At 39.3% G+C, this 286,236-nt stretch overlaps 1 protein-coding gene, 1 long non-coding RNA gene and 1 pseudogene across 5 annotated transcripts; 2 read left to right on the top strand and 1 right to left on the bottom strand.

The window, feature by feature from the left end:
* Positions 1-70,788: 70,788 nt before the first annotated feature.
* LOC119870650 lies at positions 70,789-74,348 on the top strand. The gene is made up of 3 exons (XR_005353051.1): positions 70,789-70,874; positions 72,990-73,046; positions 74,041-74,348. It is a non-coding gene; the product is annotated as an uncharacterized LOC119870650 (long non-coding RNA).
* On the bottom strand, positions 74,252-74,352 carry LOC119869853 (annotated as a pseudogene).
* Positions 74,353-126,277: 51,925 nt separating this feature from the next.
* SGK1 (serum/glucocorticoid regulated kinase 1) lies at positions 126,278-236,022 on the top strand. Of its 4 annotated transcripts, XM_038526060.1 has the most exons (14): positions 126,278-126,410; positions 168,651-168,866; positions 202,570-202,645; positions 230,629-230,704; positions 231,163-231,238; positions 231,652-231,756; positions 231,861-231,944; positions 232,062-232,193; positions 232,463-232,575; positions 232,932-233,055; positions 233,516-233,611; positions 234,043-234,198; positions 234,306-234,395; positions 234,813-236,022. In XM_038526060.1, the coding sequence occupies exons 1-14, from the start codon at positions 126,342-126,344 to the stop codon at positions 234,978-234,980; spliced, it is 1,581 nt and encodes a 526-aa protein (XP_038381988.1). In that variant the 5' UTR covers positions 126,278-126,341; the 3' UTR covers positions 234,981-236,022. The 4 variants fall into 4 exon arrangements, with proteins under 4 accessions (XP_038381988.1, XP_038381991.1, XP_038381989.1 ...); XM_038526063.1 differs by lacking the exons at positions 126,278-126,410; positions 168,651-168,866; positions 202,570-202,645 and adding an exon at positions 227,814-228,001; XM_038526061.1 differs by lacking the exons at positions 126,278-126,410; positions 168,651-168,866; positions 202,570-202,645 and adding an exon at positions 229,577-229,722.
* Positions 236,023-286,236: the final 50,214 nt, after the last annotated feature.

Genomic DNA, 286,236 nt, shown 5'->3' with positions numbered 1-286,236 from the left:
ATAAATCTCTTTTGAATCCTATTATACGGTAACCACCCAACATCACATACTTGAAAAGTGCATTGAAACAGTATTTGAGAGATAGAATTCAACACACTCTATGAGTTTCCACTCCTATTCCTTTAAGGGAAATTTAAAAATTGGTCTGGAATGGACGCTTTCCTACCTCTTGAGCCTTCTGAAGAGCTTGAAAGCAAAGGTCATTTTTCTGTGACATTGCCTTCCAAATAGAGATAGAAAGAAATACTTTTAAGATATTCAGAGGACTAAAGAAAAGCTCAGTCATTCCCAGACCCACTAATCTGGTCTTTTGAATGCGAAAGAAATAAAAATATTTCAAATTCTTTACAGACACATAAAACTTCAAGGTGAAGTAAACTTTCTAGTCCCTGCTTTCCATTTCTTTATTCCCACCTTGGAATAATCTTTGGGATGATAAGCATCTGCCCACAATAGAAGTTTTATTTACTAAGAATCTACTGTATATCAGATCATAGACCAGGAGCTTCAGGAACCTCATTTGGAATTCTCATTTAGAATTTCAGTTCCTGGACATATTGTCTACCCACCTTGCAATAAACAAAATGAGGGTAAGAAAAGGTAGGTAATTTGTCTATGGCAAGAAGAGCTAGACTGAAAAACTTAGAGTCAGGTCTGTCTTATTCCCAAACTGTGCACTGTTTTTTGTGTCTGCGTGTCCACGTGAGTGGGATCCATCATACAAAGATACTGAATTTCTGTCTGCTCCAGATTGTCTACCTACTAGTTATTTGACCATGTGCAAATCACTTCAGTTTCTTTGACTAGAAAATGGGAATGATAATTTTTGTTCCTTGCAGTTCATAGCATTGTGGCAGAAGTGAAATGAGATAGGTAATATATGGTGTTTTAAGTACTACAACACTTTCAAATCACTGGCTAGATCTCCTAGACAGCCAAGAGGTCACTATCACTCTCTGCTCAATGAGATATCTTCAGGAGTGACTTGAACACCATCTGCAAGGCTTCTTTCCCTACCTCATTTAGGCCTCTACTGAAATGTCACCTCCCTAACATTAACTTCCTCAATTGTCCTATCTGAAAAGCCACACACTCAACCGCACCACTCTCTCCCTGACCATTATCATTTTCCTCTTGGCACTTAGTACCACATGATGCCCAGGTGTCCTCAAATAAAATGTGATTCGAAGACTGCTATGTCCCAGCTGGGAAAAACAGAACCTGTGATATTTCTAGAATAAATAAAAGAATGATTATTAAGAATTTTAGGCATTCTGAGGGCATTTGGGTGACTCAGTCAGTTAAGCATCTGCCTTCAACTTGGGTCATGCTCCAGGTTCTGAGATGGAGCCCCAAACTGGTCTCCCTGCTCAGTGGGAAGACCACTCTCTGCTTCTCCTTTCCCCACTGCTTGTCCTCTCTCTCTTTCTCTCAAATAAATAAATAAGACCTTCAAAAAATTTTTAGACACTATGATAGATCAGGGAATATTGGTTTGGGCAGGTGATTCCATTATATACCCCTTAAATCACACCATAGATGTCTCTGACCACACTTAGGAAAGACTTCAAAGAGCTCTTACTAAATCTTGCACAATGCTTTTTGTTTTCATTAAAATGAAGAATTTAGGTAAAACCAGTTATTTCCTTCAAGGCTTCTGACTGATTTCCATTAAAGTTGCTGCCTTTGCAACAGTTCCTTGAGTGATGTGTATTAACCCCCTTATAAACTCTCAGAGAAGGGGATCCCTGGGTGGCGCAGCGGTTTGGCGCCTGCCTTTGGCCCAGGGCGCGATCCTGGAGACCCGGGATCGAATCCCACATCGGGCTCTCGGTGCATGGAGCCTGCTTCTCCCTCTGCCTGTGTCTCTGCCTCTCTCTCTCTCTCTGTGTGACTATCATAAATAAATAAAAAAATTTAAAAAAAATTAAAAAAAAAAAAAAACTCTCAGAGAAGAGAGAATGCCATATGCCTTCATATTCATGCATTCATTCCTTCATTTATATAATTATTTGACAAATATTTTTAGAGTACTTCTTGAGCTAAGCAACATTCTAGATGCTGAGCATATAGCAGGGGCCAAAGTCCCGGCCTTCATGGAGATTATATTCATGTGGGGAGAGAGACAGACAATTGGCAAATAAGCAAGTATATTTGGAGAATAAGCAATGTTGTGCAAAGAAATAAAAGAGCAGAGAGATCAGGAGCTGAGGGATTGGGTGTAAAGGGCAGCTAAATCTTGGGAGGTTAGGGAAAAACATTTGAAGAAATAAGGGGTTAAACAATATGGAAATGGGGTGGGAAGCAAGATGTGTTTTAGAGGGAGGTGGGGCTCCAGGCAAAAGAAGAGCCAGTGACAAGTCCCTGAGGTAGTGACGGTCTGGGCATGTTCTGAGACTAGCAAAAAGGCAGTGTGGTGGGAGTTGCTGAAGCAGGCAGCTGGGTCATTTGGGATCTTATGGACCTGGGGCCAGAGTGTGTGGAGGGCAGTGAGTGAAGAAGGAAACAGCTACTTGATAAGAAAGGTAATACAGGAGTGGGCCTTAGAAGGATACCCTTAGAAGGACATAAGATTCGACTTTACTCAGGGAGGTGGAGGCCACCAGAAAATTCTAAGGAGAGGAGTGATATAATGTGACATATTTTTTGGAAAATCACGCTGGTAGCTGGGTTAGCAATAAGCCATGGGGGGTTGAAATATATGTAGAAAAACCAATTAGGTTATTATTGAGAGAAAGAGTGAGGTCAAGGATGACACCAAGATTTGGGGCCTGAGCAACCAGGACCAAATTGCCACACAATGAAATGAGGAAACGGGTGGAGTTTGGGGCTTGGGGAAATGAGGAATGTAGGCACTCAGTTGTAAATAACAGAACTCATTTGGCCTATTTACACAGCAGAGTAACTGAGGAGCATTCAAAGCTGCTGCAGGAGTGCCAGAGTACCAAGCTCAGAGGTTGCAGCCAGGAGCACAGCCCCAAACAACACCACAGGCTGCTCCAGGGAAGACACAACCCTAGGCCAGGCTGACACCAGACACCGGAAGCTCTGCCTCTGCTGCCAGGAGCTCCAGCTGTCACTGTGATCCCTACCAGAAAAAAATATAAATAAATAAAGTGGGACACATGCTCCTGCTTCTCACTCCGCCTTTCAGATCTGGGGCACCTGATGGGCAGAACTTGGTCACAGGCTGCAGAAGAGCCTGGCTCATGGGGTTCGGATTTTCAGCTTGAGGATTTAAGAGCATAGGCTCCCAAAAGGCTATTCACAAAGGTTTGATCAGCAGCAAGCCTGGCAAACATCCTGAGATATTCTTGCCATCATTGCTTTGCCTGTTACTAAGTGCTCAGTGAACATTTTCTTAAAAACACATATTTTTTTTTTCTACCTTCAGATTTAGATCAGGTTTCTTGTGGAATATGTGCCCAGTCCTACCCCAGACCTAGAAATAAAAAAATTTCAAGAGAAGAATTAATAATTGTCTTGAAGCATAGGAGAGAATACACACCAACTAATCAATAAAAGAATAAATAAAATTGGAAATTTGGGAAGCTCTAGTCAACTGTTGCATAAGAATACTCATTATCACCAGATAGTTACTAACTACTTATGTTTTCAATTATTGAGAAGTTATCAATGCTAAATGCTACGGTGCAAAATGCTGACTTTCAGCATTTCATTTGACTGTCATACCAAACCCATTGAGCAGAACTAAGCTTGGAGAGGTTATCTTGTATAACTAGTAAGTGATAGGATTCCTTGTCCTAAACTCTTAGCTACAAGGCTACATTCCTTAATTTCATCTCTAAGGAAACATGATGTCAAGTAAGGAACCAAGAGATCCACAGCATAACAACCCACTCTAAATACTTTCATTAATTATGTATCTTAGCTTTGTTTTTCACGTGTCATTAAAATAATCTGCTAAGAATTCATTCATCTTTATTTTTAAGAGATATGCGTCTGTGTACAAAGGATCAGGACATCCTAATGGTGCAGCAGTTACTACTCAGGTTTTTTTTTTTGCAAGAAAAAAAAAAAGAAATCCTGGAAATCTAATTATTAGTTAGGAGCTGACCAATAAATTGTGACATATTCTCTATAATTGAATACCACGAGTTCTCTGAAAGCATGGGAAGATCTTTAAGATATACTTTTGAGTTAAAAGATACCTACATGGAAAATAGTGGCTATCGTGTGATTCTGTTTGTAATCCTATAAACACAGATTTATATGTGTATAGATGCATACATAGTACATAGAATATTTCTAGAAGGATACATAAACTACTGGGAGGAGGGGAAAAGGGATTTGTAAAGGGTAAGGGAGACTTTACCTTTCAGTTTATATCTTTCTGTATGGTTTCAATCCTACTTTGTATATAGATAAATTTTATACTTAACAATAATGAACTTTTTCAGTAAAATCGGGGTTTGAAATATTGTTGAGCCCTTTGGAGAAGTTACTTTATGACTTCATACACTTCATTTTAAAATTATGAGGGCATAGAGATCATTTTATTGTTTTGATCTTTACACCAAATGTTCTTATTAGTCTTGATTGTTTTCTTCAATATTCATAGATACAGCAAACTGCATAGTGTTAATGTATAGACATTTGTTGTAAATGATCATATTTTCCCTCTAAATAAAAAGAACACAGAATTATACACCTAAAAATGGTTACAATGGTAACTTTTATGTTATGTATATTTTACCACAATTAAAAAAAGAACATAGAACTTCATGACATAAAGTATTCAACGGAACTTTCATAATCATAGCTAAAAACTCTGTTGCCTGCCCAGTGTCAGGCTCTGTGAGAAGCATGCAGGACCTTTATTTCCCTGAACCTTCATATTTCTATAAGCTTGGTGCTTTTCCTGCCCATTTTACAGAGAATGCTGAAAGAAATGATTCACCCAAGAGCATGCAGCTGGAAAGAGGTGAATGCAGAGATAGCCCAGAGAGTGAGCATGGCCCTGGAAGCCCACGTGCTAACACATTACTCTTCACTGCCTCTCAATACAAATGAGCTTGACTCCTGGGAAGATAACTGTGACATTCCCAGAGAAAATTGACTTATTCTTCCTTAAACATATGTTGTGAAATGTGAAGCTTACCAACACAAAAATTATTTAATATAAGGATCTGGGAATTTTCAGGCTATATTTTTTGATATACAAACTGTAATGTTGACAATAGTACTCAGCATTCATGGTATGGTTAGTAACTGGTAGGGGGAGTTTTCCATCTACAATAAGTAACTAGACTATACTCGCTAGTTAAATTTTCCGGCTATATCAGTGATGAAGAGAAAACTTGTCTTCATCTTTAGTATTGAAAATATTCTTGAAATATATGTGTCCACTTGCTTTTCTTAGTAGAATAGTGATAGGATCTTCTTTTGATAAAAGAATTTTGTTATGCAATCATTATGAATATCAGTGATCATTGTCTAAACATACGTTAAGCTGAATTTATATTGAATCTGTCCTCTACCTTGAAAACTTCCTTCTTTATACTAAATCATCAATATGGGCTTATTTTAGATAGTTTTCTCCCATGTTTTCTAGAAACAGGATTTTCAAAGTCATTCAGGTTAATTGGATTCTAATTCATAAAGTTTGGCTACACACTAATGTTTCAAGTGGTTCCACCAATGAATAATTTTGAATTGCTGGGTTTGGAGACAGTGCTACAGTGAAAAACACTAAATCCACACAACACTGAAACATGGTTTGTAAAAAAGAGGAGGTTACAGCTTTTACAATATGCATTCCTGCCACACCTTAAACCCATCTCCCACTTCTCATCCAGATACTTCCTTGGAGAAGACAGGCAGGTGTGATCCTAGCCTCTCTTGCCTCTCACCAATACTATATTTTCTCACTTTAAGTCCCCTCACTACAGAGAAAGGAATAAAGATAGAGAGAGAGAGAGAGAGAGAGAGGCTGAGAGAGAGAGTATGTGTCTTACAGGATTTCTAGGAGTCAGCTAATCAAAGTTCTTCACTAGTGTAGACAGGCCCTTGGCAGCATTCCTGACAGATAACAATCTAGTGTGAATGTTAATTCTTTTAGTTTATAGAGACCTCTGTGTCACTGGACATTCCTTCTTTTGTCAGATAATTCTAATTACTGTAATCCTTCTGCTACCAAAACAGTCAACTACTGATACTAGCTTCTGGCACTTGGAGGAACTCTGATGATGAATACTCACTCTTCCACAGACTTCTCAAGCCTTCTTTAACTACAACCTGCCCTTTCTCAGAGAGTCACTAAAAATGATAAAGCCAGAGGCTGGCCAAAGCTCCTTATAACCTCTGGACAAAATATCTATTGGAATGTATTCCTTGCCTTACAATATAAAGCATTCCAGACTCTATTTATTTTTAATGCAGAAGGAAGTTACAGTTTGCATTATGTAATTGAACAGTAAGAGCAGATTGTTCTCAGATATCCACATTCAACAGAGCTATGCTAGACGCCACACAAAACGTGTTTTAAACAGACAACATTGGTTTCTCCTTAGAGAGTGCCTAACACAGTCCTCAGCTCCCAGGGTGAATAAATGAAGGCTGAATGACATGCACAAAAATAATCTACCCACACAATTATCAACACATTAGAAGGTAGCAAGGTGACAACAGCCCAAGATAATAAACAAGTAAAAATTTGCATAATTAGGTCTTAAATTTTTTTAGTTGTGAAATGTGTGTGATTCACTAGGTGATTCTGGGTGTAGGTTAGGAAATATTCACCTCTCTTAAACTGAGTCTGGTAGAAGCCAACCAGGCTTCATGCTTTGCCAACCCACTGGGTGTTTGTTCTGCTGGGTATTATTAGCCAACCAGTTGGACAGGAATTCTTTCTTTTTTTGCACTGATGCGATATATTTTCTGACTTGCCTGAACAAACATGTTGTTTAGGCCTCTGTGTGGAGAAACCTGGAGGTGGTTTTGGAGAAGACAGAGCATTCTACTAAGGAAGGACTATTATATGGTTGTAATCACTGCTGAGAAATGATTCTTTTGATGTCTACATGTTGTTGAAGACACTGGAGGGCAGGGAAGCAATCCTTTGGAGTGACATGAATAATAGAGAGTAATTCATCATACCAGTTTCCTCTGAAAACATTCTCAACCAAACACTTCTTAACCTTTCTCTTCCCTGAAGTACTCCTAAGAGATTGGAAGGGGAGGTGGCTTAAACTGAAACTTACGGTGTTTGTTATAAAGACATCCAAAACATTTTATTTGTGGGCAGTGAAATAAAGGAAGAAATCAAGCTTCCTATGGGAGAAGCATCAAATTTGGAATCAAATCCCAGCTCCTCTGCCATCATTAGCTTCACTGCCTCAGGTCCTCAGTGAGTCCCCGTCCTCGTTGTAATAGACCGCTGTGAATTCAAGTAACATGCATCAACACCCAGGATCATGTCTCGTGCAGTGGTTCTCCAAAGCAGCAGAAGCAGCAGCGTCTGGGAACTTGTTAGAAATGCAAATACTCCACTGCACCCCAGACCTAATGAATCAGAAGAGGACGGGAAGGAAGTGGCAACAATCTGTTTTCAACAAGCCTTCAAAGTAATTCTGATGCACGATATCTTGAGACCCACTGTCCTGGCATGTGAAAGTTCCTCAAAACATGGCAGCTGTTAACACATTTCCTGTTAGTCTAGTACTTTGCAGCTTTCAAAGTTGCTTTTCCACTCAAAATATCATCTACTTCGCTCAAGTTTGCATTCCTTTTGACCCAGTAATTCCACTGCAAAATTTTCCTAAGGAGATAATATGAGATGTTCAGAAAGCTATATGTAGACTGTTATTCATTGGGGAATCAATCATGCAAATGAAAAATTGGAAACTAGAGTTAATTAAACAATATGGAGTTGTTTTAATAAACTATAGCACCTATATAAGAGAACACAGTGCAGCAAATAAAAATCATGTTGTAGATCTTATTTGTCAGACCAAGTGCTGAAAATCATCTACATCAGAATCACCTGGGATGCTTTTCAAAATGCAGATCTCTAGTCCTCATCTCAGATTTATGAGTTAGTCTCTGTGAGTGTATCTTCATTTTCTACATGCTCTCAAATGATTCTTAAGTATCAAAAATTTAAAAATTGTGTTAATACTTGATAATATGTTAATAGTTAATATGGTAGGTATTCGTGGTATTTTTATTGAATGGATGAAAGCATATTACAAAACATGCATTTACAAGATCTCAATAATATAGGCATTGTAGACATGTATGTATAAAGAAGACCAAAAATTCATGTGCTAAAATATTAAATAACTATGTCTGGATGGTAAGATGGCAATTCTGGTGGCTGTTTATTTTGTCATGTTCTAAATTTTTCACATTCTCTATAACGTGTGTGACTTTTCAATGAGAAATGTTGCTAATTTAAAAACCATATTTCAGTGCATGGGTCATTAAACAATGGAGTGAGGACTTAATGTTTATACCTACAAATAGAAAAAACTATGACGTAGACATAGGTGCACAAGAAATAGAGAAATAATAAAATGAAGACATGATGGACAAAGCAAAAACACTTGTGACTCGCAGGAAGAATATTTAAATCTGCATAAGGAGTGGGGCCACGATGAGTTTAGAATTAGGTGGGAAGCCATCCCCTGCTCTTCTTTCCCCCACCATTTGTGCACAATGGATAGAGGCATAGGTGCCTGGCATACTGCTGACACTGTGTATCCTCGATGATCACTGAGAACAGAAAGAAAAAAAAGCAGAGGATGTGGACCTGGCACAGCAATTGTGGAGACTTTGATGGATTTCTTGTGTTAATAGGAGAATTGCCCACCTTTCAGGAGTGATGTAGGTGTGGTACTTTGTGAAGTCAGAGCAATGGTGTAAATTACAGATGAATGTCTTGGCCAGACTCCTGATTTCCCCTACAGTGGACACTGGCAGGTAAGTGACTGGAATGCAGGAAGATAGTCACTGGAAAATGCTGTACACCCCTGCCCCCAACAACTGACGAGAGCAGCTGGCTGTTAAGTAACTACTTTCACAATTGTATATTGTTTATCCCGGGCCCACCACCAACCTGGGCATTAGAAAAGATATCACAAGAGGTAAAGAGTGAGGGCCACCAGGCATCCCCTGGCTTGAATGTGCTTGGGGCTTAATGCTCTATGATAATTTCTTGAAATTCTTAAGCAATTTGTATTTTGTAAGTGAAGTCCAAAGAAACAATGGAGCAAGGGGGTGAGGAGGAGCTTGCTCACCCCCCAATTTCCTCCTCAGTCCTCACAGGTTGTATGTCTCCAGTTCCCTGCCCCCACCCAGGGCCCTCAGCCCCCTGGACAGGCAGGAACCTGAACAAAGGTGGGTGGATGGGGGTGGCAAGTGGAGGTGGGTGTGCATACCTGGTGTACCAAGTTGCTGGGCAAGGCTAGGGCAGCTGGGAGGGTCTGTGCTCGCCCCTTAAATCCCAGGGCTCAAGGGAGCATGATGTTAAACAGCAAATAATAATAATAATAAAATACCATGACATGTCAAGAAAGAGACAGAAAAAGAAAGGACAGATTATATTTCCTGCTTTTTGAACAAGAGAGTCTGTGGGTTTTTGCCCTGGACCTTTTAAATTAAGGAGCCATCCTGAAGAGGACTTACATGGAAGGAATCTAGATATACATATTGAATAAATGAAAAGGGAGGACTTACTGGAAGAGGCTCCTTGCTTGATGAGCACTTATGGTCTGTCTGAGAAAATAATCTACCCAGGAAGGGTGTTTCCCTCAAAAAGATCATGCTATAAAGTAAATTGTGTGGTAAAGAAGAATCACATTTTCTCAGAAGTCTCTAGTGGTTATAGACCAGGACACAACTCTTCTTTAATATACGCAGTACAAGCAAGTATTCTAAGTCTGTCTGTATACACACACACACACACACACACACACATACAGACATGTGAAATCAGGACTAATTAGAGGGAATATTGAGAATGTAATAGACAAGTCCTTCTCTTTTGCTGAAGAATGCCAGGAGGAAAAACACATAAAAATAAAGTTGAATTGAGGGGTCCTGGGTAGCTCAGTTGGTTAAGTGTCAGCTCAAATCATGATCTCAGGGTTGTGAGATCGAGCCCCAGGTCGGTCTCTGTGCTGGGTGTGGAGCCTGCTTAAGATTATCTCTTTCCTTCTCCCTCTCTTACTGTTTTCCCCTTTAAAAAAATAAATAATAAAGCTTAATTGACTTCACCTTTCTTCCTTAGAAATTAACTTTCCAGCAACTTTCTATTTCTCTCCTTTTGAGAAAATAGTTTTCTAAAAATGAAAATAATAAATTGTGCCTCTTAGGAAAAATGCTGCCTCATTTTATTCATTAGCATTCTGGGGAGCAGAGGGGACACAGGCACAAACAAATCACATTGCAAAAGATTATTAGTACAAAATATATACATTATTACAAAAATCAATTACACTTCACAACAATTTCTAAATTATCCCCATAGAAGTACAAACCACTTTAGAAGCTGAATAAAGGAAGAAAAACTCATTAAACTCCTGAGTCCTGCTGAGTGTCTCAGTGAGAGAGAATGAGCTTAGTAATTACATATGAAAGAAGTGTGTGTGTTTCAAAAGATCCCTTCAAGACCTAAACCTTGGCTTACTTTACTCCAAGTCACATGAACTTCTTTCCTTCCTCTAAGAAGAGAATTCGTCAAGATCCTCTTGCTTATTTGCATGCTTATAGACACAGACAAGATATGTATCCTGTATTATGGAGAAAAGGGTCTAGGTAAGAAGGTAGTTTAAGACCAAACTCAGCTTCCTGTCAGAGGTAAGACATACCTTCATAGCTGCATCTGTCTGGAAGACTCTAGGCGGTTCTGCCATTAGACCCACACAAATGGGGCCTTAGCCTGAGGCTCAGGCTTTCAATTCAGAGGAGAGAGAGTCATGCCCACTCAGAATCAACACACTTCCTTCTAGTCTATGCTTTGGATACTTTGAACCCTGAAATGTTCTTCCTACATATCCCAGTCTGCTTCTAGTCACATCCCAGCTATTAATTGCATCCCTAGCCTAATAGTAGCCAAAGGGCAGCTCTTTGCAGGCCTCATGTGTTATCCTCTGGATATCCACACATCTATGGGTGTGCATGAAGTCCCTCAAGTTGCAAGACTGAGCAGATGCTAAGAAAACAAAAGGAGCAGGCCATGGGTTGGAGGAGCGGGGACTCTCATTTGTACTCTTGCCCTGTGTGCAAATGTTAGGGCTGGGTCTTCTTTCAGGAGATTCCAAGGCACTTTCTAGGTAGAGAGCATCTTAAAGGCAGAGGGAGTTGCTGGACAGAAAGTTGACCCTCTATCAGGGCCTCATTTTCTCACTGAAAGAATGATTGTGAGGACTATATAGGATCCAGCCCTTAAATTTATCATTTATGATAACAAGAACCCCAGCAAAGTTGAAGCAAAAACTCACTGAATATCAGCATTTGGTTTAACACAATGCTCACTGAATTATCCAAAGTTCCTTGAATTTTTATGTATAATAAATCTCCTAAAGACTCCCAGTGGCATGGCCAACAGGCCACCAGATAGGCCAGAGCCTATGCCAAGGACTAAGCGTGGGACCTCTGTGAGTCATTACATCTGTGCTGCCATTGACACACAGGGGAGCGAGCCTGCCTGCTTGTCTAAGACTACCTTCCTGCTTCCTGGACAGGAGGCCTCAAGTTTTACCTGTAGGGAATCATTTTTTGGGTTGAACCGATTGCAGCTGAGATAGGTAATCCCACATTTCAAGCTCTGGTTAAGGTTCTCAGAAGCAAGGTGGAGCACAGCCACAGACATGGAGAAAGAAAGGTGCAAAATGTCACAAGGGCACTCAAAACAAAAGAGCAGGAAGTCCCACAAATGAGACAGGAAGGCTTAAGCCAGCCAGGTCCACCACATAGACTTGCACACCATAGACTCTGTGATCCGTGTAGTTTGAATTCAAGATTACTTGCTTTATTGAGTGAAAAATGAGGCCACCTATATGGGAAGAACAAGAAACTCATACATCTTTTAGTCAATTAAATTTTTTACCACACTGAAATTGGATTCTCATATGGTTTCTTTTCTTTGAAAAACTTGTGTGGTATTTGGGAGATACATCTCAGTGGTGTCTATGGGGTAATGTAACTTTTATGTTAAAAGCCATTTGATACCAAGAATATACCTTTTATTATTTTTTACTAAGTTGCAAGTCACATGTCATAAAATTTACCCTTTTAAAAAGTAAAATTTAATAGTTTTTAGTATATTCGTGAAGATGTAGAACCATCACTATTATTTCATTCCAGAAAAATTTTATCATCCCCCAAAGAAACCCCATTATCCATTAATTTTCACTCTTCAATCTCAAACTTCTCTCAGTGACTGACAGCCATTAATCTACTTTTGATCTCTATGGATTCACCTATTCTGGACATTTCATAAAATAAAAATCATACAACATACAGTTTCTGTGTCTGACTTTTTTCACTTAAGATAATGCTTTCAATTTAGTACAATAAAAAAAAGATAATGTTTTCAAGGTTCATCCATGTTGGGTAGGCATCAGTACTTCATGCTTCTTCAAGCTGCATAATATGCCATTGTATAGATATAACAAGTCTTTTGAATCTATTCATGGATATTTGAGTTGTCTCCACATTTTGGCTCTTATGAGTAATCCTGCTATTAAAATTCATACGAGATTTTGTATGGACATATACTTTCAATTCTCTTGGGTTTTCTGGTTATGAGTGTAATTTGTTTTGTATCTTTTAATCTTAAGGAAAATGAAGGTTAATGCTTTAAATATTAGCCTGAATCTTGGGTTTCCCACACTCCACCAAAAAGTCTACATGGTGTAAGGGTGGAATTGAATCTATTCGCTCCTTTGCTCCTTCTCCTCTTGGCTCCTCCAAAGCCCTACAAGCCAGAGAAACTGTTGGTTGTTGAAACAGGTCTTGGTAGATAAAATTAACTGTGGTGCTTTTCCCAGTTTGCTCACTATGGAGCTCTTTTCTCAAACAAAATTTGTACTTAAGAATCCTTCCTTCTAAAAAGTAAGAAAAAGTAGCAACCTCTGAAATGTTCAAAGAGGAAACATGGCTACGTGCTCCAGTTTGGCTGTTTATGAATCTCATCCTAGAAGTGTAGTGCCATGAAGACCATAATAACACAATGACTTGGAAGATGAGCTAGAAACATAGCAGGTGTGGATGAACACTTTTTTTTTGCTGCTACCAAAGAAGGTCTCAAGTAAGGAACAAGAATGGGAACTAAATAAACCATAATATTGATTAATAAGATGTGCACCTTATTTTTAATCCATGTAGACAGTTGCCATGACTCTAAACTAACTAGTTGGAAGTGAAAAATTCAGTCATACAGGCCATTAAAAAATAACAATTCAGTGTTACTTTTGGTAGAGTTTTCCCCTCTTGAATTAATTTTGTTTGTAGACTTAGCTATGATTTGAAGAACAGAACATGTACTCAGAAATGTGCTACATTGATAAATTATGCCGTGAAGAAAGAGGCAGGATATATTTCTGACTTTTCAATTTGACTGTTAAAATTTGCATTTCTTACTTTCCATGTGTGTCACCATAGCTTTTTTTTTTTTTTCCTGTAGGTTTTTCAATTCTCTTTCCCTGCCCCTTTCTTGTTTTCTTTCTTTTTGACCCAGTAATTCCTGAATCACCATTTTGCCACTTGTGATTGTTTTCAAACTAATGTGTTTCACACATACGTTTCAGAGATACATCCATCAGGAGAAAATTGCAGGTGCCAGTAAAAATCTCTCTAATTTGTTAATGCATGCCTGAAAAATACAGGAAGTGTGAGATGAGTACAAAAATAACTTGAAACAGAAGGCTGAGGAGTGGAAGGATAGGAAATATACATAATAAGTGGTTTGTTGATTTTTTCCCTCATAAACTAACCCACATGTCACTGCCTGCTAAGGGGTTTGTCTAATGCCCATACTTTAAGCATCCAATGGAGTTCCAGGCCACTGACTCCAGGGTTCATGCTCAGCAGTGGTAATTCATGCATCCAGCATGCTCTTTTCCTGGCAACTCTTCCAAGAGATGGAAAGTCATAGTCTCATTTGAATTACCAGGTTCTTTGGGAAAATCTCTTGGATGCTGTACAAACCACTCAAATCCAATATTTCACTAGAGATAACTGAAATTTACAGGGGCCGCAATTAGGATTCGTATTTGTGGTCCTTGTGATTTGTATTAATCATAAGCTTCCAAAACGTCAGAAAGAGTTCACTGCATACACAAAGGATTTGTGCTGCCTGCAGAGTTTTACACATGCTGTCCAGGGTGGAGAGAACAGTGGCCCCATGAACATTTTGCTCAGTTCAGCTTAGTAGGCATTGATAGGCACAGTGCGGTTCTAGATGCAAGGGGAATTGCAAGAATAATGTGCTCTTGAGGAGCACAGGAAATAAGCTATATAAAAACAACAACAAAAACAACAACAGCGGCTCCTGGGTAGCTCAATCCATTAAGTCTCCCATTTTTTATTTTGACACAGGTCAGGATCTCAGGGTCTTGGGATCAAGCCCTGTGGTGGACTCCTTGCTCAGTGGGAGTCTGCTTTCTCTCTCTCTCTCTCTTTTCTGTGTCTCCCTCTCCCCCCACTCGTGCTCGCTCTCTTTCTCTCTCTCTCTAAAAATAAATAAATAAATCTTTTTTAAAAACAGGCCTATGTTAGAACAATAGATACATAAATACATGCTATAAAATGTGTAAATGCATAGAAAATGAGGAAATCATTATGTGGAAACATTGGGAGCAGACTTCATTAGGAAGTTAACTACTGAGCTAAGTAGAACTCTAAGGCTAAGTAGAACTCTAAGATTTAGTTTGGCGAAGTAGAAAGGGAAGGTCTTTCGGATCTGCAAAGGAAGAGTAAAAGGATCGAAAGCAAAAGCCTTAGCAGTGTAATTTGAAAGTTAAAGCTCATATATTCCACAGCTGGAGTGTAGTTGAAGGTGCTATGTGACCTAGCTTGGGCCCACACAGCACAACTCTGCTGGCTGCCAGAGTGAGAAAGCTCTGCTCATCTCCAGACAAAGGAGCAAAGGGGGCCAGCGCCGACCATCTTCCCCCTCATTCCTGCTGGAAACATGCCAGGTGACACCTGAAGCTACAGAGCTGTTTGCCAAGTTGGAGGAAAGGCCGAGAGAATCAGAAGATGCTGGACTCAGCATCCCTGCTTTCTCTTTTTTAATGTGGGAAAAAGAACTCCATTGGGGTTACCACCTACCTTTTCTATTATTTGTAGCCCATCACACTTCTCACTGAAACCCACCTCATTCTTACGTGGGTTTTGGTAAGAAAAATGTTGCCCTTATTCAGTTGTATTTAGTAAAACTAGTTTTAAAATAAAAACGTGCACAATCATAGGATTATTTCATGAGTAAATTATTGTTTTGTAGCTTGAAAGTTTGTTCACTTGGAGAATAACATTTCGATAATTATATATATCCATTTCATAATTTGTAGCTAAAAGCAGATTTCCTGAGCTTTCAGCCACTTTTAGCCCATTAATCCTTACTATCTCAGATGAGCACATCTAAAACCCTCTGCATGGCTATGAATTTAATAAGTCAGCTAGGACTTCAAGAGATAGATATATTTACAGTATCAATTATTTTCCTATAGTTTTTCTTCCAGCTCTATGAAGTAATTTGTCTCTGCTGGTATTTTTTTTTTTTTTTTTAGATTTAGAAGATTATTGTATTCACTCCAAAATCTATCTTTTTACAGAATGTTCTCGCATTTCATGAAATAAAGGTGGCTTAAAAATTCTTAGTCCCTAAACCATCCAAGAGTTATTTTTTCACCAGTTTTAATAACTATCGGCAGAATAAATAGGCAGAAATAAGGATAACATATCTTGGAAGCTAGTCACTTTCCAGAATCTATAAAAACTGGAAGGGCCCAATCTTCTTGGAGAATTAAAAAAAAAAAAAAATCTGAGCTTCATTCCCAGAAATCCTGATCCAATAGATTAGGATTGAAGGCCAGAATTTTTTTTTTTTTTAAAGAAATTCCAAATACTCACCTGGGTTTGGGAACCACCACCATAGTCCAGTGCTTCACCAAAGGCTCACAAGACCTAGCTTAGGGATCCTATTAAAATGCAGTTTCTGTTTCAATAAATCTCAGGTTGGCCTGAGATTCTGCTTCTCTAACAAGCTGCCAAGTGACACCCATGCTGATGGTCCATGAACCACACTTTGAGTGAAGAGAATCTAAACTACACTTCATCTTTTGTACTACAGGCGAGAAAACCGACTGAGAGATGTTACTTGGGTCATCCAGGTCACATAGGCATGCAGTGGCCGTGTGAGACCAGAAGCCAGCTCCTTCCATTCCCAGCCCGGTGCTCCTTGGTACTGTGTCACTGCCTCCAGAGCAGAGCAGTGCTGCTCTTGGTCTGGACAAGGACTGGAGAAGATGAGCTTCCTTGGTTCACAGTCTTGTTTTGTTTTGAGACCTTTCAATAGTTGGTGATCTCATTCTTTACCTGTCTTCAACTTTTCTTTCCACCTCATACCTCGCCAATGGTGTGGCAGTGGATGTTTAACTACGGGCTCCCTGGATGGGGGTAAGAAGCAGGGAAGCCCTGAATTGTAACATTTGTTGATTTCTAGGGTGTAAATACTGCTAGCATGGCCAATCTGAAGATAACCAGCTTACCTGACTGAATGAGTAGCTGGGAAAATACGCACACAACCCGCTGGCATGACCTAGTGGGAGCCGGCTCCAGCATTCCTTGCATCCAGCTCTCTGGTCCAGCAGAGCTGAGGCCACAGGCCGGACGCGCAGCTCTGTTTCCAGCCAGGCTGCCAGGAGCTGCTACCTGGAGAGGGGTCAGGAGAAGGAATAACACTATTGTTTTTCAAGTGAGTCAACCTCTAGTGTAACTGGTCGGATGTATTGATTATGTATTAACAGTGAAAATGTCTTAAGAAAGCTAATGCCAAGAAGAGAGGAAAGCTAATGGGAAAAGTATCAGCTTACCAGTGAACTGAACATCTACAAACTGAAAACAAACAGGCAAACACAAATGAACTGATTAACCCGAAAGTGGACAAGTGTATAGAGAAATACTTTCATCAAAATAGAACCAAAAACCACTCGGTTAACTTTCAGTTCAAGTCAATAGTATTGATGGAATGCCCTGTTCAGGACATTTAGCTAGATTCTTTTTTTTTTTTTTTTTTTTTTTTTTTATTATTTATTTAGCTAGATTCTTGCAGCATAGTTTTATTTTCATGTCATCTCACCATAAGCTCTTTCCTTCTTTCTTTCTTTCTTTTGCCACTTCTGCTAGAAATCCCACTGGAGAAGATAAGAAAAATAATCTCCTGTGCCAGGGCAGGAGTGACTAAACTTCATCTGCCACTTCATTTGCCATATTTTTAAAAATGAAGGTTCTCTATGAAAAGAGATTCATTATATTAAGCAGTTTATGCAGCTCTAGGATGAGACTCCAGTGTCACACAGAGCACATACCATCGTACGGAACAACAACAACAACTGGAGTCCGTGTACCAAAAAGTTTACAACATTTTGACATCAGCCATACAAAATATAACATTATTATTCTTATTCATGAAAAAATATTTGTAAATTGGATAGAATTATCATTTTCCCATGTAATTTATAAACAGTAAAATTAAGTGCAATGACATGAAAGAGGCAATTCAGGTACCATATATATTTCTGTCAAAAATAGTCTGTTCTTTTCGCTTAAGCTTCCATTCTGTTCTCTCTCCCTAATAAACATTCCTCAATTAAAAAAAAAAATTCTCCCTATTCTCCTCCTAAATGTTACCACCATTCACTAACTCCCTTGGGGAGAAGTGTCCTTCTTTCCCATCATATATATTTAGTAAATGCTACCTAGGATCAGGAACACCTGTGATGAGTTTGATTGCTTTTCTCTTGTTATCAGTCCCTGTAGTTCAGTGTGACAAGGCAAAAAGGTAAAAGAGAATCCACAGAAATTCTGCGTGAGTAACATTTAGCAAAACTAAGCCAATATGTTTAGAAACAGAAGATCATTCTGAAGTAACCTTATCTATACAAAACATATAAAGAAAATATGATAGTAATTAATTAATCTCCTTATTTAGGGAATATCTAGACATTAAATTGCAAATTCCTTGAAGGCCTGTCTTCAGCTTACCTGGTAAGCCCTAGAGGTTTGATACCCACAAAGTACCACGTTAGTTAAAGAATCTGTTTCAATAAATATTTACTGAGCACCTACTATTTGTGAGATCTTGGGCAAGGCATTGCAGATACTTCATGTAATGCAAGGAATATCAAATAATCTACTTTTTTTGAACATCAGCACCATGCTAAGAATTATTTTGAGCTAAGATCTAATTTTTAACCCAGAATCATTCAGTGGGTTTAAAATATATCTCTTGTAAAACAACTACAGTCGCCATTATACATCCTGACAATAACAAATTCTCAAATATTTGATCACCAGAAAATAAGTAAGAGAATATAAGTTCAACAGAAATCTGTCTTAAAAATGAAAACACAATCCTGAGGTCCTGAACCAAGGGCTGAGCATTTTTGTCAGTTGCACATTTTTTTCTAGGGCTCTATTGTACCCCATACATTTGTTATAAAGATCAAATGTATGGAGAATTCATGAACTCAAAGCACCATATAAATGTAAAATGGAATAATTATTATTATATATAGGTTTCTACACACAGAAATTTATGAAGTCAACTTTTGATGAATCCGTATATGAAAAGTGTATCTCTCCTTCCAGAAAACATTAAAAGTTAGTCAATATCTGTCTTATTTTACTACAGTTAATCTGAGTGAACTGTAACCTCCCTACATGGTGAGAGTTATATTTTGCCCTTTACTTCTGGAAACCTTTTACTTCTTTTCTTCCTTCTTTCTCTCTCTCTCTTTCTTTAAATATTTTATTTATTTATTTATTTATTTTTAGAGAGAGAGAGAATGAGCAAGGGAAGGAGTTGAGGAGGAGAGAGGGAGAGAGAAGCTCAAGCCAACTCCACACTGAGTGTAGATCCCAATATGGTGGGACACTTAACCTACTGAGCCACGCAGGTGCCTCTCACTCTCTTTTTTTAAACATATACCCTCCCTTCCTTGAGAGCATAATAACTGTTATTACTATTACTATTATTGTTATTATCATCTGGACTTTTATAAGTGAGAGAAACTGAGTCTTGAACTCATCTGTAATATGTGTTCATGTTACAGATGAAGAAACTGAGAGCCCTGTGAGTCATTGTCAGTCAGAGATAGCGGCAATGAGCCTAGATTCCCAACCTCTAATCAAGTATTTTTTTTTTCTAAAGCATCTGGCCCAAGAGGAAAGAAAGAAATCCAAGTGTTGAGCATTCCTAAACTTCGGGCTCAGATAAGGGAAAGAAAGTTGTATTAAGTCAGACTTGAATAGGATAAAAATAATGTGACATATATATTGATTTGGAATGATCCTTTCATAAGAGATTCATGTCACAATAGACACTATCTGTATTTACCTTGTAATATCTAAATTGTTTGTTGGGGATCCCTGGGTGGCGCAGCGGTTTAGCGCCTGTCTTTGGCCCAGGGCACGATCCTGGAGACCCGGGATCAAATCCCACATCGGGCTCCCGGTACATGGAGCCTGCTTCTCCTGCCTGTGTCTCTGCCTCTCTCTCTCTCTCTCTCTCTCTCTCTCTGTGTATGTGTGACTATCATAAATAAATAAAAAAAAATTTTTAAAAAAATAAATAAATTGTTTGTTGAATTATATAGTTGAATGTATGGATTGTTTATTCATTTATGTATAGAGAAAACTAATCCAAATATTTCTCTATGCACATTTTTCCTAGATTGCTTTCCACATATGGATTCATCATTATGGTGAAATGTTGGGACCAATCTATAAGTTTTTCCTCAAATCTGGAAATTTCCTTTATATTCATTCACTAACATCTAATTTCATGTATTTTATTTTTCAGTTCTAAATTTCTATTTGGTTCTCTTCTATAGTACTTTGCCAAAATTTTCAGTCTTGTCTTTTAATTCCTTAAACATGTGTAGCATTTAAAAACAAATCCCTGATAAGTGCATTACCTAGATTCATATATATTTCTATGGATTATTGTTATTTTGGATTTTTGGTCATATGGTCTTATTTCCTATTATGCTTAGTTATTTTTGACTGGGTGCTCAACAATATATATGAAGAATTTGGAAGTAATTTTAAGCTTTTAATGACTTAATCTTTCTCTATCATCAATTTACTCTTATTTCCACCAAGTAGCTAGGTTTGAGGCACAAGCTATCTGAACTCATTGCAAATCCAATTACAGATTAAGATTAGTCAAAGATGGGGTTCATTCTCTATGAGGATTTATCTGTTACTGGAATTGGCAATCACTTCAAGGGGAAAATGGTCCCCAAATACCAGCATCAATTCTCTGGCTTCGTTCCTCCTCCAATCTCTGTCCCACAATGTCTTAGTGAAGTGTTGCTGTCCTAGAGGAAAAAAAAAAAATTAAGTTCTAAAAAAATGCTCTGCAAGCCCACAATTTCATACACTTATTTTAGTACCAAGCACTACATGAAATATAGATAACGAGGCTTTCAAAACACCTTGAGCCATGTAATTCAAAAGGATAACTTTTTTTTAAAGATTTTATTTATTTATTCATGAGAGACACACAGAGAGAGAGGCAGAGACACAGGCAGAGAGAGAAGCAGGCTCCAAGCAGGGACCCCGATGTGGGACTCGATCTCAGGACTCCAGGATCAGACCCTGGGCCAAAGGCAGACGCTTAACCTCTGAGCCACCCAGGCATCCCACAAGAGGATAACTTAGATCGGCCTTAGTCTACTTTTCCACAACTTTTTACTGACATTGTTTAACAAGTGCATATTTGTTGAATCTGGGACAATGCTTCATGAAATTTCAGAGCCTTTAAGTCTTTTTGAAGTGTAAATATCCACAGGGGACTTCTGTTAAGTTGCTAACTTGGTTGCATATCCCACCTACCCAAACTCCTCCTCTATTCTTTCCTCTCTTAGCCAACCCTTAAATTGTGATTCTGCTAAGGTATGGCAAAATAATAGACAAGACTCTCTGAACATTTTGGGAAGCATTAATCACTACTCTTTATTAATTCTCTTTTGGCACATGCAAAGGGTTCATTCTAAAATATAAAAGCATTTTATGCTTCATACAGACTTCCTCCAGGAGTGTTGAAAGACATTTCCAAGTCTTCTATTACAAATCAAAAAGTAGACATTTTTAGCCTGATAAAAAAGCAAAAATACAGAGGAAATAAACGGCAAAGTCTTATCAGATTGATGCAAATTGACAACACTAGGTCAGCCTCCAGATACTTACTTTAGATTTCAAACCATGAACGGGTAGATATGTTTAAATGAAATAAGTGGTAAGATGATAAGCTAGCAGTATCATTGTCTGTTTTTTCAAATTTGTTTTTCTTATTGTTTCAGTTACTTTGGGGACAATAGCTTGTCACTCTTTGCAAACATGGGCAGAAACAGTGAGTACTTTCATTTTATTTCTAATCCTCCATGCAGCTACAACTGGAGAATACCATTTTTTCTCTAAACCCCCAATGTCTGGCAAACATTCAGTAATTATGTGAAGGATACATATTTCCTTGTTAATTAAATATTTTATTTATTTTGATCATAACACAACTTTTTATATATCTTTGCAAGGTGACAAGAAAGTTCTTTTGAGGGGAGGGAGAGGAGAATGTCATCCTTGTTTGTATTTCTTTTACCCATATCCTTTCCTTGTGGATAACAATGCCTCTCCAGTAGTCTCTCTTCTCTCTCCAGTTCTCCCTTCCTCTTCATCCCTATTTTGGAAATCTGGTTACCCTAAATATAAGCTATCTAATAGAAAAGGGAAAAAATTTTAATGAAGGATAAATTTTTTATTTTTTATTTTTTTTTTATTTTTTTAAATTCATTTTTTATTGGTGTTCAATTTACTAACATACAGAATAACCCCCAGTGCCCGTCACCCATTCACTCCCACCCCCCGCCCTCCTCCCCTTCTACCACCCCTAGTTCGTTTCCCAGAGTTAGCAGTCTTTACGTTCTGTCTCCCTTTCTGATATTTCCCTCACATTTCTTCCCCCTTCCCTTATATTCCCTTTCACTATTATTTATATTCCCCAAATGAATGAGAACATATAATGTTTGTCCTTCTCCGACTGACTTACTTCACTCAGCATAGTACCCTCCAGTTCCATCCACGTTGGAGAGGATGTGGAGAAAAGGGAACCCTCATACACTGTTGGTGGGAATTTTTTAAATTATTTATTTATTTATCTACTTTTTGAGAGAGAGAATGGAGGAGGGGAGAGGGAGAAAGAGAGAATCCTAAGCAGACTGTATGTCCAGTATGGAGCCTGACACAGGGTGTAAAGACCCTGAGATGATGACCTGAGACAAAGTCAGAAGTCAGACACTTAACTGACTGAGCCACCCAGGGGCCTGGTAGAACAAGTTTTTTACATGCCTTACCTTCATCCCAGGATTTGCTACAATGGCAGTTATCTTAACAGAGGTAGCAGCCATTACATATATTTCTATAAGGGGACACTGAAGCCAAAAGGCAGCATATAACATGGAGAAAGGCCAACAGGGGTGAATACCCCCAAATTCATGGTATCAACAATAGTATAGAATATAGACTAGACTCTGCGAGCCAGCAGGTTGTACCAGTATTCAGTGCCAGTCACACTTCTGGGTGTTAGAGGTCACTTCTTCCTTGGTAGCTGAAAAGTGATGTATTTGCTATTGATGTAAACAAAACATTATGAAGAGAGATGGAGAGGGGCTTGAGTGATTTGGTAAGGGAACAATTTTGCCAGTCTGCTTCTTCTCCCCAACTTGTGCACACGCTGAGCTTTGTAAGGTGTCCAAGGACATCTCTTATGCACAGCAGGTGCAAACATTCAAGATTACGGTGAGCGTCGACCTCAAATAGCTTAGGTGGCCAATCTAAATTCCACAATCTGTTAACCTGACCTTGGCATTTCTTCAGGTGTTTCTACAGTTCTGAAACAGGAAATATTTCCATTACATAAAGGAAATTACAAAAATAATGTACCCAAACCTCATAGAGTCATTACAATACTGCATCATTTTTACAATAGAGTAAGAATTACAGACCAGCATAAAATATTGGCCAGGGCCTGGGTTAACAGATTTTATTTAAAAAAAATTTTTAAAGATTTTTAAAAAATTTATTTATTCATGAGAGACACACAGAAGCAGAGACATAGGCAGAGGGAGAAGCAGGCTCCATGTGAGGACCCAGATGTGGGACTCGATCCTGGAACACCAGGATTACACTCTGGGCCGAAGGCAGGCGCTAAACCTCTGAGCCACCCAGGTGTCTCTTTTAATACTTTTTTTTTTTTTATTTATTTATTCATGAGACAGAGAGAAAGAGAGAGAGAGAGAGGGAGGTTAACATATTTTAAATGTGAGCATTTTGGGTATTTTAGTTAAATACATTGAAAATCTTTATGTCATTGGCGTTTTTCAAGCATATTGTCATTATAGGTATGCTGGAGTGGACATCCAAGAGAGTAAGAGGGAAAAGGAGCATCCTGATCCAGTTGTGAACTTTTTATATATACCTAAATTTTTAGATCTACTGATTTCTGCAGAATCTGGCTTATATGATGGAATAAGTTATTTTTAAAGGCACATCTGTTATTTATATTTTAAGCTTGATTTGGGTTTCTTAAGAATTTCCCTTTCAGAATTGTCCTTCTTTCAGGGTCATATCTACCGTAACAGTTGTTATATATACAATAGAAGAAAAGCAGATTTTAAAGGCAAGATTGTTACTTGAGAATATGTGACTGCTCCCTGTGGCCTGCCATTTCTCTGAGGATGGAAGGGTGGTGTAAATCTTGCTCTCAGAAGATTCTCTGTGGAGGGCTGTCATTCACAGCTCCCTGGGTGGCACAGAGCAGGACACACACATTGTGACACAGAATGTGTAGGAAAGAACAATCAAGGTTGAACAATGCACTGCCATCATTTCAAATGTCTCAGACTATCAAAACTTCTGTAGAGAGAAGATTAAATATATTTCTCAGCAGTCATAGTGGTGCTTGTTTTGCTTTTTAAAACAAGCCCTTGGGGAATCCCTGGGTGGCTCAGTGGTTTAGCCTTTGGCCCAGGGCATGATCCTGGAGACCCAGGTCAAGTCCCACGTCGGGCTCCCTGCCTGGAGCCTGCTTCTCCCTCTGCCTGTGTCTCTGCCTCTCTCTCTCTCTGTGTGTCTTTCATGAATGAATAAATAAAATCTTACAAAAAAAAAAATAAATAAAACAAGCCCTTGCTGGTGCCTACTTCTGAACAACACACAACTTCACTGTAGATGTCCAGGGGCTTAGTCAGACGGCCCACCCCCTCTCTGTGCCTCTCAGGGAGGACAAGGGGTGTGTCAGCAGGGTCTGCTACTGAGTCACCGCAGCCCTTACACTGTGAGCACTCAGCAATGGGTGATCAGCAGGATGACACATCCCATCCTGGTTGTGGTTTTCAGAAACTAGTAAACACTGAAGTCTTGTTTTAGCTACAAACAGAAACAAATATTGTTACATTGCTTTTTCTTTTAAAGGTGTGTGATATGTGGCTATGCAATGTACTCTTATACAAGAGCACACACCCCTGGTAATTCAAATCCATATGGTGAGATTTAAGAGAGGTGTGGGCTTAAGATCTAAGTAGGTATAAGTAGTAATTACCAGATAAGGTTCATTACCATGGAAACCTAAGGGTGAAGCAAGTGAAAATGGTGACTTTATATGACCTTGAGTTTGCTCATTTCTTTTTTTTTAAACAAATGACCTTTTTTTTTTTAAGATTATTTATTTATTTATTTATTTATTTATTTGAGAGAGAGAGAGAGAGAATGAGCAGGAAGAGAGGCAGACAGAGAGAGAAACAGGCTTCCCACAGAGCAATGAGCCCGACGTGAGGCTGGATCCCAGGACCCTGGGATCATGACCTGAGCCGAAGGCAGATGCCCAACTGACTGAGCCACCCAGATGCCCCAAGTTTGCTTATTTCAATTAAAGGATACTCTGTGGCTTTATCATCCCTGAATTTTGCCTGTACAAATTCAACATTTTTAATAACTCATATAATTTTATATGATGTTGAAATGAGAATTATAAGTATACAAATTAGATCTACAAAAAAATCTGCACAGATTTGTCTATTCTTGCCTATTATTTATTTAATCACTGGATATTTATTCTGTGCTCTGAGTTATAATCCAATACTATTTTATCTATTTTCTTGCTCAAATTGTTCCAGTTATGGTCATTGGGAGATTTTTCAGTTAGTTCCTGTGTCACTTAGACATATTCCTGTCATTGTGGGGTTTTTTTGTTTTGTTTTCTTTTAGTTTTGTTTTGTTTTTCTGCTGTTTTACTATTGCTTTTCTTTGAGTTCTTCCTTATTTTCTGTCACTACAAGGTGCTACAAGCTTACCTTGTTTATTTCCTGCCCCAATCTTAAATAAGCCATTTCTCCAGGGAGTCTTGGTTATTTTTATGGGAGAATGTCATTAGAAACCAGTATCTTCTAGCATGGGCACTGTTGTTCTTAAGTCCTCTCAGTTGGCAAACCGATAAGTATACATGTGTGTACAAATCAGCATACGTACACGTCTATAAACGTTTTGGTGTGTATTCATTTGGATCTATATTAAGACAAACATGAATTGCTACTGATGTCTCTGATGTAATACCGCGTATATCATTTAGCCTCTCCCCTTGGCTTATCTGTAATCTTCTCCAAAAGTGAGAAACTTGGCTCCCAACATCCACCACCAATTTACTCTTTGTTCAATTCTGGTAGACCTATCTAGTGGTTTTAACATTAACCCACACCAGTGGGGCTCATCTTTCCAATAGAATGCAGTGCTTAAGCACAATTCCTTTTCCCTTTGGTTATATAGTCTCTATTCATTTCCAAAGTTACTTAGATCAGCAGCCTTCTCCCCACCCCCTTTCGTAAGATTATTCCCCATGTTCATAGTATAGATAGATTATTTTGGCATAGTCTGCATTTCATCCCGGGATCCCTCAATCTCTTAAATGATGTTTTAAATTTGCATATATTAAAAAAAGAAATGCTGTTAGCAGTTGTTCATCTCTGTTATTACTCCAGCTTCATTCCAAAGAAAGCTAATGCACTTGTCCATGAAGCCTCCCTAAATCGTTACAGACTATAAGAATTCCTCTTTGACTTGAGACGAGTTTCTTTGTTGTATTTTACCTAAGAGACTGCTTAGTCTCACAAGGAAGAAATCAAATGACTTTCGAAACCTTATAAAATATGCTATGGTAAAGTCAGCACACCTGTTCTGGCTCCAGAATTGATTTTCCTTTTCTGGCTTTGTTCAGATACCTGCCTGACTTTTGCTCTTGGTCCCCAGCCCATCCCTTCCTCACTTTGTTACCACATTGTTTTTGCCTTATTTTTATTTTTATCTCGTGAAAATACTATTTGGCATCAGCTTGACTAAATATGAACCTCATTTGTTTCCTTAAAATAATGCTTACGTTAAATATGCATGCTAAATTCTCTCATTTTCTCACTACCAAGGGTGGAAAAACTGATGATTATTCTAGCTTTCTCTATATAGGGCTTAAATGGAATAAACCAATTTACTAGCATAGAAATTTTTGAAACCCGTGCCTTAATCTGTGTGTTCTCTAGAAAAATGCCCTTTTACCCCCTAAAGAAATTTGCATACATTAAGGTTCACTTTTCATGCTGTAAAGTTCAACTCCTTCACTGGAAGAGCTGGAACATAAACCTCCTGTTGCCCCTGTTAAGGGAGAGATGCACACAATGACTTCCTTCCAAAGAATGGAGTGTGGAAGATGAGAGGACAAGAATTCTATCATGGAGAAACCTGACAAACACTATCTCAGCCAGGTAATCAAGGTTAACATCATCAGTCTTAAGTCATATTGCCAGCATGTACCCTGCCATGATATGATGAGAATGACAGTTTACCTCTGAGATCTTCCTCTCCATACCCATAACTCTGTCTAATCATGAGAACATCCAGGAACCCCCAATTGAAGGAAATTCTACAAAATACTTAACTAAGCTGTTTTCAAAACTGTCATAGTCATGAAAAACAAGGAAAGTCTGAGAAGTCCAAAGAAACAAGATAACTAAATGCAGTGTGGTATTCTGTATGGGATCCTGGAACAGAAAAAGGACATTAGGTTAAAAAAAAAATCTAAAGGTATCTAAATACAATACAGACTTTAGTTAATAATAAAATTAATTAAAGTTAATATTGGTTCATTAGTGACAACAAGTGTACCATACTAGTGTTACCAGTAGGGGAAAATTGGGTAGGGCCTCATGGAAGACCTTTTTAACTTTTCCATGAATCTAAAAATATTCTAAAATAGTTTATTTTAAAAGACAAATAAAGTAGAAAAAATTAGATCTGATACCTTAAGAAAAAAAGATTTGTAAATTTGAGAAAAAGAGACTGTTGGGAGATTTTGCTTCCTTTGGCTTATAAAATATATTGCTACTACTAATCTTACAGGATTTTGACTGTTTTTTTTTTCTTTTCTTTTTTTTTAATCCAAAAGTAGGCCACTGCCTATGAATCTAGCAAGTAGGAATAACCCAAAGGAACTCATCTCTGAAGATGCATTTAGATTGGGTTTTTTGCATTAAGAATGAATTGATGACCCAAAAACCTTATTTCAAATGCTAATCAGCATCTATTAAACAGAAAATTGTTATATTCTGGAAAACTATCTGGGTCTGCCTATAATCAGTAATTGGGGTGTAAGTTCATGTCTACTCTGATATTATTGCTCTGGAACATATTAGACTATGCTTTTTTTGAGATAAAAACTGGATTTCTCAACTCTGTTGGTCAGCTCAAAACCTACACAATAGGAAATTTTTACTTTGTTATGGTGAAATACATATAACATTTTAAAGTGTACAATTTAGTGACACTAATTAAACTTACAATGTTATGAAACCATAACCACTATCTCTTTCTAAAACTTTTTCATCAAAATAGAAACTCTGTATCCATTAAACAAAAACTTCCCATTCCTCACTCTCATCAGCCCCTGGTAATCTGTGATCAACTTTCTTTCTCCATGAATTTGCTCATCCTTGACATTTTGTCTAAGTGAATCATACGATATTTGCCCTTTTGTATCTAGTTCATTTCACTTAGCATAATGTTTTTAAGGTATATTCATGTTGAGGCATCTATCAGAATTTCATTTTTAGAAGGCTGAATAATATCCTTTTGTATGTATAAACCGCACTCTATTTATCCATTCATTTGTTAATGGAATTAAGAGTAGTCCCAACTTTCAGCTATATGACACAATAGGTTTTATAAGTGCAATGCTTAAAAAAAAAAAAAGAAAAAAGAAAAAAAAGTTTGTTAAATTTTCCTGGAATTCAAAATTTGGCTTCATTGTTATTAGCATTGATACTTATCATTTGATATCAAATGATAAGTGAATATGCCAGAAATCAGCCACTGAATTTTGTGCCACTGGTATCGTCAGAGGTGGCTCTAGAACCCCAGGTGAAAGTCATAGCCGAATAGGTAGCATTCTCTAAGAAAGGCTTGCTTTTGTTGTTTGTTCAGGTGTATCTGGTTCTGATTTTGCACAGCTCTTAAACGTTACACCCCTGTCTCGTTTCCTTTTCTTTCTCCCTTTTGTCATGGCTATAGTATTGTCAAGAAACTCGGGTTTCACGTTTTGATTGATGTATGTTGATTTTTAATTAGCACACCAATTACCACCATAGTTTATAAATCAAGTTCTGCTAGCTGGCATAATTAACGATGCTGCACATATGAGAATATGAGCTCAATCAATTGTGGTTGGTAGAATTTATCTGTGGAGTTTGTATGCCCCAAATGCAGCACCTCTTTACCCTGAAAGTAGATTCTCCAGAAGCCCTTCCTTAATTAGTAGTATTACTATTCACCTAATTACTCAAGAAAGACCCAGGGAATTACTCTTGGCTCCTTCCTTTTCCTTACTTCTTCCTATAAATCCTAGATTTTGCCTTGCATCAATTTTTATCAAATCATCTCCTACTCTCTATTCTTTGGTCATGGCTTGCAAAGTTATCATGAAGCCCTCATCATTCCTTCTGGAGAGTCAGACAAAAGGGGCCCTTGCCCTAGGTGCTGTGCTATAGAAGGACCAGCATATCACAAACACAAGAGACTGTTGAGGAGCACATGGTGACTGTCATTCAGGATGTGAGGCTCAGAGCTGGGACAAATGTGGGTCAAGCCCCAGGGAAGCATTCTTCCATGTCTCTTCTCCCACCTCTTCCCTCCAGTCCCTCAAAGGAGAGCCAACTATCTGTATGCTATTAAAGGTGGGAATTATGTCATTCTATATGTAAGAGGAAAATGCTGCTTTCTTCATGCCACTAAAAAATTGAAGTGGGCAAGTGTTTAGCTGAAAGGAAAGACAAATGAATCAGCTTGCTGTTACGGGCTGAATTGTGCCTTCACAATCCAAATGTTGAAATCCTAATCCCCACTCCCTCAGATTGTGACTGCATTTGGAGATAAAGTCTTTAAAGAGGCAATTAAGTAAAAACGAGGTCATTGGGTGGGTGCTAACTCAATATAACTGCTATGTTTATAAGAAGAGGAGATCAGGACACAGACACACGCAAAGGAAAGACCATGCAAAGACATAGGGAGAAGACCACCATTTATAAGCCAAAGAGAGAGTCCTCGGAAGAAATCAACCCTGATAATATCTTAATCTTGGACTTCTAGCATCCTACACTGTGAGGAAATAAATTTCTGTTATTGAAGCCACCTGGTCTGTGGTACTTTGTTACGATGGCTCTAGCAAACTAATACATCTGCCAAAGTTCTTCCTCACAGATAGCATAACAAATATTGGTTTGCACACATATAGATATAATATGTATGCCACATAATGGCAATTTTAGTATTAGCAATGAAGCGAATATTAAAAGTAAAATAGCAAATACTTGTGTTTTTATAAACATGCAATAGGATTCCATTGAATTTTTTAAAAACTCAACAAGAATTTTGTCTTCTTTAGATAATTTTGGCCTGTCCCCATTAGGTGACCTTCCTTCAGGCACCTATAATTTCCTGCATACACCTTTAACCTGCACTTCCTATATGGCTTTCAACATCTGCTTATGTGTGTTACTCTTCCAGCAACTAGGAGCTACATCAGGAGGGGCCTTATTTTCATGAGCTCCCTCATTTCACTTTATAATCCAAAGGAGATTTTATAACTCAGTCGACATAGAAATAGATTTGTTTTTTGCCCAGGTAAACATATCTACCTACGGTTGATATCAAATCATTATAAGATGAAAAACATCATCTATATTATTTTCTGATGTCTTTATTAAATAACTAGTTAAAAGTGTAATTATCAGTTCTTTGCAAGAGTGAGGATAAGTTATTTAATAAATTTTGATAAATTAAGTAAATTTTAATACCTTCTATTTTCTTTCTTTTTACTTTTTGACTTTTAACTAATTAGAACTAGTCCATGTGCATACACAAAAATGAAAATGTCCAGGGGTATTTAGCATTCATCATTGTTTTCCCAATTGCAAGTTACATGTGATAGGTTATTACCACTCCCAACTTATTAATTTTAGGCCTCAATCTCTGAAGTATAATACAGAGTTTCCCCTTCTTTGGACAATGAACATGATATTCTTTCTCATAGGAACAAGAAATGTTGGCATTTGGAGCTAAGTAAGTTTTGTTTTGATCAAAGAACTAAATTTTACACTACCTATAAACAAAGACAGTTTTGTTTGCACTGTCACTGCCTGGCTCCAGGATTCTGGGTCAAAGCATATAGAGTTAATGGTTAGGATTTCCTTCCATGAAATCAGAGTTTTCATATATCTTAAGAACTATTGAATAATTCATTCCACATTGCCCTAACAATAAAATATAATGTGGCATTATAAGATTCCTTATTAGTACTCATACGCATTAATCTTTGTAATGATTTTCCCCCTAAGATTACTCACATCTCTTTCAGGGCTTATAAAGTCTTCCTTTTACATTTTTAGGCACCAGCAGTAGATAAAGAAATGGAAAAATCATCCTCAAAAAAAAATAAAATAAAAAAAAATAAAAGAAAAATCATCCTCTAAAATATTATACACAGGCTTCTGTAACCAAAGTTGATCATTTAATTTAGCAAGTTGTTTTGTTTATACTGCACTATTTAACAGGAGTTTTTTGTTTTTTGTTTTAGGGACACCTAGGTGGCTCAGTCAGTTAAGTGACCTCTTCTTGATTTTGGCTCAGGTCATGGTTTCAGAGTCAGGAGACTGAGCCATGTGTTGGGCTCTGTACTGAGCATGGAGCCCGCTTAAGATTCTTTCTCTCCCTCTCCTTCTGCCCACACTTGCCCCACACTCATACACATTGTCTCTTTTACTCTTTAAAAAATAGGCAGGGATCCCTGGGTGGCGCAGCGGTTTGGCGCCTGCCTTCGGCCCAGGGCGCGATCCTGGAGACCCGGGATCGAATCCCACGTCGGGCTCCCGGTGCATGGAGCCTGCTTCTCCCTCTGCCTGTGTCTCTGCCTCTCTTTCTTTCTCTCTCTGTGACTATCATTAAAGAAAAAAAAAAAATAGGCAAAGGCACATAAATAAGGCATTACTATACACTAGCATTTTTTCGGGCTCTGGTAATAGTGAACCAGACATAATGGCCACTGTCTCAAAGGAGCTGATAATCTAATATAGGAAATAAAACTAAATATCAGATTAATCAGAGTAATCTCAGATGATGCTCTGAAAAGATATACATTCCTTGAAGACATGAGACTAGGGAAAGATGATTACAAGAGGGGTCAGGAACGTGTGCTCACTCTGTGTCACATGGCCACGATTCTCCTTGACTTTCATCAGTTTTGTCCAACAGTCATTTAGTGAATATTATAACTCTTCTACTGTTCTCTTCTCTCTTACTCACATCATTTGCTGTTTTGGTTCTCTTTGATCCATCTCTAAGACAACACAAATGATGCACAATGGAAGAAAATGTGGAAATATTTGGGGGCGGCTAATCTGCTGGTTTAACTTTTCTTGGTTTACTCTCTTGAGGCAAATGTCATTTGGTGGAAAGAATAAAAAACATGAAGTTAGAAAACTTAGTTTTGAGCCTCTTCTTGTCTCCTTATTAGCTCTTCCTTAATCTGAGCCATTGTTTCCTTTTCTCCAAATATTGAGAAAACAATCTCTGTGACATGTTTGTGAGATGTTAACTGAGAAGTAACATGTGCATCATCCAGCAAAGAGGAGGGCACCTGCTTGGTATTCACCTGACATCAGAGATGAGATTTGCTTTGCCATTCCAGTAATGTTGCTAAAAATGCAGGACTCAGCCCATACTATAAAAAAAAAGGCAAAATTCCCATTAATATAAACAATCGAGTTCTAGAGACAACACAAAGATAATTTTTGAATGAAGTAATAATTCAATAATAAAATTCAGTTACTTAACTATGTGGAGTCTGCTCACGTTCCATTGATAAGAATGTAAATGAAGAATTAATCCATACATAAGGAAAAAATCAAAATATTTTGATTCACTATAATCTGGGAGTCATCCTTGACCTCTTTCTGTCCCTTAACTCTCACACCCCATGAATCATGAAATTTCATTGATCCTGCCTTCTGAAGTCACTTTTCTATTTCCACAGCGTATTCTTAGCTCACAACTGTGACATCATCTCCCCTGGGCTGCTAAAGAGCCTCTTCTATGATAAACCATCTTTTCTTCTTTCATTTCCATACCTCCGTCCTCCTGCCAATGCCAGAGGGAGAAAACATTCTATCACCGTCCCAAGACTGAGCCTTCTAAAATGCAGACTTAATCTAAACATGTTACTCCTTTTGCCTAAATCCGTACAAAGCCTTTTCTTGGCCTCTAGTGTAGAATCCACTCTTTATCAGGCATTGTTTCCACTGCTGCTCCTTCCCACCCTTCGCTGTGTTGCGGCTAGCATGAATTGCTGGCTGCTCATTCAGCTAACTCTACACTGACATCCTTTTAGGCTCTCTCCCTCCCCTCTCCCTGTCCTAATTCCACATGGGTTATATACAGTATCAGCTGCATAGCTTTTAGGGCCCACAGCAAAATAAGATCGTGTAGCTCTTTGCCTAAAAATCATCAGTAACTTTGATATAATGATGGCAGAGCATTGAACTAAGCCCTAGGCCCTTCTAAATGCAGGGCTCTTGCTTAACAGCACAGGCCGTCCACCTGCAAAGCTGGCCCCAGTTAAATCTCTCTCCTCAGAGTTTCTGTGTAAACCTCAGTATCATTTAAAGCAACACATTTTAACTATCTATTGACCTATCTGCCTCCTCTTCTAGATTGTGTCCATTAGGGAAAGGAGCCACAACTACTTCAATTCTTTAGCCTTCACTAAACATTTATTCAGGGCACTATACGGGTGTCCAGCCTGGGGCTAACCTGTTTACGTATAATAAAGCAGCACCTGGACTTAGTGGCCTGGTTTTCTCTTCCCACCTAGCCTGAGCTCCCCATCTCTTTCTTTGTTCACTGTTTTTATCTGCAGCATCCCCAATCTGGACCCATCCTCAAGCACCATCCCTCTATCCCATGCCTGATACTGTTCTACACTCCAAATCCTGTGTCCAGTTTCTGTAATCAAATGTCCAGGAACATTATGGCAAATTGAATCTCTGAAATTAAGAAATATTTTATACCTCAGGATTTCAAGTACTAAAAGATCTTCCTCAGCTCCCTTTGTCTTTGTGTAGGCCTGAATGGGAAAGATGGAGCAGTGTGGAGAGAGAAGTTAGTCAGAAAAAAGGACCCAACATCTTTCTATATTATTCAATTTCCTTTTGTTGAGCATAGTTAAAATATATCTAAGAGCTTCACAAAGCCTGAGTTCAAACAGAGAAAGGGGGAATTTCCATGTACCCAAGAGAACCATAGCATAAATGATTCTCTAATTTGAAGAAATAGGTGGTAGCAGAAGAGAAGGAAGCAGATGGATCCTTGGATACTAATGGCACCAATAACACCTTCTGGGGACACCAGTAGGAGGTTTTATTCCCCTCCTCCCCTCTGAGATCATTCTCTTCCTCCAAAGCCCCAAACTTCTGAGGCTCTGTCCAGGACAGAAGAGCCACCAAGAATGATGAGTTTAAGCTGAAAGTGACTCTGTTGCCTCTGGCTGAAGAAGTAGGAATTGGAGTGTAGAAGAGGAGTCCCTAATTTTCCTTTTACAATTATAGCTTGGCAAATGTTCTAATACCCGAAACTGCTATTCTCACCTTAAACAAGCAATAGGGGTTCCATTGTGCCATTATTAAAATTTTTATCTATATAGTGTCAACTTGCAAGAATACCTTGGGACTAAGAATAACATTACTGAATATCTTTCATATTTCATATATATCTTGCCTAGTCCTTATAGTAACTCTATGAAGTGCCAGTGTTTCTCTGACTTCCATTGTGTAGGTGAAGAAAGTGTACTTGCTCAGAGTACTTGCATGATTAGGAAGGTGTGGGCCTCAGATTCAAATCCAGATGGGCTGTCCCTCAAGCCCACGCTCAACCCCTCAGTGCTCACCATGTCAAATAGTGTTAATCCCATGCCTTGTGAGCCCTCACTTACTGTACTTCTTCAGTCTTTTATTTCTTTGTGCACCTTTTTTTGTTTGACACTATGCAATTTTTATCAAATACCTGAATTCTTTTTATACTGATCTTACCTTTGTTCCTAGACTTTGAGTTCACTGATATCCCACCCTGGATTTGATTCATCTTGGAATCTGAAAACCTCAGAATTGTGCCTTACACATATCAGGCCTTAAATAAGCTTTTTGAATGGAAGAATGAATGTGAGGAAGTACAAAGATAGATTGCAAATTCTAAATGAACTGTTTAGAAGGAGCTATTTAGGGACATCTGGGTGGCTCACTGGTTGAGCATCTGCCTTCAGCTCAGGGCGTGATCTTGGGATCCTGGGATGGAGTCCCACATTGAGCTCCTCACAGGAAGCCTGCTTCTCCCTCTGCCTATGTCTCTCTGCTAGTCTCTTTCTCTCTCTCTCTCTCTCTCTCTCTCTCTCTCTCTGTCTCTCATGAATAAATAAATAAAAATATTTTTTAAAAAGAGCTTTATAGAACATCACTATTTTGTAAGGTAAGGTGGGAACTGTTTGTATTCATATTTAGTAAGCAGTATCTCACAAACTATTTATCACACATCAACTTCCCTCAAGCCCATCAGTATCTAAAACAACACTTAAAATGTTTTTCTTATAAATTCTTTCTTGTGTGAGACCATATAAGGAAATATTCTTAATATATTAACTATAATAGGAGAATTCCTCAAACTTTCATTTGGCAGATTCTGCAAACACACAAAAACTGATACCTATACCAATGTGAAATTCTCCTTTTTCCTAATTCTGCTTTGTTTAATGAAGTTTAGTAAAAATACTCATTCCTTCCTACAAAGATGATCTTCTAGGTCTCTTTTCTTTCTCTTTGGGAATTTTAAACCTCAAATATCCATTCTTCATAGCTTTTGTGCACATGCTTGGTACATTTTCACTTTCACTCATATCTTATTGTCAGAAGAGAAAAGGAGCAGGAGTATGCAACCCAGCCCTATTCCTTCCCTACCTCCACCCACTAACATCACTCCTACTCCTTTCCTAGACATGGTGGTCATAAACTTGTCCAACTACTCCTTCTCAGTTCTCTTTTTCTGGACTCTCCCAATATTAAACATGGCAGCTCTACCAGAAAAATACCAACTTCATTTCCACCAAAGTGTCTTGGGTTGGTGCAGACAACTGGACAACCACCTCACCAATTGACTCACATCACAGGTCACTCACTGACCATGACCTTGATCATAATCTCATAATCTAATTTATAGACCATAGATTGTTCATCTGGTCGAAGAGGCAGAGGTGACTAATATGGGTTACGGCTATTGCTGTTGGTTTTTTTTTTGTTTTGTTTTGGTTTATTTCACAAAACAAACACTCAATCTTTTTCATTTTGCAGTGAAATGTGAGGCTTCAGTTGCTAAGAACTTTTGTCATTTCATTGAGGGATTTCCCATCTAGTAAAAAAATTAGGACATGATGAAGAAGTGTTTAGAAATAGCTATTTGTGCCTCTGTTTTGTTTTACAGCACTTGGAAGCTTTATTGCCCCAAGGTTTACCTGTATTGAATTCTATGAATAATTGAGAAAGGTGAACTCAGAATCTCAGGTAAACATCTGACTTTTCTATAACCAATAATGCAGTGGAATGAGGATATGGGAGGCAGAGATAGAAAAGGGGAGGAAATTACATTTTTCCTCGTGCAAAGTAACTCTCTGGTTTTATTAAAGTTACAAGAGAAATTTAGTAGGTGCTCTATGTTAAAAGTGGCCTTAGATTTTTTTAAATCACTATGAAATTGGACAAGCACTATTGTAACAATTTATTTTTTTAATAAAGTGAAAACCACATTGCACATTAGTCTAACAAATCAGTTGTTTTGATTTTCTCTGGATTGAATATTTGGATCTCTTTTGGGTTGTTATTAGATTGGAAAAATACATATCTGCATTATCTTTTTTTCTTTCATGCACCCTTCTATTTAATTAGGACAAAATAACATGGAAGTACCTATAAAGATCTGAATCACCATCATAAAAAAGTACACCAATTATCATATGGTTTCACTCATATGAAGAATATAATAAATAGCACAGAAGATCATAGGGGAAGGGAGGGAAAAATGGAATGGGAAGAAATCATAGAGAGAGATAAGCCATGAGAGACTCTTTACTATGGGAAACAAACTAAGGGGTGCTGGAGGAGTGATGGGCAGGGGTATGGGGTAGTTGGGTGATGGGCATTAAGGAGGGCACGTGATGTGGTGAGCAATCAGTGTTATATGCAACTGATGAATTACTGAGCTCTACATCTGAAACTAATGATGTTCTATATGTTGGCTAATTGCATTTAAACTAAAAAATACACCCTTTGATCTAATTCAAAGGGATATATGTACCCCAATGTTTATAGCAGCATTGCCTACAACAGCCAAATTATGGAAAGAGCCCAATGTTCATTGACTGATGAATGGATAAAGAAGATGTGGTGTGGAATGGAATATCACTCAGCCATAAAAAGGAATGAAATCTTGTCATTTGCAATGACCTGGATGGAGCTACAGAGTATTATACTAAGTGAAATGAGTCAGTCAGAGAAAGACAAAGACCATATGATTCCACTCATATGTGGAATTTAAGAAACAAAACAAGTAGTGAGAGGGAGAAAATGAGATAAGCAAACCAAGAAACAGACACTTCACTAAAGAGAACAAACTGATGGTTAACAGAGGGAAGGTGGGAGGAGGGTAGGTTAAATACATGACAGTGATTAAGGAGTGCACTTTTTGTGATGAGCACTGGGTGTCACTAAATTGTACTTGAAACTAATATTACACTGGGATGTTTGGGTGGCTCAGTGGTTGGGTGTCTGCCTTTGGCTCAGGACATGATCCTGATTAGGGGATTGAGTCCTGCATTGGGCTCCCTGCTGGAAGCCTGCTTCTCCCTCTGTCTGTTTCTGCCTCTCTCTCTCTCTGTGGCTCCCATGAATAAATAAATAAAATCTTAAAAAAGAAAGAAAGAAAGAAAGAAAGAAAGAAAGAAAGAAAGAAAGAAAGAAAGAAAGAAAGAAAGAAACCAATATTACACTGTGTAGTAATTAACTGGAATCTAAATTTACAAAAATATACCTTTGAACACCTCTCCACCCAAGTGCTGTACTAGCTACACTGGCAGATTCAAAAATCCCTGTTTTTTAAGACTTTACAATTTTGTGTCAGAGGCAGAACAGATGTATGAAAAAAATAAATGTAGAAGAAACAATAGATGCTCTGCATCCCCTTGACACAACAGTTTTTTAATGAGAGAGGCCCTAGGCAATGTGAAAGCTGACTTCCCTATATCATTTTCAGGTCCTCTATTTGCTGACTCTACAAAGGATTAACTAAGATATCATTGTGATATCCATGCAACTATCACTATGGAGAGCAGACCCTGATCCAAGAATAATTTTTTAAAATTTTTTTTTAATTTTAAAAAAATAAATAAATAAAGAAAGAAAAAAGAAAATTTCTCTTCTTGAGGACTGAATCCTTTCCTCTTAACACTTCTACAAGTGTGTAACACTTGCTTCTGTTTTGTTTTGTTTTGTCTTTTGCTAAACATGAGAAATCCAGGCCTAAGGATGTCTGAAGGAAGGAAGCATGGTGATCTTGGTGGAGAGAGTGGGAGAGGTGAAGTGAAGTCCAGATTCTTATGCCAAGAAGAGTCTGGATCATCCTGAATGTGAAGGAGAGCCATAAATCTCTGAGCAGATAAAAGACATAGTATACTTCAGAGCTTGGAGACTGGTATCTCCAGAAGGCATGGAGTGGAACTCATTAGCTCTACATCAACTCAACTACATTGTCTTAAATGAGTTGTCATGGCCTGACCTAGCTATGGGCACATCCTCACCATCTACAACATTGTTGCTACTGAAAAACATATTTTAAATTTCAAACAACCTACAGGCAAACATACTTTTGAAAAACAATTTGTTCATAAAACAAGGCTCTCCTGCAGTGTATGGGATGATGAACTTCTGGATTCTAGTTAAAAAAACAAAACAAAACAAAGGCTAAAAACAATCTCTGAAGTATTGAGAAGAACAAGCAAAGCAAAATTGTCTTATTTCTAAAGATATCAGAAGGTCAATCAGAAATATTGCCCTAGATCTGTGTTGTTTAGATGAGTTTCTGTCTGTCATCCTCAAATGGTGAGATTAACATGATGTAGTCATTCAGTCTGAGAGCTATCCGTCCAACATGTATTGATTGAACCTATATGCCAGGCATTATGTTAAGTTCTTTGTGCACATTATTTAATTAGCCTTTCAATTCTGTTAGGTAGGTATTTTAATCTTGTTTTTCAGATGAGGAAATCGAAGCTCAGAAGGTTAGCTGATTTTATCAGGGACATACAGTTATCAAGAAAGCAGAACCAGAGATGGAACTCACAACTCTCTGATCTCAAAGCCAGGGCATAAGACTTTATTCATGAGAGACATGCAGAGAGAGGCAGAGACACGGGCAGAGGGAAAAGCAAGGTCCCGATGTGGGAGACTGATGTGGGACTCGATCCCAGGACCCCAGGATCACGACCTGCTCAACCACTGAGCCACTCGGGTGCCCCTGTGTTCTCCGGCTTTTAAAAACAAGTCCCTTTTAATTGAATGGTTGGCTCGGGTAACAAGTGCATTTAAACTGTGCTATTTTTCCAAACCACCCCTTCCACTTGAATCTTGTTCAAGTACGCAAACATGAAAATATTTTCTTCATGCTTTACAAGTGTATCATTTTACATGTCCAAAATCTCCCAATTCCACTCAGCAGTAAGTAAATATTAACATCCATTAACTATGGATTGGTTAGCTGAAGTAGAAAGAAGATGAATGTAGTGGAGGTGGAAGGTGGCTCACAAACCCAGTGAAGTTTGATGGACTCATAAGTACACAGAAAGCAATCAGGATGTTGAGACCTCAGGGTGTGTACCTGGGTAATGAACTCGGTCCCTTTTTCTTCTTATCACCGAATCATAAAAACATAAATTATCACATTTATGAGCCTCGGCTTTGTTTGTAACTGATTTACAATATGTTCCTGGGAGTCCTTTGGTAACACATATCAGAGTCATGAACAATGCGCTTTCTAGGTCAGAGCAACATTCCATATCCAATTAGTCCCAGTTAAGGAATTCCATCCAGTCCGACTCAGGACCAACAGTGATGCCATCAAGGCGTTGACCTCGTGGAAGGGATGAATGGGTGAGGAGGGTACGCTGGCAACTGTGTACTTGTGTAGGTCCCTCTTCTGGGGCTCAGGCCCCTGGGAACCCTTCTAGTTAGCCTGTACGAAGGCCTCAGGCTATGAGGAGCCTTATCTTGAGGCGCTTCCAGTGGATCACAACAACCTATCAGTACAGGGCGAAAAAGAAGCAACCAGATTCTATTGAACCACAGATGTAGAAATCAAAGTGTCCCCAGATGCCTTGCTCTGTAGCAGTTTTCACATGCATTTTAAAGAAATTCGGTGTCCTTGTGTAACATTCCCCAGATGGTTCCAAATTGCTGTTTGACTACAGAATCAATTTATACATGCACACTTGTGGGTATATAAATATAATATATATAAACATATATGTATGTATGTGTGTGTGTGCGCGCGCATAACATAGCATCTACCATTAGCCAGATGTTGTCCTGAGTGATGTTAAACATGTTACTCCAGTTAAACCACATAGCTACACACTAAGATATAGGTGGTGCCCTTATCCCCATTTTATACAATGACAACTGAGACACAGGTGAACTGTCAAGGACAGCTCGGAAATAGGAAATCAGGCTGTGAGTCTGACTCACTCTTAACCATCACACTCTACTGATGGCAGCGATTATGAAAAAGACCAACTCTGACAAAATCTCTGTTGCAAAGGAATCTGACCTTCTGGTTTCAGCTTTTTTTTTTTTTTGTATATTTTTTTATTGGAGTTTGATTTGCCAACATATAACACCCAGTTCTCATCCCGTCAAGTGCCCCCCTCAGTGCCCGTCACCCAGTCACCTCAAACCCCTGACCACCTCTCTTTCCACCACCCCTTGTGCATTTCCCAGAGTTAGGAGACTCTCATGTTCTGTAATCCTTACTGATATTTCCCACTCATTTTCTCTCCTTTCCCCTTTATTCCCTTTCACTATTTTTTATATTCCCCAAATGAATGAGACCATATAATGTTTGTTCTTCTCCGATTGACTTACTTCACTCAGCATAATACCCTCCTTCCATCCACGTTGAAGCAAATGGTGGGTATTTGTCGTTTCTAATGGCTGAGTAATATTCCATTGTATACATAGACCACATCTTCTTTACCAATTTATCTTTCTTTTTTTTTAAAGATTTTTATTTTTTTATTCATAGACACAGAGAGAGAGAGGCAGAGACACAGGCAGAGGGAGAAGCAGGCTCCACGCAGGGAGCCCGATGTGGGACTCGATCCCGGGTCTCCAGGATCACACCCCAGGCTGCAGGCGGCACCAAACCGCTGCGCCACCGGGGCTGCCCCCAATTTATCTTTCGATGGACACTGAGGCTCCTTCCACAGTTTGGCTATTGTGGACATTGCTGCTATAAACATTGGGGTGCAGGTGTCCTGCGGTTTCACTACATCTGTATCTGGTTTCAGCTCTCTTTTTTTTTAAGATTTTATTTATTTATCCATGAGACACACACACACACACACACACACAGAGAGAGAGAGAGAGAGAGAGAGAGAGAGAGAGAAGCAGGCTCCATGCAGGGAGTCTGACATGGGACTCGATCCCTGGACCCCAGGATCACACCCTGGGCCAAAGGCAGGCACTAAACCGCTGAGCCACCCAGGGATCCCTGAGATTTCAGCTTCCTTAATGACCAAATTAGATTGCTTCTTTGGCTAATCCAATTGATGTTGCACGAGTGGCCTCATATGAAGTAGGCAGCAGCGGGTAAATGATTCTGTCAAAATACCTTTGACCAAATTATCTTCACTCTATAGGAAGGGCTGATGTTCAAAATTTCACCATTATAACCTCAGTTCTGTGCAGCAATTCTCCCTCTTCTTTTTTTTCCTCCAATATGGAAGAGCTAGTGCTTTAAAGCTGATACCCAAACAAAAGAACTTAAGAGTGATCACACAAAAAAGCAAACATATGCTTCAAACTATTCACACTGATAACTAATTGCATCTGATTAGTACTGGGAGTAAAATAGCACTCCAGGGCCAATAAGCATTTCCTTTATTTCTAGCTCTCTCCTTATGGAAACTTCTCATTCCTCTTCTCTCTAATGCAGACCCCACAACCATCTGGAATCCCTAGCAGTCCCCTACCACCCTATCCCTCTTACTCCGTCTCTTTCCCATCCTCCAGGGCCCATGTGACCATAAGATTTATGGGCCTAATGAAGGACTTAATTTGGCTACAGTCATCTGTACATTCAAAGATCCACTGACATAGAATCTTTTGCATGAGTACAGAATCTAATAGAGAGAAAAAGGAGAGAGATGTGTAAGAGAGAAGCTTTCAAAATCCCTTTTATATTACCTTCCAGTGGCAGATAATGCCTGTAGAAGGGTTCAGATCTCGACTGCAGCCCTTATCAACTTTGTGCCCTTAATCTATCTTAGTCTCTGTGCCCGAATTTTCAAAATGAAAACAATAATTCCTAGCACATCGAATTGCATTCAATGAGATGATACATGTGAGTAATGAATTCATGGTATTTCTTTAAAACCAAACATCTCAGGAGGACTGAATGCTGTTCAAAGGAGAGGCTTTGCCACAGAGAAAGCACAAAGCCCAGGCCAGATCCTTTCTGCAGAGGACAAGAGAAGTCAGCATTCTCAGTCAGAGGCAGCAGAAAGGTAGGGAGTCACACCGACAAGTCCTGAGCTTCCCACTGTCTGTCTACTCTTTGAGTAGAGAACCACTGGCTTTGAGGCTATCATATGTAAGTCTTTATCTGGTAAGGAATCTGCTTTTCCCTCTGAACTGGAAAGGGGAACCTAAAATTGGGTCAGATGCCCACATTTAACAAACAAGGAGATTCCACCCAGAATGCCCCTTTTTCCAGCCCTATTCATGGCTGGGCCAAGACCAGCACTGAAGTTCCTGAGGCACCATGGCCCTGGGACCTCTGTATTCCATGTCATGGTGCAAGGGCCTATGAAAGCAGGGTGGAGGTGGGGAATGGGGTCACAGCCAGCTATACCCATCTGTTTTCTCCATACAGCAGCAGCTTACCCAAGCAGCTTGCAATGTGGACTTAAAGGTTATGCAGGCACCAGAATAGAAAACAGAAACCCTAGAGAATAAGTGAGAGACCAGGTGACAGCAGGTGTAGGAAAATTAAAAGTGCTGCAGAGCCCCTGAACACATAATGATCATGTAGGTGTCTGCTTTATCTCTGCTGTGGAACATTGTGGTAAATTATTAATAAAATGGTTTGTGCACGTGGTGATGAAAAAGAGACCTATTTTTGTCTAGCAAACTCAAACAAATGGGAGACAAAGGCTTTTTGCTTTTCGGTCTGAATGTTAAAAATATATTAAAAGCAAATCTCGGGTCCTGGCTTTTTAAGAGAAACTAGAAATATTGAGAAATTTGGGCCCACACTCTTAAACTGTCAGTGAATCACCTGCAGACCAGAGAAGCTGCCCCTAAGGATGAGCACGTGCTTTTACGCTCTCTCTGGGCTCCTGCACACCTGTGGACCTATCTTCCTCCCACCTACCCCATCTCTCTTCACATGTTCTTTCTCTACCCTGCCTCTAAAGATACTTAAATCAGTTTTAAATTTTTCCTCTTCCTTCCAGAAAGAGAACTGAGATCATTTTTCTACTTGCTGACCTTAAGCTATGGCACAAAGGTTATAGGCAAATAGAAGGCATGTTGCTGAACAGCATGTTTTTTGAGCTTCTACGACAATTACATTGATTTAAAAAAAAAAAACCACTCATGTTTTGCAGTTAACTGTTCACTATTGCAAGGGAAAAGTCATCTTGCAAGATCTCTCTCCTTCAACTCTGTATCACTTCATTTCTGTACCTCACAAGAGGGAATTAAGAGATCTATAGCACCTTTTATCTAAGAGTGTAAAATAATTAGCAGGCATAAACTAAATTGTTTTAATATATAATCGATGCCGTAGGTTTCACAAATATCATTTATGCTGAAAAGTGGGAAGCCTGCCAGTGAGCCATGCCCCCAAGAGCATTTGGTAAATAATAATTGACTGATGATGTTGAGGCGAAGTCCTCCAGTGATTGAATGGCAAAGACAGGAGTGACATGAACTAAAAGAAGGCAGCAAGTATTAATCCAACCCTGGTCTGTTCTGTGTTGTCCTATAGACCCCAAAGAATGTGTATGCCCTCCGTTGATGTCTCTGCTGGTGAACACTTGGGATTAGAACATATGCTGTGCATGGAAAGCAGATTCTCTCCAAAAAAACCTGCACTTGTCACAACCGCCATCGCCCTGCCCCAGCATCTCAGAAGCATACAATGTGAAGCTGTTCTGCAAGCTGCTGGAGACTTCCAGGAAGGAGAGAAATAGGAAATATGGGAGACTTCCTGGTTCTCCAGGGAGGTACCTTTCCTCTTCTCTCTCCTCTTCATCTAATAGAGGCAAAGCGATCAAGGTTTTAAGCCTCAGCTCTGAAGCCTACTAGCCATGTCAAAGCAGTAGAGGTACCAAACCACTTAGAGCCTGTCAAATGAGAGAGGCAGAATTTTCCTGAGAGGGCTGCCAGGAAGGTCTACATTGCACTAGGAAACTTTTGTGGCACCGTCCAGACCATGTGCTCCTCTTTTCTACCTGAACTGTGTCCTGGGAAGACCGTATGCAGGCATCAGTAGGCTCTATTGCTACCTGACTTCTATGGAAACACCTGTGGAAGACCATGGATGGGAAGTGAAGGAGATCCAGGTATTTACTCCCCAGCTCCCTACCTGCCAGGTGGTCATGGGTTGGCCACTTGTCACATGCAAACTCTTAGTTCCTATCTGGCAGCCTTCTCTAATTCTGTGGGTTCCAGCACTGGGAGCCCACTCTTCCTGGCCCCAGGCTACTACCACATCCTTTGTGGTTTCCTTAAACTCTGCCCACATTTTGTAAGTTGTTCTTTTATTGATTTCTCTTCCAAGTAACTAGGGGGACCATGTAGTCTCTTTCCTGTCAGGACCCTGGATGATATTCATGTAAGCACTTGGCTCCCTACTGAGGGCTCAGTAGACAACGATGATGTTCACTGATACTGTAATTATAGTCAGCTTTATAATGTGTTTCAAGTGACCCTATTTCTTGTTTGGAAAAAGAAATATCCCGCAAAAAATACGATTCTGCATCTGCATCTACACAATGGCTGAGAAGTCAAGTGCATTAATTAATTCAGTCAAATACATACTATATAAAAATGACTGGGATCCCTGGGTGGCGCAGCGGTTTGGCGCCTGCCTTTGGCCCAGGGCGCGATCCTGGAGATCTGGGATCGAATCCCAAGTCAGGCTCCCGGTGCATGGAGCCTGCTTCTCCCTCTGCCTGTGTCTCTGCCTCTCTCTCTCTCACTGTGTGCCTATCATGAATAAATAAAAAAAAATTTTTAAAAATGACTTTCATCAGGTTAGATACAACCTCATAAATTGACATAACATCTGGAAAAATCAGAGAGAGGCCCCGAGCCCATGAATCAGACTTGCTTTCCAAAGGATGGTTACAGCCCAAACTTCTGGAAGAGGCAAATTTATTTCAACAATCAGTTGGTAGACGTGTGGTAGTTTTCAAAATGCAGGGCCCAGCATCACCTGGATATGAGTTAGAAATGCAAATTTCCTGACCCCACCCCCAAGCCTGCACAACCAGAAAAGTCAGAGTTGAAGCCCAATGATCTGTTTTTAATGGTTCTCCAGGGGATTCTGAAGCACGCTTAAGTTTCAGAACCACTGGACCTGAGTGGTTACTAGAAGAAGAAAGCAAAAGCCAACACACCGGAGTCTAGGTAAGGAAATGGCTTAGGTAGCAGTAAAGAATTCCAGAGAAGTTGGATTCAAAGGGGATTTACTTTGGGAAACTGTCATCATGGAGGGAGAATGGGATCAGAGCCAGACCATAACGTACAACTACAACACAATCAAAACAGCACCTGACATTACAGATGCTGGGGGCTAAGGTGAATTAAGAAGCAAAGCATTGTGTACCAGAAATAATAAAGGCAAGATCCATATGAGGACTGTGGCCCTCATTCCCTCATTCCCTCATGCCTCAAATAAGACTGGCCCTACAATGTAACTCTTTCTTCTGGTGACAGCTGAAAGTTTTGGCCATGGGAAGGGTGTGAATACAACAGCCCTATCTTCAAGCAGGTCCTGACCACCCACTGCCACTCTTCACCAACCACTCACTGGCTGGCTGGCTTTCCGATTCAGCTCACCATTCATCAAACTAACTTGGGTAGCCCTGTAGTCGTTGGGCATTTGTGTGTGGCAGGGAATTTTATTGAGACACTACTCTGTGCTTTCTTCTCTGTGTTTTCTCTTTGCCTTATTCCTAGAAGTTAGCCAGACTCCTGGTGCAGCCATCCTCTGTGGCTTTTGCAGGGCTGAGAATAGAGGCTGCTTGAAGGCAATATCCTTGTCTGACATCTGGGAAGGCTCAAGTTTATTGAAGGCAGGGAAGATAAAGAACTGGGAGGTGGGCAGTGTCTCCATAGATGACAAGAAAGGAGGGAGAGACTGTGACAGGTACGGAACTTCCAGCATTGGTACTTCTGGCAGTGCCAGGTAGGTGGCAGGACCCTGAGGGGAAGGTCCAAGGTGTACTCAACAACCACTATTCCTGCAGGTGTTGGGATTCTCAGCCTCTGGAGGAAGTCCTAGTCCTCCAAACAGAGTGAGGAAGCGAAGCCCTGGACACTTTATTCTGAGGCAATCGAAGTCTCTACTGGTTTACCTCTACTCTTCTGATGAGCATAATAATCACCTGCTAAAAGTCAGAATCCAGGGTCCCATCCCAGACCTTGATTCAGTAGTGGCTTTAGTGTGTGTGTGGGGGGGGGGGGGGTTTCAGGCATCCACATGATAACAGAAGTTTCTGATGTAAAACTCCACTTAGAAACATTAGGAAAAGTAAAGAAAGCAAAATCTGCAGAGTTCTCATGCCTGCAGTAGGGGCTTTTCCTTGAAAATCAGCATAATAGAGACTGTCTTCCTAAAAATAACTGATCCTTTTTCTTTGCAGCTAAGGCCCAGCAGCCCATGTACCTGGGAGCACAGCTGCAAAAACTTCTTCTGTCACTCCCAGGACCCATAATTTCTCCCTCTGCCCTTTATTAAGAAACAATTTATAATGAGTGAAAATTAAAGTAGATCTAGGAGTTTCACTGTCCATACAAACCACCATTCAATTACATAACATCCAAATGAATAATGCTACCACTCAGTCTGCTTTAGAAATTTTTCCTCCAAGTGATTTTCCGTCGTGTGCTCTTCCAAATGTAATTATTAAGTGGGACAGTATTTGCATGAACATGCCACTTTGCTTACCAGATGCGAATCCATGGTTTATTCCCACCATGGATCATTGGTATATAATCTAAATACAGTCACCTTACTGTTTTGGGCTGCATCATCTTTGTGTATTAATATTTGTTTCCATAAGAGAGATCATAATAATACACTGTAGTCCCATAAGCTACTTCTACAACTTGCCAGGATCCATGAACCTTCAGCCTAAGTGAGTGAAAATCCCTATGATCTGTAACACCAGTCAGCAAACCAGAGCCAGAGGGTCAAATCTGATCCACCACCTGTTTTTGTACAGCCCATGAGTTAAGAATATTTTGTAAATTTTTTTTAATTGTTGGGGGAGAAAAAAAAGAAAAATATTTTGTGAACATAGAAATTATATGAAATGAAAATGTCAGTGTCCATAAAAATTGTTATTGGCACCTACCCACCTTTATTGATTTATGTGTTTATCGTGTGTGGTTGGTTGCTTCTGTACTACCACTGCAGAAGTAAGCTGTTGGGCAGAGATTGGATGGCCTGAAAAGCCAAAACTATTTACTTTCTATAGCTCTTTACAGGAAAATTTTACCAACTCCTGACCTATAACTTTGGAGTTGTCATGTTTTGAATTTTCTGAATGAGAACAAGATGATAATGGGCATTCTAATGAAAACCTTTGAGAAGTTTGGCATTTGCTTATAGTAATCATGGCAAAGTCTGTACATATGAGGTCAATATGTAAATATGTATGTATGGTAGGGGGGAATCCTCCCCTTTTAAGTGTTAATGTTTGGTGTGTTTCCTTCCAGTTTTTTCCCTACATATACATGTTTCTTACCTAATAGGTATTATACCATAAAAGCAGGCATATGAAGCAACATATGTTGATATGATACAGCATATGTTGATATGATACAACAGTGTATCCCTCATTTATTTATTTATTTAGTAATTATGAATGGCTTTCAATGTCAATAAAAATCCTTTGAAAACATGTTTAAATGACTGCATGATATGAAAAGGAGCATAAATTCTCTATTAAGAAATATAATATCCATTAAAGACTAATCTGGAAAGTTATTTTGTCCACTGAACTCTCTTCCTTGGAGTAGGAACCACAAACCAGTGCCTACAGAGGTTAGACAGATGCTGTAAAGGTAAAGAGGTCAGCTCCAAGAAAAATGTACTCTTCTACATTCTCTTGAAATGTTCTTATTTTTTTGTGGTGATGTATAAAAAGATTCATGTTTCTCCGTTATAAGAAAAGCAATGGCACAAGATGATAAGTGACAGCTGACTTGAGGCTTGGTAACAGAACAGGGAAAGACAGAGATGGTGACAAATAGAATACTGTATTTCCCACCCTATAGCACAGAAACCATCTGAGAATGCCTAGCATTTCTGGATTCAGTGGCAGCATCAGGAGTATTATCAAGAAGAGTGGGCTATGTCCATCTCAGCAAAAATGTCTCTGTTTTAAATGCTGGCAACAAATTTTAAAAAATAGGCACCATATTGGCTGAATCTATGGTCCAACAGTTTGCATCTTTCTGCAATGTTTGGCAGCACTAAATTTCAGATCACAGATGACAAGATCTCTATGTCTAAGGGCATCTTACTGTGACCAACCAGCCTGACGTGTCTAAGAGTATCCTTGTTTAGCACTGGAAGTCTCATGTTTCAGGAAACTACCTCTGTCCTGGGTAAACCCGGAAGGTTAGTCATCCCCAATCAATGTGCACCATGCTCTAATTTGTTTTTTACCATGTAGTCTACACACACACACACACGCCATAGATTGTTTTCAAACTTATAATGAATAGTTGGCTTTTTAGATTGTTTCCCTTCCTTTTGTACTTTCCTCTTAGCAGCTTTGGTTTCTGATAAACAGATCATCATGTTGAAAGGTTGGGATTGGTCACAGATGTTACATTCCATTTCAGAATACATTTCATTGGCTATGCCTACAAGCCACATTGACCAGCAAATGGCAAAACCAATAGTGAAACTCCATGGTACATCAGGAAACTGACACCAGCCATGGGTAGCATTCTTTTAATAAAACATCATATCCAAGGTCAAGCAGTTAAAAATAAATAAATAAAAGTCTTTTTAAAAAGATTACAAGAGCAGTAGGATTACTTAACATCTATTCTATTCTAATTTTTATGGATCGAGTTGAATTAGGGTGTTGAATTAGGTAAAAAGGGTAGTGCTGCTGCCATGGAGCCAATGAACTGGTTAGAGTTGCAAGAGAATCTACTCTTCTTAAAAAGAGATGTCCTAGTTCAACTGAAAGTTTTGCCCTCACTGATCACTTCATGATGGATCCTGTGGGTGACCTCGCTCTACCTCCACTCCAGGCCCACTTGAGAGTGCTGAGGCTGAAAAAGCTAAAACCACATTTCTCAGGTATGATTTGTCATGCTATTCTGTATGTGACTTGGGCATCTCCAAGTAGACACACTCAAGTAAGGCTTTGATTCTAAACTGAGTCAGGTGGGGACAAAGACAGGGTCCAGGGCTCTCTCTGTGCTGGCGAGACTGGAATGGAGAGTTCTGGGTCTGAGGCAGCTGAGGTGGCAACTTCTTGATTTGTAGTTTCTTGATCGGTGTAGAAGTGACTGCCCTCTTGATCGCCTGGTTCTATAGTGTGACTGGGCGTCATGCCTGATAACTCAGCCTAGATCCATTTCCTCACATCTCCCAATAGCTGGGGAATTACTGACACTCCATGGTCCATACCACTCTGCTTAGCCAGAGAAAATTCTATTCTCTGCAATAAGAAAATCGATGAATACATTGAATTGACCATTTTAAACTTTCTTAAAGACTGTAACTATCAAAATTATTAGGATTAGAGCATTTCACCTGAAGTTCTATGCAGTCCATGGCAAAAGACAGATGACAAGAAAAGGAAAGGGTTAAAAAAAGGATTAGCTGGTTGGTCCAAGACAGAGGACAAAATATAAAGCTTAGATTCTTGGATCACTGATGGTCATATAATATTTTCTGATTTTCTTCTGCCTAAAGATTACTGGCTTAATGTCCGTCTTCCTTCCTAGACTATAAACTTCATTAGAACAAGGAGCCATATATGTTTAGTCAACAATTTATGTGTGATACCTAACATCCTTCTAGCATATATAGTAGATGCACAACAAACATTATGTTACAGTCTAAAGACTAGAGGCAAAAAAGAAACATTTCAAGGTAGGATGTGTATCTGTTCAATAATGTCACCAGTTACTGTTTATCAAGCAATTGCTAAGAGAATAGTATTGTGCTAGTCATTTTACACCTATTATTTCACCCCTCTATAGGACAGATTTTTATTACCTTCATTTTACGCAAAAGAAACTGACTCTCAGAGGATAAATATGAATCACAGCAAAAAGAGAGAGAGAGAGAGTCATAACTAGCAACTGTGCTATAGTCAAATCCCAAAACTGACTGCAAAACCCATGATATGGTTTCTGTTACAATCACATGTAGGCATGTTCAGTTTTAAGGGTTTAGGGCCTACTCAGGTGGTTACGAATCTCACCATGACTCAATCACATAGGAAAGCCAGAGCTTTTTAACGCCTTCTTCAGTCCATGGGAAGTCCTTTTACAAGGATTTCTGGAGGTGGCTGAGTTGCTCAGTCGGTTAAGTGTTCGACTCTTGATCTCAGCTCAGGTCTTGATCTTGGGTCATGAGTTTAAGCCTGGCACTGGACTCCATGTTAGATGTAGAGCCTACTTTAAAAAAAATAAAATAAAATAAAAGGATTTCTGGCATTTGGCTGCATCTATGTATGAAAATATTCCATGTGGGGGGCTTTTCTTTTCCACTCAGAGGGTCATACCTGGAAGTGGGGAGATTTTCTACTACCAGCTAAGAGGCAGGTTGATTTTACTCTCAGAATGTCTTGGTGACTCTGCCAGCCAAACTGAACCATCATATTTGCTTTGAGGGCACTCTGGACTCAACTTCAAACCCCTTTTAAAGGACGCTGGAGTGCCTCAGTGGTTGAGAGTCTGCATTCGGCCCAGGGCGTGATCCCGGGGTCCTGGGATCGAGTCCCACATTAGGCTCCCTATTAGGAGCCTGCTTCTCCCTCTGCCTATGTCTCTGCCTCTCCCTGTGTGTCCCTCATGAATAAATGATAAAAATCCTTAAAAAAAAAAAAAAAACAACCTTTTAAAAGCCCACGTGACACAGAAGGAACTTCATCAATTCTGTCACACTTTATTATGCACTCATATATTCATTCATCCCTTCAACAAACATCGTTATAGCCTCAACCACATGTAAGACACCATGTCAGGAGCTCCATCTAAATGGAGTAGTTTTCTCTGTTCAGCCACTACAATAAAACTAGAAAAGTTGACCAAAACACACTGTTCTACAGTGAACATCTTGGGTGGTTACATCTTTGGAAACTTGAAGCCTGGCTGGAGGACCATAAGAAACAGTTTCTTGTAGAAATATTTGGACATATCTCAGTCATAGAAATACACCTAGAACTTGCATCTGACTCATTACCATGCTGAATGATACGTAAGTGGCCCTCAGTTACATATCAAGTCACACATTCAAAAATATGCCTTTAGTACCTGATGTAAAATCCAATATTTAAAATGTAACATTGTTTTTTTGCTTTCTGGGGTTCTTCCCTCCTGATGCCTGTTATAGTAACAATATTTTGCTTCATTCTGTTCTGCTCCTCAGAGTGCAGGCATTGATTTAAGAAGAAAAGAATATGCCAACTTCCAGCAGATTTTAAATGAGGTATTTTTTCTGAGGCCACTTTAGACAAAGACAGATTTTCCCTGACCTTTTTGCCTGGCTGTCCTCCCGAGGTGGTGACTTGGACTCTAGCTGACGATTCATTATAGATTCCAAACCAGGTGGGGAATACACTTGATCAAAGCTCATTATAGTTACACCTGCAAAGAAAAGTCATTGTGGTTCAAGGTCTATTAGGAAGGTTATAGCTTTCTTATAAAAAGTTAGCTCTGGGCTAAAATATGGCAATTGAGTTTCCAGTCCTTAAGTACCTTAAAATCAGAAAACTCAATTAGGTAGTCCTAAATTAAATGACTGTTAATTGGCAGAAAATTGAATTTTGATGTTTTAAAACCTCTTGCCAAAAGCTGACGAGACATTTTAATGTTTAACAATATAGTGAAAATATAGCATAGCAATTAGAGTAAGAAATCTGAGAAGTCAATTCAAATTGGGCTCCCTTCCACACACCCATCACTGGCTATGGGAGACATTGAAATACTTCTGCTCTGGTGTTTCTCTACATGGAAAACTGTAATGGTTGTTCTCTTTTCCCAGCAGGGGTCAGGGAGCCAATTTAAGGAGTCTCCTCCTCTTCTCAGGTTCAGCAAAGCACTCTTCCAAGGAAGAAGGCCCACACAGATCCCCCATTTCTCAGGCCCTCTGTGGTAAGTGAGCACAGGCTCCCCAGACAGGAAGCCGCCATGATCCTCTTATTCCTGTTTGTCTGGAGGGAGAATGGAACTTTTCCTTTGGCCAGTTCCTAGCAGAGAGGGTTTTTCACCACAGAGAATAAAGGATTTCATAGCTCTGCCCACCCAGGTGTGAGATCTAGCTTCCACTTTCGAGATCCGGGCACTGTTTTTGTCAAGTTAGGATCGCTCTTTGTGAGGAATGGACAAGATAGGAGGCAGAAAGTGCCCGGTGCATGAGGGATGATCAAGGATTGCTGCCACAGTGAAAACCCTGTGAAAGAGTCCAACGATCCATCCCGCTGGCCAGCCTTGGAGGTCTCCCTGCCAGCCTTGGGGAGCCTCCCAGGCCTGGGGAAGATCAAGTTCATGCAGGCTCTCTCTCACCCTCATGCAGAGAAGCAGAGGAAGTGATGTGGATTGGGGAAATGTACTCAGACATGGCTTTGGGGAAGATGCTCCAGGAATAAAGGGTGTTTTCACATCTAGTGAATATGTTAGGATTCTCCAACCAGTAGCGTGGCTTTCCTTTTTCTAAATAATTAGTTTCTATAATGATTTCTAATGTGAATGTGCTTATTTAATGGGAATACAACATGCAATTCTGTATTTCTTATTAAAACTCCAAGGAGCAATAATAGTCAAGTCTTGGAAAGCTTGTTAAGACTAATACCCAAATGTGGTTAAATGCATTAAAATGCCTTAGTAAAGAATATGCACTATTGATCCCACTCACAGCCTTGGCTTTTGCAGAGGGTCCATTAAAGCACAGCATGTTATCAGGGCAAATTAGTCCCCAAAGCACAACTTGACTCTATCTTAAAATGAGGTGACATGAAATTGAAGCTGAAATAACCAAGAAATTGCTGAATAATTATAGTTTTCTTTTCTTTCTATGTTTTCTATAATTTACTTATATGGGTTTTTCAATATTTAGTATGTCATGTGCAAACAGTTATTAAATTGGTTAACGAGATATAATAAAATACTTTTTTATATATCTCAAAAAATTGTTTTATTTTCCTCCCTGGGAACCCAATACAAATAAATAATAGACACCAGGCCAAGTTAGATACAAATAAAGTTTATATTACTGAAGCCTCACAGTCCAACATTTTGTTTATCAAGAAAATTTCTAGACTATTCGTCTACATAAGAACCTACCTCTCCCTCTAATTAATTATCATTTTATTACCCAATAAGCAGCGCATAAAAAATATTTTAAGCGTTTTCTGTCAGAGAACACTTATAAATAAGAGGGTTTTTTCTCAGTAGATTATTAAGATTGAGGTGAAGTTCACATTATATAAAATAACTACTGTAAAGCATATGATTTAGTGGCATTTGGTACATTCACAATGTTAGGCAACTACCACCACTATCTAGTTCCAAAATATTTTCATCACCCTGAAAGAAGACTCCTCTACATGTTAAGTATTTCCTTCCTACCCACCTCTTCCCCTCACTTTGGTTCCCAGACCCTGGTAGTCAACAGGTTTGATTGCTTTAAAGGTGCTTGAAGCCAATGACAGAATGACATTTCTATTTCTTTACCATGGGAACCCTGTTAGTGACTCAGAGCACTTGATAAAAAATGAGATTCCTGGGCCTTTGCCCACAGAAATGCAATACAATCAGTCCTGGACTCTCAGGCTAGAGGCCATTTCTCCAGACATCTGAACACACTGGGGAGCTCTCTCTACCCCTAATAAACACTCCAACATAATTGGGTGCCAGAGATGTGAAGAGAGGGTCTTTTTGAGAAACATCCTCCTGATGGATATGGCAAAACATGGTGGAGGGGGGATCCGGGTCCAGGGTCCAGTTAGGGAAGGGGTTGGAGTATAAGGCAGTATGTCTTTAGAGGACAGAATAGAGATTTGTGCAGTGAGGAGGCTTCCCTTGGACTGCATGCTGAGAAAGAGGGAGGGAGGGAGGAGGGGGGAGAGGAAGAAAGGGTGAAGGAAGGGAGTTAGGGGGAGGAGATGGTAGGTAGATAGGTAGAGCATTCAGCGGATGCGGATCCGTGATCAACTTTGACACAGAAGCAGAGCTAGCTGCTGTTTTGATCAAGAGGGAGGAAGGGGGAGACAGGCAGCTGTGGATTTGGTGGCCGGGTGGGAAAGTGCTCCTGTCTTCAGCTTTCTCCCTGCAGCATGATATGTGATTCACCGCTGAGAGTGGGTGGTGCTGTGTGGGAGTGTGTAGTTCCTTACAGGAGAATGAAAAGGCATGAAGTTGCAGAAGATGAGGGCTCACTTTCTAGAGGAGCCCAGTGGGTCTGCAGGGCTTCCAGGAGCATGCAGCTGAGGGGACCCTGCAGGCACAGGCTGTGGGGTGGCCGGGGCAGCCCCTTCCCCTTGGCATGGCCAAGGCAAAGCAAGTGTGGAAGCTCCTCTGTGGTTCAGGTGTGCCAAGAAGAGAGGGAGTGAGGGCGTGAGGGCTTGAAGGCATTTGCAAGAGAAAAAATTCAGACTCTTAAAGAATCCAGAGAACTAACATAAAACATTTTCATCATGAGTGAAAACAATAGTAACTGATTAAATATTTTCCCTATCCTCACCTGGAGCTCTTCCTCTACTCATCCCCTGTCAGGCCTGTCACAAATGCTCCTTTTCTACAGAATACATTTTTAAGGACCTCTTAAAAATGTACTTACCAGGATTCTGGGTGGCTCAGTGGTTTAGCACCTGCCTTTGACCCAGGGCATGATCCTGGAGTCCCGGGATCAAGTATCGCATTGGGCTCCCTGCATGGAGCCTGCTTCTCCCTCTGCTGTGTCTCTGCCTCTCTGCCTGTGTGTGTGTGTGTGTGTGTGTGTGTGTGTGTGTGTCTCATGAATAAACAAATAAAATCTTTTTTTTTTTAAATGTACTTACCATGAAAAGATAATGCACATAAAAGCTAATATGACCTGATAACAAAAATGTGAAAATGCTTCGGCCACACCACCAAAGAAATGCAAACTTATTTGCTAAAACATAACTAGCTTTATTCATTTCTTATAAAGGAGATGTGTTGTTTTTATGTGTCCAACCTCCCTATCACCCATGTTATAACTGAATCCTCTTCCTCTATGCATATACAGGAGGGACTTCCAGTTCCCTTGATTCAGGTTGATCTGAGTTTCGGTTTGGAGAGACCTCCATCAGGAACATCCTTGATCTCCCCACTGCCTTCCTCTCCTCCCTAAGCAGGGAGAATTGAGTGCTTTTTCTGACAAAATTGAGCTTGCCCACTTCAGACTTCTCTTGCCTGTTTGTATAAGCCAATTTGTAAGGTACACAGGTCCTCGCCTGCTCTCTATCTTGTGGTGAGTGTCCTGCCACTGGGGAGAGACTGGAAGCAGCCTAGCTCAATCCTGTGATCAAGTGGATAAATCTATTTAATCAGGTCTCAAGAATTAGCAAATCCACTTGGCCACTGAGGGAAAATCACATTTTCTAGGTTTATCCATAATAAAGATGATCTTTAAGTTAAAAAAGAACAACAAAAAATTTCCTGAAGTACTGTTGCTTATTGCCTAGGATCAAGCTCAGAGCATCCCAAGCTTGCTCTGTTCTGGGCCCCCAAAGTGTCTCAGTAACGTTTCCCTCGTTCTCCTCAGCCCAGAGACATACATCATGATTCTGTTCACTGAGCAGTTAGGTCCAAACAACTTACTTACTAAGTAAGGAGGTAACTATGTTAGTTAGTAGTATGTTAGTTAGTGGTATGCCCTAACAATTTAATAGCTGTTTGAAAAATATATGCATAATGTGAAAGAAGAAATAATGGCCATTTCTATCTTAAACTTGCACAGCTGCTTGCCAATAGGATGTGTGTGCCAGTTGGGTCCCACACAACCTCTGAAAGCTTAAAATCAGGCTGTGCACCACCACCCTCCTATCCTGTTTTACTCTGGCTTTCCTGGGATATTTTTTACCACAGAAATAACTAAAAAGCCAGCTTTGCAAAGGTGTGATGTCATCAAAAGAAATGTAATGTGATCTCATTTTGAAACCATGAGCTACTTTGAGCTAATGCTTCACGTGCTATTCAATAGATGTTGAATATCACCATTTCCCTCATAGTAATCACAACGGTTCCATCGTGTCCCTGTGGACTTGCTGTGGGGCTGCAGGGCACTGTGGTGCACAGTCTGGAACCACATGCCTGAGATGAGAATTCTGTTTCGAGTTTGGCACTGACACCATTGTGCCCTTCTGTTTCCCCACCCCATTTCCCATGGGAAAGATGATGTTGATATTGCACATAGACAAAGGTCTCAGAAAAAAATCAGTCCCAGAGCCTCGCTTAGAGAGGCAGAGGACTTCAACATTATGGAGCTGAGACTTATATCCCATTCCAGGCCAGACTTCTAGGGGCTGGAGTGAGTTGGGACATGAAAAAAAAAAAAGAATAAATAAAAAATAAAGAAGAATCAAACTGGGTTAGAACCACTCTCTATTCTTATTTCAATGTTTTATAAATCCGTTCAATGTTGATGCAGTTCTTCTACATCTGTGTCTTGTCTCTTGGAGAGGAGAAGATCAAAAAGAGAGTGAGACACAGACTCTCCAGGCCCGACATGGCCCTTCCCTGATCACTAGAGCATTTCTGGGGTAACACATGGAGAAAAAGAGGAAACGTACATTAAACTAGTTTTCTACCAATTTAGAGTCAGCTTCTTGAGCCAATAATATGTTGAGCAATCATATGAAATCTAACATAAGAGACAAAATATATTTCTACCAATGAGTACAGGAAGCAGCTTTTAAACTTTTTTTTTTTTAACATGGTGTACATAGTCTTATATGACCTTGTCTTTTTTTTCCTGACTCCACTCTGGCAAAAAAGAAATGTATTGTATGAAAGGGAGATTCATTTTTAGGCAATTACATTTTGATCTTTGGGTCAGTCACCCAACGTGCTAGTGATTGTGTGATTAAGGAATTCATTTTGCCACTGAAGTAACTACTTTGGTTTACTTGTTGCCATAATGCTGGCCTGAGTCTCATATTGCAACATCATAGTCCCCTAGGTACAAAAGAGAGTTACTTTTCTAGTTGGCCCTCTGGGATTAAACATCATTGTGTGATGGGTTAGCATCCATTCGACTCAGATATCTAGTTTAATGGCAATTCTTTTCCCCTTCCACTGACAGGTCAGAAACGGGCAGGCTTCACCCATTTGAACTGGTGGGGAACACAGAGATCCTAACTCAGGACTTCTGGGAAAAGAAGTCCATCTTATTTCCCCTGATGATAGTGAACAACTTTGGTATGGGTAGCCAGTATTAGCCAGGCCCCATTGAGAAATTGCCGCCACATTCAAATTAGGACCACTCAAGAGTGATTTAATCAAAGGGATTTTCTGCAAAGGTATGAGTAGTGTGAGATGAAAGCACAAGGGCTAAAGAAGCAGCCTCATGCCAGCTGCAGCAGAGCCTACATCACATCTGTGCCCCCAGGCATAAGACACAGGTGTTACCAGAACCCAGGAGAGAGTGGTAGAGAAAGGGCCCCCTTGAGAAGAGCTCTGAACTTCAAGTAAGAAAGGTGGTTGGAACATCTTAACCCTGCAGAGATGAGACCAGACAAATAAATATTCCAGCTGCATTCTCTTCTCTCTGCTCTGTTTCCTACAGGGGCTTCCTGTTGGCTGAACTTAGGCAGAAAGTAGGAGGTGAGGGGGGTCTATTCATGTAACTCACCCAAATAGGTGTCATGGGACACAGAGCAGAGAGAAGGGCAGAGTGCGGGTCCGAAGGAATAACATTCAACACACCAGTCTCTCGTGATGGCAGAGGGAGGCAGCCAAGATTGAAGCTGTTGCTGCAGAAGTCAAAGCAAAGACGAAGTACCTGGGCAACTGGTGACATGCAACCCTAGGGTCTGGATTCTTTGCTCCGTAAGACAAGTTTCCATACTTACTGTTCAAGCCAGCTGAAGTCACAGGAGCTGTGAAGTGCCACACAAACTATCCTGACTCAATGCTTTTTCAACTGCAAGGGATAATCCATTAGCAGTTTGTGGAATCAGTTTAGTAGGTTAAAACCAGCACTTTTTCAAGATGGAAAAAACAAGAACAGAAAAATTATAGAGTATAGAGAGTATAAAAATATTTTTTCATGAAATGTTAATTTTAACCATACATGTGTACATATACACAAACTAACTTAGATTAGACATGTACGATTTAGTTCCTACTATGTGTCGCGGTAAAAAAAAAAAGTTTGAAAATCTCTTTGCAAACTAACAAAGGATGTTCTTCCCTCAGAAATTTCTTCTCAGGCTTACTATGCATTCAAGAAATCTTAGCATCAGAAGCCTTCAGGGCATCTTCAGGAGCATAGTAGTCTTTGTGGCCACAGTTTCTAGAATTCTTTGAGTGTGAAAAATAGGCCACATGGTTTAGAGGCTCTTTAGAGTAATAAAATAGTTCTCTCATATTTTGTAATATACCATGTATTTTCAGACTTCGCCACTTTCTATGCAAACAAATGACCAACTTCTAATTTCTGCAGATATTAAAGAATAATCAGCATTCCAAGTTTACAGTAACTGATTCCTTTCCTTCTGATTCCAAAATTCTCTCTAAGAGGACTGCTGAGTGTTTTAACCACAGGGCCCATTCACGGGGCTTTGTTGTAAAATTCCTCCTGCTAGCCAAGCTTGCAATACTAGTGGGCACCTTGACTGTACTAGCAAATATAAACAGCCCCCTGATATCTGCTAATAAAACACTGAACAGAATTTTGAGCTCATTTTTGAAAAATTATAATGCAGTCTCCCTTCAGCTTATTGTCTGGCAATGATTCTATCTAGTGGGATATTTAAATTTAAGGGGCTTACAGAAATTGTATGTGCTAGTGGCTTTAGGAATACTTTCAGCTGCAAGTAACAGAGAAGCAATAGAGGCATTTAAAGATCCCAGCTAACACATTGTCCAGAGGCAGACAGTTCCTGTTCCTTTTGGGAGGCACTAACTCAAAATGACATTAAGGATTCAGAGGTCTTTTTATACTCTCACTCTGGCACTTTATCCAGTTGCTTTGTCACTTCATGGTTATGGGAAGATTGATAAAACTACAAGCTAGTTATGCTCCTCAGCTACTTTCAAGACAAAATGAAAAATTTAAGGACAAAAGGTTTTTTACAAGTCTCTATAGTTTTAACCAGGAATAAAATCTTTTCTAGAAACCCCTCTCCCAACAGATTTTTCCCTTATATCTTTTCAGCCAGAAGCTGACCACACGCCAAACAAATATTGGTGAAGGGGAACTACATTGCCATGACTGCTAAGACCTCTGAGAGATACTCCCTGGAGATCACCTCCTGGGATCTGAATGGAATCAGGGATCAGTTAGATTGCAAGGAGTGATTGGCTGTTGGATGCATGCTTTCCTCTTCTCATTCTGCCAGCAAACCTGGACTGCCTCATCAGAGCAGCGGGGTGACCTTTGTAATGCTAGCTCACAGGCTCTTGCCAAAGGAGGTCACTGGTGGGCTTCCTCTGTGTGGGGAAGTTTTAAAAACTGAGGAAGCAGGGGATAATGAACTGATACTCTGAAATCTTAGCTTCATCAGAAGAAGCTTTCCTGAAATTTTTTTTTATGCCAAATGCCTACTGTAGTGAGACTAATGGTTAGTGGGACTGAAGGTATACAAACCTTGAAATGTTCAGGTACATGAGTCAACTAGAACAAATGGCCAAGGACATCTCAGAGTTTGTTTTTAAAAGATTTTATTTCTTTGAGAGACAGAGCATGAGCAGGGGGAGGGGGGCAGTGGGAGAGGGTAGAAGCAAGCTCTCTGCTGAGCAGGGAGCCCGACAAGGGCTTGACCCCAGGACCCTGGGATCACAGCCTGAGCCAAAGGCTGACACTTAACTGACTGAGCCACCCAGGTGCCCCAGGACATCTCAGTTTTTGTTTTTGTTTTTTAAGACTTTATTTATTCCTGAGACATAGAGAGAGAGTCAGAGACTCGGGCAGAGGGAGAAGAATGTTCCCCGCTGAGCAGGAAGCCCGATGTGGGACTCCATCCCAGGACCCCAGGACCATGCCCTGAGCCAAAGGCAGACGCTCAATCACTGAGCCACCCAGGTGCCCCATCAGATTTTGTTTTAGTCTTCTGTACATCTACATTCCACAAAATCTTAAAAGCAATTCCAAGTGGCTATATTAGGCACCCATGTATGCATCCATGTTAAAATACATTTATAGCAAATACTAAATTAGTTATTCCTTTGTTTGACATATATCTGAAAAATATGTCCCGAATAGATCACTTCATTATTTAGAATGAAATACCATAAATTCCCGACGAAATTCAAAACTGCTCACTAGCATTAGTGGAAATCCTGTGTAGCTGCTCTTACAGAAATTAGCTCACCCCCCCATCTTTTTATTTTGTTGTATCAAATCTGTTTTATTAAAACCACCAAGTTGATTACTGTTCTACTAAAATGTTCAAATTAGCAGCTAAGTTTTTAAATCTAAATATAACTAGTAGTCATTCCCACATTGTCAAAAACTCAGAGATGTTACTATATGACAAACTATTAGCATAATTAATTTAGTGTTTGAACTTGCCTTGGACTTACATGTTCACACTTACAGACATTATATAGTGATAATGGCCAAAAAATATAGGTCATCTACTTTACAGGGCATTGTGCAAGATATTTTCCAGACATTTTTCATTGAATGCTCACAAGTCTGGGATGTAAGCATTATCTTCAAAATTTTACCTATGAGGTAACTTCTTAGGAAGATGATGTGAACATTCCACAGTTACCAAAATTAGATTTTTTAATTGTCAAGTATATTGAAGTGATTATTATAGAGCTGTTAGGTTAAACCAAATATTTTACATTGGCTACAGTCAATGGAGATTAGAATTATGATTCACTTAATTTGTTTAGGCTATTCAAGTTATTTGGTTACAAACAAGAGAAACAGATCCTGGTTAACTTTAGTAAAACTGAAACATATTTGAAGGGCATGGGGATCCCACAAGGGTGAATGGCTAGGTCATTTGAAGAGCAAGGAAACAGTCAGTTCCCAGCCTCGAAGCAGCAGGAACTAAGGGACCGGTTTCTTCAGCAAAACACCACAGAGATGATCAGCTCTGGCCACTTCCTGTTGGCATGGCTCACAATTCGTATTTCTGCGAGACTGAATCCAGTTGACCTTGTTTAGGTCACATGCCTTACTATTTTTCCAGGTGGAGACAGGGATCTTGAGTATTGGCACAAAACAGAGAAGAAGAAGTTTTCTAATGGAAAAGGAAGGTGCTGTTTCCAAAAGATGGAGGAGGATACTGGGTTGCAAAAACATGAGATGTCACCAACAATATGTGACAAAGCTGGGATTCAAGTCTTAAACCATTCCAAATCCTTTGCTTTTAACCATTTTTTTTCTCTTCTTTCTTTTTCCTTTTTCTTTTTCCTTCCTTCCTTCCTTCCTTCCTTCCTTCCTTCCTTCCTTCCTTCCTTCCTTTCTTTTTCTTTCTCTCTCTCTTTCTTTCCTCCTCTTTCTTTCACTTGTTTTCTTCCTTTCTTCTTTCCTTTTTTCCATCACTCCTTAGTAGCATAATCCCAGTGGGGTAAAATGAGATAGACATGTGATAATCATCACATAGGGCACAGCACTGCTGGATACAAATTCAATAATAGCACCAACACTCACAGAAGGGGCTCGGAGAGTCCAGTGGCCATTCTTGCTGGCAGCATCTTGTGCCATGGCCTGCTGTTGTTGGGAAGGCCTGCTGGCAGCCAGACTGCTGATAAACCAAAGCTGGGATGGCTGTGTTGTCTCAGTTCTCCGAGCAATTGCAGAAGTATGTACTTCCTATTTCCGGTGGGCTGATGTCAGAAAATTAACATTATTGCTACTCTTAGGATCTTCCCCAATTTCATTTGTTGTTTAGTGTTTGTTTCAGTATCAGCTCTGGGAAACAGCATTTTGGGTTTTAAAAATTTCCACATTCTCTTTTGAAATAAAGATTTGTTTTTCCCACAAAATTTCCATGGTTCTCATGAATGTACTAAAGAGACAACTCAGATTGCAAGATGTTGCTTTTAAAGCTAAGGGTGTGTTTCAAATTGTAAAGTAGACACCTTTGATATTTAAAAATTTTCACCATTCAGTGTCTTTATTCTTCAAAGCTGTAGCATGTATTATTTTGAAAAGACTGAAGGCTTCATTTGGAACTATGAAACAAGGTTTCTTTTTTTCCTCATAGAATACTGCATGTGTTTTAGTGTAGCTTGGTCCTGGTGAGTAAAATCAAATAGCTAAACTTGAGCAAAAAAAAAAAGAGAGAGAGAGAGAGAGAGGAAAAAAGAAAAGAAAAAATAATATAAGAATTATTTTTCACTGCCATTTATTGAGCCTGTCAGGACACGGGGTAGGGTACATGCCTGCACAGACCATCTCAATTGATGGCAAAGGTAATTGCTGCTAAAAATAAGTGTAAGTTCAAGAAGGAAATGAAGGATGCAAAGAAAAAAGGAAGCATGGCATTGCTCTGACAGAATGGACTGTGCTGTGCTATATTGAAGAATTTAATAGGCCTGCATTTGCTATTTTTTAAAAGGCTTCTGAAGGTTAAGTTTGACTTATCAAGCAGAGGTGTTTAAAGATGTTGCTCTAGATCTAGACCACAGGAGTTCCAGTGGATATATATATATATATATATATATATATATATATAAGATTTTATTTATTTATTCATGAGAGACACAGAGACAGAGGCAGAGACACAGGCAGAGGGAGAGGCAGACTCCCTGCGGGGAGTCCGATGCGGGACTCGATCCCAGGATCACGCCTTCAGCCAAAGGCAGGCACTCAACCAGGTGCCCCAGGACTTAGATACTATTCTATCTATGGGCAGAATACTATGGGGCCATGAAAATTATGTTGTAGACACAATATTTATTGACATGTGGAAACATTTGTTATAAAATAGTGTGTAGAACATGAGTCTAATTTTATTTTTATAAGATATGTTCATCTGTGTATTCATTAACAAAGGAAACATATAATGTTAATAGTCATCCTCTCTGAGGGGTAAGGCTGTCTTTGAGGGATAGAATCATGAGGAATAGTTACTTTACTCATGGGGTTCCTCCGCAGTTTCCAAATTTGGCAGAATGTACCTGACTGATTTTATAGTCAGGAAACAAAAAATCACTGTGAATACAACCAGTATCTTTTATAATAGTTTTCTCGAAGCAAGAAAGATAAAATCAGGGAGAAAAGGGCCTTTCTGTTTGGATGGTCAAGATCATAGAAAAACTATCTGGGTCACAGAGGAGTTAAAACAACAACAACAACAACAACAACAACAACAACAACAACAACTAAGGCTCAGTCCAGAGTGCCTGCAGAGAAAGGAAAACAATATGGGATTCAGATTCAAGTGTGTGTTTACATCTTAATTGCAAACCTCTGATTGTCTGACTATACATAAGCAACTTAGCATCTATGACTTTCAGTTCTCTATTTACACCTGAAGGCTATTGATGCCTGTTGTGGAGAATATATCCTGTCCGTAAAGAGTGAGGCACATAGTACACATTTGATAATGATATCATTATCTCATGATGCTGTCAATTCAACATATTCATTACTCATTAAAATGAAAAAAAAAGAACATTTTTATGCTTCCTGCGATAAACTGGAACTAAGGTAGGCTCATGAAGATAATAAATAACTCAATAATCTTAATTCCTTATTAATGTTTGAGTCCAAAGTTCAAGACTGGTTCTATTTAAAAAAAAAAAAAAGATTATTCCTACCCAGTCTTTATTTATGTATGTAATTAAGAAAAGAAAAAAAAAAAGAATAGATAGACCAGCAAACCAAGTGTCAGTTTATTTAGAAAAAGAATGATTTGGGGATGTCTGGGTCGCTCAGTGGTGGGGTGTCTGCTTTCAGCTCAGGTCGTGATCCCGGAGTCCTGAGATAGAGTACTGCATCAGGCTTCCTCCCTTCTCCCAGAGGGAGAAATCTCCCTCTACCAATGTCTCTGCCTCTCTCTGTGTGTCTCTCATGGATAGATAAATAAAATCTTTAAAAAAAAAAGTAAAAGAATGATTTGGGTTTTTTTAAATGAAATAATGGCAATTATATTATTTACTATGGACTTCCATATCACCCACCTTGACATCAGGCATTGTTTCCATTATTTTGGGGTTTCATGCCTATTTAGTCTCAAGATCAAATGCTGTCTAAATAAATGGAGAGATGGGAGTGGAGTCACTCTATCATTACCTGGCCCCAAACCCCATTACTTTCAAATTCTATGCTTTTCAAATTTTAATGCATATATGAATTTTCTGAGCATCTAATTCAATGGATCTGGAATAGCACCTATGATTCTACATTTCTAACAAGCACCAGCTGATGCAAATGCTACTGGTCTACAGACCATTTTTTGAGTAGTAGACTCCACAGGGGCTCTAGGCATAGCAGTGTATCTGGTCTAAATGTACCTATATTACAGGGAATGTAAGTAGGAAAAATGCAAATCTTGTGATTTCAACCCCCTCTCCAACTCAATATTGCCTTTAAAGTCTAAGTTTCTGCTCCTTTTGTTTCTGTTAACTTGCTCTCTTAAGTCTGCCTCCATCTGGTAAATTGCTACTTGTCCTTTAGGTTCTTCTCAAAGCTGTCTTCTGGGACAAGACTCACCCTGGGCCTGGTGGTAGCCAGGCCCCTAACAAATCCCTATAGGCTGACTGGGATGGCTATGCTCCTACTGGCTCCTCTGCCCATCCTCACTTGATTCACCTGCTCGGTGTCCATCTAAGGGCCCCCTTGTGTCTCGACTCCCTTGTGTAGGGCAGGATGTCCTTCTAGCCACATTCCTCCTAACCAGACATTTTTTCAGACCTGGCAATTCTTAGGATACTGTAGTTCACCTGACCAAAAGTGGTGTTTTCACTCTTGAGCTTTTGCATAGTCTTTTGAGTTCCTTGAGGGGAAGACACCTATAAAAACACAAGGTCATACACAAAGATCCAAATAACACAACAGTATTAAGAGCTTTTTTCTTAAAAAAAATTTTTTTTAAAAAAGAGCTTTTTTTTAAAAAAACATAAAAATATTTCTGTGCCACTGAACCTCCTTTCTATCTGACAGGGACACAGCAAACCTGGCTGAGAAGGTAACATAAGTGAGTAAGGGTGGTCAGTTAGGGGCACTGTCCTGGGGAGTCCACAGCTCCTCTGAGCAGGGCAGCATCCAGCCACCTGCCCACAGGAAAGTGTAGCCAGGGCTGCCAGATTTCCCAGGTGCCAGAAATCCAGATTTTTATATGAAGTCTCCTGCATCAACAAATCTGATTTTTGGTTGTTGTTTAAACACTGTGAAAGCCAAGCCAAACAAATCTATAGGCCAGATGCAGCTGGTTGGGGGAAGACAGGGAGGAACACATGATGTTTTGCATTTCATTAAAGTGACTCTGCTTTTAAAATAATTTTCACTTCTAGCCTGTTGCAACCAATCAGAGCCCAGTGTGAAGCCTACCAGTGTCTGGCATAGTCTGTCCTTGGTGATGGCTTCACTCTCAAGCTGAGAAGTGAGCAATAATGTCAAGTCTTGCTCAAGATACTCTTAGTCCCCATATGTATAAACTTATATACATAGCCAAAAACACCCAGAAGCATCTGGAAAGTCTGGTTCCTATGTCTGCATCAACTGTTAGAGTATTGTTTTTCCTGGCCTGTTTTTCAGAACATAGCTGTCATGTAACATGAGGATTTCAGAGGGCTGGGGCAGCACAGCTAGTTCTGACCAAAATCTGTACGGGCAGTGCACTATCTGATCTCAACTCTAATTGTGCAACAACTTCTCCAGTCAGGCAGAGAAGGTAAAAGGCTTTAGATATTTAGGTTTAGAATGGCAAAAAGAAATCTATGAAACTTGCCCAGGTTGAACAACATGGGGGAAGGAGAAAATTAGTGGGTACATCAGCAATATATTCTGCATCATCTTTAACCATCTCTATCCTGCAAAGCAAATGACTACACCTATAAGAATATATTTGTGGTGCTAAAGACATTACTTTTATTGCTTTCATTTTTGTGCTTTTCCTCCATTTTTGTCTTTATTTTTCAGATAGGAAAACCACCACCAAGATATCTGAAATAATGGCTTCATGCATTATATACCTTGAAGTCCTCCTTGCAAATCAATAGAACTTCAATAAATATTTGTCAGTTGAACAGATGAATACATTATTTTAAATCACAGAGGTTTGAACAATGACATTTTTAAATTTTGTTTTTATTAATTTTTTAAGTTTTTATTTTAATTCCAGTTAGTTAACATACAGTGTTATATTAGTTTCAGGTGTGCAATATAGTGAGTCAGCACTTCCATACATCATCTGGTGCTCTAGAAAGAGAAAGGCTAACACCATATCATTTGTGAAATTAAAGAAACAAAACAAATAAGCAAAGAAAAAATAAGAGCAAAAGAGAGAAAGCAAGACACAGACTCTTAATTATAGAGAACAATGTGATGGTTGCCAGAGGGGAGGAAGTTGGGGGAAATGAGTGAAACAGATGATAGGAATTAGAACAACGACATTTTTTATTTTGTCCTGTGTACTAGACAACAAGTCAGAGGTGCCCATTTATTGTACATAACAATAAATTAATAACAATGAACAAAGCAAGATGCTTACAAGCTCCTTCTGATCACCAATGGACAATATAAAATTTCCAGGGTGGCCACTACTGCAAAGGTATTGATACATGGTATTAGGAGAAAATGTAATAGGAGGATTTGATCTAGTCAGGGTATCAGTGAAGGCTTCCTTGGGGAAGAGATAAAGGATGGATAGGGCTGTTCATTAGGAAAGAAGGGTAGAAAGAACATTCTGGGCCTATGTTAACAAATTATGGCCTGTGGCCCAAATCCAGCCCATCGTGTTTTTATAAATAAAGTTTGATTGGATTACCACCACACCCATTTGTTTATACACTGTCTATGGCTGCTTTTGCACTGTGATGGCATTATAAAATGGCTCATTGATACGTAGATGGACCTATTCTGAAGCCTAACTACACACACACATACACACACACACACACACACACACACACTGTATAGTATATGGGTTTGACAGCATGCTGTTAACTTCTAACAGTATTTTTCAAACTGCAGGTCACCACACATTAGTGGGTCATGAATCAACTTAGTGAATTATAGTGATTTATATCAGTGCTTAAACATAAAACAGGAGAAATATTTTTTAAATATTGTAGCAAATCACACATAACAAGAAAAGATACTTGGTGGAACATTTTTTCAAATATACATCCATATACCAAATCATAATGAGAAATATGTATTTCTTATTGTGAGCCATGGTTCAAAAGGTCTGAAAAAAACATGTGCTCATAGAATAAATTGATAATCCTCTTTTTAAATGTTAGTGTTAAAGTGGAGGTCCCAGGTAGTTTTTTTTTTTAATCAATAGATAATTTATGTATTATCTCAATTGATGGGTTCCAATTTTTATGTTTGTTAGAATCAATATGTTTTGGGGGACACCTGGGTGGCTCAGTTGGTCTGAGCCAACTGAGTGTCTGATTCTTGATTTTGGCTCAGGTCATGATCTCAGGGTCTTGAGATCAAGCCCCAAGTCCAACTCCCCACTCAGCAGGAGTCTGCTTGTCCTACTCCCTCTACCTCTCCCTTCCAAAAATAAGAAAATAAAAAAATCTCAAAAAAAAAAAAAAAGAATCAGTATGTTTTTGAAGATGAATACTTAGTACCATTCACATTGTATTTACTCAGAAGACTTTCAAAAAGTATATTCAGTTCATAATCAACCACATTTAATGACAGATAAGTCCAAAATCTAAAAAACAAACAACAAAAAACTCAAAAGGAGATCTAACACAAATCAGTGGATAAAAGGAACCCATCACCAAATTCTATTACCTCTACTATGCGCAGTGACCAAAATCACTGCCAGAAATTAAAAGGCTTAATCTGCCATTTCTGTACTTGAGTAATGGTTTCCAATAATATCCTGATGACAGCAGATTTGGTTTCAGGGAAACAAAACAAATGCCTATTCTGCTAAATAATTTTGTTCTTGCACCTCATCCACTCCATATCTAAGTCACTCTGAAATACACTTGCATACACAGCCCATAAATGATTAAAGCTAAGCAACCATACACTTGATCATGCCGGTCCTCCCTGGGACCCACCTTTCTTCGCCAACAAAGGTCACAGTAGTTATCAAAGATTTTCTTTGTTTAAGAATTAGAATAAATACTAAGTAATTAATCAAACTGTCATCAAAGGACAGTTCTCCCTATTGTTTCATGATCATGAAACATGTCATGGGGGCATGACAGAAAAAGTGTGGGTGGCACTGTTTATAGCATCCAGTTTGCAAAAGGATGGCTGAGAGAAGCCTGGTATGTATTTTCCTGGTATGTCACACCTATAGGCAATACACTGGGGGTGTTAGGGATGGAAGGGATTTACAGGTCATGTAGTTGGAACTCGTCATCTTACTGATGAGAAAAATGTGTGGTGATGTGACCTATTGGGATTCAACCCAGGTTTCTGTGCATCAGCTGAGTACACTCTGCTGCCGCTGCTCTGTGAAAACACCCATGATTGTGAGAAGTTGAGCCCCTGAGTTTGGCAGGGTCTGTGAGTCTAAGTCTCTGAGGGATAGAAGGACAGAAGTCTGAGCAGCCTGGGACTCTGCATTCCACCAGGCCTGCTGATTCCGGGAGGAAACGGAGCAGTCATCTTGCACACTCTGTTTCCCGAGTAACACTGAAGGCATCGAGGCAGGTGCACCAGACATCTGCTTCCTACTCTCCATCAAGGGCACCCTGAGCCTCCACTCTTGCATTTTAGGGAGAAGCCATCCTTGCATTGCATCCACTGTGCATTCCTATCCAGGGGTGTACATTCATTTATTTATGAAACATGTATGATATGCTGAGCACAGGCTATGTGCCAGATACAGTGCTGGACCTTTCAGAGAGAACAATAAAAGCACAGTACGGGGAAGAATGTTATAAATGGCACCCCAATGGTACAAACACAGAGTGAGAATTAAATTATATTTATTGCATCTAGCTAGCTAGCTTGAAGTTACATTCAAAGACTTTAGATTCACACAAAATTATTGCCGCCAGCCAAATTTTCACCAGCTTGTCCCACATTTTCTAGTCATGAAGATGCCATTGGAAGCAACTTGGAAGAATTTAGAAACCTGGCGCAGGGCCCGGGTGTTACTATGTACAAGCTGAGTGACCTTGAGCAAATTCCCCCATTTCCGTGATCATCAGTTGCTCTTTCTTCAGCAAGCTTGACAGCACCTGTCTCACAGCTTTGTCAGAGCTCTAAGATGATGCATGAGTGCAGAGCGGCCGAGAAGCAAGTTACTTCCTCTCTCTGTGCTTCCCTGTCTTTGCTCGTAAAATCTGCATAATAGAATCCCTGTCAGGCAATTGCTGTGGAAATTAAATGAGATGATGATGTCTTCAGTACTAAATACATTTTAGTTATCCTACAAAAGTGTCCTATGAACTGTAAAATGTTAGCTAAGAATAAAATACTATTAACTATTAAAGTTAAGCTCAGGGGCTTGCCTGGGGGCTCAGTCGGCTCAGCATTTGCCTCGGGCTCAGGGCCTGATGTCGGGGTCCTGGGATCAAGTCCCGAGTCCCGCATCGGGCTCTCCACTCAGCAGGGGCCCTGCTCTCCCTCTCCCTCTGCCTGCTGCCCTGCCTACTTGTGCTCACTCTCTGTCAAATAGATAAATAAAATCTTAAAAAAATAAATAAAATTTAGCTCAGTCAAAAGGAGAATCCCAGGACCAGAATCATCCCAAGGTGCTACATATCCAGGTGACTGGATAAAACTGTCAGATTTCAGATTTGGTGCTGTCCCGGAAGGTCACATAGATGGCTCTGCTCGGATTGTGATGTCATAGATCTGCCCAGCTGAACATAGGCTTCTTTTCAGACCCTCTTCTCTCCACTTTCTTTTAGACCACTTTTCAAAGAGTAATTTCTAAGGTATTTATTTTAGTCCTGTTTACGTAGAAAAAAATGGTAAAATGACACCAAGGTTTTCTGTCTCAGTCTGCTTATTCGTCCTATTCTTTAGTACAGGAAGAATGATTTTCCGTGTCCTTGAAATGTTGTGTCCTCAAACTGAGACAGCACAGCACCAAAACAATTTGAAACCTAAAGGGTGATCTGGGTAGAGAGGATGTAATTACCCACCCAAATGTGAAATTACAATAAGAAGACTCACTATTCTTCTCTTTGGGTTTGAGCCCATCACTCTTTATGGGTGCTAATGTACTTCTTCCTCAGTAACCATTGGAAATTGACTGGTAAGCATTCTTTTGACCCATTTTTTGAGATGGTTCAATTCAGATAAAAAAAGACAAAATCCATTGGAGACTTTATATTATTCATTCAAATGACCCATTTTCAAAACAACCTTTTTTGGGGGGGTTAGAATTCACTCAATTTCTATTCATACAATAGCTTGCATGTGGAAACAAAACTTAGTATCTCAGTTGGTGGAAGAAAATAAGCCTGATTAAAATATTAGCACTCCTCAAATCCAGACTTGTTCAGTCAATAGTAAGCTAGAGTGTATGAAGAAGGTATTTAGCTTAAGTCTGCAGAAGGAAAATGACTACCCATGCTTTTTAATTATTGGCCTTATGATTTTTGAAATGCAAAGAAGAAGGAGGAAGAGGAAGAGACGAGGAGGAGAAGAAGAATCTTGTTGCAAAGTATGGACAGATTCAAGTGAGCGTCAGTTGAAAATTCCAGCTACAGTCATCCAAATAAATATGCATGTCTGTGCCTGTTGCATAGTTAGGAGACAATTACCCTGGTTTTCACATTTTCTAGTGAAGAGTGCTATTCTGACTTAGCTGTCCTGGAAACACCTGCTCTGTTGTGTAATATTAATGAACTTGAGTTTGAAGCTGCTAGCTCTGTACCTCTCTTTGTGAATAATAGGACACACATAAATGATTAAAATAAGGCAACCAGAAACCTGATCCTGCCTGGCCTTCTTGGGATCACATTCATTTATCAGCCCACCAAGGTCACTGACCTTGATTACCCAGAGCCTAGCTACTAAAATGATTAATTGATCCATTCTCTCATTTCACTCATTTAATTTAGGGGTAAGGGAGAGAGCAAAAATATTTTTGTGAGCAATCTTACTTCATTTGCTGCATCCTCTAAAGTATTTATTAATGGTAATGAGAAGCATCAATATAGGCTACAGCAGAGAGAAGAATAAACAAAGCAACCATAGCTCTTCATAAACATCTTCCTCATATTAATTAACTTGTGATCCCAAGTTTAAACCTCTACAAGTCTCTATACCATTCTAACTTCGAAAGGTGTGTAGGTGTATGAATTGAAAGAATATATGGGAAGATCTAGAGTTCTAATTTTATTTCTGCAAAAGAAATAATTAAGAATTTTTTTAAAGATTTTATTTATTCATGAGAGACACAGAGAGAGAGAGAGAGAGAGAGAGAGGCAGAAACACAAGCAGAGGGAGAAGCAGGCTCCGTGCAGGGAGCCCAGTGTGGGACTCAATCCAGGGTCTCCATCCCGGGTCTCCAGGATCACACCCTGGGCCGAAAGCGGCGCTAAACCACTAAGCCACCAGGGCTGCCCAATTAAAGAATTTTTAATATGTTTAGTTTTATAATTACTGGAGAACTCTAATGTTGAGTATAACATCATTTTTCTCAAAACTTCAAGGCAAAAGTTGTCCATTAGAAGTCTCTTGAAAAAAAAAAGGTTTCCTACAAATGATATTGCTGTCTTCTTCATGCAATAATAAGCATAGAGAATATAATAAAAGCATATGTATAAACTAATTAATTTTCATTGTAGGAAACAAGTAATCAAAGGATTAACTTATTCTAACCATCTGGACAGCATCATACAACATTGTAAAATGATTAAAATGGGTTCTACTCAAAGTATATTGATAAATATTTAACAACTGCTTGGGGGATGGGAGCCCTGATTTGTTGTAAGTACAACCACTGGGACTGATTTCAAGCTTTCATGTAAAGTCGGTGAACACAGAGTTAGGAAGAAATGTGCTCTAATATACCACTGTATGATATTTTCTTCATACAGAATCTGCCAGATTGAGCAAATAAGAAGCCAGAATGCTCAGCTGAATCTGAATTTCAGGTAAACAACAAATAATTGTTTTAGTATTAGTATATCCATATAATATTTGGGGCACAACCATACTAAGAGATTTTCCGTTGTTTATCTGAAATTCACATTTAACTGGGCATCCTAGATCTTATCTGACAATCCTGATGTAGACACCACAGGAGTAAAGAACCTCACGTGCATAAATAAGAGTAAAATGTAATGACGAGTCTGGAGTATTTATTATCTTTTTTTTAATATAATTTAAATTTTGAGTTTATATAATCTGCTTTTCCATGATGACTCTGAGTATGCAGAATTCCTGAAAATTTAACAATCGGTCTTTGCAAGTCAGTTCTAGTACACTTCTGATATTTTACATAAAGTTGTAAAAGAGTTCACCAGAATTAGACTTTGAAAACATGATGATACAGAGTTTAATGTTTAAAGTGTATCTCAGCTCATAGTACTACTACAATTTTAAAATAACTTATAGACATGGCTTCATTAAATTTCACAGGAAGTAAATTTCATTGCAACCAAACTCTCCCAACCTCCACCCCACCCTCCAAGCCCCACTCCCCTGGGAAATTTCTCTGTAGCAAGGAAAAGTACATTTTTAAACTTCTTTCTTTCCATATTTAGGGATTTGTGTGGCAGCTGGCCCTCTTTAGAACTGAGTGATCTTAATGAAAAAGCTCTAACTTCAAAGCTTCTACTATTTTTCTATGGGGCTAAAGGGTGGGGATCTAGAGTAGAAGGTCCTTCTGTTCTTGTGTTTAGCTGAGCACTTTGATCAGATGTTGGTAATGCAAAGATAAACCTGGAATTTTGCTTGGGGTAAAGGTGAAAAGTCAGCACTAATCCACAACACAGTAAGTAAATGGGGTTGGGAGTGTGTAGGTTTGCAGTTAGGGGAGAAACATGATGCAGAAGAGCTCTAGAGACCAGGCCACTGAGGAAGCCAAAACAACAGTTTATCTAATTGTGCTTTGTTTTGTTTTGTTTGTTCTTTCTTTTTATGCAGAGGACCACATAATCATAAGCGCCTGATGCAGGGGCACAGAGATGGACCTGGCTGTTCCAGTGTGGGCTTCTGGGGTCTCTGTGCCACCTCCTTTAGCTTCACAACACACCCACCCCTCTTGCCCTGTGTGCTACTAGTAGGGTTCTTCCTCAGCCTCAGGGAGCCAACTGAGTGCAGCTTTCTTTTTCAGGTAATAGACTTCGTGAGGGTTACAAATATGGAGCACTTCGCAAATTTGCTTGTCATCCTTGCACAGAGGCCATGCTAATCTTTGTATCATTCCAATTTTAGTGTATGTCCTGCCAAAAGGAGTACCAGTTTATCTAATTTTTAAAAATTAAATAGATATATACATATATGAAACAGATGTCCTTCACTGAGTCAAACATTATGCTCAAAGGCATTTTTAAAATCAACTCATTTTTTTGGACATTTGGGGCATTCCTATTTCATGGTAAAAACTTGCAGTGTGAATGACCAATCGCCCCATATCTATATTATTTTCTATTAGACTAGGTTTCCTTTTAGGTTTTCTTTAAGTGAGGAACCCTCAGTACAAATGCTTTTTCCTATTTATACATTCATATATGATCTAATTTAATTTTCATTTAATTTAATTAGCATTTGCATTAAATGTTAATTTCAGAAGTCAAGGGAGAACATAAAGGTAGATGCTAGCTATAGCACTAAAAACAGTAGTCTGCATTTTTTGTCCGAACATGTACCTGACAAAGATTCTGCATAAAAAATTGCAAATTTGGATATCAATACTGGTAACTATCTAGAAAGTTCTATAATCTAGTTCCTTTTTCTAATTTCTGATATTAGGAAGTTAGTTATATGGCAAATAGGAACAGTTATTAAACACGTTTGCAGTTTCTTCTAGTACTTTGGTACTAGAACTAGTAACAGAGAAGTATTCCTACAGGGTCTTCATTTTTGTTTATAAACTTTTTTTAGTTTCCAAATTGAGTTTTGACTATACCAGAAATCTGTTATATTATTGGTAATAACTGAGCTACACAGGGCAGCCCAGGTGGCTCCTTGGTTTAGTGCCTCCTTCCACCCAGGGCGTGATCCTGGAGACCCAGGATTGAGTCCCACGTCGGGCTCCCTACATGGAGCCTGCTTTTCCCTCTGACTGTGTTTCTGCCTCTCTCTCTCTCTGTGTGTGTCTCTCATGAATAAATAAATAAAATCTTTTAAAGAAAGATAATTGAGCTACACAGAATTAAATCATTGCACTAGTATAACTACTTAATTAAACTGGTATTGACTAGCTCAAAGGTGTATCCTAAAATTATTTTTAAAGATTATATCATTTGTCAAATTCTCTATATTACCTCAACCAGTGATGAAAATTAATCTCCTACATTTTACCATTCTAAAATGAAATTGAATGTATTTCCATTTTTTTCTCAGTGATATTGAAGATGCACAAATCAAAGAGAGATGGTAAATTTGTCCCAAGTGTAAATATGAAACTAATTCAAAAGTTTAAGCAAAATATTTCATAGATAGTTATGGAATAAATAAAATACTAGATATGTAAGAGAAAGTAAAAAGAAATTATTATAACCAAGAATTGTTCTCATTTGTACATAATAGAGTATTATATTGTTGCTGTTGTTATTTGCTCCTATTAAAAATAAATTATTGTATTTGAGATTTTGTCTCATTCTTACATAATGCAGGCTTATTGTGGTTTCTATTGTTATTTGTTCCCATTAATTTTTACTTAAGCCCACTGGAGAGGTTGTAGCATTTTTGATCACACAATAAAGAAAAGGTCACCAAATGATACCAAGGATCTCAAGTTCACCAGCCAGCTGAGTAGCTTTGGCAAGTCACTTTGATTCTCTGGGTCTCAGTTGTCTCCCTCAGAGAATAAAAAGTTGCAGTATATATTTCTTAAGCTTCCTTTCCAAAATTATAAAATTCCTGCTTAAGGATCCTGTGACTCTGCCCCTAAATATTAAAACAGAAGAGCAGATACTTCGAATGACCCAATAGCCTGTCGACAGTTCAGATGGTGAATAAGACTTCAGCAGTTCTTTTTCAGTTCCGTGTTATTAGATAAATATCTCAATTTTTTCTTTAATTGAAACTTGATAAGAATTGAGAATATTAATAAACGCTAACATAACAGGGTTGTTAGGAAGAAAATTTCCATATTTTGAAGAAAATTATAGATTTCCATTTTAACACCAGAGCAATGGATCTGTTACCTAGTCACCAATGATAGAAATTACATACTTTACCAATTTGATTTAAAAATAATATGTCAAAAAAACAAAAAAATAAAAATAAAAATAAAATAATAATAAAAAAAAAATAAAAAAAATAATATGTCAACTTAGGGAGGCCTGGGTAGCTCAGTCGGTTAATTGTTGGACTCTTGGTTTTGGTTTTGGCTCAGGTCATGATCTCAGGATCATGAGATAGAGTCCTGAATCCAGCTCCATCTAGGTGTGGAGCCGGCTTAAGATTCTGGCTCTCAAAAAAAAAAAAAAAAAAAAAGATTCTGTCTCTCCTACTCTCTCCCTCTTCCCCTTGTGAGCTCTCTCATTGTCTCTCAAATAAATAAATCTTTAAAAATAAAGCAAAATAAGATAAAATAAAAATAATATGTCAACTTAAAAATTTGCAAGGGGGGTGTGTTTTTTCAAAATTACTTCAGGGAATACACCAGAAAAAAAAAAAATGTAGACTGCTGCCCTAAACAGTCTTATTTTGTTCAGTGCTTTATTCCTAATCCCAAACATAATACTAAATCCTCAATAAATCCTGAAGAAAACTACTGGGAAACAAAGGAGACCTTGGAGAAATTTCCCAGAAGAGTAAATCCTTACTTAATCTTTGCCACCTAGTATACAAGCTGCCCCTCAACAGTTGGTAGGCATTTTTATATTCTAGGAGTCTCTTGTGTTTGAGATGATACACTTTCCCACCATTTTGTTTACCCCTAAACACACACACACACACACACACACACACACACACACACACACACAATGATAAGAAAGAAAGTCCTTGACTAAGCATGTCATCCAGTGCATCATCACAGTGTCCTCAAAGCTCTGTGACCAAGGCATGGTAGTTTAGAAGTCTGGAACTCAGTCCTTTACCCTCCAGCTGAGGAAAGGAAGGGAATACAAAATAGAGCTCTGCAGGAAAAAGTGAAACACTGAGTAAATGTGAGGCAGTTAGAAAAATAATTATTTTTCCTTGTGAATTTACATGGATGAATTCCAGGTGTCTGTAAATTCCAGATAAATCTCTTAATATTTGTGTGTTCATAAAATTATATCTAAAAAATATATATTACCAGATATGTTGATGGGTTTTCTTTTACAGTGAACTAACAATTGAAAGCACTTTTCAAAAAATAAGATGTTTTTTTCTTAAGCCAGTATTTTTCCAGCTGTAAATCCCCTAGAATTAAAGGTCATTTATTTTCTGCTTTTAAAACTGCTATTTTATTCAAGTCTAGGGAAGAAAAGGCAAAACGCAAAGTCTTAATTCATTGACAAGCATCTTTAAAAAATTAATTTCCTCAGTGCAGGATAATGGTTTTATCCTTTAAAAAAATATTTTCCTAACAATTTCTCTTTTAGTAATTTGTCTGGCAGAAAAAAATCATATGACTACATAAAGATGTTCAACATACACTGCAGAAAAAAATTACAGAAAAATTGGGAAAACTTTTATAGATGGTACAATATGCAGTTTAAAAGAATAAAATAGAAATATGTTTGTTGACACTAAAATATGTTATAGTCAATAAGGAAACAAATTGCAGAGAATATACATAACACAGCACTATTTTTGTTAACAAATAAACATGCAAACAAAGAAGTCCATGTGTGCAGAAAAACTTGGAAGAATGTATACTAAAATATTAGTTATACTTACATTTGAGTAGTGGAGTTGGAGTCAGCTTAAGAGAAAATAACAATTTTTATTTTATAAGTTCCTATATATAAATCCTTACTATGAATAAGTATTATTCTTGTAATGTAAGCCCACAATCACTCACACAAAACACAATAGAGTTAAAAATACAATTTATATCCTTTGTAGATTATTTTAACTAGAAAAACCCAAAGAATTAATTGAAAATTCCTAAAATTAATAGGACAGGTTGATAAAGTAGCTGTTTACAAGATACATAATCGTCTAAAATTAATCTTATCAATTTTCCAATCATGACCAGCTAAAAAGTATAATGTACAAAATATAAATGATCAGGAATAATATTTTTTACTTTCTTTTTTCCACTATCCATTCCATGGTTTCTTTGCCCTATCCAGAATCTCATCTAATTTTCTTTTCCTGGTGGAATGACCCAAACTTCATTTCTGAAAGGTTTGAATCCTCAGTGATCCTGACTTACTGTGAGTGTTATAATTTTCCATCAACTTTACTTTGGGACATGAGAGTACTCAAAGACAGCCCAGAGAATCCCCTAGCTTCCACACACAGGTCTTCAATGCTTAGCAGTAACCCAATTTCCTCTTGGTAATTAGGATAAATCACCCTAGTTCTTGGACTAATTCCCTTCTTTTTCTTTTGGCAAAATGGCATGAGGATTCCAAATTGGCCAGGTGGCAGTCTCGTCTTCCAATTTAGCACAACTGTTGTTGTATTCCCAGTAGACTGTTCTTCTCTTGGGAAGCAAGATCTTCAACCCAGCAGATCTTGTAAGTACAAGGATAAGAAGCAAAAATTCTGCAAGTAGATTATAAACCAAAACACAATAACTTACTGAATAGTCCAAGTGTTAAGTCAACAAAAAGAATAAAAGATATATACATTCTAATTAATACACTAGAGAAAAAAAATGGAACCATGCAGTGAGATCAGGATATTATAACAAAGGGATATTCAAAGAATACTCAGAAAAAAGATCTTGGAAATTAAAAATAAAATAGAAGAAAAATATTTTAATTCAATAAAAGAGGATGAAGATAAATCTATGGGAATCTCACAAAAAGCAAAACAAGAAAATTAGAAGATACAAAATGGAAGAGAAAAGGTAATAAAATTAAAGGACTAGCCCAAAAATCCATCATCCAACTGATGAAATTCCAGAAAAAAAGAAAGAAAGAAAGAAAGAAAGAAAGAAAGAAAGAAAGAAAGAAAGAAGAAGAAAGAAAGAAAGAAAGAAAGAAAGAAAGAAAGAAAGAAAGAGAAAGAAAGAAAGAAAGAAAGAAAAAAAGAAAGAAAGAAAGAAAAGGAAACAATGGAAAAAACTTGACAAAATTTTTTTTTAATTTTCAGAACTAAAGAATGTGAGTTTCTTAACTGAAATAGCCCACTGAATGCCCTTAATATAAAAGAAAATAGATCCACACTAAAGTTCATCATCAATTAATGCAGAAACCTGAAACAAAAAGATCCTAGAAGCTTCCAGAAGGAGAGAAAAAGTCACATAAAAAGGTCAGATAAGACAATTCTACTAGTGACACTCAAAGTTATAAGCAACCAGAGAAGTGCTTTCAAGATAGTAAAGGAAAATTATTTCAACCCAACCAAACTATCAGTTAAGTGCAAAGATAAAACAAAGATATTTTCAGGCATATAAGATTTCAAAATTTACTTCCCATGCCCCTTCTTCTGGAAGCTTCTAGAAGCTGTGTTTCACCAAACTAGGGGAATAAATCAACAACAGAAGGAATGGGATCCAATAAAAAGTGATAAGAATGTCCAGGATGTGGCAAAGGGAGATCCTAAGATGGTAGCTCTAACAGCAAGTGGGGATGGCAATCAATCTACATTGAAATAGTTAAGAGTACACCAGAAAAGACTTTTCCATTAAAAGAAAACTGATAGACAATTTGGTGTGTCTGAATAACTTGAGAGATTTTCACAATGACAGAGAATGTGTGCTTTAATTAAAAATGGCACATGAAAAATTATGCAAATTCATTACCTTGAAGGGGAAAAAAGTAGTGTATGAAAAAAACAGTAATGCCCAACAAATTATATAATTTCAAAAATATAAAATTATACACTGCACATTTAAAAATGTTGAGAAAATACAATAATAAGGCAATTTAGTACATAAGGAAAATGATTAATATAAGGGTTTAGATTTAATTTAAAAAGAGATGGTAGAGCATGATTTCAAAGAAAAAAAAATGTTACTCCTTCAAGCAGTTAAATGTGGACTCCAAGCCTACCACCATAACTCAGATTCTTGATTGAAATGAGAGAGATCAAAATGGAACCCTTGGTGGGTATATCAATCAGGCTTCAACAGGAGGCAAGTGGCTGACTCCAGGATTAGAGAAGGGATTATTTATGAGGTATAGGCGGGTATAGGGAAAACATAAAGAAGAATGAGGTGCCCCTGGGCTAGAAAGAGCAGATGTTACAACATATACAGGTAAAGAAACAAGAGGAGGAAGCTAAATCCAGTGTGAAAGAGTATAGAAAAGGTCACCTTGAGAGTATAGAAAAGGTCACCTTTGACCTTTGGTGGCTGTTATGCAGTGAGCTCCAAAGCTACTCTACAGAGAGGAAGCAAGGAAATATAGGACCTGACCGCACTGTACTCTTTCCTTCTGACCCCCTGCAGGGACACCTCTTGGGATAAATCCAGGGGGGAACCAGAGGTTCAATGAACCTGTTAAAGCAATTTACACAGGTCTGCCTCTGAGCCAGAGAACCAGGCACAGAACAGTGAAGAATGGCTGCAGGGTAGGAATGGAAGGCATCTGGCTCAGTGAATAGGGCACACAGTTGCTTTTATCCCACTCTGTATTGCTAATGGCCACATTAAGATGATATCTCATCATTATGAAAAATTACATAGTTCATTTTAGTGTGTTTCAAAATGAGACCAAATAATAATAACAATATTAATATTAAATCAAAACTTCTCAACTAACACTTCAGAGAAGCATTTTTTGGGCCCATTCTGATCCATTTGACGATAAAAATATTTATGAAGAGAATGAATTCATTGCATTTTGCACATGACTGTAGGCAGAGAGGATAATGCAATGTAAGGAATGGCCATGAACAAAAGAAATTTTGGGAATGCATTTGAAGGGCCAGCATTAATATTTAGGAAAAGGGTGATTACTTGATTTGCTTTTGCAATGGGATTGGATGGATGGAAGAAACACTGGGTAGGCAGTGGTTCATGCTTACGAAATTACCTGCAATGGAACAGTTTGTTTCCTGATTCTGAAACACAATATGAATCTGATTCTAGATATAAAATGTACCTCATCTACAAGTATGTTACCATACATCAATATCCTTCAACCAGGATTTATTGATCACACATTCAGTGCCAGGCACCATTCTAGGGGCTGTTGATGCCACAATCTATAAGATAACATTGTCTCAGCCCTCATGAAAGCTTTGTTCAGACAAATCTTGCACAGAAGATGAATGGTGATAAGAGCAGAGGTGCTCTAGTTTAACTAGATGCAGAGAGCTTAGTGCCCTCTGTGCTTCCCCATTCTTTATCTTGTTTGGACACCAGTACATCAGTATGAAGCTGCTGTCTTTATAAGCTTCACAGAGTATTGGCATCTCAGAGTTAGGGAATAAGAGTATTTACTGGAAGAATTAGGCTCAAGTAAATCCCAGAAAGATGTCTGCCCATAATTCTCACTTCAAACTTTTAGAGAATTATTTACATTATTAAGTTTTGGAATACTCTTGCTTTCATTCATTCATCCATTCAGTAAATGAGTGCCTTCTATTTGCAAAGCACTGAGAATACATGTTGAAAAGACAAGAGTTCCTGACCTTTTGTGACGTCCATTCTTGCCAGGAAAATAGATTATAAACACTTAATTACATAATTGGTTATTTAATTCCAACTGTGGGTTAAAAAACTAACATCATGTGTTCCAAACCAAAAGTTCTTCCTTGTTTCTTGTTTAAACAGAATCAATTTAGAACAGAAATACATGCTTTCTCTAAGTCTGTGTGTGTGTGTAAAGTTTGATATTATCCAGGCCTACTTATTCTGGGACTAATTTAAGCTTTTAATGAAAGGGTGTAAATTAGATGAAATATCTCCAGACCTCAAATTTGCTTTCAGGAGTAAAAGTCAGAATGTGATTTTAAAAAAATGTGATGGGTGCCATGATGGGAAAGTACAGGGTGTTTTGAGAGTGTAGGGGCTGAGATGGCTTCCTTGAGGAAGTGACATTGGTGCAGATTACTGGTTGGTTGATGGGAATTAATTAGTTTAGGGATTGCAAACTCAAATTTCTTTGTGGAGAGGAGACAGACAGGTAACACAAATCATGCATCTGGCAGGGGATAAGACAGAAAGAAATATTAAGGTTCAAGGTAGAATGGAGGAAGTCTACTGGCCTTAAGGCATTCAAATTCAAATTTTAAAAATCTCTTTTTCTCTTTTTCGTTTGGACTGGCCAAACAAAAGAGGTCTGCAGCCAAAGACAGCAGAAGAGCTGGCACACTTCTGCTCGGACAATTCAGGCAGGGGGAGCAGCAGGTGCAATAGCCCTGAGGCAGGAGGGAGCCATCTGTTTTAATGAGCTGAAAGAGAGCAGTGGTGGTGGTGGAGGGCAGCAGCCGAAGGACAAAGAGGCTCCAAGGGGCAGGAGGGAGGAGGAGAGCCATAGCACTCAACACTCGGGCTCATCAGCGGGTGAGCTGATGCTGTCTTTATTCCAAGAATCCTGGGATGCATTGAAGGGTTTTAAGCAGAAAAGTGAATTAATTAGACTTGCATTCTTCAAGGCTCATGGGCAGCAGTGTAGGAAAAGAATTAAAAGCAGACAGTTAGCAACCTGCTGTGGTGGTTCCCCATCTTTCCTTCAATTGTTTTAATCCACATTGTTTAAATAACTGCTCATGCAGTTTTTCATGCAGTCTTACCGTGGTATTCCTCCCTCTAGATAACCAAGCTGGACACTTCCTTCTCGGTCATGACTATGACAAAGAAATTACAGGTGTCTGTGCCATGGAATGGAAAGGCCTGAAATGAAAACCTGACAGCCCAGGCATAGAATCTTCTATCTGCTGGCCGATACGGCCTTTGGTTCACTTTACTGAAGCCATTATGAGTAAGACAGCCTCTATCCTCCAGAAATTCACATGACTGAGGAGAGAGATCCTTAAGCCAAGAAATATTAAATGTTGTGGTGCCAACAATGCTAATGTGAATCCCAAGTATTATCGGAACGTGGAGAACATGTGACAGATGTGGAAAATCAGGTGGGGCTTCACCTGCAAATCTAAAACAGATTGCTGGATTTATCATTTGGTTTAGTGTTTAAAAGGTAATTCTTATTTAGAGATTCTCTCATGTAGACTTTTGACAGTTTATAGACATGAATGAATACAACTCTATTACTCGTGTAAATAAATAACTCACAACATTGATTTGTGCACTCACTCTCTTCCTGGTAGCACCATTCTTGGTTCTCAGAGACCAAGGAAAAGGGAAGTGCTGTGAGTCAGCAAGTCTCCATGTTGTTTATTTCAAGGTGAAAACTTGAAGATTGGAAAAAATTGAGTAAGCCAGACACATTTGCTTCTTCTTTTAAAAAACGGAAATGACAAACTCTTACAACTTTCATACACAGCCCAACATGATATATTTATATTTTTGTTGTTGTCATACAAGACAAATGGAGTGAGTATTCTGATGTTAGAATTAACTCACTTTTTTCCAAACTATGTGTTTATTGGCATATTTGGGTTGGAAATAATTTCTTTCCTCTTTTTCTCTTCTTATGACTTTGTATAAAACATGTTTATATAACATTAAAATTATAAATGAAACATTAGGATTAAATATCATTCCCTCAGTAAAAATGATCTCTCTTGATATTGTAATCATTCCTTGTATGATGTCTCTAAATCTAGACTCTAAGCCTAGACTCCCTAGGCTTGCACTAAGGTTTTGGACTACAGCTATTTTGTCCTTAGATAACTGATGCAAAATCTTTTGGTGTTGGAAAATCACACATGCAAGGGTCATTTATTTCTGCTCATGATCAAGGGAAGGGCTCTACGCTGCAATTTCTGGGGAAGAGGAAGACTTACAGTGCATAGTGACCGGAGGGCATGGAAGTTTCTTTAACACAGACATTTGCATCTATGTTCTACAAATAAGAGTGAACTACAGCTATGAGACACCAGATCAGTCCAAAAGTCAATCAAGCAAGGTTGGCATCATCATGTTGATTGATTTGTTTTCAAGATATTTCTCTAATATCTGTCTTTATCGCTCAATGAATTTATTTATTCAAGAGTATTCATGAACAAATGACTCAAGAGCATCTTTCAATTGATATTTGTTCTGACATGGTTATTCTATGACTCTTAAGCAAAAGGCAAACTTTGAGAAGCACTGACTAAGATGAAAGTTCTCCTTTCCACTCTTAGAGGCCTCTGTACATTTAATATGGCAATCACGTCATTAGGAAAGCAAGCCATGGGGGCAGCCCGAGAGACTCAGACGTTTAGTGCTGCCTCCGGCCCAGGGTGTGATCCTGGACACCCGGAATCGAGTCCCACATCGGGCTCCCTGCATGGCGCCTGCTTCTCCCTCTGCTTGTGTCTCTGCCTCTCTCTCTCTCTCTCTCTCTCTCTCTCTCTGTGTGTGTGTCTCTTATGAATAAATAAATAAAATCTTGAAAAAAAAAAAAAAAGGAAAGCAAGCCATGGGAAGCAGATGGTAGAGTGGAAAGAATCAGAAGCACTAGCCTTGAGTCCCACACTTACTTGCTACTTGTGAGTCTTAGTCAGCAGCTGATGGTTGGGTGACAGGTGAATGGGACAAGAACCTTTCCCCCAGCAAGATCTAAACAGATGCTAGAGTCCCATTCCAGTAGACTGAGGTTGACAGCAAAGCTGCAGGCCCATGGGGACACCCAGATCAGTGTGTGTTCAAATGGCTGCTGATGGGGGGAGGAGAATATTGTTGGGATAGAAGTTCAAGTGCATGGTGTGACTCAGGGCAGCCAGGTCTTAGGAGCTCACAACAGGCATACCAGGTTCTCCCTGGGGAGGGTGGAGGTGGCCAGGTTATTCCCTGCCCTGAAAAGACTTGGATTGGTGCCTCTCTGAACGTAGGTATCTAAACTGGTAAAGTTCCAACTCCTTAGCTTGACATCAAAGTACGCTGGGGATCTTGTGCTAGTCGAACTTACTCCTCCCACCTTCAGATGTGTGCTCTATCAACATCACAATGAAACAGCTAGTTTATGGGTCCAGAAATTACTCAGCACTTTCCCAGGGCATTTACTTGCCCACACTATTCCTACTGCCTGGGGTACCCCATCTCCCCCCACCCACCATTACTTGTCCATCCAAATCCTCAGCTCTTCAGAGCCCAGTGCAGAAAGCATTGCCTCCATGCAACACTCTCAGACACAATCTTGCTGTCCTCAGAAATCTCATTGCACTTTCCTTATATTTTACATTTGCCACTTTTTATTTCACATTAATTATTTGTATCTGTGGCTAACTCTCCTTTACTGGACCAGAAGCCCCTGGGAGAGTGGTCAAGTCCTTATGCATTTTTGTACTAACCACAGGACCCAGGCTCAGTGCCTTAAAGTGGTTGCTCAATAAATGCCTATTAAGTTGGTCACTGACTATATTCCTGCCTTGCCTGTTCTACTGAGAGTAAATAAGTAACCATAATTTAGTGGCTCATATATGTACACAAGTTATTGAAGAGGAATAAGGGTGGAGAAGGCAAACCATTATACCACAAAGCATAAACCATGACGCCTGTGTGTGTTTTTAAACTGATGCAAAAACATATTTCCAAATAATGTTGCTCTTATAGGTAACAATAGATCTATTTATTATTAACTGTAGCACAGATTTTCTGTAAATTTCAAAGGAATAAGAGGAATGAGGTAAATAGAGAGCTTAAGGACAGGAATTTTGGACTTCCTCTGGGAGTGAGTGTGCAGAGAAATAAGAAAGTCTGATTTCTTCCTGTAGTGGAAGAGCGTCCACATGAGTGTATCATGGATGCATTGTTTCATGAATTTAGATATCCCTGATTCACTGAGATCAAAGGAGAGAGAGGTTATAAGATGCTGCTGCCTACTTCACCCCCATCAAGGGCCACAACTCCCTCCCTTCCTCTCTCGGTTCCTTTCCAGCACAGGCTGCTCTGCCATGAATTCTACTCTCAATAGAGAGAAAAGTAAAGGGATGTTCAGATGTAGGTCAGGAGCAATTCACCCTGTCAGGCTAGCTAATCATGAAGTCTAACAGGTTGGTTTCATTAATCTGGCTTTTGTGATTGGTATAAAGTACCTTTTATGGCTGTGCAAGACTGATTTTCATTCTGGAAATGAACACATTGTCCTGACCTGATATGCTAGCAAAGTCCCCATGGCTTTTGCCCTCAGGAGTGTTGGCTGCCCTGGAGAGGCTCCCATAGCTAGCTACCGAAAGGACCAGAGGCTCAGAAAGTGGAGCCTTCACACTAATGCTAGAGGGAGCATCAGGCCAGTGCTTGAGCTTTCCAAGTCCCTCCAAGTGCTCACATTCTATGACCCAACTACCACCGCAATGGATGAGAGATCACCTTTGCAACAGTCTGGGTCACTCACTTGACCCTGGCTCACATGAGGAGAGAGTAGGGCCTTAGAGAGGCAAATAGACCTTCATTATTTCATATTAGGAAAATGTTGCCTATTGAGTAAAGGCCAGGAATTCAAAACATAAAAGGAAACACAGGCAATTTAAATGAGATAATCTAAAGTATAAATTTAATTCAATTAAGTTAATCAAATCCCATGCGATTTCATTCTGAAACTCCATTTCCATTAAATCCAGTTACTTCCTTCTATGACTGGCTTTAAATGAATGTGAGTAATGATTACAATGAATCCCTGCCTCCTGACCCCACCCCCAGCATTCAAGGTAAAGATGAAGTTGATAAGTGATTTAACTACCAAATGCAAGTGTCTCCCTTCAACATAGGGGCAGACACTAGCTAAAGACACCATCTACATGAATGCACTTTAAAATAGGGAGCTTCTTAGGGAGGAGTTAAGATAGTAGAGGAGTCCGGGGACCCTAAGTTTTCCTTGTCCCTTGACTACAATGAAAACACTGGGTTTCTTTCATTCTTTATGCTCTCTTGCTCCTCTTGCACCCTTGCCCTCCAGAAAAAGGTTTGCATATATGTGTTCCTCAGACTTTGCAAGGGATTAGCAATTTAGTTCTCATAAATTTCTTGCATTTATCTTTCACCAAAATCAGAAGCCAGAAATTCAACTCCTAAAACTCATCCCATTAAACTGACCAATGCAAAATTAGGCAGAAAGGACATGCTACTGCTCCCTCTCAGCTGTCCAGGCAGGTGTCCAACCTCCTCCCCATCAAATGAAACCTAGTGAAATTATTCTCTCAGGTGGTCACTGTCCTCTGAAGTCAAACCAGTCTTAACCTTGCCTGCTAGTGCTCTTGTGGATGTTAGTAACCTTCTTATCAAAAGAGATTAGCATCTGTGACTAGATGGAAGTACTTCAGCTGGCTCTGTGGGCATAGATTTGCTGTAGACTAAAGCCCCCATAATCAATCAAGTGCAACGTAACCACAAAAACATCACAGCTGATTTTGTTACATTTGTTGAAATTTATAAGACTAAATCCTTAAAGCTCTGAGGTTAGAAATTTTATGGACAAATTGAAAAAAATAAGCTTTCACTAGCAGTTTTACTGTGAAGATATTGTTGAATCCTGCTTTCAAACAGTATACAAATATGAATTTGAGGATTGCTGTTACTACTTCATCATTGTGTGATAGAAGATCTTCTGTCTGTCTTTTTAGAGTACTGAGTCCCAGAATTTTACTCTGGTCACATAATGGTGAGACATAGTCAAATTCCCAGAAAAACTTCAAACCAAGACTAATGCCTCCATAAACTACTGAACTGTTAGGATCTGTCAAATGAGAAGTTTTGTTGTCATTAATAGTGGTTGATTTTAATACAATTGACTTTTTGTAAATGTTATATCATAAAACTAGTTGTGATTCCTACCTTTGTCTATACTTAAATCAGCTGGAAGCTTTGAAACATGTGATGCTAAGGTTTTGAATGGGATACTAAGGCCCTACCCAAAACCAATTGAATCAAACTGTCTCTGGTAATGGCACCTAGGGGTTAGAATTTCTCACAGCTCCCTAGATGGCTCTAATCTGAAGCAACAAGAGATGAAAACCACCAAGGTATAACCTGAAATGCAAATTTAAGAGTTAGAAAACAGAAAAAAAAATCCTAATCTCTTAATTAATTAAACTGACCCATATTCTAGGCACTTCAAATAAACTTCTAGATGTCCACATTCCCCAATTGCTATTTGGGGACAAAAAGAAAGCCATGGAGTTTTATTTAGACTGATTGTATGATATAAAACTGTAGATCTTAGTTCCAAGGGACCTCTTAAGATCACTTTTCTGAAGACTTGATGACAGGATAGCAATGGGGATCCCTGACTCAAGGTGGTCCCAGGAGCATGGCTGCTTTGCCTCCATGAGAAGTGGGAGTGCCTAGGTCTGTATTCCCAGTAAAGTCCTTCACTGATTCACAGGGAGGAAACAGGCCATCTCTTAGCCCTGCAGGAGTAAATACTTTATTATTTTATTTTAGTGAGAGAGAGAATGAGCAGAGGGAGGGGTAGAGGTCTCAAACAGACTCCCCACTGAGTGTAGAGCTTGATACAGGGCACCATCTCATGACCCTGAGATCATGACCTGAGCTGAAATCAAGAGTCAGACGTTCAACCAACTGAGCCACCCAGGTACCCCACGAGTAAATACTTTAAAGGGATAAGCAAAGTCATCTATACCTAGAAGACAATATTTTTTTATCCAGTGTCCTCCTTCCATTGTTTAAGAGATCTCCCATTAATCAGCAGGAATTGGAACACTCTAGTGAAGTGACTGAGGCCTTCCTTTAACCTAGGATGACTCTACTTTTGGGATCTCCACTGTGGCCAGCAGGGCTATGGTCCTAAATGATGTCCTCATCTGTTTCCAGGAAAGGATTGAATCACACCCACAGGATTTAGCTGAGGAGTTACTATTATTTTATATTTCCAGGAAATTCTTTTTGAGGTTGATTTTATTCATCACCACAACTATAAACATTGATTTTAAGAAATGATAGGATATCTGAAGGTTAGCGAACATTTGTGATACGTATCTAACATTTCATTGTTCTGGTATTTTCTTGAACATCTCAAGCCTCACTATGTAGTACTGCCAGATGGGAAATGGGCCCTTTTGAGACCCAAAGTCCAGAAGGTGGTGGCTCTCAGATACTAGGGCACTTCAAAATCACCTGTTGAATTTGAATCTGCATTTTAAAGGCATACCCCAGGTGCCTCTGAATTAGTAGATAATCCTCAGACCCCAGAGGTGAGAGATGACTACAGGAACCCTGTTCCTGTGTTTTTAGCACAAGGACAATGACTACAGTATCAGTTACATCTGACAATGGTCTCCTGAAAATAAATAGGATTCTTTTAGCTAAGACCTTATATTTACAATGTTTACAATATGAATAAGATTCTGAGGCCTTACAGCCCAGCTTAAGTCTCTTAAAGAAACAGTAAGAAAACCATCACCTTCAACTGAAGGATACCTATGAGGCCCTCATGACTGAAAATTCCTATCTCTGCTCCAACTCCCCATCTTCCCCCAATCAAGTATCCTCTGTCAGCCTCCTTGGTTATCTGATAGAGAGGTACAGCAATATCTGGTGTTGTTAATGTTTGGGTCTTGATCTTTATCCCTGGATCTATTTTGTGATTTGCATTCTAAATCCTGTGTCTACATCTAAACCTTCTTAACTCTATGAAAATTATTATTGCTGCTGTTGTCATGGTTGACTTCAATGCTGGTTTTATGGAGAAAGGAGGCATCCGGCTTTTGGTGGCTGGCACATAGGAGGCAAATAGATTGCCTATTTGTCAAATAAGGATTTGACCAAATGTTTCATCTGGCATGTGAAGGTCCTTGATAGAGACCAGGGACTATAGAGGAAGCTTAGGGCTCAACTGTGGGAAAGATCAGAGGGGTGAAGAAACAAATGGTGGTGGTGAGGAAAGTGTTCACAAAGGAAGCAGTTATCTATGAAGTAAAGAGATTTCAACAGCATGCAAGGGTGTTCCATAAATAAAGAAGTCTGCTTTTCATAATGGAGAAGGAGAGAATAGAAAGGGGTCCGTGAAAGCCATGCAGGGGGTCAGTGGCAAGATAGGAAGAAGACCACCTCCTTCAGTACATCCTTTGTCTGAGGGAAGTAGGTTTGGAGAGATAGAGACAGAGACAGAGATAGAGGTGGAGACAGAGATATGAAAGAAAAGAGAGAAATTGAGAAAGAGAGAGAGAAAGAGAGAGAGGTAAAGATGGTTCATAAAACAAGGCTTCCAGAGGTGCCTGGGTGGCTTAAATGGTTGCATGGTCAACTCTTGGTTTCAGCTCCCTGAGTGGTGAGATGGAGCCCCACATTGGGCTCTGAGCTCAGAGGGGAGTCTACTTGAGGAATCTCTTTTTCCTTGTCCCTTTGCCTCTCCCCCCCTGCTCATGTGCTCTCTCCTTCTCTCCCTGAAATAAATAAATAAATCTTTACAAACAAAAACAAAAACAAACCAAAAAAAAAAAAAACCCACAAAAAAAACCCCCAAAAAAACAAGGCCGCCAAAGAGAGATAGATATATTTATTGAGCTCTAACCACGAGAACTAACAGTCATATGATGCCAGAACTAGTGCTATCTGTGCTTTAAGATAAGGCACATAAAGGTTAAATAAGTCACCCAAAGTCCTACTAAAACTAAAATTCTAATAAACCAGGCATTCTGATTCCAGAAACTGCATGATTAACTCCTCTGCTTTAGAACTGGAGGAAAAAAAAAAAAGATAGCTCACAAAGTAAGAATGCCCTATCTTATGTAGATCTTAAATGACACCTCCTATCAAATTTATAATCATATCTAGGATACAAATAGAGAAGATTTTATTTTTATTTTTATTTTTTTAAAGATTGTATTTATTTATTCATGAGAGACACAGAAGGAGAGAGAGGCAGAGACACAGGGCAGAGGGAGAAGCAGGCTCCATGCAGGGAGCCTGATGTGGGACTCAATCCCAGGTCTCCAGGATCACACCCCTGCTGAAGCCAGTGCTAAACCGCTGAGCCACCAGGGCTCCCCTAGAGAAGATTTTAGAATAGCAATAGACTAGTTTTTAAAATATGTAGACTGGTAGGATTTGGCAGCTATTAACTTATTAATTAAATAAAGTAAAGAAAAACAAGGTAAAAGGGCTGCTTACCACCTCCCAGTAATTTAAAAAGGAGAGAATAGATACCCAAACCTAAAGGGATGGTGCTCTGTTTACCCAGCCATCACCAAGAAAGTTAAAACAGGCCCCAATCCCTCTATTTCTGAGTGTCTTTATATCTACCACAAACAGTACTAACAGATCTTGTTCTTTCATTCTAAATAAGTTATCCCATGGAGAGCTGATTTATGTGGTTATTTCCTTACCATTTTATCCTAGGAGTTTTCAAACGTACAGCAAAGTTGACAGAACTTTCCAGTGAGCCTCTGGTACACTTGGCTCCTAGATTTCCAGCGCTGGGTTATCCAGCATACATGTTAGGAATAGCATTCTTGACCGGTCTTCAGCTTCATGTCTGAGTCATTTCTCAGTGTCCAGCATGATGCTTGTTATTAGCGGAAACATTTGTCTGGATCCTGATCATCTACTATGTCATCACCTGAGGCAGGGATAAGCGATGAGCAACTAATCAAGGGCAGATTCCAAAGGAGCAAAACACAGGGTCTTTGTATGCTATGCATGTTGTTATTGGTAAACTCTCTATGCATACTTATGATCAATAATCACCTGAGTAAAAGTTTTGAAAAGCTATCAAGATATCAAGTACATCAGCTAAGATTTCCTAGAATTGTTTTTTTTCCCTTCATTTCACTCTTCCTTTGCTTTTCACCCACACTAGATAGTAGAATGAGAGGAAACACACATGGTACACGAGGAATGTTTACTCTCACATGTACCAGGCAAAGAATCCCAGACACACTTAAACTTCTACTCCAACAATACTCACCCTTGCAGTAGCCATTTGAATGTGGAGGCCAAGTTCCAATTTATAAGCATCTCAACCTTTTTCTCTTTAGGAAATTGACATCATCAACCTCACTTCAATTCCTAAAATATTTCAGTGTGATCCACAGCTGTGAGAGCCATTGCCTGACTTTCAATGCAATTATTGGCTAGGTACAAATAAAGATTTTTAAGGGTTGAATTATCTCCCCTCAAAAAAATGTATTGAGGTCCTAATTCCCAGTACGTCAGAATGCAACATTATTTAGAAACAGAGTCTTTGTAGATTTAAACAAGTTGTGATGAGATCCTTAGAGTGGTTTCTAATCCAACAAAACTTGTGTCCTTATAATAAAGAAACATTTGGACATAAACACAAACTTTGGGAAAATGTCACATGAAGAAGACAGACATGAGGCGATGTATCAGCAAAACTCTAGAAGCTCAGAGAGAGGATAGAACAGATTCATCCTCATAGCCCTCAGAGGAACCAACACTGCCAACACCTTGATCTCAGAATTCTAGCCTCCAAGATTGTGAGACAATAAATTTCTCTTGTTTAAGCCACCTAATCTGTGGTACTTCGTTACAGCAGATTAATACAGAGGTATTGGCAAGGGCCAATTGCCTTTGAGACCATTGTCTTTGAAAATATCCTATATAAGGCTAAAAGCAGTGATGAGGGAAAAAATCAATTTGAGAAAAATCAATTGTACAAATTTCCTTCTGACTAATGTACCACCATTCCAAAGATCTCCTTTAAAATGTTAAAAAATATATTCTAGAGATCATACCTACTGGTAACTCCTTTGGCATTGGAACGTCGCTTATTTCATTTTTATTGGAACATGAGAATGTGCAATGTTTTTCATGAGGCTAAAAGAGTAAGCCTCACAGAATGCAGGTGTATAATGGGCAAATCGCTTTGACTATGCAATTCTGCATTCTCCCATTTTAACTTGGCAACATCACTATTCCTTTCTTCTTATAGCAAATACTTAAGATTATGTAGGAAGTAAGAGGCTATATATATTTTTTAATAGATGATTCTTCACCAAAAACTGTTGGAGGAAAGTAGAACTTAATTCCCAGTTTTTCCCTACCCTCAAGCCTAGAAATCAAGTGGAAGGGAGCATGCCAATGGCCAATTCTTCATAGTTGGAAGGCCTCGTTGGTTTTACTTACAGCTAATCATTTCAGAGAAATCACAGTCCTTTAAGGATGGCCCAGATACTTTGGGTTCTTTCTTCATTCCTTTAACCAAAACTGTAATTGTTATTCAGGTTCTGTCCTCCTAATTCCTATGTGCCCAGCCCTCAAATACTGAAACTTCATTCAGTCATTCAGCTTATGAAACAGAAAGTGGCTCTCCCCTCTTGGGGCACCCTAAGATGTCAGGAGTTTGACTATGGTCCACTCATTACAAAGTAGGTCACTCCCAGCTGCCATGACTATGAGGACATGCTCAAGGGAGGTCATAGCCTCCAGTCCTCAGAGCTAGGACTGCATCACATACACATAGGGAGCCCTTTATCCACAAATGTTACATAAACTGGGTCAAAATTCGCTGAGCTTCTGTGACTTTTCTACAACAGTAAAGATAATTCTAGTAATTCTTTCCTTTTATGTCTTTTTTGATTGGATATAAAAGTATATTCTATTTGTGTGTACATGTATATGTACATAGTCAATCTAAAAATAGAAATAAATTCAACATTTTGCTTTCTATTGCCAGATGATTATCAATAGATTAATGTATCTTTATTAAGCCATGGATCCAGTGCACAGCTAAGTGCAGTGAAGGATATGAAAGAAGAATAAGGAATGGTGTCTGCCCTGAAGGTAAATTTGTGTTAATTGAATAAACAAAATTACCTCTCCTTTCACACTCAAAGTACAGTTATTTCCAAAACCTATAGTAAGTACTGTATAGAGGTATATAGCTCCAAGTATAATATGAGCCCAAATAAAGAGCTGCCTTGACTTGAACAGCGAGTACAAGCTCCATCAACAACGTTGGATATGAGTTACCCTAAAAGAGAATACAACAAGAAGGCTGAGGGACAGGGTCTGACATATTATATTACGTAGGACACAGAAACAAAGTCATGGAGATGAGACTGGGCATGATCTGTGTTGGATAGTTGATGTGTCCAATCCAAGAAGGCTACAAATTGGAGTGGAGATACATCATGGACAGATGTGTTTTCTGTCTTTTGTTATTTCTTTGTTTTTTTTCTTTCCTTCAGCAAATACTGATTAAAAGTCTCTTAGGTACCTGGCACTCCTCCGGTACCAGGGATGGGGGACAACACCTACTGATATGAAGCCTACATTCCATCCAAATAGACAAAGTAGAAGGCTTATAGGAAAAAAGAAGGGTTGGAGGAAAGTGTAACAAAGTTTTGAAATTTTGAAATTAAGAGCGAGAAACAACCTGGAATTGGCTATAAGGATCAAGAACAGCTACTGCATTTTCAGGCCCAGGGGTCTATGGGGTATGAGGGAAACTGCTCCACTTGAGAGACATGCACAAGAACCAGTATCCTGAGGGTAAAGCAAAGATTCAGTTAGGTCTAGAAGATGAAGCGCATATCCTAAGAAGAGCTCAAAGACACAAGGTGTTTTGCTGATGACAGATAGTGATTTATAAAGCACCATGTAGAAGTGTTTGGAGACAAGAAAAGGTAAGAGATTGGATCAACTTCATTGTGTTGGACCAAACAGGAAAAGAAAAGTGTGTGTGTGTGTGTGTGTGTGTGTGTGTGTGTGTTCACTAGGCAGTTCCAAGTTGGTTCAGTTAAAGGAAATCTCATTTGCTATAGTTATATTCTTTTACATGCATCTTTTGTTCTTTATCCTTCTGCAGAAGGATTGGCCCTACAGGTAACTTAAGGATGGTACACGTCCCCTTTCATTGTTCATCACCATCCTTTCATCATTCACTTTCCTCCAAGCCTTATCTGTCTGTCAGCAGCAAAGGCCCTGTTTTGAATTCCCTCAGTCCTGCTAGAATGAAATTCTCTCTCCTTTTTGGGAAACCCCTCACATTCTGGAAGCTTTCTTGTATCCATAAAAATAAAAACAGAACAAAACAAACTCAAAACAAAACAAAACAAAACAAAAAAACACACTTAAGATGCATCTAAAAGAAGCACCAGTCGATAGACATGCTCCCTCTCAAGACTGCAAACAAATTCCAAAATCTTCAGGTCCTCTCTTCACCAGCATCACAAAACTTTTTGTTTTCTGCTGCTGCTGCCAGCTTTCTGAAAGTGCATAATGACTTGTAAAAGGCTGAAGTGCACCTTCAGAGTAGGAGTTACTGTTCCAGATACTGAAATCTTCAAACCACTCATCCATTTGACAGTAAACTATATTCCCCAAGCATGAGTCTCATACTGAGTAACCCACACAAAAGATGAATCTCTTCTTTTCAGGCTATTCCATGCACTTATCTGATTTGGTCTTCATAAGAATCCAAAGAAATAGATAAATGTAGACACTGAGGTCAGGGAGTTAAGTCATGTGCTCACATTCACATAGGACATAAACATCAGGATTCTCCTCTTGCATGCACTCCTTCTAAGATCGCAGACAGGAAAGAAGCCCACCAGTTTGTTCATGTGGTTACAAGTTTCTATAAAATTTGTAAAAGTGAGACATTTTAATCACAATCGGCAATTAAATTACAATTAATAAATATTACTGTCTCTTTCTACTCCAATTTCCCCTCCATGAGACTTCTCTTCATGTTGGATGGCCTTGAGCATTTTTAGGATCCAACTAAGGAAAAGTTGAGTTGGGAATAATATAGTTTAAGTTTATAGGGTCCAATTATGTGGTTCATAGTCACTCACGTGTAGTAACTATTGCAGGAATTCCTGATGTAGGACTGGCTTGGAGGCCTGTACTCTCCAACCCTCTACACACACATACACACATACCATGTTAAGTCCGCTGGTTTCTACATGAAAATTGTATGGTTATGGTTGTCCTATGGCATCTAGCACTGGAAGTATGTGGGTATGAGAAACAAGCTTTCACATATTAAGATTGAATTATCATTCCATCCTCATAGAAAATATTACAAAATTATTATCTTTTGAAGAAGTAACTGAAGTGTATGCAGCCAAAAAAATGTTGGAAAACTATTATAGGAGTGTATCAGCTAATAAAAATATTGTGCTGCCTTTATACATTTTGTAATACAGATAACATTTACCAGCTTTTGAAAATTTGTAATCCTGGGCACCTGGGTGGTTCAGTCAGTTGAGCATCTGATTCTTGATTTCTGCTCAGGTCATTATCTCAGGGTCATGAGATCAAGCCCAGCATAGGGCTTTGTGCTCAGATGGAGTCTGCTTGTCCCTCTCCTTCTGCTCCTTCCCCTAGTTACTTGCATGTGCTCTCTCTATCTCTCTCTCTCTGAAATATATAAATAAATAAAATCTTTATAAAAAAGAAATAAAATTTATAATTTTTAGCATTTCTTTTCCCATTATAGATATTGATTTTCATATCTAATTTTGTATTTCTAATTTGTGTTCTTACTCTTAGAGAAGTGCTTTGCCAAATTGCATGAACCCTCAATATATGTTGAAAGAAAGTAGGTGTTCGAAACTCCTAGTTTGAGGAACTTGGCATTCTCTCACATCTACCAGGACTTTTACACCATATCAAAATCAGAAGTTACAGTGCAGAATCTGACCAGTGGTAATTTCCACTAAGAGCAGTTCTTCCTTTTTTTTTCCCCTAATTACTTAACCATGCTGAACATCTTGATGCCATGAAAAAATGGAGAGATTTCCTACTCCCCACCCCCAAACTTCCACACCAGTAGTTTTCCTTTGCTTACATGCCTCTTCATTTCCTGATGCTGGCCTGGGCTTGAAGCAAAGTTGCCTGAATCCAGCCAGAAAGGCAGTTATTATAATAGTTTTAGCCTACCAGGGGCAGGAAATGCCAACAACCTTATGTGTGCTCTCCCCCAGTGAAGAGTCAACCTGAATGCATAAAAGTGAGGCCCTTGCATATTTCAGATGATGCACAGATAAGACCTGGACATTTGAAAATACCTTTCCTCCTGATCCTTGGAGGCTACTGGGTAGATACGGATTCTTCGCAATAAAAATGCTGAAATAAAGGACTGTAATAACATTATTTTAACACAAGCTCCTGAGAAATAACAAATAACATTTCTATTGGGAAAATTGTTCCAAACACTACTTTTAATTGTCGAACAGATAGAAAGAAGTAATATTACCAACAAAAACAGAGAATATTTTTTGAGAAAAAAGATTTGCTGTCTGGTCCTGGTACAATTAATTATGTTCACTTTAATCAGGCTCCAAGGTAAAATAAAATAAAGTAGGGTATCCCTGGGTGGCTTAGCGTTTAATGCCTGCCTCTGGCCCAGGGCATGATCCTAGAGTCCTGGGATTGAGTCCCACATCAGGCTCCCTGCATGGAGCCTGATTCTCCCTCTGCCTGTCTCTGCCTCTCTCTCTCTCTCCCTGTGTCTCTCATGAATAAATAAATAAATTATCATTAATTAATTAAAATAAAGTTATGTTACCCAGTGCATTATAATGAAGAAATAAAGGATAGGTGGCCCAGTGGTTTAGCACGGCCTTCAGCCCAGGGCCTGATCCTGGAGACCCAGGATTGAGTCCCACATCAGGCTCCCTACATGGAGCCTGCTTCTCCCTCTGCCTTTGTCTCTGCTCCCCCGCCCCCCACCGTCTCTCATGAATAAATAAATAAAATCTTTAAAAAAAAAAAAAAAGAAAAGAAATAAAGGAGAGAGAAGGAAAGAGATTACCCATGCAAACTGCCTAACCTTCCCACAAAGACCATAACCCAGTTCATAAACACATAAAGCACATACAACATCCAATGATGTCATGCATCTTTCTTTCAGTGAAATATGTTACTAACAAATTGACATTTTCAATACCTGGGATGGAAAGTTTGAAACTTAATCCTCCTTTTCAACATTACCTTAAATCCTTGACTTGGGAGTTAATGATAATCTTTCTCTTACTTCCACCTTGGGCAATTTGGAAATTTATGTTGTTGTTTACAGTATTTGGCATAATTATTTTGTAGTTCTGTTTACTATGCTAGTACTAGCGTTCAAGTGAAACAAACATTTTAGAATTCGCATTGGCCTTGTTGTGACTTGCCTGATGAATCACCCTTGCTCTTCCAACCCGTGGTTTCCCAGCACTGACACAAAGCTGTTTTTCCCCCATTAATTGGAGAACCCTGTTTACACTGATTCATATACATGTCCAGGCTGGGCTATTTGAACTGCTTCGGGGAAAAGCACTAAGACAAGGCCTGTAGGTAGGTCTCTCTCTGAAGTCTAAATTGGGCGAGAGGGTATGGTGTGAGATTTTCTAAACCACTCCCTCTGAAGGACTCCTGAGTATTTATCTTTGTATAGCTGGTTCTGAGCACAATTCCATGGCTTCTATTTGCTTAGTTCCCAAATATTTTGGTGTTGATGCATCAACTGTTGAGGAGAGGTCACAGAACAGAGATGATGGGACTCAGCAGAAGGACACTTGGTCACTGGAAGAGATCCAGCTCTTACACATCATCTACAAAGTCCTTCACACAGGGTAAGAACTCAGGTCTGTGTCTGTCAATGGATGATTAAATCAGTGAACAAGCACACTAAGGAATGAGCAGAAATAAAGTACATAGCTAACCATTATGAAAAATAAGGCCCTGCTAACCCCAGAGGCTCACATGGACAAGAGTCTGCTAATCCTACTGGTATTTTGGCTTTAAAAATGTTTCCTGGCACTAATCAGGCCCCACCAAACAACCCAGGTCAGAGGTAAAGAAGGACATGCCCCTTCTTCATTGTGTTAGTGCTAACATAATATATGAATATCGCGGACCATCAATTCTACTGAAATCTCTATTACCTGTCTTATAAATTATCCTCGCCCCTGGCTACTGTTTATCCACCCACCTGCTTCCTACTGTTTAGCCTTTCTTTTTTTTTAAGATTTTTTTTATTTATTCATGAGAGACACAGGGAGAGAGACACAGGCAGAGGGAGAAGCAGGCAGAGGGAGAAGCAGGCTTCACGCAGGGAGCCTGATGTGGGACTTCAATCTCAGGACTCCAAGATCACACCCTGGGCCGAAGGCAGGCGCTAAACCGCTGAGCCACCCAGGGATCCCCTGTTTAGCCTTTTGACTTCATTCCAATCTCCTTCCAAATCAAAATTATTAGGGACGAGTCCTTAGAACAAGTTTTTCTCTTAATTAGAAACTCATATAAAAATGGGACCAGGAAATAGGGTGGGGAAAATGGTAAACAGAAAAGATTGAAAAGCAACATGATATGGCTGTGGATTTCAGTTTATCATAGTGCAACTTCTCTCCAGAATTCAGGTAAATTAAAAATAGGAGAGGAAAGGTATGTACAAATCAATTACCCTTTTCAATAAACCTAGAATTTCTATCCACCAATCAGGCTCATCTTGAGTACACCGTCAATCCTACTACAATCATTCCTCCTTATCCACAGAGGATATATCCTGAGACCCCAGTAGATGCCTGAAACCATGAATAATACTGAACTCTATATATACTGTGTGTTTTTCCTATACATAGATACCTATGATAAAGTTTAAGTTATAAAGTAAACACAGTAAGAGATTAACAACAACTAACAACAGAGAACAATAATAGCAATACACTGTAATTAAACTTCTGTGAATGTGGTCTCTCTTTCTCGAAATATCTTATTGGATTGTACTTATCCTTATTTTTGTGATAATGCAAAATGACAAAATGCCCATGTAATGAGATGAAGTGGGGTGAATTATGCAGGCACTGTAATATAGCGTTAGGCTACCCTTGACCTGCCAATAGGTCAGAAGAAGGATCATCACTTCCTAACCAGGGCTGATCACGGTAACTGAAACCACAGAAAATGAAACCAGGGATAAGCAGGATCCCTCTATAACTAACACTTTAAACCTGGTGATGGGGGGTTGGGGATGCAAAATGGAGCACAAACAGTACCAGACGATTCTTACTGCATTACTAATGAACATCAAAACCACTGAAGGGGATGGAAAAGAAAAGAATTAGCCTGAGTAACTTGGGAAATGGTATTTTGCCTATATGAATGAAAAGAATGTACACAAACATTATACTCAAGTAAACTGTGTCTTTCGTAGGTATGAGTTAGGAATTCTGAAACTATTTTATGTATGTAGTAGGACTTAACAGAAAGTCAGTCTATTATGGACAGTGAAAACAAGGTTTACCTCTGTCTGACAAAGGAATTACAAATTAGGAAAGGGGAGATAGGTTGAATGAATTGGATGGTGTTGGATCAGAAACAAAGGTATCAGCATAAACTCATGGATTTAAGTGTGTGTGTGTGTGTGTGTGTGTGTGTGTGTGTATGCATGTACACATGTGTGCATTTACAGACAGGCTACTTTTAGATGACCTAAATCAACTTTTTGTTTTGTTTTGTCTTTTTTGTTTTGTTTGTTTGTTTGTTGATGGATTCAGATAGGGCCCTTAGAGAAAGTAGGAAATATATTTTGTTAGTCACTTAAGGAAATACCAAGCTCACCCTAAGAAGTGCTATTTCCACTGAGGTGCCAGCAAAGGTGTTAATAATGCAAGGTACAGAATTGGGGCAGAATTACACAATGGGGGAGAGGAGTAAGAAAATACCAATAACAGCAAACTACTTACTCCATTCAATTGTAATAAAATAGTCACAAATTTAGATGCTGTTGCTTAATATTAGGATACACTCTTCATCTATAAAATTTGCTTAAAAGCAGAAGTCCTCCTGTTTAAAATTGGGAGAAAAGCAAACACACTTTTTAGGCTATTTTTAAGCCACTTTGGATTAACAATGCCTGATCAAAATGAAAAGCATGACCATTCAAGAGCAGATCTCAGAGATTCCTCACATGGACTTAAGAAAGTTATAAGTAAAAAAAAAAAAAAAAAAAAAAGAAAGTTATAAGTAATCAACTGACTTTCTCCAGAAAAGTTTCTCCAGAGAACTTTCCATTAGTCATTTGCATGACTTCAATGAGATATTAGTCAAAGAGACTTGATGCCACATGGAATGAATCACTCTGGGTTCAGCGAAGTCTCTGAGGAGTACTGACAAGCAATCCACTTCTCTGTTTCCAAGGAAGGATTTATTTATGAGTGAGTTCAAGAAGGACAGAAGATGACTAACACTTCACATCAAACTGAGACTTGAATCAGAGGATTAGCAGGTATCCAAAGACTTGTGTTGATGATAGAGAGTATGAGAGCAGTTACTCTCTATAACATGAGCACTATGATTTTTCTATCTAGGATTTTCTTGTTTCTGTTTCACCACTGACTGTATCATCTTACCATTGTGAAAACCTTGTACCCTACTAAATCCTCCTATCCTGTGGCTTCTCTTCTAATCTGGCCAGCAACCCCAACAGACCAAGAAGGTTTAAATCAGATTTTATGTGTTTGTTCTCTTTAACCTTTCTGGGAAGTTTGTGTAGGATACATTAGAAATTCAAAAGATATAATCATCCATAAATTATAGGGTCAAGGGCCTTGCTAGGAACTAAAACAATTGTGCACAGTCATGTTTTGGATCTCAAACTCTGGACCTGGAAAGAGTATCACTATTTACAAAGTTTGTCCTATGGTACAGCTAGGAGTACAGGTTTTTAAAATTTATCAAATGATTTACTTTATCTATTTATTTAAAGATAAGTGTACTCTTAATCCCCTTTATCTATTTCACCAATCCCCCACATACCTCTCTCTGGCAACCACCAGTTTGTTCTCTGTATTAAAGAGTCTGTTTTGCTTTTTATCTTTTCCTTTTTTGGTTTTGTTAAATTTGTCCTTAAATTCCACATATGAGTGAAAGCAAATGGTATTTGTCTTTCTTTGACGGACTTATTTCACTTAACATTATATCCTCTAGGTCCATCTATGTTGTTGTGAATGGCAAAATTGCAAATCTGAGTAATATTCCAGTGTGTGTGTGTGTGTACATACATCTTTATCCATTCATGATTCCATTTAAATAATTTACTTTAATTGAGTAAATAGACATTTTTTGAATATTTAATAATTGCTAAACTAAAATCTAGGATAGGATTCCTTCATCCAACAAATATTTATTAGACTCTGCCTAGTTCCTGGGGAATTAGAGACAAATATAAAGATGGCCCTTGCCCTCAACAAGCCTGTGAGTGAAAGGAAAATGTATAAACAAAATGAATAAATAATCTGATACGATAAGGTTTGAGAAGGATGCAGAAACAGCATAAAAGAGAGAGCTTTTAAACCTGAAGTTTCGGGTAGCCCAGGTGGCTCAGTGGTTGAGTGTCTGCCTTCAGCCCAGGGCCTGATCCTGGAGACCCAGGAACTAGTCCCACATTGGGCTCCCTGCATGGAGCCTGCTTCTCCCTCTGCCTGTGTCTCTGCCTCTCTCTCTCTCTGTGTCTCTCATGAATAAATAAATAAAATCTTCAAAAAATAAAATAAAAAATAAACCTGAAGTTTCAGAGGTTTTAAAGAAAGGATCCTGCAGAAACTGATATCTGACCTGGTTAAGGGAGAAATAAGAGGTCACCAAGCAGGCATGAAACAGTGTGTCATCTTACAAAACCCAATGAGTATTATTGGTGAGTTAGGTGGTGAGGCAAGCAGGTGTTAGGTACAATGGGAGCAGATACTGCTGGAAGTCACCAGCTGACCAGAGCTACCTGTATCACCCCCACACTCATTCCCAGTCTTGATCTACCTGGCAGTGGGATGCCAAGGAGAGATTTTCAGATGAGATGTGGTCAGACTTGCATTTGGATAGAAAACTCTGGATGAAAACAAAACGAGAGAAGCTTTGGTGATGGCATGTAGTTCACACAGTCTGGTTAGAAATGTTTCTTCCCAGTATCATTTCAATCTTCGAAGTCATATTTAAGAACACTGGCCTTTTTTTTTTTTTTTTTTTTTTTGGATCCTTCAAACCACATGTCAATTGCTAATAATGTCAGCCGAGTGATATGCAGTGTGTGGGGTGTGCCAGAGGGGGAGAGGTTAAAACTGCCACCACCACCCCTTTTCTCACCTGTTCTTTCAGGTAGCCCAGGGAGACATTCCATCTAAGTAAAGACATTGTGCTTTGCTCTGAAAGGGCAACCTCAGTCAGGGCTCTGAGCCCCCCTTTCTAACCACTTGAAGCTCTAAGAAGCCTCTCTAATATGCAAGTACTGGAGCATCACTGAATATCAGCAAATGTCTCACAGATGATCCTTTGATTCTTCCAGACCTTAGAGGTCTTGTGATACCTTCTTCTGTGAGGCCCTTTGAGAAATGTCCCTGAGAACCCCACTGGTCTACAATTGGCTGGGAGAGGCTCCTGCAGGCGGGGCCTAGGGAGAAAGTTTCCATTCTTCAGCGATTAATACCATTGTTCCAGAAACTGGCAACAGATGGTTTGGCCACTGGCTAAATCTTCAGCTGAATGTCCCAAGAGTATGAGCAGATATGAGCTGCCACATAATCATACTCTATCTGGGAAGCCAGGAGCCTAGAACAGCCCCATAAAACACCGACACTATCAATGATCATCTGTAAAACCAGAGTGAATTTCCTGAAGTACTTTCAAAACATAAAATTAACAGCTACACATAAATACTTTCCTTTTTTTATACATTTAAATAATTTTGATTAAGCACAATATGATTACTTTGATTTACCTTCTTGAGTCTATAAATACCATGAGTTTTTCTTTCCTTTTTTCTTTTTTCACGTTTATTTTCTACTTTACTGTCATGGAATGGTGGATTGTTTCATAAGAATTAAAGCTACTTTCTTGCTTAAAAAATTAACATACAGGGATCCCTGGGTGGCGCAGCGGTTTGGCGCCTGCCTTTGGCCCAGAGCGCGATCCTGGAGACTCGGGATCGAATCCCATGTCGGGCTCCCGGTGCATGGAGCCTGCTTGTGTCTCTGCCTCTCTCTCTCTCTCTCTCTCTCTCTCTCTCTCTCTGTGACTATCATTAAAAAAAAAAATCTTTAAAAAAAAAAAATTAACATACACTAGGCAGGATAAACAGATCCTCTTCTTTTTTTTCTCATCTCACTCATAGAGCTGTCAGAAATACAGACAGTTTAATTTGAATTTCAAATAAACTATGAATAATATTTCAGGATAAGAACGTTCTGTGTAATTTTGGGACATATTTACATTAATAAATGTCTTGTTTTATTTACCTGAAATTCAAATTTAACTAGGGATTCTGTATTTTATTTGGCAACCCATTCACAAAGATCCGAGTTTTATTTCACGATATTTTGGTTAGGATATCTAGCCTGAAAAAAAAATCTTCCACTCAGCTTCATAGAATGAAATATGCAGAAATATCATGTTGTTCAATTAAAAATAATTTGATGTCAGTAGGACGTTATATAGCCATTGCAAAGGATGTTTTGTGATAAGTATAATAACATGGGAAAGTACACATTATAAATTTTAAAAGCAGGATGCACAATTACATAACAGCAGTAAAATAATAATAGCTAGCCTTTAGAGAATGCTAATTGGTAAAAGGCATGTTCTAACCATTCTTTATATTAATATTCACAATTTTATGAGTAGTTACTATTATCATCCCCAGAGTGAAGATAAAGAAATGGAAGTCCAGAAAAGGTTTAATTGCCTACTAAATATTAAATCTTCACACATATACATTTTACCATATATACATACATAGATACATAAATGTATGTTACCAAAAAGCTACATGAAGAGAAACAGACTAGAAGAAAATATAGCAAGCTATAATGCTCATTATTTGGAGTAAGAATATAGTGATTTCTAAAATCTTATTCTTGCATTTTCTGTATTTTCTCTAAGAACATACATTGCTTTTCAAATAAAACAATAATAAAATTTAAATGGAAAAATGTATCTAATTAGAAAATTCTATTCCATTTTTAAATGCCCTTGTCCCCTGCCCACACTGTATATTACAAAATCAGTTTTGAGGGATTGTGTATGTCACTATAAGTTTTAACCCACCCAAGTGTTCACCAGGAAGATATGGGCTTCCATCTTTGAAATTAAGGGCCCCTCTGTAATCAATTGATTTATTCAATTCCATGATCCCAAGGGGTCATGGAACTCTGCAGAGGATAAAATAGGAAATGTATCTGCAAATAAATAGTTGCAATTCCAGTGGACATTCTGGACATGGACCAATCTTGGCTTCGTAGCCAGCAAGGAAAAGTACAGGCAATTTCTACATGCCTCCAAGTCATTTCCTAACCTGTCCTGAAGAATCGATCTCTTCAGAGAATTATAGGTTCATCCTAAATGATATAAGTCAAACAGAGAAAGACAAATATCACACGGTCTCTCTGGTATGTAGAATCTAAAAACAAAAACAAAAACAAGGTCAGAGGGATGCCTGGGTGGCTCAGTGGTTTAGCGCCTGCCTTTGGCCCAGGGCATGATCCTGGAGACCTAGGATCGAGTCCCACATCAGGCTCCCTGCATGGAGCCTGCTTCTCTTTCTGCCTATGTCTCTGCCTCTCTCTCTGTGTGTCTCTCATGAATAAATAAACAAAATCTTAAAAAAAAAAAAAAAGGTCAGAGATACAGAGAGAAGATTGAAGATTGCAAGAGGCAGAAGTTGGGAGGTGAAATGTTAAATTGTTTATTTTCTTTCTTTTTCTAGCTTTAGTTTAAAAAAATGAATAGAAATTTTAAAAACAAAAACAAAAAAACAAGGTAAGGTACTTATATTGGTGTTAGTGCTCTTAGGGAGAGGCTTTGTGAGCCATACATTGAAGAGAAGACTTGAGAGGAGCATGAGGCAGGCTCCAAGCTAACTATGAGCTGAGATTGTTCCAACGGCTCCTATGTCATCACTAATAAGACATTTGTTTTTACAGGAGACTGTCACTAGCAAAACATAAGCTCTGGCTTTTACTTTAAAGGAGAGATGCCAGCTTCCAAACTCATCCTTTAATTACCTTATACGTAATAAAGGAGGTTGTTAGTATAGTGAACAAGCCAGAACAGGGCTGGGGAAGCCAACTGTTCTCTATTCCTATCATGGAAAGTTCACTGGGAGGTGTGGTTCGAAGCCAGCCAGAGGATGCAGGAGATTGAAGAAAATTTCCCTTCCCTTCAGGCCCACAGCAAAGTACATTGCCTTCTTCCTTTGCAAAGCAAACTGCGTGTTTCTCAGGGAGATGCTACAAAGATACTTCAGCCTAGAACAAGAATGAGTCATGGTTTGTACAACTCGATGGTGCTGCCAACCCGCCTCTGCTATTCCTCACAGTTTTTGTTTTCTTGGTATGATAATTAGTTGTTGGCATTAGGAATGTGTCTTCTGAGGAAAAAAAATTGGGCACCTGTTATTTCTGGAATGAGTGTTCTATGCATCCTATTGAGGTAAGCTATCCACTCACAGTCCAAGTACTGGCAACATGTGGTCACCTAACCCAGAGCTCCATTGCTCTCGTGCTATGTTTTTACCAGTCCAAAATAACAAACATGATTTCCAGCCACTATCTTCTATCTTCTGCTGAGATAAACAAATAGCAGGCTATTCAGGAAAAGCAAGAGTTTCTCAGTTACCAGAAACTTGAAAATTATCATCTAGTGGTTCTTAACCTCAACTACACATTAGAATCACTTTGGGAGCTTTTTAAAAAATATCAGTTTTGGGGTCCTACCCCAGAGCAAGTTAGAGTCTCTGGGAGTGGAGCCAGCCAGGACATTGGTGGTCCTTTAAAGCTTCTACAGAGGCCCACGGTTGAAAAGCACTGATCTCATTCATTCAGGCCCTTCCTAATAAAACAGACCCAGAGGGCTGATGGACTGTCTCAAGGTCACATAGCTTGTTAGGCAGTATGCCCTTCCCTGTTTGTCTTCTTCTAGACTATGAACTCTTTGAGTATCTGAACCATGATGATGACATTTAAATCCGCAGTGTCTACCACAATGTTTGATGAAGAAAGAAAGCCAGGAAGGAAAGGATGGGCCAGACCTATTCTTCCCTCTGTCCCACAGCTTCTCAGAAGAAAAATTGTTATTAAGATAAACTACTATGAACTTTTTAGCCCCCAAACTAAGTCATTAATTATCAGATTCCCCAAAACTTATGATTCATTCATTTCTGGAAAAATGCTCTGAGTCAGATTGCCCCCCAAATCCCAAACCAAATGACTTTACCCTAATTAATCCAACTTTTTAAAGCTAAGTAAGTGCTTGACCTTGTCCAATAGCCCATGTCTCACTAAATTCTCATTCTGTAAAGTCTTCTTTATTTCCCTAGTTAAACTTGACACTTTCCAATTAATAGGCCACTCACAATGGCATGTTTTCCTTTGATATCAAGATTCCAGAGTCAAGAGAAGAACTATAGAAAGTCTGTGCTATGATTAAGGAGACATAGGCCTTGAGCCTGACAGTTGGTGAGGTTTCAGCACAAAGTTCCAGACTATTCTGTGGCAATACATCTTTCTCCAGGCAGTCAGGTGGAATTCAGGTAAAATCTAGCTAGTGTGATGTGGTCTAAGGGCTCAGAATTGGGACACTGATGTCAGGGCCATAGAACTGTGTGGCAGATACTGTAGTACCCATGTCCTCACCCTTGGACCTACAGTACACACAGACCAGCCTTCCACATGCCTGTATCTCCACGCTGCATTCCTCTGTCAGCGGGAGTTCTCTGGACATACCCCTCTGACAGATTCAAATGTCTGAGAATGAGTAGCTCCTCCATCTCCATGGTGGTCTTCAACCCAAAACTGAGTGGAATCAGGGTCTCCAGCTCCCATCTCCCTTGGGTGCAGTAATTTCAGGCATGTGTGGAGTTTCTCCTGGGGTTCTGGCCGAGTTGCCCAGTTGTTACCTGCTTGCCACCACACCTTTTATTAGCCGCCTTCTCTTCTTTCACCCTTCCCTGCCACCTTGCTGGTGTTTCCTCACCTTATTCCCCATATAATGAAATCCTGCATCAATGCCTGATTCTGGCAGAACCCAAGGAAGACACAGTGGTCTTGTCAACTTCTAGTCATTTGATTTAAGAAAAGCTGTTTAACTTTGAGAGTTGCTGTCCTCAAATGTAAAATAAGGAAAAGATTTCAGAGCTTCACTTGGTCAGAGCAGGCAAAGAGCTGCGTCCTGTGGCTGCCAGAGCCCTCCCCAGTCTCCTTCCAGCTCTCAACCTGGCTCTCAACCCTCCAGGTCTAAGTGCTCCCCTCCCCAAGCGCCTCTCTAACCACAGCGAGTTCCTTTGAATTCTTGCAAGTGCTTCATTCCCACTTGCCTTTGGAACTCTCACTCAAGCTGTCCCTCTGCCTGGAACACTCTTCTTCCTTCTGTTTATTTGGCTCACTCCTACACATCCTCCAGCTCTCTGCTGAAATGTCAATTCCTGTAGGGAAGCCTTTTCTGACGCCCAATCGAGGACCGCGCTTTTGTTGTGTGCTACCAAATATAGTGTTCCCATCATCACATTTGGCATGCTTTACAGTAATTTCTATTTACTTCCCCAAGTCCACTTCACTCCCCAGTCACCATCATCACTGGCTGTTATATTCCTTGAAAACAGAAACTCAATGCATCTTGCTCCCCACTCCATCCCTGACACCCTGCAGCAATGTTTGTGCATAGTGGTACCTGTAAACAATTGTTGCAGAAAATGCACACTTGGTGACTAGACATGAGAGGGCTTGGGAATAGAAGTGAAAACAAAGCTTTCCAATCAGATGGTCAGGGCTCTGTCTCAAACTGTTGGCACCCAAGATATGGCTGTTCTCCATCAGCCTCGGGACTGGAAGCCTTGGGAAAAGTGTAAAGGATAGAGTTTCCCTTTAATTTGAGAACAGCTTTATCTTTTTATCCTGGTGTAGGCTATCATTATTTTTAACATGAAAAAAATTAAAGTTGGAAAGCACTGTGTTAAAATAATCTAGCTCAGTACTTATAAAAATGTGGAGTTAAAATCTGGTAAAGAAAGTTTAGTAGCAAACACTGAATGTGAACAATGCTTGGAAGCAGGAGTTACCACGTTTATCAGCTGTTAAAGACAATGCAGCCTTCCTAGGTGTGGGCCTTTCTGACATTCCTTAACACTTGGTGACCTGATGGGCTTTATCTCAAAAACCCCTGGATCTTCCAGGGATGGGGCCAAGTGCAGGGAGCAACTCTCAATTTTTCCAACTACCCCTTATCCTAGAATAAATTCCTCAGCATGCATAGAAGCCCCCCCTGGAGGCTGGACATTGTGTCCCTTTCTCTCCAGGCTCATCTCCTCCATATCCTGCCACACACCTTCCTTGTGTATTTCTTTGCAGACTATTTCATATCTCTGGGCTGTTGCCCTGCTATTCACCCAAATGCAGACTCCTCCTTCCCTCTCCCACCCTTCCATCAAAATTTTGCCCAGTGACTCCTTTCATCCTCCTCCAAGACTCCACTCAAGCCCCAGGGCAGCCTTCTCTGACCTTCTAGAGTGAAGTTTTCCACTTCTGGTTTCCACCATCACCTGAGTCTTCTTCCAGCACATTTATGTGTTGAAAATATTGGTCTGCTGTGCCCCACTTACTCTACCCTTTATGAGTTTTTTGAAGACAAGAACTATGTCTTGTTCATCTTTGTCTCCTCAGGGCCAAGCACAGGGTCTGCTTTTGAGTAGATATTCAATAAACGTTTGCTCAAATATGCTAAGCAGCATGATCATTTTTGTGTGATCTAGCCCTTGTCTGACTTACAGTAGTAGGCACACTTTAACAAATTGCTGATGACTGATTTACTACTAAATTATAATTTAAAAGTTTTTGCATGTGCAGTTTAAGTGCTGGTCAATAAATTGGCACAGATTGGAAAAAGGAAGCAATGTGCACAATGTAATGTGCACAAGTCTTTTGTTTTGAGTGCTGTGATCACAGAGAGTCGTGATGTGAAGCACCTGGGAGAACAGGTGAAAGGGAAAACATTTCAGGCATTGAACTCCTCAAATGTGTAGCAAATATGACTGCATGTTGATAATTCTTAAGACATCCATTTTCTGTTTTAGTAAAATTGAATAAAAGTAGTCCTTTGTTAAGATAAATGAAATCTGCACTTAGGCTTTGGAATTTATTTTGGAAGGAGAGGTTATCCAGGAAGATTTGCTCCACTCTCGTGCCTGCCCTCAGAAAGACTGAGGCCAGTGTCCACATCCAAGCCAGGAGCCTGTGACAGGATGACAGGATGCAGAGCCCCTGGGGATGGGTGGCTGCCACACCATTACACTTGTCCTAGGATTCCAGCACAGGATGAGATCTCCCAAGTTTGGATTTCTGGGGCTCTGGCCTCTTCAGACCTTTGGCACACTTCTCACAACCGCCCCCCCCCCCCCCCACCACCAAAGCATAATAGCTACTGTTTACTGAGCTGTTGTCAGATGATGTCCTGCACATTTGCATAAACCTACATCTTTGTTTTTTAAAGAAAGAGAGAGGGCAGCCTGGGTGGTTCAGCGGTTTAGCACCGCCTTCAGCCCAGGGCCTGATCCTGGAGACCCGGGATCCAGTCCCACGTTGGGCTCCCTGCATGGAGCCTGCTTTTCCCTCTGCCTGTGTCTCTGCCTTTCTCTCTCTGTTTCTCATGAATAAATAAATAAAATCTTTTTTAAAAAAGAAGAAAGAAAGAAAGAAAGAAAGAAAGAAAGAAAGAAAGAAAGAAAGAAAAAAGAAAGAAAGAAAGAAAGAAAGAAAGAAAGAAAGAAAGAAAGAAAGAAAGGGAAAGAGAGAGTGCACAGGTGAGGGCAGAGAGGAAGGGAAAGTAGGAATCTCAAGCAGACTCTATGCTGAGATGGAGCACGTCTCAGGGCTCCATCCCACAACCCTGAGATCATGACCTGAGCTGAAGTCAAGAGTCCATCGCTTAACTGACCCACTAAGGCCAAAACTTTCCCAAAGCCAGGGAGTAGTAGTGCTAGGTTAATACCTGAGGGTTCCATCTGCACTCATGATGATCAATACATCAAAACCATGATAGAACTTATAGCCTGGGTGTTATTTACATGTATCAGCTCATTATATTCCCACAAAAATTTCTTTAGGAAAAAGGTATCTTCTTCTTACTGATGAGGGTATTGAGGTAGAGATGAAGAAAAGTATGGAGAGATGTACTACCACTAACCATGTAGTGCAGGGGGGTGGGGAAAAAATCCATCTCCTATCTTCTGATTCAGAACTCTGTCTATCCCTTCACACACACACACACACACACACACACACACACACACACAGATGCTTTACTTCTGATAAAAAAAAAAAAAATGAGACTGGTGGGAAAAGGACTAGTGAGGAGCCAGATGTGTAATTTACATAACACAGGTTCTTCATAAACATGCCAGACAACATGAGAAATAAATTATAGTATCAGTCACCAGTAATTAAACTACAAGCTAGGAGGTCTAGTAGCCCCCAAAATTGGCTCATAGTAAGGATGACTTGAGTTCTGCCCTAGGTTCGATCCCACTTTGCTCCAAAGTATAAATTACAACTATGAAAAGATAAATGTGTTTGCAATGTTAACTTCACAAATAAAAGCATTCAGACTGAACTCCCTGCGGGCCCCAAGAATGTGGCTTCAAATGAACACTGGTTGTCTCTTGCCATGGAGTATGACATGAGCCCTCCTGACATCTGAATATCTCTAACATCCACTTAGCTGAAGGCCCACTCATCATTGCACTGTGGCAGCAGGAACATGGGCTGAGATGAGTTTGAAGATAGCTTTGTAAAAAATGAGCTACTGGTCTCATGAGACCTGCCGAGGGTGCGAAGTACATTGGGATGAAGAAACCCTGAAATTGAAAGTGTCACCTTCATCCGTGAAACAACAAGGTTGGTTCTTACCACTTGCCCTAGTGTGATAACTGTTTCTCCTGGATTAACATCACATTGATTAATAATGCCACGCAAAAGCCAAAGCATGCTGAGAGCTGACCTCCATGGAAGATTGCAAAGTTATGTAAATCTAATAAGGGGCATTGGAAAGGGGGCATGACACTGAAAAGAGTTTCCTTGCTACTCTGGTTGTTAAGGATTTGCATTAAAATGAGGTCAGGTCATAATAATTTCTGTTTTAATTTGTCAATAGGCAATCATGCTTTGTAGTTACTGGCTGCCATCTCCAGCTTCCTAGGTCCCAAGTGGCATATCCTTTTCCAGTATTACAGAAACTTCCAATCCTGATGGAATGGCTTAGTACCCTATTTCCAAACAAGAACATAATATATATAGAAAAATTAGGTCAATATTTAGCTTAAGTATCTTCTGGCAATAGTTTTAAACATAGAGTGGATATAAATTTACCTTGACCAAAAGGTTCATCATGTGTCATTTGCTATTATAAATATATCAAACATTATGGAAAATTCAGTTTTCTGCTCGTATAGTAGCCTTCATGTACCACAAACTAGGTCAGGGACTTTGTCCTAGATGATTTACCTATTAGAACACTTCCCCCAGTTATCCTCCTGGCTCACTCCATGGGCCCCTTCCGGGCTTCACTCAAAATCACCTTCCCAAAGAGGTCATTCCTGACTATTCTTTTAAAATTTAAGCTGTCTCTTCACTGACCTTGGCACTTTCCATGCTCCTTTCCCATTTTATTTTTCTCCACAATCTGTTTTATTTTATACCTATTTTTTTTCTTCTCTATTTGCTCCTACTAAAATATAAGCATCGTAAGGCTAGGGACTTTTTCTATTTTTTTCCCCTTTACTAAAATCCCTGCTTGTAGATGAATTCCTAGTACATAGTAGTCATTTAATAAATTTGTGTTGAATGGATGGATGGATGAATAGATGCATGGGTGGACAGACAGATGGACGGATGGATGGATGGGTGGCTGATAACTGCATCTTTCAGCTGGCTGGAATCTGACAAAGTACAGGTCCAAAAGTAAATAAAGGACAAGCTGATTTCTCAGCTTTTCTCTCTCTGCATGTTGGCAGTTGTTAAACCATCTGCCATACAAGCCAGCTCTACCATTTCAATCCTGAAACCCTGTGTTAATTATATCACTACATGGTATTTCTTCACTTATCCAGGACAGCTATGTGGTAATAATCTTTTGAGACAATCCTAAAAGAATAGTATTTTATGATTTTATTAAAAGAAGGGATTAAGGTGGTTACTGAAGATGTGCCTATGGGGAAGTCTCAAGTCTTTTTGTGTGGTTAAACATAGCAACTGCCTCATGGGATAAATTCTTTATATAGGTCAAGAGTCCAATTGTCAGAGGCATTTTTCGTGCACTTACAAACTATTTAAATTTCCCTATTCTAAAGGCATTAGATGCTAATTCTTATACCTGTTCTTTTCTGTATGTATCAGGGACTGGCTACAATGTCTTCACTCAAAGGGATATTCCTAATTGGTTCTTGTGGATCCTGCTTTGATCCAAGGGTCCTGTGTGACACTCCATTCCATAAGATGTCCATGCTTTCTCATCTGTGCTAGAGATGAGGTAGAAAATAGACATGTAAGAGTTTAGCACATAAAGTTGGTGCGTAATCCACAGGCAATAAGCAGGAGAGGAAAGAGTAAGCCAAAGGCTCTTGGGGCTCCTCACTTGACAATAACATATGCCAAATCTGCTTCTGTCCCTGGTCCTGGAATGGAAGGTCCTTCTTTTGGTACTCATTGTATTTCTTCTTCTCTTCCCCTCTATTCATTGGCTCTCCCTTCTCCTTTCTCTTGAATCAGTTTTATTTAAAGAATGGGGTACAACTCTTCTCCATGTACCTTAAAAGATTCCCACTTATTATAGAGAATACATACACCAAGTATTCAACAAAAATCTGCTGATGCATTGCTCAAGTTCCAACCTGAAGCATCTGTGAAGTACAATTGACTAAGAAGGGAATTAAACTGGTTGATATGAGGTAGTATCCTGTAGTCTGAGGTGGGGAAACCCTCCTATCCTAAGTATTATCATTAGAAGTTTTGACACAAAATGCAAGGAAGTGATGGCATAACCTAAACAAGATAAGTGACAAAAATCTAGGGGGAAGTTTATATTAATGATGATGATGATAAAGATTTGACTATTAACTATGTTTCAGATAACTGTTCTAGGTCCTTTACACATTTGAACTAACTTAATCCTTACAATAATAGCCCATGTGATCTACATTCATGGACAAAGCATTCATGTATGACCTAAGAGAATGGACTTAATTTGAAAGAACAAATTAGAAATTGTAAAAGATTAAGTTTTCTAGTTAGTATTATTTTCCCATTAAAGTCTTAATACTCACCCCAGGGAAACAGTATATTGCATAATATTAATGGCATTTGCATTTTTTGTAGTGCTCTAAAGCTCTCCATTAGCAAGGGAAAGGATTTCCACTCAATTAGATCACAAAGTAGAGGATTATGCGGTTTGAATCCCAACATATGAGAGACTTGAAGACATTGTATATAGGAAAAATTAATGGAGGACAAGAAGGGTTATGATATGCGTTAGCACTGTGGCAGTGTCCACCAAGAGCAGTCAGGTGTTTCTCTTCCTTTGTGCTTTCATAATGCTTTGTTGAGGGGTACCAGTCATTTCCAGTAGAAATGAGTAATGCATCCTCAAATTGGATGTGGCTAGCTGAGTCTAAAGGGTCTCAGTCTTTGAGTTGCACAGTCTAATGTCAGCACTTTGTTTACTTAGAATGTAAATTAAATCCCTGAACTGGGACAAGCTGTTGGAGAGACAGCAGGATGGATTTGTTGTGGTAGGAAAGAGTAAATCACAGTGTATCCTCATAAAACACATTAAAGATGTAAATTTGTAAAAAAAAAAAATTAAAAAATAAAGATGTAAATTTGCACAGGAAAATCCTGTTGTTATTGCTTATTAATTGTTAATCTGAATTCTTCCAGGAATTTTGAATTTACAGAATTCGGGTTAGTAGGATGCAGTGGAATGAAGAAAAGCTAAAGTTTTGGTTCTCAACCTGGTTTGGTTGTTGACTTCTCTTTAAACCCAGGATAAATATGATAACCTTTATGTGATTCAGTTTATTCTCTCCATGAAATATAGTAATAAAAGTATGATCAGTTTGGGTGTTTAGTTTTCTGAATGAGACTTTGCTGATAGGATCACCTGATAAAGCCATGGACTCAGTAGAATAAAGAGTTCCTATGAGCCCCTGTGCTCTCACTGCCACTCCCTGTCCCCTGGTATATTCACACCACTGGTCACAAGGAGGACCCACTGAAAGAGTGTGAAGAAAGCAGCATGTTATTGATACTCAACAAATAGTTGTAGAATGAACGCTGTTTGAAGTTACAGCCTCATATGTCACTTAGCAGCAATTATCAATAAATGTCATCCCTCATTAGCTAAATTTGATTCTTCCATATTATAGAATATAGTTGAGGATGAAACAATAAGTGTCTGAATGTTATAAAACTAGCAATTTACATGTGTTACTATATGAGTTTTTCTCCTTAGGTCAATAAATGTCAACATCTGTGGGACGTTCAATAACTAGCTCCCTGGACACACACACACACACACACACACACACACACACACACACACACAGAAGGTTCCAGGTCTATAAGACACACCACCTCAAGCTATGCTATGTGGCAAACCTCTCTAGCCTGCACTGCCCAGCAGCCCAGGTGAGAAAACCAACTGGTTTTCTGTTTTAAATTGGTTCACCAGAGCCCAGCAGCATCTCTCTTCCTCCTTCTTTGGGGTAGAGAACATGAAAGAAAAAACTATTACATATGCCCTGAGGCAACAAAGAACCTAGAAGGAGATCCAAAAGACTAGATCCAGTCTACAGAAAATTGTTTTGTCTTATACAGAGTTAAATTAAAAATTTGAAAAATTATACATAAATATATGGTTTGCAGCTTTTATTTAGATGGTGATATACAACATACAATCACAATGGTGATATACATCTAGTAGACTAAAAATATGTAACATAGCATGTAGACCCTTACAAATAAAGGGGAACTTTATTTTAGGTCCTTTCTTATTCCTTAAAAGTTCATGTTTCTGCACAATCTAGAGCACCTTGCAATGAAACATAAATTTGTATCACATTTTGAAAGTCTTTCAATGGTCCATTTCATTATAAAAATAGTAGGCAGTGGATAAAAAATAAGTCTACTTAAATTGTATTGAGCCCTTCCAGAAAAATTGAAATATTGGTGCTCTTTTCAGCTAAAGCTGAGAAGGAATTATAGGCAGAACTCTCGTAAAACCTTATATTAAAAACCAAAAATAGAAATATAAAATGATAGGCTAGATAAGGAGTAAGTATTTTTAAAATATAAATAAATAAACTAGAATTTTAGAACATATTGGCCTTCCCCCACTCTGTTCAACAGCTTCCATTCAAATGTGAAGTCTGTACTTCAACGACAAGATAGTGTGGAAGGAAAAGCCAAATCAGATGAGGAACATAGTCACTAAAATTTGTTTAATCGTTTACACTGTCAGACCTTTCACAATCCAAATGATTTTTGCTTGCATTTAACTTTTCCAAGTAGACAGCTTTTTTTCAGAATGTTATTACAATTTTAACTAAAAATTCATTACTCCCATTCCACCTGGAAAAGTCTCAACGTTTCATTCAACTCCTTACAGATCTCTATCCTTTAGGAACTGATGGGAATGTTCATGAAAGTCTCATGACTCAAATTCAGTCAAATTCTTAACCACTACCTGGTGAATGACTTTATCTCTTGATTAAGAAGGTGACTTATAGAGAGAGGCTGTTAGGCTGATTTTGTAATCAGTAAAAAAAAAAAAAAAAAAACTGAAAAGAATGGTCACCCAAAAGAGTAAATACAGCTCTTCACCCAAATTCTGTTGCATAAGCCATTACAAAAATAAACACTGGTAGCTAATGGCTGAGTCTAAAGAAAATGAGAGCCTAAAGCAATATGATAGATTCTTAGGCCTGAACTCAGTGCATTAGGGATAATTGGATTGTCAACATATATTTGCTGTCCTATTGCTTGATGGTTACATTCTACTATGTTTTCTATTCTAATTTTCTGTAGATTTCATATATACTTATAATTGGCTAAATTCAGAATGGTGATGTCATTAATGATGATTAACTTTGGGCAAATTAGTCTTTCTCTGGGTCTCAATTTCATTATCTATAGAATGAAGGGTTTAGATTAGATTTTTATTTATTTATTTATTTTAAGACGGTGGGTAGGCAGAAGGAGAAAAAAATCTTAAGCAGGCTCCATGCCAACGAAGGAATCCTGCTCAGGTCTCAATGCAAGGCTCCTGGTGGGGCTCCATCTGGAGTTTGATCTCACAACTCTGGGATCATGACCTGGGCAGAAATCAAGAGTCAGACATTTAACCAACTGAGCCATCCAAGCACCCCTGGATTTAAAAATCTTTAAGACATCTTGCAATGCTATGTTACATTTTGTAATTCTTGGTGCTAACTGGTCAAATACTATTCTTTGTAAATGTCCTAGCAGCAAGCACAGCACCTAAAATCTGTGAAGTATATATATGGAGTCAGAGATGAATGAATGGTACTTTCAAAGGAACGGAGTATAGTATCTGGTAAAAATGAGATGATCTGGGTACATTTGGTAAGGCATAGGATTTTAAATGTTTCCCAACTTTGTTGTAATAAGTACAACATTGCAGAAGTTTATAAAGAAAAAAAAGCCATCCATCTCTTGAATTGAAGTAACCCATTTCAACTCTTTGGTGTATAACTACGCATTCTTTTCTCTATGGTTATACAAAAGTAAGTCATTTTTATTCATTAGAAAACATTATACATTTTTTAACTTGACAGTATATCATGTAAGGTTTTTAAATCATACTTTTAGTAGCTACATAATTTTCTTCAGCATGATTGTATAACGCATTTAATTATTTTTTTATTTCCCCAAATTTTTGCTATTACAACCTATCTCTTATTAAGCACCCCTATATAGAGAGTCTTGCATACTGATACACATATTTCCAGAGTTTATTCTTAGAAGCAAGATTTCCAGGTCAGTGGATAGGCACATTTTAATTTTGTATAAATATTGCTAAATTATTTTCCAAAATATTCACATTGTCCTCAGCAATATGAGAGTACCTATTCCCTAGAGTCTTGCCAGCTTTGAATACATGACTTTTTAAAAAATATTTTTTAGTATAAGTGAATAAAGGTATCTTGCCATTTTAAATTACAATTTTCTAACTATCAGAAATTCTGGCATTTTTATACATGTATATTTGCATTTGTCTTTGTTCTATTGCCTTATGCTTTACCTAATTTGCTTTTTATACCCTAGGAATCTTTTCTATTAGGTTATTTGTCTTAGAAATTTGTAGGAGCTTTTTATGTAGAAGTTAAATCAACCTTCTGTCACATGGATTGACAAAAATTTTGAAAAATGTTTCTACCTATTACTTACCAAATAAGCAATATAATAATATTCATTTTGGAAAATTGATATGGAAATTGGTGCATCAGTACCAAAAATAGTTTCACATTACAGAATCAGTGTACATTGAATCCTGTATCCCCAAAATTAATATGTGAAGCTCTACCCTTCAGTGGGATGGTGTTTGGAGATAGTGCCTGTGGGAGATAAGTAAAATTAAATGAGATTGTGAGCATGGGGCCCTCATAATGAGATTATCTCCCTTATAGGAAGAGACATCAGAGAACTTGCTCTTTCTTTCCTCCTGCCTTGTAAGGACACAGTAAAATGACAGCCACTTCCAAGCCAAGAAAGAGATCTCATTAGTAACTGATCATGCTGGCAATTTGATCTTGGACTTCTAACCTCTAGAACTGTGAAGCTACCCAGCCTATGATCAAGCTGACTAAGGTAATAACAGTATACAAAACCCAAAGATAATGTTGCCTAAAAAAGAGCAGCATCCTTCAATGTTCTAAGCGATTATTGATGTCTATTAGAACATTTCCCCTCTAATTGTTAACTGAACATTGCTTTTGACATTCAAGGTCTCCTTGTGCTTATTTATTGGGCATGAACCATGCTCTCAGAGGTAATGGGAGAGGTACAGGACATATATAGCTATGGCTGTAAAACACACTACCTCAAACTTAGCACCATTTTGTTATGCTCACAGACTCTACCTCTGCTGCAGAGTCACAGACCTCAGGCAAACACCTCAAATGGCTAAGTGACCCAAACTCTTTGGGGCTGGAATCACCTGAAAGGCTTTTCTCCTCACATGTCTGATGCCTGGGTTGGGATGACTTGAAGGCTGGCCTCGGCTGAGACTGCTAAACTGTGTCTACTCCTGTCTATCATCCTAACGTAGTTTGGACTTTCTTGTACATGACTGTCTTATATGGTGGCTCAGAGTTCCATGTGGGACCATTTCAGTAAACAAAATGGTAGCGATATGGCCTTTTATGACCTAGCCTCAGAAATCACAAGCATCACTTCTGTGCTGCATTAAGCAGTCACAAGCCCATTTGGATTCAAGGAGAAGAGTCATAAACCCAACTTGTCAATGGGAATAGAACTGAACAATGTACAGCCATGTTTTAAAACTGTCACTTACAGATTAAACTAAACATACAGATGTAGATGTACACATCTACACACATGTGTAAGTATGTAAGTATGTACGTGTATATATTAAATTCCCTGTAATTCTCACAACAAATTACTTGGCTAGGTTGTACTATGTCTATTTTAGCTTGCCTAGGGTCACGTAACCAGTAAGTTGTAGAGACAGGCTTCCAATCCATATACAGTAATGTCATGCTAATTCTATTAAACCATATCAACCTCAGGAGAGACTCCATTTGTTTCAATGTGTAAAATTGCCAGTCTAATAATTTTGAGTTTACACTATATTCAAAGTAGCAGATTTCCCCTGAAAACAAAAGAAGCCAGAGGAAATAAGATTGTGTTCAATTTAAACAAGCATAATTTACAAAACAGATAAACCCCAGGTAAACTCTCAGAGACTTTCAACTTGAAGCCAATCATGTTCAAGAATCAACTTACCCTAAGGCATAGCATTTCCTAGAATTCTAACATGTGATGTTCCTGAGTAGTTTATTTTGTTTTTTTGCTGAGGCTACTCTCGCTGCTGGACATATCTATCCCCCTCACTCTCCCTTCCCACAAGCCTCAGCTGATTTGAATTATCAGAGGAACTGACTCAGCTTTTCATTTCACGGTGCACATAGAGATAGAGCCAAAGATCATGCTTATTCAGTAGAGAAAACAAGACTCTGGTATGGGCTACTAATTTCCCTCTAGCATCTTCTCAATCAATACCAACCATGATAGCCTATTTCATCACCTACATGGCATGGTGAGACATTAACAGGAGCAACCCTCTCATGCCACGGTTCATTTGTGCTGTACATAGAGAAGTAGCTAATGAACAAATATTTTCTGGCCTCTGTTAAAGAATTATGTTGAACGCAACCTCAGAGGTTGAGCGTTGAAAGAAAACAGAGAATAATCACTAAAAATACACACATATACAAAATTACATCTTATAAAAAGGCTATAAAATTCATTATCATCTAGAGTCTCTGCTTCATTTCTTGGTCATTCAGCAAGCAATCCAATTCACAGATTTTAATAACCTTTGCAGAATGCTCTGCTGACCTGTTCTATTCGTTCTCACTGACCGTGAACATGTGTATGTTTTTGTACAAAGTGTGTATCTATATATTTGCCAGGTCTCTATCAATGAGACATATACAATGACAAAGTCTTGCTACAACACTGAAAATACCCTGACTGCTGAGACAGAAGATGACTATAATAAGATTGGTCAGGACCTTAAAAGGGAGCTCAAAGAAATATATATATATTTTTAATAGATTGATTACCTTTGCTGACTCCAAATCCTTTGTATGATTTTAACAAAGGAATAGAAATAAATGCATAAATGTGAAATCCGGGAAAGCTATAAAATTCACTGTTTCTATTCAATGAATTATCACTAATATTCAAATGAGCAATTAGTAACAAATTGATTTGTCCCCTTGGGCTACATGTTGTCACACTGACACAGAAAGAAGATTTCTTTATGCCTTTGTGTCAATGGAGGCTATATCATAAATATGTTTGGTACCATTTTATTATATAGGATCAATGAGAGAAAAAAACAGAGAGGGTTGTGTGTAGCTGCCTGCATGGAAGAGCAAGCCCAGGTAAAAAGCAAGTAAGAGAGAGAGAGAGACAGAGAGAGAGGCAGCATGAATTTTTAATTAGTTGCTTCTCTTAAACTAAGAAACTAAATTTTGTAATTCTATCTAAAAATATTTTAGGTAGCAGAGCCTTTTATTTAAAGGCCAGTTTATTTGGTGATCTAGCTAAAACCATATATCCCTGGAAAAACATCATATGCTTTAAAGATGAATTAAATACCACTATTAGATGTGATGTGCCAGGACAAATGCAGGTCTTTTTTATTGATCTCTTTCTCATCAGTATAGTGACTAGCACATACTTGACATTCAATAAAGAGTATCCAGTCAGTTAGCACTAAATATTTTTTTAACTTTTTACCAATTAGAAAAACATAGTTGATAAATACTGACTTTATCAGGAAGCAGTTATATTTATAAATTGCCTATTTTTTTAAGCATAATTAGAATGAAAACAAACTGTAAGTATGAAGCACTTTATCCTTACTCCGTCTTTTATCTATAAAAGGAAGGACAACTCCTTTCTACTCACATCTTTCCTACAAAAGGCCATGAATCCACTCTGGTGTTGATTCTTTTTGTTTGTACATAATCTTCACAAAGAAAAAATGCAACGAACTGATATTTCAGGTCTGGTTTTTCTCTTTAACTTTTCCTTTGATCTAATGCATGAATTAAATGAAATCTAGTTTGATTAAACCAAAGTATTCTAATTTTTTTAAAGGTTTTCATATTTTTAAAAACAATACCAGAATCCCCAGTGGCCCAATGGCCTTTCCTAATTCCTAATTACATACATCGCTACCATTTAGGCTGGAGTTTTAAGCTTATGATCAAGTCATCCAGGCCACAGAGGAATGTAAAACATTTCTCATGATATGGTCTATTTATGTTCCTTTCTCCTTAGAGACATTTGTCACTAGACAAATATTTTATTGTTTATTATCTTTTGTGTTTTTCAGGTTGTTGTAGAAAACAAAAACCATATTCCATTTGACAACTAAATGAATCACAAAAAAACACTTTAATCTATGGAAAGATAAGCTTTCCAAAAAAGTATTACAGTAGTATTTGTTTCTTGTTTTAATCAAATAAAAAATGTAAAGTTTATTGTTTTGCAATGCCTTTTCACATATAATTTGGCACTGACAATTTCTCTACGAGGTAAATGGGATGAGTTTGATTGTAGCCTTTTACAGATGAGAATACTGAGGCTCACTGACCTGAAGGGACTTGTTCAAGGTCACATGGAGGTCACCATAGCTTCCATATCAACTAAGTATTCTCTCCACCTCCTGTATAGATGAGTCATCAGTTCTACCCAGCTACTTTATTTTTTGTGTTATAGGTCAAATGATACTGTTGAGAGAAAAACAGTGAATATTTTACACAGAAACAAATAGAGTTTCCAGGGATTATTTTCAACATTAGAGTTTTCCATAAAAAGATTTGTAAAAAAAAAAAAAAAAGAGAGAGAGATAGAGAGATGTGTCATCCCAGGGTTGCAATGCCATTGAGGCTTAAAGAAGAAATGGTGACAACTGCGGATCCTTTGGTCTTACTAGAGCTCAGTACATTGGTTATGATGGGATTCACTGAATTGTTTCAGAATCTCAAAGGTATTTAATGATTCACACAAATGGTCTGTGCCAGAGTCATTGATGTTAGCTTTTCATAGTTTTTTATTTGATTTCTTAGAAAACCATTTATTGAATGCCAAGCATGGTCCAGGCACTCCACAGTAGGCAGGGGCTACAAAAATGAATAAGCATTTTTTTTAAAGATTTTATTTATTCATGAGAGACACAGAGAGGCAGAGACAGTGGTAGAGGGAGAAGCAGGCTCCATACAGGGAGCCTGACGTGGGACTCCATCCCGGGACTCCAGAATCATGCCCTGGGCTGAAGGCAGGCGCCAAACCACTGAGCCACCCAGGGATCCCAGAATAAACATGTTTAATGAGAAAAGCAGGTAAGTAAAGAAATTAATTCAACTAATAAAGCAAGTTTAATGTACAATCAGGATGGTTGAAGAAACCCTACTTTCCTTTTTGCCATAAGCAGCAGTCTATGCTCCTTCATAAGTACCAAGAACCCTGGCAAAGGAGACAGTGAGTACCTGGTAGTCACTCTGGGCCTACCTGCAGGTAATTTTATAAAAATAGAGGTAAGAGTGATATGAGAGATGCCTTGTTTTCTCTGAGTAGCCAACACAGTGTTGGCTTACCAGATCCAGCACATTTCTCTATTATTGCAGTGACCGAAATAGAGTCCAAAGTAATACCCTGACCTGGCCAGAATCCCTGCCCTATACTTCTCCTTCATCTGGCCAACTTCTACTCTTTCTTTAATGCTTTGCACTAACATTATCCCTTGCAAAAAAACTTCCCAGGCCTCCTCTGCCTACTCTAAACCACCTTGCCAGGCCTCCAACTGCAGTGGGGATAATGCCAGTACAGATATCATTCTTGCCACAGTGTATATTTTTCCACTAAGCTGTAACTTCCTTAGAGACAGAATCTATTGATACTTGTATTCACAGAATCTTCCCTAGGATTACCATAGACTCAGAGACAGTGGCAACATCTCCAAGGGATCACATATACTGGGGCAGAGGGAGAGGATTTTTTACCTCTACCTCTACCTCTTCCCCTATAATTTCTATTAGCCAACCCTCTTTACCCCAAATAAACATACAGTATACTTAAAACCAGTATGCCTGCTAGGTCAGTGTAGAACTAAGGCAAGGCCCCTAGCATCCCTTGCCTACAGGATGCTCAGAGAGCAACTTCGACATATCCCTCAAACTCAATAAATATCTGTTCACATGCCTTCCGGAGAGAAGAAAGTTGAAGAACAGGAAAGAATTTGAATGGTCATGATTTTTAAAAATCAAGTTTACAGCACTATAACTCACATACAGCAAAATGTTCTTCCTCTTTTCATATAAAAGTTTGATGACTTTTGACAAACGCATAGTCATAAAACCACCATCATGATCATGGTGGGAACATTTCTACAATCCTCAAAGATTCTCTCCAAGCTACCAGAGTTTTAAATGAACTCTTCAGAAGAACCACAAAACCGAATACTGTCATGGATTAAATAATGTATCCTTGCATCTTGGACAATTTAATGTATATCTCCAAAATGAATGGTCGATTTTTTTCCATCACTCATAATGCCATCATTTAGTTGTGTTTAGAAATCTCAAAGCATTTAGCAAATAAGATTGAACTGTCATTTCCCAAAGAAACTTGGTCCAGCTCTAGAGGTTTATACTCCAATTCAATGAAATGAACACATCTCTTCCCATTTGGCCTGTATGTTTCTCTTCTAGGTATATTGTTTTTAATGAGTTGGCCATTTTTTTTTTATCAAGTTGGCATGTGCCTTCCCCTTACTTATCAATTACACTCCTTTGTGACTATGAAAAGGCTCTGCATCCTGGGGACACTTGGTACATTTGGATTTGATTTGATGGATAAATGGAATGACACAGCAAACAAGTGAATGAGTAAATACACAAGTAAATGAAGGAAGGAAGGAATGAGCAGTTGCCTCCATTTCATGGATGAGGCACTGTCTGAGAGACACCATGAGGTCAGGTGACTGGCAAAAAGCCATACATTAATAGGCTAGCAGTGCCAGATTAGATGCCAAGCTTATTTTCTTTGCTGTCTCCATTTACCCATCAACTCTCATTTTTGAAAGTCTCCATAAAATATCAACATTAAAGACTAAACACGGAAAAACAGGCCAGACACAAATTAAGTGGTGTCTTAAAAATGAATTTAATGTGCAAAGAATGACATGAGTAAGGGTTTCAGGGGTAGCTTTCCACTTGATAGGAAACGGCTTTCTTCTCATTCATCAGGACTTCCTTTCCATCACATGGATTCAGTAATACTTTTTGGTGATGCTCTTTGTGTTTTTTGTTTGTTTGTTTGTTATGTTTTTTTTGTTTTTGTTTTAACCATAAGGCACTTTGTATATGTCCATTGTGTTCTTTTTAAACGGCCTTCTTTAGTGAAAAAGACAATTACTTTCACTATTGCCCACTAGATGATGACAAGTGGGGAGAGGACACTAGAAGGGGTTCTATATATATGGTTAGTGTGAGATCCTCCATTGTTCTACCTACGCTTGCACCACATTTCATTTTCCTCCACATCTGAACAGATCAGGATTGAATCTGATCACATTTCCATTGAGAGACTCCCTGTATTCAGGAACACGTACCAAAAGAACGTCAGTGAGCATAAGACAAAAACGGTCTGCGTTTCCTCTGCCACTCTGATCTAAATGGTCCCAACAACAAAAAAGTAAAGAAATACACTATTAAAGTAGCCCTCCCGAGGGGTGTCAACTGCTCTCCGGTGCGTCCCAGCCCAAGCCTCCTCTCCCGGGCGGCTCAGATATTCGGGATCCGCGGCGCCTCCGCAGCGCGTCCCCCCCCCACCCCCCCACCCCGGCCTCTCCGGCTCCCCCCTCCCCCGCTCCCCCGCTCCCTCCCTCCCTCCCTGAGGCTTCTGCTCCTTCTTACTCCTTCTCTCGGCTGCTTCACCGCAGCTCCCACCGAACTTGCGCGGCCGCAGCAGCCCTCCTCGGAGCCGCCCGCCAGCCGCGCGTCCCCCGGGCCGCCAGGTAGCGGGGGCGCGCACGGGGAGCCCCTCTCCGGGCCCGCCAGCCGCAGAGCATCTCCCGGGGCCGCCGGCCGCCGACGCCCGCCGTTCGCCGCCGCGATGGGAAGAGCGAAGCCACCGGCCGTGGCCACCGAGAGCGGGGAGAGGTTGCCGCAGTAGCGGCGCGGCGGAGCGAGCGAGCGAGCGAGCAAGACCCCGGGCTCCGCGTCCCGCTGCGCCCTCGCTGACTGTCTCCGGGGGGCGGGCGGCCGGGCCCCGCGGCACCCACCGGGCGCTGCCACCCTGGCTCTGTCGCAGCGAGCTCCCCGCTGTGGAAAATGGTAAACAAAGACATGAATGGATTCCCAGTCAAGAAATGCTCAGCCTTCCAATTTTTTAAGAAGCGGGTAAGGACAGGTTTTGTTCCTTTTGTTTTCTGCTCTTCTCGGAGACGCTCGAGTCGCTGGCCCGGGGTGAGCCCCAGGTTCTCTTGCAGCGGCCGGAGAGAAGGGCGGGCCGCGGGAAGCGTGGTCCAGCTGGGAAATATCCCTGCCTCGATGCCCCTCTGCGGGTGCGGGTGCGGGTGCGGGTGCGGGCGCGGGCGCGGGCGCGGGCGCGGGCGCCTGGGAGGACCGGGTGCGCTGGGCTGCCCTGGCGAGGGTGCGAGCGCCGAGGGGGCATTTCTCAAAGCCACGAGATGACGGGCGGTTTCTAAGAGAATTGGCCCCGGGTGCAGCCCCGGCTAGTACTTCTTCGGTCAGGGACCAATTCAGTAGCTCTCCTCTCTCGTCGTGGAAGGGTTCAACTTTTTCCACACCTTTCATTGACTCCGTTTCGGCTGATATTTTGCCGTCTTCATTGCAAGCGGCAGCGTCCAGCTTTCCAAAAACGTTCAGCCGGGAACTTGCCGGGTCTCTGTCTATGGTAAAAATAGCAAAGGACGACAATGACCTTTTGCAGAAATGATGGAATCCAGCATTTTAAATCCTCTATTTCAAGTTGCCTCGATGTTGCTCGGTTATGACTGCCTTTCTTTTAGCGAGAACAGTGGATGGTCTGAATCCAAGTGACAAGATGGGGTTATGCTGCTGTATACATTTATTCCTCCAATTCCTCCTGCTTCCATTCATAGCGTGAACATCACTTTGCTTACAAATGAGCAAAAGAAAAGGGGTGGGGGAGGTCTTTTTTGTGTGTGTTTCATGATAAACCCGATACATTGTGATGGTCACGCTCTGGTCTGTATAAACCGACAGATTTATACACAAGTGGGAGGTATGAAATGAATGATTGTTAAGGGACCGATGACTGACACTCTTGTGGAGAGTTTCGTAAGCAACAGAACCTTCCTTCCACCCCTAAATGCCCTGTCCTATTTAATCCTCTAGGGCAATTCCATCAAAATGGCTCTCTCCATTCATTCTTCCCATCCTTCATTCAGATCCTCTCTGTGCTGTGCCTGACACAGGGTCCTTCATTTAACCCATCAGCAGAACACAGTGAATTCCATACTGGGCCAGGCTACCTTCCTGCACCAAATGGGCAAGCTGGGAAAGCCGTGCTGGCAGCAGTAAGTCAGGCCCAGCTCGAGGTCCAGCACTGGCTCCCCTTGACTGTCTCATTGATACGGCACAGCCTTCCCCCAACTCCATGGGCCAAAACATATGCATTAAAACCAAAGCAAGACCACCCTGTCCTTCCTGCTGCTCCTGGAGATCCCTCACTACTGAAGATTGCAGGCTGAAGCAAATCAAGTCCGTGCAACTTCTGAGAGCTCTGCAGTATTTCTTGGTTTTCCCTGTAGTCAAAATGCTTCTTTCCAAGGAATGGGCCCCACTCTGAAAACTAATCTCCAACAGCAAACAAATGTTTTGCTGCTAATAATAATTTCTTAAAATGTCATAGCCCATAATTCAGTGCTTAAACCCTTAACTCTGTTTTAATTAATTAATTAATTAATTAATTAATTTAGTGGTATTGGTGGGAGTGGGATGAGGATGGTATTTTAAAACTCGGTCAGGGCAGCCTGGGTGGCTCAGCGGTTTGACGCCGCCTTCCACCCAGGGCCTGATCCTGGAGACCCGGGATCGAGTCCCACGTCAGGCTCCCTGCATGGAGCCTGCTTCTCCCTCTGCCTGTGTCTCTGCCTATCTCTCTCTCTCTCATAAATAAATAAAATCTTTAAAAAAATAAATAAATACAACTCGTCAGTTAGGTTATTTATTTATTTATTTTTAATCAACCAATTAGCTGTCAGGTAGAATCTTTTTAAGTGTTACTTATTTTCTTTGCTATCAAAATGCACTAATAGATACATAACTTACCGTCTGGTTTCTTTTTGCTTAAAAGCATAATTTACCCATCGTCTTCAGCTGGCACCTCTGTTGACCTTTAGTTTTGCAAAGAACTAGCTGCGGTTTTATCTGAGTATTTGGCAGGGAGTAGGAGGTCTATACCAAGATTTTCTGGCCAGCAGCTTCATCTACCTTCTAGAGCTTGGGTTTATCAGTTGCTGGAGATAGAATCAGAAATCCCCCTACTGGTCTCCTTGCTCCTCAAGGACGGCAAAATCAGCAGAATGTGACTTTGTAAGAAGTCATGGATAGCCCCAAAGATAAATTCCTTGATTCTTGTCTACTGGTATACAAATTCTGTTTTAAAAGCTCATTTCATTTTGTACCAGGACTTTTGCTTTAGGCTTTGCTCTTTTGTTTGTTTGGTTTTGGGGAGGTTTTTTGGTGTTTCATTATACCACCAATATTAAATAAATGTGTAAAACATCAAGACGATGCCAAAGTAAGTCCCACCTCTTCCCCAATCTCTCCCAGACATAACTGCTGCAACCATGTCGGTGTTCATAACTTCTAGCTTTTTTCTATGCATCTACATACACATTCATATCCTAGAATGTCTTCGTTTTCAGCTAAGAATAATCTATTTTCCCTTTCTTCTATTGTTGAAGTTCCACACATTGCTGCATATTTATTTTTAACCTAGATGGACAGTCTTACAAAGTGAGGCTTTGTTCAGTGCCCACATAAAACCATGAATAGATCTTGGGAAAAAAAAAAAAAACCCACAGGTATTTTAGGGCTCACGAGAAAGACTGAGGCTTGGACCCAAACTATGATTGCAGAAGGCTTGAGGGGTGCTCCTGCCACCTGTGAAACATTCCAAAGGGAGCACCAAGAAACTCACCAGAGGGAAATACCAATGACTTGCCCCATCATTCATTTAGAAGAATAAGTGTAGCTGCCATTTATCCACTGCTTCCTACATTCTGGAAGTTGAGGGCCAAGTACTTTACATATACAATCTCATTGAATCCTCACAGAAACCCTATGAAGTAAGAGAAATTATTAAATGTGCAGAGTGTGGCTTAGGGAGATTAAACATCCAACCCAAGGTCACGTAGCTAAAAAAGTAGCAGAGCTAAAATTTAAACTTTGTTTAACCCAAAACCTGTGTTCTTAGTCCAGACTTCTGATTGCAAATCATCCTCCTTACCTTTTTTTAAATTTTCCACCATAAAATCTTTTTTTTTTCCAAGTGAAATTTTATATTTCTATGCGAGGTATCAAACCAATAGAGGCAGCCGATCCTCAGCAGACAAGCTTCTGGAAGTTCCTTTTCAGCGCACAGTCTGAAGACAAGCAGTCTTGGAGCTATTCCCCCAAATCCTTCAGACTTATGCTTTCCACTCTCATGTCTTAAAAGCTCAACTAAATCAGCTTAATTTCATTTAGTTGAGACTTGCTAAGCTAAACTCCATAAGAGTTCTACTTTCAATGTCTCCATGTTAATGATAAGTTCGCATTAGATGCCTCTGGATTATCTTTTATTCTCAGAGTCTGTAAAAATTCACTTAAAATGAATGGGGAAATGTCCTTATCAGTTTTATTTGCACAATCCAAGAGCTTTAAAAGTTATCAGTTGTGCCAACGATAATCCATTTTCATGGATTTAAAGACCCGTTCATAATTTAGATTCTTGCATTATGACTCAGAAAACACAAACAAATGGCATGGTCTTCAACTTGATAATCTTCTCTGGAAATACATTAGGTATGTATAAAAGACTTCTATAGCCATAATTATATTGTCTTCTGTAAAATTTCAAAGAATATCTAGCCATATAAAATTTTGGAGAAATTGACCTCCCTGTTTTAATGATGAGGAGACAGTATCAGGAAGGTGAAGACACCTGCTCAGATTAGAATGGGGCTAAGCACTGCTCACTTGTAGGGTTTTCACTCTTAGATCTAGTGTACTTTCCTCCTCATCATGACCTCTAACTGGTTCAGTGCTTCATGCCTTTTCCATTTGTTTTCTTTTTTTTCTTTTTTTTTCTAAGATTTATTTATTTATTTATTCATTCATTCATTCATTCATTCATTCATGATAGACATAGAGAGAGAGAGGCAGAGACACAGGCAGAGGGAGGAGCAGGCTCCATGCAGGGAGCCCGATGTGGGACTCGATCCTGGGACTCGATCCTGGGACTCCAGGATCACACCCTGGGTAAAAGGCAGCGCCAAACTGCCAAACCGCTGAGCCACCCAGGGATCCCCATGTCCATTTGTTTTCTAAACAATAGAGTAGGAACAAAATCTAGCTCTTGTTTTCATAGAATTAACTGCCTAGTGACCAACTTTGACAAGATACTATTGTTTTGATGCAGTATTTCATGATTTTGTGCATTTGAACAATTCCATATGTTGTATTGTTCTTTAATCATAACAGATTTTAGAATCACCACCACTTATACAACACTAGCTTTGCTGGGCGCTGTTCTAAGAGGCTTAAGTACATTACATATGTAAATTCTCACAAAAATCCCAAGGTAGTTGCTATTGTTACCCCGATTTCACAGATGAAGAAACTAAGGGGCATGGGGATGGAGGAAGTAGTCCTAAGGCACACTGCCAGTTAGTGGCAGAATCAGAGTTTGGATCAAAGCACTTGGCTCCAGAGCCCATAGCCTTAACCACTGCCCACCTTGTCTGTTGGTGTTAGCCAATCCAGAGTGGTCAGAAGAGAAGTGAAGAGGTATGACTGCCCTAGCTTCCTCCTCCCTGTAAAAATGTCAGGGAACAAAGCAAAGGTTTTCAGCCTGGTTATGATGTTTACCCTGGCAGAGCTGAGGGGTAAAATTTAGCTCCTCTGAAGTGGTTATTCTCCACCACAGTTCCATTAACAGCATTCCTTTACGTGTATTTCTCTTTACTGTTCTATTATGTCTGCCTAAAGCGTTGAATTGGAATGATAACAAATATCCTCTTCCTATGTGAAATGCTTCATGTCTTCCCAGAGGGCTAACATTTACTGAGCTTTTACTAAGGGTCAGGCACTGTTCAAAGCACTTTATTAGTGTAATCCTCAGAATCACTTGATTATGCCCATTTTACAGCCAATGCCTGTCTTACAGCCAAGGACACTGAGCTTCAGAGAGGTTGAGTAACTGGTTCAAGGTCATAGTGCTATTAAGAGGGGTAGCAAAATTCAAACTCAGGAGGTCAGCTGTAGTCCCACCAATCTTTACACCTACATCTCTGGCACACACTGCCATAATGCTAACGCTGTTTCAGGGTTGACTCTCCCCATTGGAAACTACTGTGAGGATGATCTAGAGACGATTTTGTGGGGAGTTTTTGGCCATAGCTATGGAGAGTTAACATTTTCCAAGTGACTCCTGAGGGTAGGAGGAATATTTTCCAACAAATCTGGTCTCCAAGATATATTTGATCATACTTCCTGGAACCATGATGGAGACTCTACTGGCTTCTACTGTGCTTTCTTCAGAGATTGCTAAAATCTGATTTGGAGAGTCCTTCTTGTGTGAGCTCCAACAGCATAGTACATGGTCCTACTCACCCTACACTATAACATCAGGACTATTTATTCATCTGTAGCTCCCACAGGGCAGGAAGGTCCTTAAGGACAGAGAACCCATTACCTTGTTCACTATGTTTCTAACTTGTCAAAGCAAATTTGTTAAATGCAAGTATATACAAAATGAATGAATGAATCCTTTTGTTAACCTGTCCCAAAGTCATCATCTTGTCCTCTTCCTCTGCATTTTTCTTCCTTGAAACAGATTCATGACTTAGAAGTCTAATGTATTCTAATTTCCTCTCTGTTTGGATATAGATTATAAATAAATGAAAACTTTGAAAAATAACTTAAATCTGGTTCAAGAACAAGTTGGTACTAGCTTAATAGTTGACAGGTCCTTAGGGAACCTTGATCTCTTCTTGTTTGCTGCTGCAATGTCTACTCCACAGCCTCTTTTCTGTAATGCTTTTCCTGTTGGGTCAATCGAGACAGATGTAGTAAGACTGACTAATCTCTAATACAACTATGACTTCAATATTATATAGTACTTGTGTTATTTATTTTCCCACCCAGAATTTTAAAAAAAAAATCCTTCAAAATTATTATTGTTCCTCATTTTCAATGTGGTTTAGGAGCCATGGAAGATGAAGGTGAATTTGGACCCAAGATGCTTTTTCCACTTTGACCACTAAGTCCTTCGGGGTTTGACCTGGAGCAGGCACAGGTTTGGCTGGCTGGGTATAGCTATGCCAGGGAATTGGTCTCCAATACTGCAGAATGCAGGAGAGGTGCCATCCTCATGTAGTCCATGTTTTGGCACCCTAGCAATTCTCGAGAAAGCCCTGTGCTAGTTAGGCTCTCACTCTGCAACAGCGCTTGGGAAATATTTTGAGTGGAAAGTGTAGCAGAGTTCCTTGAAAGTTTTGTTTTTTGAAGAATTAGTGCTAACGTGCTGGTGCCATATATAACACTGGAGTAAGAAATATTCTGAGCTCGCCCATATTTGATGATCTGTAAATGCTTCACCAGATAGAGCAAAACCAAAATGGGGGTGGGGAGCCATTGAAACACATGTCCCCATCTGAAGATGTTGGACTATAAAAACATAAAGGGAAGAACTGTATGAGAATTGGATCTATAGAAAAATTTAATTAGTAATTTAGGTCAAGCTAAAGATAGTTCACTAGAAGAAATACTGTGGAGACAGATTTTTAAAGTGTCTTTTTTTTTTTTTAAGTGCACCAGTTTTAAATTTCAGCAGTAAGTCCAAACAGTTAAATAGTAAATACTAACATTCTTGACATTGGCAGATAAGGAGGAAACTCCTGATTTACCAGTCACTTGCTGGCTAACCAGAGCCTCAGATCCCAACTTATTAGCTTGTCTGAGTGTAGACTCATTGGCTTCTCATCAACACCACAATAAGGACCTTTATTCTTTCCATAGGGTTTAAGAAAGTTAAATTCACAGGGCAGACGGTTTCCCCAAAGAGCTTTAACTGAAGGAATATGCACAATGTCCCTGGAGGTCCACATTCCTCCTGTTGGGAAATCTGCTCTGGCCCTCATTCCCAGGGCATCCTCTTGGCCCAGCAAGGAAAAGGCAGTTGCAGTGATATACCCTGGTCCTTGGTCTAAGGGCCGGCCTCGCCGGCAAGTGGCCAGATTTCCCTGGCAGACTGTAGAGTTAGGCTGCAGATTTTAAAAGATTATATGTGGGAGGAAGTGGAGAATGAGGTGGGAAGAAGACAATAGGAAAAGCAGACCAGACAAGTTGCTGCTCTGGCTTCCTTGTGTAGCTGCTCCAGCATGTGAAGACAAGATTAGTATTACAGGTTTTTTTTACTCTCACACCTATTGCTTTGCAGCCTTCTAAAATGATTTCATAAGTATTTACAACAAAGGGAGATGAAAATCGAGGCTGTAACTAGGGCGGTAGGAGAATCTTCCCCTTGGTAGTGCAAGATGCCAAAATATTACTCTAATTGCTTTACAGAGCCTGCTGTGATATTTTTCTGGGAAGAATCCACTTAGCTATTTTTATAGCATTGGGATCACCTTGATCTATTTTCCCTTCCTAGGTCAGGGTATTCACCCAAAATGCCATTAGCTTGGAGAAATGACTGACCATTTCGTTCTTCTCCTCCTCTTCTCTCCCCTCTCCCCTTCTTCTCCTCTTCCTTCCCTCCCATACCTCCTCCTCCTCTTCTTCTTCTTCTTCTTCTTCTTCTTCTTCTTCTTCTTCTTCTTCTTCTTTTCTTCTTCTTCCTTCTTCTCCTCCTCCTCCTCCTCCTCCTCCTCATCCACCTCTTCCTCCTCTTCTTTTTCCCTCTCTCTCTCAACTCTAAAGGATAAGTTCACACCAAGGTAAAAGATGCAAAAGCCTGAAGTAAAATATTCCTAGATTTGTGTCCTGTAGAAAGCCAAGAACTCTTGTTCCTCTAACCCTCTATAGTGGCTATAAGAAAATCTTTCTATTTCTGTTACAGTGAGCTCAGCCAGGATGAAAGACCACCACACATCAAGATTTTTGGAAACAGCAAGGTGAAATGGGTCCCCAAATAGTTAGAACATTTTGATATCAAGTCCATGTAGGCCTAACATTAAAATATACTGAGGAAAAATATTAAAGTTTGAGAATTAAAAATAAAGAAGAATATATATATATATATATATATATATATATATATATATATATATATTTTCAGTGTTTGTTAGTCACAACTATACTCTTTTCCATAGAATGATCTTTTTGAAAAGTGACCAAATTTCTTTGAATCCTGAATCTCTCTGGATCAGGATTAATTTGGGTTATATCACAGAAAAAAAAATTATGAGAAAGAAAACTATGAGTATATAGCTTTCAGGGTGATTAAAAAGATTGAGGTAAGGCCAAGTAGCACAACAGTGGAGATGTGGTCTAGAAGTGAACACATTAAAATGAACTTTCTAGGGGCAGCCCTGGGTGGCTTAGTGGTTTAAGCACCGCCTTCAGCCCAGGAATTGGTCCTGGAGTCCCGGGATCGAGTCCCACGCTGGGCTCCCTGCATGAAGCCTGCTTCTCCCCTTGCCTGTGTCTTTGCCTCTCTGTGTGTGTCTCTCATGAATAAATAAATAAAATCTTTTTTTAAAAAAATGAACTTTCGGGAACCCTGGGTGGCGCAGTGGTTTAGTGCCTGCCTTTGGCCCAGGGTGCGATCCTGGAGACCCGGGATCGAATCCCATGTCGGGCTCCCGGGGAATGGAGCCTGCTTCTCCCTCTGCCTGTGTCTCTGCCTCTCTCTCTCTCTCTCTGTGACTGTCATAAATTGAAAAAAAAAAAAATGAACTTTCTAGTCTCATAGAGTTTCTCTGAAACTAGGAATATTAACTCCCTGAGGGGAGAGATCATGTCTGTTTTGTTCACAGCTCTGTCTGGTACTTAGTAGCCACTCAACAAGATATGTTTAATGAATCAATAAAGAGACATTAATCACGGGGTTTGGGGAGGAGGTGTCATGTGTAATTATGATATAATTATCTTTTTAAGTAAAAAGGATTTTGATAAAGAGAGGAAGTAAGAATTAAAGAAAATCTTGTCATGATTTCCACTGCTTCTAAGTAGTGCCATTTGCATTCCAATAAATAAAAGTGTGAAAGAGTTATGCATTAATGAATGAATGTACTCTTAAAGCAGGTAATGCAGTGACATTTTTGTTTAGTTAGACTTTGCAAAAACTAGATTTGAGCAATAACCTCTAAACTGGCTTCTATTTTGATGATTAGTTTGGCATTTTTATAATATTAGATGTAAATAATTTCTAAAAAATTTGTAACAACTTGAAGGGCTTGATTTAGGAATACTCAGGTCTTTTACTTCAATTGTACTGATTAACAAGAACAGGTGAGTGGAAATATTAGTGACTTACTGAGTAATATATTTAATGGAATGATAAAGCTTAAGGAGTTAAAAGATATCAAAGAGGTCTATGGCACTGCATTCATGGAGGGAAATTATAGAATTTTGAATCCATCTTCAGGTGAGAAGTAAGAAAGTGTCTAAAAACTATCTTTGATTCTCACTGGGAAATAAGAGCTGTGCCAGTTTGGTAAGCCTGCCATAACAAAATGACAGACTGAGGGGCTTGAACCACAGAAATTGATTGTCTCACAGTTCTGGAGGCTAAAAGTCTGAGATCAAAGTGTCAGCAGTGTTGATTCCTTCTGAGGCCAGGAGAGAAGGATTTCCTTCCAGCCATCTCTCCTGGATTTGTGGATGGCTGTCTTCTCCCTGCATCTTTTTTTTTTTTTTCCTTAGGGCTTATTTATGTTAGAAAAAGAGAGGGAGAGAGAGAGAGAAAGAGAGAGAGAGCATGAGTGAGTGGGGGGAGGGGCAGAAGGAGAGGGAGAGAGAATCTCAAGCAGGCTCCCCTCTGAGTGTGGAGGACTCGATCCTAGAACCCCAAGATCATGACCCGAGCCAAAACTAGGAGTCAATGCTTAGCGGACTGCACAACTCAGACACCCCTTCTTTCTGTATTTTCATATCCTCCACCCTCTGTAGGTATCAGTCCAAATTTCCCCTTCTTATGTCGACAACTTATAAGGGACCTTTATAAAAACACCAGGCACACCTCATTAGCAGCCAACTTCTATTAACTTGATTACCTCCATAAAGATCCTATCTCCAAATACATTCTGAGTTTCTGGGGTTAGGACTTTAATATACAAATTGGCAGGGGGGAACATAATCCAACTTATAAGAAAGGTTTTCTCTTACCATCATAGTTTCACTTATATCTGCAATGGAACATCCCCAATAGAATGGGCTCTCAAGTAGAAAGTTTTGCTTTGTCAAAATTAGTATTACTAAGTTCTGGGAAACAAAATACTGCAGAAAATCTCTAATACTGGAAAATATCAGGCGAGACAGAGGTTTAAAAGGCAAAAATATCTTAATTGTCTTAAAGATGATAATGTGGTAGAAGCGGGGAGAGAAACAATAACCGGAAAAATATTGCTGCTAAGTTTTTATGCAATAAAGCTTGAGGAGCTAGATGGCTGATGGAATGTCTACTATAGCACTTAAGAGCTTACAAGTAAATAATAACCATGTGTAAATGAACATCTCCAAAGAATATCAATATAACTTGTTCCTCTTTCAACCACTTGAACTTAAAGATTAAGTGTTACATAAGAACTAGGACCCGGCCCTAAGCACAAGGACTTCATTATCAGCTCTGGCAAAGGGGTCATATTATAGTCAACTTTTCCATGAAAGGGCCCACACCTTCTCACATTGCTGGTGAGGAGGTGGTGAAGCCATTGCTAATAATTAGTCTTCTAGCATGAAATGAATCAGGCATTTGAGAGTAACTCTTCAGACTTAATCTCAATCAGACAGAATTCCAGAATATGTAATTATTTTTCCATCCCATATCTTGACAATTAGTTCTTGCATTATACATTTTATTCTTTTCCAAAAATCAGAGCAATTAACATTTCTAACAATGCTTTCCTTCCTAAAGTCATTATCTTCCAAAAAGCAGGTTCAGCCTTAGTGTTGAAACTCTTTTCGGTGGAGAGGGGTGCATGGAGGTTTCTCATCATCAATAACCAATATTAATTTAACACTTGCATGTGTCAGGCATTATGATAGAAATGTGAATGTTAGATAGTATGTTTTCCTTCACAGTTCCCATCCTACCCTAACCCCAGGAATTTTGATCACATCTCCCTGTTGTATACTCTTTGTAGCTTCCTGTACTTCTTTTTTTATGGCATCTGCCAATATTTAATCACATATTGGTATAGCTATTTAATAAATTTCCTTAATATTAATTAATATCCTCCTAGACTCTGATCTTTTCAAGGGCTGGGGCTTGTGCGCTCTCTTGCTTACAGTGATATCCTGAGAGCTTGTCTCCTGGAGCATTATGAATAAAACCTATGGAAACAAAAAGATAGGAAATTATGAAATGGTGATTTAAGGGGGAGAGAAGAAGTTTTTTCAATTTTATTGTTTTTTAAATTTTATTTTGTCTTAAACAGAGACAGATGCTAAGACTTCAAGTCTGAGACACGTTATATTCCAAATGGCATTGCTTTTGAAGTCATTGTCTCTTCTATCATTTACTGTTTCTTGTGAGTAGATGCACATAATAAATTGCTCTCATAATTTAGCAGTAGGTTAAAGATTTTTCTTTTTTTTTAAGATTTTATTCATTTATTCACAAGACACACACACACAGAGGCAGAGACATAGGCAGAGGGAGGAGAGGCAGGCTCCATTCAGGGAGCCTGATTTGGGACTACAGGATCATGCCCTGAGCTGAAAGCAGATGCTGAACCTCTGAGCCACCTAGGCATCCCAAAATTTTTCTTCTCTGAAAGAAATCACATTTAGCATGGTATAATCCCACAGGTTTGCCTCAGTTGCCAGGAAACCCAAAGCTAAATTTAAAGGTAGATTTCAAAAAAAAAATAAATAAATAAATAAAAAAGTAAAGGTAGATTTCAGTGAACAATTTAGACAAATCTGTAGAAACATCTTCTCAGTTGCTAAATTTGGTTTTAGTCTTGTATTTTTATTTTAACTCTCTTGTTATGCGTATCTTGTAAACTGCCTCAGATGTTTTCAAAAGTAAGATAGCATATTATACTAATGCATTGCTATAGTGATAAAACAGCAAACACAGAAGAAATCTAGTTCTAAAATGTAACGTGCTTCTCTACTAGCTTTTCTTCTTGAAAATATTTGACTCAGACTAGATGAAATTAACCACTGGACCAGAGCTAATTTTTAAACTGTAGGTTTATTATCTCAGATGTAAAATGTAAGCCATTTGCTCTCAAAGTAAAACTATCGGAATATTTTTGGCTTGTCTCCTTAAAATATATTATAATACTCCAAATCCAGTCGAATGGTACTAAATTTGTTATCTATGGTTACATTACAAAATAACCCAAACTTAGTGATCAAAAACAACCAATTTATTTTTCTCATGATTCTATAAATTAGGAGTTCAGGTTGACTCATTAAGATGGTCCTGCTCCATGTCATGGGCTGGGTTATTCCTCTACTGTGTCATTCCTCTACCCCTACAGGTCTAGGCTGGGCCAGAAAGTTCCCGAAAGCTTCACTCTCCTATCTGGAGCCTCATTGCTCCTCTTCTGGCCTCTTTCTTTCTCTATGTAGCTTGAGCTCCTTCACAGCATCACACCTTAAGGTGGTTGGATGTAGAAGTCGTCTGGCTTCTGGACGATGTGTTTCAGGAGAATGGTGCAAGCTGCCCATCTCTTAAGGCTCTGCCTTGGAGGTTCTAGTGTTGTTTTCAATGCATTTGATTCATCAAAAGAGTCACAGGTCCAGCTCACATTCAAGAGAAGGAATAAACTCCACCTCTCAATGAGAAGAGTACAAAGTGAAATTATTGGATTTTTCTATTGTTTCACTAAAACATAGCATAATTTTCCCAATTGTTTCCAGCCATACTGAATTAATCTATAAACTTTTATAATCAAAGCATTTTCAGTTACATTCATTAAGCAGAGACACACAAACCCCCATAGGAGAAAGATACTAAGGACTCCTAATATGGGAACAGACAAACCCAGGTGGACTCTTACCTACATTACTCACAAGCTTTGTAACATTGGGCCAGCTATTAAATGCTCTTACATGTATTGGCTATAAAATGGGTTTAATAACAACACATAGCTCATAGAACCATTGAGAGGTTTAAATGAAAGAATGCATGTAAAGTATTTAGCTCTCATGTTTGGGACATATTTAGCACCCAAAAACGTAAGATATATCAAGACAACCTTAAAATTATGGCTTGTCCTTTTAGCTTACCATTCTACACTTTTTGTTATGGTATAAGGTGTGATTTTACTCATAAGGCTACTTATAGACATGGTGCTGTTGAACCTCTTTGCTTTTGGATTTTATTGTTTAAATGTCATTTCTCAAAAGAGTTCTTCATGGTCAGCAGGTTTACACTTTTATTGAGTCATTTAGCGGTTCCCAGAGGCTTAGGAACTAGTGACCATAATTAATTTCTCTTCTATAGATACTTGTCCCTAGAGCAACTGCAGTGGTCTGGCTTCATTGCTGAAATAGTACTTCATTTGTACAGGATCTCATTAAATCAAATGATGCCAAATTACTCTACTTTTTTGGAGAAGAAGGGAGAGGGAGAAACAGATACCCAAACCCTTATGTCCAACATATGATCACTTATTGAGATTCTATCTGAATTTATTTATTTTTTCTCTCTGAATTTAAAGCCAAGTCTTGTTTTCTAATCTGCCATGCTCTATCAAGTCAAGACTTGGAATTCATTTGCATATTCAAAAGCGTGGCCTTATAACTTATCAACACTCTGAAATACTCTTTAAAATCCTCTTGCTGCTCCACTTTCATGAAAATATTTCCTATCAAAGGCTCAAAACTTATATTGCAGGGCATTCCATCCTTCTTTTTAACTCTAAGATCAAGTTGTTTCATTTGTGTTTCCTTTGTTCCATGGACACTTATCTATCCTTTCCTTACCTTTCCCTGTCTCAGCAGGCCTCCCCAGGGACCACTCCCTTCATGAAAACTCAGCTGTGGCTTCTGTGGCTCAGCACTGTCCAGATTCTTCTCTTACCTCTGAGCTACTTCTTCATTTCCTTCCAGCCTCCTCCCATTCTATCCTACTTCTAATATGGGAGTGGCTCAAACTCCAACCTTGGCTCACTGGCCTCTCTCCTCTTATCATCATTTTCTTTGTTTTCCCTCTCACTCCAGTTCTCCATCTTTCTCACTTTCCCATGCATTCTTTCCTTTCCCCTCCCCAGCAACACACAAGTTCATACATTCAGGCTTTATATCCAATCTGTAGCTTTCTTAAATTTATCAGTTAGCTGAATGTCAAATCTTTATTCCCAGTTGTCCACTTGATGTTCCCATTGAAATGTATCTTGGACACCTTAAACTAATCCCATCTAAAGTTTGAACTAATTCCCACCTAATTTGATTCCTTTCCTTATTTTCCCCATCTCAGTAAATGAAACTACTATCCACTAATCTGTTAGAGCCAGAAACCTGGCAATTATTCGTCCCTCATTTCTTCCAACATCAATGCAATTCATTGACACGTCTTACTGAGTTAACTTCAAAAATAGATTTTTTTTTTTTTATCTTCATGGCCTTTCATGCAAGCCATGACCATTTTTTGGATTCTTTAATAAAGCTTTTTTACTCTTTCCTCCACATCTACTCTTCCCTGTCTTTCTCTTCCTTAACTTTCCCATGAAGAAATCACAGCACTTTTAGGCAGATTAACAGCTTTCCCATAGTAGTAAGCATTCCCGAGGAAACAAGGCAGTAAAAGAACAAAGAACCGCCCCAGAGTCAGAGAGAGAAGTGGCAAACTTGATATTAGAAGCCAAGTTTCTTCTTTTTGGCAATATACTCTTTTACTCTCAGACATCTACTGTTTTGTGTTTCTCCTCTTCTTGATTTACTTTCTTTTTTTCTTAATTGAAGCATTTTATTTTGTGAAGAATAATGGTATTTGGGGCTGTCTCGAAAAAATGGATGCCAAATGCTTTAGTTTAAGTTACATTATTCATCCTCACCTATCTCAGGGCAAAAAAAAAAAAAAACCTCACAGAGATTGGGAGAGTTTACCAGAGGCCCCAAAACCCTGTCTCGAAGGAAGTGGCCTAATTCTTTCTTTGAAATTAGAATAAACAGACATATTCAAACATTGAGTATTTCCAGATTGGGAATCTTTTTTTAAAGTGATTTGCTAAAACAGAGTATAATAACAATGTTAGGGACCATACTTTTTATGAATTTTACTCTTTGTCCGCTGACCTCTTTGGATGGCTTTTGAAAGTTTTCCTTATTCTGGATACAGTCAGCATATTTTACCTTATGCCCTATGTTCCTTGGCATAACCCTCCACATCTAGTAGCTCAGGAATGAACTTGGTCTCCATCGCATCCTTTTTACTATTCCTCTACCTGCTCATTCCTCCTTTGTTCACTCCTCAGCCTTACTCCACACTTCACTAAATTCTACATAGTTTTCTGTAGCTAGCTGTAGTTTCCAAAGGATCCATGGAGTTTATCTAGCTGCTATAAATTGCACAGATTTCTTTCTTCAAATGTCTCTTTAACTCTCAGTAAATACTGACTTAGTAATAATTACCCTTCACTGACTGGTTATAATATACTCTCACAGGTAGTGTTTTCATAGCACTTAATTCGGAGCACATTCAATGATGTTTTTTTCTCCCTTGTGTCTCACAACTCAGGAATGCAGTATCCTTAACCTTGATTCACCAACAAGGATACTGAGCATCAGAAAGGTTAAGTAACTTTCCATGGTCACACAGATAAGAAGGCCCATGTAGGTTGACAACATTTAAGATTCTCTTTCCCTTACTTCACATCACTTCTCTAGAAACTGTTACGATTTTTCACTGGACAGTCCATGCTCACTGTCTGTTACCATAGGAACTGCAGAAACTAAGACTGGAGTTTTTGTTTTCATGCTAGCATTCTCAGGTTCTTTGGTCTAGGAGTAGAAGGGAATCCACTCTTGTCAATTTGACCTTCTAAACAGCTTTTGGCTCCCACTTCCATTTACTTACTGACAGTCTGCATTGCCATTTCCCTAGCCCACGTCGCCTTCATTCTTCCCTGAAGAACTGCCACCACCTCCTAACTGGCTTTCTGTTGCCAATCTTGTCCCACAGAACCCTCTAAACTTCAGTCTACAAGAGCTTTCTAAAACATCAGTTGGAGCATGATATGCCTGTGCTTGCTATATTGCAATGCTTCATGATAGCTCTCCAAAGAAGGTCCTAATTCCATTTGCATACCGTACCTTGGCTAATCAGATTCATAGAGACAGATAGTAGAATGGTGGTTTCCAGGAGCTGGGACCAAGGGAGAGGGGAATGAAGAGCTACTGCTTAATGAGTAAGAGTTTGTGTCTGGAAAGATGCAAAGGTTCTGGATACAGATGATGGTGATGGTTGTACAGCCATGTGAATGTACAGAATTACACAAAATGATTACAATGGTAAATGTATATTATTATGTATATTATATTGTACATTATGTATGTACTACATCATGCATGTTTTCTCACAATAAAAAAAAGTAAAACACACTTCATTAGGTGGGGAATGGCTAAAGAAAATTAAAGATGAGAAGAGGCATAGGGAGGACTGTGAGGAAGGAGGCAAGATAGGCTTCACTGCTACAGAATTTCTTGCTTGTTTTTGCTCAGGACCTGAGTTACCATGCACAACCACAAGTTTTGAAGCAGATTCCTTCTGATTACTGGTGCTACAAAAGCAAAGCTTTGGAAATGTGTGCTGCTAAATTCCCAAGAATTGGATGCCCTTTATTTCCCAAGTGTAGTCAATAAGTGCAATCCTCAAAAGGAATATTAGCATCTCAAACTGCTAGTCAGACCTACCATTTATCTTTCCTTGTCCATGTTTCAGTTTGACATAAGCGCTTCTCTGCTGTGCATCATCAAAGAATTATGAGACCATTTGAGGAGGTAAAGATGACTAGATTTTGAAAAGCAGATAATTACGTCTGATTTATGTCTCCAATGTCTCAATAAATCACCTTAATATCCATGCTTCCTTGAGTTTGGTTTTATATTATTTACTTTTCTTAACTCACAAAAATAATCCATGTGGATTCCAAGTCTAATCATAATCTTGTACTAAGCGATCTGACTTCTGGGTTTTTTGACATTAAAATGCAAGTTTTAAAAAAATAAATAAATAAAATAAAATGCAAGTTTTTATTAAAGTACATGTCATCAAATCTTGAGGATTAAATCAAAGTTTGATCTCCATATTATAAAAACTAACTGGTTTAAAGTGAAATTTCTATCCAATCAAGGCTGTTTTGACTTTGTGATGTCTACTGTACAGCCTACCTGATTGTTCTTTTCTTTAATTGTAATTTGACTACTAAATAAACATACGTCTTCGAATATTTTTGTTTGCCTCTAACCTAAAGATTCCACCATTTAGGGACACATGACCAGCAAAACCTCATGATATACTTAGTTCTCCTTTATAATGTTATCTTAGTTAATTGTAACTATTTAAGATTTTTAAAAATTTACAAATGTTTCCCAATGAAATAGACTTTTACAGCTTTTTAGAAACTGGCAAATTATAAGCCATTTTAAATTGTCTAGATCCTAAGTATAAATTGCCAGAGCTTAATTCTTCTTCTTTTTTTTTTTTTTTGAGCTTAATTCTTCTAAAATTAAAAATATTCTCTCCTTCTTCTCACCTTCTTCTGAGACATTCAGACAGAAAACATGAAGTTCAGCTGAAAACACAGCCTAGAAAAACACAAGTTATCTAATTTGGAAGACAGCATATGAGTCACAGAATAAGCTTTGGCCGTGGTACTGCCATTTAATTTTCCTTTTTCGGTCTTTTTGTATTTTGTCAGATGGGCAGCCTTTGACATTTTGATCATTATGAGGATGTATTGGTAGTATTTCTAACATTCTTAGAAAATGAAAATATTTAAGTGACTTCCTAAATCGGAACCCTTGACTGAATGAATATTCGACCAGCTTCACATTTCAGATCAGTTTTATCTGGTGTTAGAAACTTTTTAAAACCATTTCTTTCATAATTTCAATGCATTCTGGATCCTTTTCATCTCCTCCCCACCCCACTTTTCTGTAGCTGCTTAATTTAATGTTTGTAAAATGATCCTTTCTCTTATACAATCTCTATGGGACCTTACTTTTCATAACAAAATCCATTTGTGCAGAGTGAAGAGCTCTAAAGTTTAATTAAAGGAAAGTAATTTATCTTATCTGAGTCTCACTTGTCCCATCTGTAAAATGGCAAAAGTTCTTTTTGCCTCTAAGAATGTACAATTTCTGCAAAATGATTTGCTCTCAGTGTGATTTATAACTAATGCGTACATCCACCACTCTCCTACACTATAGGATCCGATGGATTCTTATTTGGACTCCTTCAAAAGGTTCCTAGCAGGGCTCTCCACTGCCTGTCTCTCCTCACTCCAAAACATCCCACATATGGCTTGAGCTGCAGATAAACATTTAATATGCAATTTGACAGGTGGAACTGGTTTGCTCACAGAATTGGTTACAATTCTAAGCTAGTACCTCAGTTTGACCTTTCCGACCTTCCCATCTTCTTCCCTGCATGTTCTCTGTAATCATTGATTTGTTCATTCAAATGTACTTACTGAGGACTATCAGTTGAGCACTATGCTATGTGCTAGAAGTAATGATGAGCCAAAACAGAGAAGTTCCAGGCAAAGCTCTGCTTATATAAAGACTGGGATGGGAAGAAGTAGGGGTTTTATGAGACATAGTATATAGACTGAGACTGGAGCAGAGAGTCTGAGTGTAGGGCATAACTAGAGAGAGTAAAGTGAAAAAAAAAACACAGACACACTCACACACACACACACACACACACACACAACCTTCTATAGGATCTCATGGACCTCCTTAAGGATTTGTTTCCTTATCCCTAGCACAATGAGAAACTCTGCTGAACAAAGTAGTGATTCCCTGCCATGTTCCTCCCCTAAACTATTGTTCTACAGATCCTTCAGCATGAACTACACTCATCTTTCCAACTTATAACTTTTATCTAGAACACCAATTTCAAATACCATCTTTTCCATAGAAAATTTTCTTCTCTCCCTAAATCAACTAGAGCTTGTACTGCAGTCATTTATACCCTTATGCCTTTCAAATACTAGACCAATGGAGTCTAACACAGTAGCCACTAGCTAGCTACATGTGGCAGTTGAGCATCTGAAATGTGACTATTCTAAATTGAGATGTGTTCTAAGTCTAGAGTATATACCAGATTTAAAGGCTTAGTATAGTATAAAAAATATGAAATACCTCATTGATAATTTTGTGTTGATTAAATTTTGAAAGAACAGTATTTGGAATATTTTGGGTTAAATAAGTTATATTTGTAAGTAATTTTATCTTTCTTTTTATTTCATTTAATGAGGTTAGTGGAACATTAAAATTACATATGTGGTTCACATTTTATTTCTATTGAACGATACTCTTTTAGACTATACACTTCCTGCATAGTGAATGTTTGTTCAATTATACATCTGCTTATTCCCCTAAGAAGCACATTAGCTTGGCCACAGTGAAGACTCAGTAAATATTGTTTAAATTCTTTGCCATTCTCTAAAGAGTTTTTTAAAAAGTGGTTTGCCATTTTAGTACACTACCTACTTTCCATCTGAAATGTATAGCCAAAACTCCACAGTGAAAATAATGGGTGGGGGAAGGGGGACATATTTTCCCCTGGACCCTAAGAAGGCTAACGTACTAAACATGTGGCAGGACCATGGCAGACACAGTAGGCCATGACTGCTGATTCAAAAGGTTTCTCTATTTCCAAAACAAGAACTTTTATTGCAGTGTATGGAAGGAACATTCAGACAGAGGATCCTTGTGGTTTCTCACTGTATCTGTGGAAAAAATCTGAGGTTAGGGTTTAAATTAAACTGACATTATAAAGAGCCTTTGTAGTTGCTATGTGTGTTTTAACATCTGTTGCTATAACTAAACTGACACTGATTATTCTGAGTGATGGAATAAAATGTGGTTTCCTGCTTATGAACACTTTCTAGTGTTAACTTGGTCTTTCTTAATGATGAGACATCGATTGAGGAAAATTATTAAAAGTCTAGAAAACATAACACAGAGAAAAAAATTATTAGGAAACCAAGTAATTCTGGTATGAGAAAAGGTATTTAGGATGTCCTAATACCACATCTATAATCTTATGAATTACTTTGTTTTGCCTTCCTTCTGGTTGAGAGCAATTCTTCTTATGGTCCTAGAAGCTCCCCAAGGCAACCTTGCATATACATTTACCTTTTGGTTAAGGGACTTTTGAGGATAAACAAACATATTTTTCATCATAAAATGGTTGGAAATACTTCTTTGCCAATGAGAAAAACTGACTTCGTGGAAATTATATTTTACACCTGGAAAAGATGTTTAGTTTTATACTTCTTCTCTGGAAGCTAATTTTCTGTCTTGCTGCCATAGGAACCTTTGGCTTCAACCAAACTCATCTCCACCTTGTCTCTTGAAATGCCTGCCATTCATCCATATTCATCTCAACGTTCACCCTGATACCACAGATTCTTTCCACGTATCTTACCATGTAACTCTTCTCAAAAGGTTTTCAGATTGCTAATGAAGATTAAGTATGGATAGACTCCTTGTACTAGCCCCTCTCCTATGACAACAGCAGCCTATGGCAGGCTACCTCCCTGCCAGGTGCCTTGTTCAATGGATTGTGACCAATATGACCAAGTCACTTTGTTGCTTTTTTTTTTTTTTCTCAGAAGGAGCAGAGGGATGGCAGATATCTAGGACTAATAAGCTCCTCTCTAATATGCCATGTGTTGTACTTATTTATGTGACTGTTGTTTCTACTTATTCCTAAGCTCAAAAATCTTTTGTTAGAAATAACTTATTTCATTATGTCAAGTGCAGTTATGGATGCTAGGATAAAAATGTGTTTGTATATTTGTGGTTGAAGTCTAGCACATTCTGTGGAGAGGTGATAGGAGTCAGACCTGGATTCCACATCTTACTTGCCGTATGACTTTACGCAAGGCAAGCAACTTTTTTGAGCCTCCATATTTTTCGTCTGTAATATGATAATGCTATTGACCTTGTGAAGTGTTAGGTGTAAAGGGTGATAATTACACAGTGCCTGGGACTCAATAGGCCTTCAATTACAGAAAGCTGTTTCTAGTGTGTTGGCACATTGCTATTGGAATCAGTGGCAGAAACTTGACTTCATTTTTACTGAAAAGTGTCCTTGCTTTATTGAGTACTCATTTGTGAAACATTTGTGAATCTAGAATAGTGTAGAAACATGAAACTCAGATTATGTACCTTGGGTATTACATCACTCATAAGTTATCACCTTTGACATAGTCATTGATGATATGTGGCACCAAAATCCAAAAGCAAACAGAAAATCCAAGCAAAACAAAACAACCTCTCCACCTATCATTTGGATTTTAGTGTATTTGATAGCCAATATGACAGTCTTGTGACAAATCAGTGTAGCCTTTAATAATAATATACATTTGTATAAATAGAGTGTTTTCACAAACATTATCTTTATTAAGCCTCACAGTAACTATTCTGTCCTGCAAGTAGGCATCTGATAGTGGTGATGATGATGATGATGGTTAGGGAAAAGATCATAGTAATATCACATATAAGAAGACACAAGCCAAGGAGGCTAGACTTCTTGGTTTTAATTCTCAATCTGGATGAAAGAATGAAAGTAAGAAACTAAGATTAGGTGCATATTAACTATCATACATTTTATTTGGTCCTTGCAATTGCTCAATTAGAGGATATTCCCTGTTGGTAAAGGAGGATGTTGAAGCCCAGGAAGTTCATGACTAAGGTCACAAGGAGTATTCCAGCTGGAACCCAAATCCCAGCCTGTCAAATGCCAACCATCATTTCACCACAACCAGGGTGCACTTGTTTTAACTTGGGCAGTCTATTTAACTTAATCAGTGTTCATTTTCCCCAGCTGTCAGAAGGGTATAAATGATCCTTTGAGCCCTGTTAACCTCTGACCTTCTAGTATGGGTCAGATGTTGTCTCTTGGCAGTTAGTATTAAGCCTCTCTGATCTGAAGACACTCCCAAAAAACCTCTTGTCTTGCTTCACCTTCCATACCATTTTATATGTTGGAGTCAATCCTGGATCAGGTAAAGTTGGTGGCATCCTCATTGTAAAACATTGCTGGTGAAATGGGCAGTCTGCTTGGAAGTCAAATGCTTTAGTAGCTCCTTTCTCTCAGCCGATCCTAAATCCATTGCTTCTGATACTTGCTTCCCAGGAAATTTTGTCTTTATATCACTTTTAAAACATCACTGGCCTTTAGTAAAGTTCATTGTCTACCATTTCCGTTGTACATTCTTGTTTTGTGCCTCCACAAGCACCTAACAAGTAATAGCCTTCACAGATGTTCAGACCTATAAAGGAATGGGTTTGCATTGACAGCATAGCCCCATGTCCAGATGAACCCCAAGCTGGAAACCTCCATCCATCTCTACAGCTGGAGGAGGAGTGCCCAGAAAGTATTCCTTTACGTTAAATGAAATGCATGTGTGCTTCTTTTGGGTGTGGACTGAAGGGAGAAGAAGGCACTATACAAGGACAAGAGAGTGGTTGAGGGCCATAGTCCCTTGAGATTGCAGAGGGTGAAGTTTGGAAAGATTGCACAGTATTTGTTTCCCTGGATGGATTTGCACAGTGGTGGAGAAGGGAATGTAAGGACAAGATGCTGAAGGGCAGTATTCTCCAGTGGCTTTGAAACTCAGCAGGAATCATGCCCCTGATGATTGCCAAATGGGACAGAGAGCAGAGCAGAGGGGTGTTTTCCAACCCCTAGCCATCCGCCCTTCATCACCCTCTCATGTCAACATCAACACATGGTGGCTAATGCATCCCAAGGATGCCAGACTAACAGCAAAGGTGGCTAGGCAGAGCCAGCAAAATACAACCAGGCTGGAGGCCAGATAAGGTTAAAGACCACACACACACACACACACACACACACACACACACGTGCACGCGTGCGCACAAACACATACACACAACTGGATCTTTTTCTGGGGACAGTCTGAGGGGAGACTGCCACTGAGGTATAATTTGGCTATTTACCTCTCACCTAACCTCAATTGCACCAAAAGGCTCCTTGAGGGCTGGAACACATTCAAATGAGCAAATCGGAATAGTAAATGGTCACTTTAGAAAATGCTAACAACCTGGCCCTGTGGGAAAGACATCAAATGTGGTTTTCCTTGTGAGGACATCAGGGTTTTAAAATCCTATCCTTGATTTGAAGGAGGAGGGAAAGGACACTAAGGAGGGAAAAGCAAGAATGTACAAGGCCTGGAGCAGTGGTTCTCCAAGTGGGGTCCCTAGAATAGTGATTTCAGCTTCACCTGGATACTTGAAAGCAAAGCAAATCTTGGTCCCCATCCTAGAACTACTGAATCAGAAACTCAGGAGATGGGGTCCAGAAATCTGTGTTTTAAAGAGCCCTCCATGTGATTTACATGCAAGCTTAAGTATAAGAACCACTGCCTAGTGGAAGGCCACCTATGGGGTGGGAGGGGGCCCTGGCAATGATACTGACCCTAGGACAGGGGCAAGAGGAGCCCCTCTGGGCCCCATTTATGGAATGCCTCTGCCTCTGCCACCGGCCTTCTGTCCTTGCTGGTGTGGAGCCCAGCCCCATGCCAACCAGAGTACTCCCCCACTTTATATCATGTCCCCTTCAGACCCTGCTCCCAGGTCTCACCTGAGGTTTCCTGTACAAATGGATAGCCCAGATATCTACACATGTGTCCAAGACAAATTGCTGATTCACAGTTCTATCTAGGGGCAATACAACTGACCCCAGTTCCCATTACTGATCTGTGAAAAGAAATAAGACCATTACTTTTTTGTTTCCCCTCAGAAATCTTATAGTCGTTGAGACAAAATCAAGAAATTCTATGAAAATTGCCTTGGGTGTGCTTTTGAAAAAACAGTTAATATTTTTCTGCTTGCTTATTTATATTCTGTAACCTAAATTTATCATTAATCACCATTCTGAGATAGGCCTTTTTTTTTTTTTTTAACCAGGCTATTATACGTAGAATTCTGAAATGAGTTCTGAAAAGCTAGGTTAACTAGAAAATTAATATCAATTGAACTTGAATTTTAAGCTAACTTTAAATTCCAAATGAATTAACTTTTCTTCTGATCAAGAACTAAAAAAATTTTTTTACCACATGCCAGCTGTGGAAATTCTTAAATATATTTGTTAAAAATTTCTCCAGGGACGCTGGGTGGCTCAAGGGTTAAGCGTCTGCCTTCGGCTCAGGGCATGATCCTGGAGTCCAGGGATCAAGTACCGCATCAGGTTCCTTGCATGGAGCTTGCTTCTCCCTCTGCCTCTCTCTCTGTGTCTGTCATGAATAAATACATAAAATCTTTAAAAATAAATAAATAAATAAATAAATAAATAAATAAATAAATAAATAAATAAATAAATATTTTTTTAAAAAATTTCTCCATTTCTAGGAAAATGAGAAAGAGCAAATAATTAAGAGCACCATGGAGCTTTTAGGAACTGGAAAAATCTATTCCATTCTAGGGTTTATTAGTTCTGTTCGGATTGATATGAAATAATACCTCTCCCTTTTTAGAAATACATTTTAAAAACATTTCAAAGTGTATGTCCTATTGAATTAATATAATTGTATGTAATTTATGAAGTAAAAGAAAGCAGAAACAAGATTATGTTAACTGGTACCAGAACAACATTCAATATCCTTCAAGATAACCAGACAGAGGGACTTAAAACAGGCATAATCTCCATCTAAACTAATGATTAGAGTTAAAAGCTGCCTCATTTTAAATGAGGAAATCCATTATTTTCATCTCTCGTTGCAAGGGATGATTATTATATTGTTATTATATCTTATATTGGTTCTGTATTTCAGCTAAAGTTGCTGAAGAGTGGAAAAAGTAATTACAGCATGCAATCACATCAAGTGTACATTGGGAAAAGTAAAATTCAAGGGAGAAGCCCTCCATAAGTATATACTTGCATGATGGCATCCAGAGTTGGGTGCATAGGACACACTTGAAGTATATATTTCAAAGGCTGATTTTTAAGTCACCTCCCAGCTTCGATGTTATTTTTAAAAGATTCACTCACTAGGTTTGAGAGATGGAGATAGTAGCATTCGCATCACAAAATGATAATGCCATTTGTGCATTACAAAGTTTGCCCTTTTTAAGAACTCAGTTCTTGAGTCTATGCTTAGCATAGTCTATGCCAGCATAGAATTTGTTTTGCTGGCTAAAATCATACAGAAAAATTGGCGAAAATTGGACAATGCTAAAGCCATTTGGCTGAGAGATGGTGCCTAGTTTGGTAAGGAAAACACTGGCTCAAAGTTTATAAACTCTCTAGCCTCATCCAAGTCTTGCTCTGCTTGGATGACTTCAAAAAAGCATCAGCTTTATCTTCTACAAGTTGAGAACTATGTGAGCAGCTTCACTCAGTGAATGAATATGCATCTAGGGAGCTTCAGGCTTAGTACAATGATCCACAAAGTGGAAATATTGTGTATATGAGCCAGAGTGAAGTTCTGGGAAGAAATGTTATAAGAGCAAATAACATTTTAAAGAGCTATAAAAGAGCTATAAGGAAGGGACTTATTTAATGCCTAATATTTAAAAATGCATTATTTTGGCACTTGATTTTAGGAAGTGAAAGACTGGTCAGATTTTCTCTTTGATGTGTCTGCTGAAAGGCAGCTGCTTTCTTTAAAAGAAGGCCCCATTTAACTTTTAGTATACGGGAAGTCCAAATGTGCCCTGCTGTCACCTTCATCCATTGGTTCATCTTTCACATAATAGATATTCAGATACCAGAAAATTGTTATCATGGCCTTTCTGAGTTTTCATTTCCACCTTCCTGTTTGATCTCTACTTCAGTCAAGGTTCTCCAGAGAAACAGAACCAGTAGGAGACATATATATAGTTACTTAAATGCTATGGCTCATGTGATTGTGGGAATGGCAAGTCAGAAATGTATAGGGCAGCCCAAGAGACTAATACAGGCAGAATTTCTTATTTCTAGAGGAAACCTCAGTTCTGTTCTTAAAGCCTTTCAACTGAAAGGATGAGGTCAATTAAACATTATCAAACATAAACTCTTCCAGTTAAAGCCAACTGATTGTAGATCTTGATCACATCTATGAAATTCCTTCATAGCAGCACATGAACCAGTGTTCAGTTTAATAACCAGGTAAAATAGTGTAGTCGAATTGATACCTAGAAGTGACCATCATTATCTCTTTCCCCATTCTATCTGCTCTTATTTGGGTGTTCCCTCATTTATCAATACCCCTGTTAAAATCAAAAGAACAAGTCTAGAATCAGGATTGATTTAACAGGACAAAGGACAGCGTATCACCTCTCTTGCTCTGGCCTCAATGTTTCTAATGATAGAGCCTCCTTGTAGTAGTACAGAAAAAAACAAATAAACAAATTATACTATTCCTATAAGGCTTACAGTAAACTGAAAGCCCTGGGACTTTTCCTACTCGAACTGCTTACAAGCCAGTGTCTCTTATTCCACAATCAGGAGGAAAGTAATTAGTGAGTTGACCTGTCATAGCTCAAGTGTAAGAAGCTCAAATACATAGTTAAACTTTATTAGTGTGTGTACAAGTTATATGTGGGATTACAGTATGTCAGAACTGAACAAGATCATAAAGATCTTGATTTCCTTCTGCCCATACTTGCCAAGACCCTACAACTTTCTCTAACGTAAGTGATTAAAAGCTTCTTGTCTTTTCTGATAGCCAATTTCATTTATGAAAAGAAAACTGTGAATAATTACAAAATTAATTACCCTTATTTTTTTAAGATTTTTTATTTATTTATTTATTTATTTATTTATTTATTTATTTATTTATTCATAGAGACAGAGAGAGAGAGAGAGAGAGGCAGAGACACAGGCAGAGGGAGAAGCAGGCATCATACAGAGAGCCTGACGTGGGACTCGATCCAGGGCCTCCAGGATCACGCCCTGGGCTGCAGGCAGCGCTAAACCGCTGCACCACGGGGGCTGCCCCAAAATTAATTACCCTTATGATAGGCACTCCTCATTTTAATATGCTGCTGTATTGCACTTCTCAGATACAGCATTTTCTATAAATTGAAGGTTTGTGGTGTGGCAGCCCTGTGTTGAACAAGCCTATGGGTGCCATTTTTCCAACAGCATTTGCTCACTTGGTGTCTCTGTGTCACATTTTGGTAATTCTCTCAATATTTCAAACTTCTTTATTATTGTTATACTTGTTATGGTGATCTATAATCTATGATTACAACTGGCTAAAAGCTCACATAAATGATTAGTATGTTTTAGAAACAAAGTATACTTGAAAAAAGGTATATACATTTCCTTAGATAATGCTACTTCATTCACACTTAAGCTATGGGGTAGTGTAAACATAATTTTTATATGCACTGGTCAAACAAAAAAATTCATTTGACTCATTTTTTGTGACATTTCCTGTATTGCTGTCGGTGCAGAATGAAGCCACAAAATCTCCGAGGTGTACCTGTACATATATATTCATTTTACATATTTAGAGCTCACGTGCTTCCTGTTACTACCAGTGAATCATCTTCCAATCCTCACCGCTTATTAGATAGGTATGATCGTACCTCTCAATGGATGAGAAAACACTCAGAGGTTAAGTTACTTGCCCAAAGTCACTCATCTAATAAGTCATAGAAACAACACTTGAAATCACATCTTTTAACAGTGCTAAGATACTGAGATAAACATCAAAGTGGACAAAAGCTAAAACTATGAACAAGTAGGTAAATGAAAACATTGGATCAGGGCCTTAAAAATGTGGTATGATCTAGATTGAAGGAAACTGGAACAGAAAATTAGCTATGAAATCTCCAAAAATTGGGTCTGCTAGTTTATACGGACCCCTCAGGATGAGAGGTGTACACTTAGCAACTGATACCATAAATTATTTGCTGAACTCGATCCATGCAAGATACTGCTTGGAGTGACAAGTGACACAAAGATGTCTAAAGTGAAATCTTTATCTATAAAGCATTTACAATCTAATAAGGGGCACAACTTAAGAAACTGAATCATCACTACAAGGCATCTCTCCATTCCTTTACATATCTATTAATTCAAAAAATACTTAGGAATTTCTATGTGTCCTCAAGACAGTCATGATTAAGATGTTGGTAATGAAATGGTAATAGGAAGTATACTTTACAGGTTAGAGACATCTTTCTACAAGGAAAGGCCACTTGGGAGATTGAGATTAGAAGAAACTGGTTATTGAAAAGAGGAATGTGATGAAAAGTCAAGTTGAGGGCTCCCAGTAAAATGGTCCAACAACTCCTACCCCCAGACATTCTTATGCTGGCCTTCGTGTGTTTTCAGGGAAAAGTAACTAAGCAGGCAACAACCATAAGGAGTCCAGCGATTTTTCAAGAAGGTGACAAGCAAAAATATTAAAGCTTGATATAATCAGAGAGGCAAAACTAATGCCAATGAATGGAAAGGCAAAAAGCACCTGGAGATGAAATTGTAAGTGAATCATTGGCCACCGCCCAAGTCAAATAAATGTCAAAAGCAAATGAGTGCTCTGGAAAGTGTTGGTCCAAGGACATGTTAGGAATTTTACTGCAGCTCTTAAGGTCTCGTACCCTCCCTGAGAAAAAGGAATAGCAGCAGTGGTGGCAAGGAATTAATTTTATGACTGAACCCTCAAGGGAATTTTCAGGGTATAAATGAAGACTTCCTATTTCATGTATGCATTATGAGTTATTTTCTCCTAACCCTTCTAGCATGACATTATGGCAAAAAAAATTATTCTGTATTTCCCATGACCCCAGGAGGGGAATATACCTCATGGTAATCATCCATGAAAATAAATACTGGCTGGAGTCATTAAAGAGTGCGTGAATCATGGTGCCATATAACATGATAGATTCACATGGAAAGTTTGAATTGGAATGAGATTTCATGGAGAGAGATAACTTCATGGAGTTGCAATGAGCATTTGTGAAGATGTTTTTAGAGCTAAGATTTCAAGTTTGGGTAAGATTTGGCCTCAAAACTGAGATGAACAAAAGAATAAAAGGCATCTGTGTTGACAAGAACACACAAACAGCCAGAAGCTCAAAAGACAAAAAACTGTAGTATTTGTTAGGAAAAGACCAAATAATCTGTTTGGCTAGCATCTGGCACAAAAGTAGATGAGTTGTGAGGAATAGGATTATAAATTGTGCTAGGGCCAGAGCATGTGGTGAGTCCAGGGAAAATGCTACACAAAGGGGCTTATACCGTATTCAGTAGACAATGAAGAGCCCTTGAGGGTACTAAGCAAAGAAGTAACATAACCAAAAACTGGCACGGGGGGAAATGGATGGAGCAGCAAAGTGTAGGGTGGATTAAAAAGAGACAAAACAAAGAATGGAAATGAGTAGGTTTTCTACTAGTGTTTAATGACCACTTGACTGTGACTCTTGGGCTCCAAAAAATTTTCCCTATGGGGGCAAGAAAAATGTACCCATGAGCTAGTTGTCTGCTGACCAGTTCTTCTTTCAAACAATAGTATTTCCTTAATATTCGGTTCACTAGAGAAAGACAGACCTGGAGTTCAAATCCCTCATTTTCATTAATACTCTGTTTTTGTTTTGTTTTAGTGGATTTGTCAGCCAAAGTACCCACTAAAACCCATTCAAGAAATTTTATTCCATGTTTAAGGAAAATTCTTCCCTATTTTTTTATTAGTTTGGATTAGTTTCCCTTATGCTTAGAATATTTCCCAACCCCCCAATTTTTTTATTTATTTTTTTTTTGTTTTTTTTAATTTCTCTTTTTTTTTCCCCCCACTTTTTTTTAAATGAAACATTAGCTGCTTCCTTTATTTCACCCTGGACATGGACAAATGATTTTTTTTTATACCTACTGGCACTTGGTAGAGTGCTCAGGGACAGTTGAATTGGGGAAAAAAATGAAATCTTGGTCATCATCAATTTAGGATATAAATGGAGACCACAAGATCCCAAACTCTAAGAACAGTTTGAGTTCAAGTAACTTAATGGTTTTTACAGCCATGTGAAATCTATCTCACATAGTCTACCCTTCCATTTCCACAAGAAGCAGCCCCAATACCATCTCTTCTTTCCCCAAACCAGGGCTAATGTTCAACTGGAATGCACAGTAAGCCATACTGATTTTGAAATATTGGACTATTTCTATAAGGGTTAGTAAGTAGCCAGTGTCCAGTGCCCTCTGAGTGTCCCCTCCTTCCAACCAATCCAGCTGTTCTCTCCTGGCCCAGGACTCTTCAAACACTCCTACCATCCAGCCAGCAAAGAGGTGAAGCTTGCGACAGTAGGAGCCCTACAGGAGCTGTCTAGGTCCTACAACCAACATTTGTTCTCTATTCAGCTTGTGAAATGTTTTGAATGAATATATCTACCTAAAAGCAACTTCTTCTCCTGTGTAATTCCATTCCTTGCATCTAACTACACTGTGGCCTCCATTTTAAAAAGGCACATTTTTTGGAATCTGGGTGCAATGTGTCTCCACCTCTCACCAGGTGGACTGTTATCTCAGGCTGCTATCTCCACATAACAAGAGATGTGTTGCCGGTACTTCCTCAAGGAGCATCCCTAGAACTTGAAATCCAAAAGAGAAGAAAAGACTCTACCTTCCAGGTTCAGTATGGGGGGGGGGGGGGGGGGGACTGTAGAGAAAGATTCTGATTGGCTCTGTTTGAGTCACATGCCAACCCTTGGGCCAATTACCATGACCAGAGGCATGGGATTTTATCGCTGTCTGCCTGAATCACAAATCTATCCTGTTCAGGCATCCATAAACTGTCCTTGACAGGTCCCCAAAATCATAATCTTTGAGATGAGTAGTTCCCAAATAAGAAAGTAAAGGTGGAGATGGGAGTGGAGATGCTTTTACCATAAAAAGGGAAAAAGGTCACCAGGATGACACAATGAATATACCTAACACTAGTCTTTCTAAGCAAAGTTGAGTGTTTGCAGTTTTGCTTATAAGATGGCAGCATATTGCTTACTGAACATCTGTTGATTCCAAATTAGTATATAACCTCAATACTTGACTTGTTTGAGTGTTGGTTTTATAGTAAAAGACTGGCACAACATGATGATCAGAAGTTTCTATCAACCATGTAAATGTATATGAACATGTAAAATGTTGTATATAAAGCTCCCCATAAAGACAAGGATTTGCTCTTTTCTTTTGAAGTTTAATGTGGACCATATGAATGCAGTGCCTTAAATGCATATTCTTGGATTATACATTCCATTTCCATTTTTTTTTCCTTTAACAGGTCAGCTCACACCACTCAATATTGATATCCATCGACAGATGAAACCATTTCAGGAAGGGGGTGGGATCACCAGGGCTAATGCTGCTGAGATTTTTCTTTGATTCTAACCCTTTAGCTCTATTATTAGTCTTTTTATAATTATTACTACTAATATTTATACATCACAAAAATGCATGTCCTGAAAAATATCTTTTTTCCTTTTCCACTTACATGGACTCCTATTCACAATGACTTTCTTCTGTCTCAGTTGTCCTGAGGTCACAGTGAGTTTCCCAGTTTTAGCAATTTCCATGAGATCGTCAAACATCTGCAATTCATTCTCCACTTTTTCAGAACCTCACATAATTTTTGGACCTAGTAGGACCTTACTAAATACCTATTTATTAGCTGGCTTTCTTCTTGTTTTTAGGGAACAATGAAATCTTACCATTTTCTCTATAAAACATGAAGTGAGAAAAAAGCAGAATACCAAAATAGAAACCATTACCAATTCAGCACATGCACCACTTAGAGGAAAATCGTTTTTGCATAAAAATGAAACTGAGTGTGCCGTGTGTTTCTTTTAAAAGAGGACTCAACAAAGGAACAGAAAGAGCAGGGAGTAGTAATGAGTTCCCATTTTGGATGTTGTGAACCATCTCCTCTTTCATTTAGCACTTCAAATTTAATTAAGTAATGTATACAGTTCAAATAATGAGGCTTTATTCAATCTTTATTATTGCAATTTAAATGGGTTTTCTAGCAACTGCCCTTAAGACTTAAGATTATTTTAAAAGCCTTATGGGTTTTTGGTTTTTTTTTTCGGTTTCTCTAATGGAGGAAACACAAAGTTGCAGTAGAAAGTGACAGGAATGCCAAGCAAGAAGAAAATGTCCTGAGTAAAGCAATATCACTTGATCATTGGTTCATTCAACAAACCTGAGCTGAACGCTGCACATCGTAGCAGCAGAGGCTCCACATCACATTAGCAGAACTCCAGTGAGTAAATAGCCTTAAACCTGTGACATGGTTAGAAAAGACCACAAGGCTTTCCTCTTCCCAGCCCACATTTTACAGCTGAAGGTAGGGGAGGTTAATGGTCTGTGTGACTTGCTCAAAGTAGTCACAAATCCAGAACTAGAATCCAATTCTCTTAATCTAGTTTATTGTTCATTCCTATAGAAAGTCATTTTTATATCTTAAATCTATCTTTGTTCAGTAAATTGTGGGGAAATCCATATCACTTGTAAACTGACTACTCAACCTCAGAATAACATGAAAACAATATTATACTTGTTGTTTAGGAACCTTTCATGTGCCACACCTGATCCTACCCATAACCGCAAAAATATATTACCTTCATAATAAACCCACAGTATTAAGGAACCTAACAGTTGTATGAAATAATAAACCTCTGACACTAGATTAGATTGAGGGGGATGGAGTGGGGAGAATGGAAGAAAGGAAAGAGATGGTCTTTAAAGGACAACACTAGAACTCCAAGAGGGATGCATGGCCCTTCCATTATGTATTATACACAAGGATAACCCCCTCCCAGTGTACCCTCCTGGTATTCATCCTACCTGAACCCAGACCTCCAAGCCCTTATGCTTTTCATGCTGCATTCAGCCTTCCCTGACCCTTATCCAGGTCACATAGAGCTTAAAAATAAAATTTTAAAAATGTAACAGCCCTTTTCAGTCATTTTTTAAAGCTCTCCTGGGTTTGCAAGTGCCTTCCTGAGACACATCCGTACACAGTGCTCATTCTTCTAGTCTAGCCTGCCTGCCCCTGGACCTACTCTAATTCATTCAGAGTACAGCAATCTGATCAGATCACTCTAAAGTTTAAAATTCTTAAGTTTTTATGTATGGTGAGTTAAAGGTAACATTTCAACATTCGAGTATTTATGTCCCTTTGATAGCTGCTCCCCTTACCTCCTGGCTTTCTATCTTGACACATGTACTTACCAACAAGGTTGGCTCCAATCAAGCCCTCTCCATGAGCTTGCCTTTAAACATGCTGTCTCTTTATCTCAAACCCATCCCCATCACAGCCCTATCCTGCTTGTCCCCCTCACTCTAGCTTTAACACTGTTTTACAACTGTTGATTCCTAAATACAACTGCTTCTTATTTTTTATTCCCTGTGCCTTGAATAGTACCTGGCTTGAAATCAATCAATAAATATTTCTTCATCACTCACTATATGCTGGGAGCTGTGCTAAACTCTGGGGGTATAATAGTGAGCCTCTTTTCTTGGAAGTTTCAACTCAAAGTGAAGGCAGATGAGAAATGCAGAGGGGACAGACTAGGAAGAGAGAACACACAAATTAAATTTGGTGAATGTCCTAGTCATGAATATAGGAGAGAAAATAGTGTTTTGGTCATTGTGAAACTCCCATTCTAATAAGGGGAAATGGATAAGTAAAGCAGAGTAAATGTGTGTGTGTTCCCATTTAAACAAATAAATACCAAAATGGGTCAAGAAGCAGTGAGAAGTCGGACAATGGAAAAGTGTCCCAAGTACGTGACTCTTAGCAGGACTACCCAAATGGACAAGGTGGGTCAGAGGGAAGAGTCTGCACATGATCAAAGATTTAGGAGAGCAGTCTTTAAGACATCTGTAAATCAAATTATATGGTGGAAGGTCTGGATGCATGGAGGGCACATGGGAGATGAGAATTCAGACTCTAGGTGACTTGGTATCGAAGGCCAAGGAATACAGATTTTACCATTTAGATGTTTTTCAGTTTGCGTGGCACTTATTATTGGGTCATGAAATCAGCTCAGTAGGTTGTAATCAACATTTTGAAGTACTAGACTACAATAGAAAATGTGAGTGCATTTCCTGAAAAAATGGTAAATCTGGGGTGATACCAGTTGTCTCAGTTGCATATCTCTCAATATTTATTATAAATGCATATCAGTTCAGGGATTTCTTACAGTACATCAATCTTGACCAAATAGTTTGAAAGTCACTGCTGCTGGTGATGGGGAATCACTGAAGAATTTAAAGCAGAGACAAGATCGACTTTTGCATTTAGAAAGATGCTGTGGTTCCAGTAAGAACAGACTTAAAGGGCAAGGCCACTTAGGAGATGGCTTTAGGAATCCAGAACAAGAATATAGACTAGAGAACTAAATGATAGATATATATACTTGACGATTCATCTCTTCTCCCCATTCTCATTGCTACTATTTTGGCTTGGTGCTCATCATTTCCTTTGTAACCAGTTCCTGACTCATCTAGCTACTTGTGTTCTTGACCATCCTTCACACCAAATTGAAAGACACATCTGAAAATCTCCCTCTCCTGCTTACAAGACTTCAGAGACCACTACCACTTATTGTTCGAGGCCCCAATCTTTCTGTCCAGCTTCAGTTCCTGCCTCTCCTCTTTGGGCTCACTTTCTACATGTTCCATGCAGATCCTTGCCTTCATGTATTGGCTTCTGTCATCCTCTCTGCTGGAAATGTCTTTTCCATTTTAACTCACTTGGCTTCCTTGAACTCGACCTTCGAGATTCAGTTTAACCTTACTTCTTCCAGACAGCTTTCTTTGATTTCTCTCAGCTGGGCCAAATTACCCGCCCCCCCCCCCCATCTTTCTCTCCCATGGCATTTTGTATAAAGCTCTCTCATTACATGGAGCCATACTAGATAGCAAATATTAACCAAATGTTCACCCAGTGCCAGGCGCCGGGCTTACTTGCATCATTTCATTTAGTCTTCACAAAACCCTGACGAGGTAAGTATATTGCCCTGGGAAGGTGCAGCAATAGTTGCAGTGTTTTCAGCCAACCAGTGTTGTTCTAGAGCTCATGCTTTCAATTGTTCTCTATATTATACACTGACTACACTATGAAAAACCACGGGCTCTTGAGTAAGTCTCTGAAATGGCAACCCCCTTGCTCAAAGATCACTCAAGCAATCACATTTCTTTGTGTCCCCAGTACCCAGCAGAATGCCCAGCAGATAGCTGAGCTTGTGCTGAATCCTTTAAATACTATATAGAAGGCAACCTGGGTAGGTACTCAGGAGTGCTGTTTGGATCTGGCAATGAAGTTTATTGGAGTCTTGGTGAAAACTTCTTTTGATGGGATGAGTCTCTTTATCATGCTCTTCACTTCAGTCCCTGCAAGTATTAGGTCATCCATAAATATTGTTTAAGGAATAAATTGCAGTGGACTGAGGAGTAATGTGAGGTGGCTTTCTTCATGAAACGTGGCTAAGAAGGAAAGGTAGTGGTGGTGAAAGAGTTACTGGAACAAGAAAGTTTGTGAGTAAAAAAGAGTGTTCTGTGTTTGGTTTGCTAGCTTTTTAGAGATGTTGCAAGAACATGTTGAATGACACTAAGAGACAGTAGCCAAGAGAGGGAGAGGTAAAAAAATATTAGAAAAGAGGATTTCTTGCAGGAACCAAGAGGGCAAGTTTCCAAAGCTCTGGTGAATGAGCTGTGAACAGACAGCAGCAGGTCCTTCTCCAGGGGTCAGCTTAACATCACTGTGTGTTAAGCTGCCTTAACAAGCCTCCATTTTCATTTGCAAAGGAAGTAACACATACCATCCCTTAGATATATGACCTGAAAAAACTTTTTCCTGATTCATCTTTCTCCTTCTTCTTCTTCTTCTTCTTCTTCTTCTTCTTCTTCTTCTTCTTCTTCTTCTTCTTCTTCTTCTTCTCCTTCTCCTTCTCCTTCTCCTTCTCCTTCTCCTTCTTCTTTCCTCTCCTTTTTTTTTAAACTTTCTAAACCCAGGGAAGGCCAATTCAAACCAAGAGGATCAGTCCCCTCTATTAAGGGACTGAAGAAAATGTTACTTCTATTTCCAAAGGAAGATTTCTGTCACTGAATGCCTGAGCTCTTTCTATTTAAAACTTGATGGGGTGGGGTCTGGTGAGGGTCTCAATGAGGAAGAAGAGGCAGGGGATTTTATATTTATGGCACTGGAAGTAGACGGCAAAGACTGTATTTGGTGTTGAACTCTCCGAGAACTTGTTGGGTGGGAGGTGAACCCACAGGCAGCTGTATGAAGAGAAGGAGCTCTGGGTACTGGCCACTGTGAGCAGTGTCACAGAGAAGGATGGGGCTTTGTGTGTCCTCTCTTTCCTTCCTCTTCTCCCAGTCCTCCTGGCCACCCATCCCCCAGACTCGGCCTGGGGAAGCACCAGGTTAGACGCTGAGAACCTAGAACAGGATGTAAGAGCGTTGGTCAATGCTGACAGGAGAGGCCTGGGAAATCCCAAGGGCAAATGGCATAGGACGAAGGGGAATTCCAAAAGCCACTGGGTCTTCTCAGGGTGCCACTGGTCTGGGGAAGTACTGCTGTGTGAGGGAAACAGTTACACAGACCATATTTATCACCTTGATAGAGGATGGTAGCAAAGCACGTTAAGAACTATAAATGAATATGGTTGTCAAAAATAATCAAGCAATTCCTATTTTTATTGCCTACTATTTTTAAGACCATATGCCAGCCTCTGGAGAATTTTAAAAAGCCTAAGAAACTGTTCTCATCCTTATGGTCCAGTTGGAAAGATGACATAGGCATAATAACAACCAGTGGGCATAAAAGTTCCAAGGTTTGGGGCGCCTGGGCAGCTCCATAGGTTGAGCCTCTGCCTTAGGCTCAGGTTATGATCCTGGGGTCCTGGGAATAACCCCTCGAGGCCCTCCCGTCGTCAGGCTCCCTGCTCTGCAGGGAATCTACTTCTCTCTCTCCCTCTGCCCCTCCCCCCTCCTGTTCTCTCTCTCATATAAATAATTTTTTTTTAAGTTCCAAGGTTTCACATAAGTGAATAATAAACACTACAGATATTCAGAGGAAAGAAAGCTCTGTGGTGACCCATATAGCTAGGGTGAATAAACCAGATTGCTACCACTGACCTTTTATTATATCACTGCTACATTTAAGAGCCAGGCTGTGAAGCCCCCTCAGGAACCAATGTGAGAGGCATTTGCTTCCGGGTACCTTCTCCTGACTTGCATTAATGTCATAACTGGCAGACACCTTCTAGAAAAGGAGGTCCCTTTTCATAACCAATTGAATTATCTGTATAATTCACACTAGAAAACTCGATGGCCTGTATCTGAATTGAAAGTAGGGCAGCCGTGGTGGCTCAGCAGTTTAGCACCACCTTCGGCCCAGGGCATGATCCTGGAGATGTGGGATCGAGTCCCACGTTGGGCTCCTTGCGTGGAGCCTGCTTCTCCCTCTGCCTATGTCTCTGCCTCTCTCTCTCTCTCTCTCTCTGTCTCTCATGAATAAATAAAATCTTAAAAAAAAAAAAAGAAAGTAATTGTGGCATCATATAAACAAAGTCAGTTTTGGGAAATAAAAACGCATGCCCCCTAGAGACTGCAGAATTGTGTCCAATGTCAGGTTCACTGGATTTTAAGGAAAAAACAGCTCTTCACTCCCAGAAAACAAAAAGAATGATGAGACAAGTAGGCACTTCTTTAGGAGTTCACAGAGAAGTACCTGAACACTCTATAAGTTTTCTGCATCAGTTGGTATCATAATCAGCTAAACCATTTTAAATTAAGACTAATATCTGTTTACTATTACATAATAGGAAAAAACCACAAGTGGAAAATCCCTAGAAACTGGCCAATCTCTTTAACCGCATCTGGCAATTTTCTAGTCTGAGGGATTATTGCTTTTGGATATCAGGTTTTTTTCAAATAAAGAAATTAATAAAACCAGGGCAGACAGGATTTAACAAAGAAATTGGATTAAGATTTTGTGTAAACCCTGTTCAGTAAGAGTAGCTGGATGGTTCAATGAAGGGCCTTATGCTTTCATCCCGATGTCTAGAGAAGCAATTGCTTCTAAAAAATAATAATTAAATATATATATATATGTGTATATATATATATATATATGAGGCAGTTTGGAGAACAGGCTCCTGTAAAGCCCAAGAGAGAGAATTCTTGATTTGTTCAGGGTAAGAAGGGTGTCTCACCCTGGTCTACGTTTGTTTACAACACTCTCCACGAATGGGTACTGCATAGCTCTGAGGAAAACCAGGGCCCAGGTGGCCAAGGAGCCAGGGCCGCGGCTCCTATCTGGGCATTCACTTTTCTTACACACACAGCTGCCATAGCATTCCCAGAGCCATTGTGACTGGCCTCTGAGGACCTCCCAAAACCACTCACAGGCAGCTACTCCCTCTCGCAGAGAGGGACACAATAGGCCAATTGTGGCTGGATCTCCCTCAGGGGCGTCATCTTCCTCAGTATTGCCTATTTGATAGCTCACTTTGATGGCCTAGAGCCTGATTACTTCTGGAGTCCTTACTGAAAACCTACCTGCCTTCTCAGGGAGGCCTTCCTTTCTCAGACAATTACAGTACAGCCCTTCCACTTCAATAATCCTGAGTAATCCTCTCTGATTTATGACCCCCTTACATAGTATGATTCATTTATTCATTTTATTAAATAAATAATTTATTCCCTTAATAAATAAATTTATTCCTTCAGCCATAACTCAAACTCCATAAAGGAAGGTTTCAAGAATGGCTAGGCTCTGCCTCACATACAGTTGGTCTTCAGTAATGAATATGAATGAGGCACACCCGTGTGGCTCAGAGAGTTAAGCATCCAATTCTCAGGTCAGCTCAGGTCGTGATCTCAGGGTCATGAGATCAAGCCCCGCATCAGGCCCTGTGCTGGTCGTGGACTCTGCAGGAGATGCTCTCCCTCTTCCTCTCCCTCTGGACCCTCCCCCACACTAGTGTGGGCTCACTCTCTCTTTAAATAAGTGAAATCGGAAAAAAAATGACGAATGAATGAAAGTTAAAATGTTCAGATCATTAGATTGTTTTTTGAAAAAGTTAGAAGATATCAAATCATTTTATTTCTACTTCATTCAATTCTTAATTCTACCTGGTAGAATTAACCTCAGCAGGGGGCGCCAGGGTGGCTCAGTTGGTTGAGCATCCACCTCTTGATTTTGGCTTGAGTCCTGGTCTCCGAGTTGTGGGACAGACCCCAGCATCAGACTCTAGGCTTAGCACCGAGTCTGCTTGAGATTCTCTCTCCCTGTGCCTCCGCCCCTGCCCCACTCCTGGTCATGAGCACTCTCTCTCTCCCTCTCAAAATAAATAAATAAAATCTTTAAAAAAAAAAAAGGAATAACTTCAAGGTTCAAGTAGTGACCCTTAAAGATGTGAGGTCAATTCGACTTGTTTGTTTGCTTGGGGATTTTTGTTTGTTTTATTTTTAAATTTAAATTTGAATGTCCTTAATAAGCATGCACTTCCAGTTTGCCAGTCCCTACCACTCCCTACGTTCATACCCTGGTCCTAGGGTTTTACACATTTCCTATTCCTTCCAGCCTCTAAAGATAGTGAGTTCGCTAGCTTCTACCCTCATAGAAATTGGTTCATTGAATTGTTTAAACCATTGTATACTTTTGACTACATAATAATTTACAGTGTGCCTTTGGGCAAATTACTAAAAGTCTCTTCTAACCATGAAATTCATAAAGATATCTATTGGTTGTTTGACGGTATATGCTAAGGTCATCTGAACTATTTGGGGTAATTCTTAGCTGGATATCAAGTGAAATGACATTTCTTTATGTGATCCTTAGTCCCAATGATCTCTAATATGCAATAGATCACTTAAGTTTATAGACCAATGGAAACTTTGAATTGAGATATAATGTCTCTAAATTCTCATCCTTTGATAAAACCAGTTTGTTTTCTCTATAATGTAATGAAAGCTTAAAAAAATAATATAATGAAAGCTTAAATTCAGTCACATGGACATTCTTCCACTAAAAATTGAATAATTCTAAGACAATACTGCATAAGATTTACTTTAAATAAAGTGGTCCATAAATATAAGATTTACATTTCAATATACCAAAGATTCTTATCAGGCCATGTAAATTCATTTGCAGATAAATCTATTTATAGGAACTCCAAAGTTAAATCAACTTGGCAAAAGAGACATTAAAAGTAAGCCAGAATAAAACATTGAATTTAAAATACAAGGTTGGCAACTAACCAAGATTGGCCACCAGACTTCAAGCTCAAAACTTTCTGAATAAGAGTAATAAAAAACATTTTCCATCTCTAATAAAATTTAGTACTTTTTAGATTGATCAAAAACACATTTAGTCCTAACATCAGGAAGAGAGATTCTATTGTAGTCTCAAACCTTTAGATTTTCATTTAGACTTTCATTAATGAATCAAATAAACACTTTGAATGTACCTTCTAACATGCTAATGGTACCCTGGAGTGCAAGAAATACTGAAAGAAACCTTCCAAATATTAACAGTAGGATGGTAAACTCAAAAAGATATTTTAAATGGCTACTGAAAAGAGTACGTATAAATAAAGCAATTAAAAGACACTTATGAAACAGAAGAAAGAAATGATTTTAGCTGCTTGAGATTCTTATAAACTTTAAAAGAAATTGATCTTTGAAATATTACACTGTAGAAAGTAGGAAACTAAAACACCCATAGGCAATGAATATTACAATGAACATAATAGTTTTTATTTTCCCTGTTTTTAGGTAGTGCATATATTTTCACATTTGTAATTCTAGTGATTGAACAATTCTGTATTTGGCTTTTTCTCATGTAATTATGTTCTAAACATTTTCCGTATTGCCAGAGTCTTCATAATATTTATTTTTAGTGATAGTATAATTTTCCATCAAATTGCTCAATCATTCCTTTGCTATTGCAATTTTAGTTTCTTCTCAGTGTATCGTTAAAATATTTAATTGTAACATTACTAACTATAATTCAATACTGTCATTTAATTTCTTTGTTCTTTTGGTATATGCTGATTTCACTAACTGGGTTAAATCCTCAGGAGTTTCAAAGAGCATGGAAGACACATATGAAACCAAGACACATTTCAAGCATTCAGTGACCACAAGTCTTAAAACACTGTAACACTTATTAAAGTTCCATTCTTGTAAAGGAATAGACTCTGGATTCAAGGTGCCTGGGTCCTGTCTTTGCTCAATACCAGCATGTGTCTTGGGGAAATTTGCCTCAGCTTATCTGTGCCTTTGTTTTCCCATCTGTAAAATGGGATTAGTAATAGTAAAATTGTTCAAAGAATTAAACAAGACAATATATATCAAACATTTACAACAATGCTTGAAATTTCTATTTAAGTTGCTGCAGAAAGAGTATCCCTTTTAATATTAGAATAGCTTTATATACTCTCTGTGCCTTACAGGAATTCTACCTGCAAGCAAGACAAGTGGTAAGTTTTCAAACTTTAAAAACAACTGTGAAATTTCTGTGAATTCTGTGAATTTCTGTGAACAACTGTGAATTATTTCTTAACCAGAAATAATTTCTTTTATTATCAAGTTTTTGCAATAGCAAAATACATGTCAATTCATTTAGCAGCAATTGGGTCCTAAGCTAGCAATCTCAAGTTAGTATTTCTTCCAGTAAGAATAACTCATCTTAGACATTTGTGAATCATTCTGTCAGCATAATCATAATAGTAAAAGTAAAATAGTCACCATCTACTGAACACTATGTGCCAGGCAAAACAATTGGACATTTAAAAATATTGTACAATTTTCATGACAACCTGGGAGGAAATAATATTATTCCAATCATCCCCAAATGGGGAGACAGACTCAGCAAGATGAAACGACCAACCAAAAATACACATGCCTAAAAAGTGGTCAGAATTGACCCATTTGAATTGTATTGAGATGAAGAAGTCACGAGACTGAATTCTCCTTTCATGAGTATCCATCCACCAAATTTCCCATTGAAGTCTCATTAAACATCACAGGAGGTAAAATGCATTTTCTTCTTCTGCATGCTGTAGGTACGAAGATGGATCAAGAGCCCAATGGTCAGTGTGGACAAGCATCAGAGTCCCAGCCTGAAGTACACAGGCCCCTCGGTCATGCACATCCCTCCAGGGGAGCCAGATTTTGAGTCTTCCTTGTGTCCAACGTGCCTGGGAGACCACACTTTCCAAAGAGGTGTTCTCCCTCAGGAGAAGGAATCGTGTTCATGGGAAACTCAATCCGGGTGTGAAGTAAGTTCACTTTTGCTCTGGATCCATTTCCCCAAAAGGATTCTTGGCCTTTGTTTTTCTTATATTCCTGCCACAGTATGCCAACACCCCCCCCCCCAAAAAAAAAAAACCCAAACATATTTAATACATATGTATAAAGCTTCCGAGGAAGATATAGAATGTGACTTTTGCTAGCCCACAGTACTAAATTTTTTAGGAGGAGGGGGAGCCAAGGTAGAGGGTGGTGCCAATGCTCAGCATGGAGCCCACCACGGGGCTTGATCCCACAACTCTGAAATCATGATCTTAGTTGAAATTAAGAGTCAGATGCTCAACTGATTGAGCCACCCAGCCACCCTAGCGCTATTTTTTTTAATAGCCTTTATTTATTAGAAATGTTTTTGCTTCATAGCAAAATTGAATGGAAGGTATAGAGATTTCCCATGTATTCCCTGCCCCCACACATGTAGAGCCTCCCCCATTCTCACCAAAGTGGTGCATTTGTTACATGAACCTACGTTGACACATCATCACCTAAAGACCACAATTTACATTAGGGTTTGCTGTTGGTGTTAAGTTTGGGCAAACTTATAATGACATGTATCCATTAATAGAGTATCATATAGAGCACTTTCACTGCCCCAAAAAATCCTCTGTACTCCTCCTATTCATCCCTCCCCCCTCCTACAACCTGGCAACCATTGATCTTTTTAGTCTTCACAGCTTTGCCTTTTCTAGAGTTGTAATATAGTTGGAATCATACAGTATGTTGTACTGATTTTAATGCTATTCCAATGTGGATCCAGCCATATATTGATCAACTAGGAATCCCTCATAAGGTGTTCGATCACACAGTGACCAGTTCTTATATAATGCAAAAAAAAGATATCATAACCGCCATTGATGGATTTGTAGCCTTCACTGAAATACTTATCTCAATATGATTTGACCCACAACAGAGCACTATGCCAAACCATATTTCACTAATTTTCATATGTAATACTCATATTTTTATATATACTCATATTTTTTAAGACTTATTTTTCTCTGTTCCACCAAGAGTTTTGGTTTTTGTTTTTAATTTTGTTAATCTAAGAAAGCCAGATAAATGATTTATCTTGCAGGTTCTAAAATTTCAAAAATTTAAGATTGTATTTTTCACTTATAACTCAATTAGGCTTATATTTATTTTGACTTTTTAAACCATTAAATTAAATGCTTATGTTACTTTTATTATCATTCTATTGACACAAAACCACAAATTAGGAAGACAGAACGTGTTATTACAAAGTACAATTAATTGCAAATGATCTACCAATACATTATTTTAGAACAGTGCGTTATAAGATGATAAATGTTAATAACTCTTCCCTGCTTTTTTTTTTTTATTTTCCTGAAGGAAACGTTTTCCAAAGATCAAGGAATCATTGTAGCTGCTAAAAATGCTTGAATCCGAGTTCAACCCTAGGATATGCAATGTCTTAGAATCTGTTTCCTGCCTACTTTCTAAGGTTCCTAGAAAGGTCAAATGAGATAACACATATAAACTATTTCATAATCCAGAAAGTGCCATGCAAATAGACATCATTATTATTTATGCTTGTTGATTTACATATTAGCTAAGCCTGTGGATCTGTAACACTAAATTAGACTTCCTTGACTAGGTTAGCACTTGGCTGATCTATGAACATTTGTCATGGTGCCATTTGCTGTTTAGCTAGACACTGGCTCAACTCCAGATTGATCATAAAAGGCAGTAAATAGATCCTAAATGCAAGGATTGGCAAACTTTTTCTGCAAAGGGCCAGTTAGTAAATGTCTTAGGCTTAGTAGGCCATTAAGTCTCTGTCATTTCTGTTCAGCTCTGCCCTGTAGGGAAAGCAGCCATAGATAATATATAATGAATGGGCCCGACTGTGCTCAAATAAAAGTTTTTATTTACAAAAACATGTGGCTGGTCTGCCAGCCTTAGTTTGCAGACTCTTAAACTCTAAGAGTGCAAACGAATTTGCCAAATCCTTAACGTCTAAAGGACTATTCATAACTTAGAGGTAGAAAGAGGGCTCTAGAAATCCTACACAGAGCACAAAGGCCTAGTACTAAATGTTTACTTGAGGGCCTGGTATATGCCCCATTTGTTAAGAGCTAGGGATAGATTAATGAATAAATGGAATTTTATATAAGAGGAAACAATAAACAAAGAGCTGGGAGGAATTTAAAGCAACACTGTGATTCATCCTTTTACTTTATCTGGAATAATAGGTGAATGATTCTATAATTTACAATGGATAACTGGATCTGACTTTGCTGAGTTTTTTCTTAAGGTCACTACAAATCAAGAAGACACTTAATATGTTAGCCATTTAACAATGAATCTATATTTTGTATTCCTACTGGGATTAAATCATGAGATAGCTCCTTGACAAAGGCACCTCTGTCCTTTCAGGAAGTAGCCTTGTGTGATGAGAAGATGCAGAGGCTGTTAGATACACAGGCCTAGTAGTAAAGACTCAAAGTTTTTCCTCTGACAACTCCTAATGTGGATAATTTTAAGCAAATCGTTAATTCATCCTTCTCTTTCAGTGTTCCCTCCTATGAAAATTGAGATTATTCATGTTTGCCATCTAGTCTTTCCTGAGGTTTTTTAGTAATTTGAGGATGAGATGGGATTTTAAAACATTTTGTAAATGTAAACCTATGTATAAATAGTGTGCTGGAGTCAGGCAACCTGCATTCTGATGCCAGCTCTGCCACAAAGTCAACATATGAACTTGAGCAAGTCACTGAATCCTCTCAAACATATGATGAGGCCAATCAACTCCAAAGCTCTTTTTAGTCTGAAATCCTACAGTGGGAGTTTGATCACCTATAAATGAAAATAAACTCTGTACCTGACCTGAAAAGATAAAATGTAGAAATGAGGTAAGAATGTTTTAAATAAAATAAGAGAGCAAATAGAGTGTTAGTCCTTTAAGAATATAGGAGGGGGTGAGTTCTGACTTTAAAAAACAATACATTTCAGGGGCACCCAGGTGGCTTAGGTGGCTAAGCATGTGATTCTTGATTTCTACTCAGGTCATGATCTCAGGGTCCTGATCTCAGAGTTGTGAGATCAAGCCCCACATCAGGCTCTGTGCTTGGTGGGGAGTCTGCTTGAGATTCTCCCTCTCCCTCTGCCCCTACCTCCACTTGCTCTCTCTCGCTGTCTCACAAACAATAAATAAATAAATCTTTAAAAAAATAATCACAAACCTTTTTGTACTTAACAACACAACGTAGAGGTCTTTAAAATTACCACTAATAGAATACAAAGAAAATTAGTTGATTCATGTCATAGAGGAAAATTTTTATTATACTTCTAAAATCTTTTGAGAAGACTAAAAATATGTAAGAGTAGAGGATTTTAATAAAACAATTAACCAAATATGATTTATGTAGAAATTTGTATCTAATAAACAAAGAAAACACATTATTTTACACATACATGGAACAATTACATAAATGAACCAAGAATTAGATCATGAAGCATATCTCATCAAATTCCAAAAAGCAGGAATCACACAGGCCACATGAGCTGATTACAATTTGGTAAAATTAGAAACTAACAGCAAAATGAGAGCCAATTGCCATCCCTGGCCAATCCTTTCACCTAGACTCCACAAACACCCTGCTATTAACTCTGGGTTTACATAGAAAATGAAAGATGGAAATTAAAAACTTTTAAGCACTTATGCCACGGCCAAGAAACTGCAAAATGAAACAATGAAATTGTATTTGCTTTGAATCCATCAGATTGTCAAAGGGTTAAAAGATTGATATTGGTAAAAACATGGGCCAAAATGCTGCTAGTAGAAGTTTTTTGGCAATGTACCTTTATTAAAAATTTTTAAATCTCATACCTTTTAATTTAGCAAATCTATGTGTTCCCATCTTCGCTCACTACATACTTGCTTATGTTATACTAAGGATGGGTACAATGACATCCATTGTGATATTGGAGATGGTAAAAAAAAAAATGGAGGGGATGGAGGGAATATCTATGAGTAATAAAACTGTAAACTCATTATTGATTATGGTACCTCCATGTTGTAGAACAGTATGCAGCAGTTAAAAATGATCTCCATAGGTACTGATCTATCTGAAGTTATTTTAAGTTAGAAAACCAAGTTGAAGGTGAATATACATATGCATGTAGCATTAGCGTCACATTTATTTTTTAACTTCATATTTTTCTTTCAATGTCTGTGTATGTATCCATGAATGTTTGTGTGCACACATGTTTGTATATAAATGCAAGTGAAAAGATCTGAAAGTATATTCACTGAACTAAAATGGTGATTACCCCCTTCCGAGGATTAGAATCAGTGGGAGAAAAGTAGTCAAGAAGGACTTCAGCTTTGTCTATACTGGTTGAGTTTTTCAAGACCATATTAATATATTACCCATGGGTTTAGGGAAAATACCATGCCTACCAGGAGACACACTTGTAGAAAGTATACAGTTACAACTCAATCCTATGGGTTGAAAGTCAGGCACTGTCACAAAGATGGTTTCACATCGTAAGACCATTCTATCACTACAAAGAAAGGCTCCTGGAGGAAAATGGAAAATGCGTGATTTTTTTGCTTCCACAGCCCCTTGCTTATATTCCTGTCCATTATGTTGCCCTGCCCTGTATGATGTCTTTATGTGTGTCCACTTATTCTCTATGGTTCCCACAGTCATCAGATCTAACGTATGTTCAGTTTCCTATCTCCTCCAGGCCTGTGTACATGCTGTAAAGTTAATGTGTTCTTTTTTTCTCTTTGCCTTTATTAGCTAAAATTGAAATTTTGTTCATGCAAGTTTTTTAAACATGAAAAAGAGAGAGTAAGGACAAAAAACTCTGCAGCCCAGGCTGGCTGGAAATCCCATGCATTCCAGAGGTACTACATGGCCAGGGCTCACAGCTGAGTCTCATTAAGCTTGCCCTCTCATATGGGATAGATTTGGCGGAGTGAGGATTTCCTCAGCCTCCTCTGTCTTCCAACTGAAGGCAGCTCGTAAGGTGCCCAGTCAGTGACCAACAGCTGAAGCCAGGGCACCATGGCCTGTTTTTAGGGCCCTAGTGAAGTCAATCCTCCAAAAGGAGCCATCAGACTTGGAGAAGTTATTAACAAATTACTACAAACACAAGAATGAACACTGAGTCTGTGCTGTGAGGAAATAGAATGTCATTGCCTCTTCTTCCTCCTCAGAAACTCACCAAAGACAGAAATAGAAAGCACTTTTAATTAAGTAGACTTTACACAGTTCTACTGGGGAGAGAGTCTGCCCCAGGAGGCTTGTTCAGTGGTTGAGGTAGCTTACCTCCATCTGTAGGCTACCACAGCCCAAGAGGTGCACTGTTACCATTATATTTCCTCTCAAAATTGTTGAGCAGTTTCTTTGAAGCCCAGGAAGCTGGGTATAATAAAGTGGTCAGCTGAGCAATAGTTTCCATGCTGACTTACTTTCATATCTCCTTGAGTTTTCCTGATCCCTCTTAAGAGGAGGCTATAGAAAATATACTTAAATTATCCAGATGGCTTTATAGATTTCTGGTTTCTTTCAATTTACATAGTAAAAATGTTTTTTTTTTATGAAGGCTTATAGAGAATAAAATAATAGTGCTTCTATTGCCCTCTTCCCCCAGTTTTCTGCTCTTGGCATGACATGGTCTCTGAAGGATGTGTGGTGATTTCTAGGCTTAACACTCATAATGGTCCTTGTTCTGCACCAAATGTTAAGCCATGTAATCCTTGGGAAAACACTCATCCCATAAAACAAAAGATGAGACTACTAAGGGGCAGAGGGGACAAAAAAATGCCTCCCACACCCCTCCCCTTTTTTTTGTCTGTATATTTAGAATCTGATGGAATAGATGACATTCTTTCTATCCAGAAATCCTGAGTTCTCCATCCATCTCTGCCTCTGGCAGGTCACATGACCTTAGACATGTTTGCATGGTTTTTTTTTTTCCCGTTTGAGGCTCACTTGCAAGCCGCGAAGAAGGAAATAGTGCTGCTCAACTCGCAGGACTGATGAGAGGATGGGGAGCAAATGAGAAAATACGTGGAGCTCTTAAAAAACAAACAAATAAAAAAAAAAAAAACAAATACACAAACAGGAGCACCTGGGTGGCGCACATGTTTAAGTGCTGGACTCTTGGTTTGAGCTCACATTGCAATCTCAGAGTCCTGAGATAGAGCCCCGCATGGGGCTCTGCTCTCCCAGTGGAGTCTGCCTCAGATTCTCTCTCCTTCTCCCTCTGTCCCTCCCACTGTGCACTCTCTCCCTCTTTCTCAAAGTAAACAAGTAAATCTTTAGAAAACAAAACATAAAAAGCATTTGAAATATTATGAATTGGCAATTGTAATAAAAGCTGGAAAGACTTTTAAACAAGTTAATCAGTTTTAAGCAAAACATTCATCACATGTCCAAGTTTTCCTCATTAAAATAATAATAATAAATAATAATATGTCTTGGAAAACATTAAAAATGACTCAGTAAGCTGCCCTCTTAGGATAGTGAAAAATCCCTAAATACTATTTCCATTATATATCTGAAATTATTATTCTAATACTGAGGCAGAATTAGAAGATAGTTTTACCTCCCAAAAAAACCTTGGAATTCTTTTCACTAAAAAGGCAGCATTCTTAAAAATGTTTATTTCAGGCAGGGGTATATAAAATAGAGGAAATGCTGTTGGTTTCACTTTGAAGCTTTCAATATTTTTTTCCTTTTGTCCTACAGTAATTTGAAATGTCCTAAGTGACTTCCAATTCAAGTAATTCTCTTTGGCTAAAATCCAGAGGGAAGATTGCCTCGTCATCCTATAACTTCTACTAAGAGCTATTGCCTGACCAAAATATCCATTTTTAGACTTTATGCCTTTTAATATCAGTCCACATCTTTTCTAACTTTTCCTCATGATTTTCAAAATTCAGGTAAGAATTATTGCAGCAGCACTACTGAGATGTTTAAAAATAATTACATGAGCACCTGGGTGGCTCAGTGGTGGAGCGCCTGCCTTCAGCTCAGGGCGTGATCCCAGAGTCTTGGGATAGATTCCCACATCAGGCTCCCTGCATGGAGCCTGCTTGTCCCTCTGCCTGTGTCTCTGCCTCTCTCTGTGTGTCTCTCATGAATAAATAAATAAGATCTTTAAAAATAATAATAATTCCAGGGATGCCTGGGTGGCTCAGTGGTTGAGCGTTTGCCTTCGGCTCAGGGTGTGATCCAGGAGTACTGGGATCAAGTCCTGCATCAGGCTCCCCACAGGGAGCCTGCCTCTTTCTCTGCCTATGTCTCTGCCTCTCTCTCTCTCTCTCTGTCTTTCATGAATAAATAAATGAAATTGTAAAATAAGTAAATAAAAATAACTCCATTTTCTTTATATACCAACTATGTTTTGGTACATGTTCTCTCTCAGTTTTTTCCCACGTGCACTTATCTTATACCCGATTGGTATTATAATGAATCTGTGACAGTGAAGCTGCCTTTTTCTCACTTAGCATTCATTGGAAATATGTATATGTTGTAACATAAGTTTAATAACTATCATTATGGTTAACATCATATCAAATTGATGTCATTCTATGTAACCATCTACCTACTGTAGTACTTTCATTTTTATTATTTTTTTTCTCTTTTTGATAAGGCTGCAAGTGATTTTTCCCCTCAATTTGAATAACCTTGAGATAAATCAAACTTTAGTCTAAGTCCCTAGTAATAGAGTTTGAAGATAATTATGGTGCTTGTCAAAATACTTCTGAGACCAATTTAGAAAGAGTTGAGTCAATCCAGCATTATATGAACAAAGTTCCTTCATTAGCACATCATCTCTTGAAAGTAGTGGCATGTTTTAATTTTTGTTACTTTAATTAAATAATACTTCAGTGATGTGATATGCATTTCTTTGATTACCAAAAATTTAAGGAATTCTTTTCCATTTTTAGATTTATGACTTGTAATTCGTCATGGGAATTATTTCATTCTATCCTTGCTTCTTTATCTGTTGCAATTTTGTGTTCATGTTCATCAATTTAAATGAATTCTTTCTCTTTTTTAAAGATTTTATTTATTTATTTGAAAGAGAGAGTGGGTGAGAGAGAGGACACAGTAGGGGGAGCCGCAGAGGGAGAAGCAGGCCTCCCCCAATGCAGAGCTCCATCCCAGAACCCCAGGATTATGACCTGAGCCAAAGACAGATGCTTAACTGACTGAGGCACTCAGGTGCCCCTAAATGAATTATTTCTATGTAGATTTAAAATTCTCTTTTAATCCTAGCTGAGGCAGATTTTTTTCCCCAGTCTGAGTCTTGATTATTACATTCTCAAAAATGAACCAGGTCTGCTTTTTTGTAATATGAGAGGAAATGCCTATGTTAGCTTAAAGCTAAAATAGGCACACCTTCTTCCTTCCGAAAAAGTACTGAGTAGGGCCCTGTTGCCCACGGAAGGGTTGCATGTGAAAAAACGCCAGGTCCTGGGTGAGTATGGCTTCCTGCCCGCCCCGTGTGCACAGTACGTATCTGGCCGGACAGCTTGATAACCAAGGAGGGAGCTGGCTCTTCCTCTTCCAAGAGTACTTCTGTGTTTCCAGTGCATGTTTCCAGGGTTCTCAGAGCCGGGGGGCCACCTCTACCCACTTCGGGTCTGCCTTTCTCTCCCAGAAGTGAGGCCTGGGGCCCTGGAGGAGAGTTCTGCCAGCATCCAGGGTAGAGAGGAGGCAGTGGGGCCTCCAGGCCTCCCACTCTCCCCTTTGGGTCCTGACCAAAGGACTGTTTATTCACAACTTGGCACACACTTCTGCTGTGTGTAAAGACATGGTTCAAGGACAAAAAATTAAATTATAGAGATGAAACTCTGGGGTAAAATAGGTCTATGCCTGCACTCAGAGCTCACTTCATTTTTATGACCCAAGCTCTCCTATGAATTACATCCTACTGGTATGCGTCCTTCCCAGGTGATAGGTCTGGAAGGGGACAAGGGAATCCATCCAGGCTATTTAGGACATAAAATATTCCAGGAAAGTTCCTCCTTGCCTTCTCCTGGAACTCTCCAACCCTTAGGTTGGAGCATATTTTGTTGGCTCTCACTGTATGTAACCAAATCTTTCCTGCTTCTAATTAAACTTACTCCTTTCAGTATAGTCCTTCCCAGAAACCATATGGCTCTTTTCCACTAAAATGATATCCCTTCTTAGTAGTTTTGAGATTCTGAAAATTTTAAAAGATGTTTCATATACTACTAAAAGTCTACAAGCAAGACCAAAATTTAAGGGAACAAAGTTTAACTGTATGCCACATGCTTTTTTTGCCATTATTTCTCTTTTTCTCAAAGTTTATGCTACATTTTTCCTGGATTACTTATTGAAATGATAGAATTCTATCTATTAAGTAGCATCCCTATAGTGTAAACTACTCCATAAAGAATAAATTAAGAAATAATAATTTGGGGAAAGATTTCTTAAAAAAGTGTAACAATTCTAAAAATTACCTTTGGGAACCTGAAAAGATCCTTCTTATAAATCTTCTAAAGAAAAAAGGAAGTAAAAAAGTGATCAATATCACCTTGATATTTCCTATTCACATAAAGTAAATTGCTCCTCATTCATTCTGCTTACAGAGAGCCTCAGATGAATACTTAAATGTGCTGAGACGCATTCACCAGTGGTATTAGGATAAATAAATCATTTTATTTTCACATGTCACTGATGTTAGAGCCCCTTGTCTTTGTGAGCCAGTAAATAAATCAGTCTATTTCTAGGCAAGACTCTAGCAAAGCTCAATTTGGGTAGCATCATCTCTTGAGAGAATCATCACACCCAGCCGAGTACACCAATATTCTGTAAGTGACTCAGCTCTATTCTGTAAGAAGATTAAACTTTTCTTATTGACCTTGAGTAGCAGACATTGGCATAAGAACATACTAAAACTCCCTGTGAAGTCAGGCCAAACTCCACAGCTTGCTATCTATAATTTTAGTTTACTCTTCCAGCGTCCATAAGCCTTGATAACTGTAAATACATAATTCTATTCTCAAATCACTCTTCTCTCTTACTCTGTTTTCCTTTTAGCTTGATTGTAAAATAAAGGAGATTCGTCTAGGTTTCTATTTGAGGGAAAAATGCAAGAATTCAACAACTGTCTGGGTTAGATAAGTAGTAGACAGGTGACTCCCTATTTAAGTAATAAGGAGCAGAGGTTATAAGTCTTTATAGATTAGAAAATGCTAAATGCATTAACTTGGTGGTACCAAAAAAAAATTAATGACTCTTAGAGTGCTGTTTTTGGCTTAAAATTGCACGTATCAGCAACATTGAATTATTTTTAAAACAATCAATCTGATACCAGCATGAAGACAGAACTTTCAGGTAGCAACCACCTATGCAAAATGGTGACAGGGACATCAGAATCTCGTATCCCAGGCAGCCCCAGTGGCCCAGCGGTTTAGCGCTGCCTGCAGCCCAGGGCGTGATCCTAGAGACCCTGGGTCGAGTCCCACATCAGGCTCTCTGCATGGAGCTTGCTTCTCCCTCTGCCTGTGTCTCTGCCTCTCTCTCTCTCTGCATCTCTATGAATAAATAAATAAAATCTTAAAAAAAAAAAAAAGAAGAAGAAGAATCCATATCCCTTCCCAGTCCACGACAGAGCCTTGGTTTGTTCTCTTGACTAGCGTTCATTGAGAGTTTCTATTACAGACCAGACAGTATCCGATGCAGTGCTTTCAGGAGAGGAAGGAATATTGACAGGTAACCAGGCAGTCCTAATCACTGGGATACATGTATACATGATAGGTGAAGGTATAGACTGCACATAAGAGGGTCCCATAGCTGACTACAGGGGATCGGTGAAGGCTTCCCAGTAGAAGAGTAATCTCAATTAAGAGGTGAAGGATGAGTAAATTAGTGAGTTAGGGAAGATGAGGATAAGAAGCCTAGGCCAATGAGGCAAATAATCCAATATCTGGAGGACTGAAGTAACATTAAATTTTTTTTAAGTAAAATTAAAACAGGGAAAATAAAGCTGAACTGGAAAGCAAGAATCCAGGTCATTAAGGCTTTTCACAAGGCATTTAAAAAAATTTATATACTATCCTCAGGAAACAAAGATCCATTTAAATGTTTCAATCACAACAGTGTTATCATTAGGCATAAAGAATGGATAGGAGAGAGTCAGATTCCAGAAATTCTTCCTTTGGAGATTTATGGCCTAGGATTAAGGTTTATGGCTCTGACCCTGTTAAGGACAAATGAGCTTGAGATTTAATACAAAAAGTTTGGTTCTTGTTTTGTAAAAAAAAAAAAAAAAAAAAAACAACAACAACAAGGATTTCAGATTGGGGAAAAGGTGAGTGATATTAACTAAAGGGCTCTCATTACTGAAATGGGGGGAAATGATTTAAAAAGAGGGTCTAAACCCATGAACAAAATTTGTTGTTCACTACGTTTGTCATTATTTAGTGACTAAAGAGAAAATGTAAAATTAGGGTGTATAATTGAAAAGCTTCAAAGAGGATGGCAGTTTGGGGGAGAGAGGGAAATACAGAGCAAGAGGAAATATTTTGGGTGTGATACCAACTATCACAGGCTATACTCCATTTGGTATTTGACTTGAGAAATCCCACAGCCTCTTGGAGAGGCAGAGCCTATGGAAACCAGAGTCAGGGAGTTCTGTCTGGTAGGATTACTTGTCCATGAGTAAGCAGAAAGCTGTAAATGATGGAAGAGAACAGGTATCCCTAAGGTGTTTTTGCATGGATATCACCAGTCTTTGTATGGGGAGATGACATTGTTGACCTTGTATCAATGTTGAGTGTGGTCTGAGCTACATTTCCTAGCATTAAAGACTGAATTTGTACTGATCTGTTTATATTCTCTCACCTAATCTCACCACAGTCTAATAGGACAAATTCTCAATACACTGAAAGGATTAGTTTAACTGATGTCCCCTGAGCCTTTAGCACAATGCTCTCACAGACTACATTAATCAGACCCATGGTGTTGAATAGAAGCAATGGGGGAAAAAATAACAGAATTTGAAGAAATGCTTTCTTGAGTAATTTCTAGCCCTTGAAGAATGCAAAAGTTCCTATTTCCTTCATAGCTGAAATATTAATATCTGTAAGAACTCTACTGTTTATCAAAGATGTAAGCAGAAGTTAGACGACTTTATTTCATGGATTAAGTCTAAAAGCCGTATGTACTTTCATGAAGGCTCATAATGGATTGGTAATGGTTATTATGGATGATAATATTATTTAGACAAGTTAGAAATACCAAGTTCAAAAGATGTTTAAAGCAAAAATGGCATAAACCATTTCACAAATGCACAGACTGAAATTATCTATAATTTCAGTGAATGGCATAAATTGTATGACATACAGTTGGCTCTGGCTTTCATTTTCGTGGTAAGCACAGCTTGTAAATCAGTGACATGACTCATGGATCTCAGGCATGGTGCATCAATCAAGCACCTGCTTTCCCAATTTGTCAAGTTACATTTCATATCTGAACACAAATAACCATATTATTAACCTCAGTCATCAAAATTAATCTTTCAGTATGGAAAGGATATGCATGTTTAAGCTAATAGGGTTCACTTCCTCCTTGTGGCATATCCCATGCACTTAATTCATAAAAACAATGCTATGTCTCTTTGTTGAACATCTCAGAGGTCAATGCTATTTTGAGTTCTGTTTGTGGCTTTGTGTGGGCCATATATAGGTAAATTTTACAAAAGGCCACAGCAGGTGTGATTTTGAACCGAAGCCATGTGAAAGCAACAGCATGCTGCCTAACCTCACTTTGGGGAAATCCAAGCTTCTAAGTGGCCACACAGGATGTTTCATCAAAAGAGGGATTTTCCCCCTCTGCTCTGGGACACATTGCTTCCCTCCTCTTCCTTAATTCTGCAGTACAAAAATATTCTCCAACCAGCTAACAATTTGCCCTGTTATAGGTGACCACATTGGAGGATGGGGTGGGTGGGACTAGAGAATGGGGAGTAGTTTAAGCTCTGAGGTTTGAAAGGGACAGTAAGGACAAATCTATGAAACACTCTGGTCAGCCCATCATGCCTCTGGGCTGGCTACTTGATATTATCCAATACTAAAAAGAAATGATCCCTGGCCCACATACGCATCAAGCATCATTTTGGAGTTAGATCTCCCTTCAAACTCCAGCTCTAACACCATCTGTGTCTTAAAGTTTCCCGGTCTGTAAAATGGATAATAGTACAAACCGAACAGGGTTGCTGTGAGGTTTCAGTGAGAGAATAGATGGGCATTTACTTCATTTCTCTTTGCCTCCATCCTCCCTCAAACTCCATCTTAGTTTCCCAAGCCTAAAAGAAATCAAACAGGCCCATGCAATGAAATTATGATTCCAAATGACATGTAATGTGCCAATCTACTACTTCTCTTCACCTTATAATTTGTATCCATTGGATACTATATTTATTAATCTTTAGTTTATGTCCTATGCCTTTTTGTTCAGCAGAAAGACAATTAAAAGAGGAAGTAGAGATCACAAAGCAAGAACATGACTGAAAGAGTTCCTGTCAGTGAAACTTCTAAAGATCAAGTAAGCTTTTTATTAGTGAAGGTGTTAGGTCAACTTACTTCCAGTTTCAGTTATGTCTGCTTTTTGGAAAGCTCTCTTGAGCTACATTAGGGAGAAAACTGGAGGAAAGATCTTCAAGGGCACTTTTTCTCTAGAGCAAAATTTTTAGGATTCCCACCCCCAATTCTGAAGGTTACATCTCCCCTAAAGACCTATTATTGACAAAACTACACAGATTATTTGCCCAGTCCACACTGTGACATGAAAGGTTCTCACAGAAAAATAATTCCATTGACATTTTATCCCATGGAACTTCAGTCCTCCCTGGAAGATCAGATTCTCTGTAGAAAGGCATTTCAAGCAGGTGTGACTTTAATTGTAGGAGTTAATTGCTGCCTGGAAGACAAAACCTAAATATAAATAAAAGAACATCTCCTAAGGTTTTGTATTGTTGTTTAGAATTTTCTCAAATTTGATTTTATTATTTGAAACCTTATTGTTATCAAGACAATTTTTTTCACTTATAAAGATAAAAAATGGAATATAGTATGGAAAACATAAGTAAGAATTATCTATACATCGATGAGCAACATCTTGAGCTTTCTGAGAGTACACCAGAGTACAATTCCTTTGTGCCAGATTAGTGAATAATATAGATTTAAAAACCACCAGCAATTGAGTTTCTTCAAGAACTGTACTTTAAAACTGTAAATTACTATGAAAATAGCAAGGCTGAAAATTGCTATGTAATGAATTGCCCCAGTTATACTTCCTTAATTTACTTTTAATATGCCTCCATTCAGGCAATTTAGAAGTAAGACTTAATCATTAGTGTATTAAAGATGCCGTATATTCTTGAGTATTCTCCGATTAATTCATTAGAATTGAGTCTCTGTTTCCTACCTCAGAAGGCAGAAGCTAAATAGGGAAATGTATTGATGACAATGCTTTTCAGTATTTTTTATTTAGAAGGCTTGAGAATCTTTTTGAGGTTTTTCCTCCCTAGTTGAAATATCTGCTCAGACTGCCACTGTATAATCTCGTTCACAGCTGATGACAGATTACTATTTTGAACATACAAAAAAATTCTAAATGTTTGAAGGATCATAATGCGACATTAGGTACATTTCACGTGTTCAAAACAGCTCCACCACTGGCCCAGACCACATATCCCTCCTTCTCATTCCTTATTGCAAAAGCTCATTTCAACATCAGCAGTCCATCTGCTTGCCACCACGTTCCTCAAACCATCCTCCTGCTCAAACTCTGGGAGTCCTGAGTACCAGCACTGGAAAATCACTGCCACTCACTCAGGCCCTTCTCTGGTTTATCTTTTTCTCAACCAATGACACCAGGAGCCCCTTGGCTTCTCCGTTCTACAGCGTCCTCTGGGACTGCGATCAGTAAACTCCATTACATCATTAAACTTTTCCTCAAAAGCCTCCCTCTGTCATCTCATCTTGTTCTGTAAGATCAGGATATTACAAGTACCTCATATTACAAGTGTGTTTTGAAAAAGCCAGGTTCGCATTCCTCTGAGACTTCATTTGGGTGATGTGCTCTGAATCCCCAGGAGGGAAGAGCCTGAGCTTCCCCGAATACATTGGACCAAGACCATTTTTTTAAAGAAACATCTTCAGGAAAATGTCACCTTGGTTGAAATTTGGCTTTGTACTAAAGGTGGCACATCTTCTCCACCACCCTCAAGCATAAATAGCTTCTTTCTCCAGCTCCTCTGTCTGGGGGCCAAGACCTTGGTGGGCACTTTAACTTAGCCTTCAAGAACTTCACCAGCTCTACTGAGCCATGACCCTGATCATCTACTAACCTCCAAGATGCTTCTTCCTCTTCTTTAATCACTTTGGTGACTGATGTAACAATTTTGCTCCTACCCTTTCATGAACAATCATTCTGAGCAAATCCAATATTCACACTCACGATTCAGCTGATGGTGCCAACAATGACACTAATGATAACTAATATGTCATTTTTTTATATCTACTATAAGCAAAGTATATTAACACTTGACATACATTATCTCATTTAATCTCTCCAGCCATCTCCTCTCTGGCTGACACTGCCATACCCTACTCCTTTATCATGCCCTTCTAGGCATTGCCTTGCATGGCCGCTCCTCGTAATGCAGACATCATCATTCTTTGCTGAAGCTGCACATCTACCAGACATTCCTATGGTGTGCTTACTGCAGGATGGACCCAACAAGCTATGCACAGTTTGTGTAGCTCAGAGCAAGGGTGACACTGGCTTAATTTGCTGGCAGGTTTATAAGACACATTTATAATCATTTGAGGGATCCCTGGGTGGCGCAGCGGTTTGGCGCCTGCCTTTGGCCCAGGGCGCGATCCTGGAGACCCGGCATCGAATCCCACATCGGGATCCCGGTGCATGGAGCCTGCTTCTCCCTCTGCCTGTGTCTCTGCCTCTCTCTCTCGCTCTCTCTCTCTGTGTGACTATCATAAATAAATTTTAAAAAATTAAAATAAAATATAATATAATCATTTGAGAGGTCATCTTTGGATGCAGACTTCTTCCCAATGATCTGATGTTATCAAGCAACATGCTCTCTCTCCTAGAGGCAGCTTCAAATGTTGGCTGCCATCCTTTCTCAGTCGTCCTTTCTCTGTGTGCCCGGGCATATATTCCATAAAATCACAAGCTGATGCAATGTTAAGATTAGAAGGGACCATAAAATTCACATGGCCCGGCCTCTCCCCCCATCTTACTGATAAAGAACTGAGGCCTGGAGAAGCCCATAAACTGACATTACCATCAAAAATTGGCTAAAGATTAGATAAAGATGATCAAATGTGCTTATTCCTTTTCAAAAAGGGATTTATTTTGTTGAATATATCCTTGGCTATTTCTTATCTGCCAGGTTGTCATGGTTATAGATCCAAGTCTGTTAGTAAACACCCTGTGCATATATATTTCTCTTGATCATTCACTAATTGATAGGCTGATGTGTTGTCAGAGAAAAATAGGCCCGACTGCTTTTCATAGCAGCACAATGAGGTTCTTTCTGTTGGGTGGTTCTTATTTCCTTTGCACCAGATGGTTGTCCCCCAAAGGCCCCAAAACTCCTGGGATCATTAGGATTCCAGATGTGCTTGCTACTGTTGATCTGAGGTAATGTGACTGCACTTCTCTTCCTGCCAAGTATGTATTCAGCTGTTAGACTGAATTCAGAAATGTTGGTCGACATGCTTCTAATATATTTGAAAATTTTCCTGTTTAATTTTGATCCTCCAACTAGGCATTATCCAGTAAAGATATTTAGGGTTTAAGTAGTTTAAAAGTTTGCCGTATGAATATTGTATTCTAGAACTATATTGGTGAACATCTGAAACCATCTAATTTCCAGACTCCAGGGTTCCAAGGCATCTCCTTTCTTAATGCATTGAACTTGTTCTGAATCCAATTATACTCTTTGCATTTTGCAAAATAACTCATTTCGGGTATTTGACAGTAGAATGTACTTGGATATTGGGGGGAAAAAGTGATTTTATTTTAATGTGCTCCAGATTGGAGACCCTTATTAAGGCTGGTCTGCCTTATTTCCCAGCTGTGCTAATTAAAAGCACTAATTATTTCCATATCAGTAGCTCAAGAGCATCTTTTGATGCATAAAAGTTTGAGGGAATTAAAAAACTGACTGATTTTGGGAACCATGTGAGAAACTTAATATTCTTTAGTCTCAATTTTTTTAAAAAAAGTTTTTATGTCAATTCATTTGACTTTAGTTCCTACTTCTTTAGTTTCAGATCTGTCCTGGGTTTCTGTCATATGGGAAATAGTTGCCAGAGTCCCCTTTCTTTATATAGCAGTTAGTGTAATTAAAGCTTAAAGGGGACTTACCTCACTCCTGGTATTAATAGGCTTCTCAAAAGCAGTTTTCATATCTAATTCTTGTCATTTATGAAGGAATTAATAAACCAGATTCCCAGGACCCTCCCTGCATCTAAAGTCAGTGATTCTCTAAAACCTTATGGTCGCTTTCCTAATTCATAAATCAACCCATTTCTTACTCTCATGAGAAATAACCCAGGTGTGCTTAGGCAGGAAGTTAGTTATTTATTTTTCTATGAAGAAGGTGGAAGAATGGAAGAAAGATTATCTTTCCAGATGGAAGGTAATCCTTTCCCAGAGATACAGATAATCTCTTTGAAAAGTTTCTAGACACCAGAACAATTATACTCAAAAAAAGAATTATTAAAAAATAATAAAAATAAAATAAAATAAAATAAAATAAAGAATTATTAGGTCACATAAATTGAAGGAACCATCATACTGGGAAATAAGATTTCTATTCACACTTTTAGTGCTGTAAAATTTTGTGTTTTGTGAATTATTTACAGTATATTTTTCTCCATGGCAAGTATATTCTAATTTAAATCCTCTGGGTCTGCAAACATAACTTATTTACTCTCTTCAGTGTACCTTTGCTTGAGAGAAGAGCATATTTTGGTGGCAAGCTAGTTCAGTGGAGTCAGACTATGTAATAGTATAGAAAAAACCAAAAGGCTAAGAAAAAACAAAACAGTAGAAAAACTTCTTCCTAAACATGTAATGAAATTGAGCTGATTTTATTAAAATAAGACAAACGAAAATGTTGTAGGATGTGTAAGGAAATGAAAATAGCAGCAATGCTTTGGAGTTAATAGCCTTTGAAGTTAACAGTCTTCCAATTTTTGAGAAGGGGAGAATTGTAACTTAACAGGTAGTAAACCATTCCATTCTGAAATTAGTAGAATCATCTCAAAAACCTTGAACATTCACTGCTCAGAACAAGTCTATTTCAGATATTTGAGTTGCTGGCAAACCACCCCAAAACAGTCATCTCTTAATGATGTTTTAAAAATCACTTATCTTAGGCTATTGATGAAAATAACAAATTCTGGGGATGAAGCACAGAAGCAATTATAGGAAGAGAAAATACCTAATAGTATGCAAAATGTGCTAGAACTGAGTCATCTGTAAAATTTTTTAACGTCTTTACTCTTAAATTCTAGTTCCTGGAATCCCTTCTTTATAATTGACTCACAGTCTATTTTGAAACAAACCTGGCAGTACTACAACCCTTTCATGATAGATTAAAATTCATACAGAAAAGTCAGAGACTAATGGAATAATCAGGTAATACTGACCAAGGCACCTTGCACCCATGCACCCCTCTGCTAAACACTAAGCATATGGCTTTCAGGTTGAGGCCAACCTAAACTCTCTAGTTTTGAAGTTATGTTTCCTAAGGTGGTGTCTGGAAAAATGAACTTATTAGAAATAACTAGATCATAGTTCAGGTGAGATGCTTGCTCTTGTTCTCTATTTTAAAATATCCTTTTTTTTTTTTCCACTTCTAAGATTTCTCTAAGTCGTTTATAATGAATTTTATCATTGTTAAGTAATTCCCTTATCATCTTTTTTCTAAAGAGCTTGGAGCTCTATTTTCATCTTGATCTTAATTGCTTCTCCTCCTTTAGTTTACAATGTTCAACTCATTTTGTTTCAGAGTTTACAATACTTTCTTGACTTTAAGACAATTCTTTGCAGAGACTTTAATCATAGATCTAGAAGGGGCATGAGTATATCCTTCATCTTTAGGCAGGGCCATCCAAAGAAGATGCTACACAAAGATTATTTCTAATAGCTCTAGAGAAGATTGCATAAAGGCCACCTGTATGTCATTTTGGCATTTAAACACTTTTTGTCCTATCTAAACAAAGCCTTCACACTTCACATCCAGCCTGTTTTTCCTTGTTTTGTACTAACCATTTCCTTATAAAAAGCTCTCCATTATAGTCAAAGAATATATTTAGTTGCCATCTGGTTTTTCTTCAAGAAAATGAGTAACAGCCCCATTTACCTCTCTTCATTGGTCTTATTTTCCAACATTTGAGTCATTTTGCCATCTTTGTGGTTGTTTTCTAAATAATTTCCAAGTTCTTCAATCCTTAAATATGGACTCCCAGAGTTCAGAGCAATACTCAGTTGGGTTATCTGAAAGCTCCTGTACATCATACTCTCATTCTATGTATATTTATTTTTATATTGGTCTTTTTAAGTATTTTATTATTAAAAACATTCTTTGGTCTAGCTTTATTTTTAATACAGCTGATTTGGTAGAGATTTTGTAGAGGAGACATTGTATAGAGAGTCTATATAGAGTAGGTATTTTCATGCAACACTGATACATAAGTAAAATTTCTCCAAGAAACATTTATAGAAATTATAACCACAGCTTAAAAAAGCTTTATTGTATTTCTATTTAATTATTTTTCTAATATTTTTCCTCTATTTAATCTTAGATGAATTTTCCAACTCTATGTTTTTCCAGCAAGTTTCTAACCAAAAAAGAAAGAAAGAGAGAGAGAGAAACAGGATAAAAAATTAGCTGCATAAGACCAGTACAACAACTATGCCAATATAGTTTGGCATCAGTGTGATTATGAACAAATTTAGAGCCTTTAGAAAAAATTGGGCTATTTCTGCATGAATTATATTTGAATCTCAAGTTTATTGTTTTTCTATTTTTTTTAAAGCAGCCTGAAAATGATTACAACATACTCAATTATGCAATGTATAGTTCATTAATCTGATTAATACCTCTGAAGGTTTAGGCCTCCTGAAATGGTAACCTCATCTGGCCTATTCAATATTGGTCTTTGGGAAGTTTAACGAAGTACCTCCTTGGCATGTGCATTTTTATTTACCTTGGGAGAGAACCAGGTCCATGGAAAAATGGACATATGGCAATGGACAAAAATGATTGAGGCCTATAGAACTAAAAGGAAATCTTCATGGGGAGCTTTGACACTCCCTGTTCCCTGTTTCCCAGTGACACAAAAGGAAATGTCATGGATTAATATTAGAGAGTATTATCTACCCACATGTCCAGAGAAACTCAAGAACACTAAACTAGAATTTAGGACTACAGCGGGTATACATGCACCAAGATCATCAATAATTCTATCCTGAAAGATGCATGAGACTGTAGCCTCAAAATGCATATATATATTATAGTGTGTGTGTGTGTGTGTGTGTGTGTATTTATAGTAACACTTTACATCTGGGCCTTTTCCAATCATTAGAACATTCATCCCTCCACTCCATTTCCTAGATATGGAAAAAACTGTTCTGTTTGCATTGAAATGATAGATAGATAGATAGATAGATAGATAGATAGATAGATAGATGATAGATAATAGATAGGTAGATTTATAAATATCTATGCTAGACAATTTTTACCTTATGAAAATAATATAAAAATATTAACATTTCAGGAAATGGGAGACAAAAGGAAAGCATCCCTAATCCCACTAACAGTAAAGCAATAAGCATTGCTTTATGCATGGATTTCACTGTCCTTCTGTACACAGAAATTGAAATACAGTTTTATATAATGATTTATTTTATTTAACATATCAATGGATAACATTTCCCCATACCATTGAAAACATTTAAAAGGCACCATATGCACAGTGGCTACACTGTTCTTTAGTTTATCATTCTCTCATTGTAATTAGGTTGCTTCCAGTGTGCTGTAATTATGAATAACATTAAGACGGCTTTGTGCACACAAATTTATGAATTATTTATTGGATAAATGATCTAAGATGAGATAAACAAGATCAAAGCATTGAACATCTTAAAACTTAAAATATAACAACTTTCAGAAAACATTTAAAATTAAAATACAAGGAGAGAATATGAGAATGTTATGAAAATACTAATGTTACAAAACCCTTGCCAGCACTGAATGTTGTCATTTTAAAAATTAGTTCTGTGTATTATTATGAATATTATTTTCTTTTAAAACATAAATATTCTAATCAAGCATCATTATTAATAATCCTATCCCTTTACGTGGGGAAAAGAGAAATATGTATTATTTAAAACAGTGGTAAGGCTTTTTCCACTGAGGTTTTCATTTAGTAGCTTGGATTACTTAAGGAGTGTGGTGATAAGCCAGTAGACTGTCTTCGGTTATAACCCATCTCAGTAATCTTTGAGGCAGATTTTCCATAGCATCAAGTGCTAAAGTCTAACTCCTTTGGAGGAGTTATATAAACTGTTGTGTTCTGAGCCATCGCCCTCCAGCCTTACTCAGCAGCTGTACTGCAAGGTCAAGTCCTGTTAATTATCACAGCCAAATTTTAAGTCCTCCTGTGCAGACCTTTTAGTGGTATTAACTGGGGAACAAGGTGTTGATAAAAGTGGTGTTATGTTCAGAAAAGAAACTACAAAGATTCTAAGCAAGCCTTTTCCTTTCCTTTTTAATTGACTTCCCCATTCCTGACTTCGAGGCCTCATCCTTGCTATTATTCGCCACAGAGACAAAGCCCAGAGATGTGCATGTGAGCAGCACACACACGCACACATGAGCATGCACAGACACACGCAAAGGAGAAATTATGGCAGGTATATGTTGGAGTATGTATGCATGGGAGGTTCCTGGAAGAACCCACAATAAACTGTTGGTGGTAGTTCCTGGAGACTCCTGGTAGTGGTTGTGGAGCTAGAGACGGATCTTCTTTCTTCCCTTCAAAAACCAATTTAGTGAAAAAACAACCACACCTGTGAATGTTCTAAAAAGATATTCTTCTGTTTCCTTTACGAAGTGAAGCATATGTGACCAATATAAATGGAACTGGCACTTTTGTATGGCTATAGAGTAAATAGTAACAGGATGGAGTAACTTTAGCAGATGTGTAAGTAATGGACGGCTCAAATTCATTTTCTTTTATGCACTTGGGTGCTTCAGGGCTTGCTCTCGTTAGGTTAAAATACTCAGTGAAAAAACTCAGGTTTAGAGACCAAATCGAGGCATTAACCAGCACAGCCTACGTGAGACAAAGCCTTACCACCCATCTTACCATTCCCACATCCCCAGCCAGTATCTCTCTTCTGTAGCCCCAGTGATTTGTAGCAACTAGGCACAGCAGGTATGAGATCTAAATCTTCATTTCCTTTATAAACATCATTTGGAACCCCTATCAGGGACTTTGGGATACATTGAAAATAAGGTGACACAAGTAACCTGTATGTGTCCTAAAGGACACTCTTCTGGTTTTGAGCAGAACTGAGTAGTAAGGTACATACACATAAACGTAAAGCCATAGTTTATCATTCATTCTTTTAATAAGTATCTATTGTCACCTGGCTATGTAACTGCTACTAAGGCTAGTCCTAGTATGCTAGCATTCTAAGGCCCTGAAATTTGGTAAAGAAGTCAGGACACAGTCCCTTTTGCTGCAGAGCTGACAGTCTAGAAATATCTAAATTATAAATAACGGGCAATAAAAAGTCTTTGTTTTTCCAGGAAGTGTATGTTTTTGTATATTTTCTGCTCCCTCTTCACTTTTTAATTTCTATTTCCTTGAAATGAAGATTTTTTCCACAATTAATTTTTAGTCATTGCTTTGTGAAAAAGTATCCTTTTATCATCTTTATTTTCCCACAATGAATACTCATGACTAGTATTTACAATCTAAGTCATTTGGCTTTAAGTGTCTGTATAGTTGGAGGCATTCTGGTGTAGTGATTTTAAGCCTGGGCTTTCTAGCTCCATTTTCCTTTTCCAAAGTTACATTATTTTGGCATCTGTAAAATGGGCATAATGATGATAATACTTTTCTGATAGGGATGTTTTGAGCACAAAGTGAGTTAGTTAATGCAAAGCACTAGAACAGTATGCTTTTCCCTCTAGACTTGAGGTGTAGTCTTTTGCCCTAGAAGGCTGACACTTGTGTTTAGCCCTGTGAAGTTTTCTAGCACATGCTTTTCTGGCCTGGCCAAGTGCTGGGTCCCTTGCAGCAGTCCTTCGGTAGTTACTGGACAGGTTCAAAGAGACCCGCGCTCAGAGCAGGGGACTGAAAACGAGTAGCAGGTGGGAGCGATGACTCTTCAAGACTGCCACTGAGCTGGGGAGATGCTGCAGTGAGGGCAAGTAAATGCAAAGCTTTCCTACCGTTTTTACATTGCTCACTCACCTTTTTAATACAGCCTTTATTCGGTCACTATAAACCTTTGTTTTCCAGAGTTTTAACAAATTTGGTTCTGACAATTCCTGCTTGCTTTTTGATGTTTCTGTCCAAAGACAGGACTTGGAGGTACCTACTCTGCCATTTTGCTGATGTCACCTCTCTGGATAAGATTTCAAAGGTTAACTTGTCCATACTTCCCCTCCTCCAAAGAAGGGACAAAAAAAAATGACCAGCATTTGTTCAGAGGGATCACTGAGTGATGAGCTAATAAATATGCAGCCCATTGTAACCACTTCATAAAAATATGATTAGTAATTACTTTCTGAAATGTAGTGTAACTTTAAATGCTTGATATTCTAGGTCTAGGGAAAAGTCCACTGCCAGATTGCAGTGGCATTTGCCTGCTTTTAAGGAAAAAAGCTAAAGGTACCATCATTCAGTCCTCAGTAACAGTCCTATATGCTTTTAAATATCTGGAATGTCTGTTTGATCCTTGACCAAACTCTGAATCCACAATTACGCTTCATGAATATTGTATGCTCTCTATATGGAATGATAAAATACAAACTCAAGTCACTGAAGGACTTTTGAAGCCCACTGAAAAATATATAGAAAAAATATAGAGAGACAGAAAGAAAAGACAAAAGTAAGCTGCATATGGAAAATACCTGCCAGGGGAAACAGCTAATGCAGGATCTCTTTGGAACACTCATAGGCTTACGTTGTTATTCTGCTTTATTTCCCAGAAGTTACTTCCCTCAAGTGTTCGTCTGGGATCAGAACTTATACCTCTTAAAGCTGAAATTCAGTACTTAGTAAAGCTATCCACTTCTCCACATGTTATATAGATGTTTTTCATTCCCTGGACATCTTCCCACTTATTTCTCCATGGGCCTAATGACCTACCCACTGAATACCAAAGACATGTTGGATAAAGAATCATTGTCAAGATGTATGATTAACTTGGCTTAAACACTAACACAGTTTTACAATGAAAACCTTCCATCTCTGCCATTCAAAACTTTGTAAAAGATGTATTCATGGTGCTTTTGCTTATGCAAAAAAATGCATTTCATAATTGTCAGGTATTGTTTTCAACATGTGTTTCATATCAGATACAAGAAAGGTCAAATGAAATCTTTAAAAAAAAAATGTTGGCTGCATCTGCTATAAGTAAGTCTTCCAGCACATCTGGGAACCTCTGTAAAAAATTAACTCAACATTCTGGACTCTTGGGATGGCCAGATTATTAACTGGTTTTTCAGAAGCACTCTGTGAAAGCCAAGGCATATAAGAAATATTTTTAGACCTGTAGACCATTAAATACTGTATAGTTAGCCCACTGCATGAGAAAAACAGCAGGTAGTTAAATGGAGGTGTCTAGTTCCATTCACAAGGGAAAAAGAAACCATGCATTTGTTGGCAATTGCATTTGACAGTTTAGATTCTGGCTAAAGTGTTATTAGAAGATTGAATATCAGACTTCTTTATTAAAAGAAAATTAAACATTAAGAATTATAGCAAAGAGCACATTATAATCATAGTGGCCTTGAATCTGACATAGCTTCTGTATAGGAAAGCTTTAGGAACATTTTTTCCTAGAACCCCACATAAAATCCAGATCCAGATTTCTATTTTTTCTCTCCCTTGTCAAATACCTTTCTGGAGGTAAACTCAAAGGAAAAATACTAAGGAAAGTTGTCATTTGCTCTGAAAGATACTCAAAACGTTTCTCCTTTCCCCATCATGCCTAGGAATATGTGTTTGTTCATCATTTATCTTGGGCCTGGAAGTCATCCCTTATGTTACCCTTATGGTACAATGACCCTAAAATCGCCATACTTAGTTTCTCCCCTATACCAGTGGATAAATACAGCTTAACCCATGTTACCTCTGTTTGGCAGTTAGTTGGCTTAAGCATGGCAGAGATTCCTGAGGAGTCTGGTACTCCAGTCCTCTCTCCCCTCACATGGGGTCCCGGTATCGGTATTGATTTCTTAAGTTTCTCATTGCAATGTGTAGCCTTAATTGAAGACCACTAGAAAGCAATGTGTTTTAAGTGGAGGAAAGAAAAATCTAGTTGTGGGCTAGACATGGACTAGTCATGGACAAATCCAAATAACATATTGAATTGAGTTTGAATCTATGCACAGTTTTGGAGATTATTCTTCCCAGCCTCCTATTGTGTTATAGTCATAGATAGTAGTCTGAAAGATGAAAAGAGCCAATCGTTAACAACTTTTTCCAATGAATGTATTTGGTAGTACAGTATAGCCTAAACAATTTTCTACATCTTTATGCAAAGAAAAATAAATGGTTTGAATGGAATGTCAGGAGTTAAACATCAGGCCAGGGCCCAGCCTTACTGTTAGGCAGGGCGGCAGTTTCTTCCAACATTATGCATTTCTGGAATTGTGTATACTGACTGAGTTAACCCAACTTTCAATCTTCATGACTTCAGGACTCCAACATCAAAAAGTCAGGAGGGTTAACACCCTATAAGAAATGAAGACATGTGTTAAGACATTTTGGCATAATGATTATCACCTTTAATTTCTAATAGCTTAAATTGAGGGGGACTTACAGACTTCATTTTTAATTGTTTAGAGATTAATAATTCAGTCATTTAGCACATGTTTACTGAATGTCTATTGCATGCCAAGAAACCTTCTGGACTCGTGAAATTTATAAGAGACCATTAAAAAAATGAATGAGACAATTATAGAAGAAGTGCCCCAGGGAAATAAAAGCAGAAAGGGAAAGACATTTCCATTTTAAATAAGGTGTCAGGAAGGGCTTCACTGTGAGGATGACATTCGAGCAAAGAGCTGGAAGAGGTGAGAATTATGCAAATATCTGAACAAAGAAAGTTCTAGTCTGAGTGCTCAGCAAGCACAACGCCTGGAAAGAAGTCTTTCTTTCTTTTTTTTTTTTTTTTGATACTGCTATCCGTATATAGATAATTCAGTTAATAGAGCGAACTTTTTCTATCAAAAGATTCTATCTCTTCTAGCCTGCAATCTGTCATGATTCTCCTATTACCATGTTTGATTTTATGACCATGGCTAATAACTCCTGTCAATTATTGAGCCCTACAGGGAGCTACGCCTAAACCTACACCTAATCCTAACTTTAACTTTGCCAACTTTTCTAATAAGGAGACTAATCCAAATAATGTATTGAATTGAGCCTGAATCTATGCAGAGTTCTGAAGATTATTCTTCAAGGCTAAGAGAGATTATGTAACTTTTCCAGGGTCATACACATAGCCAAGTCTGGGGCTGCCATATTTTATTACACATCATTCTGACTCCAAAGCCCATGCTCTATACAGCAATATCTAGTTATTTCTACCAACTTTGATCTAAAATAAATGCAAGGAAGCTTCTCTTAACCACAGTGGAGGTATTGCAAACAACATAAATAACTTCTGGCTATCAGTGTGACCTTCTGTAAGTCACTTTACCTCTTTCAGAATTTGTTTTCCTATCCATTAAATAAAGAGGCTAAACTAAGTCATGTGTTAAATCCATTCTACCCACAAAATACTATTATTCTGTGATACATTAACTAACACTGGCCCCTTTACCATCTTTTAAATCCTACCAAACCAATGACGTAGTCAGTGAATATGCAGTGATTGCCTTTTCTGAGCCAGGCACAATCTACAAATACCATGCCCCCAAGTAATTTCCATTTAAGAATTTAATTATATGCTTTGGTATAGAATATATAAAGGTTTGACCTGGATTCCAGTCAAACCAACTCTCGGTGTCATCTTTGTTTTGTATTTTAACTTACAAATGAAAATGTGTGATTGCTGGTTCTGATGCTATTACTGAAAAATATGTATGAAGATGTGCTCCCTTAAAGTTTCTAAATGACCACGTATTGGGGTGCTTGGGTGGCTCAGTCAGTTGAGCACCTGACTCTTGATCTAAGCTCAGGTCATGATCTCAGGGTCATGGGATACAGCCTAGCATCAGGCTCTGTGCTCAGTGGGGAGTCTGCTTGAGATTCTCTCCCTCTCCCTCACCCCTCCTCCCTGCGCTATCTCTCTCTCTAAATAATATATAAATCACTAAAAACTAAAAGTAAAAAATAAAATGACCACATATTGCCTGACTCCCTACTCATGTCATCATATTTATTGCCCCCATAAGTGTTTGTCTCAACTGCTGGCACTAGAAAATAGGGATGCATCTGTCTATTTCACTAGCATGGTTCCCATTTATTCTACTTAGCATTGTCCCTATTCTTCAATATGTTATCCACAAATACTCATTTGATGAAATGTATAATTGAATTAATTCCAAAATTGAGGATAAATCCAAATTCTAGAAACCAAAGTCAGTTCTCAACAGGCATCTTGAAATGTCAAGACTTGGACTCTATTCCTCAATAAGTCATTCACTGAAGCTATGTTACCTGTTAGTCCTCAGGATCCTCATCTATGAAGTAAAGAGGGAGGTGACAAAAGATCTCTTCCAGCTCCCCAAATCTCTGATCCTTTCAACTCTGCTAACATCTGATTTAATAGAGGTTTAACATGAACATCTTAATTTTATGTAGACCAGAGGTTGAAACTGGAATGTTTGCTGGGCTGGCAGGAAACATAAATAAGCAAAGTGGTTTGGATGGTAAATTGTCTTAAGCAATTCATAGTCACAAAGACCAAACCAAAAAATATAAAAAAACAACAAGAATGCAAGTGAAAGAAAGCCTCCAAAAGAACATTTGTCTACTTACTTGGAATTACAATCTTTTCAGAGGCCAAGAATATTCTCTATGCTCCATGTAACATGGATGTAATTAATGTTAAGCAACTGAATGATGATAAATCATTAGTTCACTCAGAACTATAAGACCTACGATCTCTGAGGAGATTCTTTGATGAATCTCTTGACGAGACTCCTATTATCCTTGTGTACACTGTCAGGAGGTTGGTGATACCAGATATACAGACTGTGGGATGTTTGTTGTAGTGAAATAGTGTGGATGGATTCTCATCCTGCCATGAGCAAAATGGAGGATTAACCCAGAGTAGAGGCTGAAGAAACCCACCCACCCACAACTGTGCAAGCATCACCACTAAGCACCCAAGGATGATATGGTCGGGATAGGTCAGTGATGGAGCAGGTGCTGCCAGAAGGACTACAGGTGCAGTACACGAACCAGGGCCCATATGTCCTCCACAAGCCCACCACATTAAATTAGGCCCAGTGTGGTTCCTTAAGTTGCCAAGGACTGTGGACAGTCTTGACCACATTTGGCCATGCTTCCTGGTCCCCAGGTTCCAAAGCTCTGAAGTGTTTTGGACTCCTCCATCTTCCCTCATTTTCAGTCATCCATCAAATCGTATGAAATCATTGCAGCTGCCCTTCACAGCCATCCCTCTCTTTCTATTTTCACAGTGCCCTTGCTCATCATGCTCTCATCAATGTTTCTCTGATGGTACAGCAGCCTCCTCATCTCCTTAGCTTTGATCCTTTGTGACTCTGGTCTTTCATGCAAACTGCCAAGGCTCTTGAATTCCCTCAGAGTGAAAGATTCATTGACATTCAAAGCCTTTCACCATCTGGCTTCTACCAGTCTCCAATCATTTCTCCCATGAGCCTTCTATTCCCATGAGACTGTTCCACCAACAATTGCCTGACCAGGCCTTATTAAGTTCTGCTCCTAGGTTGCCTGGGTGGCCCAGCAGTTGAGCGTCTGCCTTTGGCTCAAGGCGTGATCCCAGGGTCCTGAGATTGCATCCTGCATCAGGCTTCCTACATGGAGCCTGCTTCTCCCTCTGCCTATGTCTCTGCCTCTCTCTGTGTGTCTCTCATGAATAAATAAATAGAATCTTTAAAAAAGAAAAAGTTCTGCTCCCACAACTTTGTTTGTATTGGCCCTCCCACTTTGGGTGCTTTTCTACCACCTGTCCACCAATTCAAATATTGCCAATATTCTCCAAACCTGCTCTAGTTTCTCCCTTTTCCTTAAAACCTTACTCGATAACTTTGCACACACTATTGCTTCCTTTTTTAAAAATTTTATTTATTTATTCATGAGAGACACAGAGAGAGAGGCAGAGACATAGGCAGAGGGAGAAGCAGGCTCCTCGCAGGGAGCCCAGTGTGGACTTGATCCCAGACCCCAGGATCACACCCTGAGCCAAAGGCAGATACTCAACTGCTGAGCCACCCAGGAGTCCCTGCTTCCTTTTTAAAACATGGACAAGATGTAATAGTTATATAACATTCCTCATCTTGGATTTAGAGGTACTTAATATGAGGTTCCATAGACATCTTTGTGGATGACTATATCTTACTTCCAAATCAGAAAGTAGGGTCCTAGTGATCAATGTGTTTCTGTTGCGCCCTTATAACAACCAGAAGAGCATCTTGGCCTTCAACAAAAGCTTAATAGATACTTGCAGATATAATAAAGCCATACAAGAGAAAAAAAAATCAAGGAAGACTTTTCTTCCCCTGGATAAACAGAACTGAATTTAAGCTTAATATTTGGAGGATGGCTTTATATCCTATGATAGCATCTAGAGGACATTTTCAAAAGCCTCACTAAAGCAGTCTGAGAAGCAAAATCTTACTTCCCTAGATATAAAATGTTCTTGCTAACTTTTGAGTATTGTGTAACCTGAGATGGGAGAGCATCAACTTCCCTGGTTAAGAAGAGACCAGCATTTTAAGAGTCCCTATTGTATTTTAGGAATAACTTATGAGTTTAACAGTATTCTATTAGTAGCATACTACCAAAGTCATAAAAAGTCATGTGCAAATTATAAATAAGTCAAAAGTAAATCAGGGACAAACCCATATGTTCTGGTTTATTTTTCCTGTATCATCACCACAGGTGATTTTAAATTATTAATATATGCATGTATATTTATTTATTGTGGGCCACTGTTCTTGAAATCAAGATAAGATAAAATGAAGGAAGGTGACCATAACTATTTCCTTTCCAGCAATCCTGCAAATATTACAATTTGTCATTAATTGAAGGCATTTTATAGAATTATTATCTGGCTCATTTTTCATGTCAGTGGAGTCTCTAATGACTTATTCCCAGGTTTATTTCCCAGAGCTTGTCCAAAATTTCTGAACATCTGACATCTCTCTAAATGTGATATTCTTATGTACCTTACCTTCTTATATTAAACTACTTTTATTCTTGTTCAAATGCCCTTATCTTTCTAATGTTCTAATGTTATAGTAACTTATGAAAGTACTTCTAGATCTCAAAACTCTAAGGAATAAGTATTTAGCAATGACCTTCTAGAAGTAATCTTTCCTTCACCCTTGCACTCTAAAACTTTCAATTCTACTAGGCAAGGAGATTTACCCTCCTTTCCCTCAAGGACATGTTAGAAATAAATTGAAAGTACCACTTCTTTTAGAAAAATATTTTTTAAGATAACCTCCCCCCCAAATCCTGTAAGGATTTAAATAAGTGAGACTAAATTCTGTTGGCTTTGTTGAACTCACAATTTTAAAGGATCTCTTTTTAAATCATCAGTTCCAAAGCGCACTGTACACAAAATAGTGCAAGGGCTCATTCTGTTCTTCAGAATGTTTATGCTGTCATTTATTAAATAAATAAACCTTAATAGCCTTCATTAAACTTTAATAAATCTAAGTATTGTTGAAATTGTTGGTTGTGCTAATGGCATGTGGTTATGGAAAAAAAAAAAAGTCATTGGTTAAAAACATTCTAAAGAAATTATAGATGAAGTGTCATGATGTCTGGTATTTGCTTCACAATAGTCCAGCCTAAAAAAGAAGGGAATGGATGAACTAAGATTGGTAAAATGGTAAAGTGTTGAAAACTGTTAAAAGCTGAGGATAGGTACATAAACACAAAAGGTTGACTTTTGTGTGTGCCTGAAATTTTTACCTCAGTAAAGAGACTTAAAACCATTTCATGAGGAACAGAGGAAGGAGAGAGGCCTGCCAATCTAGAAATGGAAGGCTAAGGTGAGACAGAATGGCTCCTCTCAAATATTTGAGGAATTATTTTTCAAAGAGAGCAAATCTGTTCTATCAATTCAAGAGGGAACTAGAACTGGTGAGCAAAGCTTCAAGGATCCAGCCTGTAATTCAACTAACAATTAGGGCAGTATTTTAGTGGAATATGTTATTCCTTTGAAGGCATTCATACTGAGGCCACTTAGTGAAGTTTGAGAGATTTTTGAATTGCTGCTCAAAATGTCAGCCAGGGAATGGTGCCAGTCCATACATTCTTTTTTTTTTTCCTTGATATTTATATTTTCATGGTTTTTTTACCACAATTTTACTTCCAAAATCATGTTTCCCATCAATTAAAAACACTTCACATTACCAGAAAATTCCATTAATAAAATGTAGACTATTTGCATTTTTATTTATCAAATAGTTTATGTGCCCATCTGTTATATTAACAGGTGGAGGAAGGTGACTGATCCCTAGATTTTTTGTGTGTAGTAAGAATGATGACCATGAGATCTTCTCTACTAACATATATTTTCCGTGTACATTACAGTTATATTAACTGTGGACAACATTGTTCAGCAGATCTCTAGAAATTAATCACCTTGCGTAACTGAAACTTTATATCCACTTCCTCTGCTTCCTACTTCCCCAGCCCCTGGTAACCACCATTCTACTCTCTGATTTTATGTGTTCGACTACTTCAGATAAGTAGTATCATGCATATTTGTCCCTTTGTGTTTGGCTTATTTCCCTTAGCATAAAGTCCTCAAGGTTTATCCATGTTGTTGCAGATGATAGGATTTCCTTCTTTCTTTAAGGCAAAATAATACTTCATTGTCTGTATATATCACATTTTCTTGATCCATTCAACTGTCTAGAGACATTTAGATTGTTTCTATGTCTTGGCTGTTGTGAATGATGCTGCAATGAATATAAGGGAGGAAATAACTCTCTGAGACCCTGATTTCTACACGTTCTTTGATAGTAGTTCACAAGCGAAGGAGCTTGTGCCAGATTGTAAATTGATGCACTGCTTCTTCCATCAGTAAAGACCTGCTATGGAAAGAAGAGGTCAGCAGAACTAAACAAGGCATTACGTGACATTCTTGAGTATTTTGATTGTTGCTGCAATGGAAGGAATTTATCCATTAAATAGTCATAGAGACTTTCACAGTAATCAAATTATAGATACAAAATATCCATAAATGGAATGTCCTTAACACTAAGATTTATATTTCCCCAATTTAAAATATAGTTGAAAGCCAAACATCACATTAGTATAAAGTTACACCCCCAAAAAGGGTTATTGCTGTTCCCTGGAAATTATTGTGAAGAATCTATTATTTGGATACGCGCTAGGCAGAGCCATTAGGTTAGATGCATAATATACATATTGCATATGTGCACATGCTACTATTTTTAAAATATAGATTGTTTTAATTATAAAATAAGAATTCATTTGTTTTTTTTGTTTTATTTAATTCTCATTAGTTAACATATAGTGTGGTATTAGTTTCAGAAGAATTCATTTTAAAGTGCTACTGCATTATTTTTTTTAAAGATTTATTCATTTATCTATTCATGAAAGACACAGAGAGGGAGAGGCAGAGACACAGGCAGAGGGAGAAGCAGGCTCCCTGTGGGGAGCCCGATGGGGGACTCGATCCCGGGATCCCAGGATCAGAACCTGAGCCAAAGGCAGACACTCAAACACTGAGCCACCCAGGCATCCCTAGTGCTACTGAATTAAAAATTGCTCTCCTTTATCATGTGTTTTCCCAAGTATATATACTAAAGGTACCATTTCTGTTATGTACGAGTCCAAAACACATTTCATGTGATAAGGGTCCTTACATTAATATGTTGCTAGTGCTACGAGACCTCTGTGAAGAGCTGTACAGTTTGCACACTGCAAAAAGCACAGGGTAAGGGAGGTAATGGAAGCTGAGCTCCAGCAGCCATGTGCTTATCCAGCCACAAGCTCTGGCAGTGAAACTGCATCAGGTCAAGGGTCACCAATGATCCCAATTTGCCCAAGACTGAAGGGATGTGCTGCATGTGCGAGCTTCAGCCTTGGAATTTTGCCTATAGGACTGTAGGTTGGAAACAGCTGAAACAGTGAATCTATTTTCACATCACTTGTTTTCTCCTTATGTTTTCAAGGCAAAAGAGCCATGTAATCATGCCAGCATCCTGACCAAGCCTGACCCAAGAACCTTCTGGACTAATGATGATTCAGGTATTATTGGAAAAATACACTGTGGCCCTGTGATGTCCAGGAAGCATTATGTAGTAAAGCTCCACACAAAGGCAAGGTTGGGGGGGGGGGGGGGAATTGTGTTTTGTTTCTTTGTTTGTCTATGCCTAGTCCAACCAACACTTGACTATATACTTCACAATCAATTTTATATATGTATTTATATGTTATATATATATAATGCAAGTCCTTTTATTTTATCTTATTTTTTAGTATCTAAACCTCATATATGATCAGGTGTAGCTTTATGGAGTGTGAAATATCTTCAAGCATTGGGGGCAACAGAGGAATGAGTCTATTTCCTGGGGTGGAGGACAGAGGATAAGGTGGGCAAATACACTGGCCCCAGTTTGTCTTCCAGAGGAAGTGGATTTAAAAACCCAAGGTGAGGGGATCCCTGGGTGGCGCAGTGGTTTAGCGCTTGCCTTTGGCCCAGGGCATGATCCTGGAGACCCAGGATCGAATCCCACGTCAGGCTCCCGGTGCATGGAGCCTGCTTCTCCCTCTGCCTATGTCTCTGCCTCTCTCTCTCTCTCTCTCTCTCTGTGTGTGTGACTATCATAAATTAAAAAATAAAAAAAAAAAACTAAGGTGAGTCATACTTGAGAATGCTTAGTGGAGGGCAGGCATGATTTCTATCCAGGAGTATGAATCTAGTCAGAATCAGAGGAATCTCACTTTCTGAGATCATAGAGAATATGCTTCAGGTTGTGTAATTAAAAATTACCCTCAGACAAACAGTATGGTGTGGACATCCACAGATTTTTTTCCTTTTTTTTTTTCAGTGTTGAAACGTGAAACCTAATTACATGAGGTAAAGACCCACTAGAAATAAAAAGAGAAGGTTAAGCCAAAGTAGCTAAAATACCTAAGAGAGTGTTATTAGAGCTTTCACCTTTTCTAATTAAGTAGGATGTAATTCAGTAGATTCTTTTTTTTTTTTTAAGATTTTTATTATTTATTTGCTAATGAGAGACACAGAGAAAGGGAGAAGAGCAGAGACACAGGCAGAGGGAGAAGCAGGCTCCATGCAGGGAGCCCAACGCAGGCTTCAATCCCAGGTCTCCAGGATCAGGCCCTGGGCCAAAGGTGGCACTAAACCACTGAGCCACCCGAGCTGCCCAGATCTAATTCAGTAGAAAGCAGTAGTAGAGTAGTAGAGATGATACCTCATATTTGGATGAGGCCTCACAGCTTTATGGAGTGTGTTCACCAGAATCTAATTTAGTGTTTGTGGCAACCCTGTGAAACAGGAGGGGCAACCTATTCTCACCATCCCTGTTTAAGAGATAAAATCAGACCCTGAAAGAGGTTAGCTGACAGACCCAAAGCTTATGACCAGAAAATACCAGAGCTGGGAGTAGGTCGGAGAGCCTGCTCGCCCAGTTCTAGAACATGCTTCCTTAGAAGAAGCTATTGGTTCTTGTAAGAACCAATGTGGGCTAAGTCCCCGATTTCATCTTTCTTCTATAAACGAGAGTCAGAGACTATGCCCATTGGCAGAAGCAGGGGGGCTGAGGAGAGGAGTACAAAACCCTCTCATGCCTTTTTTTTTCAAAGGCCAGGCTGATAGTCTAAACTTTCTATCAATTTCCTCTGTCAAAAAAAGTATTCTCTCTTGTTTTCTGCTTTTTGAACAGAGATGAAAAACATGGAAGTAAATTGGTCTATTTATGCTATCCTTTTGGTCCATTAGTAGTACAACCACAAACTAAAACAAGCCATCCACTGGCTAATAGCACTATTAAGACTCACAGCACATTTGTTGTGAAGAAGCTGCGTCGAACAAAACATCACAATTGAAAAATAAAAATGGTTCCTAAAATTCTGTAGAGAGACTGGAATGGGAAGGGAATCTATGCAGGACAGGCCCAGAAAATAGTGTTCAGGCACTTTCTGGAGCTAGAAAAATTATGTTACAAGAAAAATGAAAGCAGGGATCCCTGGGTGGCGCAGCGGTTTGGCGCCTGCCTTTGGCCCAGGGCGCGATCCTGGAGACCCGGGATCAAATCCCACATCGGGCTCCCTGCGTGGAGCCTGCTTCTCCCTCTGCCTATGTCTCTGCCTCTCTCTCTCTCTCTATCATAAATAAATAAAAAATTAAAAAAAAAAAAAGAAAAATGAAAGCAGAGGTACCTGGGTGGCTCAATTAAGTGTTTGCCTTCAGCTCAGGTCATGATCTCGGGGTCCTGGGATCAAGCCCCATGTGGGCTCAGTGGGGAGCCTGCTTCTCCCTCTGCCTGCTGCTCCCCATGCTTATGCTCTCCCTCTCTCTCTCTCCTCTCAAATAAATAAATAAAATCTTAAAAAAAAAAAACTACTGTAGAACATGTAGACAAATAATAGAAATACTTCAGGTCTACTCATTTAAAAAACTTTTTTAAAAATTACTTTTGTGTCATCAATGAGATTACAAAGATACAATGTTCCCTCTGCAGTGGCTCATCTAGCAAAGAGCTTCCACAGTAACCAAGTCTTAGACTAGGGTCTATGTCTATGATTTTGGGAGGGAAGGAGAGAGAGGCTCATTGTTCAGTCAATTCCTGAGACACAGGAAAATCCCTATCTGTGCTGGTGGAATTATCTTTGGCTTCTTTTAATTGTTTCATATATTTCAAAGGTCTGATATTAAGCACATACATTTTTATAAGTTATAATTTTCTAATGAATTGATCATGTTTCACTTTCTCTCTCATGAAGGCTTTGCTTCAAGTTTGTTTTTTTCTGATATTAATACAGCCACACCACCCTTCTCATGCCTAGTCTTCTATATCTTTTCTATCCATTTGCTTTCAACTTATCTGTCTTACACATAAAATGCTTCTCATACAGATCTCTTATAGTTAGGTTTTCCTTTTAAATCCTACTGGAAAATCTTTGGGTTTTTTTTTTTTTTTTGGAATGTTTATATCTATACCTATGTATAGATATATAATGGAATATTATTCAGTCATAAAAAAGAATGTGCATACCGCATCTCTTCTATTCATCCATCTATGGATGGACACTTAGATTGCTTCCATATCTTGGAATTTTATATATCCTAAATAAGGCTGCATATATCTCTTCAAATTAGTGTTTTTGTTTTCTTTGGTTAAATAGCCAGTAGTAGAATTACTGAATCAAATGGTATTTCTATTTTTAATTTTTTGAGGAACCTTCATACTGTTCTCCACAGTGGCTGTACCAGTTTGCATTCCCACTAACAGTGAAAGGGAGTTCCTTTTTCTCTACATCCTCACCAACACTTGTTATTTCTTGTGTTTTATATTTTAGCCACTCTGATAGGTGTAAGGTGATTGTGGTTTTGATTTGCATTTTCACATGATGATTAGTGACACTGAACATCTTTTCAAGTGTCTGTTGGCCATCTGTATGTCTTCTTTGGAAAAATGTCTATTGAGGTTCTCCACCCATTTTTAAATCAGATTATTTGGGTTTTTTTGGTGTTGAGTCATGGTAAGTCTACTATATATCTTGGATATTAACCTTTTATCAGATATGTCATTTGCAAATATCTTCTCCCATTTATTAAGTCGCCTTTTTGTTTTGTTGATGGTGTCCTATGCTGGGCAAAAGGTTTTTTATTTTGGTGTAGTCCTAGTAGTTGATTTTCTTTTGTTCCCCTTGCCTCAGGAGTCATAGCTAGAAAATGTTGCTAAGACTAATGTCCAAGAAATTCTGCCTATGTTTTCTTTACGGAGTTTTATAGCTTCAGGTCTCACATTTATCTTTGATTCATTTTATTTTTATTTTTTTGTATGTAGTGTGTATAGTGATCTAGTTTTATTCTTTTGCATGTAGTGGTCCATTTTTCCCAACACCATTTGTTGAATAGACTGTCTTCCCCCATTGTCTATTCCTGCATCCTTTTTGTAGATTAATTGACCATATAAATGTGATTTTATTTCTGGGTTGTCTGTTCTGTTCTTTTGATCTATATGTCTATTTTTGTGCCAGTACCACACTATTTAGATTGCTATAGCTTTATAGTATATCTTGAAATCTGGGATTGTAATACATCCATCTCCTTTATTATTGTTTTTATTTTATTTCCAGTTAGTTAATATACAGTGTGTTATATTAGTTTCAGATGTACAATGTAGTGATTCAACACTTCCACACACCACCCAGTGCTCAGCACAGCAAGGACACTTAATCCCCATCACCTATTTAACCCATTTTCCCATTACTCCCCCCTCAGGTAACCATTATTTTGTTCTCCTATAATTAAGAGTATATTTCTTGATTTGTCTCTTTTTTTTTCCTTTGTTCATTTGTTTTGTTGGCTAAATTCCACATATGATGAAATCATATGCTATTGTGTCTTCCTCTGACTGACTTATTTCTCTTAGCATTATACTCTCTACCTCCATCTGTGTTACTGCAAATGATAAGATTTCATTTTTTATGGTTGAATAATATTCCATTTTATATAGATATATATATAGATACAGATTTATCCTATTTTCTGTATCCATCTATTGATGGTCACATGGGCTGCTTCCATAGTTTGGCTATTATAGGTAATGCTACTATAAACATCACAGTGCATAGTGATATCTTTACCTTTGATATTTATTCTCAAAATTGCTTTGGCTATTCAAGTCATTTGTGATTGCATATATACATTTTAGGATTATTTGTCCTAGTTCTGTGAAAAATATTGTTTATATTTTGATAGGGACTGCATTGAATCTATAGATTGTTTGGTGTAGTATGGACATTTTGACAATATTAATTCTTCTAATCCATAAGCACAAAATATCTGAATACAATATGTCATCTTTCACTGGCTGCTTTAATTTTTTTAATTTTTGGTTTTTGTCACTTTGACTATGATATGTCTTAACTAGAATCTGTGTTCTTTAAGATGTACACCCCTCAGGCTTAGGAATTTAAAGGTCTTTCTAGTATATTAGTAGTTTTCTTAGAATTTGAATCTGAGGAATGAAATTATTTCTGCTGTGGTTTCTACACTGCTGTGTGTCCTTTGTTCTTCAGCATATTAGCACTCCAGCTACAACTTTTCCTAAATGTCTTCAATTCTGTTAAATGTAAACACAAGCTAAAGCAACTTTAGAGCCATCCTTCTGCAACATGCAAACACTTGAGCCTGTAAGTGGATTCTTTACAAAGGCAATATTCTAGTCACAGTATGAATTTGATTATGTGAACATTTACCAACTCCTGAAATAATTGTGATAAAATTATTCCATCATTTCCTACAGCAGATATATTTCAGTGAATGGCACATTTCCATTCAAAGCCAACCATCATAAGAGTATTTTACTTATTTAACCTAACATATAGTCTCTTGATATATAATTTTTAAGTAGAGTTAAATAGTAGGGGTAATTAGTCCACACCGATAGAAAGAGATGCTAAATTTTAAAATTATATTATTTCAAAATAAAGACTAACTGAGGATGAGCACACCCTGAATCTGGTGAGATTGTCTAGATAGTCATACTCACTGTCTGAGGGAGTGAGAGAACTGGCTTGCTCAGTTGCCATGTGTAGATATGGTAGTTAGAGAAACAAAAGTAATTTTTAAAAGTTTAAAAAAAAAACGTAATATAGAAGTAACATTTCATCATAGGGAAGAAATGGAAAATACAGAAAGGAAGAAAATTAATCACCCATAATCCTACCACCCACACTTGTTTTCATTGGACTGGACTCTCGCACATTCCCAGCATTTGTTCTGACACTGAGCAAACAGGCTACACAAGTTTAGGTTCTTTCCTATTTTCTTTATTTTTAGGCTTTGAAACCTGAGTTGCTTGTTTTTTCACACGTTTGCTTTTCAATTGCTGGTCCTATAGTGGCCTGTAACAGTCTCTTAAATTTGAATCTCAAGGTAGGTTGAGTTTCTCCACACTTTCAAAATGTGCATTTTTTCCAGTACTCCTCATACTGTCTACACAGATAATGCTCTTTGCTTAGAGGAAGTCAGATAATGAAGTGGTTAAACAATAAGGTTTCTTTTGCAAATGGTATGATTTTAACTGCATGCTTGATTTGCCAGGTAGGAGAATATTACCCTCTGTTGTTCTCTCTGGGCTTTGATTTAAAGCCACCTTTTAATGAGGAAATGTAATTCTACCGTTGGGATTTTCAGAATGTCTATATTTCTTTCAAGCAAAAGTTAAAGAGCAAGAATCATTGTTGTGCAATTTTTTTTCCAGAGGGAAAAAGAAATGAATTTTCTCTTATGTTTTTCAGGATTATGCATTGTTTCTTTATATTTTCTAATGAGTCATCACATTTTAAAATTCAACCCAAATTTCTGGGGATGTGGAAATCACTATAAAGTGGTATATTCATATTTATTCAAGAGTAGTAATAGCTTATGTGCCAAATGTAGAAACAAAATGATTCATAGTTTAAAAACATATGGACTACAGAAATATTTCAGAGAATATATAAAATTAGATCATTGAATTAATATAAGGAGAGGGAGGACTTCATTATATAGGTTTAAAAAGCAAAGAAACATGATTTCTAGATTTTTTTTCTTAAAAAGCAAGTACTCTCATATTTATATCTAGAAAACAGTTGCTTCTTCCCTCAAAGTATGGCAGTATCTAACAAAAAAGAAAAACATGAAACAAATTAAATTAGATCTGCTTACACAGAAACTTTCCATCTGATACATGCTGGCCAGTGTAGACTTTGCCTCTTGCTATTAAAGATAAAACCATTGATTAAAAATCTATGGACATGTAAAAATCTTTTAAGTGGACTGACCTCATTTACTCAGGTTCTAACTACAGAAAGGGAGCCATCTCATTAGTAAGGTCATCTCACCCAGAGTGAGGAATCCCAGAGTTCACCAATGCCACCAATGGCAGCAGCTTTGCAAGGAACAGGGATACAATCATAAAGACTCTGCACTTGATGCATTTCTGAATGACCCTATTTCTCCAACTCAATCTTTTCAAAATCAAACTTGGTATTAGTTTCCACCATCATAGATCAAGTAGCCATAATCACCCTTGGTTTCCTGAACCACATCTCTCAGTCATCTGGACTTAACTCACTCACATTAGAGTTGACCAGCAAGCCATTTGGCCAGGCTCACCAGTGAGCATGTGTGAAGCAACAGGAAATGGCTCAGCAGTTCACCTTCCTCTGTGGTTAGGCTGTGAACTCCTGAGAAGGGCCAGCTGAGTTGGCCACCAACCTCATTGCTTATTATCCGTGGGACTTGGACAAATGGTTTCACTCTTCTACACTTCCCTTTTATACACCTGCAAAAAAATGTAATATTTATAATAGGTCATAGAGTTTTGTGAAAGTCAAAGGAAACAATGCAGGTAAAGGTACTCGGAAGTATATCCAGTATATAGCTTGGGCTCAATTTATGTTAGCTCTTCTTACTTGTAGATAGAATTATGTCACATATATAAATCTGAACACAGATACCCCTGCTCTATTTAGGGATTACAAACCATGGGTTGAAAGAATGCATTTTATTTTGTCATTGATGTTACTATCTCCTGCTTTACTGGACCTATAGCTCCCTGAACCACAAAGCTCATTATTCACTGTCAACTGTTATCTGGTTCCCCAGACACAAGACTGATAAGTTTCCTGAAAATAGACATATGGCTGGACATAAAATCCTGAAGCTGGAAAGAGCCTTAGACATGACCTAGTCATTTAGATAAAATATCACCTTCTTCAGCAAAGATCTGTAAAGCAACTGAAGTCATTTTTACATGACTTTAACCTTTTACAGTGGTATAGAGGGTTCCAAGTTCAAGGATGAATTCTTTATCCCAGTGAGTAGCAAAATATCATCTCAAAACTCCTCCATTTAAAGACAGTAGCATTTAAGTTATGTTTGATGGCAAAAGTTTGTCAAATTCAATCCCCCCCGATTATCCTGCTGCCAAATGTGTGCATATGTGACTGCAGACTCAGTTCAGCTCAACACAGGGAAGCCCCCTTCCCTCTCCCTCAGACCATGGAAATTAAGAGTTTAGCTTTCTAAAGCTTTACGTTGGAGCAAAATCTGTTTCCACCTTTGTTGAACTCACAGTTGTTTCTTCCTCTGTGTGATGACCAAAATTAACTTGCTATTGCTGCTGTTTTACACAAGGCTGAACTGAGTTTCACAATGGCTGATTTTTCTGATTCCCCAGAACTCTTTCTAAATGTTTTCACACAGTATTTCTTGGTGCCCATTTTATTCAGATCATTCATGTCAAAGATCTTTGATTTTCATAGTATTAAAGGGCATTTCATTATAGCTAAAATGGTACCAGAAAATTTTCTCCCTTAGCAAATGCAAGGAAAGTAGATTAAATTCAACTTCACAGTTTTGGAAAAGTTTGTTTTCTCACATTTAAAAAAATATTTTACTTAAATTCAATTTGCCAACATCTAGTATAACACCCAATGGTCATCCCATCAAATGCCCTTCTCAGTGCCCGTCACCCAGTTACCCCAAGCCCCCGCTCACCTCCCCTTCCACAACCCTTTGTTTGTTTCCCAGAGTTAGGAGTCTCTCATGGTTTGTCTCCCTCTCTAATTTTCCCTCACTTAGTTCACCTCCTTTCCTTTAAAGTCCTTTTCACTATCTTTTATATTCCACATATTTTTCTCACATTTTTTTAAAGATTTTATTTATTTATTCATGAGAGACACAGAGAGAGGCAGACACACAGGCAGAGGGAGAAGCAGGCTCCATGCAAGGAGCTGGACATGGGACTCGATCCCAGGTCTCCAGGATCACGCCCTGGGCTGAAGTCTGCTCTAAACCGCTGAGCCACCTGGGCTGCCCTTTTTCTCACATTTTAATGGGCATTTTGTTTTACTAGTTTGCATCAGACTAATCAGATGTGTCAGACTAATCAGACATATTTTTAAAATGTAGTGGATTTTGTTTGCCGCTGATCTGAAAATTTCCTAATGTATTTTATTACTTTAAACATGCTGAAATATTCTGCCCCTGACAGCTTTCTTTTTGCCCAAGAAGAGTGCCCCATAACACATGATGCATAATGCATGAGATAATAATATTTCAGGAGGTCATATGTCATCATAGGAAAAAACAATGAAAAAAGGGCTTGGGAGTGTTGTCTCAATAACAGAAGAATTTTATTTAGTCAAATATAAACATAGTTTTGAAAATTTGAAGAAAGATACTTCTCAATTTTAAAATTATACATCATAAAAAGAATAGGTCAATGACTAATAATGAAAACAGGCTTTCACAAGGATGAAATGGCCCACAAAAATGGGCAGGTGTGGGACAGAGAAGAAGATATTGGGAATGGAGGGGTGAGATGCACTGAGGGGAGGAGGACCATGGGGATATGGAGAAGTATGATCTGGGATGCTCAAAATGAACACGGAATTGGAATTTAGGGCAGGGAGCCTCCAGACAGCTCATTTGTAAAATGGAGAGGAAATAGAAGGAAATCAACCCTAAGAGTCTTTCTTACTCATAAACTCTTTTTCGACAAAGATGCAGATTGATAGCAAAAAAGAAAATGCAAACAGATATAGAAAAAAAATATTAGCTCTGTGTGGGTTGGGGCCTTTGGCATAGATTTCATTGAGCAGTGTAGCTCCGGGGCCCATCTTTCCCTCAGAAATATGTGGCACTGGGTGTTGTATGTAAGTGATGAATCACTGAATTCTGCTCCTGAAACCAATATTGCACTCTATATTACCTGACTAAAATTTAAATTAAAAAAAAAAGGAAAGAAATACGTTGCAATCAGTTCTTCCACTGACTAAAATTTTGGCTCTTAGAGGAAAATTTTATATTAGTAGTTCAGCTGCACTGTTCTTGTAGGTATTACATTATGTAAAACACTTGAGTTTTTAAATTGTGCTTCACCTCATACCTCACCTCATCTGATCTTTCCAATTGCCCTGTGGAATTAACCTACTGGGTGATAACCCAGAGGATATTTGAAGAAGTTAAGTGTTTTGCCCAGAGCTAAATATTGAGTCATAAATACTAAAATACAGAATTGAAATCAGATCTGGAAACTCCACCAGGTCTTCGGCTACAACTTCACAAAGGTAAGAGGGATGTTTTGTGATGAGAGTCACTTGAATGTGGACACAAATGTCCACATTCAAGTCAAGGAAAGGGAAAGGACAGAAAGTCAAGAATGAGATTCAAACTAAGATGTGGCCTGGTCATGGGGCAGGGCGAGCTGGGGAAAGGGGGAAATTAAGGTAAATGCAGGGTTTGTTTTACAGGAGGGAGATAGAATGTATCATTTCTTGCCCAGTGCTCTACTGGGTTCTGTAGGGAGAGGGGCAACAGTTTTCCCCTTGAAAGTTCAGGTAGATAAACTGGACAGATACAGGTAGGCTATGAACAGAATAAGGTAAATCCAAGTTAAAATAATTACAGCTGCCTACAGATATGTGAAGGACTGTCATTTGGAACAGATAGAGACCCACATTATTTCTCTAGTTTAAAGCAGAGCTTTTGGTGTCAGAAAATCCTAGATTTGCATTCTGGTTTTACCACTTCTAGCTTTGTTGCATCACACAACTAATGCTTCCCCCTTTAAGCTTCAGATCTTAAGAATGAATGGGGGATGGTAAGTTCTTCATATGGTTATTATGAGGATTAAATGAGACATTGCATAAAAAACACTAATGCATAGTACCTGCCACTTAGTCTAATCGTTCAATGTATGCTATTGTAACAAAATGTACTGTAGAAGTTACAGAGAGGAACATGTTCGTTTCAGCTTATCAGTACGCTCCTGGCACCACCACATGTACCAGCTTTAGATTGCACAGAAGAGTCAGTCATTAAAAAACTTTCATGAGAGTATTTGAACATGTTCTACAGAATAACTTTATTAATTGATGCTAGTTGACCATGGTAGAGATAGCATTGGAAGTAGTGATGATTCTAGTGGAAAAAATAAAGAAACAAGAAATAGCTCAAGAAATGGGTTAGTAGGATTATTGTAGGGAGGTTCAGAGTTCCTAAGGGCCTCTTAACACTGATAGAATCTTTTCACAGTTCTATAAGTACCATGAAGTGAGAACAGTGGTGCTGGTCAAATGAAAGCTCTAACTTTGAATATATACAATAGTTTCAAACTTTAAAACAAAGAGAAAAAGAGAATTTATTGTGTGGGCTATGAACTGTCCTTCATACACATGAGCACATGAGTACAATAGAGCTAAGGTGAGTAGTGGTTGGGTTATTTTTAGAAATGCCAGTGAGTCTCCAGTGATCCAGCCACATGACTTCACCCCATCTCTTTGTGAGACAAATTACCAGAAAGCAGTCAAATCAGAAAGGATGGTTCTGTAACAAAAAATAATTGGCTGGGAAAGATAACATGTTAGATCCAGCAGTTCATGTTCTAACAATAAAAGTGTTAGATACTTTTATTCCTAAAGGTAACCTACCTAGGTGAGTGTGTTCTTCTTTGATATCTTTATGTAAATGTGTTTTCAAACGTTTTCAAAATATTAAAAGTTTAATAGTTTAATAACATTAATGTCATGTATAATGTATACTATATATCCCGTATACATACATATAATATATTGTGTGTAATATTAATTCCAATCCTTTATAACTGTTTTAAGAAAAGATTTGGAAAAAAACGTAGCAGTCCTGATAGACCTTACAATATCCCCATTAACCTTACAGAAATCGATAATCCTAAGAAAAATTAAAATCCAAAGAAAAGTACATGGGAAGTGGAAAGAAATAAGAAGGAGGCAGAGGAGGGTGGCAAATGGGACTGAGACAACATGCATGTTCAGTTCATCTCTGCCCTTCTGTTATCAAAGGAAAAGTCAGAAAGCAGTGGGCCATCAGTAATGCTTCCGAGAGCAGTTTATGGACATAAAGGTATTTACAATGTGGCAAGGAGAAGGAAAAAAAAAACACATGTTTTTCCCCTTAAAAGGCAAATTTAAGTAAGGCTTATGAAACAGAACTTGCCAAACTAGATTTGTGTTGGTATATAAATAGGTATATAAACAATATGATTTGAAGAATGAATTCCAAACAAGTCTATCATGATGATCTATGCCTGTGTTCTAAGGCTTTAGTTTTTAAACAATATTTTATGAATTGTGAAATAGAACCATTGTACACATGGACAGTAATAGTCTTGTATCTTTAGAATAATCATTTGCTCTAAAAGAGGGTAGACTGGAATTTTAAACATAAAGTTTTATAAACAAATAACGTTACAGCAACTTCTTTAAGTGACCATATTGATTCAGTCTAGAAAATGAGGCATTCTTCATGATTCCTATCTTTTGCTCACATCTGTTTAATTTCTTCTCTGTGATTTTCCTGTGGTCTTATACAAAGCTTATTTTCTTTCTTTTTCTTCTTTTTACATTTTATTTGTATCTTTTGTGTACTCATGATTATGAAACAAGTTTGGTGTTATTCAGGCCAGAAGTAATTAATACATCTGAAACTCTTAGTCAAACCACAGTTCTTTTGAGACAACCAATTTTGTTAAAAGGATTCTGTAATCACAATTCAAAAACAAATAGTACTACAAAAATGTGTCTGATGGTATGACCATATGCTCTTAGAAAATTTGGCAATGACAGCTAATCATAGTTCTGATCCAGGATATAATAATAAAAAACAAAAACAAATTTATGCCCAGTAACTAGTCCAGATTAAACATCTCCTACTTGCAATGTGTCACCTGACCAAAGGATCGTGGCTTTTAATGTTCATCTCAGGGTTTTAAAGCTGAGGAATGATAAGTAGGAGAAATTATGGTGGCCCCAGCAGAAAGACTTACTCATTAAACATATCCAATATTTACAGAACATTGATAATGTGCAATACGTATGTTAGGAAGTGAGGAAAGACAAGTGCACAAAATAATCCTGCTTTTTCTGTGTCTCTAATAACTGGAAAAGTGTAAACATGTGCACAGATTCCTATAATCCCTGCTTAGCCAAGGGGGTCACTGCTAGTGGAGATGAGACCATGAGGTTATTGGGGTCTTAAGGGCTGGAGTCGAGCTTCAAAACTTCAGAATGAGCTGTGTGGAAAATGAAGTTCCTACTTTATCTCCTGAAATTCTAGGAATAACCAATCATGGAGGCATGATGGACACTTCCCAAAGTAACAGATATCAAAAAGTCACATTTTCCTGGGGCTTTTTGAGACATCAGAAGGACTAAGGTGCCATATCCTGGCACATGGAGTGTTCAGCAACTTTAAGTCGCCAAGTTGTGGTTCTGCTCTGTAAAACATAAAGTACGTTTTAGGGGATCCTCAGAATTTTCCACAAAAATTGTTCAGTGCTAAGATAATGCCCCCTATACTTTTATTCATTATTTTTCAAGTACATTAAGTGGGTGGTCACGTAGTATAGTCAGGGCATCATCAACATTTCTTTGAATTTTTGCTTGGTAAACTGATGCAGTGCCCAATTTTCACAGGGTTACAAAGAATATTGTAAATTATTAGCTAAATGAAGACTAGAAGGACAAGAAAAACAACAAAACTTAAATATCAAAGCTAGCCAGGAATGTTTTAAAAATAGTGAAATATACTCAAATCTACTAAGCACTAAGAAAGCAGCAAATGATGTAGAATCCTCAGGAAATAAAAATCCAAGTGCTAAGTATCAAGTCAATGGATTAGTGCATTTCCATATCTCTGTGTGAGATTAAGCTTGCATGTAACCCCCTCAGGGTATGAATGACACCACTGAGATACTGACACCTATATACACAACTGTGGGAGCAGACAGCTGCAATACTCTAGCCCCTTTCTAGAACACTGCTCAAGGACAGTAGTGAATGAGATCCTCTCAGTGGGTGGAACTGAAGAGCAGTTCACCTGGTTGCTCATTTTGTTTGAAAGGAGAACTGGCCAGACATGTGACCATATACCCATTCATGGGAGGTGGCTAATAATTTGGCTGGACAGTCAGGCAATTGTGTGTGAAAAGAAATGATTGCAAAATGGGTGACAGTGAAGTCTGGGGAAGAGAAATGTAGATAAACTTCTCTGAATAAGCAAAAAATGTGAAGATATTTGTGTTCCATGTGAATGACTTCCAAAGGGTGAGCTCAGCAGAGGAAGATTTTAATGATCAAGTGGATAGGATGACCCATTCTGTGGATATCAGTTAGCCTCTTTCCCAGCCACCCGTATCATCACTGAATGGGCCATGGTGATGAAAATGAAGGGTATACATGGGCTCAGCAACATGGACTTCCTTTCACCAAGGCCAGCCTAACTACAGCCATGGTTGAGTACCGAATCTGCCAGCAGCCAAGACCAATCCTGAGCCTCTGATGTCACACCATCCCCCAGAGTGATCAGCATATTATCTGGCAGGTAGATTACATCCAACCCTCCCATCATGGAAGGGACAGCCTCTTGTTCTTACCTGAGTATACACTTACTCTAGATACAGATTTGCCCTTCCTGAACACAATGCTTCTACAAGAACAATCATCCCTAGACTTACAGAATGCCTTATCCGTTATCCTGTTATTCTATGCAGCATTGCTTCTGATCAAGGAACGAGCTTCACAGCACATAAAGTATGGCAATGGGCCCTGTGTTCATGGGATTCACTGGTCTTACCATATTCCTCGATACTCTGAGGCAACTTTTGATAGAATACTGGAAGACTCAGTTACAGTGCCAGCCAGATAGCAATACTTTGCAGGGCTGGAGCAAAGTTTCTAGGATGTTTTCTAGGATTATGTTCTTAATCAGCATCCAATATATGTGCTGCTTCTCCCATAGCTGGGATTCACAGGTCCAGAAATCACAGAGTAAAAATGGGTATGGCACCACTCACTATTAGCCCTAGTGACCTACAGCAACATTTTTGCTTTCTGTCTTCCCAACTTTATGCTCTGCTGGCCTAAAGTCTTGGTTCCAAAGGGAGGCATGCTTCCACTGGGAGACACAGCAATGATTTCAGTAAGACTGCCTCTCAGTGTCCTTTGGGCTCTTTGCAACCCTCAATCAACAGGCAAAAAAGGGAGGTACTATGCTGGCTGGGATGATTGGTCCTGATGACCAAGGAGAAGCTGAGCTGCTAGTCCTCAATGGAGATAAAGAAGAGTGTGTCTGGAATACAGGAGATCCCTCAGGGAGTCTCTTACTAGTACCATGCCCTGTGATTAAACCCAGTAGAAAACTACAACAACCCAATCCAGACAGGACTACTAATGGCCCAGCCCCTGTTGGGAAGGAAGATTTGCATCATCCCATTAGGTAAAGAACTACAACCAGTTGAGGTGCTTGTTGAAGACAAATAGGTAGTGGAATAAAATAGTTATAAATACCGGCTATGACCACATGACCAATTATAGAAACAAAGACTGTGATTGTCATGAGTATTTCTTCTTTATTTGTTATGAATATGTTTGTGTACGTGTATGTAAATCTCTTTGTTTTCTTCCCTCTCTTATCCCTTTGTGATGTCACATAAGATGCATTGACTTTATACCACAGTATTTAAGAATTATGAACTCTATTTCACAGTATTTAAGTTATAGGAAATCAAGAAGAATAAACATACCACAAAGACTTTACATCCTCTTCTGGGGAAAGGTTATTAAATTTTCAGTTATATTCAGGACAGTCACATCATGTTAGGTGGAAGTATTGACCTTATTAATGTCTTTATATGGAGATTAAATATCATTTAAGAAGATGCATATGAATGCCAAATTGACAAGCGGTGGGCTTGTGTTAGTTAATTATGCATATCAACTTTGCTGGGCCACAATGCTTAGATATTTGGTGAAACATTATCTTAGATGTTTTTACAAGAGTATTTTTTGTATGAGATCAGCATTTTAAATCGGTGAACTTTGAGTAAAGCAGAATGTCCTCCATGATGTGGACAAGCTTTATCTCAACAACTAAACAGTTGAAGGCCTTAAAAGAATAAAAACTGAACTCCTTTGAGTAAGAAGGAATTCTATCAGCAGATGAACTTCAGGCTTGAGCTACAACATTAGTTTTTTTCTGGGTCTGGAGCCTACCAGCCCACCCTATAGATTTTTGACTTTGGACTCCAAAGTCATATGAGCCAATTTTTAAAAAATAAAAACTCTCTCTGTGTGTACATGTGCACAAACATATACATGATATACATGTAAATATGCATATATATGTATGTCTGTACATGTATATACATATGTATATACACTATTAGTTCTGCTTCTCTGGGGAACCCTGGCTAACATACATGTGTGTATATGTCATCACAGAGATATGAAAATACAGTTACTCGTGGATAGAACTGGAGGGTATTATGCTGAGTGAAGTAAGTCAATTGGAGAAGGACAATCATCATATGGTTTCATTTATTCGGGGAATATAAAAAATAGTGGAGAGGATTAAATGGGAAAGAAGAGAAAATGAGTGGGAAATATCAGAGAGGGAGACAGAACATGAGGGACTCCTAACTCTGGGAAACGAACAAGAGGTAGTGGAAGAGGAGGTGGGCAGAGTGATGGGGTTGACTGGGTGACCGGCACTGAGGGGGGCACTTGACGGGATGAGCACTGGGTGTTATACTATATGTTGGCAAATTGAACTCCAATAAAAAAAAAAAATGCAGTTACTTATCAACTTGGTATTTGCGCATGTGCCTTGCCGGTTCTGACAACCTAATGGTCGTTCTGCAATGGCTTTAAAACGACACACTAGGCACTGCACAATAGGGATCCTTTTATCCAGGCCCTACCATTGTGTAGAGAAGGATATTTTAAAAGAAAATAAAGTAGGAGTGTTTTGTAATAAATTTTCATTCAGGTTTTCAGGCAATATGAAAAGTATGGAAGGCCTTTAGTATTGCAAGAGAGGAAATCCTCTGTGAGATGGCCATGTTATCCTGTGTGTCCTCAGGCTGGATGAGAGGTTCTGAAGTTCTTGAGGCAAAGTTGGTTAAATGACAGAAGTCAAAAAGGTTATGACAGCATGCTTTCCTATAGAGCCAAATTCATATGGAACCATTAATGAAGAGGGATTTCCCTCCCTTTATTCCTATGCATGTAGAAATACAGTGTGACATCTTGCTACTATTACCTATGGAGGGCACATCGGCTTTTACAGATCCTGCAGAGCAATCAAATTCTGCTGAGAAGAGACCACTGGAGCACCAGGCTGACTCTCTGTCTAAAGTCCATCACTCTGGGAAAGTTAGTTTGCTATTTTCTTAAACTTAAAAAAGAGCAATTCTCCTTAGGTCAACTACCATCATCTTGTGAATGTGATCACTCCACTGTAAAACTGAGGAGGTTCATGAAGGGCCTTCAGCTGAAAGCAGAAGTATCATGGAATTTAATGGATTCTCACCTTAAAATTCTATCTTAATAGATAGCAAAGAATTGGGGAGTGAGAGCAAAGGAGAACTTAGGGAGCAAGTTTAAAAGGAGAAAAAAAAAGAGGATACAGTTTTCTGACTTGTTGGAAGATTATCTGTGGTCCTTGGAATAAGAGGCTAAATTGGCATTTTACCAATCTGGGCAGACAAAAGCCTAGATGGCTACCCTCCCAATGGTTTGATTCTCTGAACTTGACAAAGTATCCATTGGATATTGTCTATAAAAAAAGAGTATCTACTTCAGTTTTCTTGGAAAATGGTTATTCAATATGATTACTTAATGACCTCATTGGACCAAAAGAACAGCCTTGATTTCAAAATCTTCACTGTACATCATTCATAAAATTTAGTTCCTCAGTTTTCTGAAGCAACTGCATAATATGTGATATGTAACAGAATATCTAAACTTCGGTTTGATTTTGGTCTTCATAGTGAGTTGGAAAGAGATTGCTAAGAAAATATACCCTTGACTATTAGCTGATTGGAGGAAAACAAAATTTGGTTGAAAATCTACTATGTGCCTAGCAATATATAAGGTGCATATTATTAAATTATTTCATTTATTAAGCACTTCCTATGGGCCACACACTCTTCTGAGTACCAGGAATACTATGGAGGATAAAACAAAGATCCGTATCTTACAGAGACTATTTTCTAGTGCAAAGAGACAATGAACCCAAGAAAAATGTCAGATAATAAAACTAATATGCAGATAATTGAAATAGAGTGAGTGACAAAGGATAGCCATCCGGTTAGTTTAGGTTCACTGTGTAAGTGACGTTTACCCTGAGATCTGAATAGCAAGAAGGATCCAGCCATGTGAGCACCAGGAGGAAATCATCCCAGTTGGAGGGCATGGCATAGACAAAGTCCTGAAGGCAGACAAAAGGTTGGCCTCGCAAAAGGAACAGAGCCAAGATGGCACCAGCCTGGAAAACAAAGGGAAGAGTGGAAAGAGGGAACCACACTAGGGCCTGATTAAAGAATTGGTAGGCAGGCATTTTGTGATCCTGTGATCTAATTTTCAAGGAACTCAACAATCCAGAGAGGCACTTAAGATGTAAATAAATGAGCCACAAAATGCCTGACTAAAGAATATGATGGGGCAGTGTGGGGTGGGGTAGGGAGGAAGGTGTGGAGAAGGGGAGGATTCCAAAGGATTAGCCACATGAGGTGGTTCTGGGCATCCAAGAAGTTCCTTTTAGATTTATCTTTTCCCAGATATCACAGCACCTCACAATATTACAGCAACAGGAGAACTTCCAGCATATTCCTCATTTGAAATAGTAAGTATTCCAAATGGTTAAACCTGCCCAAAGCTATATTTTAATGGCATTTAAGTGTAGCTAGGCCTTAGAGAAAGTAGAAATATCTGTCAACTTGCCTTTGCTTTGGGGAAAGCACTAGTCAATTTAGCCAAATAAATATGGACCATGACCTCCTCGAATGTGGCAATGCTATGCATCTTGGATAACTGTCACATCCAGGACACATACTGCCTGGCACAAAAGTGCTGCTCCATAGTGTCTGAATGAGTACAAATAACAGGCCCCATGCAATCAGTTGGAGCTTGTTCTTCTTTCCCTGAGGATAAGCTGAGTAAGCACAGAAAAGCATCTTCTGTGCTAGCTAGCCTTCTCTGACCTGCTTTAAATGACCTCACCCTCTCAATAGGCCCAATGTACATTCTGTTGTTACCATTCCACCCCAAACAATTAAAACCTCCTTTGGGTTAACTTTTAGCTGATTCTCTGCTCTTTTCAACTTAAACTTCAGCCTTACTTGATATATAAACATTTATTCTGTTATCATGGTATTTAGTTCTTTGATACAACCCTTTCTGGAGCATTGTCCATGGGGAGGCCAAAGGAGTAGAAAAGTTGAAGAACAAAATGGATTATCTTTTCAGGCCTCTGATGGAATTCCCATCACACACCCCTGTCCTTAGCCTAGCAGATTAAGTGGCCCGTGCAGTTCATCTACTTACAGTACATACCCATTACCTTCCTGAGTTGTAGGAGCCATTTGTGCGATTTGTGTTGCTTGATATGTTCCGTTTGTAGTTGTGATATGTGTAGGGTAGGGGTAAAGCACCTAGACATGTCATATTTTCTATGTGGGGTCCCAAGTTAAGTAAGGCACTTATTAAATTCTCTATTTCAGTTACTTTTGCAATTTATATTAAGTTAGTATCCCCATTATACAGATTATTAAGGTTTAGAGAATACCTTGTCTAGAAGCTCACAGATAATGAGCCTCAGGTGTAGCTGACTGACGTGGACAGCGAGGAGGCCCCTCTTCAGTAACTTGCCGACACTCCAGAGCTTGCTGAGCAAAGTGGCAAAAATATTTATGGAGCTTACATTCAGGGTTGAAATGAAAAGAAAGTTCACTAAACTGCTTTATGTTAAAATGATGCCCCATCAACCTTCCGCCAGCCATCCTACCCCTGGTTTTCCCCTGTTGGTTACTGTTACATTTATCTTATTTTGTTGCTGCAATTTATAGGCAGGGTTTATAGGAAACAATTCTGGAGGGGGGAGTTTCTGTTGCTTCTTGCTAGATAAATTACAGGGCCAGAAATGGGAACGATTTGGGGAGAGATTTATAGTGAGCAAATTAAAGCTTTCAGGTCTCACTGCAGTTTGGCAAAAGCTGTGTGCCAGAAATCCAGGCTGCTCATTTACTCTTGGCACTCTGTAAACAGAGCAGGGGCGAAAGAGAACCCTTTCTGCTATCTTCATGTAGGTTACGACTTTAATATGTGTGTCCCGGGAAGGATGCGTCTTGTAAGGAAATTTCAACCCCTGTGCTGCCCGAATGTTAGGCTGCGCTGCGGACTTGCAGGGAAAGTAAGCACAGGTGTGCGTTCATCCTGGAAGGGTGAAGGGAGAGGCTCCGCAGGCCACAGCTCTCTGGACTTCCTTGCCTCGATACCTGCCATTTTACCATTACAAATCAATATTTGAGTTGACAGAGGCCTTTTGAAATACAAATGTTTAACATAAGGCTTTCAGTAAGGCCATAGTTGTCTTGTGTTTGGAAAATTGCAGATAATATTGAATTTTGACTTAAAAAGTTTTTCCAATTTACTCTTGTGTTATTTTTCTTTCTTTTTAATTTTTTATTTATTTATGATAGTCACACAGAGAGAGAGAGAGAGAGGCAGAGACACAGGCAGAGGGAGAAGCAGGCTCCATGCACCGGGAGCCCGATGTGGGATTCGATCCCAGGTCTCCAGGATCGCGCCCTGGGCCAAAGGCAGGTGCCAAACCGCTGTGCCACCCAGGGATCCCTATTTTTCATAATCATCTAGAAAATTCCCTGGAAGTCATTTTTCAGGTCAATCCTGAGAGCCAAATATTAAGCTGTCAAATATGTGCTCTTCCTCGCCCTGCATACTGTATTCTGGTTGATAATTAGTTTTTATTTTTATTTATTGCTCATTGGATCATGCTACATCAGACATTGACAACATCCCAAAGATAAGGATAAGGTGGGGTGCCTGGGTGGCTCGGTCAGTCAAGTGTCTGCCTTCGGCCCTTTGGCTCTTGTCCTGGGATTGAGCCCCGCATGCATCCGTCTCCCTGCTCAGCAGGGATTCTGCTTCTCCCTTTCCCTGCCCCATGCTTGTGCGCTCTCTCTCTCTCTCTCACTATCTCTCTCTCAAATAAACAAAAATCTTAAAAATAAATAAATAAATAAATAAATAAATAAATAAATAAATAAATAAATAAATAAATAGGATACGATGAGTTTTCAGCCTGTTATAGACCTGTTGGTTTGTTGCTAGCTAGATTACCATTCCTCCCATGTCAAGAGCTACCACGGCCGCTTTGCCTGATTGAAATTAAAAAACTTACTACCAAACCATGTCCCTATCCCCCACCAGCGTTCCTGTGCGCCGACTTTCAGAAGAGACAGGTATGGAACACTGAGGTCATTCACTGCCGCTGTGAGATTGCCACTCCCTATGCGGGATTACAGCTATGCTTGCCTAAATGTTCATACTCTTCCAACTACGTGAATTTCCCATTCCAAATTCCAACGTTCCCTTATATGTCTTTGTGTGTAAATTTGTTCATTTTTAATGACTTAGGGCTATTTTTAAAAAAAACAAATATCCTTTGAAAAGGTAATAGTTACCAATCACATTTTGGTTTGAATGAGCTTTCCAAAACACATTGGAATGTGTCACTTTAAAAGCCTTGAGGAAAAAATAATAATAATAAACTAAAAAATAAAAGCCTTGGTGGAATAATTTTCCTTGTGTCTTTTAATCCCTTCTCAGTAGGGCTCAGTGTACTTTGTAGGTGACTTCCCACCCGACCCCTCCCTCTGTGAGCTCATGTGCATCACTGTACCTCCTGAAGCGTAATTCTAGAACAATCTGTTGATGGATGAAGGAACTCCAGCCATGCCTAGAGCTGACCGTCCTGTGCAAATACTTGGCAGTTCTTTAAATACATACATTTTAAGACATTATTAATTCCATAGGTATTGGGGTTGGAGAAGGGGAGGCAGTGAGAGGGACAGACAGATTTATGCCACTAGGGTCTTTTTTTTTTTTTTTAATTTCACCTGAGTGTGCTGTTTTGCCACCGCAGCAGAAGCAGCCACAGTCCTGTATGTCTTGCTTGTGTGCGGAGTCTGAGTAAGGGACATATTTCCAAATCACTCCAGAGGTGCTACATAGCACCTCAGAGTTTGGTACTCGTGCTTTCTTCTGCCTAGAATGACTTTCCTCTCTTGTCCCTAGCTGACCCTTCCAGGATCAGCCCAAATACCATTTCTTTGTGGGAGACTTTCCCCAACAACTACATGTCTGCTGCTTCTCCCCAGTAGAATATTCCTCTGTCTGTTTACTACGGCAGATTGCTGGGACCTCTGTTTTAACATTCATCCTATCGTATCATGATTTATGCATGTGCCCCCCATTCAGAATGACGCTTCTGTGAACTTCAAATAGAGATTATTCATATTTGTATCCCTTGAGCTTAATATTTATACCTAATAAGTGCTAGTTAAATTGGTTTAGCGCCGCCTGCAGCCCGGGGTGTGGTCCTGGAGACCCAGGATCCGGTCCCAGGTCGGGCTTCCTACATGGAGCTTGCTTCTCCCTCTGCCTGTGTCTCTGTCTCTCTCTCTCTCTCTCCCTCTCTCTGAATAAATAAATCTTTAAAAAAAAAATGCTTCCATGAACAAAGGCAAGGGAGGGTGGAAGAGAGGAAGAAAGAGAGGCATGGAAGGAAGGAGGGAGTAAGGGAAGGAGAATCAGGTCAATACCTCCTGTGGAGATTAGCTGAGAGCAGGGCTTTGAGGCAGCTGGCATTAGTGGGGTGGAGGGTGGAAGGCAACATTTCAGAGTTTGCAGGACCACAGAGCAAACCAGTGCTAGGGGGCGGGGATGTGGGGAGAGGTATGGCAATGAATTTCAGGGACAGAGAAGGGTTATAGGAAGGAGATAAATTTGGTTTCAAAAGCAAGTTTTGCCTATCACCTGCAACTCAGAAGAAAAATAACAATAATTGCTTAATCCTCAATAGCTGAAAAGTGTGTTAGAGAAAACAACCTAAGGCCTCCATACTAGACAGCCATGTGTATATTATTTAACAAAACTCTATTCCAGGGTTCGTTCTTATTCAAAACCACTGTCTTGGAAAAGAAATAAGCCCTGCATAAATAAAGTGTGTAGTTGTGTGCATTTTAATAGCATTGAACACCGTTATTCGAAGTAATGTGTTCTTCTCTTAGTTATCTATTCAAGCACATTCTTACCCTCTTTACGCATGTTACTTTTTATAGTTAAGGAGTCCAGAACGTAATAATCACTATAGAATCCGTGATCTACAGACAGTTATTTAACCACCATTGCCGTTTACTTATCTATAACAGCTCTCATGAATAAACTCATCTGCTGTCATCATTTTTTGTTGATGAATACTGTAAAAAAAAGGGGGGGCATGCACTCAATGACAACCTTTAACGAAAACTGATCCATGCAGTTGCTCTCTAGAGTAATAATTATGTTTTTTGGTGTTTCTATGTACTTTTTTTGGTGATGCTTCAGAAAAAGATTCTATAAGCATCAAAGAATGAGTCAATAAGCATGGGAACCTGAACTGTGCACATAACTGTTCTAGAATTTTTGGCACTTTGGGCAATACAGAACAAGTATATTGCTGTTATCAATGGAAGATATTGTATCTAGGGAAAGAAGATCCACGCAGCTGACACACTTAAGTAGTCAAAGAGCTAAGTCCTTATAAAAATATTTTTAGAGGTGCCTGGGTGGCTCAGTCAACTAGTTATGCGTCTGCCTCTTGGTTTCTGCTCAGGTCATGATCTCAGGGTCATGGGATTGAGCCCAGCTTTGGGCTCTGTGCTCAGCAGGGAGTTGGCCTGAGGATTCTCTCTTCCTCTCTCTCTCTGCACCCATCTCCCTGCTCTCTCTCTCTCTCTCCCTCTCTCTCTAAAATAAATAAATACTTCTTTTAAAAATATTTTTCAAAGCATCTCCTTTAATATGCTGAGAAGTACCAGGAATTTATTTACTGGGCCTTGTATTAAATGAAAAAAGGTCATATCTTAGTAAAGCTTTCAAGTTTCCATATTTGCAGTCCACCATTAAGGAAAATTAGAGTAGAAGAACTAAATGATTTTCTGAAGCATTAAAATACACATACATTGGAAAATGATTTGTTTCAGTGCAAACTTTACATCTTGGTGAATCATTGCCATTTGAGTGTTTTGATTGCAGTTTCCCCACTATGAGGCATAAATGAGATTACTGGCTTAGGGGAGTGGGGAAGTAATTACCCTATCTCTTATCAAGCCGTCTATATTTTCTGTGACTGCACAAGGTGCTGTAGAGAAATTACCTGGAACTGATTAAACCTCAGGAGAAGTAGGGGCAATTGTGCATTCCAGAGTGCTTCTGCCAGAGAACACGATCGCCCTCTGGGCTGCATTTACAAGCAGAATTTGGTGACGCAACTCTGGCCACTTTGCTACTAGGGAGTAAGAGGAAAGAGGCCGGCCGGATTCCTCCCGGTAGGAAGACTCTCTGGACCAAAGAAGCAGGCTGGCGACGGGAAGGAAGAACAGATCAAGCATTTGAATAGTGGCCACAGGGTAACCCAAAGCCTGCGTAGAGTGAACTGGAGCGCGTCACACACCATCCCCCCCCCACTCCCGCGGCCCCGTCTCCCCCCCACCCACCCCCACCCCATCCACCCGCCACTGCTGTGTGTCACCTTCCTGTTCGGAAGTCTTAGTAGGTTGCTGGGACAGAACTGGGGGCGCCTGCTCCACCCTTCAGGTATCCGGTTGGAAGAAAAGCCAGTCTCAACAACTTGATTCTCTACGTTAAATGATAAGTTTAACAGACCGTCCGTCTCCAACTGCTGAACATTAGGGTAGGGGGAGGAAGAAGAACATCAGACGTTCCTTTTCTGTTCCAACCACAAATCATACGGTTGTGCTTCTTCTCTATCCCACTTAGAGCCCTCTAACTTGAATTCCACGTTCCTCCTGGAATGCATGTGGCAGAGCTTCTTTGAAAAAATGAACACTGTGCATGTGTTTTGAATTTTTTCTGGACTGGTTTGTGATGATAATCAGTCAAGTTACATTTCGTGTGTGTCTTGCTGGGGGTGTAATAAACTCAGGACGCTGATGACTGTAATTTTCTGAGTGATGTTGCAATGGAGAGAATAAATGGCCCAGTGTTGAACTTTGCAGCTTGCTCCCTTCCTGTATGTAAATTGCCTTTATATAAAGTGGGGTGCATAACAGAGCAGGACAGTTGCCTCTGACTCTGCTCCCTGACATCTCAGCTTCCAGCCTTATCAGGCACATTAGCAGAGAGGCTATTCCAGCCATAACTGAGCTCTACCTCCTGCCTCCAGAAAGTAATCCCCAACCTTCATGTCTTAGGCAACCTGAAGAATGAAAGAGGAAGCTATAAAATCCCCTTTGAAAGGTTTGTGTACTTTTATTAGTGTAATTTGGAGAGGATGGCTAAAACGAAGATGCTTTAGAGGATCTGAGGCTCCTTGGCCTGGAGAAGGCACAGGAGGTGGGGATGCAGGGGAGGGTGTCTGATGAAGGTTTCTCAGTTTCATATTTTAAGAACAAACAAGCAGAAATCTCGGTGCAGGTTGGTGTTTCTGGGCAGCCTTTGCCAAATTTGCTGTCTTACAAGGGGGCAGAATGGTGGGAGAGGAGGGCCCTGCTGGGCTAGAATGGAATGGAACATGGGGGGGGGGGGGGGGGGCGGGGGGCATTGGCAGTACCATGGAAGAGGAAACAGTAATGGGCCAGTTACTGTGACTTGGAGTATTCTAAACCTTGCTTGAGTTTGGAACGTCAATTTCAGGCATTGAAAAGTGCTTTTTTTTGAGGGTGGAAGCTGAGCAAAATTTTCCAGCCCCTCTCAGGGGAGAGGATGTGTGCTCCCCTCTCCGAGGTTGGGGCTGTTGCAACTGAGCAAACCAAGAAGCAGCTGAGGCTACAGATCATATTAGGGCAGACGAGGGGGTTGTGCCTGCAAAACAAATCCCTGCCCAGGACGAAAGGAAAGCCGCTTCACATGCTATTCTCGGTTTGACAGCTGGTATTTCGGAGTGTGTCAGACCCAGTATGCAACTCAGAAATGGCAGGGCCGTTGCCAATAAAGGGGTCACGGCAGGGCAGCCACCGCTGACAGCACCAGCAAGCGCCAGGCGCTTGGCCCCGCGAACCTTAGTGCCTTGCAGCCAGCCGGCTCCCTCTCCGGCCCCGTCGCCTGCTCGTGGCTTGCCCGCCCGGCGCCGGCCAGAGTCCTCGCGCCCGCGTCCGGCCGCAGCGCCCGGGCGCCCCCAGCGGCGGGGTCCCGGGCCGCGCTGCCCTCGGTCCTCCGCGCGCTGGAGCGCAGGCACCCGCCGCTCTCTCCCGAGGTCTCCGGTCCCAGTTTATCAGGGACTCGAAAGAGCCCTGAAATTAGCCGGAGGAGGGGGAGGGAAGGCGAGGACAAAGTAAGGGTTTTCAAGACCTTGCGGAGTTTCCAGGTGAGAGAGCCGGAGGGGGAATCGGGGAGTCGCCGCTGCCCCGGGTCACGCCAGGTCGGCGCCCGGCGCGGAGCCACCGCTCCCCGAACTGCGACTCCCTCACGTGTTCCTGGCGTGGCGGAGATTAAAGATGCAAAAAAAAAAAAAAATGACATGCGGAACGGACAGAACGTTCTCAAAGGTTAGGGGGAAAAAAGTGAAATGCAGATTGTACTTTTTTTTACCCCCTTTAGTGCGGAGACGAATTTTATTTCCGCCCCCTCCCCTACACATTCCTGACCCTTCCCTCCCCCTTCCCTCTTTCTTTCCTTCCTTCCTCCGCTTCCAAGTTCTGGGATTTTGCAGCCTCGCTTGGCTTGGGCCAGAAGCACAAAAAAGGCGTTTTCGGAAGCGGCTCGGCCGTGCACAAGGGCCATTTGTTTGTTTTGGGTCTCGGGGCAGGAAATCTTGCCCGGCCTGAGTCACGGCGGCTCCTTCAAGGAAACGTCAGTGTTCTCCCGGCTCCCTCGCCCGCCGCGCGCCCGGCCGCCGCGGCCCATGGGGGAGATGCAGGGCGCGCTGGCCCGGGCCCGCCTCGAGTCCCTGCTCCGGCCCCGCCACAAAAAGAGGGCCGAGGCGCAGAAGCGCAGCGAGTCCTTCCTCCTGAGCGGCCTGGGTAAGCGCCGCGGCCGCCACCGGGGACGGCCCCCCCGCTCCGTCGCTAGTCGCTCGGCTCCCGCCCGAGGGACCGGGGGTGGGCGGCGGGGCGCGGGTTGGGAGGGCGGCGGGAGCGCGGGGTCCCGGACCCACGGAGACCCCGCAGAGGGGGGCATCGGGGGCTGGTGGTGCGCGGCCGCCGGGGGCGGGGGGCGGGGGGCGGGGTGCGGGCCGCCCCGGGCCCGGGAGGGAAGGGGCAGAGCCGCCGGGCGGAAAGCGCCCCGGTGCCGCGACTCTGATTTCCTCGGCCGGGCGGAGTAATTGAGAAAAAAGGTGGAAAATTACCCCGGACTCCACCTCCCCGCCCCCTCCGCCGGCGATTTCCCGCCCGGGAGCCGGGAGAGGCAGCTAAGAATCCGGCGCGGGCCCCCCGGGCAGTCCCCGAGCCCCCCGCCCCCGCCTCGGGCTCGCCCTGGGGCCGGGGCCGGGGCCCAACCGCCCGCCACCGCCCTCCGCGGGGCAGCCCGGCCGGGCCGCGCGAGCGGCGGGGGCGGGGCGGGGCGGGGCGGGGCCGCGTCTCGGTGTCGCGCGGGCCCCGCCCCTGCGGCGGCGACGGGCTCATAAGGCGGGCGGCGGGGCGCGCGGTCAGTGTCGGCCGAGCCGGTCTCCCGTCGCCAACGGCCCCTGCGCGCTCCCCGCGGAGATGACGGTGAAGACCGAGGCTGCTAGGGGCGCCCTCACCTACTCCAGAATGAGGGGGATGGTAGCGATCCTCATCGGTGAGTGTAGGGATCGTACCGAACTTCTGGGCTCTGCCAAGTGGGAATCTTATTTTTAAGGATTTGTGTGTGTGTGTGTGTGTGTGCGCGCGCGGCGTCGGACGTCACGAAGCCCTCCAGACGTTTATTTCTCCTTTATTTCACAGCTTTCATGAAACAGAGGAGGATGGGCCTGAACGACTTTATTCAGAAGATTGCCAATAACTCCTATGCATGCAAACAGTAAGTTTTGCCGGGAGGATTGGGAGAAATAAAAATAAGTTGTAGAGTTTGTTTACCAGAAGTAAAGACACATTCTCTCCGGGGACATTGATCAGAAAGCCCGAAGGCTTCCCGGAGGGTGGGAACCCTCTTTTAAGTTCCAGTTGGAAACCTCTTAAACATAAAAACTAATTTGCTGATTGGACCTGTCCTAGAGCTGTAAGATAAAATTTTCGTGTTCGCCTGATTCACCCCTGTTTTCATGAAGAACAGCCCTCATCCCTGTATTTAACTGGGTTTATTTTCTTTGGCTAATATTTTCTTTAACTCAGTAATTTCTTTGGGTGTTTTTAGTTTAAACACTCGAACTGTATGTATGGGGGGGGGGAGGGGTAGTTGAGCCAGAAACTTCCTACTGGTGTTGGTGTGCCCCCTGGTGACGAGTTCTGGAGATTCTAAATTATTCTCTTTCTCCGCAGCCCTGAAGTTCAGTCCATTTTGAAGATCTCCCAACCTCAGGAGCCTGAGCTTATGAATGCCAACCCCTCCCCCCCGGTAAGTATTCTCCTTCTGTGATGCTTCTGTAGAGGAATCTCGTAAATGAGTCAGTATTCCTACACTGATGGGTTACAATAGCATTTCTAGAAATTAGTGTCAAGGCAGGAATGCCTAGTTAATGGCATAACAAGTGACATAAGCACTTACTTAACTATTGAGTCAGTGAAGTATTTTAAAAGGCCTGTTGCCTTAAAGTTTTATCCAGACACACAACACGATTGTGTACGATTTCCATACGCCCATATGAAATAGAAATGTGTTCGGATGAAAAATAGTCTTGGTTGGGGTTCTGTGCTGTGTGGTGACTTGCCTCGGCCATTTGCAGATGTAGCATCTTTTTACATGGCCTGTCCTTTATTGTTGTCTTCCTTTGAAGCAAGGATATTAAAAGAAAATACTTTCTTTTCCAGCCAAGTCCTTCTCAGCAAATCAACTTGGGACCATCATCCAATCCTCATGCTAAACCATCTGACTTTCACTTCTTGAAAGTGATTGGGAAAGGCAGTTTTGGGAAGGTAATTTCAGATTTAAAGGCCTCATTATTTATAGTCCCTCGTGTGTTCATTTTATATTCTCCCTGTAGATAGCAAAATGATTTTTTTTGTTATTGAAATTACAGGTTCTTCTAGCAAGACACAAGGCAGAGGAGGCATTCTATGCAGTCAAAGTTTTACAGAAGAAAGCGATCCTGAAAAAGAAGGAGGTACGAAGTGTGCTTGATGGATTGCAGCTGGGGATAGACATTCATTGAGTGGTTTTACCTTGGAATTTTGGTACCAAGTTGAAATTTGCCACTACATCTTAATTGTCCTTTTTCTAGGAAAAGCATATTATGTCGGAACGGAATGTTCTACTGAAGAATGTGAAACACCCTTTCCTGGTGGGCCTTCACTTCTCTTTCCAGACTGCTGACAAATTGTACTTTGTCCTCGACTACATCAACGGTGGAGAGGTGAGCAGTGGGAATATGAACTGACCTTTGGGTGTCTGCATATGGAATTTTTGGTTTAGTTTGACAGGAAAGTTTCTAAATGATGTTTGGGGGGCAGGGGGGAGTTACCAGAATTAGCCTTTCCTTTAACCTGAAGTTTTCAAATAGTTAATAGACTATTTAAGGCCACTTCCTGCAATTGTCCTCTTTAGCTATATATGTCAAGACTAATTAAATGCATTGTTATCAGGCCCTGGCAACCCAGACTAACTTTGTCCCGTCTCCTGCAGTTGTTCTACCATCTCCAGAGGGAGCGTTGCTTCCTGGAACCACGGGCTCGTTTCTATGCTGCTGAAATAGCCAGTGCCTTGGGTTACCTGCACTCTCTGAACATCGTTTATAGGTGAGCCGCCGGAGAGCACGCAAGGTTACCTTCCCAGGTGTGAAGGAGACGGAGCCCCGCCTCTGACAGAGCCTTAAAATCATTTGTATTTGGTACAGCTTGGTCACCTATAGCTGGACCCCCAGCATGTGAACTGTCTTGACCCCATGCCTCCAGGGAACTAGCCAGCTAGGATTGTGCCAAATCCAGAATAGATTAGCAGAACAAGGACTCCCTTTTTATTCACTGTACAGCTACAGTGAATTGAAAATGCTTCTAATACCCCAAGCTATTATTTTCACAGAGGCTTTCTTATGAAGTGAAATTCACCTACACAACTTTTTTTTTTTTTTTTTTTTTTTTTTTTTTTTCTGCAGAGACTTAAAACCAGAGAATATTTTGCTGGATTCACAGGGACACATTGTCCTTACTGACTTTGGCCTCTGCAAGGAGAACATCGAACACAATGGCACAACGTCCACCTTCTGCGGCACGCCCGAGGTAGGAGCATTCTGCATTTGCTGCCTGGTCTGCCCCTTCCCGGGAGAGCCAAGCACAATTATACTGAAATTACCAAAAGGGTAAATTGTTCTCGGAGATTTTTCAGTCCAATTCAGAGCAAGGAAAATATATTTGCTGTTTGATGCAGCATGAGAAATCCTGAGGCCTCATATGTGGCTTTAATTAGGACCAGCTGTTTGCAAAAGCCATGTCATAAAAGGTTGTAAATTCTCAAGTAAGCTATCTGTTGGGTACCCAGCAGCTTCCTAAATATCCGAATGATACCTGGCCAGTCAGCCTCCCCAAGTCCAGCAATTTTTATCAGGAAGTAATGTAAAGAAACCCATCCTGCAAGTGACCCCAGGGTCTCAACACTTTCAAAATGCACTCCTGGTGCACTCCTGGGATTGCCTGGTTTCACAGTCTTCTAAACGCTCTGTTTTCCTGCTTTGTGTTTCAGTATCTCGCACCTGAGGTGCTTCATAAGCAGCCTTATGACAGGACCGTGGACTGGTGGTGCCTGGGGGCCGTCTTATATGAGATGCTCTATGGCCTGGTGAGTAGCACATGGAGAGTCATGGAATCTTACGCCTGGTTTAATAATGCTCCCTAGAATGTCATTGTCTTAAAATCTGGACTTACTGGTCATTGTGTCTTGCGCTCTATAAATAAGCTGATCAAATGCTGATAAGAGAGGCCCAGTGGTTATTTTGTAAGTGTTCTAGAGAAAGCTGTTAGTGAATTTTTCTTTCTTGTACATTCACATTTTACTAGATAGGGCCCCCTGCACCTGTGTGAGGAAAAATGTGGCTTATTAGGATCCATTCCTGATAGGAGTTGTGAGATAGACACTTAAAAAATCTGGGGCAAAGAAAGCCTGTTAAGGAAAAGACTTTGTCACAGCTAGCTTAATGTGGTGCAAGACTTTGTTGGTAATGCGTGCTGTAGGAACTTAAAGCTAACCAGCAATGTCCCTCCTCCTCTCAGCCTCCTTTTTACAGCCGCAATACAGCTGAGATGTATGATAACATTCTGAACAAGCCGCTCCAGCTGAAGCCAAATATCACCAATTCCGCCAGACACCTCCTGGAGGGCCTCCTGCAGAAAGACCGGACAAAGAGGCTGGGCGCCAAGGATGACTTTGTGAGTGACATCCCCCTCCTGTCCTGGGCTTCCGGGAAATGTGCTAGACCCCACTGCCCTCCCTGAATCTCTTGTGTCTGAAGCAATCTCCTGTTTCTCCTCAACAGATGGAGATTAAGAATCATGTCTTCTTCTCCCTAATTAACTGGGATGATCTCATTAATAAGAAGATTACTCCCCCTTTCAACCCAAATGTGGTGAGTATCTCTTTCTTCTGAGTATAGGAAGGGGCGAAGGGCACTCCCCTAGGTCAGAGCTGGGGCTGGCAGTGTGGGTAGGGGGGAGGGTTGGGGACCCTCAGGGACTGAATTGGCACAACTTTTACTCACAAACCATTATTTTATCTAGATGAAAAGTCAAATTTTTGTCCCAACGAGACTAACATGACTTTTCTACACGTTTCTCAATTAAAAGTACTGAAAGAGAAAAAGTGAACACTATCCTCATTATTTAAACTTGCTGTGGCCTGTGGGTTCCACACTTGAAGTGGATGGTCATCCCTCAAAACCTGAGCTCCAGCTTTGAAAGCCCAAGAGAGGATTTCCCCGTCCTGTCTGCCGCCTGAATTCTTAACACTAAGTGGTTTGGTTTGGTTTTGTTTCCTTCCCCAATAGAGTGGACCTAGTGACCTGCGGCACTTTGACCCTGAGTTTACTGAAGAGCCAGTCCCCAACTCCATTGGCAGGTCCCCCGACAGCATCCTCCTCACAGCCAGCGTCAAGGAAGCGGCCGAGGCCTTCCTAGGCTTTTCCTATGCACCTCCTATGGACTCTTTCCTCTGAATAGTCCGAGGGTTGGTCTTGAAGGATTTTATGTGTGTTTTTAAGTGTTTTAGTTAGCCTTTTGGCGGAGCTGCCAGCTGACAGGACATAAAGAGAATTTGCACATCTCTGGAAGCTTGCACATCTTGGCAATCTTATTGCACACTGTTTGCTGGAAGCTTTTCGAAGAGCACATCCTCCTCTCAGTGAGCTCATGAGGTTTTCATTTCTATTCTTCCTTCCAACATGGTGCTATCTCTGAAATGAGCATTTGAGTGCCGCCATAGACAGATGCAGTAGTCTTAGTAGGATGACGCAGTTCTGAGAAGGATTTTCTGAAGGTCTGTCTGGGCCGTGATAACGAATCTTATGAAATGTGCCTTTTCTGATGAGATCGTGTTAGCTCCAAAGCTTTTCCTATTGCAGAGCGTTTCAGTTCTTTATTTTTCCTTGTGGATTTACTGTGTGAACAGTAGTATGAGTGTGGTATGCTTGATCACAGATGGATTTAGTTATAAGCATCAATGTGACACTTGCAGGACACTACAATGTGGGACATTGTTTGTTTCTTCCATATTTGGAAGATAAATTTATGTGTAGACCGTTTTTTTTGTAAGATACAGTTAATAACTAAAATTTATTGAAAATGGTCTTGCAATGACTTGTATCCAGATGCTTAAAGAAAGCATTGCTGCTACAAATATTTCTATTTTTAGAAAGGGTTTTTATGGACCAATGCCCCAGTTGTCGGTCAAAGCCTGGTATTTTCATTGTTTAAAATGTCACCTGTAAAATGGGCATTATTTATGTTTTTTTTTTTTTTTTTGCATTCCTGATAAGTGTATGTATTGTATAAAGAAAGTCTGTACATTGGGTTATAACACTAGTATATTTAAACTTACAGGCTTATTTGTAATGTAAACCAACATTTTAATGTACTGTAATTAACATGGTTATAATATGTACAATTCTTCCCGCCCCTTCCACCCCACCACACAACTTTTCTTGTGTGTGATAAACCAACTTTGGTTTGCAATAAAACCTTGAAAAATATTTACATAAATTGTGTCATGTGTGTAATTTTGTATATCTCGGTTGGGGTGGGGAAAGGTAATAGTGGGTCCATTTAAAAATTTAAAACCTGGGGGAATCCCTGGGTGGCGCAGCGGTTTGGCGCCTGACTTTGGCCCAGGGCGTGATCCTGGAGACCTGGGATCGAATCCCACGTCAGGCTCCCGGTGCATGGAGCCTGCTTCTCCCTCTGCCTATATCTCTGCCTCTCTCTCTCTCTGTGTGTGACTATCATAAATAAATTTTAAAAAATTTTTAAAAAAAAATTTAAAACCTGGGAAATGCTGCTGTAATTTGCAGGTCAGTGATTTGCCTCCAATAGTAGCAGCTTCAGAATTCGGGGGGGGTATAGTAGTCTTAAAGCCACTTTATATTAGAGGTCTTAGTATTTTATGTCAGTCATTCACAAATCCATCCAAACAATCCCTTTTCAATGTACAAATAAATCCATTTCACAAGGATGGCCATGGAGCAGTGCTCCTTCTATTTATTGCCTACCCTCTGAAGTTGGCTGTGTGTCCTGACATTTGGCTTGCCTAAAGTAACAGGTAATTCCTTCAACAACTAATTTGAGTGCCTACTCTGGGCTGAGCTCTGCCCTGAATGCTGGGGATATAGCAGTGGGCAAAGCTGACACATCTCTGTCCTTAAAGAGCCTAATGGAAAAGGGAGACTTTTTCCATAAATGTTGAAATGGAAGTCAAGACAATTGCCTGTGAGTAGAATGCCACTAAAGAGGGTGGGGGTGTTTGTCGTAAATGAGTATGTTCCTGAGAAGCTGAGCTGGCAGGACTCGTGTCGGAGGGTACCCAGAGCTGAATGGAAGCTGATGCCAACTCACAGAAGGACCCCCGAGGAGCCAGTCCCCGGCTTAGACTAGAAGAAGCCTCTTGAGCTGGCATGCACCCAGCACTGGCTAGCCCTGACCACTCTGGGTCTGGTGCACAGAGGCCACTGGAATATCTAACGTAGAAGGGAGGATATTAGGATATTAAGAGATCGTCATTTTGAAACCAAATTGTACTTTTCCACTTTTCTAGGCCTTTCACACAAATTCCTGGCAAATAGGGAGTCCTCCAACAGCTGATGGGCTGCTGCCTTAACTCTAAGCCCACTGCACTCTCCACAGCCTCTCCATTTTCACAGGGATTTCCCCAGGAAAGCTGTGATCTTTTTCCCTTTTATCATGGTTCTTACATCTCTCTCTGCACATTCATCCCCTCACCTCCACCACCACCACAGCCCCCTTCCTCCCAAGACTTCGAAGGGCTGAACAGGTATTTGGAGATGACTTCATTCTTTCCTTGTTATCCACTGAAGGAAGGGGATCAAAGTGAGTTAATGACTTCTTGCTGAGGGTGGGCTCCTGCTGTGCATGTGAGATGCTATTGGACCTATGGGCACTAGCTACACATTGAATCCTCTACCAAACCCAGATGCCAAAGTCAGCTATAATGACAAAGAGAATCTATAGCCTGCATTTTCCTAATAAAGACTGATACCAGCTCTAATGGGGAGGCTTTCTGCTAATCTCCTCATCCTCATTATCAATAACAGTTACTAATTCCTTCTTGAACAAAGAGAACTTAAATCACATTTTTATCTGAACACAGTTCTTGCAGGCTGGGAGTCTCCAATCTAATTATAGATGAGTCAGAGGGGCTAGTCATGGGTTACAGAGCTTTTTGCTTTTTCAAGGGTAGAAATTTGGTTTATTGGGTCCATCACTGTAGAAGATCTCATTGTGTTCCTTAGGAATTGATAAGAGCAGAGGAATCCCAAACATTGTCACACAAATAGGAGATTAGATCAAACACAAGGTGGGTGGGATGGGAACAAGGCAAGGACAAGGAAGTCAAGAAAGAACAAGGGATCAATTTTTTTAAAAAAGAACAAATATTTACTAAGTACTGTGATATCAAGTCACATACATGCAGCGGTATCTTTATGAGAGTAAAGTATATCCCTCCTCGCATTTGAACAACATTTGAGCATGGTGTTGGCAAAAGGGGACAGTACACTTGCTCCATTGCTCTCTCCCTATGAATCTGTTCAACAATAGGTTTGGGGGAAGGTATTCAGCTATCATCCCCACAAGTTAAAATGGGACTTTGAAACCACTGCTACCATGAAGACTCAGTCACTGTACTTAGGGAATTTGCCATCTACTTGGGGAGACATGGTACCTACTCCTGGTGTATGGCAGGTGCTGAATGGGGATAAAGAGAACTTCTGAAGTGCAGAGGCTTCTGTGGGGTCAGCTGCCTAGAGCAGGCTTCACAGAGGGCATGCCAAAGATTCTTATACCAACTGATTCTATTTGTAGGAAGTCTGAGTGCAGACCTTTAGCATTAGATAAGAACACAAATAGCTAAGACTACTGAGCTCTTATTATATACCAGACATTATTCTAAGAGTGCAGTCTAGTCTCTTTAAGTCTTCAGAACAACCCCACGATGTCAAAGTGAACAGACTAGCACAGACAGGTAACTTGCTGATTAGTAAGTAGTGAAGTTAGAAGGCAAATCATTATGGCCCGTCCCCAAAGCCTGTGCTTGTAACTATTATGCTATTCTAACAGATGACAACAGGTATAGGAGCAGGCAATTGTGTGTTACCTTATTATTATTATTAATTCACTTATTATTTCATCAGACTTTTACTAAGATGCCTTGTAGGTGTCATGATATGCAGAGAGGGAGAAAGGGGATGGGATTTGCAATTATAAGGTAGACACTATCAGTTGTTGATGAAGATGAAGAGCAGCTGGAAATACAGGATCTTGAACTGGGAGCATAAATTAGCACAACCATTTTGGAAAACTGTATGGCACTATTTACTAAAGATGATCATATGGATAGCTTATGACCTAGCAGTTCCACTCCATGGTTTATACCCCAAAGAAGGAACATATATTCAATAAAAATTTTGCAATAATGTTCATAATAATACTATTCATATTATCCCCAAATGGGAAATATTCAAAATGTCCATCAATAGTAAAATAAGGCAGTGTGCCTTCCAATAATGGAATACTATACTACAGTGAAAATAAATGAATAATCTCTACATAAAACAACAAGGAATAAATCTCAAAAAAATGTAGAAACCAGACTGTATGATTTAATTTATATAAAATTGGAAAGCAAGCAAACAAGATGAATCTCTATAGAAGTCAGGATATGATTTTGGGAAGCGAAGGGGAGTGGAAATAATGATCAAGAGGGTACAGGGAAGAGGTGGTCTTCTGCCTGCTGGTGATTCCTTGATCTGATTGGTGATTTCAGGGAGAGGTTTTGCTTTTTGATATTTCATCAAGTTTTATGCTTATGATATATGCACTTTTCTCTGTGATGTATCAATAAAAACATTTATTAAAAAATATGTAGTATAGGGCACCTGGGTGGCTCAGGGGTTAAGCATCTGCCTTTGGCTCAGGTCATGATCCTGGAGTCCTGGAATTAAGTCCTGCATCAGGGTCCCCGCAGGAAGCCTGCTTCTCCCTTCTGCCTGTGTCTCTGCCTCTCTCTGTCTCTCATGAATAAATAAATAACATATTTTTAAAATATATGTAATATAATGAAAGCAGGATGTCATGGAAACACAGAGGAGGGGCACCTTACCTAGTTTGGGGGTCAGGGGCTAAGTTCTCAGGTAGTTTCAGCCAGAGATGCTTAGGGAGATCTGGAGTGGTCAGATAGGCTGTGTTGGGAACTGAATCTTGGAAGTGAGGCAGAAAGAGGGGCATTTCAGGTGTGGCTGGTAGAGGTCGGGGAGCGAGGGGGCAGCTTGCATAAGCACAGTGGATGGGATATTGGGAAAAGGAAAGGTGTCAGACAGACCTAGGTCAAAATCCCAGCTCCACTGATCAGCTTTCTAGCTTTGGGCAAGTAGTAACTCTCTCCTAACCTAACTCTTCACAGTTATCTGTGAGACGAGGTCAGAAGGAATTGGACTTCAAAGACTGCAAATTAACTTCTTCTTTCCCAACTCATTGCATTTCTCAATTTCCCCTCATCTTTACTAAATTATAGAAGAAGAGTATATTAAAAAGCAGTGAGAAATAATTTTGAATAGAAAGAGGGACGGGCAGCCCGGGTGGCTCAGCAGTTTGGCGCTGCCTTCAGCCCCAACGTGATCCTGGAGACCTGGGATCGAGTCCCATGTCGGGCTCCCTACGTGGAGCCTGCTTCTCCCTCTGCCTATGTCTCTGCCTCTCTCTCTCTTTCTCTGTCTCTCTCTCTCTCTCTCTCTCACTCTCTCTCTCATGAATAGATAAAAAATAAAATAAAATAAAAAGAAAGAGGGACCCTGTCATTGCTGTTCCTGAAAGTCTCATGGAGAAATTTAGAATTCCTAAAGTAGCAACAAGAAGCATTTGGAGGCTCTCCGTGAGGAAAGTGGGGTGATTAGGAGCTCTCTGGTGACCCTTGCCAAGAGCTGTGGGTGTGGGGAGGGCTTCACAATTAAAAGAAGAAAAAAGAAAGCCACCTAGGAGACTTCTGACAGTCATCCCATTGGTGGTGGTGAGGAAAGGATAAAGAGAGGTTTTGAAAACCCCCATCAGGGGATCCCTGGGTGGCTCAGCAGTTTGGCACCTGCCTTTGGCCCAGGGCGCCATCCTGGACACCCGGGATCCAGTCCCATGTCAGGCTCCCGGTATGGAGCCTGCTTCTCCCTCTGCCTGTGTCTCCGCCTCTCTCTCTCTCTATGTCTACCATGAATAAATAAAATAAAATAAATAAAAAGAGCAACAATCAATGGAGTTTAGTGAGTCACTGGGAATGGACGAAGAAGGGTTAATCAAAACAAGGCACATTTAATGTAGTTTCATTAATGTAGTTGACTTATTGAAGTGGTTGTCATAGCTGCAATAATAGCGTCTACAAAGGCCACCCACCAGTTTCTTCAACATCCCCAAGACATAAGGAATCAGAGATGATCAATTATCAATCAGCATAATTAGCAAGGCAAGATGTTACACACTGTAGTCAATCTCTACCCCATCCTGTTAAGAAATTTCTTGCCTCATCTATCAAAAAGCCTCTAAAATCCGGTTCCATATGCCTCAAGCCTTGTCTTAAGAGCATAACGATGTTGAACTTGACCTGGTGTTCATCAGAACACCACTTCTATTAAGAAATATATACTCATCTAAATGAATTAAGCCCAATTTGAGAAATTAAATGTTTTCATCTTATTGCATGAAAATTGTTACCCAGTCACCAAAGTCAATAATTAATAACTATTGTTTAGACCTCACTTGTGCTTAGATGTGATCTTTTCTGGTCTACTTTGGCCTTACGTAATTACTATATAAGAACATGTTTGATTTATATTTTTTTTCTGCTTTCTACATCATTTCTGTGAAAAGCTGCAAGCCTAGGAGTAATCCTTGATGTTTACTTAGTGTTTATCTATAACATTATGTCAAGACAGATAAGTTTGTGTATTTGGATACCTTGGAAACCATGGACTCCAAAGGACAGAGTTCTTGGTTTCCTCTTTTCTGTGTTGTCTGTTCTGTGCTCCACCTAGCATATCATACTAAGCATGATGATGATACTATAACAACAATATACAAGGTACAGACTGTTTCCGATAGAGTATAAATACAGACAATCACTACTTGTGAACAGTAGACCAAGGGTCAAAAGCATAAAGACATAGTGTCACTTTACATAACACATATATAAAACAGATGAGTGGTGGCCAATTTGTTCATGATATACAGGTAATTCTAACACACTTCTGCTGAGTCTTATTTTACTGCCACTTTGGATAGTTATCCACTCTTAATATAGCATTCCAGAGGCCAACTTCATTGCCCTCCCCCACTAGACCTAAACTGTTTGATTCTAAATGTGTTGCCATGTTGCTAGCAAAGTGCAGTGTAGATGTCTTTGTGTGGGCAATAATTAATTAAAGTTTATTTAATCAAATTAATTAAAGCTAGGCTGGAAAGGATTTGGAATCCAAATCAAAAACAGTGATTACATTTTTCCCCTGAAAGATCATGAAAAAGAACCATACTGTGATGATCTGATCCTCGAATTAAGTTATGTAATACCTAAAATAAAGGACACTGTGGGATAAACCGGGAGAAAAATTAATTTTTCAAATCAAACAAAAATGTGACAACTCCTGTAAAAACAGAGCAAAATAAAAATGAAATGAGTAGGGATGAGGAAAGAATGTGAGAGAAATGATACTTTCTTTTATTTATAAATTAGATAAAATGCTCATGATAAAACAAATAAATAAAAACATGATGGGTTGAAATGAGTAATAATTTCACAATTGCCTCTCCCAGGCATTCCTTCCCCAATTTCCCCAATTTATTTCCCTCAATGGAAATAACCAATAGTAAGCTTTTGGTATATCTTTTCAGAAACGTGGTATGCATGTATAAGCATAAAGGCTTCCTTCCAAAAACACAGAATTAGAATTTTAAAAGAGGGAGCAGAGGAGGTGTCTTGATTGCTGGTTGATTTCTTTTTTAAGTTATCTTAATTGTATTTTTTAAGAAGTTCAACATCTCACTTGTGGGATTCTAGTGTCTAAAAAATGTTGGTGCAACAGAACTCTTAACACTGCGTGTGGACTTTTTCATTTCGTGCTGAATGAAAACACAGCAATCTGGTTTCATGTTGCAGAGAAAACAAAGTGATAGACTCACTGAGACACAAGACTTGGCTTTCAAGGTTGCCCTTTGCAACTATGTACAATTTTTGCCTTGCCCACAGTCTTTGGAACCTAACAGCTCAGCAACTTGGCTCTAGTTACCCTCTTCTAAAACAGCAGAAAACCATCTTGATTTTCCAGTCATGAAAGAGCTGTTTCATGTCTAAGGCATACCTGAATATTTTCACACACGTTACCTGATTAGGGGATAATACTTTCCCTTCCAACCATTCCCACATTTCTTTAAGTCGTTCACCCTAACAACTATCCTGTCCTTTCCAATTCCACAGAATCATAAAAATGTCAGAGAGGGGAAGATTACTAGGTCCTGGGGTCATCAACTCAGTGTGTTTAGGAACCAGACTAGTAAATCACATTAGAACAAGACAAAAGGTGTCAGGAACAATGCATGTTCTCTTAAAAGCCTTGAAATTAAAATAATAATTAGGATGAGAAACATAATTGTGTTGGCCAAGTGAAATGAGTCTCTGGTCAGAAACATCTGCAAATTTCTAGTCTAATCTCATATGCAATTATGTAAAATTCAATGAGCCACCCTCTCTTTTGCATTCTTGTCATTCCTTAACTATGAGCAACATAACAAAAAACAAAACCCTAAACGCTGGAGGTTAAAGTTCTGCTTCTCTTCACTACACAACAGTGAGGGAAAAAATGGGCCTACAAGGACAGGAATCTGGCATTAGATGACACAGAATCCATCCCTCCCAGTTGATAGCGACTGTCCCCAGCTCCCAATCATATTTATGCATCTGTGGGCCCCAACTTTCGTCAGAATTCCATAACCAGTTTTGGAAAGGAAGCTAGCAGGCTTTTTAGTGTATGATCTTGGAGCTTTTAAGAGACCCCCTTTTTAACAGACCACTTACAAGGGAAAATGGATCACATATAGTTTTATAACAATCTAAAGAGTTTTCTGTCTTCCATAAAAGGATAAGGAACCAGCTTGGCTAAGCTACCCTGAGTTCTGATGGACAGGGTGCCAATAAAGCTATGTCGAGGGAGGCAGCATAGTAAACTAGGAAAAATATCTGATTTTTGAAAACTACCTCCACTTCTTGGTCTCCCTGAGTCTTGTTTCCTTCTTTCCCAAATTGAGACTAAAAGACTTCTTTTGCACTACTATTAGAAGATCCAAGATAATATGCGTCAGGATACAGAAATATGTAATTTAACAAATAAGTAAGTAACAGTGCTCTTGGCACTTGATTGGGGAGTTGAGGAGCTGGGACCACTCTGATCTTCTGTATGCTTCATAACAGTGTTGTTTCCAGTGAACTCCTCCAACTGTGCATCTTTAAAAGAAAAGAGAATGATTACATGCCCTCAGATCCCCAGATCTGATTTCAGCTGCAACAGGCAGATAGTGAAGGATGACAATATAATATGTAACTAAAAAGAATGTGTATATATATATGTATATATATATATACATATATATATATACATATATATATATGTAAATAAATAATCCCATATCCCAGTTATATGGAGTTCAAAAAGTTCTAACAGTCCCAAAAGATTATTAAGCTTTTCAAATTGGGATCCCTGGGTGGCGCAGTGGTTTAGCTCCTGCCTCTGGCCCAGGACGCGATCCTGGAGACCCGGGATCGAGTCCCACATCGGGCTCCCGGTGCATGGAGCCTGCTTCTCCCTCTGCCTGTGTCTCTGCCTCTCTCTCTCTCTCTCTCTCTCTCGACTATCATAAATAAATAAATTTTTTTTAAAAAAGCTTTTCAAATTGAATTCCTTTTGTTTCTTAAGCATACACACAGTGTGAACTGTGCCACATTAGTCACCAACACAAACAGTGGCGCAGTGCTCAACAGGCTGACATGACACCATGTCAACCTTTTCCTTAGAGACAGAAGAGATGAGTCACACACTCGCAAAAGCTCTGTTCTTATTTTTCATGATTGCTGACTTGTATGGTCAAATCTATGGAAGAAACCCAGGCTTGCTGGGGCATATCTGGGGATATAAGCCAGGAGATTTGGGTTCAGGTTCTGTCTTCACTGTCTTTCTTGGTAAATCTCCTTTTCCACAAAATGGGAATATATTGGGAACTAACTGTTCTGCTTTCCTCAGAGGTCAGGGCAAAGATCCACCAAGAGAGATGCTGTATGAGAATGGCCTTCACCGACCAGGAAGTGACCAGTTAGTTTCAGATGCTTTTCGGGAGGCAGCCTCCCTTGAACGGTACCAATTTACATGATTATTTTTAATCTTTGAGGCCTCGAGGAGTCCGTTAAGACTTTCATAATAGATTGTCCTACTGAGAGTTTTGTTACTTAGAAGTTGGTTTTTAAGCACATCTAGTACATATGTTTATTGGAATTGCCTTTAAAAATTCTTCCCCAGGGGCACCTGGGTAGCTCAGGGGTTGAGCGTCTGCCTTCACCTCAGGGCATAATCCTGGGGTCCTGGGATCCAGTCCCTCATTGGGTTCCCCGCAAGGAGCCTGCTTCTCCCTTTGCCTGTGTCTCTGCCTCTCTCTCTGTTTCTCATAAATAAAATCCTAAAAAAAGAAAAGAAAAGAAAAGAAAAGAAAGAAAAGAAAAGAAAAGAAAAGAAAAGAAAAGAAAAGAAAAGAAAAGAAAAGAAAAAAGAAATTCTTCCCCATTAAAAACAAGAAGATTTTTCAAGGAATTAAATCCCCAAATTCAGAGATAAAGAATTATTTTTCATTTTGCTAACGCTTAACATTATGAAATATGTGAACAAGCAATTTAAAATATAAGGTATAAGGGCAACTGGCTGGCTCAGTCTGTTAAGCATCCAACTCGATTCTGGCTCCAGTCATGATCTCAGGGTCATGAAATGAAGGCCTGGGTCTGGCTCTGGGCTGGGCATGGTGAATCCTGCTTAAGATTCTCTCTCTCCCTCTGCCGCTCCTCTCACGCTCTCTCTGCCTCAATAAATAAATAAATAAATAAACAAACAAATAAATAAATAGTTATAAAAGATAGTACTAAATAAAGAACATCCAAATCATTATTTCACTTTTAAGTTTTATCTAAGTCACACATTGGAGAGAAAGAGAGAGAGAGATCCTGATAGTATGATTCCTTGTTGCTATTCAACATATCTAACATAGTTTTATAGGATCCAGCAACATAAAAAGACCAGGAAAAGAAATAAGAGATATAAGTATCCGGAAAGAAAAGGCAAAATTGCCAATGATGCAGATGATGTGATTTTACAGAAATATCAAAAAGATCAACAAACTACAGACCTACTTGGGGAGGTCAGCAAGGTCATCTTATATAAAATCAATTCAATAATGTTCCTCTGCTTGGTAATAATATAACAGAAATAAATATCTTGTTTATATCTATAGCAAAAATTATAAAGTACTTAGGAATTAAGTAATCTAACAGAATGTGCAATAATTTTGTAGAGGAAAAATTATTGAAAGGACTGACTACATGACAAGAAATATCATGTTCATGGATAGGATGTCATAATTTTGCAAAGGTATCGATTGTCCTCAAATCTATCTATTGGTTTCAGCAAATTTCTGATGAAAATTCCAAAAGGATTGTTTTGAGGGGAACTGAATAGTCAGTTGTGAAATGTATATGAAAGATTACAGCTTACCATCCACTAATATTTCATATGAAATATACATGGAAGGGGCAATCCACTAAAAGGGAGATGGAGGGTAAAGAGGGGAGAGGAGATCTACAGATCTTAAAACATACTACAAAGACATCAACACAGTGTTAAAACAGCATGCAGTTGGCATATGGACAGTCAAATGGGCCAGAGTAGATGGCATATAAAACATGAGATTAGTGCAACCACAAATCAATGAAGAAACCATGGATTATTCAGCAAATAATATTGGGAAATTGAGCTTATTGTATGAAAAAAAAAAAGTTGGATCTCTACTTCCCATGACATTTAATATTAAACATCAAATGGATTGAAGACCTAAATATGAAAGATAAAGTTATAAATCTAATAGAAAAAAAAATCAAAGACTATCAAGTCATTGATTAGCTAATTAGCGACAGGTACATCAAGTTGAGAGAGACCTTTTGGTCTGTGAAGCTGAGACAGTCTTCTGTATGGAGCTTGGGGATCACAATTTAAGCCAGGATTAGGAGAATGGGAAGGATTTTAATGAATGTTGAGTAAACTTCCAGAAAAAGTGAGAACAACCTACATCCACAGAGCACTTTACACTCACAGGCTGACTAGTTTTGTCTCACCAGACAGGAGAGGCACACAAAGCAAAATATTTCTATCCCCTTTTTACATATGCTAAAGTTGAAGTTCTGAAAAGTTGACATGAGTCGACACCCGAGGAAGGAGTCCATGGAAGAGTCACACTCGAACCCACTGCCTCTGACAGCTGAGCCTTTCTCTCTGCAAAGCCTCTTCTGAGCCTGCGGGCCTAGGCACCCAGCAGCGAGCCCAGCAGGAGGGAGAGCTACCCCCTGCAATGGACAGGCCACCCATTTCAGGCTCCCTTCCATAAAGACCGCCAGTTTTGAGACAGACACTTGAAACTAGAGAAAGGAACCAAAGGTCTCCAGTAAATAACTTTGGAATATGCAGTTCAAATTCAAATGGGCCATTTTTTTAAAAGTGTCTCCTTTAAAATTTGTTACAAATCTCCCGAGAGGCAGTTTCTTCTGCTTAATGGTGTCTAAGGTCTGTGTTTAAGAGACAGTAATACATACTCCACATTCCTCCTAGAACTGTTGTAAGAACTAAATGAGAGTTTTTAGAATAAGGAATCACTGTCCTTTTTAAATTTCCTGATTCTCCTTAGAGCGTGAAATATCAACACCAGTCTGCAGCGCCACCCAGTGGATAAAACAATGCTTGCTATTTTTACCTGTTGTCAGGTGGTAAACGGCCTGTATCACAGGTCTATTACTCAGGCCTTTGCTCACATTCAGTATATTGCTTTCATATTTTTAATTTATAAAAATTGTTTATGGAAGGTTTTGCCACTATTTTTTTATTTTTTTAAGATTTTATTTATTTATTCATGAGAGACACAGAAAGAAAGGCAGAGGGAGAAAGGCAGGCTCCCTGCAGGGATCAAGGATCCCTGGGATCACGCGCTGAGCCCAAGGCCGCCGCTTAACTGCTAAGCCCCCCAGGCGTCCCTGTATTTTATTTTCATGAGTCACGACCAATAAAAAAAGCCAAAGTTCCGAGCAAAACCTATATTTTACTCGCAATGCTTTACCCCATACGGCTATTCTTGTCAGAATTGCAACCCAGGTGGTTGTCGGATAAACCAGCTATTATTTAACACAGGAGGAAAACCTGGGAATGTTGTTGGAGAGGTCTGTTTCCCTCTTGATGTAAGTTGTCCTTAAAGTTGCTGAGTCCACACTTGAAATTTTTCTTGCTATAGTTCACTCATTTGTACACCTGTCTTTGCCTTAATAAAAATCCATTGCATATTTTTAATGTTAGGCGTCATGCCCACTGCTGGGGATACAATGATGAACAAAAAGGAATGTGGTCCCTGCCTTCAAGGAGTTTGCAAATCTAGAGAGAGAAATACACAATAATTAAATAACCACACAGATGATAACAACAAAATGAGAAAATAAAACAAAATGTTTTATCTCAATAAAAATATGAGAATATTTGTTTTGCTTTGTTTTTTTTTTCCAAAACAGCAGGAGTCTAATTTGTTCTCATGAATATCCAGGTGTTTGGGGTGTAGTGGGCTTACAGTGGAAGAGCATGATCTTTTGTTTAAGTCTGACAATCGTAGGAAGAAGAAAAGAGTTTTCTCCATGTTATAGCATAACCGTGTGAAATAGTGGAATTTGGAGTGACAAGGGTTTAAGTTTAGGGGTTTAAGTCCTGTGATCTCTTACTATTCTTTGGCATTCAACGAATGATTTTATCTCCCCGATAAAATTAAGATAATAGTACTACCTACCCTGAAAGGGGAAAGCTGTGACTATTATAGCACAGGGTATATAATAGGTGACTAATTAGTACTTTGCTTATAGCATCATGTGATCAAGGGTCACATGATTTTTAATGCATCGACTCATTCACTGACCCCTAAAATGGTGTATAAAACTGAAAGCAAGAGAAAAAATCTTTAAATTCTAAAAATAAGAGAAAATTAGTAATTTTGAGATATTAGTGTATAGCATTGTGATGTGGAAATGCAAATACGCGCTATTTATTTTTCAAAGACATTCAGTGATGATATCTAAATTCTCATTTACTAGCCCCAAGAATTGGAGTAAAGCAGGTGTTATAAATCCAACTGGTCAGATAAAAGAGCTCAATTAGCTAGCGTGGGTCTCGCGACTAGTTAAAAGGGAAATGGCTCTAACTCTCCGGGTTGTATCTCTTTAAATATCATTGAAAAGACTGGATACTTCTGAATAGCTGGACAATATTAACAGAAAAGACTTCTCAATATTGCTATAAGTCTTGACATGCAAGTTTTTTTTTTTAAGATTTTATTTACTTATTCGTGAGAGATACAGAGAGAGAAGCAGAGACACAGGCAGAGGGAGAAGCAGTCTCCCCATGGGGAGCCAGATGCAAGACTCAATCCCAGGGACCCAGGATCTCACCTGAGCTGAAGGCAGGCGTTCAACCACTGAGCCACCCAGGCGCCCCACCATGCAGGTTTTTCAGGTAACCCCTTTATCATACGTATGAGCAAAGGAAATGTATCAAATGTTTCAGTTATCAGAACACATACACATTTCTACACACAACTCAGACTATCTTAGAAAAGAAGAAAGATTAAAGAGCTAACATTTGTTGAACCCTACATGTATGTTAGACACTGTAGATGCATTATCTTATTTATCAGGTTCGTCATCCCACGGTGATAGAAGAGATACTGAAAATAGCAACGAGAAATAATTTTTCCATGCAGCTAGTGAGTGGCAAAGACAGAATTCAAGTCAGGTCTTTCTGACCCCAAAGGTCTTCACATTTTGATCGCTTCCCAGTCAGGAGAGTGACCTATGGAAACAGGCTCCTCTCTGACCCTCTGATCTTTCACTGGGTATGATGCCCAATCAACTGGCAGTCATATTATGTGACATCAGGAAATTGAAGACTGCTAATGTCAACTTCTTCGTTTTTAAAGAGAAAGGGAGGCTCAGATCTTCCCTGGACATTACTAGAATCAAAACAGATCTGTCAAAATAAGTGCCTATTACTTTGCATTTTCTGCTTTTGGGAAATACATGTTTACTAAGCTTTTATTAATAGTTCTTTATCCTGGAGCTCCCGACAACATTTTTATAATTTTTCTCTCTGCATTATGGACTTCTGAGAAGGGCCCACTGGGTGGCTCCTCCTTGGCTCGTGTGCTTATTATTTAATATGATATGGGAAGAATGAAAATTGGAAGTCAGAACTAATCTAGGAAAGAGACTGGTGTCACTAGACCTTGATATTAATTTTCCAGATGACTTTGCAGCTGAGTTGGCATTACTTTGTGACATTAGAAGATTGAAAGTAGGTAATAAGGTTAATGGAAGGCCTATGCCTGCAACCACGTACTGTATTCCATCAAGTAGGAAAAGCACACAAGTGTTTGCACTCATCACATACACATACTGGTTTCTAAAAGCAACAGGGACATTTCAAAAAGGACTACTTCACGTCATTTCTGTGGCAGCTCAGACGGGAATTCCTGATTTCATGTGCTCTTTCTTTCAGATGAAAATTCCCCCATGAAACGGGCATAAGAGAGGAATCTAGCATTTGCCAGGTGAGGGTTGGTGAGGGCCGAGGGCTGGGCTGAGCAGCCAGGCTGCTGCACTCAGGTCTGTGCTCTGGAAAAAGACATCTCACTGTGCGCTGGTATATGAAGCCATAAGCAAACCCAAGAAGTCCTGTCCTGGGAGCCAAGGTTGGAGTGAGAACCAGACTAGATCATGCATCTCAGGACCTAGACACAGTGCTCAGGCTCTTACTTGTCTCAGGGCATTCTGTTTGCTCTTCCTTCCTTTCTTTCTTCCTTCCTTCCTTCCTTTTTTGTTTTTAATTTTTATTTATTTATTTGAGAGAGAGACAGAGCACAAGCAGGTGGAGGGGCAGAGGGAGAAGGTGAAGCAGACTCCCTGCTGTGCAGGGAGCCCAATGCTGTGGGGTTCCATGCTGGGCTCCATGTGAGGCTAGACCTGGAACTCTGGTATCATGACCTGAGCTGAAGACAGACAGATGCTTAACCAGCTGAGCCACCCTTCCTTCCCTCTGAAAGGCTACTTCACCTATTCTACATTTTGGTGAAGATGTGCTTCCTCCACCCTATCTAAAGCATCTCCTCTATAGTCTGCCTCCCTAGCATGTCTATTTCCTTTAGCACACCACACTCTGTGATTATTCATTTGTGTCTCTTCTTAGAATATAAGTTCCCAGAGGACAGAGACTTTATCTATCTGATATCTATTAAAATTCTAGCACCTGGACAGCCCAGGTGGCTCAGCAGTTTAGAGCCGACTTCAGCCCAGGGCGTGACCCTGGAGTCCCGGAATCAAGTCCCACATCAGGCTCCCTGCATGGTGCCTGCTTCTCCCTCTGCCTTTGTCTTGGCCTCTCTCTCTGTCTGTGTCTCTCATGAATCAATAAGTAAATAAAATCTTTAAAAAAAATTCTAGCACCTATATGCCTAGCATATAGTAAGTGCTCACTCAATACATGTTTGTTGGATGAACAATGAATAATTCACCTGTGTAATATTTTAGGGCATTAAAAAAAATCTCTGCTAGAAAGGCAGAGGTGATAGTACTTGGGTCAATGTCAACTGGTCAATTAGTCAAAACAAACAAACAAGCAAAACAATAGCCTGACATTAAAACTTGAGACTAAAAAAAAAGGAGCTCTAACATGGTATATAACAGAATTCAAGAAGATTATTGAAAGACAAAAAGAAAATTGGTAAAAAAAAAGTAAATATGAAGCTCCAGATAAGAGTCCAATGATTCAATTCTACAACTATAAAAATGAAAAGGTTGCATTTTATAGTACATATGAAAATTAGAGACTTTAATTGATTGCAATCTCAGGATGAGTCCAGTGCAAATGAAGTCTCCTAAAACTAAGTACACTTTTGGGCTGATTACCAGAAATACTATATCCAAAAGAAAAACAGTTCTGTTTATTTTTACCGATGAGGCAATACCAGGTGTAGTCTCTGGTAGGGTATTTGAAGAAACCCACCCCAATTAAATGAGCAGGAAAAGTACTGAAATCAGTATCCATAAGCAAAACCCGAATGTCTAGCTGGGAAAGGAGGAGTTGGAAGTGGCAGTTAGCCTGGGAGGAGTGTGCAGATAGGGAGCTTGCTAGCTGGGTACAGATATTTCATGTGGAAGAAGAATTAGCCTTCTCTTGCTGTGCTGTGTAGCAGGACAAGTGGAAATCACACAGAGGCAGGCTTCAAAGCAATCTGAGGAGGTAGTAAGATCTTAAGAGTTGACATGACCATTTTGTGACTTGGTGTGGTAGTCAGGGTTCTCCAGAGAAACACAGCTAATAGGATATGTATAGCTATACGTAAGAGGAGATTTACTGTAGGAATTCACTCATGTGACTAGAAGGTTGTCCCACAACCTTCCACCTGCAGGCTGGAGACCCAGGAAAACCAGCAATGTCAGTCAGCCTGAGCGTGAAAATCCAAGAACCAGGAGCACCAATGTCAGAGGGCAAGAAAAGGTGGATGTCCCAGTTTAAGCAAAGAGAGCAAATTCACCCTCCCTCTGTCTTTGTGTTCTAGCCAGGTCCTCAACAGATTGGATGATGTTCGCATGCATTGGCAGGAACCATCATCTTTTTTACCCAGTCTACCAATTCAAAAGCTAATCTCTTCCAAAAACAACCTCACAAACACACCAAGAACCCATGTCAACCGGTCAATTAGTCAAAACAAACAAACAAACAAAACAAGTCAAATTAATGTTTCACCGGCTATCTGGGCATTCCTTCACCCAGTTAGGTTGACACAGAAAATTACCCATCACACTCTGTAACTATAACTACTTTGGGGGCAGGTTGTACTGGGTCAGAGAGGGACCTGGACAGGTAACCCCCACACTTTCTTTCAGCTCTAAACACTTTATACTTCTCATGGTCTCTCTGAGATGTAGGGAATAAAACAAAACCATTGAGAAGTGTATATAAGTACTCTATTGTCATAGCCTATTATTTTTATCTACCATTAAAATTTTCTGCCTAAATACTATTACTTAAACCCACACTTATTGGAGTTCCTTGAAATAACTAAGAAAGGGAAGCCTGGTGGCTCAGTGGTTGAGCATCTGCCTTTGGCTCAGGTCGTGATCCCAGGGTCCTGGAATTGAGTTCCACATGGGGCTCCCAGCAGGGAGCCTGCTTCTCTCTCTGCCTATGTCTCTGCCTCTCTCACTGTGTCTCTCAGGAATAAATAAATAAAATATTAGGAAAGAAAAAGAAAACTAAGAGTTCTAGAATGAGATTATAACAAGAAAATGGAAAAATCATTCAGTTGACTGTTTTTCAATAATTGTGATATAGAAGTGTCATGTTTGTAGTTCACTGGCTTGGAAAGGCTACTTCCAGAGGAAACAAGGAGACCAAACCCCATTCTTTTAGAGGCTTGGTAAGAGCTCTGTTGATGTCAGTCACCAATGTTTCACAGTAGAATCCTCAGGGAAATTGAGATTAAGGACTTCTCTGGGAAAAGCCCCAGAACATTTATTTTAAACCAGTATTATAACAGCTGTCAGGTTGGCCTGGGGCACATTCTAGAAATAGACATTTCCCTGACCTTCCTCACCCCATCTTCCTCCAAACCCATCCAAATTCACATGTGAGAGGGCATGAGTCTCTACACAGATTTTCTAACAGTGTGAGTTGTGAGTTAATAAACTCTGAAGTGCATTCTGGGGAATGGCTAAACATAAAATCCTTCCTTAGAAGTGATAGTTAAAATGAATAGGATAGACTATCTTTTGTCAGGGGTGATTTAAAGAAGTCATTGAGGGTAGGATAACTTCTGTGCCACCCCAAGCCCCCAAGACACACCCACTACAAGCACCTACCTGGAGGTTGCTTAGGTAGGAGTCACCCAAACCAGGATCGTTCTGATAGGATAGGATAAGTCACTGTGGATGCAGTTCTGTGTTGATGCCAATGTGGTATAGTTACTGGGCTCAGGTGGGGAGTAAATCCTCCCCAGGTGCTAGCATATAAGTACATGGTCAGTTCATGACATTTTTTCTGGAGGTAATCATGCCAGCTCTTGTGCTTGCCTAAAATTACAGACCAATTGCACTGAGTTGCATCCAAATTCTAGGTATAAAAAATAAAATAAACTGTTAGTAGTCCTCAGTGGATGAGAAACAACTTCCACATCCAAACCTGGACCTAATTTTCCATGAGAAAACATCCAGGAATCTAGAATAATTCCTAGGGTGGAGGAAGGGCAGAGCTAACAGATGTTCTGCCATCCAGGAAATCCAGAATAGCATAGGTTCTAGACCTGCTGAAGAGACTAACCAGTGTCCCTCAAGCTCAGCTTTTCTGAGATCTAGTGTGGATGGATTATTTCTGCTTGACCCTGAAGCCTGTGGTTTCTCTGGCTTCTCTATCTCATTTTCTCCCTGGACTGCATCAAGAAATCTGGCATCCCAGTTGTCTCTAATTTTTGCCAACTCCTTAATTTCATGTCCTTTCAATCAGACTTATTTTAAGGCATTTGATTAAATGGATGTAAGTATTGTATTTTCTTTGAAGTTGAAACTTTTAATTTTACCATGGATATATGAACAATTGCTTTATTTTGCTTTTCTCCATCTCCAAAAATAGGTAATGTTTGATTTGAACTTTCTATGGCTTACTCATAAAAATGTAAGCAGCATAAGAAATTGTATTATCTCCATTGCATTTGGCACAAATATTGAGATCAAATAACCAGTAAAAGTGTTACTAGTTTAACTTTTTCAAAGGAAGCATATCCCTGGTCCATTATCCCAATGAGTAATGCAAAGACATTTTCTAAAGCTATTTTTTATCCAAGACTTATAAGTGCTGTGTAAATGCAGCATCAGATTACATTTGTTGGTGTTATTATCATTCCTACTTTACAAGTGGGAAAAGTGAGAGGTTAAATATCCTAGAGCTAAAAGCACAAGTCATCTCCCAAGCCAGAATTTGAGGCCATTGCTATTGGCTCCCCATCTCCATTTTACCAACAAGGACATTGCCCTTTCCTTGCTATAAATGTTCTCTTGCTCCTGGTGCAAAACCTGCCAAAGGAGCACCCTACAAACATGACAAGGTCTGAGCTTTAATCCTGCATGACCACAAGTTTGCTCCCCATTCTAAAATGAGTCTGAGGCTTAACCAACTAAGCCACCACCCAGGCACCCCTAAGAATAACTTTTGGTTTGCCTATTTTAAGTTTTTCTTTTTTCTTTCTCTGTTTTGGTTGTGTGAGAAAAGTTGTGTGCCAGTTATCTATAGCTACAAATGATCTCTGACATTTTGCATTAACTTAATCATATTAATTAATTCTATCATCCTTTTTGGACTCATGGACTTTCTAAAACAGTAGTAAGAACAATAGTCCCAGGCCATCCAGGCAATCCAGAATTCGGTCTATTTGTATCAGGGTGAGTTTTTAGGATCTTGCTTCCTGGTGTCTATATCCTAAACATTTTTGTTTTCTCATGGAGGTAACTGCTCTGTTGCTAACATCTTCCCAGACTATATTCCTGTCCAAGCATTTCTGGGTACCATCCCCAGCTCTTTTCCAGAATTCTGCTTTTGTATCCCAGTGTATAAATATTCTTGCAAAGCTATGTATTTCAGAAAGTACAGCATCAATGGTCTATGGAGTGTCTGAGAAAAGTAGGTCAATCCATTCCATGATTCCCTGGGAAAGTCAGGTATTCACTGTTTATAAGCTAGAGAGACAATCTATTACATATTGGTTGCCCTTTTGCTTTTCATAGAGGCCATTTTATTAGCTAAAACCAGTTTGCAACAACATTCTCTGGCCTCCCTGGAGTAGTGATTGCATCTCAGAGGACACTGTGGCCCAACAGCTCCCCATTCCCAACATAATGTCCTCATAGTCTTCCAATGGCAAAAAAAAAAAAAAAAAAAAGAAAAGAAAAAAGAAAGAAAGAAAGAAAGAAAGAAAGAAAGAAAGAAAGAAAGAAAGAAAGAAAGAAAGAAAGAAAGAAATTCCAGTCAAGAATATCCAATAGTTTGCATCGGTGCCATATCTATGAAAAGCCATTAGGATAGAATTACAACCACCAGTCTTCAGTAATTGAATGTTCTGCTTGGAAGAATTTGATATTATTCTGAGTTATGCTGATAGTCACTTGTGAACTCTTAGATTATTACTCTGATGGCCAGTTTCTGCTGCAAAGATAGAATTAACATTTTTTCTTCCACAATGGAGAGACTTTTTTCTGCAGGGAACACTAAATAGGGCAGAATCACAAATATTTTGAAATAACTTACTACGCTTTTTTTAAATGCAAAGTGTTCAGAAAGAGAATAATTCAAAGGAAAATAACTGGAACATATAAAAACTGTGAACACATTGCATCCAGACATGAGGAAGATGTGCAGTTCTGTGACGACTTTGCTTTGGAGGGCCAGGAGATTAGAGTGGGAAATGGTAACCAGGTGTGCTGGGTTGTTCTGGAAAACTCAGGACATTCAAGAGGAGGATGACCTTCTGTAGAACATATACTTTGGAAACATTTATTGAGATTAGCCATTGTTTTTCTATAAGGGAATGGGACTGAATATGTATTTCTGTGTTTGGAGGGAGGCAAGAAGAAGGAACACTGAAAGAAGAGAGACCAAATCAGGCCAGGAAAAGATAAAGGAAATGTGAGAAAGTGCCTCACCCTCAGGATGTCCTGAGGGTAATTTTGTGCCACCACATGAGAACAGTCACAGGGCCTTGGAGCTAAAATTACTACTCTAACTTAAATTGGCCTCTTCACCTCAAGGAGAATTCAATTAAATGCAGTCCTTCCATTGCTCCCTGAGTATCTGTTCCCCATGGATTCCTTGCGTTTCTGTAATTGGCCAGTGCATTTTCATGATTATTCCTCAGCTTGCAGCTTCTGAGAACTTTCCTTCATTCTCTTTGACAAGTCTTTAGTATTACTGCAGTAACAAAGTGGGAAACCAATCGCTCAAGATAATAAGTGTTCTAAGAGAATTAAGCTGCTTGTGTTTTGAGAAGTCCACATGATTCATGCAAATCCTCTTATATTTCCCTTTTAGGCCTTGCCTGCTGTTATACCTGGCAAGAAAGGAAGTAGCCTGTGTCTGCAGGAGAGGAGTAGCAAGATTGAAGTAGAAAATTCTGCTACCAAGATGGCTCCTAAAATGGTGTTTGCCTCCTTTTGAGAAATGTTGCTGAGTATTTTATACATAGTAAGTCCTCAGTAAAAATTTTTAGTTTATTTACTGAGGAATCCAATCTTTAAATTGGACCTAATGTAAAAGTGAGGAAAGTTTGACCCCATAATTAAATATATGGTGAATGAAATCAGTATAGTAGGCCCTTTAACTTTACATACAAGGCTGTCCCCCCAAACCTAACAATTGTATAGAAATCTTACTCATACCTTGCCTTTGGACAAAATGATGTAGCTCCAGCACATCATAAATGTTCTTTAGTTTCTTTTCATTCCTGAATAAACTACCATAGGCCAATTAATATCTGATCAAAACTAGAGATTTCCAGCTTTGAAAATGGGTTACACCTTTGTTTCAAATGTATTGTTTATAAAATCTATCCTTTTTTGTTTATAAACCAGCCTCCCAACTTTCATATTTTGATCTTATAACTAATTTATAAAACAATAAATTCTGATACAATAAAATATTTTTGAACATTTTCATCCACCCTCCTGCACACACAGTTTGCAAGGAATTCAAACCTACCCATTGGCTGTCAGATAGTGACCCATGCAAGAGCTCAAAACATTTGTTGCTTCACTAAATCTACGAAAGTCTAAAAGCAACACTACCATGTGTGGATTAAGGAAGAGTTGGATGTTGCCTTTATAGAAAAATGTATCAGGATGCAGCTGGGAGAAGAGAAAGAAAGCACATTTGTTGCCTTTTATGTACTAGACATTATTGGTTTGTAACCTCCTTGGGAGATTCCCAGGTATAATCAGAAATCCACCCCTATACAACATAGAGGGCGGGAAGAGACCAAAGAAAGAAAAATCACTCTAGATGGGTAGATGGAAGTTTTAGTAATAAGCACGGAACTGACTTACAAGATTTGTCTTGGGCATAAGATGAGTAGTTTTCCACACTCACCCACCAAATCTTAAAAGTTTATACAGAAAGGCCTTAATTAGGTTACCATCCAGATGCTCTCAACACTATATTTTCCATCTCAAGGCTATCTTCTTGGGGCAGCTTCTGGGAACAGGGAAGGCAAGCAGAACACCCATTCCAAGGACAAGGGAGAGGATGAGGGCTTCCAATTGCTCAGATACATCTCACCGGTCAACAGGCAGTCATTTCTTCTTGATGACTGCCCCCAAGAGACACTTCTACAGTGTTAAGACTTCATAAAACATGGAGGGATATTATTTTCCCCATTTTTAAAAGATTTATCTATTTATTTGAGAGAGAGAGAGAGTACACAAGAGGGGAGAGGAGCAGAGAGAGAGGAAGAGAGAAAATCTTCCCACTGAGGGCAGAGCCTGACCTAGGGCTCAATCCCACAACCTGAGATCATGACCTGAGCTGATCAAGAGTCATATACTTTACCAACTGAGCCACCCAGATGCCCTGTTTTCTCCATTTTTTTTAGACAGAAAAAACTTAGGTTCAGTGAGGGTTAACTTGCCCAAGATTCATATAACTAATAAATGTGTGGTTGATCCAAGATTGGAACTGAGAAATATTTAGATCGAAGAAATTGTGCCCCTCCCAGGCAGAAACAAGGTACTCCAAAGCAATTCTTCTCTTCTTAAATGACACTATTATGACACTACTGTGACAGAATTGGCTGCTAAAGCTCCTGCTGTGTTGTTGTTGTTGTCATTGTTCTTACCACGTGTATAATCTACACTGAGGAACTTGGTGTAGGCCAGATGCTCTGCCTCTCTACACATTAAAAAAATCCCTGGCATTTCTAAACACCAGCATAAGTTATTAGAAAATGCAGAAACCTTATATCAAAGATTACCATGTAGGCCTTTGCCATTTATTTTTGACTGGGTTCATTGGCTTCAAATCTGATATTCTTTAATGAATTGTCAGGCACTACAGCAACATCAAGTACATGTGAAAGACAAAAATCAAAGAGAGATGTTTGACAGAAAGGGCTATTTTGAAAACCTGTAAATGAAGAAGCACAAACCAACCAAGCTATTTCTGTTAAACAGTTGTTCATTCTTGGGAAGTAATTTGGTTGATGAATCACCTTAGTAATGCCTTTTAAAAATCAGAAATGTGCTGTGCTAACTTTATTGCCAAACTAGATGTGGTCAAACATGGCTCTCATGTGTAGCTGACTCTGAGAGATTCTGTTTGGCCAGTTGTTACAATGAGATTACTTTTTTTTTTTTTTAAAGATTTTATTTATTTATTCATGAGAGACACAGAGAGAGGCAGAGACACAGGCAAAGGGAGAAGCAGGCTCCAAGCAGGGAGCCCGATGTGGGACTTGATCCCAGGTCTCCAGGATCCCACCCTGGGCAGAAGGCGGCGCTAAACAGCTGAGCCACCCGGGCTGCCCATGAGATTACTTTATATGAAAATTTAGGGCAAGTCGTGATACTCTAAGTCCCCAGCTGCTTAATTAGTTAGAATTCTAGTCTTTTCTTAGGGTTTGCCCCCCTAAACATTTGAAGAGTCCCTGGGTCTTATGTGTGTCTGTGAATCAGTTTCCTTTGCCTCCTACTGGGGAAATGGACAATCACAATTTACTCTTAAGGTCAGACTCCTTTAAGGCAAGATGCTAGTTGTGGGGATTTCTCATTGTCTTCAGTTTATTAAAACAATTTTAAACATACATGCAGTAAGTGCATAATTTGTAAGCATACCAATTAATAAATGCACACGTGCACACATGTATATGTATAAAACCACAACCAAGATCAAGATATGCCATGTTTTCATTGCCCCTGAAGCCTCTCTGAGCTTCCCTCATTCAATTTCTCAAAGATAATCACTGCAACAATGACTTTCTATCCCTAGAGATTTGGGGTTTTTTTTCTGTATTTGGTCTTCATTTATAGGGAACCACACAGAAGCTCATCTCTTGTCTGGTTTCTTTCACTCGACACTATCTCTGTGAAATTCACCAGTATTGTACTTAATATGATTTTATTCTTTCTTAAATTGCTGAACAGTATTCCATTCCATTCTACTATACCAGCTCAAGAGTTAAGCTCCTCTGCATATTCTTATGCAAGTTCTTTTTGTACCTATACACTCATTTCTCTCAGTTATATATTTAACAGTGAAATTACTGCATATATTGGGAATGTATTACATATTTACATATAACTATATATAAATATTGATTGGTTGATCAATTAATTGCTGGAACATAAGGTTTATATTTGTTTCATTTTGGTAGATACTGCCAGTCTCTAAAGTGATTGTATGGGGATCCCTGGGTGGCGCAGCGGTTTAGCGCCTGCCTTTGGCCCAGGGCGCGATCCTGGAGACCCGGGATCGAATCCCACGTCGGGCTCCCAGTGCATGGAGCCTGCTTCTCCCTCTGCCTGTGTCTCTCTGCCTCTCTCTCTCTCTGTGACTATCATGAATAAATAAATAAAATCTTTAAAAAAAAATAAAAATAAAAAATAAAGTGATTGTATGAATTTGCATGAGAGTCCTCAGCTGGTCTTAGTGGCACAGCTGATTATACCACTACCACTTTTCAGATGCTAGACATTCAAACTATCCCTTTCAAAGCGAACAGAGAATAATACACCATACCTCTGTATTATAATAAGGCAAGGGGCCTGTGGCAAAACTGCCTGATCCTGCATATTTGGGTTCTTTTTTTTTTTAAGATTTATTAATTTATTTTTGAGAGAAAGAGAGAGTAGAGGGGAAGGGCAGAAGAAAGAGAGAGAGAATCTCAAGCAGACTCCCTACCAAGCACCGAGCCCAATACAGGGTGCAAACCCTGAGATCATGACCTGAGCCAAAATCAAGAGTCAGATTCTTAACCTAATGAGCCACCCAGGTGCCTCATGTTTGGGTTCTTTTAATTCACACAAACATAGCTATTTCCTTCCAGAGTGAGAGAGCCAAGCTGGATTTTAATCTCAGCCTCCATGCTATCCCTGCAATCCTCGTTTCAACAACTAGCCTTGGTTCTGGGTCCGATTTATTGCATCAGGTTCCTTGTTCCCTTTTAAGAGCTCTGTAGTTCTTTTTCTGTAATCAAGGGCCCCTGGTCCATAAATCATGTATATTATACCTAACCTTCAAAAAGCATTAAGTTTCTATCTAGTTGTAGACAAAGGTAGATGACTGGAAGGTGACACAATCTCACATCAACTTGCCAATGACAGCCAAGACCCCAAAACATCTTTCTGAGACAAGACACTGACAGTTCTTGATACCTTATAAGCAGAAAGAAACATTTATTTTTTTTATTTTTATTTATTTATGATAGTCACAGAGAGAGAGAGAGAGAGGCAGAGACATAGACAGAGGGAGAAGCAGGCTCCATGCACCGGGAGCCCGACGTGGGATTCGATCCCGGGTCTCCAGGATCGTGCCTTGGGCCAAAGGCAGGCGCTAAACCGCTGCGCCACCCAGGGATCCCAGAAAGAAACATTTAAAACCTGCTCAGAGTTTTCCTGTTTATCTATGCATAGAAGCTTGAATTTACTGCTCCAATTTTTGTTTTTTTTTTTTTTCTTTTTTCATCTTATTTATTTACTTATTTTTTAGGAAAAAGAAACAACCGAAGAGAGTTGTTGGTTATGCAAATGTAAAGAAAATATTTGCTTCTGAAACCAGAGGCTTGAGAGGATGAGAAACTGTTCAATATACTAATATCGAAACTGTTCCTTGGGTACTGATACTTCACAGAACTTGTTTCCTTTAGTGAATATGCTTTTTACTTTTCCTCCATGGAAAAAGCTTGTTCTCTAACTCTCCCAAAGGGTGGAGGAAGGGGATAAAGTTACCCCGACCACAGGGCAGCCGGATGGAAACTAAAGAGCCAGTCGATAGATTACCCCCACCCTAGCCCCTCCACAGGGGAACCTGACCTCAGACTCTGAGTAGGCTCAGCTAGCTTCAGTGGCCTTTCTCTCATCTGTCATTTTCTGCCATGATTTCCCAACCTTGAGCAAAGTTTCGAAAAACATCAGAGGGCAGTGCTGGCTGCCCTGTGGGGACTTAGACCAGGGCTGCATCCACACCTGCTAAGTTGGCAGTTGGGAGAGAGGTGTGCCTGCGTTGGGGAGGGACAGCAGCTGGTGGAGGCAGATCGCAAGTAACCAGTGCCATACGTTTATTGGACAAACACGGATGCATCCCTAGAGACTCTTAGAGAGAACTTGTTCGGAAAGGAAACTCAGAAACGGAACTTCCTGCCATCACTTAACACTGCAGATTTGAGTGGTTGCTATATCGACATTACAGCCAATGGTAACGCTGACAGCTCAGGAAGTTGCTATTAAGGATTAGGGATAATTCAAACCTCCACTTGCAAAGTTATCTGAGCCCTAGGCTCTTGCCTGACCCACACATCCCATTGCTTTAGGAACCTCGGCCGGTGTCCTCTGTGAAGCTGTTGCAGGCCGCCTAGGCTGGGTTAATCCCCAAATTCATGTAACATCATTTAAGTTAATGTTATGATAAAAGATTTATCCTGCTTCTCTTCAGGGTAAAAAAGATTGATTTATTTTTCCTTAAGATACAATAGGTTCTGGGGCAGCCCGGGTGGCGCAGCGGTTTAGCGCTGCCTGCAGCCCGGGGTGTGATCCTGGAGGCCCGGGATCGAGTCCCACGTCACGCTTCCTGCATGGATCCTGCTTCTCCCTCTGCCTCTCTCTCTCTCTCTCTTTCTCTCTCTCTCTCTCTCTTTCTGAATAAATAAATAAATCTTTAAGGAAAAAAAAAGATACGATAGGTTCTGGATTATAAGATTTTGAGGATATTTTTTTTCTTTGTGTTTTTCCCGTACATTTGAATTATTTACACTGAGTAAGTATAGCTTTTTAGAAAATTAAGTGATACTGGTATGTGTATATTGGCAATTACTGTAGTAAATATTAGTCCAACAAACCATTTCTTCAAAATATAAGCTTTACTTCAAACCTTTCCAAATTTTTCTAGGGCATGCTGATGTGTTAGAATGTCAGAAGGTACATAGGAAGCATTTGAAAAATGTAGTAAATATCAGCAATATTTATTATAAAATGAAACTGCTTTAATCTCTAGGGAAAACTTATCCACACTGAATGGCTAAATATAAATTGTATAGCTTATTAAAACCATCCATATTTTGAAGACTGCAAAAACAAATATATATACTTTACAAAATAAATCTTATTTATTTATACTGATCATAAATAATGCAAGGATATCTTTGCAGATTTTATAATTTACCATATGAATCAGTCTGAACATCGGTAGTCAATAAAATGAAAGTCATTTAATAGAATGGAAGGCAGGCTCTACAATTTAATGAAGGGGATTCTTTTTTCTCCCAAATATCTTTCACTTAGACTTTCCTAAAATTATCACCATTAATCTATTCTTTAAGATAATGCCCCCCCAGCTCTATTAAAGTACACAGTTTATCCATGAGAGATAATACACTAAACTGCCAACTACAGTTCCCCTACAGGAAATTAATCTATCATAGTAGTTAGGTAACCACCCAAAGAAATAGATCAAAAGATGAGTAAGCTTTGATGAGGCTTAGAAGACTGGAGAATAAGAGTCAAAGTGAAGAACTTGGGGTGATTTGTATTAACCTCTTCTGTGAATTGTCTGTTCTTATTGTTTGTCTTCTACTTATGGATTATGAGTGCTTTGTAAAATTTTGGATATTGAACTGTTGATTAGATATATTACAAATATTTCCCTGCAATCTACTGGCCTTAAACTTCATTTGTAATTATGTTTGGTACATAAAAGTTTAAATTTTGGATAAAATTAAATGTATCTATCATTTTTCTTTACAGATTTTCCATTTTTTATAATATTTAAGAAGGCCTTCCCTAAAAATTATATTCTCCTTTTTTTCTTTTAGTACTTTTAGAACTTTAAGCCTTTGATTTTGTGTATGGTATAAGATAGAGATATAACTTAATTTTTATTCAAATGGAGGCAAATGTGATTTTAGACTATTCATTTAACTTCACTTTGCTTCAGGGATCCCTAGGTGGCTCAGCAGTTTAGCGCCTGCCTTCAGCCCAGGGTGTGATCCTGGAGTCCCAGATGGAGTCCCACATCGGGCTCCCTGCATGGAGCCTGCTTCTCCTTCTGCCTGTGTCTCTGCCTCTCTGTGTGTGTTCCTTAGGAATAAATACATAAAATCTTTAAAAAAAAAATACATCTCAGGGAAGCAGTGGGCCCTACCTGGCTGGCACCACATTCCACACATGCTCTGATTGACAGCTGTCCTCAGTCACATGGGTTGAGTGTTTGGGAGAAGATCTCAAAAGAAGAAAGAATGCTAGTTCCAGAGTTGAAGAGGCAGAAAAGCTGGACAGATAAAATGATAGATGTCTACCATAGACCTAGACAATCTCTTTTATCCTTTTGGTGTGTTTCTTTCTGATCTTTTGGGCTGCTTCTGAATAGAAGATGGTAATATAATCACAATAATATGTGGAACACTTTTCTGTGCAGGGCTGTGCTATGTGCTTCACCGGAGTTCCTTTTAAAGATATCTCTTTGATAGAAGAAAACTTCATCAAGGATTCTGTGTAGTTTGGAGCTGAGAGAGAAGCCTGGGCTTTAGCTTTAAAGAAGTTCAGGAAACAAAAGCAAAAGTGAATAGTTGGGACTTCATCAACATAAAAAGCTTCTGCACAGCAAAGGAAACAATCAGCAAAACTAAAAGGCAGCCTACAGAATGGGAGAAGATATTTGTAAATGACATATCTGATAAAGAGTTAGTATTCAAAATATATAAAGAACTTATCAAACGGAGGGCAAGGCAAGATGGCAGAGGAGTAGGGTCCCCAAGTCACCTGTCCCCACCAACTTACCTAGATAATTTTCAAATCACCCTGAAAACCTACGAATTCAACCTGAGATTTAAAGAGAGAACAACTGGAATGCTACAGAGAGAAGAGTTTGCACTTCTAACCAGTACAACTTGTTTTTGGCCACTCTGCACTGAGCAAAATGACTGGAAAGAAGAACTCACCACAAAAGAAAGAATCAGAAACAGTACTCCCTCTCACAGAGTTACAGAATTTGGATTACAATTCAGTGTCAGAAAGCCAATTCAGAAGCACAATTATAACGCTACTGGTGGCTCTGGAAAAAAGCATAAAGGATTCAAGAGACTTCATTACTGTAGAATTTAGATCTAATCAGGCCGAAATTAAAAATCAATTAAATGCGATACAATCCAAACTGGAGGTCCTAATGATGAGGTTAATGAGGTAGAAGAAAGAGTGAGTGACATAGAAGACAAGTTGATGGCAAGGAAAGAAGCTGAGGAAAAAAGAGAAAAACAATTAAAAGACCATGAGAAAAGGTTAATGGAAATAAATGACAACCTCAGAAGGAAAAATCTATGTTTAATTGGGGTTCCAGAGGGCACTGAGAGGAACAGAGGACAAGAGAGCATATTTGAACAAATCATAGCTGAGAACTTCCTTAATTTGGGGAGGGAAACAGGCATTCAAATCCAGGAGATGAGAGGTCCCCCCCTAAAATCAATATAAACCATTCAACATCTCGATATTTAATAGTGAAACTTGCAAATTCCAAAGATAAAGAGAAAATCCTTAAAGCAGCAAGAGACAAGAGATCCCTAACTTATATGGGGAAAATATTAGATTAACAGCAGACCTCTCCCCAGAGACGTGACAGGCCAGAAAGGGCTGGCAGGATACATTCAGGGTCTTATTTTTTTTTTTTAAATTTTTTTTTTATTTATTTATGATAGGCACACAGTGAGAGAGAGAGAGGCAGAGACACAGGCAGAGGGAGAAGCAGGCTCCATGCACCGGGAGCCCGATGTGGGATTCGATCCCGGGTCTCCAGGATCGCGCCCTGGGCCAAAGGCAGGCGCCAAACCGCTGCGCCACCCAGGGATCCCTCATTCAGGGTCTTAAATGAGAAGAACATGCAGCCAAAAATACTTTATCCAGCAAGGCTCTCATTCAGAATAGACAGAGAGATAAAGAGCTTCCAAGAAAGGCAGAAACTGAAAGAATATGTGACCACCAAACCAGCTCTGAAAGAAATATTAAGGGGGACTTTGTAAAAGGAGGATGCCCAAAGAAATAATCCACAAAAACAGCTACTGAATAACTATTGTGATGACAATAAATTCATATCTTTCAATAGTAACTCTGAACATGAATGGGTTTAATGATCCCATCAAAAGGTGCAGGGTTTCAGACTGGATAAAAAAGCAAGACCCATCTATTTGCTGTCTACAAGAGACTCATTTTAGACCTAAGGACACCTACAGCCTGAAAATGAAAGGTTGGAGAACCATTTACCATTCAAGTGGTCCTCAGAAGAAAGCAGGGATAGCAATCCTCATATCAGATAAATTAAAGTTTATCCCAAAGACTATACTAAGAGATGAAGAGGGACACTATCTCATACTTAAAGGATCTATCCAACAAGAGGACCTAACAATCATGAATATTTATGCCCCTAATGTGGGCACTGCCAAGTATATCAATCAATTAATAACCAAAGTAAAGATATACTTAGATAATACTACACTAATACTGGGAGACTTCAACATGACACTTTCTGCAAATGACAAATATTTTAAGCACAATATCTCCAAAGAAACAAGAGCTTTAAATGATACACTGGACCAGATGGATTTCACAGATATTTACAGAACTTTACATCCAAACGCAACAGGATACACATTCTTCTCAAGTGCACATGGAACTTTCTCCTGAATAGACCACATACTGGGTCACAAATCAGGTCTTAACTGATACCAAAAGATTGGGATTCTCCCCTGCATATTTTCAGACCATAATGCTTTGAAACTTGAACTCAATCACAAGAAGAAATTTAGAAGAAACTCAGACACGTGGAGGTTAAAGACCATCCTGCTAAAAGATGAAAGGGTCAACCAGGAAATTAGAGAAGAGTTAAAAAGATTCATGGAAACTAATGAGAATGAAGATACAACTGTTCAAAATCTTTGGGATACAGCAAATGCAATCCTAAGAGTGAAATACATTGCAATACAAGCATCCCTCAAAAAATTGTAAAAAACTCAAATACACAAGCTAACCTTGCACCTAAAGGAACTAGAGAAAGAACAGCAAATAAAACCTACACAAAGCAGAAGAGAGTTAATAAAGATTCGAGCAGAACTCAATGAAATAGAGACCAGAAGAACTGTAGATCAGATCAACAAAACCAAGAGTTGGTTCTTTGAAAGAATTAATAAGTTAGATAAGCCATTAGCCAGCCTTATTAAAAACAAAAGAGAAAAGACTCAAACAATAAAATCATGAATGAAAAAGGAGAGATCACCACCAATACCAAGGAAATACAAACGATCTTAAAAACTTATTATGAGCAGTTTTATGCCAATAAATTAGGCAATCTTGGGATCCCTGGGTGGCGCAGCGGTTTGGTGCCTGCCTTTGGCCTAGGGCGCGATCCTGGAGACCCGGGATCATATCCCACGTCGGGCTCCCTGTGCATGGAGCCTGCTTCTCCCTCTGCCTCTGTCTCTGCCTCTCTCTCTCTCTCTCTCTGTATGACTATCATAAATAAATAAATAAATAAAAAATAAATAAATAAATAAATAAATAAATAAATAAATAAATAAATAAATAAATAAATTAGGCAATCTAGAAGAAATGGATGCATTTCTGGGAAACCACAAACTACCAAACTGGAGCAGAAGTAATAGAAAACCTGAGCAGGCTGATAACCAGGGAGGAAATTGAAGCAGTCATCACAAACCTCCCAAGACACAAAAGTGCAGAGCCAGACGGCTTCCCAGGGAATTCTATCAAACGTTTAAAGAAGAAACAATACCTTTTCTACTAAGCTGTTCCAAAAGAGAGAAAGGGATGGAATACTTCCAAACTCACTTTATGAGGCCAGCATCACCTTCATTCCAAAATCAGACAAAGACCCCACCAAAAAGGAGAATTATAGACCAATATCCCTGATGAACACAGATGCAAAAATTCTCAACCAGATACTAGCCAATAGGATCCAACAGTACATTAAGAAGATTATTCACCATGATCAGATGGGATTTATCCCTGGGATGCAAGGCTGGTTCAACACTCATAAAGCAATCAACGTGATAGATCATATCAACAAGAGAAAAAACAAGAACCATATGATCCTCTCAATAGATGCAGAGAAAGCATTTGACAAAATACAGCATCCATTCCTGATGAAAACTCTTCAGAGTATAGAGATAGAGGGAATATTCCTCAGCATCTTAAAAGCCGTCTACAAAAAGCCCACAGCAAATATCATTCTCAATGGGGAAATACTGAGAGCCTTTCCCCTAAGATCAGGAACATGACAGAGATGTCCACTCTCACCACTGCTATTCAACATAGTACTAGAAGTCCTAGCCTCAGCAATCAGGCAACAAAAAGAAATAAAAGGCATTCACATTGGCAAAGAAGAAGTCAAACTCTCCCTCTTTGCAGATTACATGATACTGTACATAGAAAACCCAAAAGCCTCCACCCCAAGATTGCTAGAACTCATAGAGCAATTCGGCAGTGTGGCAGGATACAAAAATCAATGCCCAGAAATCAGTGGCATTTCTATACACTAACAATGAGACTGAAGAAAGAGAAATTAAGGAATCAGTCTCATTTACAATTGCACCCAAAAGCATAAGATACCTAGGAATAAACCTAACCAAAGAGGTAAAGGATCGAAACCCTAAAAACTACAGAACATTTCTGAAAGAAATTGAGGAAGACAAAGAGATGGAAAAGTATTCCATGCTCATGGATTGGAAGAATTAATATTGTGAAAATGTCAGTACTACCCAGGGCAATTTACACATTTAATGCAATCTCTATCAAAATACCGTGGAATATAGAGTTGAGGGACTATTTCTGGGTTCTTTTCTGTTATGTTGATCTATGTGTCTGTTTCCGTACCAGTACCACACTGTCTTGAAGATCACAGCTTTGTTGTACAACTTGAAATCTGGCATTGTGATGCCCCCAGCTCTGGTTTTCTTTTTCAATATTCCCCCGGCTATTCGGGGTCTTTTCTGATTCCACACAAATCTTAAGATGATTTGTTCCAACTCTCTGAAGAAAGTCCATCGTATTTTGATAGGGATTGCATTAAATGAGCCCTCAACTCTATGGTCAACTAATATTCGACAAAGCAGGAAGACTATCCACTGGGAAAAGGACAGTCTCTTCAATAAATGGTGCTGAGAAAATTGGACAGCCACGTGCAGAAGAATGAAACTAGACTATTCTCTTACACCAGACACAAAGATAAACTCAAAATGGATGAAAGATCTAAGTGTGAGACAACAGTCCATCAAAATCCTAGAGGAGAACACGGGCAACAACCTTTTTTAACTTGGCCACAGCAACTTCTTGCAAGATACATCTAGGAAGGCAAGGGAAACAAAAGGAAAAATGAATTATTGGGACTTAATCAAGATCAAAATCTTCTGCACGGCAAAAGAAACAGTCAACAAAACTAAAAGACAACCTACAGAATGGGAGAAGATATTTGCAAATGACATATCAGATAAAGAGCTAGTATCCAAGATCTATAAAGAACGTATTAAACTCAACAGCAAAGAAACAAACAATCTAATCATGAAATGGGCAAAAGACATGAATAGAAATTTCACAAAAGAAGACATACACATGGCCAACAAGCACATGAGAAAGTGCTCTTCATCGCTTGCCATCAGGAAAATACAAATGAAAACCACAATGAGGTACCACCTCACCAGTGGTACTACCACTGAGAATGCTGAACATTAACCAGACAGGAAACAACAAATGTTGGAGAGGATGTGGAGAAAGGGGAACCCTCTTGCACTGTTGGTGGGAATGTGAACTGGTGCAGCCACTCTGGAAAACTGTGTGGAATTTCCTCAAAGACTTAAAAATAGAACTGCCCTACAATCCAGCAATTGCACTGTTGGGGATTTACCCCAAAAATACAGATGCAGTGAAACACCAGAACACCTGCACCCCAATGTTTCTAGCAGCAATGTCCACAATAGCCACACTGTGGAAGGAGCCTCGGTGTCCATCGAAAGATGAATGGATAAAGAAGATGTGGTTTATGTATCCAATGGAATATTACTCAGCCATTAGAAATGACAAATACCCACCATTTGCTTCAATGTGGATAGAACTGGAGGGTATGATGCTGAGTGAAGTAAGTCAATTGGAGAAGGACAAACATTATATGGTCTCATTCATTTGGGGAATATAAAAAATAGTGAAAGGGAATAAGAGGAAAGGAGAGAAAATGAGTGGGAAATATCAGGGAGGGTAACAAACCATGAGAGACTCCTAACTCTGGGAAACTAACAAGGGGTAGTGGATGGGGAGGCGGGCGGGGGATGGAGTGACTGGGTGACAGGCATTGAGGGGGGCACTTGACTGGATGAACACTGGGTGTTATGCTATATGTTGGCAAATCGAACTCCAATAAAAATATATACAGAGGGGATCCCTGGGTGGCTCAGCAGTTTAGCACCTGCCTGTGGCCCGGGGCATAATCCTGGAGTCTTGGGATTGAGTCCACATCGGGCTTCTGTGTGGAGCCTGCTTCTTCCTCTGCCTGTGTCTCTGCCTCTCCCTCTCTCTCTCTGTGTCTCTCATGAATGAATAGATAAAATCTTAAAAAAAAAAAAGAACTTATCAAATGCAATGCCCCAAAAAACAAATAATCCAATTAAGAAATGGGCAAAAGACATGAATAGACATTTTTCCAAAGAAGACATTCATATGGCTAACAGATACATGAAAAGATGCTCGACATTGCCCATCATCAGGGACATACAAATCAAAACCACAATGAGATACCACTTCACACCTGTCAGAATGGCTAAAATTAAAAACACACACACAAAACGTGTTGGTGAGGATGCAGAGAAAGGGGAACCCTCTTGCACTATTGGTGGGAATGCAAGCTGGTGCGGCCACTCTGAAAGACAGTATGGAGGTTCCTCAAAAAGTTAAAAATAGAACTACCTTGCAACCTAGCAATTGCACTACTAGGTATTTACCCAAAGGATACAAAAATACAGATTCAAAGGGGTAAATGCATGCTGATGTTTATAGCACTATAGCATCATTATCTACAATAGCCAAATTATGGAGAGAGCAAAATGTCTATCAACTGAGGAACAGATAAAGAAGATGTGGTATGTGTGTATATATGTGTGTGTGTGTGTGTGTGTGTGTGTGTGTGTATATATAATATTACTCAGCCATCAAAAAGAATGAAATCTTGTCTTTTGCAATGACATGGATGGATCTAGAGTGTATTATGCCAAGCAAAGTAAGTCAGAAAAAGACAAATACCATATGATTTCATTCATATGTGGAATTTAAGAAACAAAACAGACAAACACATTGGAGGGGAAAAGAAGGAAGAGGGAAACAACCTCTTGTTAAGAGATTCTTAACAACAGAGAACAAACAGGGTTGATGGAGGTAGGAGAGCGGGGGAGGGGGTCAGATAGATGGATAATAAGTATTAAGGAGGGCACATGTTATGATGACCACTGGGTGTTGAATGTAAGTGATGAACCACTGAATTCTACTCCTGAAACCAATATTTCCCTGTATGTAGGTTAACTAACTATAATTCAAATAAAAATTTGAAAAAAAAATTTCAAAAAAAATTTAAAATATTTACAATTGTTATAAAACAAACAAACAAAACCAAAAATAAATAAGTAAAACTCTCCAGATGATTATAATGTGCAGCCAGGGCATTTGTGATTATAGATCAGTTGTTAAAATACTGTCTGGTTAACACTATGAAAAAATAAATAAATAAAGCCTTACAGTTCAGTCATTTTTTTTTCTAGTTTGAAAAATGTGGCTGGCAGCCCAGGTGGCTCAGCGGTTTAGTGCCGCCTTTAGCCCAGGGCCTGATCCTGGAGACCCAGGATGGAGTCCCACATCGGGCTCCCTGCATGGAGCCTGCTTCTCCCTCTGCCTGTGTCTCTGCCTCTCTCTCTGTGTGTCTCTCATGAATAAATAAATAAAATCTTTTTTAAAAACTGTAGCAATCTAATAAGTTTAGAAAATGCTTATCAGAAAAGTTAGAGAACATGAACCCACTCTGTTGCAAAACATACTATTTGTGGTAAACAAACAAATTGGCAAATTGGCATTCAGGTTAAAAGTTTAGTAAAACTATATTTACAAAAACCATATCCTGACACACAAAAAAAAACCTTAATGACATCATACTAAAATTGTCTACATGCTTGGGTTTAGATTCTGGTTCTGTCACTATGATGTTGTGAGATTTTTGTGCTTAACCTCCCTTGGTTTCCTCTATAGGGATGCTCACAGCTCCTTCCTCATAGAGGTGTCAGGAATCTCAAATGAGATACTGGATGTGAGGTGCTCAGTCCTACATGTTGCATGGGGCAACCCCTCTATAAATGTCATCCCCTGCTTATGGTCTGTAAGGACAGTGAACAAAAACCTATGTGTGGAAAACAATGAGGAAATGGGAAATATGGGACTAGCCAAAGAACTACCCCTAAAAGTAGTGAAAAAGGAATTCCAGAAATTTACAATGAAAGAAGTATCCTTTGAACAGCCAAACTAAGGTTTAAACACCTTAAATTTAGCGACATCTGCTGGGAAAAGGGTGAATTAGTCAAGTCCATTACTAAGCGCCCATCCTACTGCATTCAAATCAATAATTTATTGAGCATAAATTTAGCATTAGATGCTTTGCTAGATTCTGTGCAAGGAAAATAATTCCCATTCTCAAAAAGTTTAGAGTCTAGCAGCTCAACTCTAAACTGCCTGTGTCTGAGAAGGCAAAAAATAAATCAATAAAGGACACAGTCCCCATGGACCTTTAAATTCTGTGCAGAAAATGAGATCTATCACCAAGAAAAACAAATTAAATTAAATACATGGTTGGTATGTTTTGAAATGCTAAAATGAAAACTATCGATATAAGAGCCATAGGGGTGTTGGGAAAGAGAGGAGAAGACCAAGTAATGGACACTTAGAAAGTCATTCAAACAGGTGAATCTGGACTTTCTTTTAATGACACAGGGCAGGGGGAGCTCTGGATCCCTTGAGCGGAGAAGTGATGATAAAGTAGTATTTTAGGAAAAGTAGCGTTCCGGTGCCGTGTAGGATGGACTGGTTGGAGGAGGACAGAGAATGATTGGGGTGCTATAATAATGAACGGCTAGGGTGATAAAGATCTAAACTGATCTTGATTCCAAAGTAGGTTTACTCAACAGTCATCTTGACAAAAGTGATTCTACCAGACTTCTACTTTGTGATACATAAAGAAATTATATGTTTCTATAAAAATGGACAAATGAGGATGTGTGCATATAACCAGCATGTGCCCCTACAGTCAGGCAATCTCAGTCACTCCTTTATGCATAACTGAGGCTATTGTGAAATCACATCTTTAGGTACATTTATCTCTAGTTATTGAAAAATTGTTCTTCTGGATTGGGAATGAGTTCAAAATATTGCAATTAAATGTTTCACAACTAGTGAGTGTGTAGTTTCTCATCTCAAGTGGAAGACAAGGTTAGAACAGAATTTTGACCTTCATACCACAAATGCAATGAACACATTAACTCAAGTCTGCAGAAACTATGGGTGGAAATGCTCAAAGAGCATAGTTGTTTCTGTTGATTCAATAGTCTGCTTAAGAAGGGATCAAACCTCCTAGTTTTAAAACTTATGTCATTGACAATTTTCCCAGGGAAACTTTCTCTAAATCTGCTTTTCTGTCCTGGTCATAAAGTGAAGAATTTCTTATCTTTCTTCAATTTATTAACTAATAACACCTCAGGTTCATAATAGAGTGTTCCATGTAACCCATTGTTCAAATTGGGACAAATTTGGGAGCAAAAAGAGATGGGACAAGCTAGACTGGATGGACTGCGGGGTCCTCAGATCTGTGGACAGTGGGGATGTATGCCCATCAAAACTGTGAGTATGCTGTTATCATGAGTGAGTTCACCAGAGACTCCTCCAGTCATCATAAAGTGCCATTTGCACATCCCAACCTCCCTTGCTTTGTCTCTCCTTCTGCACAGTTTAGCCTGGTGTTCTCACTGTTTTCCTCCACCTTTGAAGGCCTGCTGTAACAAACGGCTTCCTGAGTTCAGAAAATCTCAAGCTAGCCATTTGACCTTGGGGACATCTCCAAGTCAACTGTAGAAGGCCTGTCTGCTAATTGCACTGCTGCCTCAAAAAATATGCATGTATATATTCACCTGGAGGTTCTCAACTTTATCAAATGAGTTGCTGTTACAAAGTACTGATACTGATTAATAATTAACTTAATAAAGCAGAACTGATTCAAAGTTAAAAAAAATACATATACATGTATATACATATATATGTTTGTTTGTTTATGTGTTTGTTATGTGTTCCCTACCAAAATGTATATTTTTTGAGGCAGCAGTGCAATGTATACATGTATGTATATGTATATGTGTACATGCGCATGTGTGTGTATATAGATCTCACAAGAATTAAATGAGATCATGGGCATCAGTGTTTGAAAACCACAGAGTATTGCAGGAATACAGAGGCTCCGCGAAGGAAAAGCAGAGGCAACCAGAGTCCGGCTGGCCCCGGCAGGTCTGGGTTTCGAGCTGCTGTTGGGGTGAGGCGGGTCAGCCCGAGTTCGGGGCGACAGGGGTGAGCCTCCCTGCGCACTGGAGCCGAGGTCCTCCGTGGTGTTAATCACACCCCTCCACCTGTGAGCACATTTGGGGGGCTGGTTGGCGGGGCTGCCGAGCACCGGGGAGGGTGGTGTGGGACCCAGGAAATTTAACAAAAATCCCCTGCCCCTGGACAAGCAGAGCAGGACTAACTCCATTTTGTGCTGCACCCGCCACCTCCTGTGTGACCCCCACATGACCTGCTTATTGCTTAAGGCGCTGCCCCCCCCCCCCAGTCCAGCCGCTGGGCACACCCTAATCGGAAATGGGCTCATAACAATGTCACCCCGCCTTGTGCCCGCCAAAACTGCGCCCCGATTCTGACCAGAGTAATAGGCCCGCTCAAGTGGATACTATAGGGGAAGGTGTAATGCAATTGGCCACCTGCGTGGGGACCGACATGCCTGTGCAACTTTCTGCGTATCCCATTGGCCACTGGCCCCTATAAAGCTGCTACGCCTCTAGGTCTCGGGGTCCAAGTCCCTGCTCCACTGTGTCGGGTACACTTGGACCCAAGCTCGAGCTTGTAAATAAACCCTCGTGTGTTTGCATCGGTGTCGGCTCCTTGGTGGTTTCTCGGATTCGCAATCCTGGGCACAGCCGCTCTCTGAGCCAGCCCCTGCAGGGGGTGCCCCCCAGAAGCGGGGCACCCCAGCCACGTGCCCGGCAGCTCGTCCTCCGCGCGCTGGTCCTGCCCCCCAGGTTACAGCGTCCTGGGCCACAGCTCAACAGGCCACCTTATCCCGCCCCGGGCCTCCGGGGTCCTTGGTGTGCTTCGGACCGTGGCCCCCAAGGAGGGGCTCTGCAGGGCCGAGCGTGCCACCACCTCTTGTGGAACACTCCCGCCCGCCACGGCTGTGGTGCCAATCACTTTCGAGGCCATAGGCTGGGTGACAGCTGCTTTGGGTCCGAGGCTGACACTGTCCCAGGGACCGCCTTGTGTGTGAAGCGACTTCCAGCTCTCTGCCCTGAGGGTGGTCCTGTTCCGCGGGTCCCTAAACCAGGCCATTTCATGTTGTATTAATTCATATTCCTTTAAGACCTCAGCTGTATTACTTTATCTCATTTATTCTACACGTCTCCGGAGTTGATAGTTTTAGGTCTTAGTAATCACATACTCACCACATAATTCGCAACACCTGAAGTAATCAAATGTGTCGTCTTTAACTATGAACACTCTTTATAAAACAAGAACAAAGATAGTTATAATTCAGTTCCTACCATACCACACATTTTACATATATATTTATCTCTCATTTAATGATCACAACCTAAATACACGTTGATAAAAGTCATTTTTCAGGCGAAGAAAGTGAGTCTTAAAGTAAACAGAGGCCCTGGGTGGCTCAGTCAGTGAGCCTCTGGCATTTAATTCCAGCTCAGAACATGATCTCAGAGTCCTGAATAGCAATGCTGTAATTATAGAGAGAGTTTCTGAGACCCCAACTTACTAATAATAATAGTTAACAGATATTTTTGGTGTTTTATTTTTTAATTGAAATTTTGTGCAAAAATATTAATTCATTATCTATCTTATCTCCTCCTCCACCTCAGCTTTTAACCTACTTCCTCTTAACCCTCTAGGTACAGCTGGGTGAATGCTTCCAGGAAAAAAATTGTTTGAATTTTGCTGGTGGCATGTACATAATCATCTCCAGCTCTAAAGTCTACTAACTATGGTTTTCCCTTTACCTTTAGTATCTATAAGGCTGTAAGAATCTTTGGAATTTCTGGATACCTTTCAAGTTCTTATAATTTTGGCTAGGATTACTACATGACCAGGCCTGGTTGAGAGGTAATAAGAGGAAGCTCTCATTTTACCACGCAGAGGTCATCCTGATACCACATTTTATCATCCTTTCAGGAGTTGCTAAGGTAGGATATAGGAAAGTTTTAAGGTAAGAAGTGGGCTCCCCAATTGACCAGTATTCATTGGTCATCATTCTTTTGAACATCTTTAGAAACCTAACTCAAACTGACTTGGGGAAAAAAAAAAAAGAACGAAGAGTTTCATAACTTATGCAATTAAAGGTCATCAGATAGAGCTTGAACCAGAAGCTTAAAGAATGTCCTAAGAACTCTCTAACTCTGTTCTCTGCTTCTGGCTGTGAGGGCATTTACTCTTATGCAAAGTATCTCCCTGTGTAAGGGAGATCTAGATTTAGATGCTTTGTGCTCCAGATTCCAAAGAAGGAGAGAACTTCTCCAAAATTCTAACAAATGCCTTGTCCTGATAGGTTTGTATTACTTGTGTATTAGTGAGCAAATTGCTGCAGAGGACTGGGATATTTTTTGTTTAAGATTTTTTTTTAAGATTTTATTTATTTATTCATGAGAGAGAGAGAGAGAGGCAGAGACACAGGCAGAGGGGGGAGCAGGCTCCATGCAGGGAGCCCGACGCAGGACTCGATCCCAGGTCTCCAGGATCACGCCCCGGACTCAAGGCGGTGCTAAACTGCTGAGCCACCAGGGGTGCCCTTGTTTAAGATTTTTATTTATTAATTACTGAGAAACACAGAGAGAGAGGCAGAGACATAGACAGAGGGAGAAGCAGGTTCCCTGTGGGGAGCCGGATGTGGGACTCATCCCAGGACCCTGGGATGACACCCTGAGCCAAAGGCACTCAACCACTGAGCCACCTAGGTGTCCCTGAGGATTGGGATAATTTGATGGGCTTATGCTGGCACTTCTCTGTGCCTCACTACTTGGTTTGCTGGACATTTAAAGGGGAGCAATAGGAAAAAGGAAACTACGTGCTTTCTGAAAGTGGGGGGTGGGGAAGAATGCTGTAATCTCTCTTTGAAATACTCAGGGAAGGTTTGCTCTCAAGGTGGGCAGATGGCCTGTGTACAGAAAGACCACCATGGGACCCACCTGGGAACAATTCTTGAGGAGAAAGTTTGACTTGGGCTCAACAGTAGAATGTGGAGGTTGGTGGCTAAGCTTTGGAAGTTCCTCTGGACTTTCAGAATGCTTTGGGAATAGTGGCTGAGCCAGGGGTTATGAGCTAATCATTGGCCTTAGAGCTTGTAATGAGTGGAATTGTGTTCCCCACCAAAATTTTATATGTTCAAATCCTAACACACCTCTCCCCATATCTCAGAATGCAACTTTACTTATAAACGGGACATTACAACCATAATTAGTTAAGATGAGGGGATCCCTGGGTGGCGCAGTGGTTTAGCGCCTGCCTTTGGCCCAGGGCACGATTCTGGAGACCCGGGATCGAATCCCATGTCGGGCTCTCGGTGCATGGAGCCTGCTTCTCCCTCTGCCTGTGTCTCTGCCTCTCTCTCTCTCTCTGTGACTATCATAAATAAATTTTTTAAAAATTAAAAAATAAATAAATAAATAAATAATTAGTTAAGATGAGGTCATACTGGAATAGGGTGAGCTTCTAATCCAATATGACTGGTATCACAGTCTGGTATCACATTCTGGTATCACATAGAATTAAGAGATCTGGAAATGGATACACACATAGGGAGACCGCCATTGTGAAGACTGGAGTTATGCAGTCACAAACCAAAAAACTACCATGCCTGGAACAGACTCTGAGGACCTGCAGAGGGAGCCTGGTCCTGCCAACACCTTGAATTCAGACTTCTGACCTCAGAACTGTAAAACAATACATTTCTGCTATCCTAAGGCACCCAGTCTGTGGTCCTTTCTTTTAGCAGTTCTAGGAAACTAATACAGAGGCCAAAGTTGAGGCCCTTCTGTGACCTGTGAGAGACTGAGATTTAGAACCAGCGGCTATCACTACATCACTGCATCAGGGATAAAAGTCCTCTGATCTATGTACAATCAGTGCTTAACAGGTACACCGTGTGACAGTAAGAGAATCTAAGGTACCTGTGGGCTGAACATCTGGTGTTTGAAAGGTAGATGACTTCTTCTACAATTAAGCAGAAGGTATTGAGGTGAGGTGACTATATAAGATTATATTACTTGGAAAATTGCATTTCCTTATCAACATGTTTGTTTGTTTATTATTGAAGCATAATTAACATATGGCATTATATTAGTTTCAGGCATACAACATGATTCAACAATTCTGTATATTACTCAGTGCTCACCACAATAGTCACCAGCTGTCACAAAAAAAAGTTATTACAATATATTGACTATATTCCCTATGCTGTGCTTTTCATCTCTGTCACTTATTTATTTTTATAACTGAAGTCTATAGCTTTTAATTCCCTTTATCCATTTCACTCATGTCCCTACCTACCTCTCCTCTGGCAACCACCACTTAGTTTTCTGTATTTAAGAGTCCGAGTTTTTTTGTTGGCCATCAAAATATTTTTTTTAATATCTCCTATGAACCAAACACTGTTCTAGGTTATGAGAATGTGGCTCAGGATAGCATCAATGAGGCTTCTGTTAAGTTGTAAAGTAGGCCATGTGTTACATGGTCCCTTCAGCTCCATGTAGGTGATGAGCCAAGAGCATTGTAATAATCTAGGAAGCCTAATCCACATTTGTATTTGCCTCATGATTTCTAAAAGTAAAGCCATCAATGTTAACTGTAATATTCACCATTTCTCATTTATAGATGGAGCAAGTTTTCATTCTTTGTTCCCACCTAGTTATACCACTATAATCAAGCAATACTTTTTAAAATTTTTTATCTGATTAGGTTGTCTTTAATTAGTCTAGGCTAGTGGTTCTTAACAAAGAGACAGAGTCCTATGTGGACTTTTAAAAAGACAAAATGCCCAAGTTCATTCTTACGATTTGTTATCTCTTAGGCAAGAAGAAAGAGAGGAAGCAGACATCAGTAGTTATAGCTTCACATATGGGGCTAATGTTACCCCTAATTAACCACTCTTCTAAGCCTCAGTCTCAACCTAGACTGCATTGGAATCACCTGGAGTGTTGTAAAACCACTAATGCCTGGGTCTCATTCTCACCCCACTCCACTGCTGCAAGATTCTGATTTAATTAGATTGGAGTATGTCTTGGGTATCAGAATCTCTAAAAGCTCTCCATTGCTTCTAATGTTCAGCAACATTTGAGAACCGCCATTTTAAGCCATAGAAATTCATTAAGTATTTTTCAGTTGTGGTTCATAAGATCAGAACTTGCCTTTAGGGAAATTACTTTGGCAACAATATATAGGGTGGATTGAAGCCCAAAGAAGTTTCTGGGAAAGGACAGATAGGAGACTAATGGAGTAGAATAAAGTTAGATAATGAGGGCTAAGAGGAGAGAGTGCAGCTGACAATGTTGATGTATGACTGGTGGAACTTTGAAACTGGTTTCAGAGGAGCCAGTCTGATCCTTGAAAGACCTTTTTTGAACTAAAAATATTGCAATGACCTGTGCATCTAAATAAGAAGATGCTTTTCCAACTGATAGACTGATATATTTTTTTAATATTTTATTTATTTATTTGTCAGAGAGAGCACAAGCAGGGGGAGCAGCAAGCAGAGGGAGAAGCAGGCTCCCCACTGAGCAAAGAGCCCAATGCAGGGACTCAATCCCAGGACCCCAGGATCATGACCTGAACTGAAGGCAGACGCTTAACTGACTGAGCCACCCAGGTGTCCCTGATATGTATCTTTAAAGAAAATTTGTTATTACTATTAGTGCCTAAGCAAAATTTGACATTTCCTAATGTCATGGGATTTCCTAATTCATGGGATCTGCTACTTGTTTACTATGCCAGATTTCTTTTTTTTTTTTTAAGATTTTATTTATTTATTCATGAGAGGCACAGAGAGAATAAGAGGCAGAGACACAGGCAGAAGGAGAAGCAAGCTCCATGCAGGGAGCCCGATGCAGGACTCGATCTCGGGTCTCCAGAATCATGCCCTGGGCCGAAGGCAGCACTAAACCGCTGAGCCACCTGGGCTGCCCTTTGCCAGATTTCTATTGCTGAATTCCCAACTTAAATCTACAAGTATTTCCATTGTGAGTGATGTGAATTGTGATGTAATAACTAATAATAATAATAAATGAGAATTAAATAGGCATAAAGACTATGTTATTAAATAGGCATATGATATGCTAATTATAGACATTGGTTTTTGTTGCCATAGAAATTTCATAAAAATAAGAATTAATTAGAATTATTTAACATTATTTAAAATTGATAAATTATTAGAAGGGGGAAATGGGGAGTTAGTACTTAATGGGCATGAAGTTTCAGTTTGGCAAGATAAATACCTGAAGGACAACCAGAGCAGACAAGCCAGGTGTGCCATAATTGAATGCCTGCCTACAGAACTGAGCTAATAAATGAGTATTGTTTTAAGCCACTCAGTGTGTGGTAATTTGTTATGCAGTGTGGAAAATCCATTCAACAATTAGTTTTCATAAGCCTTCAATAATAGTGGTATGTATTTTAAATTAAAATTTGATTTGAAAACACATGAAGGCTGCAGAGAGTATGAGGAACAATATTTGGCTATTGCCATGTACATACACATAATGCAGATTTTGGCAAAAAAAAAAAAAAAAAGTCCAGCACAGAGGATTATCCGAGAAATCTCTTGAGTGTGATACTGGGAATTTTATTCCTTTGGCAGAAACCATAACAAATTTACTAACAGTACAGCGGAACATTTACACAGAAAATAAAGATTAAGGTCGAATATTGCTACATGTGGCTCAAAAGATGAAATGCAAAACCAAGCAAGTAGAATTATAGTAGATGTGATGAATAAAATAATTTTGAATATGGGCAATACATGCTAAATATTGCTTAATTGTTTTAGATAAAACCACTAATGTATGAAGGAGTTAATCCAGATAATTATGTTTGGATTTGTGAACTCCTAAAGTATAAAATTTTCTATATTTGAATATTTAGGGAATTGCGTCTCGTAGATAATATGATTAATAACATGATGTTTTGGTATTCCTATAATTGCCTCAAATTTGTTGATTCACTAGAAACACAAGATGCAATAAAGGGTTGTACTTGTGGCTAAGATTTATTACAGCAATAAATACAGAGCAAAAATGGCAGAGAAAAGATGCACTGGTGGAATGCAGGTAGGCCAGGAAGGGCTCTTGAGTCTTTCCTCATCTGAGGCCACATCCGATGTGCGATCTCCCTGGCGGAGAGCTACAGTGTCGTGAGTAGATTATTTATGCCCATGAAAGCACATTCGAGCCCCAGGGTCTGAGGCTTTCATGGGATGGTGGACACATAGGTACATCTTGCTATTCAACCAGCCATAGTAACTGAAAATCAAAACTCCAACAATAAAAATAGGCAAACCTTATCAATCTTGCTGTTAGTGCAAACCAGCCTGATAAGCTGATTCAGTATGATCCACTGCTCCAGATGTAAACAACAGTGTTGGCCAAAGGTCAAACATGATTCTAGGGGATCCCTGGGTGGCTCAGCAGTTTGGCGCCTGCCTTTGGCCCAGGGCGTAATCCTGGAGTGCCAGGATCGAGTCCCACATCGGGCTCCCTGTGTGGAGCCTGCTTCTCCCTCTGCCTGTGTCTCTGCCTCTCTCTGTGTGTGTCTCTCATGAATAAATAAATAAAATCTTAAAAAAGAAAACATGATTGAAGGCTGCAGAGTAAGCAACCAGATCTCTGTTAACTCTTTCCTTATACATAGTTATATATACATCATATAATATATATGTCATATAGCGCTGGAAAGTGTGAATGGAAAAAACAGCTTTCAATAGATCTTAAAAAAGTATTAATAGACCACAATGAAACAATATAGTGTATTGACATACATTTAAAAACTTTACTTGAACCAGAACTGGAAAGTCAACACAAAAACTCAGATAATGACAGTATGCAATAATCTTTTAGAAATTATTGATGCATTAATAAATTCTAGAATACAAGCAAAAAGTATACCTTTAAAAAATAAATGTTATTAAATTCATTTTAGCCATATTAATCTGACATGATATTTTAAGTGAAATTAATGTTATAAGAAAAAGGGCAGGAAACAGAATTTAGGTTAACAAAGCCTTCGAAATCATCAAAGACACTAGGAAAGTCTTTGAAGAAAAAAATGTGTTTATGAAAAACATATAATTGGTATTAAATAAAGGACAGAGTACATTGATATTAACACCAACTTCTCAACATAGAAAACACTAGAAATATTAAGATTTATCTCAACTCTAAATCACAAGGTTTGTCCCAGCTATGACCCAAAACTTAATTTCAAAATCAATTATTTTCCTATTTTGAATTTATAAAGGCACTAGTATTAAAAGAAAATGTCACTACGTCAAAAGAACATCATGTTTTTTTCAGTGTCAGATTATGGAAGTAATTTGCAGAATCACGTAACTGTGTAAACATTTCGAATTTAAACAGAATACTGGGGCAGCCCGGGTGGCCCAGCGGTTCAGTGCCGCCTTCAGCCCAGAGCGTGATCCTAGAGACCTGGTATCCAGTGCCCTGCATGGAGCCTGCTTCTCCCTCTGCCTGTGTCTGTGTCTCTCACGAATAAATAAATAAATAAATAAATAAATAAATAAATAAATAAATAAAAAAAAAAAATAGAATACTGATCATAGTAAGGAAGGTGATCTTGATGGACAGCAACATGTAAATTTTTTCCCAAAATCTATTTTAAGTCCTAGTAAAAATACAGCAAAATAGATTTAATTCAGTTATGTTTGACATAAAACATTATGTAAATTTAAGGCATACAATGTATTGATTTGATATATTTGATTGCCTAATACAGAAAAATTTTGAGAGATAATTTCCTGGATATATTTCTGAAAACCTCCTTTTAATATTACAGAATATGTGTAATTTTGCCAAAATTGGTCAGCAGTGGAGAATGTGGCTCCTCAAAATGAAAATTTATCAAAAATGACATAATGTCTACAGTGTCCTATGAATGTCCAATCTAGTAACTATTTCTTTAGGAAAAAAAAATATTAGAGCAAATCAATGTTGAAACTATAAAAAAAAAATTTTCCTTTCTATGAAAGGAACAAGTATAATACTTTAATGACAAATCATTATATTCTAATGATGTTGAGTCCCTCGTTACTGTAAATAAAACTCAGAGGTTATGTTCATTGATTTCATTTGCTTAAGATATACAGAATAACTTCATTTTTTCATTAATTATTATCATCTCTTCCTCCACACTGCCAGCCCCACCCTCTAGGCCCATATCCTTGACAATTTCAACTTAATTCTTCAATAGATTTAATCTTCCAAACAAAATAGGATAGGGTTTTCTTCAGCAGAATTCTTAGAAAATAAAGAAGCTCAAGAGTAGTTTTGTGTTTGTTACTGCTGGGGATCAGTGCAGAAGATCAGATCCCCTAGAAATCTGAGCCTTGACTCTCTTCCAAAAAAGTAGCAGTGGGGGTGGGAAAGTAGTGTTTCTTCTTTTTATTCTGGTATAGATCCTCCCAAGGCCAGAATATTTAGCTCCTCTCCCTACCAAAATGCCATCAAAACAGCAGACAGAATATAAAAATGTGGTGAATAAGGAAAGATAGCATTGGGCAGCCCAGGTGGCTCAGTGGTTTAGCGCCGCCTTCAGCCCAGGGTGGGATCCTGGAGACCCTAGATGGAGTCCGCATCGGGCTCCCTACATGGAGCCTGCTTCTCCTTCTGCCTGTGTATCTGTCATTCTCTCTCTCCCTCCCTCTCTCTCTCTCTGTCTCTCACGAATAAATAAACAAAATCTTAAAAAAAAAAAAAGGAAAGATACCATCAATGAAACAAATTTTGAAGAATTCCTGCAAGATAGAACCCAGATGGGCTAATTTGTTGAGGCACTTAGTCAAAAGAAGCCAGGAGCAAAATAGATGTAAGCTGTAAGAGGGGCCATTCACAGAGACTGGGGCTGTTTTTCCTAACAGTACCCTGAGGAAACCCACAGCTCCTAGCCTCTAGAAACAGGCTTAGGAACAGCCAAGGTCATAAAAGAAACCTACAGTGGGTAGTCTCCTTAATCCACTCGCCCACTACCAGTACATACTGAATATACAAATAGACAATGGCCAGATCATATTTAAATATAGAATTATCATCAGCAACTTGCAACAATCTGCCCAGAAAACCAATCTCCTTATCTACAGTAACCAGCCCAGGTAGCCAGCCTGCTAGAAGTCAGACTTGGAGGAAGTTAGACTGCTATGTTTAGTAACAATCCAGGAAGTGGAATAATAATTTCTAAACCAATTAGCTCAAAATGGCTAGGACTTGAATAATAATTGACCACTTCACTAATTTTTGTTCCATTTCCAATTTAGGGTCAAGCAGAGAGAGCCAAGTTTGTGCCCCCAACCAATCATATAGAATGCTCCCCTTCTAGTTAGCCTGCTTACAGTTTCCCCAGTCCAACCAACCCTATTCAGGGCACATTTTAAGATTTCTCTCTGTCTCTTTTTAACACAAAGTTTTCCCACTCCTCTGCCTTGAGTCTCCACCAAAACACATGTGCTGGTGGCTGACTCCCATGAAGCTCTGAATAAATAGCGTTTGCTTTTCTAGTTTGGTTGGTCTTCATTTAATTTCACAACCCCAAAACAGCTTTTGAAGAAAAGTGGGCACCTGTTTCAGAGAGCTCACACGTGGGGGCTGAGAGATGTGGATGAAAGCCTATGTGAACTTTCAACTCTACCAAGGGCTCTGTGGGAATAAAGGTAAAGACAACTCCACCCAAAACTGGATGCAGTACAGCCTCCACTTCAGAGACGTCTCCCTTTGGTCACTGAGGGCTTCATCTTGCCTACTCGCTGTCCGTGAAGCATCATGAAAGTGCTTCCAGCCCTCTGCTCAACTTGTCCACGCACCTGCGCGGCCTTGGAGCTGGCCATCCCACTAAGACTGCTCCATCATTGGTCGTTTCCTTTTCAATACTTCATCTTGGAAAGTGTGATATTGGAACAAAGTGTGAATGCTTGAGGATGGGTTACTTGACATTTGAAGTGCATCTTCTCTAATCAAGAATAAGCACTCCCCCCAAAATAAATAAATAATAAAATAAATAAATAAATAAAAAGAATAAGCATTCCAGAAGTATTTAGTTAGCATTTGAAAAACTCTAATCAACAGACTTCACTCCAGAGCCTACTGCTCTGGGCTTCAACTATTTCCATCTGCCCTGTAAGGATTGTTCATCAGCATAAGAGTCCTTAGAATTAATTTTGTATTGTTGAGATGAATGGTGTTCAAGTTAGGTGATTTGCTTAGACCTATTTGCACAGGAACGTTTGCTCCGCTCCCCCATAAACTGGAATACAAGAATCAGAGGAGCACGACAACAGCCTGTATACCCTTTAAAACTCTTATTCTAGGGCTCCAAATAAGACCTGGTCACACCAATTCCCAAAATCATCCGACCTGACCAGATCAGCTAAATCCTGCTGCCAGAATAGCATCACCTCCCGTGAATCTATCATGCAAGGTAGTCACAGAGCTCTTAAAAACAGATTGCATGACTATGATTGTGCC

Source organism: Canis lupus, chromosome 1 (genome assembly GCF_011100685.1).
Source record: "Canis lupus familiaris isolate Mischka breed German Shepherd chromosome 1, alternate assembly UU_Cfam_GSD_1.0, whole genome shotgun sequence".
In the NCBI taxonomy this organism is placed as follows: Eukaryota; Metazoa; Chordata; class Mammalia; order Carnivora; family Canidae; genus Canis; species Canis lupus.
Note: the sequence above shows the minus strand (reverse complement) of the source record. Positions and strands in the feature narration are given on the sequence as shown.

What these genes read in the sequence shown, in the direction of transcription:
- SGK1 (XM_038526060.1), top strand. Translation starts at nt 126,342, where the DNA reads ATGGTAAACAAAGACATGAATGGATTCCCAGTCAAGAAATGCTCAGCC. An exon ending in TCCAATTTTTTAAGAAGCGG is followed by an intron (nt 126,411 to 168,650) that starts GTAAGGACAGGT and finishes TGCATGCTGTAG; the next exon opens with GTACGAAGATGGATCAAGAG. An exon ending in CCCCTTTCAACCCAAATGTG is followed by an intron (nt 234,396 to 234,812) that starts GTGAGTATCTCT and finishes CTTCCCCAATAG; the next exon opens with AGTGGACCTAGTGACCTGCG.